This window comes from Dryobates pubescens, chromosome 33 (assembly GCF_014839835.1).
Source record: "Dryobates pubescens isolate bDryPub1 chromosome 33, bDryPub1.pri, whole genome shotgun sequence".
NCBI classification, from domain to species: domain Eukaryota; kingdom Metazoa; phylum Chordata; class Aves; order Piciformes; family Picidae; genus Dryobates; species Dryobates pubescens.
In genome coordinates this window covers 1,056,673-1,331,851 of record NC_071644.1, presented here as the reverse complement: position 1 = coordinate 1,331,851, position 275,179 = coordinate 1,056,673, and the positions used below count along the sequence as shown (strand labels likewise).

Here is a 275,179-nt window from a genome sequence, read left to right as displayed (position 1 = left end):
CACAGCTGGAGCTCTGGGGCCAGCTCTGAAGCCTCTGTGCCAGGAAGGCTCTGGAGGTGCTGGAAGGTGTCCAGAGAAGGGCCATGAGGAGGAGCAGAGGGCTGGAGCTGCTCTGCTGTGAGCACAGCCTGAGAGAGTTGGGGTTGTGCAGGCTGGAGAGGAGAAGGCTCCCAGGAGACCTCATTGTGGCCTTCCAGGATCTGCAGGGGGCTGCAGGAAAGCTGGGGAGGGACTTCTGAGGGTGTCAGGGAGGGATAGGACTGGGGGGGATGGAAAACAAACTAGAAATGGGGAGATTGAGATTGGCTGTGAGGAAGAAGTTGATCCTGTGTGGCCAGCATGGAGCTTCCTGTCCCAAGGAACAGAAATGCTCTGCTGTGAACACCAAGAGAGGCAACTGCTACATCCAGGCTCTTTGGGCATGCTGGAGCCTGCAGGCAAGGGGCCAGGATGGAACTCTCATGACCCTGCTATGCAAGAGGGACTTCTGTGCTTCACAGACCTGCTCAGTGGAAACCTGAGAGCCCAGGCTTCATCTTCCTACAGCAGCCTCACTTCACATAGAATGGCTTGGGTTGAAAGGGACCTCCAAAGGTCATCTTGTCCAACCCCCTGCAGGCAGCAGGGACATCCTCCACTGGAGCAGGTTGCTCAGAGCCCTGTCAAATCTGACCATGAATAGCTCCAGGGATGGAGCCTCAAGCACCTCCCTGGGCAGCCTGTGCCAGTGTCTCACCACCCTCCCTGTGCAGAACTCCCTCCTGGTGTCCAACCTAACTCTGCCCTGCCTCAGTTTCAAACCACTGCTCCTCAGCCTATCCTCACAGCCCCTCTGAGCAGTCCCTCCCCAGCCTGCCTGCAGCTCCCCCTCAGGTACTGGAAGGCTGCTGTTAGGTCTCCCTGGAGCCTTCCCTTCTCCAGGCTGAACAGCCCCAGCTCCCTCAGCCTGTCCCCAGAGCAGAGCTCTACCCCTTGATCATTTTCATGGCCTCCTCTGGACCCTCTCCAGCAGCTTCAGGTCCTTCCTGTGCTGAGGGCTCCAGAGCTGGCCCCAGCCCTGCAGAGCAGAGGGGCAGCATCCCCTCCCTCCATCTCTGCCTCTGCTGCAGCTCAGGATGCAATAACCACCAGGAAGGCACAGTTGGTAATAGTTTAAGTTGTGGAAAACTTCAAGGTCTTTCCCAAGCCAAACCATTCCTGTGATTCCATAGCCCCCTGGGGTTCTGCACCAGAGCTGCCTCGGAGCCCTTCACTCTGGGGCACCCTGCAGCTGTTTGGGTGTTAGCCAAGGGCCAAGAACTTTCCTCCTGAAAAGCAGCGAACTGATTTCTTAGCCTTAAAGCCAAGGGCTTCGTAATTGCAATCCCAGCGACAACTGCTGCAAGAGCAGCTTGGAAAGATACAAACTCTTTCTTCCCACCTCGTGTGCAGCTGAGCTAGGAGGGAGTCAAAGCCTGCCCTAACCACAGCTTTAATGAAGCTCGATTGCTGGCCCATTAGCGAAGCATGCACAAAGCCACAGCTCGCCCAGGATGCTCTCTCCTCGCAGGTTTAGCACTCCAGAAAGGCCTCCTGCTCCTCACCCTTCAGCTGGAGATCTCTTGAGAAGTGCTGATCTGCTGCTTCCCTGGGGGATGGAGCAAGGCCTCGTTAACAAGAGCCAGCCCTGCAACAAGCTGCTGCTCTGCGGGCACCCCGAGGAAGGATGCAGGGGAAGGGCCCAAGCCTGCTGCCCCCAGAGCTGTGCCGGCAGCACACAGGGCAGGCTCCTGCCCCCTGCCCTCCTCGACTGCGGGAGGAATTTCTGCCTCCTTTGCTCCTCCACAGGTGGGAAGCAGCAGCGTGGAGCAGGCTGCGGGGCAAAGGGCAGGGGAAGAGGAGCTTGAAACACAACCACCCTGGAGCTGCAGTCAGCAGTGTCCCTGCCCCGGCAGCAGTGCCCCTGCAGCAGTGCCCCGGCAGCAGTGCCCCGGCAGCAGTGCCCCTGCAGCAGTGCCCCGGCAGCAGTGCCCCGGCAGCAGTGCCCCTGCAGCAGTGCCCCGGCAGCAGTGCCCCGGCAGCAGTGCCCGTGCAGCAGTGCCCCAGCCGCAGTGCCCGTGCCCCGGCAGCAGTGCCCCAGCCGCAGTGCCCCAGCAGCAGTGCCCGTGCAGCAGTGCCCGTGCAGCAGTGCCCGTGCAGCAGTGCCCGTGCCCGTGCAGCAGTGCCCCAGCCGCAGTGCCCCAGCCGCAGTGCCCGTGCAGCAGTGCCCGTGCCCGTGCAGCAGTGCCCCTGCCGCAGTGCCCGTGCCCGTGCAGCAGTGCCCCAGCCGCAGTGCCCCAGCAGCAGTGCCCGTGCAGCAGTGCCCGTGCAGCAGTGCCCCAGCCGCAGTGCCCCAGCCGCAGTGCCCGTGCAGCAGTGCCCGTGCAGCAGTGCCCGTGCAGCAGTGCCCGTGCAGCAGTGCCCGTGCCCCGGCAGCAGTGCCCGTGCCCCGGCAGCAGTGCCCCGGCAGCAGTGCCCGTGCCCCGGCAGCAGTGCCCGTGCAGCAGTGCCCCGGCAGCAGTGCCCCTGCAGCAGTGCCCGTGCCCCGGCAGCAGTGCCCGTGCCCCGGCAGCAGTGCCCGTGCAGCAGTGCCCCGGCAGCAGTGCCCCGGCAGCAGTGCCCGTGCCCCGGCAGCAGTGCCCCGGCAGCAGTGCCCGTGCCCCGGCCGCAGTGCCCCGGCCGCAGTGCCCCGGCCGCAGTGCCCGTGCCCCAGCAGCAGTGCCCCTGCAGCAGTGCCCGTGCCCCGGCAGCAGTGCCCCGGCAGCAGTGCCTGTGCCCCGGCAGCAGTGCCCGTGCCCCGGCAGCAGTGCCCCGGCAGCAGTGCCTGTGCCCCGGCAGCAGTGCCCATGCCCCGGCCGCAGTGCCCCGGCCGCAGTGCCCCTGCCCGTGCAGCAGTGCCCCTGCAGCCGTGCAGCTCACAGCATGCTCACGGATCACACCTGGGCTCTTCCCCTTGCCTGAGGCTCCTGCCCGGCCCAGCTGCCCACTCCCTGAACACCCTCCAGAAGGAGAAAGGGAAAGCAAAAGAGCAGGAAGAGCAACAACAGCAACGTCCCCAGAGACAAAGCCAGGGGACTCTCGGTGCACTTGGAACTCCCAGCAGCTGCTGCCACACACCAGCCTCAAACCAAAGCCTGCAGAGACAGACAGCAAAGGAAGCAGTCAAGCAACAACCAGCTGCTGACTCAGGCTTCAATGGGCAGCTCTGGCACTAGAACCAGAGATGGTGTGGTGAGGAAATTCTCCTTCACCTTCCTGAGCCAGAGGCTGCTGCAGAGAAGATGAGGAAGGGATCACAGAATCACTAAGGTTGGAAGAGACCTCAAAGATCATCAAGTGCAACCTGGCACTCAGCACCCCCTGACAACCAAGCCATGGCTCCAAGTCCCCTCTTGAACACCTCCAGGGATGGGGACTCCACCACCTCCCTGGGCAGCACATCCCAATGGCCAAGTCCTCTCTCTGGGAAGAACTTTCTCCTCACCTCCAGCCTAAACCTCCCCTGGCACAGCTTGAGACTGTGTCCTCTTGTTCTGGGGCTGGGTGTCTGCCTGGGAGAAGAGACCAACCCCCACCTGGCTCCAACCTCCCTTCAGGGAGTTGGAGAGAGCAAGAAGGTCTCCCCTGAGCCTCCTCTTCTGCAGGCTAAGCAACCCCAGCTCCCTCAGCCTCTCCTCCCAGGGCTGTGCTCCAGACCCCTCCCCAGCTCTGTTGCCCTTCTCTGGACACCTTCCAGCAGCTCAACCTCTTTCCTAACCTGAGGGGCCCAGAGCTGGCCACAGGACTCCAGGTGTGGCCTAAGCAGAATGACAGCAGGGTAAGGTCTGTTTCTGTTCCCCAACACAGCAGCCCCAAGCAGGAACTTCAATCACAGAAACCTTCAGGTTGGAAAAGGCCCTCAGGATCCCTAGGTCCAACCCAGAACCCCTAAACCATAGCCCCAAGCACCACATCCAAACCACCCTGAAACACATCCAGGCTTGGGGTCTCCACCACCTCCCTGGGCAGCACATCCCAATGGCTGGATAAAAAATGCCAATAAAAACTCTTCACTCCAAAGTTTCAACACTGCCACCACAGACAGGAGAAGCTCAGGAGGCACATTCAGTGTTCATGCAATCACAGAGCTGTTTGGGTTGGAAAAGGCCTTTAGGATCACTGAGGCCAACCAGCAGCCCAACCCCACCATGGCCACTGAACCCTGGCCCCAAGTGCCATGGCCACAGGGTTCTGGAACACCTCCAGGCATGGGGACTCCACCACCTCCCTGGGCAGCCTCTGCCAATCCCTGACCACTCCTGCAGCAAAGAAATTGTTCCTCAAGGCCAACCTAAATCTCCCCTGGTGCAATTTCAGGCTGTTTCCTCTCATTCTATCACCTGAGACTAGGGAGAAGAGACCAATCCCTAACTGGCCCAAACCTCCTTCTCTTCTCCAGACTAACCACCCCCAGCTCCCTCAGCTGCTGCTCCCCAGCCCTGCTCTCCAGACCCTTCACCACATCTGTTGCCCTTCTCTGGACCTGCTCCAGCCCTCAATATCCTTCTTGGAGTGAGGGGCTCAAAACTGAGTCCAGGATTCAAGGTGTGGCCTCACCAGTACCCAGCACCACCACTTGCCTACTCCTGCTGGCCACACTGTTGCTGACCCAAGCCAGGATGCTGGTGGCCTCCTTGGCTACCAGAGCAGGTATCACAGTATCACAGTATAACCAAGGCTGGAAGAGACCCCAAGGATCATCAAGTCCAACCTGTTCCAACAGACCTCACAACTAGACCATGGCACCAAGTGCCACGTCCAATCTCCCCTTGAACACCTCCAGGGACGGCGACTCCACCACCTCCCTGGGCAGCACATCCCAATGACAAATGACTTGCTCAGTGAAGAACTTCCTCCTCACCTCGAGTCTAAACCTCCCCTGGCACAGCTTGAGACTGTGTCCCCTTGTTCTGGTGCTGGTTGCCTGGGAGAAGAGACCAACCCCTTCCTGTCTACAACCACCTTTCAGGTAGTTGTAGAGGGCAATGAGGTCACCTCTGATCCTTCTCTTCTCCAGGCTAAACAATCCCAGCTCCCTCAGCCTCTCCTCATAGGGCTTGTGCTCAAGGCCTCTCACCAGCCTTGTTGCCCTTCTCTGGACACGTTCAAATCAAGATGTAAATACCTGTGATCAAAGGTAATGCACATTTGGAGGTGCAGTTATGAAATGCACTCAGAAACCAAACCACCTGTAGGAAAAGTCACTCAGTGGAAGAAGCAGGAGGGAAATCCCACAGAGGCTCTCCCACAGGCTGCAGCAGGGCCTGGGGGAGCTGCACGCTGCTGCTTGTGCCTGAGAGCTCAGGTGGGAAACACTGAGAGCCAAGAGAGAGGGCAGCAGGGCTGCTCTGGAGAACAGGTCTGGTGAGGAGCAGCTCAGGGAACTGAGATTGTTCAGCCTGGAGAAAAGGAGGCTGAGTGGTGACCTCATTGCTCTCCACAGCTCCCTGAGAGGAGGTTGGAGCCAGGTGGGGGTTGGGCTCTTCTCCCAAGGAACAAACAATAGGACAAGAGGAAATGGCATCAAGTTACCCCAGGGGAGGTTTAGGTTGGACATGAGGAACAACTTCTTCCCCTTGAGGGTTGCCAAGCTCTGACCCAGGCTGCCCAGGGCAGTGGTGCAGTCCCCAGCCCTGGGGGGGTTTCAAAGCCCTGGAGAGGTGGTGCTGGGGGCCATGGTTTGGGGGTAACTTGGCAGTGCTGCCTTAAGGGCTGGACTCAATGATCTTGGAGGCCTTTCCCAAGCTTCACGATTTTGTCATTCCATGAAAAGCCAGACAAAGATCCTCATTAAGTTTATCAAGGCCAGCAGAGGAGCTCCAAGTGCAGCTGCCACAGCCCAGGCAGATTTAAGCTACAGCTGCTGGGCTCTTTGCTGCTTTCGGTAGGAACGCAGCAGCCTCATCAGCACCAGCACTGCAACAAGGGACCAAGACCACGTGTCAACCCAAGGAACCTCTACAGAGTGCTGTCATTCCCTGGGTTTATGTCCCCTGCTCTCTGAGCTGTAAACAGCCCCAGGGCTGAGGCAGGTTTAGGGCAGAGAGCCCTCAGCAGCTCCCTGATTTCCCCTCCACCGCCCCACAGCCGCCTGCAGCGGCTCTCAGACACTCTCCTGTGCCCTGGCACCAGGCAAAGTGACCACAGCAACCTCTCCTTTCCCAAGGCCAGGGGCAAGAGAGCCTGCCCTCTGGGCCCACCTGCTTCTAAAGCTTCACACACAGCATCTGAGGCCTCCACCTGGGTTGTGTCTCCCAGGTGGCTTCACATCAGCGCTGTGCCCAGGCTGCCGGCGCGGCCCAGAGCGCAGCTGCTCCAAATGCTCCTCCAGGGCACAGCAGAGCGAAGCCCTGCCTGGGCAGGAAGCACCAAAGAGGATCACACTTCCAGCTTCTGGCTTGAAGGCACAAGATGAGCTTGATGCCAGCCTTGGCCTTTTCCTGCCCATGCTGACACTGAAGGTTTCCAAGGAGAAGCTGATCCTATTACAAGACCCAACCAAGCTGGCAGCACCTGCCAGGCACGCCGGGCTGGCTCCTGCTCCGGAGCAATCACTGCAGCCTCTCTCAGACTCTTTGGTTGCTATTTCCCTGCTCTTAAGGGGAATTTAGGCAATCAGGAGCTCCAGCTCTCTCTGCAGCCAAGGTCTAGCAACAGACTAAGGGAGCTCCTTTAAACAATCCACTCATTCACCTCCCCACTCTCCTTCACTTAATCCCTTTCTAGTCAGGCTTCTCCTGGGCCTGCTGGAGCATGTCCAGAGCAGGGCCATGAGGAGGAGCAGAGGGCTGGAGCTGCTCTGCTCTGAGCACAGCCTGAGAGAGTTGGGGTTGTGCAGGCTGGAGAGGAGAAGGCTCCCAGAAGACCTCATTGTGGCCTTCCAGTGTCTGCAAGGGGCTACAAGAAAGCTGGGGAGGGACTTTTGAGGGTGTCAGGGAGGGATAGGACTGAGGGGGATGGAGCAAAACTAGAAGTGGGGAGATTGAGATTGGCTGTGAGGAAGAAGTTGTTCCCCAGGAGGGTGGTGAGAGCCTGGCACAGGCTGCCCAGGCAGGTGGTGGAAGCCTCCTGCCTGGAGGTGTTTGCAGCCAGGCTGGAGGTGGCTGTGAGCAACCTGCTGTGGTGTGAGGTGTCCCTGCCCATGGCAGGGGGTTGGAGCTGGCTGAGCCTTGAGCTCCCTTCCAACCCTGACAATTCCATGATTCTATGATCCAATGAACAGCAGTGATAAGCAAACAGCCTCAGCTGCTTCCACACACCCCTCCTGCTCCAGTTCTCTCTTCAGAGCAGTGCCTGCTTAAAACCAGACAAGACTCACTGCTCACACCAGGGGACACTCACTGCTTCCCCAGCTGAAGACAGAAAGCTACAGCAAAGAAAGTTTTGCTCTTGCCTTTAGGCACCAAACACCAGGGACACCCTGTGCTGAGCAGCAGGAACTCTGTCCCCATCCTCACCAACACTGCTGCCCTGGGGGCACTTGGCAAGGACACCTCCCCCCAGCCCAGGCTGCTCAGGGCCTCATCCAGCCTGGCCTTCAACACCTCCAGGGAGGAGGCAGCCACAGCCTCCCTGGGCAGCCTGTGCCAGAGTCTCCTCAGCCTCTCTCAAGAATTGTTTCCCCATCTCCAGTCTCAGTCTCCTCTCTCCCAGCTCAAAGCCATTGTCCTCATCCTGGCACTCCCAGCCCCTGTCTGAAGTCCCTCCCCAGCTCTCCTGGAGCCCTGCAGGTCCTGGAATGCAGCTCTAAGGTCGCCCTGCAGCCTTCTCTTCTCCAGGCTCAACAGCCCCAACTCTCCCAGCCTGTCCGCACAGGGGAGGGTCTCAGCCCTCTGATCATCCCCATGGCCTCCTCTGGAGCCTCTCCAGCAGCTCCAGGTCCTTCTTGTGCTGGGGGCCCCAGAGCTGGAGGCAGTGCTGCAGGTGGGGGCAGATCAGAGCGGAGCAGAGGGGCAGAATCCCCTCCCCGTGCTGCTGCTCTCCCTGCTCTGGCTGCAGCTCAGCACTCAGCTGCCTGCTGGGCTGCCAGTGACCACTGCTGGCTCCTGGGGAGTTTATCACCAGCTGACACCCCCAAACCCTTCTCCTCCAGACTACTCTGGAGCCACTCCTCAACCAGATGGGCTGAAGGAGCAAGTACCAAGCTAGAAGAGATCCATTTAGATCAGAGCAACAGCACAGACAACCTGGGGAGTGGCACAAACTGATCCTGGTCTAAAAATACCTGTTTGCAGGAGTGCCAGGCAATTGGAGCTCCATGATCCAAGCCTTGATTAAATCTAACATGGAGAAGATTTCTTCATCCATCTGCCTCAAGTGACTGCTCAAAGGCTAACCTCTCACAGCCTTTTTCTTTTCCAGGGTAGAGGAGATCCTTCTGCAGCCTTAACAGCCCAAGGAGCAGGTACAATGTGCAAATGATTATCCACAAAGCCTGCTCTTTCCAAAGCTGTTTGGCCCAGCTCTGGATTCTTCCCTTTGTCTGTTTCATATAAACATGATGGAAAACACAGTTAAAACAAAGGCTCCACATGCCCTCCAGCATCTAAACACCAACCAGGCTCACAGGGAAGCAAGCATCTTGCACATGGCACTTCCCAGCGTGGTGGAGCAAGAAAGAAGGCCTTGGGATCCTGTTAACCACATTTGGGTTTGCAGTTAGAGCAAGAGAAGGAGGGAAAGTGATGGAGCAGATTATCCTGGGGGCAATAACTGCACCTGCAGGATGGCCAAGGGCTCAGGTCCAGCCAGCAGGGATGCAGGCAGGGCAGGTCCTGCCTCTCCAACCTGACCTCCTTCCATGCCCAGGGGACTGCCTGGTGGCTGTGGGGCAGGCTGTGGATGTGGTCTACCTGGACCTCAGCAAGGCCTTTGCCACCATCCCCCACAGCAAACTGCTGGCCAAGCTGTCAGCCCCTGGCTGGGACAGCAGCTCTCTGAGCTGGGTGAGGAACTGGCTGGAGGCTGAGCCCAGAGAGTGGTGGTGAATGGTGCCACAGCCAGCTGGCAGCCAGGCACCAGTGGTGTGCCCCAGGGATCAGTGCTGGGCCCTGTCCTCTTTAACATCTTCATTGATGATCTGGATGAGGGCATTGAGTCAGTCATCAGCAAGTTTGCAGATGACACCAAGCTGGGAGCAGATGTTGGTCAGTTAGAGGCCAGAAGGGCTCTGCAGAGGGATCTTGCCAGGCTGGACAGATGGGCAGAGGCCAACAGGATGGCATTCAACAAGTCCAAGTGCCAGGGGCTGCACTTTGGCCACAGCAACCCCAGGCAGAGCTACAGGCTGGGGGCAGAGTGGCTGAGAGCTCCCAAATAGAGCGGGACCTGGGGGTGCTGATTGACAGCTGTCTGAACATGAGCCAGCAGTGTGCCCAGGGGGCCAAGAAGGCCAAGGGCATCCTGGCCTGCAATAGGAACAGTGTGGCCAGCAGGAGCAGGGAGCTCATCCTGCCCTGTGCTCAGCATTGGTTAGGCCACACCTTGAGTCCTGTGTCCAGTTCTGGGCCCCTCAGTTTAAGAAGGACATTGAGAGACTTGCAGGTGTCCAGAGAAGGGCAACAAAGCTGGGGAGGGGTCTGGAGCACAGCCCTGGGAGGAGAGGCTGAGGGAGCTGGGGTTGCTTAGCCTGCAGAAGAGGAGGCTCAGGGGAGACCTTCTTGCTTTCTCCAACTCCCTGAAGGGAGGTTGGAGCCAGGTGGGGGTTGGTCTCTTCTCCCAGGCACCCAGCCCCAGAACAAGAGGACACAGTCTCAAGCTGTGCCAGGGGAGGTTTAGGCTGGAGGTGAGGAGAAAGTTCTTCACCGAGCGAGTCGTTCGTCATTGGGATGTGCTGCCCAGGGAGGTGGTGGAGTCCCCATCCCTGGAGGTGTTCAAGAGGGGATTGGATGTGGCCCTTGGTGCCATGGTCTGGTCATGAGGTCTGTGGTGCCAGGTTGGACTCGATGATCCTCGAGGTCTCTTCCAACCCTAGTGACACTGTGAGACTGTAATCTCCATCAGCTGAAAGCAAAGTCCCCCAGCAGGTGGGCAAGGCCCTCTGGGCCATGGGTCAGTGCCCATGGTGGTGCTGGGCTGATGGCTGGACTCTCAGAGGGCTTTTCCAACCAAAACTGTTCTAGGATGCTGTATCTCAGCACTGCTTTCCCCTCTGAAGCTCCTCCCAGCCAGCCTCTGGTTACCAAGCATTTGGGAAGCGTTAAAAGCATCTTTAGGTAAGGAACCAACCTGCAGGGACACAGCCAGGAGCTCCCAAGCCCCCCAGGCACACACACAGCTGACCCTCAAAGGTCATCTCCTCCAACCCCCTGCAGGCAGCAGGGACACCTCCAACCACAGCAGGCTGCTCAGGGCTCCATCCAGCCTAACCTTGAATGTCTCCAGGGACAGGGCCTCCACCACCTCCCTGGGCAACCTGTGCCAGTGTCTCCCCACCCTCACTGTGCAGAACTTGCTCCTGATGTCCAACCTAACTCTGCCCTGCTCCAGTTTCAAACCATTGTCCCTCATCCTGTCCCCACAGGCCCTTCTGAAGAGCCCCTCCCCAGCCTGCCTGCAGGTTCAGTATCTCCAGGTACTGAAATGGTGCTCTAAGCCTTCTCTCCTCCAGGCTGAACAGCCCCAATTCCCTCAGCCAGTCCCCACAGCAGAGCTTCTCCAGCCCTCAGATCACCTTAGTGGCCTCCTCTGGACCTGCTCTGGCAGCTCCATGTCTCTTGTGCTGTGCAGTGGCTCTGCACACTGCAAACCTCCCCCTAGGGAGGATGGCTGCAGAGACTCTGCCCAAAGGCTGCTCCAGCTGCTCCCACTGAGCACACTTCTGCCCTAGCTGATAACCACCACCATGCTCTGAGCTGATGCACCCCACCCTGCTTCTGTCAGCTCAAAGCCATCCCATTCCTCCTCCCCCTGCCTCAGGCAAGGGAGCATTGTTTAAAACACTTAAAGATGGAAGGGTGAGGAGAAAAGGAAGTGGGCTGCACAACATTCCTGCTCATTTTATCAAGCAAAGCCACCAAGGCAACTCACTGCCAGGGAAGATGGGAGATGTTCATGCCAGACAGGCAGCAGGTCAGAGGTGGTCAGATCACTCCCAGGGAATGTGGAGCAGTGAAGAACTACAGCATCCAAGCAAGATGGAAGGGGGGAAAAGCAGGACTCTTGTACAGGAGTTAAGTATTCAATGAAGAACATCACAGCCACAGTGGCCAAGGCAGAGCTGAGGTGACAAAGGCAAACTTGACACAACACCAGAGCCAGAACTTGTGCCAGCTGCTGGACTTTCCTTTGTCACATCATGAAGGGGCAACAAAAGCAGCAGTAGCTTGCCCCTGAACAGCAGCTGGGTAAGGCTGAGGCTGAGCACACCCTGGGGAAGGCTGTAAGGGCACCCAGCTGACCGAGACCACAAGGAGCAATCAGCAGACAACAGCCAGGGCAGAAGGCTTCCATCTCCTCTCTGGCCACAGCCACACACCAGCCCACCCCTTCCAGGGCTTCCTGAGCCTTTTGGTCTGTCCCAGCACTAACAGGGGCAGGCCTTCAGCTGCAGTGCTCCCTGCACATCTAGCTTGGCAGAAGAAACTGTGTTTCTCCTAAATGCCACCAAGAAGGCAGCAGAGCTAAAGGCACTGGCATCCAGAACCCTTCATGTGCTGAGTGAGCTTGAGAGCCCTGGGGCTGTTTAGTCTGGAGAAGAGAAGGCTGAGAGAGGACCTGATCAATGCCTGCAAAGATCTGAGGGGTGGGTGTCAAGAACAGGCCAAGCTACTTCCAGTGATGCCCAGTAACAGGACAAGGAGCAACAGGCACAAGCTGGAACCCAGGAGGTTCCACCTGAACAGGAGGAGAAACTTCTCTGGTGCGAGGGTGCTGAGCCCTGGAGCAGGCTGCCCAGAGAGGTGGTGGAGTCTCCCTCTCCAGAGAGCTTCCAGCCCCACCTGGATGTGCTCCTGGGTGACCCTGCTGTGGCAGGGGGGTTGGACTGGCTGATCTCCAGAGGTCCCTTCCAAGCCCTACCACTCCATGCTCTGCAGTGCAGCTGCTGATGGAACATTTCTCACCAAACACTGCTGCATTTCAAACCACTGAGCTTGAAGCAATTCAGCCCCAACACCCAAACCCTGCAGGATCTTACCCAAACCCAATCCCACTTCCAAGCAAACTAACAGCCCCAACTTTAGGACACTTCTGACCCTGATTAGCAGCTGGAGCAGCAGCTCCTGGCCCCATACCAGCCACACACATGCTCACAGAGGGGCTCTGACCTGCCTGGCCACTGCTTGTGTGCTGCTTTGAGGTAACTGATAAACACTCTGAAGAGTCTGGATGTGAGGTCTGGAGGGGCTGGTAGGGTGCTGGGGAAGGATGGGTTACACCAGGCAACACAGGGAGTCAGAGGAGCAACTCCTCCATCCCCAACAGCAAGGCAGGAGCAAGATTGTTTGCCCTGGGGGTTTGGTTTTCTGCCTTCAGAACAATCACCCAACACACACAGAGCTTTACTACACTGAGTTTATCCTGCAAACACAGTACCAGCTAAGAACACTGAAGTCCAAACAGACACAGTGATGACAGAGCCAGAGAGACACTTGGAGGAAGGCAGAGCAGGAGGAAACCTGTCTCACTGCAGAGGAAGGTTACTCAGGGTCTGCTCAGCCTTTATTCAGCTTACAGCCTGGCCCAGACTGCTGTGGGGACTGCACTCTGCCTTCCTTCATAAAACCTCCCATGTCCAGCTTCCCTCCAGCACCAACAGCCACCTCAGGGCATGTTGCAATAGGACAGGAAAATAAACTTTGGAAAATGAAGTTGACCCAAGAAGGCCAAGGACATCCTGCAGGGCATCAAGAGGAGGGAGGCCAGCAGGCCAAGGGAGGGTCTCCTCCCCTTCTACTCTGCCCTGGTGATGCTACAGCTGGAGTACTGCCTCCAGTTCTGGGCTCTCCAGTTCAAGGAGAGGAATTTGCTGGAGAGGGCACAGAAAAGGGCCACAAAGATGCTGAGGGGCATGGAACAGCTCTGTGGTGAGGAAAGGCTGCTTAGTCTGGAAAAGAGCAGCCTGAGGGGGGAATCTCCTCAGTGCTGACCAATACTGCAAGAAGACTTGGGGCCAGGCTTTTGGCAGTGGTGCCCAGGGACAGGCCAAGAGCTAATGGGCACAAACTTCAACAGGAGAAGTTCCAGCTAAACATGAGGATTTAAGGATGAAATAGAATAGAATAAACCAGGTTGGAAGAGACCTTCAAGATCATTGCATCCAACCTATCACCCAACACCACCTAATCAACTAAACCATGCAGCCAAGCAGCCTATTAAGTCTCCTCCTGAACACCTCCAGGGATGGGGACTCCACCACCTCCCCAGGCAGCACATCCCAATGGCCAATCACTCTCTCTGTGTAAAACTTCCTCCTAACCTCCAGCCTAAACCTCCCCTGGCACAGCTTGAGACTGTGTCCTCTTGTTCTGGGGCTGGGTGCCTGGGAGAAGAGCCCAACCCCCACCTGGCTCCAACCTCCCTTCAGGGAGTTGCAGAGAGCAAGAAGGTCTCCCCTGACCCTCCTCTTCTCCAGGCTAAGCAACCCCAGCTCCCTCAGCCTCTCCTCCCAGGGCTGTGCTCCAGACCCCTCCCCAGCTCTGTTGCCCTTCTCTGGACACCTTCCAGCAGCTCAACCTCTTTCCTAACCTGAGGAGCCCAGAACTGGACACAGGACTCCAGGTGCAGCCTAACCAGTACAGTGTACAGGGGCAGGATGAGCTCCCTGCTCCTGCTGGCCACACTGTTCCTGATGCAGGCCAGGACGCCCTTGGCCCTCTTGGGCACACTGCTGGCTCATGTTCAGCCTACCATTGACCAGCTCCCCCAGGTCCCTCTCTGCCTGGCTGCTCTCAGCCATTCTGCCCCCAGCCTGTAGCACTGCCTGGGGTTGCTGTGGCCAATGTGCAGCCCCTGGCACTTGGATGTGTTCAATCTCCTGCCCTTGGACTCTGCCCTTCTGCCCAGCCTGGCCAGGTCCCTCTGCAAAGCCTCTCTAGCCTCCAGCAGATCAACTCCTGCCCCCAGCTTGGTGTCATCTGCACATTTACTGATGATGGACTCAATGCCCTCCTCCAGAGCATGGGGCCCAGCACTGATCCCTGGGGCACACCACTGGTGCCTGGCTGCCAGCTGGCTGTGGCACCATTCACCACCACTCTCTGGGCTCAGCCTCCAGCCAGTTCCTAACCCAGGGCTGCTGGAGCCCTGGAGCAGGCTGCCTAGAGAGGTGGGAGTCTCCACCTCTGGACACATTTCAGACCCACCTGGATGTGTTCCTGTGTGACCTTCTCTAGGTGAACCTGCCTTGGTGGTGGGACTGGACTGGATGTTATCCAGAGGCCCCCTCCAATCCTACCCTTCTGTGATTCTTGAAGGTTCCCCACACAGACACAAGAAGCACTGAGCTCATGTGTGGCAATTCCCACCCAAGAGCCTGCATTTCAGTGCTGCCCTACAGCACAGCTTTGCTGCCTTTCCCTTCCTCAGCACATTCTTAGCACAGCACTCCCCCAGCCCACTCACCTCGAGCTTTGCACCCACAAATAACCTAAAGCAGCTCACAAGGCTACAAGCCACCTTCTCCTCTCTCCAGGGTTGGCCACCGCTCACACCCCTGAGGGTCTGGGACCCTCCAGCACCAGCACCTAATCCCAAGGCAGGCTTTCAGCTGGAGAGAAGCAGGAGCATCAAGCAGCCTCCTCGGTGCCCGTCTCATCTGCCTGCCGACGCTCCCTGCCGTGCCTCTAACGCCTCACGCTGTGACTTCAGGAGCAAATGCAATGCTCTGCTAGTCAACCTGTCAGGAAGTGTGATGGTGACAGCAGCCTCATCACCCAGACTGATGGTCCTTCCACCAGCTCAGCAGTGAGCTCCAGCAGCAGGCTTCTGGAGAGCACGGATGCTCTCCAGCCCCCGCGCCGCAGCACCTCGCGGCTCCTCTCCCCGCCGTGGGCTTTATTGCAGCCATCAGTCAAGAGGAACTGAAACCCTCAGCACCCTCTGGCCACACACAGCTGCTGGTTCTCCCCACTTGCAGTCCCATGGCACACAAATGCAGGTGGCTGGGGAAGGCAGCCCAGGGCATCCCACGCTGCCACACAGAGATGTGCTTCACCGAGGAGCTCAGAGCCTCCCTGCTCCAGCCCTCCACAGGCTCAGCTTTCCCTCACAAGGCCTCTCAGTCACACACCTGACAGTCACCTCTGCAGGGGGCTTCACCGAACAGAGTGCCAGCAACAACCTCTGAATGCCAGCTGGGCCTGAAGATGAGCAGTGAAGCAGTCTGGGAGCATCTCCCATGCCCAGGAGTGCTGCTTTGGCTTCCATCAGCTCTGCCTGGGGAGCTCGGGACACAAGCAGGGAGGCCAAGCACACAGGGAAGGCTGCAGAGGGCATGAAGGAGATTTCCAAGCACCCATCCCTCCTGTTGCACAAAGTGAGGCTCTGAGGCTACCACAGGAATCCCAGACTGGTTTTACTGGGACTTAAAGATCATCCAGTTCCAGGCCCCTGCCATGGGCAGGGACACACTAGCCCAGGTTGCTCCAGGCCTCCTCCAGCCTGGCTTTCAGTGCACCCTGGCTTGGAGTCTCCACAACTTCCATGGACAACCTGTTCCAGTGCCTCACCACAGCACCACAGCAGGTCAGAGGCTGGAAGGGACCTCAAGAGATCATCCAGCCCAACCCCCCTGCCAAAGCAGGATCACTTAGTCTGCACAGGAATGCATCCAGCTAGGTTTTGAAAGTCTTCAGAGGAGGAGACTCCACAGCCCCCTGGGCAGCCTGCTCCAGGGCTCTGGGACCCTCACTGGAAAGAAGTTCCTCCTTATGGTGAGCTGCAATCTTCTATGCTCAAGTCTGACCCTGGTGTTCCTTGGCTTACTGCTGTGCACCACCCAAAAGAGCTTGGCCCCCTCCACCTGACACCCACCCTTCAGCTATTGATAGCCACTGATCAGATCCCCTCTCAGCCTTCTCCTCTCCACACAGCCCCAGGGCTCTCAGTCTCTCTTCACAGGGCAGATGCTCAAGTCCCCAAATCATCCTCATGGACTCTCCCCAGCAGGTCTCTGTCTCTCTTGACCTGGGGAGCCCAGAGCTGGACACAGGATTGCAGCTGTGGTCTCAAGCAGGGCAGAGTGGATGAGGGGCAGAAGAACCTCCCCAGCCCTGCTGGCCACACTCCTCTTGCTGCACCCCAGGACCCCATTGGCTCTCTTGGCCCCCAGGGCACATTGCTGTCCCAGGCAGAACTTGCTGCCCACCAGCACTCCAAGGTCTTTCTCCATGGAGCTGCTCTGCAGCAGGGCAGCCTCTAACCTGCCCTGGTGCCTGCTGTTGTCCCTCCCCAGCTGCAGGACCCTGCACTGGTCCTTACTGAACTCCATGAGGTTTGCCTGCAGGCAGCTCTCAGCCTGTCCAGGCCATGTTGGATGGCAGCACAGCCTGAGGGGTGTCAGCCACCCCCCAGTTTGGTATCATCAATGAACCTACTGAGGGTGCTCTCAATCCCCTCAGCCAGATCATTGATAAAGATAATGAACAAAACTGGCCCCAGTGCTGATCCCTGGGGAACACCACTGGCCACAGGCCTCCAAGTTGACTCTGTGCCACTGCTGACCACCCTCTGAACTCTGCTGTCTGTGTTCCCCCACCCTCAGGGGGAACAATTTCTTCCTCATGTCTCATCTAAAGCCAGCTTCTTCCAGTCTGAAGCCATCACCCTGTCACTCCACACCTCTGTCACAAGCTCTCCTGTAGAATCCTTCAAATCCTGGAAGGCAGCTCTAAGGTCTCCCTGGAGCCTTCTTTCCTCCAGGCAGAGCAACCCCAACTCTCTCAGCCTGCCTTCTTAGCAGAGGTTCCAGCCCTCAAAGCATCCTCATGGCCTCCTCTGGCCCTGCTCAACCAAGTCCATGTCTGCTGTGCTGATGACTGCACAGCTGGACCCAGCACTGCAGATGGGGTCACCAGGACAGAGCAGAGGGGCAGAATAGAATAGAATAGACCAGGTTGGAAGAGACCCTCAAGATCCTCGTGTCCAACCTATCACCCAACACCACCTAATCAACTAAGCCATGGCACCAAGCACCCTATCAAGTCTCCTGAACACCTCCAGTGATGGTGACTCCACCACCCCCTCAGGCAGCCCATCCCAATGGGCAATCACTCTCTGTGTAAAACTTCCTCCTCACCTCCAGCCTAAACCTCCCCTGGCGCAGCCTGAGACTGTGTCCTCTTGTTCTGGTGCTGGGTGCCTGGGAGAAGAGACCAACCTCAGCCTGTCTACAACCTCCCTTGACCTTCTGGCCAGCAGAACCAACACCCTCCACAGCTACAGCAAGGCTCCCCAGCTGCAGCAGCACACAGGTGAGGATGTCTCTGATGTGCTGTCCCACACAGGACAGAAGTGAGACTTTCAGGACCCATCCCTGCCTCCTGCTTGCTCAGGACCATTTGAGTCAGTGGGACACAACTGAGCTAAAGGTCAAGGGTGATTGACCTAAAGGTCTTAAGTGATCTTAAGTGCAATGTAAGACAAGCCAGGATGGAGTTAGACCCAAGAAAGCAATCCAGGCCTGATGAGCACAGTGCCCTGCTGGCAGGAAGCATTCCCAACCTCCTCCTCCCAGAGACATGAGTTCAGCAGACTTCTTCAAGATCTTCCAGACTCTGAGAGGCTTTTTAGCATTCCAGCTCAAGCAGCAAGGCCTCAGACTCCCTGATGGAGACCAAGGGTTCTGTCTCCTTTCAGCACCACTCAGCTTGGCTGCACTTTTCCCCCAGCAAACTCCTTCCAAACAGCCAAGACACACCAGCAGTGCTGATGGAGAAGCAGCTCTCCAGCCCCCTCTGGTTCTCTCCTGCCATGCTCCAGTACACAGATTCAAAGAAGGGTCTGGGTTAAAAGGGTCATTAAAGCTCATCCAGTTCCAGTCCCCTGCCATGGGCAGGGACACCTCCCACCAGCCCAGCTTGCTCAAGGCCTCATCCAGCCTGGCTTTCAACACCTCCCAGGCACAGCCTCCCTGGGCAGCCTGTGCCAGAGTCTCCCCAGCCTCACTCTCAACAATTTCTTCCTCATCTCCAGTCTCAGTCTCCCCTCTCCCAGCTCAAAGCCATTGCCCTCATCCTGGCACTCCCAGCCCTTGTCCAAAGTCCCTCCCCAGCTCTCCTGGAGCCCCCTTCAGGTACTGCAAGACTGCTCTGAGGTCTCTCTGGAGCTTTCTCTTCTCCAAGCTGAACAGCCCCAGCTCTCTCAGCCTGTCCCCACAGAGGAGGTTCTCCAGCCCTCTGCTCATATTCAGGGCCTCCTCTCAACCCTCTCCAGCAGTTCCAGGTACTTCTTGTGCTGGAGGCAGTGCTGCAGGTGGGCTCTGAGCAGAGCAGAGCAGAGGGGCAGAATTCCTTCCCTGTGCTGCTGCTCTCCCTGCTCTGGCTGCAGCTCAGCACACAGCTGCCTGCTGGGCTATCAGCAACCAGTGCTGGCTCCTGAGGACTTCGTCACCCCCAAATCCTTCTCCTCCAGGCTGCTCTGGAGCCACTGCTCAGCCAGGTTGGATTTGTGCTTGGGATTGCCCCAACCCAAGCCCTTCACAGTTAATACCCATCCTGGATGATCAGCAGCCTCAGGGCTCAGGCCCTTCCAGCACTCCACACCATCACTCTTATTAAAGCACACATTTTGCTAGAAAGCTTTTTGCTGACTGCTCCCACTGCTGCCATCCAGGCCATTCAAGAAGGCATTCTGGACAGAGGTCCTGGCTATAAAACTCCCATGCTCTTCAGCTGCCAGAATGGCAGGTTGGTGACAGTGCAATCCATTCATTTCTTTAATGATCCTAACTTCAGCCTGAGCAGATACAGTCTGCTTTGGCTTCAGCCAGCAGCGGTGGGGACCGTGCCAAGGGCCAGCAACCATTGCTTGGGTGACTGCTGCAGCACCAGGCACCACTGCCACAGGCACCACTGCCACAGGCACCACTGCCACAGGCACCACTGCCACAGGCACCACTGCCACAGGCACTGCAGCTGAACCCTACCATGCCAAGGGCCAGCAACCATTGCCTGGGCGACTGATGCAGCACCAGGTGCCCCTGCACCATGCACCACTGCCACAGGCACTGCAGCTGAACCCTACCATGCCAAGGGCCAGCAGCAATTGCTTGGGTGACTGCTGCAGCACCAGGAGCCCCTGCCACAGACAGCACCAGGCACCACTGCCACAGGCACTGCACCAGGCACCACTGCCATGCCAAGGGCCAGCAACAATTGTTTGGGTGACTGCTGCAGCACCAGGTGTCCCTGCACCAGGCACCACTGCCACAGGCACCACTGCCACAGGCACCACTGCCACAGGCACTGCAGCTGGACCCTACCATGCCAAGGGCCAGCAACCATTGCTTGGGTGACTGCTGCAGCACCAGGCACCACTGCCACAGGCACCACTGCCACAGGCACCACTGCCACAGGCACCACTGCCACAGGCACTGCAGCTGAACCCTACCTCCTGGGGGGCAATGGCAATGACTGCAGGTCAACCTTGGTGCACAACCTCAGAACCAATCACAGAATGGTAGGGGTTGGAAGGGACCTCTGGAGATCTTTGAGTCCAACTCCCTTGCTGGTCACACAGAACACATCCAGATGGGTCTTGAAAGTCTCCAGAGGAGACTCCACAACCTCTGTGGGTAGCCTGCTCCAGGCCCCCAGCACCCTCACAGTAATGAAGTTTTTCCTCAAGTTGAGGTGGAGCTTCCTGGGTTCCAGGTTTGCATCCACTGCCCCTCACATCCTACCACAGGGTACCACTGAAACGAGCCTGGTTCCTTCTTCTTGAGACTCACCCTTCAGGTATTTGTAAGCATTCATAAGATCTCCTCTCAGGCTGCTCTTCTCCAGTCTAACCACCCCCAGGGCTCTCAGCCTTTCCTCATCACACAGGTCCCAGTCCCTTCAGCATCCTCATAGCCTCTGCTGGACTCTCTCCAGTAGTTAGTTCCCTTTCCCTCTTGAACTGGGGAGCCCAGAACTGGATCCAGGACTCCAGATGTGGTCTCACTTGAACAGAGTAGAGGGGAAGGAAAACCTCCCTCTGTGACCTGTTGGCCACACTCCTCTCCATGAGCCCAAGGACACCATTGGCCCTCTTGGCCACAGGGGCACATTGCTGTCCCATGGATATCTTCCTGTCCACAAGGACTCCAAGGCCCTTCTCCAGTGAGCTTCTTTGGGAATTAACTCCTGTTGTTGTTGTTAGAAAAGGTGGTTTGGAGGTGTAATGAATACTACTAACAAACAGAATTAATGAACACAATTAAGCTGAACAGCTTCAGCTCTCTGAAAATGACACTTGCTGTCCTCTTTAAGTGACACCTGGAAAGTGCCAGCTGGGCACCTGAAAGCACACCCCTGGAAAACAGAAAATCCAAGTTGCAGAGGAAGGTTGAGAGCTGAATCCATTTGCACCTCACAGATCTGGAACTGCCCCAAATAAGTGAAGTATTTCATAGAATCCCTGAATGGCTCAAGTTGGAAGGGACATCAGAGCACATCCACTGCAACCTTCCTGCCACAGGCAAGGACACCTCTCAACTAGCCCAGGTTGATCAAGGCCTCACCCAACCTGGCTTTGAACACCCCCAGGCAGGAAGCATCCACAGCCTCCCTGGGCAGCCTGTGCCAGAGTCTCACCACCCTCAGACTGAAGAACTTCTTCCTCAGCTCCACTCTAACCCTGCTCTCCCTCCCTCAGCTTCAAACCATTCCCCCTTGGCCTGTTTCTAGACCCTCTGCAGCCTTCCTGGAGGATCCCTCCAGCTACTGGAAGGCAGCTCTAAGGTCCCCACAGGATCTTCCCCAGCTGAACACCCCCAGCTCCCTCAGCCTGTCCTCACAGCAGAGGTGCTCCAGCCCTTGGATCATCCTTGTGGCCTCCAACAGCTCATCTGAAGAGAGCCCATCCTGTAACTGGTGTTTGTATCTGTGAGCACTGGTGAGGAAGGAAGGATGACACAAACTGAAGCCAGTGTTGCCATCCACAGCAAGCTGAACTCAGATGTCTCACCAGCTCAAGACACCCAGAAGAACCTTCAAGACACTTCACCCAAAGGGGGCTGCTCAAATCCCCTTTTCCCAGCCTGCTGCAGCTTGATATGCATCCAGAATTTCCCACTAGAAGTTACAACCAAGATGCCTTAAGTGCTTCTTGATTTCAGTTCTTGCCCTCCCCCCTCAAAACAAACAGTAGAGGTTCTCTCCCCCCAGCTGGAGCACCCTGCTGAGCTCCCTTCCAAAGATAACACAGACCTCGAAGCTGTCAATTCATCAGCTGCAGAACAAAGTGCCTGCTGTGCACATCACCCCAGACAAGAATCCAAGGCTCCCACGAAGTTTGCAGAGCAGATTTTGCTCTGGCTGGGTAGAAGCTGGTGAGGCAGCCAAGGGACAGCAGGCCCAGACCTTGCTGCTCAGTGGAAACACTTTAGGCTTCTTCCAGCCCTGTCCTTTCTCCAGGACGTTCAGAGCCCTTCCAAGCCAGTGGCTGATGAAAAAACCAAAGCTGTTGGGAGTAGCACTAATGAAAAACCCTTTCCCTTGGATGCCTAGAGGAAAAGTCTCCTGCTCAGTCTGACAAGAGTGGAGACTTCTGTCACTTCTACTGTTTGGTGAAAGAACAAACTCAGCCCAGAAAGAGAGCAGCTTTAAGGCAGGGTGACTTCCCCAGCTCCTCAGGAGCTCCTTTTCCAGCCCACCAGCAGCACAGCCACAGCATTAGCTCAAGTGGACCTGCAACTGCCACCAGCAAGGCAGAGGTTTAAGCTGGAGCACTCTCAGTAACTCAGCCCCACACTCTCACACATCCATCAAACCCAAACACACACTCAGCAGCTGACAACCCCAAAAAGCACCCTGCTCTGGTTGTTAGCTTCCACCTCCCCAAAGCTTTCCAAACTCAGGCAAATCTGTGCTATTTAAGAGCTTTAACTGCATTCACTCTTCCCTGCTCAGCATCTTCACAGCACCAAGAGCAAATTCAATGATTGGCACCAGGATTCCTTCTCTTTCCACCCTGAGGATGCCCCAGTGAAGCCCACTCCCTGGGGGTGAGCAGGGATGATCACAGAATGGCTTAGATTGGAAGGGATCTGAGAGATCATCTACTCCAACCTCCCTGCCATGGGAGGGACACCTCTCAACTAGGCTTGGTAGCTCAAGGCCTCATCCAGCCTGGCCTTCAACACCCCCAGGGAGGAGGCAGCCACAGCCTCCCTGGGCAGCCTGGGGCAGAGTCTCAGCAGCCTCACACTGAAGAACTTCTTCCTCAGCTCCACTCTAACCCTGCTCTGCCTCAGCTTCAAACCATTCCCCCTCGGCCTGGCTCAGACACCCTCAGGGAAAGTCTCTCTGCAGCCTTCCTGCAGGATCCCTTCAGGTCCTGGCTGGCAGCTCTGAGGTCCCCCCAGAGTCTTCTCCAGACTGACCAACCACAGCTCCCTCAGCCTACCTTCCTGCCTGGGCGTTTCAGAGTTACTCCTGTGCAGAACCTCTAACTCCAGAGCCCCAGAGCCTCATTCCTGCTGAGCTCAACTGCTTGGAAAGGAGCAGCTGCTCCATGCACCTCAGCAAGTCCCAACCCATTTCAACACTTCACCAAGAGTCTGGAGAACATTACTAATACCCTGCCCTCAACCACTATGTTTTCCTCTTAAGATGCACATTTTAGAAGCCACTTTGCTCTTTTTTTTCCCAGGCATATTTAAAGCTCTAGACATATTTCAACACCCATCCAGATAAAGGACACACAAAGGTGTGAAAACTGCCAGCAGAAACCTTTTTTGTGGGTTTTTTTTTCCCCCCCTTTGGTGGCAGAAGTTATTTAATCACAGAACAGTAGGGGTTGGAAGGGACCTCTGGAGATCTTTGAGTCCAACCCCCCTGGCAAAGCAGGGTCAGCCAGGGCAGGTCACACAGGGACACATCCAGGTGGGGCTTGAAAGTCTCCAGGGGTTGGAAGGGACCTCTGGGGATCTTTGAGCCCAACCCCACTGCCAAAGCAGGGTCACCCAGGGCAGGTCACACAGGGACACATCCAGGTGGGGCTTGAAAGTCTCCAGAGCAGGAGACTCCACAACCTCTCTGGGCAGCCTGCTCCAGGCCTCCAGCACCTTCACAGTAAAGAAGTTTCTCCTCCTGTTCAGGTGGAACCTCCTGGGTTCCAGCCTGTGCCCACTGCCCCTTGTCCTACCACAGGGCGCCACTGAGCAGAGCCTGGCCCCTTCTTCTTGCCCCCCACCCTTCAGATACCTGTAAACATTCACCAGATTCCTTCTCAACCTTCTCCAGCCTGATACAACCTGGGTGCAGGGAAATTGTTCTTTTTGGCTCCCCCTCAGGTGAGCACACAACAAGCAAAGGTAAAAGCAACTCCTAAGGCCCAGTGGCAGCTGGGAGGGTGTTGTTTTCCTTCCAGGAAAGACACAAGAAACCCTACAAGCTGTCCCATTAACCCAGATACCTGCCCAGCAGCAATTTGACTCAAGTCCCACCAGCAACAGCATGCCATCATCTACCAGGAGAAGGCAGAGCTAGCACTGGGACACCTTCCAAACATTTGTAACACAGCAGCACAAGAATAACAGGTGAGAGAAAATTTCCCCAGCCTAAAAGCTCCTTTCCTGCTCCTCCCTTTGATCCTTTCCTTTTTTAAGAGCCCATTCTATTTTCTTCACCCAGCTGCTCCACATTTGCTAGTTGGGAGGCAGAACAAAAACTCTGGAAAAGGAAACTGCACCCAGGAGAATCTCCTGGGATTACCACCAAGCATGAAACACAGCCTGGAAAAGTCACACTGATGTCACCAAGCCTTCCTCACTTGACCAAGAAGGCAAATGGTCTCCTGGGGTGCATGAAAAAGAGTGTGGCCAGAAGGCCAAGGGAGGTTCTGCTTCCCCTTAGTGAGGCCACTAAGTGCTGGGTCCAGTTCCAGGCCCCCCAGTTCAAGAGAGACAGGGAACCACTGGAGAGTGTCCAGCAGAGGCCACAAGGATGATCAATCATAGAATCAATAAGGTTGGAAAAGACCTCAGAGGTCATCAAGTCCAAGCTGTCACCCAGCACCTCCTGACAACCAAACCATGGCTCCAAGGGCCACATCCAATCCCCTCTTGAACCCCCCCAGGGATGGGGACTCCACCACCTCCCTGGGCAGCACATCCCAATGGCCAATCTCTCTTGCTGGGAAGAACTTTCTCCTCACCTCCAGCCTAAACCTCCCCTGGCACAGCTTGAGACTCTTGTTCTGGTTCTGATTGCCTGATGAAGGGACTGGAACAGCTGTCTGAGGAGGAAAGCTGAGAGCCCTGGGGCTGTTTAGCTTGGAGAAGAGCAGGGACCTGATCAATGTTTATAAACACCTGCAGTGGGGTGTCAAGAAGAAGGGCCAGGCTCTTTTCAGTGGTGCCTTGTGATAGGAGAAAGGGCAATGGATGCACATCTAGAACCCAGGAAGTTCCATTCAACAGGAGGAGAAACTTCTTTGTTGTGAGGGTGCAGGAGCCCTGGAGCAGGCTGCCCAGAGAGGTTGTGGAGTCTCTTTCTCCAGAGAGATTTAAAACCCACCTGGACATGTTCCTGTGTGACCCTGCTTTGGCAGGGGGGCTGAACACGCTCTCCAGAGGTCCCTTCCAACCCCTGCCACTCTGTGATTCTCTAACTACACTCCCTTAAAGAAAGCAAAGTTAGCTCTCCTGGCTCCTGCAGCACACCAGGCACGTCGGCTCCTCCACTCACACCCCAGTAACAAACACCAGGTTCCCCTTCACCATTCACTGCAGGAGAGCCTCTGCCCCTGCCAGCAGAGGTATTCAAAGCCCAGCTGAAGTTCCTCACTCCAGCCATGCCTGCACCCCAGCAATGCTGCCCTTCTCTAATTCCCCAGAGTAGAAATTCCAGCAACTCTAAGCACATTAGAGGATTTACACACAACTGAACTTGACAGTTGACCAGCCCTGAAATTGCTGGATTAGGGAGAAAAAGAAAATACAGGTTACCCATGGCTTCCACAGAGACATCTTTCCTGCTAACTCTTCCTACCAAACAAAAAACGGAGCCAATGCTCCAGCCTGACACTCCCCAACATTCACTGCCACCATGAAAGAGCCTCTCAGCCCCTAGGGGAAGGGCAAAACCATTATGCACAGATGAAAATCACAGACTGGGGGGTTGGAAGGGAGAGCATCCAGTCCAACCCCCCTGCCAAAGCAGGATCACCCAGGGCAGGTCATACAGAAACACATCCAGGTGGGGTTGGAAGCTCTCCAGAGATGGAGACTCCACAACCTCTCTGGGCAGCCTGCTCCAGGCCTCCAGCACCCTCACACCAACAAAGTTTCTCTTCATATTGAGGTGAAGCTTCCTGTGCTTCAGTTTGTGTCTTCAGGGGACACAGTCTCAAGCTGTGCCAGGGGAAGTTTAGGCCAGAGGTGAGGAGAAAGTTCTTCACCGAGCGAGTCGTTCGTCATTGGGATGTGCTGCCCAGGGAGGTGGTGGAGTCCCCATCCCTGGAGGGGTTCAAGAGGGGATTGGATGTGGCACTTGGTGCCATGGTCTGGTCATGAGGTCTGTGGTGACAGGTTGGACTTGGTGAGCTTTGAGGTCTCTTCCAACCTTAGTGATACTGTGAGACTGTGCTGCCCTTTGTCCTATCACAGGACACCACCAGAAGGAGTCTGGGCTGACATCCACCCTTCAGATACAAACATCAGTGAGATCCCCTCTCAGGCTGCTCTTTTGCAGGTCAAACAGTCCCAGGTCTCTCACTCTTTCCTCCTCAGACAGAAGCTCCTCAGCCCCTTCATCACCCTTGTAGCCTGCACTGGACTCTCTCCAGTAGTTCCCTATCCCTCTTGAACTGGGGAGCCCAGAACTGGACACAATGCTCCAGATGTGGTCTCACCAGGGCAGAGTAGAAGGGGAGAAGAATCTCTCTCAACCTGTTAGCCACACTCTCCTTCATGCACCCAGGATACCAAATCCTTCAGTGTCCAAACATCTCACTGGGAAGTTATTTGTTCTCCTACTACTCTCTCACCAGCTTCTCACCACAGATAAAAACCCAGCCTGTGGCCCAACATCAGTGCTGTACCTTACACACACACAGACTGAGCTGGCTGAAGGAAGCTGCTCCTGCAGACTTCTGCCAGGGAGCTTCCACAGTCACATCCTCAGAAATGAGGGGAAAATAGGCCATGTGAAATCCCATTTTTGGAAGCAGGGCTTTCTCCAAGACACTTCCCCAGGAAAGCCTTCCGCAGCCGGCGAAGGGCCGCGGCCACGCTCTGACGCCACGGGCTTCTGTCCTTAAAGAAATTAAAGCCACTTCTGCTTGCAAGGATGCTCAGCGCTGCCAAGGCTGGGGAGCACCAACAGGGCAGATGGCACAGAGGTCTAAAAGCACTTCAGCCTTTGGCAGAGGGCTCACAGAGCCCTGCCTGCTCCCCCCCCTGTGGAGCGGCCGCAGCCCCGGAGCAGCAGGGAAAGCCTCTGCACCTCGGGAAGCTTCTCTGCTGCCACAGACCCTCCCAAGGGGCTTCATCTCCTCAGCTTCAGACCCTCCCAAGGGGTTTCATCTCCTCAGCTTCAGACCCTCCCAAGGGGCTTCATCTCCTCAGCTTCAGACCCTCCCAAGGGGCTTCATCTCCACAGCTTCAGACCCTCCCAACACAGAAACACTCCCTGGGCAGCACTGCTGTCCCTTCTTTGCCTGCATCCAGTTGGCAGCTCAGAAAGCTCAGCCCTGAGCTCAAGAAGACAGAGAGCAAGGAACACCTCAGATCTCAGCCCAGCTCCTCCCCTCCGTCCCACCTCTCACCACTCCTTCCCTTTCATGACTGCAAGGCTCTGAACATCCTCACTCCCAAGCGGCTGCCACCAGCGTGTTGAAGAGGGCTTCCATCAGTGCTCCCTTTTTAGCTCCAGATCAAGGTCAAAGCAGCCCAGAAGCCAGAGCTGACCCACCTGAGCTGCCCTGCACAGCAGCTACCACCACACTCTCCAAGCTGACTTTCATGCCCAAGCAGCTTCCTAATCCCTGGGTCCTCCTCTTCGAAGCCATCCACAGGGCAGCCACAGAGAGCACCGAGAGGCTGCAGCGTGGCAAATGTCCCTTGAAACGGAAGGGAGCAGCAAGGGGACGTGGTGTGGGCTCCTAACTCCCAGAGGGAGCAACCCAGAGACCCTGATCCTGCAGCACACACTGAAGCTGCTCTCATCAAAGACATTCCTGGGCACTTTCCCCTCCAGCTCAACATTTTGCTCACCTACCCAAATCCTCCTGAGCAGTCTTAACCGAACCAGAAGACTCCTCACACAGGCCCCCTCCACTGGCACAACCTGGCCTGCATCTGAACACCAGGGAAGTGCTGCCAGAAACTCACCTCAGCTTCACCCCCAGTCTCTTACATCCTGCACTTCTGTACCTCAGAAGCTTCTCTGCTGTCACACAGCTTCCCAAGATGCACAAGACCAAGATACACAAACCTCCATCAAACTGCTGGAGTGGATCCAGAAGAGGCCACACAGATGATCAGAGGGCTGGAGCAGGTGCTCCAGCTATAAGACTGGCTAGAAGAGTTGGGGCTGTTCAGCCTGGAGAAGAGGAGGCTCCAGGGAGACCTTAGAGCAGCCTTCCAGCACCTGAAGGGGCTACAGGAGTGCTGGGAAGGGACTTTGGACAAGGGCTGGGAGGGTCAGGACAAGGGACAATGTGGTGGCTTTGAGCTGGGAGAGGGGAGATTGAGACTGGAGATGAGGAAGAAATTCTTGAGAGTGAGGGTGGGGAGGCACTGGCATAGGTTGCCCAGGGGGGCTGTGGATGTCCCCTCCCTTGGAAGGGTTCAAGGCCAGGCTGGATGAGGCCTTGAGCAGCCTGGGCTGGTGGGAGGTGTCCCTGCCCATGGCAGGGGCTTGGAACTGGCTGAGCTTTCAGGTCACTAAAAACCCAAACCATTCTGTGAATTTCTTGCCATGCTCCTGGGCTTTTGGGAAGCTGCTCACCTCCAGAAGATGCCACCCAACAGGGCAGGAACCAGCACAATGCAGTCTGAAAGGGACTCCAGGTAAAGAAACCCAGACAGACTTGCAGTGCCGTGGCAGCACCAACAAAACACAAGGTTCTGTGCACAGCAATGACCTGCTCCCCACAGAAACCCCCCCAGAACACTGAGCTTCCTGGAAAGGGAATCCAAAGCGGGGCAGAAAGGGCAGGTTTGAAATGCCCATCTGTTAAAACCCATCCTGAACCTGCCACCATTGCCCTGCTGCTACAAGCTGAGAGCCAGGCGAGCCCAGGGACACCCAATCTCAGGCTCAAACAGCTCCAGGGATATATTAAGGTCAAGTTTACTGGTGCCTGCACAGAGCCCATCAACAACCAGGAAGCTGAACTCCCTCCAAGGAAGTTTGGAAAAGAAAACAAAACCCTCCTGACACCAGCCCAGAGCTCTGACTTGGCTGCAAGGTACAGACTGACATTAACCCTGAGGAGCCAGCAACCCAGCCTCCAGAGCAAGCAACCTGTGCGTCCTTCACACCACTGTCTGCCCACCTCTGGGCTGGGAAGGAACTGGTGACCTACTTCTATTGATCCACAACATTTGGTCACAGTGTGGGGACTTTGTTAAAGAGCACAAAACCAATAGCTGACTCTTAGGGTGGGAGCAAGAGGGAGGGCAAAGAAACAAGGTGAGGTTTAACTGGTGTCACAAGTGCCACCACATTCCAGCGTGGGCCTGCAGGGAGCTGGCAGCATGGAGCCCACCCTCCTTATCCCACAGCTCTGTGGAAGAAGTTCTGCTGCAGAACAATCCACTGCATTTGGGCTTGCTCCTCAGAGACAGCCCAAAAGGTGGCAGAGCAGGTGGACTCTTGATGCCATCCCTCTGGGTGTCATTGCAGTGTGACACAGTTATACCCTCCCTTGTCCCACACCACCCAACACAGGTCATTACCAACAACTTCTGGGCACAGCTGCAGCCTGAGATGAGGTTTGATCAAACACTCAGCATGACCAGAGCCACAAAACCATCCCAGCTTGCTCTGACAGAGAATTTCACTTCTTGAAGCCAGTGTTGGGGAGGTGATGAAGAACCTCAAAGTTCTGTCTGGCTTTACTGCAGTCTCCTATTCAGCAGGTAACAGAACAAAACTCACAGATTGATAGAAGGGTTCAAGTTAGAAGGGATCTCAAAGATCATTCAGTTCCAGCCCCCTGCCATGGGCAGGGACACCTCCCAGCTTGCTCAAGGCCTCAACACCACCTCCAGGCAGGGGACAGCCACTGCCTCCCTGGGCAACCTGTGCCAGTGCCTCCCCACCCTCACTCTCAAGAATTTCTTCCTTATCTCCAGTCTCAATCTCCCCTCTTCCAGCTCAAAGCCATCACATTGTCCCTTGTCCTATCCCTCCCAACCCTTGTCCTATCCCTCCCAACCCTTGTCCAAAGTCCCTCCCCAGCACTCCTGGAGCCCCTTCAGGTACTAGAAGGCTGCTCTAAGGTCTCCCTGGAGCCTTCTCTTCTCCTGGCTAACAGCCCCAACTCTTGTAGCCTGTCCCCACAGGAGAGGTTCTCCAGCCCTCTGATATCTCCATGGCCTGCTCTGGACACACACTAACAGCTCCAGGTCCTTCTTGTGCTGGGGACCCCCGAACTGGATGTGGTGCTGCAGGTAGGGTCTCAGCAGATCAGAGGGGCAGAATCACCTCCATCCCATCACAACATTTCTCTTTGCTGCCTCCATCACTCCTCAGCTTCACTTCCCTTTCAGAAATGATTTTTAAATCCCTTCCTCCCTCTGAATTTTTATCTTCCCCCTTGAAGGCCTTCTTCCCAATGCAGGTGTCCTTTGTCCTGCACAGCTCTCTCTCACCCAATTCCTTTTCCCCCCATTACAGGTAACTCTTGCATTCCACGATGCATGAAGCACTAAACCCACAGGTTTCCAGAGACACAAAGTTCACCATGCAGAAGCTGGTTTGGCTTAAAAAACCCCAGTCAGGGCCTTGGCCTCCCTGTTGCCATACAATAGCCCACCCCATCACCAACTAAACCCTCCTGCTGCCATAGGACCTCACAGTGCTCTGCCAGAAGAAACCTGCAGCTAACCTTTATCAGCTGGAGGATGCTGCTGCCTCAACAGTGGTATCAAAACAGAGAAGAAAAAAAAACAAACAAAAAAGGAAAAGGAAAAAAAAAAAAAAAGAAAAGGGAAACTAAACAGAGCTAAAAATAAAGCTGAACTCGGGTGACCTCCTGCCCTGCAGTAAATCACAGCTGAACTCTGCTCCCCACGCCCGGCTGCCGCAGCAGCGCTCACAGAAGGTAACAGCTCCGGGGTCCTGCTGCTGTTTACTACCTGGAGTGCACACAGGAGTTGTGGTGGAGGGAAATAAACAGCCAGGAGACCTCAACACAGCTCACCCAAGAGGTCTGCAGACACAGACAGTTTGGGTAGGTCACAGGACAGCCAGGAGACCTGACCACAGCTCACCCAACAGGTCTGGAGACACAGACAGTTTGGGCAGGTCACAGGACAGGCAGGACACCTCAACACAGCTCCCCACCAGGTCTGCAGACACACACAGAGTTAGGGTAGGTCACAGGACAGGCAGGACACCTCAACACAGCTCACCCAACAGGTCTGCAGACACAGACAGTTTGGGTAGGTCACAGGACAGAGGAGCAGTCTGGAAGCCCATGCTGGCCAAGCACAACCTGCTTTCAGCACAGGCACAGCTGGAAATAAAGCCCAGACTCCGTCACTAGCTTGTCATCTCCACCTGATGCTTCCCCACTCCTCTCTACAAGGCATCCAGTTGGGTCCCACTGATGGGACATGCTCCATCCAGCTCCTCCAGAGTCCTGCCTGTTCCTTCCAAGGCTTTCCATTTGGAGGCTGAGCTCAGAGCTTCATCACCTCAGGCATTTTGTGACAGCACTCACCAAAAGCAACAGTGTCCTCCTGCCTGAACACAGCCACTCTCACAAGCCACCACCAAGCTCACCCTCAACAAGAAGTGCCTGGAGATGTCCTCCTGTCTGAGCCAGGACAGGACAGCTGCTCTTGCCAGCCACCATCAAGCTCACCCTCAACAAGAAGCATTCAGAGATGTCCTCCTGTCGGAGCAAGGACAGGACAGTCCCTCTCATAAGCCACCACAAAGCTCACCCTCAACATGAAGACGTGTTTGAGACATTCTCCTGCCTGAGATAGGACAGGACAGTGGCTCTCACAAGGCACTACCAAACTCACCCTCAACAAGCAGCATCCAGAGACATCCCCCTGTCTGAGCTGGGATGGCACAGCCACTCTCACAAGGCACTACCAAGCTCACCCTCAACAAGCAGCATCCAGAGACATCCTCCTGTCTGAGCTGGGATGGCACAGCCACTCTCACAAGGCACTACCAAGCTCACCCTCAACAAGCAGCATCCAGAGACATCCCCCTGTCTGAGCTGGGATGGCACAGCCACTCTCACAAGGCACTACCAAGCTCACCCTCAACAAGCAGCATCCAGAGACATCCCCCTGTCTGAGCTGGGATGGCACAGCCACTCTCACAAGGCACTACCAAGCTCACCCTCAACAAGCAGCATCCAGAGACATCCCCCTGTCTGAGCTGGGATGGCACAGCCACTCTCACAAGCCACTTCCAAGCTAACCCTCAACAAGAAGTACTCCAAGAAGCAGCTGGAGTAGTCAAGTCCCTCCACGAATAACTTGCAAACAAAGTGCTTTTGAAAGCCCAACACACTCCCGGATCCCACAGCCAGGCCAACTCCAACCCTTCCAAGGCACCCAAGCATCACGTTCCCCGTGACAGAAAGACCTCTTCCAGGCAGACCAGCACCCGGCTGGGAAGAAGAGCCCAGCGGGGCTCCGGCGGTGCGTGCCGGCCGGCGTTCCCACTCCAACACTTGGCACATCACTCAAAACCCGGCAAAATTTCCTCTGAGCAACAGTTTCCTGCCCACCAACCGCTGGACTCTGTGATGACAGCACCTTGAGCACTTTTTTCCACCCCCCTCAACAAAGCACACGCCGCAATGACAAGAACAGCGGAGAGAGAAGGGTCCCTCCCCGGCCCCCTCCGGAATCCTCAAGAGGTTTTTCACTTGACCCAAACAAATCCCCAACCCTCTCAGGGTTTCAGCAACGCGTTTGTTGTCATGGCAAGAGCGATTCTTGCCGGAAGCTCAGGAAAACAATGGGCTTGGGCTTAAAAGTGATTAGAAAAAGGCTGCCTTTTCCCACCTCGAAAATGAAAGTGAGAGCAGCGGCAGCAGCAGCAGCAACAACATCAACAAGCAGCAGCACATCCAAGCGAGCACGTTTCTCGAAGAGCAGGGCCAGCAAACACCACTGGAAGAACACCCCCGAGCCACCCCAGCACAAAAACAAACCCCACCCGGTGCTTCCACAGCACAACCCGAGCCGCCGCTAGCCACCGAGCACGCTGCCGCCGGCCGGCCCCTGCGCACCGCCGCCGGGGCGCTCGGCACGCCGAGAATCCACCAGCCACGGGGGAGGCTGCTTCGGCTTGGTTTGGGGTTTGGCTTGGTTTGGGGTTTCGGGGTGGTTGGTGTCTTTTTTTCCCCCTCTCCCCTCCACTTCACGCTCCCCCAAACTTCGCTGGGGGGGTGCGGAGAGCACAGGCAGCCTGCCGGGGGCTGTCAGAGGCAGGGTGCACAGCCCGGGCCAGGCAGGCGGCTCGGCCACCAGACTTTCCTGCTGATCCCTGCAGTATTTCCCCTCCTGACTCGGGGCCTAGCCGCAGCGGAGAAGGGAAGACCTTTAAAACCCATCGGCGGCCTCTTTTTGTGGCCGAGGCTGCCGCGGCGGAGCGGGGGGGTGGATGTGTAGAGAAGTGGGACCCCCACCCCTATTCTCCTTCCCCCCCCTTCCTCCTTCCCCCACCCCTTCCATCGCCCAGGGCCCAAGACACTGCCCCCGAGATCGATGTCCAGCGGCCAAGTGACAAAAAAGATAAATAAATAATAAATTGAAAGAAATACATCAATCACACAGACACCCCCCACCCCCCAAAAAAAAAACCCACCCAAAATTACTCTTAATTAAAAAAAATAATAATAAAAATCAGCCCCCAGCTGGCGAAAACCTCAGGGTTAAACCGCTCTGGGTCCGGGAATAAAAGCATAACAAACCCCCAGCACTTACCTGGGCAGCGCCGGAGCACAACCGAAGAGCGATTGGCAATTAAAAGTTTACCCTTGGGGGTCACCGCCGCTCTTGGGGGGAGGGCGAGGGTACAAACAGGGGCTGGGGACCCCCTGCCCGCCCCAGGGGAAGAGGGTGAACCCCCAAAGCATCCCTAAGTGCAGCCCCTTCTCCCCACCCCGGCAGGTGCAGCCCCCTCTTTGCATAAGGGGGAACCCCCCGCCCCCCCCCTCCACACACACATACACAGAGAGAAAGGAGCGGGGAGCCCCCAGTCGCACCCCGCGCCCCGACACACACAACCCCCCCGGGGCTGAGGGGACCCCTCGGCCCCTCCCCGCCCCCTCCCCGGGCCCCGCTCGCTGTGGGGAAGGGGTTGTCGCCCCCCCTCAAGCCCACACCCCCGGGGCAAAGGATACTGCTGGGGTGGTTGGGGCGGCAAGGCCCTGATGTTGGGGTGAGGCGCCGGCGCCGGGTGAGGGGGTGCCGAGGGGGGAGGCGGCCCCGCCGCCGCTGCCGCCGCCGCCCCGCTCCCGGGGCCGGTCCCCGCCGCTGCCGCCGCCGCCGCGCCGGGTTTCAAAGCCGCCTTCTGCGGTAAACTCATCGCCAAGCGCAGCCACCACCCCCCGGCGGGGAGCAGGGCCGGGGCCGGGGGGGAGCCGGGGAGCGGGCCGGGGGCCGGTGCGGCGGCCGGGGCAGCGCGGCGGGCCGGCACCGGCGCCGGTCTCCGTGACAACGCGCCTCCCGGAGGGGCTCGGCGCGGGGAGGGGACGGGAGAGGGGCCGGCGGGGAGGGGAGGGAGGGGGGGAGGCGGCTCAGGCCGCGCTGCTCATGAGCCGCCGGCGGCGGGGGGTCTCGGTCCCCCTCCCCGGGGGCAGCGGAGCCCTTCGCGGTGGCGGCTCTCGGGCGATGCCGGCGGATTTTCCTCACTGAAGTAGCGGAGCATCAAACATGGCGCTGCGGCCGCCTCCAGCAGTCCGGCAGGACGGACGCTCGGGCGCCTTCGGGCCGCTCCGGAGCCGCTCGGCCCACTGGCGTTCGGCAACCTTCGGCTCTTTCCGGACCTGCTCGCTAGCGAGCACCATTCGGAACACCTCGGCTCCTTCCGGAAACCTTCGCGGGCGCACGCGTCCTTCTACCCCTGCTCCCCGCCTCCCTCCCCGCTCAGCGCGACACCTCCCGTGACCCCCGCGCTCGGCAAACTTCGGCTCTTTCCGGAAACCGAGGCCGTGAGGGAGCTCGGGAAGCTTCGCACAGGCTCGAAGGAGAGATTCCCGCCCAGGCGAGAGGCTCTGGGGGGAACCTTCGGAGCCTCTCGGGAGCCGCGAGGCTGCAGCTTCGGGCGCCTTCGGCTTGGCCCGGAGAGGCTTCGGCAGCGCTCGGCTGTGAGGGAGTGGGGTTGCGAGGGGGGGCCTGGCCCCGGGAGCATCCCCCCCCCCCACCGCCGGCCCTGCGGCAGGGGGGCTTCCCCTCAGCCACAAAGCTTACCCCCAGCCCCTTCTCCAGCCCCACGGCCCGCAGCCACTTCCCAGGCTCCTGGGGCAGCCCCTCAGACCCAAGGGTGACATGGCAGTGGGTGAGGCCCCGTAGCCCCCAAGGGTGACAGGGTGGCTGAGGGAGGCCTAGCAGCCTCTGAGGGTGACATGATGGCTGGGGGAGGGCCCGCAGCCCTTGGGTGTGATGCAGCATCTGAGCAAGGGCAGCATGGTGCATGGGGGAGGCCAGCAGCCCCCTGAGGGAGCCCACCTCTAGCAGTGGGGGCAGGTGTGAAGAGGGCCCTGAGTGCAATAGACATCTACCTCCCACCCCCATGCCCCTGCCTTCACCACCCACTGCCACCTCCAGCATCTCACAGGCTGCAGCACCCTCCTTGGGACCACCGCTGGGCTGAGCTTGGCAGGGCCAACAGCAGTTTGTGCCATCTTGGGTAGATAAAAGGAACCTCAGGGCAGATTGAAGCAGCCCACAGATTGTCCTGACTTGTCCTGCCTGGCTGCTGGCTCCCCAGGGCTCATTCCAGCCCGCTGGCTCCTGCCGAGGTTCCTGCCGCGCCGCACGTCCCCGGGAAGCGCTCCCAGGTATTGCCACCCTGTCACCCAGCCCAGGCTCCACCATCTGCTCTGGGACAGCTTTCCAGAGTTCACTTGCATCTCAGCTGCTGCATCCCCTGGGCAGCTGCAAGTTTAGGAGGAAGATACTGCTTTAAAGCAATCCCAAACAAAACTCCTAACAGTGCAAAGCTGCCTTTGTTAAATGGCTCTCCCGGTGGTGGTTCCAGGCACTGAGCAAGGAACTAGAGCTGCAACTGCAAGCTGACAGAGGAGAGAGGCAGAGCCTTGCACACCAGAGAAACCCAGCCACATCTGTCCCCCTCTTCACAGCAGCCCCAGCTGTAAGCAGAAAAGTAGTCTGGGGGCTTCAAATGCAGCTCTGAAGGGGGAGAATCTGGCCTCGAGCAAAGGTCAGCACAGCACCCAGCAGTCAAAAGATAATCTCAGGGTCTTGAGCCCATTGTCCCTGCTGGGTCAGACTGAATTATTCATAGAATGGTTTGGGTTGGAAGGGACCTTAAAGATCATCCAGTTCCAACCCCCTTGCCATGGGCACGGACACCTCCCACTAGACCAGGCCCACATCCAACCTGGCCTTGGACAGCTCTAGGCAGGGGGCATCCACAGCCTCCCTGGGCAACCTGCTCAGTGTCTCCCCACTCCCACTAAAGAATTCCTTTCTAACAGCTATCCCTTATTAACCAACTGGTCTGTGCAGGTCAGGGTCAGAACACGCTGCCCACCCGTGCCAGCACATGACTGCAGTGCGCCCTGAGGCTCACCCTTCTGAGCTGTCCTCTCCAAAGAAGTGCTCCTGCAAGCTGCCCCACTGGTAAGAGTAGCTGTGTGGCTGGGGATAGTTTCTTACTTACTCAGGTGCTATCTACAGGCTACAGCCACACCAAAAAGCTCCCTGCACGGTGCCAGGAGTTATTAGTGGAGATGAGCAGTGTGATATTTCATTTCCCTTCCTGTGCTTTCTGCTCTGCACTGGGGTCAGGGAAACACTTGGGCTGAGGTGAGCTCACATGTCCCTCAAACTGCCCATGGGAAATGGGGTGAAATGGAACACAATGAGATTGTTCAGAGGAGAAAAAAGCCCAACCAAGCCTTGCCAGCCTGTCGAGAAGCCCTGAATGGAGACTACTTCCATCAGCAGCCAGGTGCAAACATTTAGAGCGGGGCTCTGGGTATTTTTTTTTCCCTCAGACAGTTTTTCTCTGCAGCCTCCAAGCTGCCAGATTGTAGATTCCCCACCAGGAAAACTAAGTGCAGGGAGAAACGAGAATGACCTCAAATCAAGGCCAAGTACTCCCTCACTCCCCAAAAATGGGAGAACAAAGGTAAAACTTTGATCCTTCCAGGGGGTTGGCCCAAGGACTGATAGATCTCCAGGCACCCTGCAGAGCTGCTGCTGCTCACAGCTCATCTCTCCTGTCTGCAGCCCACAGGGAAGATGAATCCCCCACCCCCGGCTCAGAAAAGGCTCTGCAGTGCTCACTCGGAGGGGGCAGGTGAAGCTGGGGGGCCTGGGCGGGGTGAGAGGCCAGCACTGCTCTACTGGCCACCTCCCAGGCACAGCATTTGTCCTGTGGCATCTCTGCTGGTCCCCTCCCTTCACACGGAAGGAAATTCATACCAAAAGCAAATTGACATCCAGGGCTCCCTCTGTTCTGCAGAAAGAGCTGCCTGTAAACACAGCTGTGAACAGCCTCCCAGCTCTGGTGTCTTTAGATCTCTCCCTTCATTGTGCCTGTTTAGGAAAGGAAAAAAACAGCATTCCCCCCCACACCATTTGCTGCTCAGGCTCCCAGAGCGTGCTGGCCAGGCCAAGAGTCCAGGCTCTGCCTGAAAGCTCCTCCAGACTCCTTATCTGCCCACAGCCATTTTTTTCCTGGTTTATTTTTTCCTAAGAGGGAAAAGCAGGCAAGCCTCTTCTCTACTACCCCACAGAGGATGATTTGGCCAACAAAACCTGCAGATTTGGCGAGCCTGAGCAGGCACCAGCTGGATTCACACCCTTCCTACTGCCTCTGGTTCCTCTCCTTTTCATTTTAACTCCCTTTTTTTCCCTGCCAGCTCTATCAGCAATTTGAGTTCACAATGCTGAGCTCTTGTTTCAGAGCATCACCAACCCTTTCTCCAGTCCCACCAGTCTCTCAACTCTGGCAAAGCAGAGATGCTTGCAAGCATGTGGCAAAGAGTAGGAGCTGTTGGTCAGCCTCAGAACTGTCAGGCACTGGCAGAGGCTGCCCAGGGAGGTGGTGGAGTCCCCATGCCTGGAGGTGTTCAGGAAATGTGTGGCCATGGCACTCTGGGGCATGGTTTAATGGCCATGGTGGTGTTAGGCTGACAGCTGGACTCAAGGATCTCAGAGGGCTTTCCTGACTGAAATGCTTCTGGAAGAATAAAGAATTGGAGTATCACTGGAAATGGATTGGGGCTGTCTTCCTGCAGCAATTGCTGGAGGAAGCTCTTGGCCCATGCTCTGCCCCTGCTGATGGTCCCCAGTAGGTGACCCCAGCACTGCTGTGATGTGTTGGAGAGGGCACACTGGGCAGAAGAGCAGCTAAGGCAGCTGGGTTCAGCCTGTGGCACCTGGACTTCTGCCTAGGCCCCACCAAACCTGTCAACAACCTTCACTTCCAGCTCACTGGGGAGGCTCCAGGGCCCTGCTTTCACAGAATCACCTGGTTGGGAGGCACCTGAAGATCATTAAGTCCAACCATAACTTAACATCTCCCTCTATACAACTCTTAGACCATGTCCCTAACTCCTCATCCAAGTGTTTTTTAAACCCCTCCAGGGATGGTGACTCCACCTCCTCCCTGGGCAGCCTGTTCCAGTGCCCCTTTTGGTGAAGAAATTGTTCCTCATGTTCCACCTCCCCTTGTGCAGCTTGAGGCCATTTCCTTTTGCCCTGTCCCTTGTTTCCCTCGGAGAAGAGCCCAACCCCACCTCACCCCAACCTTCTTTCAGGGAGTTCTGGAGAGCAATGAGGTCTGCCCTCACTCTCCTCTTCTCTAGGCTGAACAACCCTGAAGAAGAGGAGGCTGAGGCAGGCAAGAGGAGGCTGCCACCCTGCACAGCTCAGCAGTGCCTCTCCTCTTGGGCTTCTGCTGCTTTTCCACCACTGATCCCCTTCCAACACCCTCCGGGCCAAAAAACAATATCCCCACCCCAGCCCTGCTTGGAGCCTTCCCTGTTCCTCCTCCTGCCCAGGCTCAGCCCTGGGCAAACGTCTCTGTGCTGCAGGACACAGCTGGCTGCAAAATAAACCGAATGCCACCCAGGGTTGGGCAGGCCCATGCCAGGCACTGACACGCGAGGGGATGATTCACCCCCTGCCTGCTCCCGGCGGCTCCCTGCCAGCCAGGCAGCCCCCCCGGCTCCAAAGGGATGCAGTGTGTGTGTCCCCCCCCGGCCCCGGGGCAAAGCAGCCCCCCCGGCTCCAAAGGGATGCAGTGTGTCTGCCCCCCACCCCGGGCAAAGCAGCGCCCCCCCCGGCTCCAAAGGGATGCAGTGTGTCTGCCCCCCCCCCGGGCAAAGCAGCCTCCCCCCCCGGCTCCAAAGGGATGCAGTGTGTCTGCCCCCCCCCCCCGGGCAAAGCAGCCCCCCCCCGGCTCCAAAGGGATGCAGCCCCCCCGGGCTCCAGGGGCAAAGCAGCCCCCCCGGCTCCAAAGGGATGCAGCCCCCCCGGGCTCCAGGGGTAAAGCAGCCCCCCCGGCTCCAAAGGGATGCAGCCCCCCCGGGCTCCAGGGGCAAAGCAGCCCCCCCCGGCTCCAAAGGGATGCAGCCCCCCTGGGCTCCAGGGGCAAAGCAGCCCCCCCGGCTCCAAAGGGATGCAGCCCCCCCGGGCTCCAGGGGCACAGCAGCCCCCCCGGCTCCAAAGGGATGCAGCCCCCCCGGGCTCCAGGGGCAAAGCAGCCCCCCCGGCTCCAAAGGGATGCAGCCCCCCCGGGCTCCAGGGGCAAAGCAGCCCCCCCGGCTCCAAAGGGATGCAGCCCCCCCAGATCCAAAGGGATGCAGCCCCCCCGGGCTCCAGGGGCAAAGCAGCACCACCCCCCCCGGGCTCCAGGGGATTGCAGCCACCCCGGCTCCAAGAGGAGCCTTGACCGTGACATCCCCCTGGCACCACACAAGCTGGAGCTCGCCCTCTAAATCCTTCCTGCACCGGGGCTGTCCCCTCTGCTGCGGTCACGTCAGCTCCTGCCAAGTTCCTCACTGTGAGTAAGCCTCAGAAAGCCAAAATATTTCCATTTTGGAAGGTTCAGCCACCTCTAACCCTGTCCTGTGATGGGCTGTGCTCCCCTCCCTGCTTCTTGCAGCTGGGAAAACACCCTTTCAGCCCAGCCCTGCTCTCCCCACTCAGCTTCTCTTTCCCTTCTGCTCCATGCTGCTCCTCTCTCTTCCCAGGAATGCAGGAATTTCACCGTGTTTTAAACACAGGAGGCCACAACCAGCCCAAAACAGCACCCCAAGAGCGTTGCTAACTCCTGCCAGCCTGGGACCGGAGAGCACAGGCAGCGATTTTCTCGGCTCCACCGCCCTCTGCGGGTCTGCTCCATCATCTCCAGCCAGACCCTGGAGCAAACAACAGCTGCAGCAGCTCTGCCAGCGCTGCAGGAGAGCCAGGGCCTCATGCTGAGGCACACAAGCAGAAGGTGAACGATCTATTAGTAGGTTTTGATTCAGTCTTGGAGAGAAAACAGAGGAAAAGCAGCAAGAGGGAAGTTTTCCCTCTTACTTATGCAGCACTCACACCCCCAGCATGCTGCTGGCTCAGTGCTGCTCATCCCAGCAGCAAACCCACTCTGTGTTGCATAGGATCAGGGAATTGTTTCAGTTGGAAAGGTCCTCTAAGGTCATCCAGTCCAACCAGCAACCCAACCCCACCCTGGCCCCAAGTGCTATGGGCACAGGTTTCTCGAACCCCTCCAGGGATGGGAACTCCACCACCTCCCTGGGCAGCCTCTGCCAAGCCCTGACTACTCTTGCAGCGAAGAAATTGTTCCTCATGTCCAACCTAAACCTCCTCTGGCACAATTTCAGGCCACTTCCTCTTGTTCCCAGGGAGAAGAGACCCCCACCCTCTCCACTCTCCTTTCAGGGAGCTGTAAAGAGCAATGAGGTCTCCCCTCAGCCTCCTCTTCTCCAGAGTAAACAACCCCAGGTCCCTCAGCTGCTCCTCATAAGCCCTGCTGTAGATTTGTTCCACTAGAGGTGGAAAGCAACCAACCACCCGCAGTGAATGAGAGTTTTGGGCACAAAACCCTGGCTTTAGGCTCCAAGAGAGGTGACAGATGCCAAGCACAGGCTGGGAAAAGCCTCCTCAGCTCAGCTGTGTCAGGAAGGGATGGGCTCAGCAGCAGATGAAGGGATCCAACCCTCTCTTGCCATCAGAAACAACAACAACAACTCTTGGGCAGCTCCAGCCCCAGTACAAAGTTATTTATTCTTTCAGTTAAGACAAGCCCCATGTGTAGCATGAAAAAATAAGTTTAAAAAAGCTTCCCCTCCCCCCCCCCCATCCCTCCTTTTCCATATAAATATTAAAAACCCCTCCAGGCCTTTGCTTTCCCTCCAGAGCAGGCAGGTGCCCCAAGAGCCAACACACTGAAACCTGAGCTGCTCTCAGTGGTTTCCCCTCAAGACCTCAAGAAAGGTCATGCAAAACCGAAACAACACAACAAAACCTCAAGAAAGCTCCTTGAGCCCCATCCCAGGCAGATCTCACACCAGTGCCAGACTGGCCAGGGAGGCAGGGGGGGTCTGGGGCCTTGATTTCAGGGCTTGCAGTTTCCTGGGTGCAGAGAGCAGGCACAGGGTGAGCGAAGCGGCGGCAGGAGCAGCCTGCGCTTGTCCGGGGCAGCTGCTGGGCCAGGAAATCCTCCCTGAGCCCACTCCAGGGGGGACAGGAGGGAGAAGCAGCTGCATCACCCACGTTGTCACCACCTCAGTCACATCTTTGGCACATCTGTTCCCTTTGCAGTCCGAAGCGAAAGCCGGGCCCAGGAGCTGCAGCGTCCCTGCGGCGCTTCCCCGGCTCGCTATCCCGAATGCCCCCAGCAGCAGCCTCCCTCAGGGGAAAAAACCACCCTGGGCTCTGGGGCTGGCTGTTTGCACCCCCAGCCTCACCCAGCTTCCCTGGCCAAGGGACTGTCACCAGAGGGGTGCTGCACCTACAGCTGCACTGAGTAAAAACAACAACAACAAAAAACAACACCCCCCCCCCCCCCAAGATTAATAAATATCCTGATCTCCTCCTAATAAAACAAAGGCTTAGAAATGCCTTTTCCCTGACATTTTCCAGTGTATTCCACAATGCATGAAAAAAAACCACAAAAAATAGAGACATTTCCCCTCCCTCCCTACCAAAAAAAACCCAACCAAACCCCCAAACTGAAAAATAGATCTTCAGAAACATTTTCCCATCCTCATGTGCTCATCTTTGGAGAGAGGAAAGGTCGTCGGTGTGCTGCGGCTCGCAGCCGGCCCGGCCCGGGGCGCAGCCTTCCCTTTGGCACCTCCAAACAAGAGGTCTTCAGCCCGGGGCGGTGGCGCGAGCTGGAGCGTCCTGTGTGTCAGCAGGGGGCTGTGGCGCCTCCACAGGCGGGGGGCAGAGCCCCCAAACCGAAGTCATTTCACAAAGGAGCTGGGGGGGGTGGGGGAGGGGAGGGGCGAGGAGGTTTCACAGTGGATCGAACCTCGGCCGCCGCCGAGCAGCGCGGTGCACGGAGAAGTGGTTTGAGCCTCTCGGGAGGAGGCCTGCAGGACATCCAGCGGGCGGCAGAGGACGAAGAGACCGCGGCTGGGACCCCTCGAGCCCGTCACCAGACCTCACACTTCTTGGGGGGGTTCATGGGGGAGCCGAGGGGGCAGGCGAAGTGCTCGGCGAACTCGCGGGAGTTGGAGACGGTGCCGATGACGCGGAAGCGCGAGGGGCTGTGGGGGTCGGTGATCAGCCCCTCGTGAGAGCTCTCCGGCGTGCGGACCGAGCACCACACCTGCAGCGGAGGACAGCAGGGGTGGGCACCACGGCTGCCACCCCTGGAGCCCACGGGCCCTAGGGAAGGGACTTCTGCCAAGGGCTGGGAGTGCCAGGACGAGGACAATGGCACTGAGCTGGGAGAGGGGAGACTGAGACTGGAGAGGAGGAAGAAATTGTTGAGAGTGAGGCTGGGGAGACTCTGGCACAGGCTGCCCAGGGAGGCTGTGGCTGTCCCCTGCCTGGAGGTGCTGAAGGCCAGGCTGGATGAGGCCTTGAGCAAGCTGGGCTGGTGGGAGGTGTCCCTGCCCATGGCAGGGGGCTGGAACTGGATGAGCTTTGAGGTCCCTTCCAACCCATTCCATGAATCTCTGAACCTTGTGTGATGAGCACCAACAGCTCGAGTTCACTTTATAGCAGCATAACCCTGATCAAGCTCTCCACTCACCACACAGCTTCTCTGGAGACAACCACAGGACCCCACTTGGTGCCAACCTGGCCCTCCCTGCTCGCATGATGGGCACAACGCAGCTCAGGCTCCAGCTTTGTCTCACTTTTTAGCCAGCACCACCCCAATGCGGCTCTCTGCCCACCAGGCAGCTTCTCTGGAGCCCTCAGTTCTGCTGCCACACCCTCCCCACCACCATCTGGGTATGCCTCCACCCCTCAACACCTGAGCATCCACCCCTGCTGCCCACCACCGAGCCACCTACCTGGGCAAAGCCCACAAAGAAGAGCTGGTGGTTGGTGAGGCCGAGGGTCGGGAGGGTTTCCTCATCGCCGTTCTTTTTCAGCCAGTTTTGATACGCCTGGAGACCAGGGAGCACGGCAGGCGTGAGGGACGGCACCGAGGCCACCACGCTGTGCCACCCACCCCATCCACCTCCCCAGCCCCCCGCTCCTACCCTGTAGGCAGCCTTGAGGCCCCCGTTGTCGGCGATGTTCTCCCCCAGGGTGTGTTTGCCGTTGACGGCCTCGCCGTTGACGCTGTAGTTGCCGTACTGCTCCACCATGCACTCTGTCTGCCTCTTGAAGGCCTCCACGGAGGAGTTCTTCCACCAGGGCCGCAGGTTGCCGTCCTTGTCGTACTCCCGACCTGCCAAAAGGTCCTTCAGCGCCTGCCAGCCGCCCCTCCAGCAGCCCAGCCCCGGGCCCCGGCCGTACCTTGGTCATCGAAGGCGTGCGTCAGCTCGTGGCCCACCACCACGCCGATCCCCCCGAAGTTCAGGGACCTGCAGGAGGCAGATGGTGCCATCAGGAGAGCCATGGACGCTCAGCCTCGGCTTGGGGGATGGGAGGCAACCTGGGAGTCTTGCCCTCCACCCTGTCCCTGGGCTCTTACTTGGGAGAGGCCCGGGTGTAAAAAGGGGCCTGGAGGATGCCAGCAGGGAAGACGATCTCGTTCTTGGTGGGCGAGTAGTAGGCATTGACCGTCGGAGGGGTCATGCTCCACCTGCAGGCACAGGGACACAGCCAGCATGGCAGCACCAACCCAGCACCAAGGTCTGCCGATGGTGCAAAGCCCCTGGCCCACACTGAACTCCCCAGAGGCAGCACGGTCTGCTGAGCACCAAGCCCAAGTGCTGCAGGTACTGTGGAGCTGAGCAGAGGACTGCTTGGGAACTGCTTGAGAGCCCAGCCACAAAAATGCTGAAGGCAGTGGAACATCTTCCTCATGAGCAGAGCCTGAGGGAGCTGAGGGCTCTGGAGCTTGGAGAGGAGGAGCCTGAGGGTGACCTCATTCATGCTGATAAAGATGTGCAGGGTGAGTGCCCAGAGGCTGGAGCCAGGCTTTGGTGAGTGGTGCCCAATGCCAGCACCAGGGGCAGTGGTGGAAGTTGGGGCAGAGGAAGTGCCATGGAAACAGGAGGGAAAGTTACTCCCTGTGAGGGTGACAGAGCCCTGGAGCAGGCTGCCCAGGGGGGTGTGGAGTCTCCTTCTCTGGAGATATTCAGGATCTGCCTGGATGAGTTCCTGTGTGACCTGCCCTGGGTGACCCTGCTCTGGCAGGGGCTTGGACTGGACAATCTCTGGAGGTCCCTTCCAACACTCTGTGACTTACTGGTCGCGGTTCGGGGGCTTGCGGAGCTGGTCGGCGGTGACCCTGGCTGAGAAGTTGTAGAACTGCATGACGTTCTCAAAGTAGAGGTCAGACACAGCCTCATACTGCAAAGAACAAGGTGTGGTGATCCCCCAGCTCTGCTCCTCCCTCCACAGCCACGGAGGAGCCTCCAGAGCCAGCTGAGTTACAGCCACTCTTTGTTTCTCCTCCTCTCCAACATCTGTGCAGTCTCGGGAGGGCAATGAATCATCGTTACAAAACGGCTCCTCCTCTTCCCAGGCAGAGAACCCAACAGCCACAGCCACCCCAGGACTGACCTCCAGCTCTCTGGGAAGCCCCCAGAGAAAGCTCAGTGAGATCCCTCTGGAGGAAGGCAGGGCTGCCCCCAGCCCGTGGCGATGGGCACGTCCTGCACGTGCTAATGCAACAGGCGACCGCAGGGTCCTGTCTAACCAACTCACATCATTGAAGACTTTATCCAGCTCCTTGGGGTCCATGATGAACTTGGGGTAGCCAATCATGTTGTAGATGGCATCTGCCTGGCGGGTGACAAGGACCAAAGTGGGTGTGGTGATGGCAGGATGACCTCCCCCAGCCTCCAACCACCACCCCCTCCTCCCCAGCACTGCTGCCAGCGCCTCACCTTCTCCTTGGCCGATCTCCTCGTGTCCTCATCCATCCACTGCAGGGTCTCCAGGCTCTCCTCAAAGGCTGTTTTAATCTCTGCAATCATTTCCTCTGCCTGGACAAAACAAGGTGGGCCAACATCAGGCTTCCCAGCCCAGAGAGCTCAAGGATCCTCACACTGCTGGAGAGGAAGAGGCCAGGCTGCTGAGGTGCTGCTGCTGCTGGATGGCCCAGTGAATGGAGACAGGGTGGGCAAAAGATGGGTGGGGAAATATTGGTTGTCCCAACCATCCCCAGTGCTCACTCAGGGACCTACCACCTGCTTGCTGTCTTCTGCAAAGGTGGCCTTGACAAACATGGCCCCCAGGGCAAAGCCCAGGTTGTTGTCCGTGTCGCTGATGCAGAACTTCCAGCGTGGGAGGCAGGTCTGCACGGGACAAGAGGTGGCTGTCATGGCATGGCCAAACCCCCCTGACCTTCCCAGTTCCCACCAGATAAGGTCCACATCCATCCCTCTGTGCCAGAGCTGCCAGCCCAAAATCTGTCCCATATCATAGAACCACAGAACTGTCAGGGTTGGAAGGGACCTCAAGGCTCAGCCACCTCCAACCCCCCTGCCTTGGGACACCTCACACTACAGCAGGCTGCTCACAGCCACCTCCAGCCTGGCTGCAAACACCTCCAGGCAGGAGGCTTCCACCACCTCCCTGGGCAGCCTGTGCCAGGCTCTCACCACCCTCCTGGGGAACAACTTCTTCCTCACATCCAATATGAATCCACTCACTTCTAGTTTTGCTCCATCCCTCCCCAGTCCTATCCCTCCCTGACACCCTCAGAAGTCCCTCCCCAACTTTCTTGGAGCCTCCTTCAGATCCTGGAAGGCCACAATGAGGTCTCCTGGGAGCCTTCTCTTCTCCAGACTGCACAACCCCAACTCTCAGGCTGTGCTCACAGCAGAGCAGCTCCAGCCCTCTGCTCCTCCTCGTGGCCCTTCTCTGGACACCTTCCAGCACCTCCAGATCCTTCCTGGCACAGAGGCTCCAGAACTGGACACAGAGCTCTAGGTGTGGTCTCAGCAGAGCAGAGTAGAGGGGGAGAATCATCTGCCTTGACCTGCAGGCTATGCTTCTCTTGCTGCAGCCCAGGCTCTGCTTGGCTCTCTGGGCTGCAAGTGCTCACTGCTGGCTCCTGTTGAGCTTCTCCTCCCCCAGGCACTCCCAAGTCCTTTTCTCCAGGGCAGCTCTCCAGCCAGTCCCTGCCCAGCACATATATATATTTACATCTCCCTATTCTTCTGCTGCAACCTGCTGGGGACTTCACTTAAAAACCTGCTGCTGGTTTAATGGTGGTCTGGGGGGGGCCCTGCCCTCACCTTCTTCGTGCCATACATCACTTCCATGAACTTCTCCTCGGCGTCCTGGAAGCGCTGGTCCAGGAAGGGGCTGGTTTTCCGCACCAGGTTCCAGATCATGTAGTTGTTGAGAAGGCTGCGGCGAGAGGCGGTGAGCAGGCAGCAGAGCCACCCCTGCCCGCCCTGGGCACCCCTCCGTGCGGGCTGGGGGCTCTCACCATTTATCAGTGGCCAGGATGAGGTCAGAGACCTGCTCCAGGTACTCCTTGGCATAGACCACGACAGGCTCTGACTCGTTGAGCTCCACAGGGTAGAAGACCGTGGAGAGGAAGGGCATCCAGTCCACGGCCGGGGCCAGCTCCTGCAAAAGGCAGGCTGCTGCTGTGGCCTCGAACACCAGCAGAGGGAGGCGGCAGCCACTGCCGAGCGGGAAGCTGCAGCCTCAGCCGGATCCCTCCGGCAGGGGCTGATGCTGCAGAGAGCGGTTCCCACAACAGCAGCATCCTCCAAAGGTCAGAGGGGAGTAAACAATCTCCTCCCACAGAGGAAAAGAAAGTGGGGCGGGTGTCGGAGATGTTGACACAACCCTCCAGGGCCCCCCCGGGGACGCCGGGAGGTGACCAGGCTGACGTCCATCGCTGGGCCGCGGGCGGCAGCGCCGCAACGGTGTCAGTGCCGCAGCGGGGCAGCTACTGGCCTCGGGGGTGGTCCAGAGGCTGGGAGGAATGAGTCAGGGTGGGATTTCCCCAAGGAGGACAGGAGCCAAGCTGTTGCACAAGAGCTTCCCCGGAGGTGTTGGCCAGCATCAGGCTTCCTTGGAGGGAGCTGCGTCACCCCCATGCCTCTGCCTGCCCCTCCTTCCCCAGGCACTGCGGAGCCGAGAAGCTCAGCACCTCCAGCCCTACCTTTAGCTCCCCAGCTGTCATTTTATGGTAGATGACCTCCTCGTCCCGGTGCTTCTCCTGGGGGATGGTGATGTTGGCCAACGCCGTCTCGAAGTCCAGGATCTGCTGCATCTGCTGCCGCGTCGCCTCCTCGTCGGTGCCCCCCAGGAACATCCCCAGCTGCACCATGTAGTTCAGGTACCCAGCCAGCACCTGGCGGGTGGAACAGAGTGAGGATATGCAGGGTGGGCACCCAGAGGCACCTGGACAAGCTGCAGAGGTGAGCCCAGGTGAACCTCATGAGGTTCAGTAAAAGCAAGCGCAGGGTTCTGCACCTGGGCTGGAACAATCCTCACTGTCAGCACAGACTGGGGGAGGAGAAGATAGAAAGCAGCCTTGAGGAACAGGACTTGGGGGTGCTGGTAGGGGAGAAGCTGGACGGGAGCAGGCAGGGTGAGCTTGCAGCACAGAAGGCCAAGGGCAGCCTGAGCTGCATCCAAAGCAGCATTGCCAGAGATCCAGAGAGAAGATTCTGCCACTTTGCCCTGCTCTGGTGAGTTCTCACCTGCAGGGCTGTGTGCAGGGCTGCAGCCCTGCAGGAAGGACCTGGAGCTGATGGAGAGGGTCCAGAGGAGGCCAGGAAAATGCTCAGGGGGTTGGAGCAGCTCTGTTATGAGGACAGGCTGAGGGAGCTGGGGCTGTGCAGCCTGGGGAAGAAAATGCTCCAGGGAGACCTAATAGCAGCCTGCCAGTGCCTGAGGGGGCTACAGGAATGATGGAGAGAGACTGCTTGCAAAGGCCTGCAGGGACAGGACCAGGGCCAGTGGCTTTAAGCTGGAGAAGAGCAGATTTAGTCTGGATGTTAGGAACAAGTTCTTTACTATGAGGGTAGTGGAACACTGGAACAGGTTGCCCAGGGAGGTGGTTGAGGCTGCATCCCTGGAGATCACAGTATCACCAAGGTTGGAAGAGACCTCAAAGATCATCAAGTCCAAGCTGTCACCACAGACCTCATGACTAAACCATGGCTCCAAGGGCCACATCCAATCCCCTCCTGAACACCTCCAGGGATGGGGACTCCACCACCTCCCTGGGCAGCACATCCCAATGGCTAACAACTCTCTCAGTGAAGAACTTTCTCCTCACCTCCAGCCTAAACCTCCCCTGGCACAGCTTCAGACTGTGTCCTCCTGTTCTGGTGCTGGGTGCCTGGGAGAAGAGACCAACTCCCTCCTGGCTACAACCTCCCTTCAGGTAGTTGTAGAGAGCAAGGAGGACTCCCTTGAGCCTCCTCTTCTGCAGGCTAAACAACCCCAGCTCCCTCAGCCTCTCCTCCCAGGGCTGTGCTCAAGGCCTCTCCCCAGCCTCATTGCCCTTCTCTGGACACCTTCAAGTGTCTCGATGTCCTTCTGAAACTGAGGGGCCCAGAACTATTACAGGTATATTCAAGGTGAGGCAGGATGAGGCCCTGGGCAACCTGCTCTAGTTGGGGATGCAGGGGGGGGTCAGAGTGGATGAGCTTTGGAGGTCCCTTCCAGCCCAGCCTGTGAGTCTCTGCCGGGTGCCACCCAGCCCCAGCCCCTCACCTTCTCGTTCTCAGTCTTGTTGAGGTAGTAGTCCCTCGAGGGCAGGCCCAGCCCCGACTGGTCCACCTGGATCACGTTGCTGTTGGAGTTCTTGGAGTCGGCGCTGACGTAGACGGAGAAGAAGGGAGAGGTGCGGTAGTGCGCCGTCACCTCCCGCAGCGTGGCGTTGAAGTTGTCACCGGCCCAGGGCCCTGTGATGTTCCAGCCACCCAGCTGGGCACAGGCAGCAGCCAGGGACAGAAGCACAGAATCGTTAGGGTTGGAGGGGACCTCTGAGACCACAGAATGGTGCAGGACAGAAGGGACCTCCAAAGGTGTGAGCTGCCCGCAGCCAGCAGGGACATCCCCAGCTAGAGCAGGCTGCCCAGGGCCCTGCCAGCCTCACCTTGAGCATTATCAGGGATGAGGCCTCAACCACTGCCCTGAGCAGCCTGTTCCAGCGTTCCACCACTCTCACTGTGCAGAACTTCCTCCTGATGTCCAACCTAACTCTACCCTGCTTCAGTTTCAAACCACTGCCCCTACCCTATCCCCACAGGTCCTTCTGAGCAGTCCCTCCCCAGCCTGCCTGTAGGTCCCCTGCAGATACTGAAATGCAGCTTAGCCAAGGAGCTCTCTCTTAAACATGTCCAGGAATGGAGCCTCAACCACCTCCCTGGGCAACCTCATAGTAAAGAGCTTGCTCCTACTATCCAAACACCATCAAGTCCAACCTTCTACCCAACACCTCCATGACCACCAGGCCATGTTCTGACGTGGCAGATCTATAGCTCCAAGGATGGTGACTCCACCACTTCCCTGGGCAGCCCTGTTCCATACATTCAGAGATTGGTTTGGGTTGGAAGGGACCTTAAAGATCATCCAGTTCCACCCCCCTGCCATGGGAACAGACACCTCCCACCAGCCCAGCTTGCTCAAGGCCTCATCCAACCTGGCCTTGAACACCTCCAGGGAGGAGGCAGCCACAGCCTCCCTGGGCAACCTGTGCCAGAGTCTCACCACCCTCACACTGAAGAGCTTCTCCCTCAGCTCCAGGCTAACCCTGCTCTCCCTCAGCTCCAGTCTAACCCTGCTCTCCCTTAGCTTCAAACCATTCCCCCTTGTCCCTCTGCAGCCTTCCTGCAGGATCCCTTCAGGTACTCTCTCTACCCACAGTGTAAAGCATCTCCAGTGCCTGCCCAGATGGAGCTTCAATCATCCTGACATGCTTAAACATCCCCCCAGTCCCACCCTGAGGGAAACCCCACCTTGCAATGGTGCTAGACAGCCCAGGAGAGGCAAGACCTGCCTCTCAAATCCCAGCATCTCCCTGGGAGGATGCTCTCCCCCAGAGCAAAGGGTCTGGAGGGGGCTGGGGTGGCCACGAATGAACTTTCCCCCCCACTCTGCAGGGGTAATGGGGGCCTTCCCTGCAGGCAAGGGACAGGACACACCTTCTGGATGAGCTCCACGAGGGGGGCAGCACGCAGCTCCTCGATCTTGCTCTCGTTCATGCAGGCCTGGTAGTAGCGCTGGGCCTTGCGCTCCGCCTCGCTCGACACGTTGGCCGTGGTGTTCTCTGCACCAGGCACCCAGGGGGAAAGGGGATCTGCTCACATGGGGTCCCCAGGACACCAGCAACATCACCCCCCCTCACCTTCCACCAGAGCAATGTTCAGCCCCATGCTTGACCTCACTGCTGTTGGTAAAGCTGTGCAGGATGAGTGCCCAGAGGCTGGAGCCAGGCTCTGCTGGGGGATGCCCAATGCCAGCACCAGGGGCAGTGGTGGAAGCTGAGGCAGAGGAAGTGCCATGGAAACAGGAGGGAAGATTTATTCACTGTGAGGGTGGCAGAGCCCTGGAGCAGGCTGCCCAGGGGGGTTGTGGAGTCTCCCTCTCTGGAGATAACCAAGACCAGCCTGGATGTGTTCCTGTGTGAGCTGCCCTGGGTTCCCTCTGGCAGGGGGCTTGGACTGGACAATCTCTGGAGGTCCCTCCCAGCCCCTGTGATTTTCATAGAATCCTAGAATGGCTCAGGGTGGAAGGGACCTCAGAGATCACACGTTATTTGGGCTGGAACAGACTGAGATCAACTCCAGGCTACGACCTAACACCACAGCACTGATCAGACCATCCAGATCACCTCCTCCAGCCCCCTGCCATGGAGGGACACCTCTCAGTTAGACTCCACTGCTCAAGGCCTCATCCAGCCTGGCCTTCAACACCTCCAGGGAGGAGGCAGCCACAGCCTCCCTGGGCAGCCTGGGCCAGAGTCTCAGAAGCCTCACACTGAAGAACTTCTTCCTCAGCTCCACTCTAACCCTGCTCTGCCTCAGCTCCAAACACTTCCCCCTTGGCCTGGCTCAGACTCCCTCAGCAAAAGTCTCTCTGCAGCCTTCCTGCAGGATCCCTTCAGGTCCTGGCAGGCAGCTCTGAGGTCCCCCTGGAGCCTTCTCCTCTGCAGGCTGCACAGCCCCAGCTCCCTCAGCCTGTGCTCCCAGCAGAGCTGCTCCAGCCCTGGGATCATCTCTGTGGCCTCCTCTGGGCTCCTTCCAGCAGCTCTGAGTCCTTCTTGTGCTGGGGACAACAGAGCTGGAGGCAGGGCTGGAGGTGAGGTCTGAGCAGAGCAGAGCCCAGGGGCAGAATCCCCTCTGCTGCCCTCTGCCCACCCTGCTCTGGCTGCAGCCAGCACACAGCTGCCTGAGGGCTGCAGGAGGCACTGCTGGCTCCTGGGGAGCTGCTCAGCACCCAGCACCCTCAAGGCTCTTCCTTCAGGGCTGCTCTCAACCCACTCAGCACCCAGCCTGGATTTGTGCCTGGGGTTGGCCTGACCCTGCTGCAGGATGCTGCCCTTTGACTTACTGAATCTCACACCGTTGGCACTGTCAAACCCAGGCTCCAAGGCGCTGAAGCTCACCCCACCAGTGCCCTCCACCATCCCAGGAGCATCCCACAGCCTCTAACCCTTCCTGGCCTCCTTCCCCCATCTCCTCTCCCACCCGCAGCGACTGCTCCTGCTCTTTGGAGCAGAAAGATAAAGGAAGGGACAAAACACAAAGGATTTTTTCCAGCGGCTCTGATGTTCCCAGCCCCCCACGCTGCCCTTGCCCCCATCCTGCTGCTCCCCCAGCCCTGTTATTTCTTCCTGCCAGCAGGAACAACAAACTCACTTTTCTCCTGCAAACCCAAGCCATCAGCATTTTTTTTCCACCCTCCCCTCTGAAGTTCTCTTTCCCCAGAGGCTTTGGGGTGGGTTTTTCCCCCCCCCCCCCCATTATTATTATTATTATTATTATTACTATTTTCCTCATGACACAGCTTGCACCTTTGGCTTCCCAGCTGTGTGGGTTTATTAACTGAAGGTCCCTCAGCTCCAAGGAATTCAAGGAAATGCCAAGCACAACCACTTTGGCTGGGGGCCTGCTCCCTTCTCCCGGTGAAAAAAGCAGCGCCAGATTGCTGCGGGAAGAACCCAGGGATGAAGCCATTCCCACCCCCCACCCCCACCCCTCCATCCTCCCTGCTCTTCCCAAACCTTCTCTCTGCAGAGCAATCAGCCCCAGCTCAGTGGGAAGCGCTGATAAGGAGCCAGCTGTTTGCTCAGAGCTTGAACAAACCGTCCCTGCCAGTGCCGCGGATAAGCTGCCCGGCTGCGGCGTTCGCACGCAGAGCCCCGGCCTGGGATCCTCCCTCTGCCAGGGCAGTCCTGGCCGCCCCAAAACGGCCACATTGGCAGCCAGCTCCCCCATCACACACACAAAAGGCTGCAGGAGGAAAGCTCCAGAGCCTTGGGGTGATCCTGGGCTGCTGCAGCCTCTGGATGCAGCGTGGGGTGCAAAGCAGGAGCTGCTGGGAATGCTGCCACGGGGCTGGCGGAGCCAAGGCCAGGACCTTTCCCTTACTCGGCTCAACACCACAGTCAGAAGTCCCAGAGGTACCCAGGAGAGCAGCCACAGCCAGGCTCTGCCTCCCATCCTCCTCGCAGCACGTGCCTCGTGGGCTGGTTTGTCACTGGGCTTCCAGGCCAGCCTCACATCCCCACGGGCACGTTTTCGGCACCCCCCAGGCCTCGACGGGGCTCCTCGGCACCGTGGGGGTCCCACATCACCCCAGGACTCACCCAGCAGATGCTTCATGATGGCCTGGTTGTGCTCCCAGAGGTTGTTGAAGGTGCCCCAGCGTGAGTGGCCGTCAGGGAGAGGGTTGGCCTTGATCCAGCCCCCACAGGCGTAGCTGAAGAAGTCCTCGCAGGGATTCACCGCCCGGTCCAGCGAGCTGAGGATGGAGCTGGTGACGGAGATGCAGGCTTCTGACAGGCACACAGCAGGTGGCCCTGTGTGGGGGAGGGATGAGCTCAGCTCCTCCAACAACAAGACACAGGGGCACATCCTGCCCCACCACAAAGGGTGTGGGCAAACATCCCACCCGGGGCCCAAGCAGCTCGTTCTGTGCCTCAACATCCCACTCCAGGGCCAGTGATGGAGACCAGTGCCCTGCCCCTGAGATCCCATCCCTGGGCAAGGGATGCAGGCAAGCATCAGATCCCACACCCAAGGATCCCACTCTGGGGTGAAGGAAGCAGGTGAGCATCCCATCCTGGGCTCAAGCATCAAGCTCCAGGAACCACAGAATCATTTTGGTTGGAAGAGACCTTAAAGATTGACTCCAACCCTTGCCCCAGCACTGCCAGGCCACCACTGAACCATGGCCCTCAGCACCACATCCCAAGGGCTCTGAAACACCTCCAGGGATGGCGACTCCACCACTGCCCTGGGCAGCCTGGGCCAGGCCTTGACAACCCTCAAAGGTTAGAAATTGTTCCTCATGTCCAACCTAAACCTCCCCTGGGGCAACTTGAGGCCATTTCCTCTTGTCCTGTCTCTTCTTCCCTGGGAGAAGAGCCCAACCCCCACCTCATTCCAGCCTTCTTCCAGAGAGTGCAGAGAGCCAAAAGGTCTCCCCTCAGCCTCCTTTTCTCCAGACTAAACAAGCCCAGCTCCCTCAGCTGCTCCTCCCCAGCCTTGTTCTCCAGACCCTTCCCCAGCTTCCTTGTCCCTCTCTGGACCTGCTCCAGCCCTCAATATCCTTCTTGGGGTGAGGGCCCAAAACCAAACCCAGGATTAGAGCTGTGGCCTCACCAGTGCCTCTGTCCTAGCTGATACAGGGGTACAGTCCCTGCCCTGCTCCTGCTGGCCACACTGCTGCTAGCAGATGCCAACGAGCACCTCACCCTGGCACAAGGGATGCAGGGGACCACCTGTCATGTCCCCAAGCATCCCACCCCACCCCTCAACACCCTGCCTGAAGAGTTCCCCCGCGGGGTGAGGGATGCAGCTGAGCATCCATCCTGAACCCACCCGCCCCATAGCAAGGAACCCCTCAGCAACCCACCCTGGTGCAGGGGGCAGGATCCCCACATCCTGTAAGGACTTACTGGCTCTGTACTGGAAGATGAGACCCAGCAGACAGGCGGCCAGCACCGCCACCAGCACCCCCACCAGCACCACCAGCTGCTTCTCGGTGCGCGTCCGCTCAGCCCAGCACCCGGAGCTGCTCCTGGAGCCGAAGTTCACCTGGGGGAAAAGCAAAGTGGTTTCCCCACTGCCAGAGAACCCCACGGCCACGGCCCCCATGCTGCTTCCCACGGCCCCCGGCACGAGTCCGGCCCCCGGCGAGGGATCCGGCGCTGGGAAAGGCGGCAGCTGCCTTCCAGAAAGCGGCCAGGAAGGGCGGCACAATGGCAGGAAAGGGACGGGGCGAGCGCCTGGGCCAGCTCACCTGCTGCCCCACGGCACTCCTCCAGCACGCCCGGGATCCCCCCGGTGCGCCCAGCCCCGCGGCCGACGCCCCCAGCCCCACCGCCGGCACCGGGGCAGGGTGGGGGCCGCGGGGCTGGGGGGAAGGGCCGGAACAGGATACTCCCACTCGGCCGAAAAACATCCCCAGGAAGCATCCCGAGCGGAGACAGCCCCGCCGGGGAAAGTGAGAGCCCAGCAGAGCTGCGATTTGGGGGCAGAAAACACCCCCCCAGGAGTGAGAGATGGGACTGGGAGCAGGGCCACCGCCGGCACCATCACCGCAGCCCCAACCCTGCCCGCCGAGGCCGGAGGCTGCCGGCCGTGGGGGAGTTTTCTCGCCCTTTTAAGCTGCTTTCCTGCTGCTCAGGGAGGAATTAACCAAATCCCTTTTGTGTGGGGACAAAGCTGCCACCGCGGTGATAATTGCTCACCCTGGCCACGCCGGGAAGGGGTTGGGAGGGTGGGAAAAGTGGGTTCGGAGGTGCCGCAAACAGCCAAGCCCCACAGACTCTGCTGTCACTGGCTCCAAGCGCTGGGAGCGGAGCAAAGGGCAGCGGAGCCAACTCGGCTCTGCCCACGCTGGACTTTGCCCCACAGAAAACTGCTCCGAGGCAAAAAAAAAACGTTCTGCAACCCCCTTGCCAACTTGCCAGGACCTAAAATCCTCTTTCCCCCTCCCCAGAAGGAAGAGCAGATGAAGCCCTACCTGGAAACCGTTGGGGTAGCCATCGCCTTCGCTGATGGAGTCCAGGGGCTCCTCGTCGTCCAGCGTCGCTCGTTTGTAGGTCGACATCTGCAGGGGAAGGTGGGCAAAGTGGGGGGGGACTCAGCGGCTCGGGGCCGAGGAAGAGGAGGAGGAAGGAATATGCACCCTCTGAAGACACCTCCTCCAGCAAGCAGCTAAATCCCGAATGGCTGCGGGGTAGTAAAAGCGCTAAACAAACGCCGGGGGAAGGTTATGGAAAGCAGCAAGGGCTGGAGCCAAAAGCTGAGTGAAGCCCGAACCCGCCTCGCTTTCCCCCGGGGCCGGGTTGTGCAACCTCCCCTTCTCTTCAGCCTGGAAGAAAGCCGGGTCCTCCTCCACCAGCTCCCAGCCCCAAATCAGAGCGAGAGGGACCCCCCTGGTTCCAGGGATCCCTAGCCTGCCGGCGACCTGAGACAGGCTGGCAGCAAAGGGAATGGCTTTTCACCCCGAAACCAGCGCCTCCACGCCCGCCTGCCAACCCCGCGCACCCCAAAACCGCCCTCGGAGCACCCAAAGGGCACCTCGAGCTGGGGCTGCCGACGGGCTCCCTCCTGGCTCCTCGTCCCACGGCTGTTATCTCTTGCCGGTGCCCGGCTCTTATCTCATCCCGCAGTAGAAAAACAAGGGAAAACCTCACGGGTTGGCAGCCAGCCCTTATCGTGCCGCCGCCGTTTCCTTCCCCCCTGGCACAGCCCTGCCAGGCGGCCGGATTGTCTCCCCCGGGGAAAACAACCCTCTGCCAGCTGCTGAGGGGGGAGCCCCCCAACACCCACCCTGCCCCCGGCCACCGCTCGCATCCCTTCGCCCCCGATACGGCACAGAGTGGGGGTCTACACCCATTAGGGTGTCCCCATCCTGCTGCCCAAAGGGATGGAGGTGATCGGAACCCAGCACAGCCGTGCCTCAGTTTCCCCTGGCAGGAAGGTGCACGCAAGGGAACTGCCGGTGCTCAGCCCTGACTCCACAACAACCCCCAATCACCCCCTGGCACAATTAGCAACAAATCCCATGCTCTTCCCAGGTCCCATCCTCCTCCCGAACCCCAAATCACACCCCGGGTTTAACTAACCAGAAAGCCTACACAAGGAGGAAAAAGCATTGAGGAAGAAAAAGCAGTTTCCCTCCTCGGTTATGCCAACAAAAAAAACCTATTTCCAGCCCCCAAAATCTCCCCCAGGTGCCCACCTCAAGCCTCCAAACCTCGAGGTGAAAAAGCTTTAACGGCAAGATGTTATCACTGCTGAAATCTGCCTTCAGAGGACTTATTTTTTCCCATCCCCTTTCACTTTTTCCCCTTGTTTCTGCACTTTGCACAGGGCTGAAGTTCCCAGCTCCGGGCACCAATCCCTGCTCACACCACAGGGGGGGTCCCAGGAAGCCCCCAGGGCTCCGAAGCACCAAATTCCTGAGTCCCAGCTTCCAGCCAAGGCTTGCACTCAGTTTCCTGAGGAAATGAGGGGCTCTGGGGTGATGCTCCCCTATGCCTGCCTGCCCCGACTGAAAACGGGGCGGGGAAAGGAAAAGGCATCGGAGGGGGGCAGGGGGGGGAAAGAAAGAAAAAGGCAGGGGGAAAAAAATGGCAAGAAAAAAAAGGCAAAAATAAAAAAGGGGAAAAGGCCAAAAATAACAAAGGAAAAAGAAAAATAATTTTTAAAAAAGGAAAAAGGAAAAAAAAAATTAAAAGGCCAAACAAAAGAAAACAATTTAAAAGGAAAAAAAAAAGGGGAAAAGGACAAAAAAAAAGGGGGAAAGGGCAAAAAAAAAAGGGGAAAAGGGAAAAAGAAAGGGGAAAAGGGAAAAAGAAAGGGGAAAAGGGCAAAAAAAAAGGGAAAAAAGGCAAAAAAAGGGGGGGAAAGGCAAAAAAAGGGGGGGAAAGGCAAAAAAAGGGGGGGAAAGGCAAAAAAAGGGGGGGAAAGGCAAAAAAAGGGGGGGAAAGGCAAAAATAGGGGGGGAAAGGCAAAAAAAGGGGGGGAAAGGCAAAAAAAGGGGGGGAAAGGCAAAAAAAGGGGGGGAAAGGCAAAAAAAGGGGGGGAAAGGCAAAAAAAGGGGGGGAAAGGCAAAAAAGGGGGGGAAGGCAAGAAAAAGGGGGGGAAGGCAAGAAAAAGGGGGGAAGGCAAGAAAAAGGGGGGAAGGCAAGAAAAAGGGGGGAAGGCAAGAAAAAGGGGGGAAGGCAAGAAAAAGGGGGGGAAAGGCAAGAAAAAGGGGGGGAAAGGCAAGAAAAAGGGGGGGAAAGGCAAAAAAAAGGGGGGAAAGGCAAAAAAGGGGGGAAAGGCAAAAAAGGGGGGAAAGGCAAAAAAGGGGGGGGAAAGGCAAAAAAAAGGGAAGGAAAAGGAGAAAAGAGGGGGGAAAAGGGAAAAAAGGGGAAAGGCAAAAAAAAGGGGGGAAGGCAAAAAAAAGGGGGGAAAGGCAAAAAAGGGAAAAAGACAAAAAAAAAGGGAAAAGGCAAAAAAAAGGGAAGGAAAAGGAGAAAAGAGGGGGAAAAAGGGAAAAAAGGGGAAAGGCAAAAAAAGGGGGGAAAGGCAAAAAAGGGAAAAAGGCAAAAAAAAGGGAAAAGGCAAAAAAAAGGAAAAGGCAAAAAAAAAGGGAAAAAGAAAAAAAAGGGGGAAAAGGGGAAAAGAAAGGAAAAACAAATTGAAAAAGGCAAAAAGGAAAAGAAAAAAAAGGCCAAAAAAAGGAAAAAGGAAAAAAAAAATTTAAAAGGCAAAAAAAAAAAAAAAAGTTTAAAAATAGCCCCCAAAAAGTAAAAAGGAAAAAAATAAAAAGAAAACAATAAAAAGGGAAAAAGAAAAAGGAAAAAATGGGAAAAGAGAAAAAGGAAAAAATGGGAAAAGAGAAAAAGGAAAAAATAAAATAAGGGAAAAAAGAGTAATTTTTTTTTAAAAGGAAAAGGCAGGGAGGAAAAAAGGAGCAAGCCAGGGAAGAATAAAAGGTGAGGGGTGGGGAAAAGGGGGAAAGAAGGGAAAAGAGCAGGAAGGAAAAGGAGGAAAAAAGCAGGGAAAAGTCCACACTTTCCCTACAGGATGCTCTGGCTGAGCTCCACCTCAGACACCACAGGACCCAACCCGAGCTCGGAGCCTCCCAAAGACCCCCCCCGGAATCCCCGGGCTCAACCCGCAGCATCCTTAACTTGGGGGCAATGTGGTCCGGGAGGGACTTTCAGCGCCCGCGTTCCCTCCCCGGAGCCGGGAGCAGCAGGGCCGAGCTGCACCTCCGGGCGCTCCCCCCGGCGAGGCAGGAACAGCTCTTTTTGGGTCAAAACGAGGAGGTTTTTGTTTCTCTTCCCCCCCCCTCCCCCGCCCCAATCTCTCGCGTTTGCTTAAACCACAACAAAAACGCATTTCCCCTCTTCCCACAGGGTGGGGGAGCACCCAAGGGTGCAGGATGGGGGGCACCTACACTTTGACACCCACCCCCCACCCACCCCCGTCCCTTGCACTCTCCGTACAAAACTCCCAGCCGGGCCTGAAATCGCCTGGTTTTGCCCCAAATCAGCCTTTCGCATCATAAACAATAAACATCACCCCCCCGGATTTCGAGGCCGCAGCTGCCCAGCGGGGTGCGGGAGGGATGGGGACGGGGGGTACCCACCGCCCCGCTGCCCCCCCAGCCTCTCCTTCGGGGCTGCTCACCCCGGTCCCGGGGCTCCCCGAGCCGCCGCCGGCCGCGCTCAGCTCCCGCCCCGGCGCCATTTCGGAGCCACCATCGCGGCTGGGCTGCGCCGTGACGCTTCCCTCGCCTCCTCCGACCCCCTCCCCCCAATTTCACCCTCAACCTTATCCCTCCCTCCCCCCCAAAGCCCCCCTATACCCCCCCTAAACTTCCCCCAGCACCCACCTCCAGCCCCCCAACACCCATAGGTGCCACCTCCCCGGCCTGCAGTCAGCACCCACTGGGGCTCAACCTTGCCATAGGGATGCCCAGGGAGGCTAATTAGGGGCCCTGGTGTTAATTAGGGGGTACCGGGAACGGGGGGTCGGGGGCGGCACTCTAGTTTGGGGAGGAAGAGGGTTTTGGGGGGGGGGCACCCAGGCTGGTTGGGATTTTTGGGGGGGGAGAGCCCCGGTTGCAGATATATAAAAACTATTAAAAAGGAGACCAGTGTTAAGGGGAGGTAGGAACAGCCCAGTTTGGGGGTGTTCGCGAAGAGCCCCCCAAAAATAGTAGGTGCTGCCGGGGGTGGGGGCACCCCTGCACCCTCTTTCTTGCAGGGGGAAATCTGGGGCAAATCCCTGCGGGTTTGGGTTGGGGGCTGGGGAATGCCCCCGAGGGACCATATTTGAGGGGGGGGCACCCACTCTGGGGGTCCCTACCTTGGGAAGGTCACAAAGCAAAGTTGGCTTGGGGGGTGGGAGGGGCACCCAGGGATGCTAAGGGGTGCAAGAGGGATGCTTTAGGGGTGCAGGGGCAGTCCAATAGGAGCGCACTGGGGTACAATGGGGGTCCCAAGGGGGGTGTGGAGGGCTCTTGGGGTGCATGGGGGTCCGGGGGGGGGTGGTGCATGTGAGTTTTGGGGGGGGCTTACAGAGGTGCAAAGAGGGATCCCATGGGCATATACAGAGGACCCTTTGGGGGTGCTGTGAGGTGTCTGGAGGGCGCAGTGGGGGTCCCTTGGGGGTGTATGGGGGTCCCCTTGGGATTCAATGGAGGATCCCTGGGCAGCGCAACAGAGTCCTGCGAAGGGGAGCCGCCGTCCCTTGGGGTCCAACGAAGTTTTATAGGGGTACAGTGGGGTTCCCACGGGGTGCACGGGGGTCCCTTGGGGTGCAAAAGGAGTTTTGTACCCGTGCGTGGTGTTCCCTGGGGGGTGAAGGGAGGTCCCCGGGGGGGCAGTGGGGGTCTCATGGGGTGCAGTGGGGGAACCCGCAGGGTCACGCCAGGCATCTCACGAGAGAAGCATCGCCGCACGCCCGCTTCGCCCATGCGCCCCAGTCCCGACCCCCTCCGGGTTTGGGGTGCGGGCTGGCCCCCTCCTCCCCACGGCTGCCTCCCACTCCTCTTGCTGCCCCCCACCCCCCATGCTGACCCCGCTACTCCCCACGGCTTCCCCCCACTCCCCACGCTGACACCCCCCCCCCCTCCACTGCACATGGCCGTTCCCCAGTCACCATGTTGCCCCCCCCCCCACTGCCATGCTGCCCCCCCCAACTCACCATGGTGCCCCCCGCTGCCGCCGGCCCCGGCCCCCCGCGGGGCGAACCCCCTCCCGAGCCCGGGCGCTGCCGCTCCGGCCACGGCCTGCGGAGGGGCGGCGGGCGCAGGCTGTACCTGGGATGGGAAACCAATGGGGCCGGGGGGGGCCGGGCTTCCGCGCTCGCCTCGTTAACTCTTTCGGGGGGGCCAAACCCCGGGTTGGGGTCCCCATGGTCCCCCCTAAGCTGCGGAAAGCCTTCCCCTCCCCACCCCGCCCCCCGATAAATCGCCGCAGCTCGCTGGCCGGCGGCGGAGGAAACGTGGTGGTGCTCCTGCAAGCGCGCAGTCCCGCGAGCTGCGGTTCCCCGGGCGTGCAACCCCCGCGAGTGTGAGCCCCCGCAAGCACACGACCCCACGAGTGTGCAAGCCTGCAAGCGTGCAAATCCAGGAGCGTGCAAACTTGCGGGTGTGCAAACCCACGAGTCTGCAGTCCTGCAAGCCTGCAGCCCCACAAGAGTTCAAACTTAACAAGCCTGCAGCCCCACAAGCCTGCAGCCCCACGAGTGTGCAAGTCCCACAGGCATACTGTTCCACAAGCATGTCATCTCATGAGTGTACAAACCCACGAGTGTGCTCTCCTGCAAGTGTGCAGTCCCATAAGTGTGCAACCCCACATGTGTGCAACCCCATAAGTGTGCAACCCCACATGTGTGCAACCCCCTAAGTGTGCAGTGCCACAAGTGTGCAATCTCAGAAGCATGCAACCCCACAAATGCAGTCCCTCTAGCATGCAGCCCCATGTGTGCAATCCCATGGGCATGCAACCCCGTGAGTGTGCAAGCATGCCCTTGGTGAGCATGTGAGCAGACAGTGCTGCAAGCAGTCACATCCTCAAGCATGCAGTTGTGCATACACAAGGGTCAGCATGCAGCTGTGCAGGCATGCAGCCATACAGAGGTGCACGCATGCAGCAATGCAAGCATGCAGCCATACAAAAGTGCAAGCATGCAGCAGTGCAAGCATGCAGCCACACAAAAGTGCAAGCATGCAGCTGTGCAAGCCTGGTGCTTCCCAAACAGCCGAGCATGCAGCTGCACAAGCGTGCACAAGCATGCAAGCACAGTCAGCTGCGAGCTTGCAGGCCCTGTGGCTGTGCAGCCATGCAAACACACGCCTGTGCATGCAGCCAGCTGTGCCACCCTGCTGCTTTGCACACATGCATCCAGCAGCTGTGCACACTCGGAAGCGTGCAAGCAAGCTCCTCAGCCACAAGCTTGTGGGGGGAGGGGGTCTCACAGCCCCATGCAGGGGCTTGGGGTCTCAGCCTTGCAGCTAGGGGTCCCCCGGATCCCTGTGCCAGTCCTAACGAGCTTCCTAATTATCTCCTCATCAGCGAGATGCTCCTCATCAGCGCAGCCTTGTCCCACGTGGAGCGGCAGGGGCTGGGGGGGTGCCCCCCTCCCTCCCCCGGCTCCCCTGTGAGCTGAGCGCTGCCACACTCATTGCATGCATGGGGCTGCAAACCGCCGGGCTCGAAAGGGCTTGGGGGGGTACAGAGGCAGGAGGGATTCTGGGGGTTTATGGGAGCCGTGCCCATCCCGAGTGCTCGGAGGGGGGGAGCGTTTGGGACACCCCCAGAGCTTTGGGGCTGCAGGTTTCTTGGGCTGCGATGGTCACCAAGCCACCCCCAAGCTCCACACGGGACCACGCAGCCCTGCTGTGTCCCCTGCAGCTATGGAGAGACTGAGGCAGGGGAAACACCTCCCCCCGCCCCGGCTCCCATCACCCTCCCTCCCGGCCCCCAACCCCCTTTGGGGTGAAAATCAGGCAACATCCTGCAGCACACCTGCCCCCCCCCGCTGGCGGTACATCGCTCTGCCCTGCTCCCGATGCTCGGCACCCAGGACCAAGCTGCATGCACCCCAGTGCTCCCAGCTCTGCCCCCCAGTGCTCCCAGCTCTGCCCCCCAGTGCTCCCAGCTCTGCTCCCCAGTTCTTCCAGCTCTGCTCCCCAGTGCTCCCAGCTCTGCCCCCCAGTGCTCCCAGCTCTGCCCCCCAGTGCTCCCAGCTCTGCACCCCAGTGCTCCCAGCTCTGCTCCCCAGTGCTCCCAGCTCTCCATTCCAGTGCTCCCAGCTCTGCCCCCCAGTGCTCCCAGCTCTGCCCCCCCAGTGCTCCCAGCTCTGCTCCCCAGTGCTCCCAGCTCTCCATTCCAGTGCTCCCAGTTCTGCCCCCCAGTGCTCCCAGCTCTGCCCCCCAGTGCTCCCAGCTCTGCTCCCCAGTTCTCCCAGTTCTCCATCCCAGTGCTCCCAGCTCTCCATTCCAGTGCTCCCAGCTCTGCACCCCAGTGCTCCCAGTTCTCCATCCCAGTGCTCCCAGCTCTGCACCCCAGTGCTCCCAGCTCTCCATTCCAGTGCTCCCAGCTCTGCAGCCCAGTGCTCCCAGTTCTCCCAGTACGACCCGGCAGAGGGCACCAGTACGCCCAGTTTGTGGCCTTTTCTCCCCCCACACCCCCCTAGTGCTGGCAGCGAGGGGAGGGTGGAGGAAGGGGAGGAGGAGGAGGAGGCGAAGGCCGGTGCGGGGGGGATTTAAGGGCTCGCGGTGCCCCCGCCCGCCCCTCGCCGCCCAGCAGGGACGTGGGTGTCGGCACCCAACTTTGTGCGGGTACGTGGGGGTGTGGGTATCCCCCCCACCGGCTGCGGGGGACCCCCGGGGCCATCGCTGGCGCCCCCGGGGGAGCTGTGGGGGGAGGTCCCTGGGGAGGATGGGGGGGCGGTGGGAATGGGCGGGGGTGTGATGGGGACGCGGACGTGTGGTGGGGACACGGGAGTGGGATGGGGACGAAATGTGCGACAGGGACACGGGGGTGGGATGGGGATGAGGCGGACAAGAGAGACGTGGGAGTGTGATGGGGGTGGGACAGGGACAGGGGTGTGCAGTGGGGTCACAGGGGGACGGGCGTGGGGACACAGGCGTGCAATAGGGACACAGACGCCACGGGGACACGGGGGGGTGATGGGAACAGAGGGGTGATGGGGGCACGAGCGTGCAAGAGGGACATCGGGGTGCAATGGGGACAGAGACATGGGATGGGGACATGAGTGTGCAACAGGCATGGAGATGTGAGAGGGACATGGGCGGGGGAGGGGGGGACGCAGACACGGGGCAGAGACACAGATATCCAGCGAGGATGTGGACTTGTGAGGGGAACACAGGCAGGGGGGGGCACGGGTGTGCAAGAGGGACATGGGTGTGCAGCGGGGATGGGGACACAGGCTGGGGATGGGGACAAGGGCATGCAACAGGGACATGGCCGTGGGATAGGGACACAGTTGTGATGAGAGGGGTGTGGGATGGGGACACCCGTGTGATGGGGCATGGGTGTGTGATGGGGCTTGGGTGTGCAACGGGGACAGGGACGTGCAGTGGGCACAAGGATGTGCTACAGGGACAGGGAGGTGTGAGAGGGACAGCAACATGCCACAGGGATGCAGACGTGCGGCAGGGGCTCTGATGGGTGGTGGGGACGTGGCCGTGCGCTGGGGACAGGGGCACTCAGTGGGCACCCAGCCACACAACGGGAACCCTGCTGTGCCACACACACGTGGGAGCCCTGCCGCTGTCTCCCAGCCCCGGGCTGGTGCCAGCGAGGTGATGGCACATGGGACACTGAAGGGGAGAGCTGGCACATCCCCAGGGAGGCACGGTGGTGACCCTGCCGTGAGGGGACGTCCCTGTCCCGTCCTCGCTTGGCTGGGTGTGGGGACAAAGGTCTCGGTGGGGAAACTGAGGGACAGGGGTGTGCCACCCCCCGCAGCTCTCTCCTCTCCAGCACCAGGATGAAGGTTCTTCTCTTCCTCCTCCTCCTCGCCCAGCTCTGCTTGTCATCGCTGGTCCCTGGTAGGTGAGGTTTGGGGTGGGGGGGAGCAGCACCCCAAAAGCGGGTGCAGCTGGGTGCCTTCGGGTGCCGTTGGGTGCTATGGAGCCCGGCCCCCCCTGCAGAGAGGGAGAAGGACCCTGAGTACTGGCGGCGACAGGCGCAGGAGACCCTGCGGGCAGCGCTGCGGCTCCAGCGCCTCAACCAGAACGTGGCCAAGAACCTCATCCTCTTCCTCGGCGACGGTGAGACAGGGACAGCCCCCGGGCAGGGGCAGGGGCTGCGGGATAACCCCCGGGTGGGGGGCAGGGGCTGCAAGACACCCCCCGGGCAGGGGGCAGGGGCTGCAGGACACCCCCCGGTCAGGGGGCAGGGGCTGCAGGACACCCCCCGGGCAGGGGCAGGGGCTGCAGGACACCCCCCGGGTGGGGGCCAGGGCACAGGGGCTGTGGGGATACGGGAAACTGGGGGGGTGCTAAAGTGGCTTTGCACTAATCAGGGGGCTGTGGCAGTGCTGGAGTAAACTGGATTGGCAGAAAATTGGGTGCTGCAGTGGGTGCTGGGCTACACTGGGTGCTGCAGTGAACTGGGTTGGCATTCAGCTGGTGCAGGGATAAGTTGGGTGCTGGGCTAGACTGGGTTGGCATCAGACTGGGCGCTGGCATAAACTGGATTGGCAAGAAGTTAGGTGCTGGGTGAGCTGGGAGTGCAATAAATTAGGTGTGCAAGAAACTGGGTGCTGGGGCAAACTGGGTTTGCAGTGAGCTGGGTACTGGGATAAACTGGTTTTGCCACGAATCAGGTGCTGGGATAAACTGGATTTGCCATAAATGGAGTGCTGGGATAAACTCTGTTTGGCATACACTGGGTGCTGGTTAAACTGGGTTTGCCCTAAGTCCAGTGCTGGTTAAACTGTGCTTGGCACACATTGGGTACTAGTTAAACTGGGTTTGGCATACAGTAAGTACTGGCTAAACTGGGTTTGCCCTAAACCAAGGACTGAGTTAAACTGGGCTTGGCTGTTCTTTGGGTGCTGGTTAAACTGGGTTTGGCATACAGCAGGTACTGGCTAAACTGGGTTTGCCCTAAACCAAGGGCTGAGTTAAACTGGGTTTGGCATACAGCAGGTACTGGCTGAACTGGGTTTGCCCTAAACCAAAGGCTGAGTTAAACTGGGTTTGGCTGGTTTTTTGGGTGCTGGTTAAACTGGGTTTGGCATACACTAGGTACTGGCTAAACTGGGTTTGCCCTAAACCAAGGGCTGAGTTAAACTGGGTTTGGCTGTTTCTTTGGGTGCTGGTTAAACTGGGTTTGGCATACAGCAGGTACTGGCTGAACTGGGTTTGCCCTAAACCAAGGGCTGAGTTAAACTGGGTTTGGCTGTTTTTTTGGGTTTGGCATAAATCCAGTGCTGGTTAAACTGTGCTTGGCACACATTGGGTGCCAGTGACACTGGGTTTGCCATAAACCAAGTGCTGAGTTAAGCTGGGTTTGGCCGTTCCTTGGGTGCTGGTTAAACAAGCTGGGTTTGCCATAAACGGGGTGCTGGTTAAACGGGGTTTGCCACCGCTCGAGTGCTGGGATAAACTGGGTGCCCGCTGGCGCTGCGCAGCGAGCCGCCCGTGCCCGGCGGGAGCTGACGGTGCCCTGGGCAGGCATGGGCGTCTCCACGGTCACGGCCGCCCGCATCCTCAAAGGGCAGCTGCAGAACCGCAAGGGTGAGGAGAGCCTGCTGGAGATGGACCAGTTCCCGTACGTGGCCTTGGCCAAGGTGAGGACCCCCCCCGGGCCGCGACGCCCACCCCAAGGTCACGGCCGGCACAGCCACCGGCGACCGAAACTAGGTCAGGGGCGGGCGAAGGGAGCGAGGCTGGCGCTGGGGCCCCGGGGCCGTGCCAGGGTCCGGCCGTGGGAACAGGGAGGGGGGGGATAAGGCAGCCCAACCGTGGGAAGTTGTGGGACCCCCCCACCCCCCTCCAACTTGTCCTGGGGGCTTTTTGCTGAACAAAAGGAGAGTTAATCATCAAGCTGGAAGTTCTGAGAGCTCACTGCTGGCTGCCTTCACCTCGCAGCAGCTCCATGCTCCCTCTCTCAAAACGGGCTGAGAAAAGGCTAAAATGGTCAAAATGCAGAGGGGGGGTGATGGGCAACCACACTGCTGGGGGGGGGAGGGGCAGAAGAGGGGCCATAGGAGGGTCTGGTGTGGTTAAACAGCGTGGAGAGGCAAGGTCCAGGGTGGGAAGGATGGTGGTGATGGTGGTGGTGGTGCTGCTGGTGAGGTGATGGAGGTGGTGGTGATGATGAGGTGCTGATGGTGCTGATGGTAGTGATGATAGTGTGGATGAGGTGGTGGTGTGGAGGTGATGATGATGATGATGATGATGATGGTGTTAGTGGTGATGATGGTGCTGGGGATGGTTTGTTTACCTCCTCGCCTCCCTCCCCCCGCCCCAGACCTACAACACCAACGCGCAGGTGCCCGACAGCGCGGGCACGGCCACCGCCTACCTCTGCGGGGTCAAAGCCAACGAGGGCACGGTGGGCGTCAGCGCCGGCGTCACCCGCGACCGCTGCAACACCACCAAGGGCCAGGAGGTGACCTCCATCCTGCGCTGGGCCAAGGACGCAGGTGAGGGGCCGGAGGGTGCTGGGGGGGGACGGGACGGAAGCGTCGGGGCTTGGGGGCGTTCCCGCCGTCACCCCCCGAATCCGTGGCGCAGGCAAGGCCGTGGGCATCGTCACCACCACGCGGGTGACCCACGCGACCCCCAGCGCCGCCTACGCCCACTCTGCCAACCGGGACTGGTACTCGGACGGAGAGATGCCCCCGGACGCGCTGGAGGGTGGCTGCAGGGACATCGCCCGGCAGCTGGTGGAGAACATCCCTGACATCGAGGTAAGGATGGGGACAGGGCCGCCGGGGCTGCAGCTGTCCAAGGGGGGCGGCACCAGGGGTGTGGGCTGGAGCCAACCAGGGATAAGGACAGGGGCGATGTGAGACCAGGACCACTGGTGGGTTCAGAGCCAGAACCTCCTGCAGGTGTAGGACCAGGACCACCCATGGGTGCAGAGCCAGAACCTCCAGCAGGTGTAGGACCAGGACCACCCATGGGTGCAGAGCCAGAACCTCCTGCAGGTGTAGGACCAGGACCACCCATGGGTGCAGAGCCAGAACCTCCTGCAGGTGTAGGACCAGGACCACCCATGGGTGCAGAGCCAGAACCTCCTGCAAGTGTAGAACCAGGACCACCCATGGGTGCAGAGCCAGAACCTCCTGCAGGTGTAGGACCAGGACCACCCATGGGTGCAGAGCCAGAACCTCCTGCAGGTGTAGGACCAGGACCACCCATGGGTGCAGAGCCAGAACCTCCAGTAGATGTAGGACCAGGACCACCCAAGGGTGCAGAGCCAGAACCTCCAGCAGATGTAGGACCAGGACCACCCATGGGTGCAGAGCCAGAACCTCCAGCAGATGTAGGACCAGGACCACCCATGGGTGCAGGGCCAGAACCTCCAGCAGATGTAGGACCAGGACCACCCATGGGTGCAGAGCCAGAACCTCCAGCAGATGTAGAACCAGGACCACCCATGGGTGCAGGGCCAGAACCTCCAGTAGATGTAGGACCAGGACCACCCATGGGTGCAGAGCCAGAACCTCCAACAGATGTAGGACCAGGACCACTCAAGGGTGCAGAGCCAGAACCTCCAGCAGATGTAGGACCAGGACCACCCATGGGTGCAGAGCCAGAACCTCCTGCAGGTGTAGGACCAGGACCACCCATGGGTGCAGAGCCAGAACCTCCTGCAGATGTAGGACCAGGACCACCCATGGGTGCAGAGCCAGAACAGCTGGGTGGACATCACCATGACCTCCACCAAACACAGAGCTGGGAGCACAACGTGCTCATCTAGCAGCAACCCCCCAGACCCCCGAGCCCCATTTCCCCCTCCCATGTCCCGAGCAGCCTTCTCCTTTCCCACACTTCCCACACCCAAACCCTTCCATTCCCCTCCCCCGACGGCCGCCCCTCGGCTGCGGCTTTCGGCCGCGATTCAGCCCTGGAAAGAAGCCCTCCTGTGTCCTTCAAACCAGCCCCAAAGCAAAACATCCCAGCCTGTCATTTGCTCTTTAATAGCCTCTCATTCTGTTTTGGGGTTTGGGGTTTTTTTTTCCCTCTTTATTTTTTTTTTTTCCCCCTTCCTTTAATATAATTTGAAGCTCTGTCCCAGGCTGGCAATAATTACAGAGTGGGGAGAAGAACATTTTTGTTACCCTTTTATTTTGCCCTGGGTTTGTTCTCTTTTTTGGGGGGTCGTTTTTTGGGTGCTGAATAACTTCGCAGCCTTCTCGTTCGCCCTTCTGCTGGAAGAGAAGGGAGAAAGAAAGGAAAGGAAGAAAGGAAAAGGTGGGGTGGAGGGGGGGGGGGGGGAAGGGTGGTGGTGGTGTGGGGAGGGGGGAAGGGAGGAATTAAAAATTAAATCTCAGCTGGGTTATAAATAACAGAGGGCAAATAAAGCCAAGCTCCAAAGCAAACACGGGAGCGCTGCGGGATGGGGCTCCGGCCCGGCGGGGTCAGGCGGGGACCCCGATGTGGAGCATCCTTCCCACAGATGGGAGAGAGGGGGGAAAAAATAAAATCCCAACCCAGCATTAAAAGGGAAAAAAGAAAAAAAAAGGGAAAAAAAAAAAAAGGCAATTTGCTGCTGGAAATTGGTTTATTTTTGACTGGAGTCGGAGTGGCTGAGGAGACAGTCCGAGAGTCAGGGTTATTTTGGAGCGAGGTGAAGCTCCTCCGGGTTGGGGTGGCCGAAGGGGTGTTCCCTCTGGCCTTGGGGTGTTCCCCTTGAACCAATGGAATGGAATAGAATAAGGAGAGGGAGAGGAGAGGAGAGGGGAGGGGAGGGGAGGGGAGGGGAGGAGAGGAGAGGAGAGGCGAGGCGAGGCGAGGAGAGGAGAGGAGAGGAGAGGGGAGGGGAGAGGAGAGGAGAGGAGAGGAGAGGAGAGGAGAGGAGAGGAGAGGAGAGGAGAGGGGAGGGGCGGGGAGAGGAGAGGAGAGGAGAGAGGAGAGGAGAGGGGAGGAGAGGAGAGGAGAGGGGAGGGGAGGGGAGAGGAGAGGAGAGGGGAGGGGAGGGGAGGGGAGGGGAGGGGAGGGGAGGAGGGGAGGGGGGAGAGAAAGGAGAGGAGAGGAGAGGAGAAGAGAAGAGAAGAGAAGAGAAGAGAAGAGAAGAGAAGAGAAGAGAAGAGAAGAGAAGAGAAGAGAAGAGAAGAGAAGAGAAGAGAAGAGAAGAGAAGAGAAGAGTCAAGTAGAATAGAACAGAATAGAAAAGAAAATAATAGAGTAGGATGGGATGGAATGGGATGGAATAGAATAGAGTAGAGTAGAGTAGAATAGAATAGAATAGAATAGAATAGAATAGAATAGAATAGAATAGAATAGAATAGAATAGAATAGAATAGAATAGAATAGAATAGAATAGAATAGAATAGAATAGAATAGAACTAAACCAGGTTGGGGGCAAGAGGAAAGGACCAGGCTCTTTTTGGTGGTGCCCAGCAAGAGGATAAGGAGCAGAAGACACAAACTGGAACCCAGGAGGTTCCATCACAACAGGAGGAGAAAGCTGTTTGGTGTGAGGGGGCTGAGCCCTGGAGCAGGCTGCCCAGAGAGGTTGTGGAGTCTCCTGCTCTGGAGACTTTCAAAAGCTGCCTGGGCACATTCCTCTGTGACCTGGCCTGGGTGACCCTGCTCTGGCAGGGGAGTTGGACTTGATCTGCAGAGCTCCCTTCCAACCCCCCTAGCATTCTTTGATTCTGTGATTCTGATTCTGTTTGGGTTGGAAAAAGCCTTTCAGCTCATCCAGTCCAACCAGCAACCCAACCCCACCATGGGCACCAAACCATGGCCCCAGGTGCCATGGCTACACATTTCTTGAACACCCCAGGGCTGGGGACTCCACCACCTCCCTGGGCAGCCTGTGCCAGTGCCTGACCACTCCTGCAGCAAAGAAATTGTTCCTCATTTCCAACTTAAACCTCCCCTGGGCCAACTTCAAGCCATTTCCTCTCATCCTATCTCTTCTTCCTTGAGAGAAGAGCCCAACCCCCACCTGGCTCCAACCTCCTCTCAGGGAGCTGCAGAGAGCAATGAGGTCTCCTCTGAGCCTTCCTTTCCCCAGGCTGAACACCCCCAGCTCCCTCAGCTGCTCCTCCCCAGCCCTGTTCTCCAAACCCTTCCCCAGCTTCTTTGCCCTTCCCTGGACCTGCTCCCAGCCCTTCAATGTCTTAGTGAGGGGAGGGGGAGTCAAAGATTATTGCAAATCATCACAAAATGCCTTTTCCCCCCCATTCCTCAGGTGATCCTGGGCGGGGGGAGGAAGTACATGTTCCCCAAGAACGCCAGTGACGTGGAGTACCCCCAGGAGGACAAGCACCGGGGGACGCGCCTGGACCGCAGGGACCTCGTCCGCGCCTGGCACGATGCTAAGCCCCCTGGCAAGGTGATGGGCACCTCCCTGGGGGGCACACACACAGCACCCTGCTGGAGCCTTATCATAGAATCAGTAAGGTTGGAAAAGACCTCAGAGCTCACCAAGTCCAAGCTGTCACCCAACACCTCCTGACAGCTAACCCTTGGCTCCAAGGGCCACATCCAATCCCCTCCTGAACACCTCCAGGGATGGGGACTCCACCACCTCCCTGGGCAGCACATTCCTATGGCCAATCTCTCTGTCTGGGAACAACTTTCTCCTCACCTCCAGCCTAAACTTCCCCTGGCACAGCTTGAGACTGTGTCCTCTTGTTCTGGTGCTGGGTGCCTGGGAGAAGAGCCCAACCCCCACCTGGCTCCAACCTCCCTGCAGGGAGTTGCAGAGAGCAAGAAGGTCTCCCCTGAGCCTCCTCTTCTGCAGGCTAAGCAACCCCAGCTCCCTCAGCCTCTCCTCCCAGGGCTGTGCTCCAGACCCCTCCCCAGCTCTGTTGCCCTTCTCTGGACACCTTCAAGTCTCTCAATATCCTTCTTGAGCTGAGGAGCTCAGAACTGGACACAGGACTCCAGGTGTGGCCTAACCAGTGCTGAGTGCAGGGGGAGAATGACCTCCCTGCTCCTGCTGGCCACACTGCTCCTGATGCAGGCTTGCCAAGCCCTTCCTGGGGTGGGGGATGTTTTGGGGAGGGGGTGTACAATGCAGCCCTGGGGTTAGCAGAGGGGCTGGGGAGGTGACAAGCTGCCTGTCCCCAGGTGGCCAAGTACGTGTGGCACCGGCGGGAGCTGCTGGCACTCAACCTCAGCCGCATCGACTTCCTCCTGGGTGAGTCCTGGCACCCCAGGGTGCCCCAGCCTCAGCTGGCTGCTTTGGTGGGGACACCCCTGTCCCTGGCTCATGGTGCTGGGGCAGCTGGAGTGGCCAGTTACCACCCCTCAGAGGGTACTGGCACCCTGCCCTGGGGTTGCAGGAACCCCCCAGAAAGATGCTGGTACCCCCCAGAAAGATGCTGGTATCCCCCACAAAGATATTGGTACCTCCAAGGGATGCTGGTACTCCCCTAAAGATGCTGCTCCCACTCTGGGAAGCTGGCACAACCCACCCCTCCCTCCACCCCCCCACCCAAGCTGCTGGTATTCTTCCCTGGGGACACTGGTACACCCCAAAGGTCCTGCTACCCTGCCCCCCAAATCCTGCTAGTCCTCCTCACCCCAAGGGATGCTGGTACCACCCCCAAGGGATGCTGGTACCACCCCCAAGGGATGCTGGTATGGCCCCAAAGCTGCTGCTGTTCCCAAAGATGCTCCTAATCCCTCCCCTCTCCCAAGGATGCTGTTGCCTCCAAGGGATGCTGTTACTCCCCTGGGGACACTGGTACCCCCCCAAAATTGCTGGTACCCCACCCCATGGGATGCTGCTGTCTGCCCAAGGGATGCTGGTACCCCCTTGGGAGATGCTGATACCCTGCCAAAGATGCTGCTACTCCCCTGTGGGGATGCTGGCACCTTGCCAGGGGATGCTGGTACCCCAAAGGGATGCTAGTGCCCCAGGGAGCTGCTGGTACCCCAAACTGATGCTGGTACCCCAGAGGGATGCTGGTAATCCAGACTGGTGCTGATGCTCCAAACTGATGCTGATACCCTAAACTGATGATGCTGGTGCCTCAAATTGCAGCTGGTGCCCCTGAGGGAAGCTGGCACTCCAGTGTGGGGCTGGCACTCCAAAGTGAGGCTGGCACTCCAGTGTGGGGCTGGCACTCCTGCTCTGGGCATGGGACTCCTTGGCTGTCCTTTGGTTCCCCTTCCTATCCGAGCTGCAGGATTTGCCGGGCTGGAGGGAGGAAGGAAGGGCTGGGAGCATCCCCTGGGCCCTATCTAATCGCTTGGGATCCGGGGCCGGGACGCTGGGGCGAGCGCAGGGAGCTGCCGTCCCCAGCGGGGTCGCTGTCCTCAGGCCTCTTCGAGCCGGGGGATATGATGTACGAGCTGGACAGGGACAACGAGACAGACCCCTCCCTCTCCGAGATGGTGGCTGTGGCCATCAAGATGCTCCAGAAAAACCCCCGGGGGTTTTTCCTCCTGGTTGAAGGTTGGGGGGCAAAGGGGAGCAGAAGGGGTGATGAGGGGTGGGGGGGGAAAAGAGGGGGTGGGGGTGCAGAAGGAGGGTGATGGGAAAATGGAGGGGATAAAGGAGGGGACACAGAAAGGGAGGGTGAAGAGGGGGGTGCAAAGCAGGGGGGTAAAGGGGTGATGAGGTAAAATAGTGAGTAAAGGGGGGGACATGGTGGGGAGGAGGGAGATGGGGGTGAATAAAGGGGGGGAATAGAAGGGCTGATGCAAAAAGGGAGGGTAAAGGAGGGATGGGGGTGCAAAGCAGGGAGATGAAGAGAGTGATTTGGAATACATGGGGGAAAGGAGGGTGATGGGGGTGCAAAAGGGGGTGCAGAGGGGGGATAAATGAGGCTGGGGGGTAAGGAGGAAAGGAGGGTGATGGGGGTGCAAAAGGGGGTGCAGAGGGGGGATAAATGAGGCTGGGAGGGGTAAGGGGGAAAGGAGGGTGATGGGGATGCAAAAGGGGGTGTACAGGGAGGATAAATGAGGACGTGGGGTGCAAAGGAGGGAAGAAGGGTGATGTGGGATACAAAAGGGGGTGCACAGGGGGGATAAATGAGGCTGGGGGGTACAATGGGGGGAAGGAAGGTGATGGGGGTGCAAAGGGGGGGATAAATGAGGCTATGGGGGTGTAAGGGGGGGAAGGAAGGTGATGGGGATACAAAAGGGGGTGCAGAGGGGGGATAAATGAGGCTATAGGGGTGTAAGGGGGGGAAGGAAGGTGATGGGGATACAAAAGGGGGTGCAGAAGGGGGATAAATGAGGCTATGGGGGTGTAAGGGGGGGAAGGAAGGTGATGGGGATACAAAAGGGGGTGCAGAAGGGGGATAAATGAGGCTATAGGGGTGTAAGGGGGGGAAGGAAGGTGATGGGGATACAAAACAGGGTGCAGAGGTGGGTGTAAGGGGGGAAGGAGGGTGATGGGGGTGCAAATGGGGTGATGATAAAAGGGGTGATGGGGGGATAGAGGGAGGATGAACAGGGCTGTGGGGGCAGATGGGAAGGGGAGGAAGGTGCCAGGGGGAGATAAAAGGTGGGGGGAAGGTGAGAAGCCAAGTGGGGGGAGGCCGTGGAGGACGATGTGGTGCAGCAGTCAGTGCTAAGCAGCGCTGGGGGGGGGGGCGTGGGGGGTCCCAGGGGGCCGCATCGACCACGGGCACCACGAGGGGAAGGCGAAGCAGGCGCTGCACGAGGCGGTGGAGCTGGACAGGGCCATAGGGCTGGCCAGCAACATGACCTCGGCGCAGGACACCCTCAGCGTGGTCACCGCCGACCACTCGCACGTCTTCACCTTCGGCGGCTACACCCCCCGCGGAAACCCCATCTTCGGTGCGTCCCTGCCGCGGGGAGGGGATAAACACAGCCGGGGGGGCCCTGGCTGGGCGCCTCGGGGTTGTCTTCCTGCTGCTGATGGTGCTGCCACCCCCAGGTCTGGCCCCGATGCAGAGCGACGTTGACCGCAAGCCCTTCACCTCCATCCTCTACGGCAACGGCCCCGGCTACAAGATCGTGGCAGGGGAGAGGGAGAACGTCTCTGCTGTGGATTTTGGTGAGTGGGTTCTGGGCCAAGACCCCCTGAAACTGGTGAGCCTGGTTTGATGGAGTGGGGCCAGGGAAGGGCAACGAAGCTGGGGAGGGGTCTGGAGAACAGAGCTGGAAAGGAGCAGCTGAGGTTGAGCTGAGGGTGTCGAGCCTGGAGGAGAGGAGGCTGAGGGAGACCTCCTTGCTCTCTGCAGCTCCCTGAGAGGAGGCTGGAGCCAGGCAGGGGTTGGGCTCTTCTCCCAAGGAACAAGTGACAGGATAAGAAGAAGTGGCCTCAAGTTGCCCCAGGGGAGGTTCAGGTTGGACATGAGCTAAATTTCTGCCCCTTGAGGGTTGTCAAGGCCTGGCCCAGGCTGCCCAGGGCAGCGGCACAGTCTCCATCCCTGGAGGTACCCAAAACCCCTGTGGCCATCGTGGTACTCTGGGCCACGGTGGTGCTGGATGGGTGCTGGGTGCCCTCAAGGGGCTGTTCCAAGCTGAATGATCCTCAGCCACTGAGGCAACTCCAGCCCCAGCCTGGCTCCTGCCAGTTCTGGGCCCCTCAGTTCAAGAGGGGCTTGAAAGAGTCCAGCAGAGCCATGAGGATGATGAAGGGAGTGGAACATCTTCCATATGAGGACAGCCTGAAGGAGCTGAGGGCTCTTTAGCTTGGGGAAGTGGAGACTGAGAGGTGACCTCATTGCTGTTGGTAAAGCTGTGCAGGGTGAGTGCTGGAGCCAGGCTCTGCTGGGGGATGCCCAATGCCAGCACCAGGGGCAGTGGTGGAAGCTGAGGCAGAGGAAGTGCCATGGAAACAGGAGGGAAAGTTACTCCCTGTGAGGGTGACAGAGCCTGGACCAGGCTGCCCAGGGGGGTTGTGGAGTCTCCCTCTCTGGAGACATTCAAGGATGTGCTCCTGTGTGACCTGCCCTGGGTGACCCTGCTCTGGCAGGGGTTGGGCTGGGTCAGCTTTTGAGGTCCCTTCCAGCCCCTGAAATTCTGTGACGCTGTGATACCTGAGGGCTGGGGGTCGAGAGGGAGGGGACAGGGACAGGCTCTGCTCAGTTGCACCCTGGGATAGGACAAGGGGCGATGGAGGGAAACTCCAGCGCAGGAGGTTTCCACTTCTACATGAGGACGATCTTCCTCACTGTGGGGGTGATGGAGCCCTGGAGCAGGCTGCCCAGGGGGGTGGTGGAGATGTTCAAGACCTCCCTGGCTGTGTTGCTGTGTGAGCTGGTGGAGGTGATCTGCTCTGGCAGGAGGGGGGTTGGACTGGATGATCTCTGGAGGTCCCTTCCAGCCCCTGGCACTCTGTGACTCTCAGACTGGATGTGAGGAGGAAGTTCTTCCCCATGAGAGTGGTGAAGCCCTGGGATGGGTTGTCCAGGGAGGTGGTTGGGCCTCCAGCCCTGGAGGTGGATGAGGCTCTGGCCAGGCTGCTCTAGTGTGGGGTGTCCCTGCCCATGGCAGGGGGCTTGGAGCTGGCTGATCCTTGTGGTCCCTTCCAACCCTGACTGATTCGATGGTTCCATGACTGGTTCGGTGCCGCTGCCTTCCCCAGCCCACGCCAACTACCAGGCCCAGTCGGCGGTGCCGCTGCGCCAGGAGACGCACGGCGGGGAGGACGTGGCCATCTTCGCCCGGGGCCCCATGGCTCACCTGCTGCACGGCGTCCACGAGCAGAACTACATCCCCCACGCCATGGCCTACGCCGCCTGCATCGGCTCCAACCGCGGCCACTGCAGCGCCGCCGCCCGCGCCGCCGCCGGCCTCTCGCCCTTCCTCCTCGCCGCCCTCCTCCTCCTCCTCCTCTGCTGAAGTGCCTCTTGGCCAGCCGCGCTGGGGGGGGGGGGCATTTTTAATGCCTCCTTTGTTTTTCCTGCCCTTCTTTTTTTTTTGGGGGGGGTGTGGGGTGGGGAGGGGGGAGGGGTGGGGGGTTTCACCCTTGGTTTGAGGGGCAAGGGGTGTGGGCTTTCACCCTTGGTTTGGGGGGGTAGGGGGTGTGGGCTTTCACCCTTGTTTTGGGGGGTAGGGGTGTGGGTTTTCACCCTTGGTTTTGGGGGGTAGGGAGTGTGCTTTTTCACCCTTGGTTTGGGGGGGTAGGGGTGTGGGGTTTCACCCTTGTTTTGGGGGGCAGGGGGTGTGGATTTTCACCCTTGGTTTTGGGGGGGCGGGTTTCACCCTTGGTTTGGGGGGGCAGGGGGTGTGCTTTTTCACCCTTGTTTTTGGGGGGTAGGGGTGTGGGCTTTCACCCTTGTTTTGAGGGGCAAGGGGTGTGGGGTTTCACCCTTGGTTTGGGGGGGTAGGGGTGTGGGGTTTCACCCTTGTTTTGGGGGGCAGGGGGTGTGGATTTTCACCCTTGGTTTTGGGGGGGCGGGTTTCACCCTTGGTTTGGGGGGGCAGGGGGTGTGCTTTTTCACCCTTGATTTTGGGGGGTAGGGGTGTGGGCTTTCACCCTTGTTTTTTGGGGGTAGGGGTATGGGGTTTCACCCTTGTTTTGGGGGGGTAGGGAGTGTGCTTTTTCACTCTTGGTTTTGGGGGTGTGCTTTTTCACCCTTGTTTTAGGGGGGCAGGGGATGTGCTTTTTCACCCTTGTTTTAGGGGGTAGGGGTGTGGGCTTTCACCCTTGTTTTTCGGGGGTAGGGGTATGGGGTTTCACCCTTGTTTTTGGAGGGGGAGGGGTGTGCTTTCAGGCCTTTTTTTTTGTGGGGGGGGGGGGAGGGGGGCGTTTGAGGTTTTTTTCTGGTGGGGTATTTTTGGTGTGGGTTTTTTTTCCTTTGGCTGGATGGCAGCGCCCAGAAAAGAGGAGAAGAGAACAGAAGAGACTCAGCGGAGCGCAGGCAGCCGCCGGCGGTTTGGTGCCGGGAGCTGCCCTCCTGTAAATACCCAAACCCTTCCCCTGTAATTAAACCTCTCCTTCCCTGCCCTATCCCCGGCCCGCCGCTGGGTTTGGGATGGGAGGCGGAGCCCCCTCGGTGGATCCAACCTCTTCATTTCGGAGGGGCAAGCCATGGGGGCTGGCTCCCGGGCGCCCGAAATCCGCCTCCTGCTCTCCTAAGCTGAGGACTGACCCCGGCGCCAAGCTCGGCGCACCTGTGGGGGCACCCAGAGGGCTTCGGAACGGAACCGCGAAGCGAACTCAACCCTGTGGGGTTAAAGAGAAAAAAGAACCAAAAAGGAAGACAAACTCCCTGGGTGGATTCGATCCCCAGCGCTCGGTGCTCTGCTGCCTTTCGGGGGGGAGTTGATTTTGCTTCGCTTGGAGGCAGTTGCGGTTTTGCCGCCCCCACCCCCCCCCGGGGCTGGGGGTTTGAGGGGAGGTTTGGGGCTGAGAGCTTGGGGCACAAAGGGGATGGAAGGGAGGGGAACTGCTGGGGTGGGGTCCTTTAGTTAGGGTCGGTAATTAGGGATGGTAATTAAGGGCGGGATAATTAGGGGCGGAGTAATTAGGGGCGGGGTAGTAGAGGGTTGAATTAAGACGGGGAGGAGGGGAGGTGCAGCTTTCAAGGTGCTGGAGCAGGGGGACTGAGACCGCTGGTAGCAGCCAGGAAGGGCTCCCAGCATGCAGATAGTGCCCTGAGCCTGGCAGATGTCACCTTGCTCATGCAAATGCCACCCTGTGGGGTCAGATGGTGCCCTGGCACAGCAAATGCCACCCGTGCACGTGTGAGTGCCACCACCCATGTGCACACCGTGCCTGACCCGGGCAAAAGTCACTGCGGAGGTGCAGAAGTCACCCTGGTGGTGCAGATGTCCCCTGGATGTGCAGATGCCACCCTGGTGGTGCAGATGCCAGCCTGCCTCTGCAGATGCCACCCTGGTGGTGCAGATGTCCCCTGGATGTGCAGAAGTCACCCTGGTGCTGCAGAAGTCCCCTGGATGTGCAGATGCCAGCCTGGTGGTGCAGATGTCCCCTGGATGTGCAGATGCCACCCTGGTGGTGCAGATGCCAGCCTGCCTCTGCAGATGCCACCCTGGTGGTGCAGATGCCAGCCTGCCTCTGCAGATGCCACCCTGGTGGTGCAGATGTCCCCTGCATGTGCAGATGTCACCCTGGTGCTGCAGAAGTCCCCTGCATGTGCAGATGCCAGCCTGCATGTGAAGATGCCACCTTGCCTATGCAGATGCCACCCTGGATGTGCAGATGCCACCCTGCCTGTGCAGAAGTCACGCTGGACGTGCACACTGTGCCTTGCATGCTCGAAATGCCCCCCATGCCCGTGCTGATGCCCCCAGGCCTGTGCACACTCTCCCCTGCACGTGCAAAGCCCCGACAGGCGCCGTGCAAAAATCACTGTGGATGTGCAAAAGTCACACTGCATGTGCCTTGCACGTGTGACATGCTACCAGGGTGAAATCTGGAGAGGCAGGGTGGCATCTGCACATCCAGGCTGGCATCTGCACAGGCAGGGTGACATCTGCATAGGCAGGGTGGCATCTGCACATCCAGGGTGGCATCTGCACCACCAGGGTGACATCTGCACATCCAGGCTGGCATCTGCACAGGCAGGGTGACATCTGCATAGGCAGGGTGGCATCTGCACATCCAGGGTGGCATCTGCACCACCAGGGTGACATCTGCACATCCAAGCTGGCATCTGCACCACCAGGGTGGCATCTGCACCACCAGGGTGACATCTGCACATCCAAGCTGGCATCTGCACCACCAGGGTGGCATCTGCACCACCAGGGTGACATCTGCACATGCAGGCTGGCATCTGCACCACCAGGCTGGCATCTGCCCATCCAGGGGCCATCTGCTCAGGGCATCTTGCAGGTGTGAGATGCCACCTGGCACGTGCAGAAAGTGCCTGTGGGTGTGCACACCGCCACTGTGCGCCAGGGGAAAGTCACCAGGGGCGTGCAAAAGTCACAGTGTGTGTGCCCCCCCCATGTGCAAAGTGTCACAGTGTCAGCAAGGTTGGAAGAGACCTCAGAGGTCATCAATTCCAAGCTGTCACCACAGACCTCATGACTAAACCATGGCTCCAAGGGCCACATCCAATCCCCTCTGGAACACCTCCAGGGATGGGGACTCCACCACCTCCCTGGGCAGCACATCCCAATGGCGAATGACTCTCCATGAAGAACTTTCTCCTCACCTCCAGCCTAAACCTCCCCTGGCACAGCTTGAGACTGTGTCCTCTTGTTCTGGGGCTGGGTGCCTGGGAGAAGAGCCCAACCCCCACCTGGCTCCAAGCTCCCTTCAGGGAGTTGCAGAGAGCAAGAAGGTCTCCCCTGAGCCTCCTCTTCTGCAGGCTAAGCAACCCCAGCTCCCTCAGCCTCTCCTCCCAGGGCTGTGCTCCAGACCCCTCCCCAGCTCTGTTGCCCTTCTCTGGCCAGGTTCAAGCCTCTCAATGTCCTTCTTAAACTGAGGAGCCCAGAACTGGACACAGGACTCCAGGTGTGGCCTAAGCAGTGCTGAGCACAGGGCACAAGGACTTCCCTGCTCCTGCTGGCCATGCTCTTCCTGCTGCAGGCCAGGATGCCCTTGGCCTTCTTGGCCCCCTGGGCACACTGCTGGCTCCTGTTCAGGCAGCTGTCAGTCAGCACCCCCAGGTCCCTCTCTGCCTGGCTGCTCTCAGCCACTCTGCCCCCAGCCTGTAGCTCTGCCTGGGGTTGCCGTGGCCAAAGTGCCACGGTGCACGTGCCCAGGGTGCCCTGCACGCGCAGAAACTGCTTGTGGGTGTGCAAAGCTCACCTGCTGTGCACACCCCCACTGTGCGCCGGGGTAGAGTCACCAGGGGCGTGCAAAAGTCACAGTGTGTGTGCCCCCCACGTGCAAAGTGCCGTGGTGCAATGCCCAGCGTGCCTTGCACGTGAGACAGGCCACAGTGCACGTGCAAACAGTGCTCCTGGGTGTGCAAAACTCCCCTGGGGTGTGTGCAACCCCCCCCCCCGTGGGTGTGCACAAGTCCCCTCGTGTGGAACGCCTGCAAAAGGCTTCGTGGGTGTGCCCTGACCTGCCTTGGGCGTGCAAATGCCAGCCTGGGCGTGCAAATGCCACCCTGGGAGTGCAAATGCCAGCCTGGGCGTGCAAATGCCACCCTGGGCGTGCAAATGCCAGCCTGGGCGTGCAAATGCCACCCTGGGAGTGCAAATGCCAGCCTGGGCGTGCAAATGCCACCCTGGGTGTGCAAATGCCAGCCTGGGAGTGCAAATGCCAGCCTGGGCGTGCAAATGCCACCCTGGGCGTGCAAATGCCAGCCTGGGAGTGCAAATGCCACCCTGGGCGTGCAAATGCCAGCCTGGGCGTGCAAATGCCAGCCTGGGAGTGCAAATGCCACCCTGGGAGTGCAAATGCCAGCCTGGGCGTGCAAATGCCAGCCTGGGAGTGCAAATGCCACCCTGGGAGTGCAAATGCCAGCCTGGGCGTGCAAATGCCACCCTGGGCGTGCAAATGCCACCCTGGGAGTGCAAATGCCACCCTGGGTGTGCAAATGCCAGCCTGGGCGTGCAAATGCCAGCCTGGGAGTGCAAATGCCAGCCTGGGCGTGCAAATGCCACCCTGGGAGTGCAAATGCCAGCATGGGAGTGCAAAACATGTCACCATGCCCGTGCACACACCTCCATGGGCGTGTAAATGCCACTCTGGGTATGCAAAAGCTGCCACTCTGCGAGTGGAAATGCCACCACAGGAGTGCAAATGCCACCCTGCCCGTGTGAATGCCGCCTTGGACATCCAAATGCCACCCTGCCCGTGTGAATGCCACCATGGACATCCAAATGCCACCCTGCCCGTGTGAATGCCACCTTGGACATCCAAATGCCACCCTGCCCGTGTGAATGCCACCATGGACATCCAAATGCCACCCTGCCCGTGTGAATGCCACCTCGGACATCCAAATGCCACCCTGCCCGTGTGAATGCCAATATGGCTGTGCAAAACATGTCACCATGCCCGTGCACACACCTCCATGGGTGTGTAAATGCCACTCTGGGTATGCAAAAGCTGCCACCCTGCCCGTGTGAATGCCACCTTGGACATCCAAATGCCACCCTGCCTGTGGCAAATGCCACCATGGCCGTGCCGACGCCACCCCGGAGGTGCCAGTGCCACCCCGGGCACGCCAAAGCCACCGCGGAGATGCAGAAGCCTCGGCGCAGGCCGGCAGTGCCTGGCACGTGCCAAACGCCAGCCTGCCGCCGGGCACCTGGCTGTGCTGCCCTGACTCTGCCAACATCCCTGTGCCCGTGCCAGTGCCCTCCCCGAGCAGCCCACAGCACAGCCGGCTGCAGCCTGAGCACCCCAAACCCCTCCCTGAGCACCCCCAAACCACCTGAGCACCCCAAAACTCCCTGAGCACCCCAAACCCCTCCCTGAGCACCCCCAAACCACCTGAGCACCCCAAAACTCCCTGAGCACCCCAAACCCCTCCCTGAGCACCCCCAAACCACCTGAGCACCCCAAACCCCTCCCTGAGCAGCCCCAAACCACCTGAGCACCCCAAACTCCCTGAGCACCCCAAACCCCTCCCTGAGCACCCCCAAACCCCCTGAGCACCCCAAACCCCTCCCTGAGCACCCCCAAACCACCTGAGCACCCCAAACTCCCTGAGCACCCCAAACCCCTCCCTGAGCACCCCCAAATCACCTGAGCACCCCAAACTCCCTGAGCACCCCAAACCCCTCCCTGAGCACCCCCAAACCACCTGAGCACCCCAAACTCCCTGAGCACCCCAAACCCTTCCCTGAGCACCCCCAAACCACCTGAGCACCCCAAAACTCCCTGAGCACCCCAAACCCTTCCCTGAGCACCCCCAAACCACCTGAGCACCCCAAAACTCCCTAAGCTCCCCAAACCCTTCCCTGAGCACCCCCAAACCACCTGAGCACCCCAAAACTCCCTGAGCACCCCAAACCCTTCCCTGAGCACCCCCAAACCACCTGAGCACCCCAAAACTCCCTGAGCACCCCAAACCCTTCCCTGAGCACCCCCAAACCACCTGAGCACCCCAAAACTCCCTGAGCACCCCAAACCCTTCCCTGAGCACCCCCAAACCACCTGAGCACCCCAAAACTCCCTGAGCACCCCAAACCCCTCCCTGAGCACCCCCAAACCACCTGAGCACCCCAAACTCCCTGAGCACCCCAAACTCCCTGAGCACCCCCAAACCACCTGAGCACCCCAAAACTCCCTGAGCACCCCAAACCCCTCCCTGAGCACCCCCAAACCACCTGAGCACCCCAAAACTCCCTAAGCACCCCAAACCCCTCCCTGAGCACCCCCAAACCAACTGAGCACCCCAAACTCCCTGAGCACCCCAAACCCCTCCCTGAGCACCCCCAAACCACCTGAGCACCCCAAACTCCCTGAGCACCCCAAACCCTTCCCTGAGCACTCTCAACCCCTCCCCCAGCCCCCTCCCTGAGCACTCCAAGCCCCTTCAGTCACCCCAAAACCCCTAAGGAACCCCAAACCTCTTCAAGCACCCCAAAATCCCCTGCCCTGCGCACCCCAAATCCCCTTCCTGAGCACCCTCAAACCTTCCAAAACTCCCTTGTTGAGCACCCTGAACATCTTCAAGCCACTCCTGAGCACCCCCAAACCACTTGAGCACCCCAAAACCACCTGAGCACCCCCAACCCCATCCCTGAGCACCCTCAAGCCCCCCCAAATCCCCTCCCTGTGTACTTCCCCCAAACCCCCTCAAGCACCCCCAAACACCCTCCCTCAACCCCCCCAAATGCCCTTGAGGACCCCAGACCACCTTCCTGAGCACCCCCAAACCCTCTTCCTGAACAACCCAAACCCTCTGGGCACCCCCAAACTTCCTCCCTGAACACCCCAAGTACCCCTGAGCTTCCTCCCCACCTTTTGACCACCTGGTCACCCCCAAACCCCTCTCCCTGAACACCCCCAAACCCCCTCAACACCCCAACCCCTCTGGGCAGCCCCAAACTTCCTGAGCACCCCCAACCTCCTTGACCACCCCAATCACCCCCAACCCTCCTCCCTCAACACCCCAACCCCTCTGGACACCCCCAAACCCCCTCCCTGAACACCCCCAACCCGCTCAAAACCCTTCCCTCAACACCCCAACCCCTCTGGACCCCCCCCCAGACTTCCTTTCTGAGCACCCCCAACCCCTCTGGGCTCCCCCAAACCCCCTCCCTGAGCACCCCCAACCCCTTCAAACCCCCTCCCTCAACATCCCAACCCCTCTGGACCCCCCCAGACTTCCTTTCTGAGCACCCCCAACCCCTCTGGGCTCCCCCAAACCCCCTCCCTGAACACCCCCAACCCCTTCAAACCCCCTCCCTCAACACCCCAACCCCTCTGGGCTCCCCCAAACCCTCTCCCTGAGCACCCCCAGCCCGTTCAAACCCCCCTCCCTCAACACCCCAACCCCTCTGGGCTCCCCCAAACTCCCTCCCTGAGCCCCCCCCAACCCTCCCCCCTTCCCCTCTCCCCTTTCCTTCACCCCCCCCCCCCCCCAGTGACCCCCCCCCCAGCTCCGCTGGGCCAGCCCCGGCCGGGCTGCAGGCGGTGTCCAGAGCGGCGCCGGATCCGGGGGGGGGGTGGTGCTGCGGCGGGGGGGGGGCTCCGTGGCACCCCCACTTCGCTGGGTGCCCTTTGGCACAGCCTCCGCGGCCGCCACCCAACCGCCGGCGCTGGGCAGTGCCAGCGGCCGGGCGGCACCGAGCTATGTTTAACCGGTCCCGGGGTGCGCGGCGGTTTTGGGGGGTTCGGGGAGGGGAGGGGGAGCGGGAGCGGGGGGGGGGCCGCGGGGGACACACACAGAGCCCAGTTTGTCTTGGCTGGGGAGCTGGCACCGAGCCGGTGCCCACCGGGGCTGCCAGCCAAGGGCCGCTCCCCGCGGGCGGGTTGGCCACCGGGGTTGAAAAGGGGAGGGGGGGGGGCAGGCTTGGAGGGGGGGGGAGGGGCATTGCCCGGTGGATTTTGGGGTTCCCGCAGCACCCCAAAAATGGGGGGGGGGGAGGAAAGAATAAATCAAAGGCAGGCTGCAAAAAAAATGTCCCAAAACTGGGAAAATTGGCCCCAAAATGGACTGGGGGGGGGGAGGGGGGGGGAAGGAGGGGGAAGGGCTACGTGAGGAATCAGGTTGGGGTTTGGGGGGCAGCCCCCCCACAAGGTATCAGAGGTCCCCAACCTCGAGATACCAGGGACCACCCCCCCCCCCGATGTCAAAGAAGTCCTCAGATATCAGGGACCCCCCCCAGATATTAGGGAACCCCTCAAATATCAGACCCCCCCCCCCCCCCCCCCCGATATTAAAGACCCCCTCAGATATCAGGGACCCCCCCCCTAGATATCAAGAATCCCCCCCCAGATATTCAGGGACCCCCCCCAGATATTAGAGAACCCCTCAAATATCAGACCCCTCCCCCACATAGATCAGGGACACCCCCCCCCGATATTAAAGACCCCCTCAAATATCAGGGACCCCCCCCAGATATCAGATCCCCACCCCTAAATATTAGAGAACCCCTCAAATATCAGACCCCCCCCCATAGATCAGACCCCCCCCCCATAGATCAGGACCCCCCTCAGATAATCACGCCCCCTCCCCCCCCCCCCCAGATATTAAAGGCCCCCTCAAATATCAGGGCCCCCCCCAGATATCAGACCCCCACCCCCAGATTTTCAAGACCCCCCCCCCCCAGATATTCAGAACCTGTCCCAGTTATTCAGGACCCCCCCCCCCGATATTAGAGACCCCCTCAAATATCAGACCCCCCCCCCAATAGATCAGGGACCACCCCAGATATTCAGGGACCGGCCCCCCCCCCAAATATCAGTGAACCCCTCAAATATCAGACCCCTCCCCCATTCATCAGGATGCCCCCCCCCAGATATTCAGGGACACCCCCCTAGATATTAGAGAGCCCCCCAAATATCACCCCCCCCTCATTTATCAGGATGCCCCCCCCCGATATTAGCGAACCCCTCAAATATCAGGGACCCCCCCCAGATATTAAATACCCCCTCAAATATCAGCCCCCCCCATATGTCAGGCCCCCCCCCCAAATATTAGTGAACCCCTCAAATATCAGACCCCCCCAATTTATCAGGATGCCCCCCAGATAGTCAGGGGAACCCCCCCCCGATATTAGTGAGCCCCTCAAATATCAGACCCCCCCTTACACAAGGGACCCCCCTCCAGATATTCAGGGACCCTCTAGATATTAGTGAGCCCCTCAACTATCAGACCCCCCCTCAAATATCAGAACACCCCCCCCAGATACTCAGGGACCCCCTAAATATTAGTGAGCCCCTCAAACATCAGACCCCCCCTCAAATATCAGAACACCCCCCCCAGATACTCAGGGACCCCCTAAATATTAGTGAGCCCCTCAAACATCAGACCCCCCCCCCCTAAATATCAGCCCCCCCCCCCCCCCCCCCCCCCCCCCGGATATCAAGAACCCCTTCCCAGGTATCAAGACCCCCCCCCAACATATCCACCCCCTGCCTCCAGCTCGAGGGCTCCCCCCCCCCCCTCCTCCAGATACCATCGGACCCCCCCCCCCCCTCCCCCAATTATTGATGACCCTCCTCAGACAGCAGAGCCCCCTCCCCCTCCCCCCCCCCCAACAGACACGGAGGGACCCCCCCGGGCCCCCCGGTAGCGATAAATAAACCTTTATTTTATACAGGGCCCAGGGGAACACAAACAGCGCGGGGGGGGGGCTTGAAAAAATAATGCTCCCGCTCCCCCCCCCCCAGCCCCAGCGCCTGAGCCAGCCCGGAGCGTTTTACCCTTAAAACGAGGGGGGGGGGAGGGGGGTGGGGGGCAGGGGGAGCCCCACCTTGGGTTTGTCCTGGATTTGAGACACCCCCCCCCCCTTTTATTCTGGGGGGGCTATGCTGGGGTGGGCGCTGCTCGTCCTTTTGGGGGGGGTGTCCCCTCCCCCCCCCCCCCCCCCATGCGGCATTGGGGTCACGGGGTGGGGGGAGGGGTGTATGTCCTTCATGCACCATCCTACCCCCCCCCCCCCCCCCCCCGCCCCCCCCCCCCCAGCCCAGGAGGGTCTTTGGGGTGATGGAGATTGTCTGGAGGGGAGGGGGGAGGGGGGAGGAACACCTCCGTTCCCGGGGGGGTTCTTCTCTTCCCCCCCCCCCCCAAGATCTTGCACCGGGGACGATGGCTTCGGCTCCTGGCACGGGGGCGGCACACGGGGCGGGGGGCAAGCGGTGACCCCCCCCCAGCTGCCCGGGGCAGGGGGTGACTATGAGCCCTGCAGGGAGGGACATCAGTGGGGGGCAGCCCAGGAGGGGTCTCCCCTTTTGGGGTGCACCGGGGGGGGGGCTCAGCCTCACCGGGTTTGGGGGGGGCTGCTCCAGCTGGATCTTGATCTCGGGGCAGGAGGGGTCGGGGGGGCGGCGGCCTGGGGGGGAAGGGGGGGGGGGGACACCGTGAGCACCCTTGGGGGGTCCCCACCTCCCCTGCAGGGGGGTCCCCAAGCCCCGTGGTGCTCCGGGGAGGAGGCTACCTGGGGGGGTCCCGGGGGGGTCGTCCGGCCAGGGGGCGTCAGTGAAGGCGTCGCGGTGGCTGCCCGGCGGCGAGCGGCAGTCCTGGGGGGCACGGGGGGGTCACAGGGGGGCACGGGGAGGGCACAGGACAGGATGGCACGGGGGGGGTGGCATGGGGAGGGCACAGGACAGGATGGCACAGGGATGGGTGGCATGGGAGGCACAGGACAGGATGGCACAGGGATGGGTGGCATAGGGAGGGCACAGGATAGGATGGCACAGGGATGGGTGGCGGGGGGGGCACAGAACAGGATGGCACAGGGGTGGGTGGCATAGGGAGGGCACAGGATAGGATGGCACAGGGATGGGTGGCATGGGAGGCACAGGACAGGATGGCACAGGGATGGGAGGCAGGAGGGGCACAGGACAGGATGGCACAGGGATGGGTGGCGGGGGGGGCACAGGACAGGATGGCACAGGGATGGGTGGCATAGGGAGGGCACAGGATAGGATGGCACAGGGATGGGTGGCGGGGGGGGCACAGGACAGGATGGCACAGGGATGGGAGGCAGGAGGGGCACAGGACAGGATGGCACAGGGATGGGTGGTGGGGGGGACACAGGACAGGATGGCACAGGGATGGAAGGCATGGGGAGGCACAGGACAGGATGGCACAGGGATGGGTGGCAGGGGACAGGGATGGGACACCACGGGATGGTACAGGGATGGCATGGATGTGACAGGTTGGCACAAGGATGGGACATTAAAGGGTGGGATAGCATTGGCATGGCATGGGGATGGCATGGCCACGGCACAGGGCAGGATGGCACAGGCATGGAACATCACAGGATGGGATGGCATGGGGGACAGGGTAGTGTGGGGAAGGGATGGCATCAGGGTTGGATGGCACAGGGACAGGATGGCATGGGGACAGTTTGGAACATCAGAGGACGGGATGGCACAGGGACGAGGTGGCACAGGGACAGGACACCTCCGGGATGGGATGGCATGGGGACAGGGTGGCACAGGAGTGGGGTGAGAATGGGACGGGGTGAGGTGGCAGGGGAGGAGGCTGGCAGAAGGACATCCTGTCCTGTCCTGTCCCCTCCCGCTGCGTGCCCTACCCTGCCTGGCTCGCTGGGCTCCTCGGTGGCACTGCCAAAGCTGCTGGCACTGGAGGACGAGCGGGAGAACGCCACCGGCTCTGGCTTCTCGGCCCTGCTGGGGGCAGTCACCAACAGCGGGCACAGGCTGGCACCACGCAGTGTGGGCACCGCCACAGCCCCACCACGATAGCGCCCCACGTCGTCCCGCCCCCATCTCATCCCTGTGCCACCCTATCCCCATGCCAGCCTGTCCCCATACCATCCCAACCCTGGGATGTCCCAGCCCCATGCCATCCCAGTGCCACACTGTCCCTGTGCCACCCCCCACGACTGCATCTCCCTTGGACTGTGTCCCTGTGCCACACAGGCCCTGTGCCAGCAGCTCCCTGGGTGACCCTGTGCCTGTGCCACCCCATCCCTGTCCTGTTTCCACACTGCCCTGTGCCAATCACCCCAGTGCCACCTTGTCCTGGTGCCATCCTCTCCCAGTGCCACCCTGTCCCCTTGCATCTCTGTACTGCTCTGTCCATGTGCCCTCTGGTCCCCTATGCCACCCTGTTTCCTTGCCACCCCACCCCAGTGCCAGCTCATCCTGTGCCACTCTACCTTTATGCTGCCCCATCCCAGTGCCCCCCAGCCCCTGTGCCATCCTGATGCCACCCTGCCCCTGTGCCACCCCATGCTGGTGCTACCCCATCCCATTGCCACCCTGCCCTCCCAGTGCTCCATGCCAGTGCCCTATAGCGCCCTACAGTGCCCCTCATGCCACCCCATTTCAGTGCCACAATGTCTCAGTGCCACCCTGTCCTTGTGCTGCCTCACCCCAGTGCCCTCCAGTCCTTGTGCCACCCTAGCCCTGTGCCACCTTACACTGGTGTCTTGTCTTTGTGCCACCACACTCCAGTGCCCTCCAGTTGCTGTGCCACCACAGCACCACTCCCATCTGCCCCACCCCGTGTCCTGCTGTCACCTTGTCCCCGGTGCCATCCCATCCTCGTGCCACGCCATCCCAGTGTCACCCCAGCACACTGGCACCCTGTCCCTGTGCCACCTCAGTCCAGTGCCACCATGTGCCCGTGGTGCCACCTTGTACTTGCGCTGCCTCACCCCAGACCATGTCACACTGTTGCCAACCATCCCAGCGCCCTCCAGTCCCTGCGCCACCCCGATGCCACCCCCACGTCACCCACTCTGGCAGCACCGTGTCCCGTTCTCACTCAGTGCCCAGTGCCACCTGATCCTCGTGCTACCCCATCCCGGTGCCCCCCGCCCCGCTGCCCCCCGCCCGCTGCGGACCTGTCGGCGTGCCGGCGGCTCTCCGGGGAGCTGTGTGCGGAGCTGCTGCCTTCGGGGGTGGCGGCGGGGCCGTCCCTGCGGGGGGAGGTGCCGCCGGGAGGTGACGCCGGGAGGTGGATCCCGGGCACCCCCCGCGCCCGCTCCCGGCGCTCACCTGCCGGCCGGTGCCTCCTGGATGCTCTCGATGCCGATGGCGCTGGAGCGGCGGGAGCCGAGCGGGCCGGGCCGCCGCCGCGAAGGGCTCTTGCCGGGCACCAGCAGCGCCTGCGGGGCACCGTTAAGCGGGGCTGCGAGGGGCGCGGGCCCCGGGGCGGGGGTCCCCCGGGAGGGAGGCGCTGGGCCCCGCGGCGCTCACCTCTTCCACCGAGCCCAGCCCGATGGCGCTGCCGCGGCGTCCGCGCCGGCTCCCGGGCACCAGCAGCGACTGCGGGCGGCACCGCGTCACGCGCCCCGGGGGGCACGGGGGGCACCGGCGGGGGCGGGGCCTCGGCAGGAGGGCGCGCGGGGACGGGAGGGGCGTGCCCGGGGGCGGGGCTTGAAAACGGGCGGGGCTTACGCGAGCCGCCCGTGTCGCCGTGGGGGGCGGGGCTTAGGGAAAGGGGGCGGGGTCATGGGCGGAGCGGGTCTTAAGATCGGGAATAGTGCGCGCGGGCGTGGCTTGAGAATGAGGCGGGGCTTAAGCAAGGGGCGGGGCTTAAGCGAGCACCAGCCTCGCTGGGGGCGGGGCTTGTGGCAGGGGGCGGTACCGGAGAGCTTTGTGGGCGGGGCTTTGCGGCACTGCGGGGGTGAGCCGCGCAATGGGTGTGGCTGTGGGCGTGACCAGAGCACTGGGGGCGGGGCACGCCCGGGGGCACCGGCAGTGGGCGTTCCGGGGCCGGGGCCCACGGGGTTCTGGCAGCGGTGCCCGGTGCCGCCGAGCCCCCCCCGCCCGCGGCCCGGTTGGACTCCCGCGGCGCTCCCACCTTAAAGGACTCGAAGAAGCCCGGGGCGGCGGAGCCGTTGTCGGGGCGGTCGTCGTCGGGGCCCAGCCCCAGCATGGCCTGGCTGCGGGCCTGCAGCTCCTCGTGCAGCGTCTCCAGCAGCGCCGCTCGGGTCCGCTCCTGCCCCGCCCGCGTCACACACCGGACCCACCGGACCCATGGCACCCACCGACACCCACCACACCCACCACACCCACCGGCACCCACCGGACCCACGGCGCCCACCGGACCCACGGCACCCACCGACACCCACCATACCCACCGGCACCCACCGGACCCACCGGCACCACCAGACCCACCGGCACCACCAGACCCACCGGCACCCACCGGCACCCACTGGCACCCACCGGCACCACCAGACCCACCGGCACCACCAGACCCACCGGCACCCACCGGACCCACCGGCACCACCAGACCCACCGGCACCACCAGACCCACCGGCACCCACCGGACCCACCGGCACCCACCGGCACCACCAGACCCACCGGCACCACCAGACCCACCGGCACCCACCGCACCCACTGGCACCCACCGGCACCACCAGACCCACCGGCACCCACCGCACCCACTGGCACCCACCGGACCCACCGGCACCCACCGGCACCACCAGACCCACCGGCACCCACCGGCACCCACCGGCACCCACCGGCACCCACCAGCACCCACCACACCCACCGGACCCACTGGCACCCACCACACCCACCGGCACCCACTGGCACCCACCACACCCACTGGCACCCACCAGCACCCACCGGCACCCACCGGCACCCACCGCACCCACTGGCACCCACCGGACCCACCGACACCCACTGTACCCACCAGACCCACCGGCACCCACCGCACCCACTGGCACCCACCGGACCCACCGGCACCCACCAGCACCCACCGGCACCCACCGGCACCACCAGACCCACCGGCACCCACCGCACCCACTGGCACCCACCGGACCCACCGACACCCACCGGCACCCACCGGCACCCACCGCACCCACTGGCACCCACCGGCACCCACCATACCCACCGGCACCCACCGGCACCCACCACACCCACTGGCACCCACCGGCACCCACCGGCACCCACCGGACCCACCGACACCGACTGTACCCACCATACCCACCGGCACCCACCAGACCCACCGGCACCCACCATACCCACAGCACCCACTGGCACCACCAGACCCACCGGCACCCACTGCACCCACTGGCACCCACCAACACCCACTGGTACCCACTATACCCACTGGCACCCACCAGACCCAATGGCACCCACCAGCACCCACCGGCCCCCACTGTACCCACTGGCACCATACCCACTGCCATGGCATTCACCAGTGCAACTTGACCCCACCAGCAGCCACTGGCACCCCTGGTACCCACTGGCATGGCATCCCCTCCCCCAGCACTCAGCACCCAGAGCACATGGCACTTGCTCACCCTACCTCCACAGCACCTGTGGGCATGGCACCCCCACACCCAGCACCCACAGCAGGCCCAGGGAATGTGACACCCACCCACTGGCATGGCACCCCCACAGCCAGCACCCACAGCAGGCATTGCACCCAGGTGCATGGCACCCACAGCAGGTACAGCACCCCTGGCATGAACAGCACCCATCCACAAGGCACTCCTGCAGGCATGGCACCCACGTGCTCAGCAGCTACCACACACAGTACCCACATTGGGCACAGCACCCACTGCACCTGGCACCCACCCACACAGCACCCACTGCACCTGACACCCACAGCACCCACAGCAGCTATTCCCCTGCCACACACAGCACCCACATCGGGCACAGCACCCACAGCACACAGTGTACCTGGCACCCCCCCAGCACTCCTGCAGGCACAGCACCCACATGCATAGCACCCAGCTGGCATGCAGCACCCACACACAGGCCGCTGCTGCAGGCATGTCTGTCCTGCCCCCATGCACAGCACCCACATCCTGCCCAGCTGGAGTGTGCACAGCACCCACACACAGCACCCACAGCAGACATGGCACCGACACCCACGTGCCTCTGCTGCAGGCACCCCCCCCTCTGCCATGCACAGCAGCACCCAGAGCACACAGCAGCACCCACACACCGCAGCACCCACACACAGCAGCACCCACACACCCCAACACCCACACACCCCAACACCCACAGCAGGCACAGCATCCACTGCAGGCACAGCATCCACTGCAGGCACAGCAACCACTGCAGGCACAGCATCCACTGCAGGCACAGCACCCATTGCAATCACAGCATTGCTGCAGGCACAGCACCCACAGCACCCATTGCAGGCACAGCACCCACAGCAGGCACAGCACCCATTGCAATCACAGCACTGCTGCAGGCACAGCACCCACAGCATCCACAGCAGGCACAGCATCCTGCAGGCACAGCATCCTGCATGCACGCATCCTGCACCCACAGCATCCACTGCAGGCACAGCACTGCTACAGGCACAGCATCCTGCAGGCACAGCACCCACTGCAGGCACAGCACCCACTGCAGGCACAGCACCCACAGCATCCACTGCAGGCACAGCATCCTGCACCCACAGCACCCACTGCAATCACAGCACCTGCTGCAGGCACAGCACCCACAGCATCCACTGCAGGCACAGCACCCACAGCATCCTGCAGGCACAGCACCCTGCAGGCACAGCATCCGCTGCAGGCACAGCAGGCACAGCATCCTGCATGCACGCATCCTGCACCCACAGCATCCACTGCAGGCACAGCACCGCTACAGGCACAGCATCCTGCAGGCACAGCACCCACTGCAGGCACAGCACCCACTGCAATCACAGCACCGCTGCAGGCACAGCACCCACAGCATCCACTGCAGGCACAGCATCCTGCACCCACAGCACCCACTGCAATCACAGCACCTGCTGCAGGCACAGCACCCACAGCATCCTGCAGGCACAGCACCCTGCAGGCACAGCATCCTGCAGGCACAGCACCCACTGCAGGCACAGCACCCACTGCAACCACAGCACCGCTGCAGGCACAGCACCCACAGCATCCACTGCAGGCACAGCATCCTGCACCCACAGCATTCACTGCAGGCACAGCATCCTGCACCCACAGCACCCACTGCAATCACAGCACCGCTGCAGGCACAGCACCCACAGCATCCTGCAGGCACAGCACCCTGCAGGCACAGCACTCACATCTCCAGCACCCACAGCACCTATGTTGTGCCCAGCACCCACACGCCCTACAGCATGTGCAACCTCACTGCAGGTACAGCACCCACATTGCCCACAGCACCCATATTGCACCCAAGCTCCCCAGCAGCCCCGGACCCAGCACCCAGCAGCCCCGGACCCCAGTACCCAGCAGCCCCGGACCCCTGCACCCAGCCCCCACCTCCAGCTTGGCGAACTTCTCCGCCTTGTAGCAGGCGTACTCGGCGTTGATCAGCTTGGTCAGGAGGAACTCCTGGAACTCGGGGCCCTGCGGGGGGCGAGGAGCACCCTTGGGTGGGTGCCACTCGGGGGGAGCCCCCGGCAGCACCCATGGGCGCTCACCTTCCTGAAGACGGCGGGGTCGGGCAGCGGCGGGCCGAAGAAGGGCACATCGTCACGGGCGGTGACGGAGACCTGCGGGCAGGGGGGACGAGGGGAGGGGTGAGGGCTCCGGGGCGCCCTGCGGCCCTCCGGCGCCCAGCGGGCAGAGGGTGGCACCTTGTAGAGGGTGCCCTGGGTGCTGCCCTGCTCCAGCTGCACCACCACGAAGGCGTGGAGGAAGTTGGAGGCGATCATGTCGGGGACGAAGGGAGTGTTCTCGTCCTGGAAGACGACGGCCACGATGTCGTTGCCGATGTGACGCTTCCGCTGCAGCTGCGGGGGGCGCGGGGGACAGAGGGGACGCAGGGGAGGTCACACCGCGGGGGTGAAGGCAAGGGCAGACCCTGCACCTCGTTAGGGGACCCCAGCGCCCATGGGTGCCCCTGGAGCTTTCGCATCCCAGAGACACCTCCCCAGCGCTCGTGGCTGTCCCAGGAACCCCTGCACCCCACAGCGAACCCACGGCTGCCCTGCCAGCCCCCTGCACCCCCTAAACCACCCCCAGAGCACCCATCTGAGCTCCAGGAGCCCCTGCAGCACCCCATGGACAACCCTGAAGCACCCATGGGTACCCTGCCAGCCCCCTGCACCCCCTAAACCACCCCCAGAGCACCCATCTGAGCTCCAGGAGCCCCTGCGGCACCCCATGGACAACCCTGAAGCACCCATGGGTGCCCTGCCAGCTCCCTGCATCCCATAAACCACCCCCAGAACCCATCTGAGCTCCAGGAGCCCCTGCAGCACCCCATGGACAACCCTGAAGCACCCATGGGTGCCCTGCCAGCTCCCTGCATCCCATAAACCACCCCCAGAACCCATCTGAGCTCCAGGAGCCCCTGCAGCACCCCATGGACAACCCTGAAGCACCCATGGGTGCCCTGCCAGCTCCCTGCATCCCATAAACCACCCCCAGAACCCATCTGAGCTCCAGGAGCCCCTGCAGCACCCCATGGACAACCCTGAAGCACCCATGGGTGCCCTACCAGCCCCCTGCATCCTATCAATGACCCTGAGAACATACATTGGAGCTGCAGGAGCTCCTGCACCCCATGGACAACCCTGAAGCACCCATGGGTGCCCTGTCAGGTCCCTGCATCCTGCTTAACACCCATGGGTGCCCCCGGAGCTTTTGCATTCCCAAGACAACCCCAGCCCCACCACCCATGGGTGCTCTCCCAGCCCTCTGCATCCCAGACACCCACTAGCACCCATGGGTTTCCCTGGAGCTTTTGCAACCTCTAAACACCCCCCCAGCACCCATGGGGTGTGCTGCCAGCCCTTTTGCCCCATAGATGCCCCTCCCAGCACCCATGGGTGCTCTGCCAGCTGCCAGCATCCCGTCTGCCCCCCAGCACCCATGGATGGCTCTTGTAGATGACCCTCAATACTCAATGGGTGCCCCTGGAGTTTTCACATCCCATAGACAAACACACACACCCCAACAGCACCCATGGGTGCTCTGTCAGCCCCTGTGCCCTATAGATCCCCTCCCCTGCCCCCAGCACCTTGGAGATACCTCTGGAGCCCCTTCCCCCCACCCATAGGTGCCCCACCAACCATTCCAGCTCACGGGGGTGACCCAGGAGCCCACCCCAGCACCCACGGGAGCCCCTCAAACCCTTGTCCCCCCACCTTCCTCCACCCCTGCCCAGCACCCATAGGTGCCCCACCTGCTGGGCATCGCCCTCGGTGTAGGGCAGCTTGGTGGAGACGTGGAACATGATCTCCTTGTCGCGGAAGTGGCAGTACACCGACTCGCTGCCCGTCTGCCCGTGGGTCACGTCCAGCCCCCCCCGGAACCTGGGAGGGGGAGGGAGGGAAGGGGACACCCTCAGCCTGGGTGCCCCATGGGTGCTCCCACCCCTCCCCAAGGCCCGGCCCCCCCCGCCCGTCACGCACCCTTTGAAGTCCCTCAGCTGCACCCTCTGCCCCAGCACGTCCAGGAACTCGGCGAACGCAGGGCTCTCCTCCGTGGTGCCGAACAGCTCCTCCTCCGAGGTCTGCCGTGGGGGTGGGCATGGGTGCCGGCACCCAGCCGGCACACCCCCGGCCCCCCTGCACACCCTCCCTGCCCCCCAGCGCCGCACCTGCCCCCCTGCACACCCTCCCTGCCCCCCAGCGCCGCACCTGCCCCCCTGCACACCCTCCCTGCCCCCCAGCGCCGTACCTGCCCCCCTGCACACCCTCCCTGCCCCCCAGCGCCGCACCTGCCCCCCAGTGCCGTACCTGCCCCCCAGCCCCTCACCTGCCCCCCAGCGCCGCACCTGCCCCCCTGCACACCCTCCCTGCCCCCCAGCCCCGGACCTGTCCCCCTGCACACCCTCCCTGCCCCCCAGCGCCGTACCTGCCCCCCTGCACACCCTCCCTGCCCCCCAGCGCCGTACCTGCCCCCCAGCGCTGTACCTGCCCCCCTGCACACCCTCCCTGCCCCCCAGCCCCGTACCTGTCCCCCTGCACACCCTCCCTGCCCCCCAGCCCCGTACCTGCCCCCCAGCGCCGTACCTGCCCCCCAGCACACCCTCCCTGCTCCCATGCCCCGCACCTGCCCCCCAGCCCCTCACCTGCCCCCCAGCCCCGCACCTGCCCCCCTGCACACCCTCCCTGCCCCCCAGCGCCGTACCTGCCCCCCAGCCCCGTACCTGCCCCCCAGCGCCGTACCTGCCCCCCAGCACACACTCCCTGCTCCCCTGCCCCGCACCTGCCCCCCAGCCCCTCACCTGCCCCCCAGCACACCCTCCCTGCCCCCCAGCCCCGTACCTGCCCCCCAGCACACCCTCCCTGCTCCCCTGCCCCGCACCTGCCCCCCAGCCCCTCACCTGCCCCCCAGCACACCCTCCCTGCCCCCCAGCCCCGTACCTGCCCCCCAGCACACACTCCCTGCTCCCCTGCCCCGCACCTGCCCCCCAGCCCCTCACCTGCCCCCCAGCACACCCTCCCTGCCCCCCAGCCCCGTACCTGCCCCCCAGCGCCGTACCTGCCCCCCTGCACACCCTCCCTGCCCCCCAGCCCCTCACCTGCCCCCCAGCCCCGTACCTGCCCCCCAGCCCCTCACCTGCCCCCCAGCCCCGTACCTGCCCCCCAGCCCCTCACCTGCCCCCCAGCACACCCTCCCTGCCCCCCAGCCCCTCACCTGCCCCCCAGCCCCTCACCTGCCCCAGTTTCTGGTAGATGACTCCGAACTTGAAGTGGTTGCTGAGCACGTGCTCGTCGAAGGCGAGGATGAGGCGGGAGGCCTGGGGGGGGGGGGGGGGGGGGCGGGCAGAGGTTGGGTGGGGGGCACCCCGGGGTGCCCACACTCATGGGGGGTGGGGGTGTCCCCCCCAGCCCTGCACCCCATTCACCTTGGGGTAGAGCACGGGGTAGAAGCGATCCACGTTGACGTCCTCGCACACCAGCTGCGGGAGGGATCGGTGATGCCACGGGGGGCGCAGGGGGGCACCCGTGGGTGCCAGCGGAGGTGTGCCAGTGTCAGGGGGTGCTCCAACCCCCCCGCCCCCCTTCCCCCACCTCCGCCGGCAGAGGTCTGAAGCCCAAGCAAATCAGGCACACACCTTGGCCATCTGCACCACGTTGGGGAACTCAGCCAGGCAGGAGATGGGCACCACGTCGTGCAGGGTGCGGGTGCGGGTGCTGCGGGGCGAGGCGGGGGTCAGGGCTGGCATTCAAGAACCCCAGCCGCACCCACGGGTGCCCCCTGGCACCCTGCTCACCGCAGCAGCAGGTGGAGGTGCTCCTGCTCGTCGTACTTGAGGGAGAAGACCAAGTGGCCGAGCACGGGGTCCAGGGAGTAGTAGTTGAAGTGCTCCTGAGGGGAGGGGGCCAAGCACCCACGACCGTGCCCATGGGCGCTCAGGCTGGCAGGGCCCCATGCCATGGGCCACCCGTGCCCACGGGCACCGACATCCATGAGCACCCACACCGTGTGTCACCCATGGGTCCATGCACACCCATGCCCTGGGGCATGCTGGTCCCCAGGTGCCCATAACCCTGAGCACCCGTGCCATGGGACAGCTGTGGCCCTGGGCACCCATAGGCACAGATGGCACCACCTATGGGGCACCTACGCTCGTGGGCTCACATGCAACAAGCCACCCACACCCATGAGCACCCATGCCATGGGGCACCCATGTTCCTGGGCACCCATACCCACAAGTGCTCATGGATCACCCATACCCATGGGGCACCCATGTGGCACTCATGTGCATGAGCACCCATAGGACTCTCATGCCCACCCATACCCACACCCCCCTCCATGAGCACCCATAGGTTCAAGGATCCATGCCACGGGGCACCCATGCCCATGCCCACTTATATCCTTAGGGCTCCGATGCCCACACTCCATGAGCACCCATACCCATGGGGATCCCATGCCCACACCCACCTCCATGGGCCCCCTTGGGTACAAGCACACATGCCATAGGGCACCCATGCCACAGGGCACCCATAGGCACGAGCACCCATGCCACGGGATGCACAGGTCCCTGAGCACCCATACAGCCCACACCCATGTGGCTCTCATGCCCACAGATACCCATGCCCACTTCCATGGGTACCTATACATACAAGCACCCATGCCATAGGGCACCCACATCCATGAGCACCCATGGCATAGGGCAACCATGACCATGAGTCCCCATGTGATAGGGCACTGAAATCCATGAGTACCCATGCCATAGGGCACCCATGCCATAGGGCACCCAGGTCCATGAGTAAGCATGCCATAGGGTACCAACACCATGGGGTACCTATGCCATAGGGCATGCCAGGTCCATGAGCACCCATGCCATAGGGCACCCATGCCATAGGGCACCCAGGTCCATGAGCACCCATGCCATAGGGTACCAACACCATGGGGTACCTATGCCATAGGGCATGCCAGGTCCATGAGCACCCATGCCATAGGGCACCCATGCCATAGGGTAACCAGGTCCATGAGCACCCATGCCATAGGGCACCCATGCCATAGGGTAACCAGGTCCATGAGCACCCATGCCATAGGGCACCAATGCCATGGGGTACCTATGCCATAGGGCACCCATGCCCACGAGCACCCATACCATGAGTTACACATCTGTGGACACCCATGCCATGAGGGTTCCATGCCCACAGGTACCCACGCCCACTTCCACACACAGGAGTGCCCATGCCCTGGGACAGCCATGCCCACGAGCACCCACACTCATGAGGTCTCACGGGGGGGCATCCCCCCACCCAGGCCCCCCCAGGCCCTCACCTTGCCCAGGAAGTGCTTGCGGTAGATCTTGGCTGTGTGGTTGCCCTCCAGCTTCGCCCGGGTGCCAGGGGCCGGGGGCGACTCGGGGGCACCGCTCAGCTGGTGGTTGGTGCCCTCGATCCAGTAACCCCCAAACTGCGGCAGCAGGATGAGGGGGAAGGGCCCCTCCCGGCCCAGCACCTGTGCCCACAGCTGAGGTGGGTGCTCTGGCCACCCCCCCATCAACCCCCCCCCAGCCGCTCGCCCGCCCTGGCGCCCGTGGCTGGCGGGCAGGGGGTGCCCTACCTCGTGCACGCTGGGGTAGGGGATGTAGTCCTCCTCCGTCTGCAAGGCAAGGGGGGGGTGAAGGCCACGCTGCCACCCAAGGGTGCCGGGGAGGCTGAAGGCAGCTCTGGCACCCGTGGGTGCCGGTGGGTGCCTACCTTGAGCGGTGGGGGCACGGCGTGGCGCTGCTGAGCCATCCTGCTGCCCTGGGGGGGGATGGGGGCTGGTGGGTGCCCAGCACCCCGGGGTGGAAAGGGCACCCTGGGGTGGGGCAATACCCGTGGGGGCTTACCTGGGGGTGGGATGGTGGTGCCAGCTAGAGATAGGTCTAGGTGGTGTGAGGGGGTCCGGGGGGGTCCATGGCGCTTCCTGGGGGAGAAGAGAACTCCCCCACGGCCCCCGGCTGGGTCGCTCGGCTGCCCGGGCAGCGGCGGTGCCCCTGCTGCCTGCTGATGGCACCGAGCCCAGTGCCACCCTGCCGGCGGCGGGGAGCCAGCGCACCGGGAGCGGTGGGGGCCGGGTCACTCTCAGGGTGGGGGGGGTCGGGCCTACCGAGACCCTCCCCCAAACTCATCGCACCCCCGAACCAGCCCCACCCACCCCCAAGGGCGCCCTCTGCCGGTGGGAGGTGACGCCACGTGGGGCAGCACCACGGACAGCGCCGAGCTCCGGTGTAGACCTAACCCTGGTGTAAACACAACCTGGTGTAAACCCAATCTGGTGTAAACCTGTCCTGTGTAAACACAACCTGGAGTAAACACAGCCTGCTGTAAACCCAGCTCTGGGGTAAACACAACCTGGAGTAAACACATCCTGGTGCAACCACAACCCTGGTGCAACCACAACCCTGGTGTAACCACAACCCTGGTGCAAGCCCACCCCGGTGCAAACAGCCCTGGTGTAAACACAACGCTGGTGTGAGTCCATCCTGGTGTAAACCCAACCCTGGCACAAACACAATCCTAATGCAACCCCACCCCTGGTGTAAATTGCCCTAGGGAGACCCCAGCCCCAGTGCAAACCCAACCCTGGTGCAAAGCCATCGTGGTGCAAACCAAACCCTGGTGCAAGCAAGCTTCACCCCCATGCAAGCCTGCCCTGGCCATGTGCAACCCTCGTGCAAGGCTGAACACAGCCCTGGTGCAAAAGGGAGCCTCGTGCAAACACCACCTGCCTTGGAGTAAACACAACCCTTGTGCAAAGAGAACACTGGGGTGAGCACCACCCTGGTGCAAAGACGGCCCAGCCCTGTGCAAAGGCAACGTTGGTGCAAGCATCACCCTGGTGCAAGCACCAGCCTGGTGCACAGGTGTCCTGTCCCCCTGCAGATGTGACCAAGTGCAGCCCTGCCCCAAACGTGACCCTCGTGGGGGTGCAGCGCTGGTGCAAACACCACCCTGGTGCAGCTGAGCCTCAGCTCTGTGCAAACACCACTGTGTGCAAATCCATCTCTAGTGCAAGTGTGACCCATCCTGGTGCAAACACCACCCTGGTGCAAAGGGAACCCTTGTGCAAACGCAGCCCATGCTGGTGCAAGCACAGCCCTGGTGCAAGCACCACCCTGGTGCAGCCACAGCTCTGGTGCAGCTGAGCCTCAGCTCTGTGCAACCACCACCCTGGTGCAAACACCGCTGTGTGCAAGTCCATCCCTAGTGCAAGTGTGGCCCAGCCTGGTGCAAGCACAACCCTGGTGCAAGCACAACCCTGGTGCAAGCAAGCGTGTCCCTGGTGCAAGCGGGACCCCATCCTGGCACAGACACGGCACTGATGCCAAACCCTCCCTGGTGCAAACACCACCCCTGGTGCAAGCCTCCCCCTGGTGCAAGCCCGGCCCACCCCCGTGCCACCCCCGCCCCGGTGCATGCGGGTCCCGGCCCCGTGCAAGCCCCCCGGCGCCCGAAGGCCGCCCCGCTGCAGCTGCACCGCCGTCACCTGGCCCCGTGCGAACGCCCCCCCGGTGCCAGCGTGCCCCGGCCCCGCGCACACACAGCCCTGCTGCAGCCACGGCCCGGCCCGGGGCCGCCGCGGGCCACGCTGTGCCCCCGCTGGGCACCGGCACTCTGCAGGGTCCCCGGGGGGCGCCCCCCAACGCCTCCCCCCCAAGCGCAGCACCCAAAGAGGGGTGGAGGCAGTGACCCAGATGTGGGGCCAGGCCTGGGGGGGGAGGGGGACACACAGTGGGGGTTGAGGGGGAGACTGCAGGGAGTGGGAATCGGGGGGGGGGGGAGGGAGGCAGAAAGGGGAGGGGACAGATTTTGGGGTAACCGGCGGGGGGGGGGGGGGCAGGTTAGGGGCAGATAATGGGGAAAGGCGGGGGGGGGGGGGGGCGGCAGAAGGGCCACACACAGAGAAAGATTTGGGGGTAACTGGGGCGGGGGGGGGCAGGCTTGGGGGGGTAATTAATGGGGCAGATATGGGGGGGGTATTTTGGGAGGGTGAGGTTTTAGGGTAGCGGGGAGGGGGCAGGCTGGGGTGGGTAATTAACGAGGGGGGTATCGGGGGGGGGGAGGGGCAATTAATGGGGAGATGCTGGGGAGGGGGTGAGGGGCAGTTAACGGAGAAGATCTTTTGGGGAGGGGCAGGTTGAGGGGGGGTCCATGGAGGGGGAGCCCCCAAGTGCTCCACCCTGCCCAGGCCCGGAGCATCCCCCACCCCCCCGGTACTGGTACCGGCTGAAGGTCACCGTGGACGGTGCTGCGCTGGGGAATGGGGGAGCAGCGGGATGCAGACTGCGGGGGGGACACACACGCGACGCGGACACGTCTCCGGGGAGCCCCCGGAGCGGCACTTACCGGAGGGGCGGCGGGGCCGGGGCCGGTACCGGAGCGGAGCCGGAGCCGGTACCGGGAGCGGAGCGGAGCCGGGGCCCCGCCGCTCGCTGCCACCGCGCCGCGTCACGTGCGGCGGGGCGGGGCAGCCCCTCCGGGGGGGCTGGAGGGGGGATGGCACCGGGCACCGGCACCGGGCATCGAGCACTTACCCTGGGCACAGCATCACCCCCAGGCCGGGAAGCGCCCCTCCATCCCTGCTCCCCCTCCTCTCCCTGTCCTCAGCACCCAGACGCCCCCCGCCAACCCCCCCCCCCCCCGGCAGAGGTGACCCCAAATCCCATCTCCACCCGCCCACCCTCACTGGTGCCCGGGTACCCTCCACCCACCCTCACTGGTGCCCGGGTACCCTCCTCTGGCCATGACCTGCATCCCTCCCTGCTCCCCAGGGTCTCCCCCTCCCCCCATCCCTGGTCCTGGTCCCTTCACCCATCACCTGCACTGCCCCCACCCGCCCCCTGCATCCCACCCGGGTCCCCCTACCCATCCTCTCCCCACATCCTTCCCCCCCCCCCCCCCCCAGCAGCCAGGCCCCAAGCACCCCATCCAGCACCCATCTCCCTCCCTCCAAGGACCACTCCGGGGCCAGGAGGGACACCCCCGCCAGGGGGAACGGCTGGCACTGGGTGCCAGGGCAAGGGCACAGCCGGGTGCCAGCCTGCATGCAGCCCTACAGGCACTGTGGATGGGCAACAGGGAGGAGGACACCAAGAGGAGCCTGCAGGGGTGGCCTGGCCCATGGGGGTGGCAGATCCAGCCCCGAGGTGCTGTGTCCAGGCTCCCACGGCTCCAGGCTCTGCTTTAAGCCCTGAGCATTAGCAAGGAAGGGGCAGAACTGGGCTCCGGGGGCAGCTCTGGGTGCCCCGGGGGCAGCAACTCCGCCCCCCCCCCCCCGTCCTGGCTCCTTCCTCCCCCAGCTCTGCCTTCCCCCCGTTGTAAGCTCAAGGAAAGGACTGTTTGTAACGTTGAACACCAGCACAGGGAGAAGAGCCCAGCAGGGAATCCCCTGGGACCGGGACATGGCCACGGACAGCTCCAGCCCCTGCCCCAGCTCCCTGCCTCCAGCTCCTTCACCTTGGGAAAGGCCACACAGGGCCAGGATGGCCTCCAAAACCACCTTCTCAGAGCTCCACAGGCCCCCAGTGCAGGCTGCTTCACCCCAAAACCCGAGGACAGGGGTGAAGAGGAGGAAGAGGCTGGGGGGAAGAGGGGGAGGATAGGGGCAAGAGGAGGGAGCAAGAAGAGGAGAAGGGGTCAAAGAGAAGAGGAGAAAGATGAGGTCAAGAAGAAGAGAAGGAGGAGGAGGAAAGGGTCAAGAAGAAGAGGAGGAGGGCAACAAGAAGGAGGAGGGTGAGGAAGGGGTCAAGAAGAGGAGGAAGAAGAGATTGAGGAGGAGGAGTAGGGGGTCAAGAAGAATACGAAGAAGAGGAGGAAAGGGTCAAGAAGAAGAAGAGGATGAAAGGGTCAAGAAGAAGAGGAGGAGGAAAGGGTTAAGAAGAAAAAGAAGAGGAGGAGGAGAAAAGGGTCAAGGAGAAGAGGAGGAGGAAGAGGAAAGGGTCAAGAAGAAGAGGAGGAGAGGGGCAAGAAGAGGCTGCAGAGCCCCAGCACAGCTCCTGGGGTAAAAGGCAACACTGAGCACAGCCTCTGGGCTGGGAGCTGTGTGCCACTCATCTTCTCACAGCCCCAACCTCCTGCCAGCCTCTGCCAGCTCCTGTGGCACCAACCTGCCCCTGGGCACCAGGCTGTGGTGTTAGGGAGGGACCTTCACAGGGCCCTCTTCTCCTGCAGCCTGGCAGCAGCTCACTTGCTCCTGCCACCAGCAGGGCACAGAGGCTGGCTGGGGGCTCCAGAAGGGAGCAGCAGCAAAACAATTCTTAGAGCATGCCTGGAAACAGGAGAACAGAGGGGGGAAAAACCACCCCCAAAAGCCTCCTCCCAGGGGAAGATGCCAACTCCCCAGGCTGTCAGCACTCCTGGCAGGCCCCAGCTGGGGGCAGAGATGGTGAAAGTGGCCAAAATGCCTCCAGGTTGCTAAAAACCACTTCAGAGAGAGCAGGAGCAGGGTCTGGGAAACTCCTCAAGGTTTGGAAGCAGAAGGAGGCTGAAGGGGCAGCAGCTGCCCAGCCCCTCCCCTGCTGCAGGGCAGCGTTTTGGGTTAGAGAGAGGAGGTTTGGGGGCTGGGGGGAGGGCTGGGGTGGGGGGGTGGCAGAACTTGGATGTTTCCTCCTGTGTCCCAGCTGCTTGACTTCCAGGCTGGGCCAGAGTGGATGGAAGCTGGGCTGAGCTGCTGGAGGTGACACTGAGGTGGGCTTGGGGGGGGGGGTCCCAGCCCCTCCTGGGCCGGTGGGGGGCTGCTGGCTGCACACAGGAGACGCTCTGGCTGCTGCCAAACCTCCTCCCAGCTTCCTCTTGCTTTATTAAATACAAGCCTGGGCAGGCTCTCTCCAAGGCAGGGTTGTCCTTCAGTGCAATCTGCTTTGACATAAGGCATGGGGTTTGTTTGTTTTTCTGGGGGGGGGGGGTGGGAGGGGGGGTGGGGGGGAAGGTTGGGGAGCAGTCATTTCAAAATGGGTTTCTGCCTTCTGGAAGAGTCAAAGAGTTTCAGTCCTGGATCCAGCTTGGTTGGTTTGGTTTTTGTTTGGTTGTTGGTTGGTTTTTTTTTTTGCTTTTAATGCCCTACCCACGTTAAAATCCTCTTCCCTTCTGCTTGCTCCTCATGGAAAACAAAGCATCAGTGTCCAAGCAAACCAGTCCCTGAGGAGAGAAGAACAGGCAGCAGGTGATGGAGACAAAAGTCAGCATGGGGGTAAATACAGAGGGCTCTGGGGGAAAAGCCTTGGGCTCACCTTTAAATCCTTCTTCAGGCATACAAACTGCAAGGGGGGAAGGAGAATTGTTGGGTTAGAAGCCTCCTGACAGCTGTTCCTCACGAGATCTTTGCCCTTCCAAGCCCCAAATCTCCCACTCAGTGACATCAAAGCATCACCATGGAACCACAGGACTCGGGGTTGGAGGAGACCTCCAAGATCATCCAAGTCCAACCTTCAACCCAGCACCACCGTGGGCAGCAAACCACATCCCCAGGCGCCATGGCCACAGGTTTCTTCAGCACCCCCAGGGATGGGGACTCCACCACCCCCCTGGGCAGCCTGTTCCTGTGCCTGCCATCTCCACATTCCACCATCACAACCCCAAACCCAACACAATGCTCAGCTGCCAGTGCACCTCCCAAACTCACAGCACCTCCCCTGCCCCCCCTGAAAGCCTCCTGGGTGTCCCAGCCCAGCCTGAGCCCAGCCCTCACCTTGCATCACATCGTCCATGGCTGCGTAGTCTGCGATGGGCTCATCAGCCTGGGGAGGGAAGGGGGGCAGGGGGTGAATGGCTGAGGGAGCTGCTTCAGGGGTTGGGGTGGCACAGCATCACACAATCCAAATGGGTTGGGTTGGAAGGGACCTCAAAGCTCATCCAGCTCCAACCCCCTGCCATGGGCAGGGACACCTCCCCCCAGCCCAGGCTGCTCAGGGCCTCATCCAGCCTGGCCTCCCCTCCAGGCAGGGGACAGCCACAGCCTCCCTGGGCAGCCTGTGCCAGAGTCTCCCCAGCCTCACTCTCAACAATTTCTTCCTCATCTCCAGTCTCAGTCTCCCCTCTCCCAGCTCAAAGCCATTGTCCTCATCCTGGCACTCCCAGCCCAAAGTCCCTCCCCAGCTCTCCTGGAGCCCTTCAGGGGCTGGAAGGCTGCTCTGAGGTCTCCCTGGAGCCTTCTCTTCTCCAGGCTGAACAGCCCCAGCTCTCCCAGCCTGTCCCCACAGGGGAGGATCTCCAGCCCTCTGCTCATCTTTGTGGCTTCCTCTGGCCCTGCTCCAACAGTTCAACACCCTGGTGCTGGGGTCCCCAGCACTGGAGGCAGTGCTGCAGGTGGGATCCCAGCAGAGCAGAGCCAACCCCAACACGCTGGGGTCATGGTGCTGCTTCTCAGGAGACATCTCCAGCCCAAACATCATCTGAGAACAAGAGTGTGTGTGTGTGTGTGGGGGGACTCCCTCCCTAATTCAGCCACATTTGGGGCTGAGCAGCAAAAAGCAGCTCACAAATGCTCCTCCCAATCCAGCCCAAGTGGATTTTCCTCCTCCAAGCAGGAGGTGCAGGAGGAATTGGTTAGCCGCAGCAGCGGCGACCGGTTGGGCCGGTCCGGCACAGGGGGGTGACTTCCACCTGCACCACTGAGGTGCTTCCTCTCTGGCTGAGCACAAAGCAGTGCCCATCCTCTGCTGGGTTCAGTGCCCAGCTTGCCCCCTGGTACCTTCAGCAGGATGACAGACTCGGGGATGACGCCCAGGCTGCCCAGCGTGGCGGTGTCGTCGCTCAGGATCTTGCCGTCGATGGAGAGGTTCTGGTCGAAGGGAGCAACTGAAAATGCATGCATGATCTGTGCCAACAGAGTGAGACAGGCTGACTGTGTGCCCAGGGAAGTGCTGTGCCCAGGGGCACAACCCCACCCACACAGCAGGCTGCAGCCCCTCTCCCTCCTGCCCCTCCCCACAGCGTGCTCCTAACCTGCTGGCTGCTCAGCCCAGAGCGCTGCACTGGCACCGGGGAACTGCTGGGGCTGGGAGAGCTCAGCCAGTCCCACCCTGAGCCCAGCACTGCCAGGGCTCCACTGAACCATGGCCCTCAGCACCACCTCTCCAGGGCTTTCTAACCCCTCCAGGGCTGGGGACTGCAGCACTGCCCTGGGCAGCCTGGGCCAGGCCTTGAGACCCTCAAAGGGAAGAAATTGTTCCTCATGGCCAACCTAAACCTCCCCTGAGCCAACTTGAGGCTGTTTCCTCTTGTCCTATGGCTTCTTCCTTGGGAGAAGAGACCAAGCCCCACCTCACTCCAGCCTCCTTCCAGGCAATTGCAGATAGCCAAATTTCCCCTCAGCCTCCTTTTCTCCAGACTAAACACCCCCAGCTGCTCCTCCCCAGCCCTCTTCTCCAGACCCTTCACCAATTTCATTGCCTTTTCCTGGACCTGCTCCAGCCCTCAATGTCCCTCTTGGAGTGAGGAGCCCTAAACTGAACCCAGGATTTGAGGTACAGCCTCAGCAGTGTCCAGTGCAGGGGGACAATCCCTGCCCTGCTCCTGCTGCTCACACCACTGTTGCTCCAGGCCAGGCTGCTGGTGGCCTCCTTGGCCACCTGGGCACCCCCTGGGCTCATCTTCAGCTGCTCTCAGTCAGCACCCCCAGGGTCCTTTTCCACCAGGCAGTTTCCAGGCACTCTGCCCCCACCCTGGAGCCTTCCTGGGGTCGCTGTGACCCAAGTGTAGGATCCAGCCCTTGGCCTTGTTGAACCTCAGCCCACTGGCCTCAGCCCATGGAGCCATCCAGCTTGGTCAGGTAGATCCTTCCACCCTCCAGCAGATCAGCATCCCACCCAACCTGGCAGGCAGCATCTGCAGGCTGACTGAGGCAGCCCTGCCCAGCTCCTCACCTGTATTTTCAGCTCCTTCAGGGTCTGGTTTGCAGACACCAGCAGAGCCTTCTCCCCTCGCACCTTCCTGTGCCGAGTGCTCCTCCTGATGCCCTGCTTCTGGTAGCTGGCATAGCTCTGGTGGGAGACCTTCTGGCGCTTGGCACTGCCATTGGCCTGCAAACAAGAGGCATAAGAAGATAAAAACCAATATTAAATCAACCAGGAGCTGCAGACTGGCTGGGCAATGGAAGCTGGTGGTGCCCCAGGGGGCGGTCAGGCACGCGAGGCAAAGCGCTGGAGCAGGCCCTTGGAAAGCCAATGGCTGAGGGCAGCCCAGGAGTGGCCTTGTGAAACCTCAGCTCCTGCTTCTGAAGCTAGCAGAGGGCAGGCTCCCACCAGCCAAGTGGACAAGAGACCATCAGCACTGGAGCTCTCCACACCCAAAGCCGTGGTGTGGTATGGCCACACAGCAGGACAGGGCACGCTGGTGTGGCTGAGGAGGAAGAGGAGGCGGAGGACGAGGAGGAGGAGGAGGAGGAGGGGGAGGAGGGAGAGGGGGAGGGGGTGGAGGGGGAGGCGGAGGAGGCGGCGGGGGAGGAGGAGGAGGAGGAGGAGGGGGAAGAGGAGGGCTGTGCCATCCTGCTGACTCCAGAGGACAGGACCACAGGATGTCAGAGGTTAGAAGGGACCCAAAGAGATCATCCAGTCCAACCCCCCTGCCAGAGCAGGAGCATACAGCCTAGCTCAGGTCACACAGGAACACATCCAGACAGGCTTTGAAAGGCTCCAGAGAAGGAAGCTCCACAGCCTCTCTGGGCAGCCTGCTCCAGGGCTCTGGGACCCTCACAGTGAAGAAGTTCCTCCTGGTGCTGAAGTGGAACCTCCTGTGCTGCAGCTTACATCCACTGCTCCTTGTCCTATCACAGGGAGCAAGTGAGCAGAGCCTGTCCCTGTCCCCTCCCCCTCCTGACCCCCAGCCCTCAGATATTTATATACATTTATTAAATCCTCTCTAAGTCTTCTGCTCTCCAGACTAATCAGCCCCAGGGCTCTCAGCCTCTCCTCACCAGGCAGTGCTCCAGGCCCCTAATCATCCTCACAGCCCTCTGCTGGACTCTCTCCAGCAGATCCCTGTCCCTCCTGAACAGGGGAGCCCAGAACTGAAGGCAGTACTCAAGGTGAGGTCTCAGCAGGGCAGAGTAGAAGGGGAGGGGAACCTCCCTGGCTCTGCTGGCCACACTCCTCTTGATGCACCCCAGGACCCCGTTGGCCTCCTTGGCCCCCAGGGCACATTGCTGTCCCACGCAGAACTCGTTGTCCACCAGCGCTCCCAGGTCCAGGGGGCTGCTCTCCAGCAGATCACCTCCCAGCCTGCACTGGTGCAGGATGACACAAACCCCACAGGACCTGAGGTTGCCCTGGGTCTCTACCTGGTTAAAATCTGGGTCCTGCTCCCCCTCTGGCTTGTTCTCCTCCCTTTCCTCTTCCGCTTCTGAGCTGCTCACGTTCAGCTCCGGAGCAGCGTCCTTCATCACCTGCAGTCACAAAAGTCATTCTCCGTAACTACCAGCCCAGCAGCTGCCCCAGCACCACACACAGCTCACAGGGCCCCCAGGACTCCACCTCCAGCTGACAAACCCCCAAGGCAAACCAGGAGCAAGCCCAGGGTCCCCTCCCCGTGCTCCACAAAGCCTCCTCCAGCCCTCCCCAGCTGCGCAGCACCGCAGGGGGATTGGGCTCGGGAGCAGCAGCCTCGGGGTTGCCTCACAGGTGCTTCCTGTGGCTCAGGACCTTCCCTCCCTTGCTAGGCAGAAGGGAAGGTCTCCAGGGGCCTGGGCTGATTTCTTCCCCCATTAGCTGGCTGCTTCTCTGGTTCATCTAAGTGTCTCATGAAAGCCCTGAGCCAGGGGGAAGGAATATTAGCTGTAAATTAAGACACTTCTGCAGGCCTCCAGCAGGCTGCCAGAGGCACTCAGCAGAGTTATTTATGGGGCTGCAGGTTGTAAGTAAATGAAATCTAAATAATTCACACAAATACAGAAGTCAAAAGGGATCTTCAGGGGTGGAGAAGCCACTCCAGGAGTCATGGACTTGCTGGCTGTGATTTGGCATCAGGAATTCACATTGGCTTTGGCAGGGGCTGGGGTTTGCAGGAGCCCAGGAGAGTGGAGCTCTCCAATGCTGGACACCCCCAGAGCTCTTCTCTTGTCACCATAACTGCAATTAAAAGGGTGCAAGCCCAGCTCCCAAACCTCCAGCACCAACCAGAGCCTCCCCAGAGCCCTCTGGATTCCATACAGCCCTGGCTTCCCTCTGGCAGTGGCAGAAGTTGGTGCTGGAGGCCTTGAAACCTCAGCTCCTGCTTCTAAAGCTAGCAGAGGGCAGGCTCCCCCCAGCCAAGTGGACAAGTGACCATCAGCACTGGATGTCTCCAAACCCAAAGCCATGGTGTGGTATGGCCACACAGCAGGTCAGGGCATGCTGGTGTGGCTGAGGAGGAGGAGGAGGAGGAGGGCTGTGCCATGCTGCTGGCTCCAGAGGATGACACAAACCCCACAGGACCTCAGGTTGCCCTGGGTCTCTTCCTGGTTAAAATCTGGGTCCTGCTCCCCCTCTGGCTTCTTTTCCTCCCTTTTTCTCCACTCCTCTGGCAGTGGCAGAAGGAGGTGCTTGGGGGTTGGAGGGAAGGGGGGGAAGAGCTGGGGTGAGGGGGTGGGAAATGCTCCCTGGGCCTTGCAAAGGCACAGCAGCAGGGAAGGAAGCAGCAGGTGCCAGGGGCATCACCCTGGCTGGCAGCGCTCCGCATCGTGCCAAGGCTGCCCTCCTAGCAGGGGGCCTGGCAGGCCAGCCCTGGCCCCCTCTCTGCAGCCCCAGCTCCAGCTGCTGGGTGAAGAATGGCTGCTTGTGTTCCTGCCAGCCCCACGTGTGAGCAGGGTCCTGCCCGGCGCCAGAGCACAGCAACCACCCCCCTGCTCCGGAGCCGGCAGCCAGCCTGGGCAGCCAAGCTCCAGGCAGAAAACCTGGGCCTGGGGGCTCTGGACTGTGCTGCAGGCTGGACATCTCCACAGCCAGGGCAGAAACCTGGCCAGCCCCCAGCAGCCTGCACTTCTCCAGGCTCCAGCTCCTCTCTTGGGCTGGCAGGGAGGTGAAAATCCACGAGGAAAACCAAACCAAGCCAACAACCAACCAAAACCCCCTGGGCAAAAAAGCCCAACCCCAGAGTGCAGAGGTGCAGGGAACACAGAAGCCTAAAATGGGTTGGGTTGGAAGGGACCTTCAAGATCATCCACTTCCAACCCCCCTGCCATGGGCAGGGACACCTCCCACCAGCACAGGTTGCTCAAGGCCTCATCCAGCCTGGCCCTGAACACCTCCAGGCAGGGCACAGCCACAGCCTCCCTGAGCCTGTGCCAGAGTCTCCCCAGCCTCACTGGCAAGAATTTCTTCCTCATCTTCAGTCTCAGTCTGTCCTCTCCCAGCTCAAAGCCATTGTGCCTCATCCTGGCATTCCCAGCCCTTGTCCAAAGTCCCTCCCCAGCTCTCTTGGAGCCCTTTCAGCTACTGAAAGCTCTTTATCTGAGCTTGCCATGAGCCTTAGGTGCTCCTTAAAGCATAAAAGAAGACCTAAGGAGGAAGATTCACTGTAACCATATGTTGGCTACCTGTGAAACCAGTTCTAGACCTGAGAGTGGTCCCTTAAGGCCCCAGTAAAGCAGAGAGGCTTCACAGCTTCCAAAGGGATCCTGAAAACCACCTCCAAGCTCACTGTGACCTCCCCAGCGTGGAGGTTAAGAGCCTGTTTCTCTCCAGGACTAAATGTCACTTGAGCAAGCAAGAAAGGAGATGACAAATCCTGGAGGGGGAGGGAGGAGAACAGGTAGAGCCTGGTAACACCCTGCTGAGGAGACAAAATGGTGACATTTGCCTACAACAACCAAAGCTGAGAGCAGCCACGAAGGCACCTGGGGGAGCAGAGATTCCCTTTGGCAAAAGGAAGCCTGGAGGAGAGCACATTTTCAGAGCAGCTGCAGCTTTTTGCTTGCAGAGAGGAGCAGCCCTGCCCACCACCAGCACCACCACCACCACCCCAGGCCACCCAGCACCCCCAGCAGCATGTCCCAGCCCCGTGGCAGGCTGCCACAGCTGTGTCACTGCTGTTGTCAGGGACGTGATTTGGGTGGCTGGTGTGGTTCCAGGAAATGGGAAGGGAGCTGGGCTGAGCCAGCAGGCAGGGAGGAAGCTGGTTGGTACCTTCTTGTTGTCCACCACTTTGTGGATGTAGATGGTGGCCTGGGTGTACTCACGCAGGTCTCGCTGCTGCTGGCACAGGAGTCCCTCTCTGCACTCTGGACAGAGCTCTGGGGAGGCACAAAGGAAAGGCAAATCAATTCCTTCCAGCTCCCTGGAGACACCTGCCCAAGGCCTCCAAGCTCTTGCCCTCACCCTGAGTGGATCTCACAGCCAGGGGCATCTGCCAAGCTCCCTCTTTATCTGCCCCCCACCAGATCATAGAATCCCAGACTGGTTTGGGTGGGAAAGGACCTCTAGAGCTCACCTAGCCCAACCTCCTGCAGTCAGCAGGGACATCTGCAACCAGGGCAGGCTGCTCAGAGCCCTGTCCAATCTCATTTGGAATGGTTCCAGGGATGGGGCATCTACCATCTCTGGGCAACCTGGGCCAGGGTCTTAGCACCCTCAAACAGGGATCATAAGAACCCCACGAGGGCCCCAGCACAAGGTCACCTCCAGCAAGAGGATGGTGCCTGTCTCTCACCAGCTTCCCTGCTGGGACTTTCTGCAGGGAGCCCAAACCCTTCCTTATGGGTGAAACCAAAGCCCCAGAACTCCAGCCCTGCTTCATTCTGGCTTGTGCCCACCTGTCCTATGGCCCCAGACATCCACCTCTCCCCCCAGCTGCTCCACAGTGGCATCAGCGGTGACTTCAAGTCATGACCAGCCCATCAGGTGCTCTGCCCTGGGAGACGTCTCTGGCTCCAAGCCCCTTGGAAATGGCAGCACAGTTTGCCAGGAGAGGTCTCCTTTAATGCCATCAGAAGGCTGAGGCTCTGAACAGCCTCCTCAGGAACTGCTAAGGCTTCAGGTGGCAGAGTGAGTAGGACCTGATGGTCTTAAAGGTCTCTTCCAGTCAAAACAACTCTATGACTCTATGATCCTCAGCTGGAGCAGGCTGCTCAGAGCCCTCACCTGGAATGTCCCCAGGGATGGGGCATCTCCCACTTCTCTGGAACACCCAGGCCAGGGTCTCACCACCCTCAGTCTAAAGAAACTCTTCCTCTATCTGGTCTGAACCTCCCTCTTTTGGCCTCAAGCCATCAGCCCTTGTCCTGCCACAACAGGTCCCGAGCTCTCCGATCGCCCTCTTTAAGTGCCAAAAGGCCACGCTAAAGTCTCCTCCTGCAGTAAGACCTGACCCTTTAGCCCCAAAAGAGCCATTTCCCAGGGAGCTGGCCCTGAGGAGCAGGAGGAGAGGGCAGGGAGGGCAGCAGGAGAGGCACTCACGGGGCTCAGAGGTGAACACCGCGCTGTCGGGCTCGGCCCCGGCCGCCGGCCTGCGGCTGATCTTGATGACGTGATCCACCACAAAGAGTTTCTGAATCCTCTCCCACTCACTGGGCCATATCAGAGCTATACTGTGCAAAGGAACAAGAAGGTGCTTTATGCCACGACAAAGCCGAGCCCCAGCTCCTCACCAGCCTCCCCTCTCATTTATTTTCCCCTCCTTCAGCCTGGAACCAAAAGAAAAGCTGTGAGTAAAAACCAGAGGAACAATCAACCCCCCCAGCCCCAGCGACACAGGAGGCCTGAACGCCCAAGATAACAGCAGCCTCTTATTAGTGATGCTGTGCTGCTCCAGTCATGCCTGAGGGTGGCTGGAGGAGGAGGAGGAGAAGAGGAGTGGAAGATCTGCTGCTTTTAGTTCTGCATCGCTGCAGAAGAAACGCTCCAGAGCATGAACTCCAGCCCAGCATCCAGCGCGCTGGGGGGCAAGGCTCGGGGACAGCTCGTGGCAAAGAAGCCGGATGCTTCTCCACCCCTGGTTGAGTTCAGGGTGGTTTATTGTTAGGAACCAGCCAAGCTGAAGTGAGCTCTTTTTTTGTTTCTCCCTGACCCAGCAGCCTTCAACAATCCAGGTCTGGTCTTGCATGAAAGGCTTTAGGTGGGCCCCGGAAAGCATCTGCGCTGGTTTGGTCGGCAGGGAAAGCCTTTGCTCCTCACGCTGGGGAGCCTCTGGGAGCCTTCCCCCGGGGCTCAGCGGGAGGTGAAGGCACCCACGTGAAGAGAAGGAACTCACAGTTTGGAGTCTTCTTTGGTCATGGAAGCGTAGGTGAACATCAGGCCCCCGTGGGGGCAGAGCAGGACGCTGTTCCCCACCGAGGACACAGGGCTGCAGCGCGTCGGCCTCCTGCGCGGGGAAAGGAGAGCGCTGCCAGAGCCTGCCCGAGGCTCTGGCAGCCAAAAACCACAGCTCTGCAGGCAGCCAAGGAGAGATGGCAGGTGGGTATTAACAGGAGGCATTCCAACAGGGAATGTTCAAGGAGGAGGAAATCAGCTCCGCGTTCCTGCACAGCCAACTCCTTTATCTGGCAGAGATTTCCAGCTCCTACCCGCAGCGGCCTGCGGAGCCAGGACTGAGAGCTGCCCTTGGCCTAGGATACAGCTCCAGACAGATGAAAAAACTAATCAGGTTAGGGATCTAATCCGACCATCTGGGCAAGAGACAGCAAACAAGGAAATATGGGCTCTTACAAGGGATTACAGCTGATAAAAGCCCTCAGGAATCAGCTTCCTGCTTGCCAGGAGGGCCAGGCGCAGGTAACCGCACAGCTGCAGACTGCGCAGGGCTGGAAGGGACTCCCAGAGGGCATCTTGGCCAACCCCCTGCACTCAGCTGGGACACCTCCAACCACAGCAGGCTGCCCAGGGACACATCAAGTCTGAGCTTGAATGCCTCCAGGGATGGGGCCTCAACCCACCTTCCTGGGCAGCCTGTGCCAGTGTCTCCCCAGCCTCACTGTGCAGAGCTTCCTCCTGGAGTCCAACCTAACTCTGCCCTGCTCCAATCTCAAACCACTGCCCCTCAGCCTATCCCCAGAACCCCTTCTGAACAGTCCCTCCCCAGCTTTTCTGTAGCCCCCTTCAGATATTGAAATGCAGCTCTAAGATCTCCCTGGAGCCTTCTCCAGGCTGAACAGCCCCAACTCTCCCAGCCTGGCCTCACTGCAGAGGTTCTGCAGCTCTCTGATCATCTTTGGGGCCTCCTCTGCACCCACTCCAGCAGGTCCACGTCCCCCTCCTGTTGGGGGCCCCAGAGCTGGACACAGCCCTGCAGGTGGAGCAAAATCCTTACCTCCAGCCTCCTCCTCCCCATCACAAGAGAGAGAAAAGGCAATGAACAAGCCCCCAGCCCCTCCAGCCAAGTTACCTGACGAATTTCCTCCACTCTTCCACGAAGAACTGTGAGACAATGTACAGCTCGTCTGTCTCCTGCAGGTGGAAGGGGGCAACAAAAACAGGCTCTTTTTTAATTAACCCAACAATAAGGAGGTGCTGCCTGCCCGAGGCTGCCTGCCTTGGCCCTGCCTGCTCAAGGCTGCCCACTCAGGGCTGCCTGCCTTGGCCCTGCCTGCTCGATGCTGCCTGCTCAGGCCTGCCTGCCTTGGCCCTGCCTGCTCAGGGCTGTCTGCTTGGTGCTGCCTGCCTTGGCCCTGCCTGCTTGGAGCTGCCTGCTCAGGGCTGCCTGCTTGGTGCTGCCTGCTCAGGGCTGCCCGCCCAGGGCTGCCTGCTTGGCACTGCCTGCTCAGGGCTGCCTGCTTGGTGCTGCCTGCTCAGCACTGCCTGCTCAGCACTGCCTGCTCAGGGCTGCCTGCCTTGGCCCTGCCTGCTAAGGGCTGCCTGCTCAGGGCTGCCTGCCTTGGCCCTGCCTGTTCAGGGCTGCCTGTCTTGGCCCTGCCTGCTTGGAGCTGCCTGCTCAGGGCTGCCTGCTTGGCACTGCCTACTTGGAGCTGTCCACTCGGGGCTGCCTGCCTTGGCCCTGCCTGCTTGCTGCCTGCTCAGCCCTGCCTGCTCGGCGCCGTGCTCCCCTCCAGCCCTCTCTACATTTGCCATGACAACCTCATCCCAGCACGCTGGGGAAGCCAAGGCCAAGTACTTTGGGCTCAAGCACCGAGCACTTGCATTACTAATCTCGTGTTGATTACAAAGCTAATTTGGCTTTAGATCCAATTACCTCCAATTCACAGCAGGAAATGGCCCTTGCCCAGCCCAGCCCCCAGCGGCCCAGGCTCCCCCACGCCGCAGGATCCAGAGCAGCTGAATCTCTGCACCCCCCCAGCGGTACTGGGGTGACCCCACCCCCACCTCCCTCGTTTCAGGGAATCATAGAATTGGTTTAGTTGGAAAAGGTCTCTAAGATCACCCAGTCCAACCATCAGCCCAACCCCACCATAGCCATTAAACCACATCCCCAAGTGCCATGGCCACAGGTTTCTTGAACACCTCCAGGGACAGGGACTCCACCACCTCCCTGGGCAGCCTGTGCCAGTCCCTAACCACTCCTGCAGAACAGAAATTGTTCAGAATAGAATAGACCAGGTTGGAAGAGACCTTCAAGATCATGGCGTTCAACCTATCATCCAACACCACCTAAACAACTAACCCCTGGCACCAAGCACCCCATCAAGTCTCCTCCTAAATACCTCCAGTGATGGGGACTCCACCACCTCCCTGGGCAGCACATTCCAATGGGCAATCTCTCTCTCTGTGTAGAACTTCCTAACCTTCAGCCTGAACCTCCCCTGGCACAGCTTGAGACTGTGTCCTCTTGTTCTGGTGCTGGGTGCCTGGGAGAAGAGACCAACCCCCAGCTGGCTCCAACCTCCCTTCAGGGAGTTGCAGAGAGCAAGAAGGTCTCCCCTGAGCCTCCTCTTCTGCAGGCTAAGCCACCCCAGCTCCCTCAGCCTCTCCTCACAGGGTTTGTGTTCCAAACCCCTCACCAACTTTGTTGCCCTTCTCTGGACACCTTCCAGCAAGTCAACCTCCTTCCTGAACTGAGCTATGCCCAATCCAAACCTCCCCTGGCACAATTTCAGGCCATTTCCTCTCCTATTACCTGAGGCTATGGAGAAAGACCAACTCCCACCTTAAACACCTCCAGGGATGGGGACTCCACCACCTCCCTGGGCAGCCTCTTCCGATCCCTGACCACCCTTGCAGGGAAGAAATTGTTCCCAATATCCACTGTGAGCTTTCCCTGGCACAATTTCAGGCCATTTCCCCTCCTTCTATCACCTGGTGCTCTACTAACAGATCCAACAGCTGGATTTGGGGATGGAATTTGCTCCCAGTATGATCAATCAATCAATTTCCTGTCAAGATGTGTTTATTACTCCAACAGAAATAACTCCCAGGAGCAAATGTTTCACTTCCAAGTTGGGATTGCTTCACTCATCACAATCCAGAAGCTTCTCTGTGGCAGCAGCATGGCCTCAAAGCCATGGCTCTGCACCCAGGTGGTTGAGGACAAACTGTTGCTGGCCTGCCCTAAATGATTTGCCATGAGGTAGAAACCACAAGTGACCACCAAGAGTGACAGAAGCCTGGAATGAGTCAGGTTGGAAGGAACCTCAAAGCTCATCCAGTTCCAACCCCCTGCCATGGGCAGGGACACCTCCCTCCAGCCCAGGTTGCTCAAGGCCTCATCCAGGCTGGCCTTGAACATCTCCAGGGAGGAGCATCCAGGGCCCCCCTGGGCAACCTGTTCCCCACCCTCACTGGGAAGATGCCAAGAGCTGGGTGATAAGATGCCTTCCATGCTCACCTACCCTCACCACAGATTTCCAGGCTCACTCCATCTTCCTGCAGGAGAATTCAGCACATCCAAGGAATGCAGGTGGGGTTTTTTCCTCTCCTCTACATTCAACCACTCTGCTTATTTTTCCTTCCCTGAACCTCAGCTGCTTTGGAGCAGGAAAACTCACAAAGCTCAAGGGAGAGATCCTCTGCTCCCTTGATTCTGAGCCATTTCAGAGAGTGGAGGACATAGCTGCAGTGCCTGGAGAGACCCTGACACCTGGAGCTGTGCCATGGTGGTGAGCTCCAGCTTTTCATCACCTATTTTCAGCTACCAAAGCAGCCCCAGCCAATACTGCCCTTAGAAACCACCAGTGAGATCTGGCAGCTGTCCAGCTCAGCAGATTTTGGAGCTCCTGGTTCTGAGCCATGGCTGTGTTAACCTCAGGATGTGCTCAGGCCTGGAGCAGGCACCCAGAGTGGCAAGCTGCCCTCCCACAGAGGAGCCACTGTGGCAGACACCTGCCAAAGCAGCTTGGCAGGACCAAAGAGTCAATCATTAATCAGTGCCTCGAGACATCCAGGAGCCAACAGCTTGGGCCCTGTCCTCTGAGAAGCCTCAAAGGCCTAGGACAGCCCTGGAGAGATGCATTGGTTGTACCAGGGAGAAAGCAGTAGGAGAGGTGTTGGGTGACTGTCTCTCCTGTTTGCAGGGCAGCAGAATTTAAGAGACCCCCCCCCCCCACCCCCCGAGCTCTCCAGATGTCAGGGCACACAGGAATTGTGTCTGAGCAGTGGCAAAAGCCTGGGCTGCATGGGAAGCAGGACTGCAGAAGGAGTTGTGTCCCCTGGACCCAGCACTGGTGAGGCCACACCTTCAATACTGGGCTCAGCCTCGGGCTCCTCACTCCAAGAGGGACACTGAAGGGATGGAGTGAGTCCAAGAAAAGGCAATAAAACTGGTGAAGGGTCTGGAGAACAGGGCTGGGGAGGAGCAGCTGAGGGACCTGGGGGTGTTGAGCCTGGAGAAAAGGAGGCTGAGGCTCATTGCTCTCTGCAGCTCCCCGAAAGGAGGTTGCAGCCAGGTGGGGCTTGGGCTCTTCTCCCAGGGAACAAGGGACAGGGCAAGAGGAAATGGCCTCAAGATGCCCCAGGGGAGGTTTAGGTTAGACATTAGAAGAAACTTCTTCACTGGAAGGGCTCTCAAGAGTGGCCCAGGCTGCCCAGGGAGGTGGTTGAATCCTCATCCCTGGAGGTGTTTCAAAGAGGCAGAGATGTGGTGCTGAAGGCCAGGGGTTAGCAGCAGACCTATCAGAGCTAGATACTGCTTGGACTCAGTGCTCTGAAAGGTATTTTTCAACCAAGGAAGAAGCCATAGGACAAAGGGAAACAGCCTGAAGTTGCCCCAGGGGAGGTTTAGGTTGGACATGAGGAACAATTTCTTCCCTTTGAGGGTTGTCAAGGCTTGGCCCAGGCTGCCCAGGGCAGTGGTGCAGTCCCCAGCCCTGGAGAGGTTTCAAAGCCCTGGTGAGGGCCATGGTTCAGTGGTGCCCTGGCAGTGCTGGGGCCAGGGTTGGACTGGCTGAGCTTAAAGGTCTCTTCCAAGCCAAACAAGTTTGTGATTCTCCCTTAGCAGTGCAGCAGCTGCAGTCAGCCTGAGTGCAGGGTGTGCTTCACAGCCAAGCTCTGCCCTGAGAGGAGCTCTGTGTGGAGGAATTCCTGAGAGACCCCTGCTGCTCCTAAAGGTCTCAGGTTGTGGAGTCTCCTCCTCTGGAGCCTTTCCAGCCCCATCTGGATGTGTTCCTGTGTGACCTGTGCTGGATTCTATGGCCCTGCTCTGGCAGGGGTTTGGACTTGATGATCTTTGCAGGTCCCTTCCAAGCCCTCACCTCTGATCTGTGATCAGAGCCAAACCATTCCCCAGCTCTGCTCTTGGAGCAGACAGAGGGTGGTGGGAAGCTGCCACCACCATCTTGGTCCTTCTAGGGCTGGCTGTGAGCACAGCAGCAGTGCTGTCACTGCCTGTGGAGCTGACTGCAGGCCAGCCACAGCTCTGCTGGCACAGGAGCCGCTCTGTGCCGGCGGCAGGCCCGGTGCCAGCGCGGTTACCGGGCAATCACACCTTGGCACCAGGCACATGGCGCTGGCACGGGCACAGAGAGCTATTATCAGAGGCACAGACTGGTTTGGGTGGGAAGGGACCTGTAAAGGTCATCTAGTTCAAGAACCTGCACTCAGCAGGGACAGCTGCAACCAGAGCAGGTTGCTCAGAGCAACAAACCACCTCACCTGGACTGGTGCCAGCCATGGGGCAGCTCCCACATCTCCGGGCAGTCTGGGCCAGGCTCTCACCACCCTCAGGGTCAAACATTTCTCCCTTCTCTCCACTCTGAGCCTCCCTCTTTTAGTTCAAATCACCACCCCTTCTCCTGTCACAAAAGGCCCTGCTCAAAACTCTGTCCCCAGCTCTTTGATGAGCCCCATAATTAGCAGGCAGATCCCACTGAGGTGGAAGAAAAGTTGATAGGGAGAGAGCTAAAAACTCATCAAAAGCAAAACTCATCAGGCTGAGCAGAGAATGGCTTGAGAGCAGCCTTGAGAAGCATCTGGGGGTGTGAGCTGATGACAAACTCCCCATGAGGCAGCAGTGGTCACTGGCAGCCTAGCAGGCAGCTGTGTGCCGAGCTGCAGCCAGAGCAGGGAGAGCAGCAGCACGGGGAGGGGATTCTGCCCCTCTGCTCTGCTCTGCTCAGCCCCCACCTGCAGCACTGCCTCCAGCTCTGGGGCCCCCAGCACAAGAAGGACCTGGAGCTGCTGGAGAGGCTCCAGAGGAGGCCACAAAGATAATCAGAGGGCTGAGACCCTCCCCTGTGGGGCCAGGCTGGGAGAGTTGGGGCTGTTGAGCATGGAGAAGAGAGGGCTCCAGGGAGACCTCAGAGCTGCATTTCAATATCCTACAGGAAGGCTGGGGAGGGGCTGACTGGAGGAGCCTGTGGGGACAGGATGAGGGCAATAGCTTCGAGCTGGGAGAGGGGAGATGGAGACTGGAGATGAGGAAGAAATTCTTGAGAGTGAGGCTGGGGAGACTCTGGCACAGGCTGCCCAGGGAGGCTGTGGCTGTCCCCTGCCTGGAGGTGTTCAAGGCCAGCCTGGATGAGGCCTTGAGCAACCTGTGCTGGAGGGATGTGTCCCTGCCCATGGCAGGGGGTTGGAACTGGATGAGCTTTGAGGTTCCTTCCAACCTGACTCATTCCAGGCTTCTGTCACTCTTGGTGGTCACTTGTGGCTCTACCTCAGAGCAAATCATTTGGGGCAGGACAGCAACAGTGCAACAGTTTGTCCTCAACCCCCTGGGTGCAGAGCCATGGCTTTGAGGCCATGCTGCTGCCACAGAGGAGAAGCTTCTGGATTGTGAAGAGTGAAGCAATCACAACCTGGGCTGGTGGGAGGTGTCCCTGCCCATAGCAGGGGGTTGGAGGTGGATGATCTTGAAGGTCCCTTCCAACCCAACCCATTCTAGACTTCTATGACCAGAACCTCCTCCAAGCTCTGCTACACTCCCCTGGTCTCCCTCCTCTGAACATGAGGCAGCAGTGTGCCCAGCAGGAGCAGAGAGCTCATCCTGCCCTGTGCTCAGCACTGCTCAGGCCACACCTGGAGTCCTGTGTCCAGTTCTGGGCTCCTCAGGTCAGGAAAGAGGTTGAGCTGCTGGAAGGTGTCCAGAGAAGGGCAACAGAGCTGGGGAGGGGTCTGGAGCACAGCCCTGGGAGGAGAGGCTGAGGGAGCTGGGGTTGCTTAGCCTGGAGAAGAGGAGGCTCAGGGGAGACCTTCTTGCTCTCTGCAACTCCCTGAAGGGAGGTTGGAGCCAGCTGGGGGTTGGTCTCTCCTCCCAGGCACCCAGCAGCAGAACAAGAGGACACAGTCTCAAGCTGTGCCAGGGGAAGTTTAGGCTGGAGGTGAGGAGAAAGTTCTTCCCAGAAAGAGGAATTTACCCTTGGGATGTGCTGCCCAGGGAGGTGGTGCAGTCCCCATCCCTGGAGGTGTTCAAGAGGGGATTGGATGTGGCCCTTGCAGCCATGGCTTAGTTGTCAGGAGGTGTTGGGTGACAGCTTGGACTTGGTGAGCTCTGAGGTCTTTTCCAACCTTAGTGACGCTACGATTCGATGATCCTTTCCCCTACCTGAGGCCAGCTGCCCAGACAAGGCCTGGATTTGTCGTGGAACAGGTTCTGGAGAGAGGTCTTTTGCTCACTGGCCATCATCTTGTGCAGAGCTTCATTCTCCTCCCCTTCACGCTCCAAAATCTGCACAGAACAGTGAAATTACCTCCACGGCCTCAGCTGCTGGCTGCTGCTGCAGGCCGCCAGGAGCCCCCGCCGCAGGCTGCTGAGAGCCCCTGCTTCTGGCTGCCGGGAGCCCCCGCCGCAGGCTGCTGAGAGCCCCTGCTGCCCGGCTGCAGGCTGCCGAGAGCCCCCGCTGCCCCACTGCAGGCCGCCGGGAGCCCCCGCCGCAGGCTGCCGAGAGCCCCTGCTGCCCGGCTGCAGGCTGCCGAGAGCCCCCGCTGCCCCACTGCAGGCCGCCGGGAGCCCCCGCTGCAGGCTGCCGAGAGCCCCCGCTGTCCAGCCGCAGGCCACCAGGAGCCCCCGCCGCAGGCTGCCAGGAGCCCCCCACCGCAGGCCGCCAGGAGCCCCCACTGCCCACCCACAGGCCGCCGGGAGCCCCCGCTGCAGGCTGCCGAGAGCCCCCGCTGCCCCGCTGCAGGCTGCCGAGAGCCCCCGCTGCCCCGCTGCAGGCTGCCGAGAGCCCCCGCTGCCCCGCTGCAGGCTGCCGAGAGCCCCCGCTGCCCCGCTGCAGGCTGCCGAGAGCCCCCGCTGCCCCGCTGCAGGCTGCCGAGAGCCCCCGCTGCCCCGCTGCAGGCTGCCGAGAGCCCCCGCTGCCCCGCCGCAGGCCGCCGAGAGCCCCCGCTGCCCCGCCGCAGGCCGCCGAGAGCCCCCGCTGCCCTGCCGCAGGCCACCGGGAGCCCCCGCCGCCCCACTGCAGGCCACCGGGAGCCCCCGCCACAGGCTGCCAGGAGCCCCCCACCGCAGGCCACCAGGAGCTCCCCACCACAGGCCACCAGGAGCCCCCACTGCCCACCCGCAGGCCGCCGGGAGCCCCCGCTGCAGGCCGCCGGGAGCCCCCGGGAGCCCCCGCTGCAGGCCGCCGGGAGCCCCCGGGAGCCCCCGCTGCAGGCCGCCGGGAGCCCCCGGGAGCCCCCCGCTGCAGGCCGCCGGGAGCCCCCGGGAGCCCCCCGCTGCAGGCCGCCGGGAGCCCCCGGGAGCCCCCGCTGCAGGCCACTGGGAGCCCCCGGGAGCCCCCGCTGCAGGCCACTGGGAGCCCCCGGGAGCCCCCCGCTGCAGGCCACTGGGAGCCCCCGCTGCAGGCCGCCGGGAGCCCCCGGGAGCCCCCCGCTGCAGGCCATTGGGAGCCCCCGGGAGCCCCCCGCTGCAGGCCATTGGGAGCCCCCGGGAGCCCCCGCTGCAGGCCACTGGGAGCCCCCGGGAGCCCCTGCTGCAGGCCACTGGGAGCCCCCAGGAGCCCCCGCTGCAGGCCACTGGGAGCCCCCGGGAGCCCCCCGCTGCAGGCCACTGGGAGCCCCCGCTGCAGGCCGCCGGGAGCCCCCGGGAGCCCCCGCTGCAGGCTGCCGAGAGCTGCTGGGAGCCCCCGCCACGGCGCGCAGTCACGCTCAGCCCCGGCGCACCACCACGCTACTGACAGCCAACAGACCCCCGCTGGCACTCCAGTACCTTGCACTGGGAGCAGCACTCTCTGCTGCTTGGGAATTCTGGGGCCTTGGGGAAATATTGCTTGAGCTTCTCCCAGGCTTCCTTGGAAACCACCCTGCGCTCGTTCTCGGAGATGCAGAGGTCACCTGCGGGGAGAGAGCCAAGGGCAGAGCTTCGCTCAGCGGCCCCCAGGAGATGGAAGAGATACCTCGGGGTGTAAAGGTGCTGGTGGTAGGGGGGGGGTAGATGTCTGTGTGTCAGCAACAAAAGAGCACAAAGTCACCTTCACCTTCTTTATCATTTCCTTGTTTAGACAGGACCAAAAAAAACCCCAATCAGGAGCTCAGTGCCCTTTGGATCTGCAACCCCCACGGCAGGGCAGACACAGAGGGGCAGAGAGGAAAGGCAGGAGGGCAGAGAGGGCACAGGGCTACCAGCTGCTGATCCTGGCTACCCACAGCTCCAGTTGGGTGGGGACTCCATCTACCAAGCTGCAGACTAACCCTGTGCCCTGGGGAACAGCAGCCAGCTGCTTTCCACAGCCCTGGCAGAGAGGGCAAAAGGAGCAAAGGAGGCTGAGGGGAGACCTGCTGACTGTGCAGCTCTCTGAAAGAAGGCTGGAGCCAGGTGGGGCTTGGGCTCTTCTCCCAAGGAAGAAGCCACAGGACAAGAGGAAATGGCCATAAGTTGCCCCAGGGGAGGTTTAGGTTTGACATGAGGAACAATTTCTTCCCCTTGAGGGAGGGTTGTCCAGGCCAGGCTCAGGCTGCCCAGGGCAGTGCTGCAGTCCCCAGCCCTGGAGGGGTTTCAGAGCCCTGGAGAGGTGGTGCTGAGGGCCATGGTTCGGTGATGTCCTGGCAGGGCTGGGCTAAGGGTTGGATTTGAGGACCTTGAAGGTCTCTTCCAACCCAAACAATTCTGGGATTCCATCTCAAAAGGTCTCTCCCAACCATTCTGTGACTCCATGGCAAACAAATTCACCACTGCATCATCTCAAGGCCCTGCTCTGAGCACCTCAAAATGTGGCCAGGGCAGGCTGTGTGCTCTGGGGAGCAATTGGGGTGTGAAGACCTGCAGCAACATCTCCCAGCTCTCCCCCAGCCAGCTGCTTTGCCCTCTCAGTTCCCCTGATGCTCAAGCAGCCCAACAGCCTCCCAAAGAAGGGCTCAGCACGACCCATTTGCCCCTGCAGCAACAGCCACAGCAAAGAGGTCCTGCTCCAGCTCGTGGTCACTCATGTCCACACCAGCACATGGGCTCCAGCAGACAAACAAGGCTTGGGAAAGAAGAAGCTGACAGGGCTTGACAGTCACCAAGGGGAACACAGCCACAGGTCCCTGTGGGACAGCAGCTGGGAAGTCAAGGCATGGCTGAGCAGTGTGGGGTCACAGGGCTGGGAACAGGCACTGCAGCAGGCTGGGGACAGACAACCATGGACTTGTCTGGGCTGGAGATGATCTTTGAGGTCAGAGTCTAACCACTCTCTAAATCTACCAAGGCTGGGGCTGAACCATGGCCCTCAGCACCACATTTCTGCCTCTTTCAAGCACCTCCAGGGATGGAGACTCAAGCCTGGGCCAGGCTTGAAGTGAAGAAGTTTCTTCTAATCTCCAACCTGAACCTCCCCTGGGGCAACCTGAGACCACTTCCTCTTGTCCTATCACTTGTTCCTTGGGAGATCAACCCCCACCTGGCTCCAGCCTCCTCTCAGGGAGCTGTAGAGAGCCATGAGGTCTCTCCTCAGCCTCCTCTTCTCCAGGCTGAACACCTCCAGCTCCCTCAGCCGCCTCTCCCCAGCCCTGCTCTCCAGCCCCTTCTCTGGACCTGCTCCAGCACCAAACCCACACTCAGTACTCAAGCTGTGACCTCAGCAGTGCTGAGTACAGGGGGACAATCACCTCCCTGGACCTGCTGGCCACACTCTTGCTGATCCAGCCCAGGATCACTGCTGGCCTTCACCATGGGTTCCACCAGCAAGAGGGAAGCAAACAGTGGCGGCGCCGAGGGCAGCCAGCCAGGGGCAGGATCCTTCCCTAGCTGCATTTCTACATCCTGAGGAGAAGATGAGGGGGAAAGGCTCCTTCCTCCCCACCCTCTGGCAGCTCTTTAACATGACAAGCAGCTCCTCAGCCCCCTGCAGCCAGGCCTGAACCTCTGCCAGCCCTGAGGAGGAAAAAATAGCAACGGCTCCCCTCTGCTCTTCCCTCCAGCAAACAAAGGTCGAGCGGAGCCGCTTCGGCAAGCACTTGGCCACTTGTGCCTCAGCCAACCCAGCCAAGTGGCCCAGCTTCACCATATGAGGAGGCAGGGCCAGGCTGCTTTCCAGAGCCAGCAAGGCTTGGGGAGGGAGGGGGGGAGCTTGTACAAGTAAGTGCCTTGACATCTTGTGATTAATGAAAACAGATTAATAGGCTGCGGAGCGAAGGAGCTGGGAGCTGGGTGCGCGGAGCAGGCGCTTGGCCATCTGGGAGGAGAGGATCTCAGCTGCTGCTGACCCTGCTCCCCCCTCCTGCTGGCCAGGGGACACCTTTTGGGCACTGACATCAAAGGGCTTTGAATTCCTGGCTGAGGTCAGGCAGCTCCTGAGCAGGGAGGGAGAAACTGCAGCAGAGAGGCCGAGGGACTCCTGCAGGGATGCCTGGCTGGCACTGCTGGAGGCCAGCCAGACCTCACAGGCACAGGGCTGGCTTTTCCACAGCCTTCCCATGGCAGCAGCCACTTCCTCCTCCACAGCAAAGCGAAGGCTGCAGTGGCCAGGCTCTGGCTTGGCTGACAGGCTCCAGAGGGGAATTTTCAAGGTGGGAAGGTTGCTTGCAGGCAGCAATGGGAGGCTGGCTCCAAGGGCTGCCATCTGCCCCCAGATTTAATCATTATTTATTGTGATGTGACCCAAAGGCAGAGATCAAGCAGTGATTCAGCAGCACAATATTTGCAGGGGCCTATTGCCCTCTTTTCACCATGTCTGGCCACAGAGAACGCCTCAGCACCACGCTGCCTGCTTTTGTTTCACAGCAGCAGCCTGAAAGGGCTGGGAAACACTGTGAGAGGCTCTGGAAAGCAGCTAAGTGCTCAAAGCAGCTGCTTTAAACCCAGGCTTTACCAAACCTCACAGCTTTGACTCCACATCCTGGACTAGCCCTGATGGCCAGGAGGTGTGCTGCTCATTTAGGGCACCTCTCTTGGAACAAGGTGGAGCATGCCTGGCAGGGAAGCTGGTGCCTGCAAAGGGGAGTTCAGTAGAACAGAGAGAACTGGGGGTGAGACAGAAAGTAAAGAAATAATAACAAAGGGAGAGAGAAGGGGGGGGGGGGAGAGAGAGAGAGAGAAGGTGGGGGGAGAGGGAGAGAGAAGGGGGGGGAGAGAGAGAGAGAGAGAAGGGGGGGGAGAGAGAGAGAGAGAGAAGGGGGGGGAGAGAGAGAGAGAGAGAAGGGGGGGGAGAGAGAGAGAGAGAGAAGGGGGGGAGAGAGAGAGAGAGAGAAGGGGGGGGAGAGAGAGAGAGAGAGAAGGGGGGGGAGAGAGAGAGAGAGAGAAGGGGGGGGAGAGAGAGAGAGAGAGAAGGGGGGGGAGAGAGAGAGAGAAGGGGGGGAGAGAGAGAGAGAAGGGGGGGGAGAGAGAGAGAGAAGGGGGGGAGAGAGAGAGAGAAGGGGGGGAGAGAGAGAGAGAAGGGGGGGAGAGAGAGAGAGAAGGGGGGGAGAGAGAGAGAGAAGGGGGGGAGAGAGAGAGAGAAGGGGGGGGAGAGAGAGAGAGAAGGGGGGGAGAGAGAGAGAGAGAAGGGGGGGAGAGAGAGAGAGAGAAGGGGGGGAGAGAGAGAGAGAAGGGGGGGAGAGAGAGAGAGAAGGGGGGGAGAGAGAGAAGGGGGGGGAGAGAGAGAAGGGGGGGAGAGAGAGAAGGGGGGGAGGGGAGATAGAGAGAAGGGGTGGGAGAGAGAGAGAAGGGGGGGAGAGAGAGAAGGGGGGAGAGAGAGAGAGAAGGGGGGAGAGAGAGAGAGAAGGGGGGAGAGAGAGAGAGAAGGGGGGAGAGAGAGAGAGAAGGGGGGAGAGAGAGAGAGAAGGGGGGAGAGAGAGAGAGAAGGGGGGAGAGAGAGAGAGAAGGGGGGAGAGAGAGAGAAGGGGGGGAGAGAGAGAGAAGGGGGGGAGAGAGAGAGAGAAGGGGGGGAGAGAGAGAGAGAAGGGGGGGAGAGAGAGAGAGAAGGGGGGGAGAGAGAGAGAGAAGGCGGGGAGAGAGAGAGAGAAGGGGGGGAGAGAGAGAGAGAAGGAGGGGAGAGAGAGAGAGAAGGGGGGGAGAGAGAGAGAGAAGGGGGGGAGAGAGAGAGAAGGGGGGGAGAGAGAGAGAGAGAAGGGGGGAGAGAGAGAGGAGAGAGAGGGGGAGAGAGAGAAGGGGGGGAGAGAGAGAAGGGGGGGAGAGAGAGAAGGGGGGGAGAGAGAGAAGGGGGGGCGAGAGAGAAGGGGGGGAGAGAGAGAAGGGGGGGAGAGAGAGAAGGGGGGGAGAGAGAGAAGGGGGGAGAGAGAGAGAGAAGGGGGGAGAGAGAGAGAGAAGGGGGAGAGAGAGAGAGAGGGGGGGAGAGAGAGAGAGAAGGGGGGAGAGAGAGAGAGAGGGGGGGAGAGAGAGAGAGAAGGGGGGAGAGAGAGAGAGAAGGGGGGAGAGAGAGAGAAGGGGGGGAGAGAGAGAGAGAAGGGGGGGAGAGAGAGAGAGAAGGAGGGGAGAGAGAGAGAGAAGGGGGGGAGAGAGAGAGAGAAGGGGGGGAGAGAGAGAGAGAAGGGGGGGAGAGAGAGAGAGAAGGGGGGGAGAGAGAGAGAGAAGGGGGGGAGAGAGAGAGAGAAGGGGGGGAGAGAGAGAGAGAAGGGGGGGAGAGAGAGAGAGAAGGGGGGGAGAGAGAGAGAGAAGGGGGGAGAGAGAGAGAGAAGGGGGGAGAGAGAGAGAGAAGGGGGGAGAGAGAGAGAGAAGGGGGGGAGAGAGAGAGAGAGAGAAGGGGGGGAGAGAGAGAGAGAAGGGGGGGAGAGAGAGAGAGAAGGGGGGGAGAGAGAGAGAGAAGGGGGGAGAGAGAGAGAGAAGGGGGGGAGAGAGAGAGAGAAGGGGGGGAGAGAGAGAGAGAAGGGGGGGGAGAGAGAGAGAGAAGGGGGGGAGAGAGAGAGAGAAGGGGGGGAGAGAGAGAGAGAAGGGGGGGAGAGAGAGAGAGAAGGGGGGGAGAGAGAGAGAGAAGGGGGGGAGAGAGAGAGAGAAGGGGGGGAGAGAGAGAGAGAAGGGGGGGGAGAGAGAGAGAGAAGGGGGGGAGAGAGAGAGAGAAGGGGGGGAGAGAGAGAGAAGGGGGGGAGAGAGAGAAGGGGGGGAGAGAGAGAGAGAGAAGGGGGGGAGAGAGAGAGAGAGAAGGGGGGGAGAGAGGAGAGAAGGGGGGGAGAGAGAGAGAGAAGGGGGGGAGAGAGAGAGAGAAGGGATTGAAGCAGCAGGGTAGGGAAGGCTGTGGCTAATGAAGCATCACTTAGCAAAACAATTAGCAGCAGGTCACCACCTGATGTAAAGGGACACCACAGCACAGCAGGTTGGGGAATCGATAGCCTGGGCCTGTTCCTCCCCTTGGCTGGAAGTGCTGCTGCTCTCCTGGCAACCACTGGATGCTCTCAGCGCCCACCTTGACTGATTTACACCACCAGCTCCCCTCCTCATGCTTTCACAGCTTCCAAGAGGCTGCAGACCCTTGGTGCAGCTGTTGCCTTAACCAGCATCCCGGCTCCCTCCTGCTCTGTCTGGGATTCTCTCTCAAAAGGTCTTTCCCAACCATTCTGTGACTCCATGGCAAACAAATTCACCACTGCATCATCTCAGACAGCTTCAAGAGCCCTGCTCTGAGCACCTCAAAATGTGGCCAGGGCAGGCTGTGTGCTCTGGGGAGCAATTGGGGTGTGAAGACCTGCAGCAACATCTCCCAGCTCTCCCCCAGGCAGCTGCTTTGCCCTCTCAGGTCCCCTGATGCTCAAGCAGCCCAACAGCCTCCCAAAGGGCAAACAGCCTCAAGTTGCCCCAGGGGAGATTTAGGTTGGATAGCAGAAGAAAATTCTTCACCAAAAGTGCTGTCAAGGCCTGGCCCAGGCTGCCCAGGGCAGTGGGGGAGTCCCCATCCCTGGAGGGGTCTCAAAGCTGTGGAGATGTGGTGCTGAGGGCCATGGCTGAGTGGTGCCCTGGCAGCGCTGAGGGTTGGAGTCGATGATCCTCAAGCTCTCTTCTAACCCAAACAATTCCCTGATTTGTTAGGGAGAGGAAGAGCTGCTCCCAATCCACAGCCCCAGCATCTCCCAGAGCCTTCCAGCCTTCAGGCCTGCTGAGGTAGTGCTTACAAACAAAAGCTCCAAGGCTGCTGAGGAGAAAGCCCAAGCCAAGGAGAACGGAGCCCATGTCCCTCAGTGGCTACTTGTGGCGGCCCTGAGATGGAGCAAAGGGCTCTGAGGTTAATGCCCAGAGCACAGTGGGCAACAACAGCCACATTCAGCTGCAGCCCCCAGAGGGACTCACCATGTGGGCACACGATGTCTTCATTAAAATTTAACTCCTCCTCCTCCTCTCTCTTCTCTTCATTGGATTCATCTAAGTAGACAAAGAAGAACACCGACAAAAACCCACACCAACAAACCCCCAGCAACAAACCCAAACCCAAGGAAGGAATCAAGAAGCTTGCAGAGAGCTAATCCCCTGCCAAGGGAAGGGGAAAGCTTTGGGGAGGAAAGGAGTGTGGCTGCCTTTCAAAGCTCAGCAAAACCCTGAGCCCCAGGGAGATGTTGGGAGGGAATTTGTTCTTCTCAAATGTCTCGGCCTCTGGGCGGGCAGGATTACAGCCCACAGGCCACTGTAGGAGTGCTTTGAAGTGCAGGCAGCACAAGCTGGGCCTTTGTGAGATTACAGAGGCCACATTTGTTACAGATAAACCACCACAGGGGTTCAGGGCTCCCAGAGATCTCCAGCTCGACCTAAACACAAAAGCTGAGGTAAGAGCGCGGGGAGCAGAAACCTCCCCGGCAAAATAGGAGTCCACTCTCCCCCTCGGGGATGCTGATCTAAACCAGATGCTGCCCCACAAAGGGAGGGGGAAGCCTGCCAGGGGCTTGGGAAGCCCTACAGTAACTATAAATTACAGTTCAGAAGCACAGACAGAAGCAGTGGCCACTGAGCTGGAGCACCGTGGGCACAGTAAGGTCTTAGTCAGAGTCTCCAGGGAGCAGCCTGGCTCCCGAGCCACTCACAGCGACCGCTGGGAGCTGGGACTCGCTGCAAGACCAAGCTCACCACCCAGGAATGTGGGGTGGCAACTCAGAGGAGAGGTCCACCAAGGAATGACAAGACCTTTCTCTCCATGGATGCTCCACCAATAGCTTACAGATAACATCAGGAGGGCTGTGGTGACCTCAGAGCCTTCCAGCCCAAGCCCAGTGCTGTCGGCTCAGCATCTCCACTGCCAGAGACTCATAGAAGCCTAAAATGGGTTGGGTTGGAAGGGATCTTAAATATCATCCAGTTCCAACCCCCTGCCATGGGCAGGGACACCTTCCACCAGCCCAGGTTGCTCAAGGCCTCATCCAACCTGGCCTTGAACACCTCCAAGGAGGAGGCAGCCACAGCCTCCCTGGGTGACCTGCTTCTTCCTCATCTCCAGTCTCAGCCTCCCCTCTTCCATCTTCAATCCATTCCCCCTCATCCAGGCACTCCCAGCCCTTGCCAAAGGTCCCTCCTCAGCTCCCCTGGAGGTACTGGAAGGCCACTAGAAGGTCTCCCCAGAGCTTTTGCTTCAGCCAGACACACTTCTTGCCCCCTGTTATGAAATGAAAAGCTCAACAAAAGATCGAATTTCCCAAGGTTTAAAGAGAGGAACTCCAATCAAACCCCCTCACAGATTCATTCTGTGGGCACAGAAGAGAGCTCAGCTCAGGACTTTTTTTCCCCCTAGGCTGTGTTTTTCCAGTGCTGCTCCACCAGCTGCCCTGCCTCATCCACAGAGCTTCCCAACAAACATCTTCATCCCTTCCCCAGGGGGCATTTTCCTGCTGCTTCCTCCCCTGTGGTGTCTCCTTCAGAGAGAAGCAGATGAGAAGATTGTGTCTTGTACAACTACTTACTGCCTCATCTGCTTGGGTAATGGAGATCCCCCAGCTCTGCTGGAGCTCAGCAAGGTAAGAAGCTCTGAGGGACCTGGAGAGGAGGGCTGAGCAGAACCTCATGAAGCTCAGGAAGTGCAAGGTCCTGCCCCTGGGTTGGGACAACCCTCAGTATCAATCCAGGCTGGGGGATGAGGAGGTTGAGAGCAGCCCTGCAGAGGACTTGGGGGTGCTGGGGGGTGAGAAGCTGGACAGGAGCCAGCAATGGGCACTGGCAGCACAGGAGGCCAAGGGCAGCCTGGGCTGCATCCAGAGCAGTGTGGCCAGAGCTGGAGAGAGAGGATCCTGCCCCTCTGCTCACCTGCAGGGCTGGGTCCAGCTCTGGGGACCACAACATAAGAGAGACCTGGAGCTGATGAAGAGGGTCCAGAGGAGGCCACAAAGATGCTCAGAGGGCTGGAGAACCTCCCCTATGGGGCAGGCTGGGAGAGCTGGGGCTGTGCAGCCTGGAGAAGAGAGGGCTCCAGGGAGACCTCAGAGCTGCATTTCAATATCTGCAGGGGAGCTGCAGGCAGGCTGGGGAGGGACTGCTCAGAAGGGGCTGAGGGGCAATGGTTTGAACCTGGAGCAGGGCAGAGTTAGGTTGGACATGAGGAGGGAGTTCTGTACAGGGAGGGTGGTGAGACACTGGAACAGGTTGCCCAGGGAGGTGGCTGAGGCCCCATCCCTGGAGGCATTAAAACTCAGACTTGCTGTGTCCCTGTGCAGCCTGCTCTAGCTGGAGGTGTCCCTGCTGCCTGCAGGGGGGTGGCCAGGATGCCCTTTGAGGCTCCCTTCCACCCCAATGCAATCTGTGAAACGAAGCTGCTTTCCATTTGCTCTATCACCCTTCCCTCCCTACCCACACAGTGGAAGCAAACCAACTACAGGAAGCCCTGAGGTGCCTTGCTGGGTGGCAGTCACAGCAGGAGGGTGTCCCCAGCAGCAGAGCTACCTTTGCTTGGGGTGTTGCCATTCACTTTGCCGTTGCTGTGCTCTGTGTCCTCGTCCTGCTCATTTAGCTGCTCCAGAGCCAGCTGGCGCCAGCTCCTCAGGGAGGCCTTCCCAACCCAGAAGCCATCACTCCTGCAGAGAGAGAGGAACAGCAGCAACATCAGTTTCAAACTCCAGCATCCTCCTCTGCAGCCCAAACAGCAGAATCTTGAGGAATCACAGAACTGATTTGGTTGGGAAAGGCCTCTAAGGTCACCCAGTCCAACCAGCAACCCAGCACCTCCATGGGCACCAAACCCTGGCCCCAGCTGCCACGGCCACAGGTTTCTTGAGCACCTCCAGGGATGGGGACTCCACCACCTCCCTGGGCAGCCTGTGCCAACCCCTGAGCACTCTTGCAGCAAAGAAATTGTTCCTCATGGCCAACCCTCCCCTGGCACCATTTCAGGCCACTTCCTTTCCTTCTATCACCTGAGACTAGGGAGAGAAGAGCCCAACCCTTACCTTACTCCAACCTCCTCTCAGGGAGCTGTAGAGAGCAATGAGGCCTGCCCTCAGCCCATTTAGAGGAAGGACCTCTAAACCCACCTGTGGCAAGGCTTGAAGGCCCCAGGGCTGCCTTACCCCTTGACTGTCACCTTCAGCAGGTTGGTGACAGCTTTGTAGTCCTCGTTCAGTTGGTTTTTCAGGCGCAGGATTCGACACCTCTCCACCACACACTCCTTGCAAAGTGCTTTGACTGAGGGGGAGGGAAAAGGGAACAGGGTTTAGTGCAGGGGCAGCTGAGAGGCACAGAACCACAGAATGGGCTGGGTTGAAAAAGATCTCAAAGCTCATCCAGTTCCATGGGCAGCCCCATGGGCAGGGACACCTCCCCCCAGCCCAGGCTGCTCAAGGCCTCATCCAGCCTGGCCCTGAACACCTCCAGGCAGAAGGCAGCCACAGCTTCCCTGGGCAGCCTGTGCCAGAGTCTCCCCAGCCTCACTCTCAACAATTTCTTCCTCATCTCCAGTCTCAGTCTCCCCTCTCCCAGCTCAAAGCCATTGTCCTCATCCTGGCACTCCCAGCCCTCGTCCAGAGTCCCTCCCCAGCTCTCCTGGAGTCCCTTCAGGTGCTGGAAGGTTGCTCTGAGGTCTCCCTGGAGCCTTCTCTTCTCCAGGCTGCACAGCCCCAGCTCTCCCAGCCTGTCCCCACAGGGGAGGTTCTCCAGCCTCTGATCATCTTTGTGACCTCCTCTGGACCTGCTCCAGCAGCTCCAGGTCCTTCTTGTGTTGAGGGCCCCAGAGCTGGAGGCAGTGCTGCAGGTGGGGTCTGAGCAGAGCAGAGGGGCAGAATCCCCTCCTCTCCTGGAGCCCCTTCAGGTACTCTAAGGTCTCCCTGGAGCCTTCTCTTGGCTCTTCTCCTGGAGGAGGCTCCAGGGAGACCTTAGAGCACCCTTCCAGTACCTGAAGGAGCTACAAGAAGGCTGCAGAGAGACTGTTCCCAAAGGCCTGCAGGGACAGGAGGAGGGCCAATGGCTTCAAAGCAGAGCAGAGCAGATTGAGATTGGCTGTGAGGAACAAGTTCTGCAGCAGGAGGCTGCTGGAACACTGCAGCAGGTGGCCCAGGGAGGGGGTTGGGGCCCATCCCAGGAGATACTCAAGGAGAGGCTGGGCAGGTGTGACAGCTTCAGGCTGTGCCTTTATGAAAAGGAAAACCAAAAGCTTGCTCTAAATGAACTTCTTTGCTCAGATGTGAGATGTCCCACAGCAACATCTTGCATTCTGCTCTCACTCTGCCTTTCTGCTGGCTTGCTGGCTGCTCCTGGACAGAGAGAGAGACCTCTTAGCAGCAACACTTGAGATAAGCACACTGCCTTCTGAGCAACACTCTGAGCTAACCAACAATCTCTCTAACATCTCTCCTGTTCTCTCTTCTTCTAGTTAACCAGAGGAGAAAGGGAAGGGAGAGGCTGGGGGGGAAGAGAGGCAGCATCCTCCTGGAGAAGGGGGACCAGAACAAGAGGACACAGTCTCAAGCTGTGCCAGGGGAGGTTCAGGCTGGATGCCAGGAAGAAGTTCTTCATAGAAAGAGAGATTGGCCATTGGGATGTGCTGCCCAGGGAGGTGGTGGAGTTCCCATCCCTGGAGGTGTTTAGGAAGAGCCTGGATGAGGCTCTTGGTGCCATGGTTTAGTTGATCAGATGGTGCTGGGTGACAGGTTGGACTGGATGATCTCAAAGGTCTCTTCCAACCTGGTTAATTCTACTCCTATTCTATTCTATTCTATTCTTTGTGCTGTCTCCCTCCTGATCTAGTGGAGGATGTCCCTGCACAGTCTCAAGCTGCCCCAGGGGGAAAGTTTAGGCTTGATGAGAGGAGAAAGTCCTTCCCAGAAAGAGTAATTAGCCATTGGGATGTGCTGCCCAGGGAGGTGGTGGAGTCCCCATCCCTGGAGGAGTCCAAAAAAGGCTTGGATGTGGCACTTGGAGCCATGGTTTAGTTGTCAGGAGGTGCTGGGTGACAGGTCCTAGGTTGGACTTGGTGATCCCTGAGGTCTTTTCCAGCCTGGTTGATTCTGTGACTCTGCTGACTGCTGGGGGTTGGACTGGATGAGCTTTGGAGGTCCCTTCCAACCCATTCTATGATCCTAGGTTAGGTCATGGCTGGACTCAATGATCCTAAGATTTCTTCCAGCCAGGTGGTTCTGTGCCTCTGTGACATGCAAGGAAAAAGAAAACCTCCCTGGGGGTGGCACTCTGCCAGTTCAACCCAGGGGAACCCCCAAACCTTCCACAGCTTCACTGGACCAAGAGGAGTGGGAGCCATGGATTTGCTTCTGGGGCTGCATCCAGGGAGAAGGCAGCACATCCAGGCAGCCAGCCCTCTCTCCCTGCCTCCATCCATCCCCCCAACAACAAACCCTGTGGGTGATCTTCCAGTTGACTAATAAAGGCTGCCCTGCTTTTCCCCACAAAGGCTGCCTGCGTCACAGCCAGCCCTGCTGCTGCTGCTGCTCCTTCCCTGGAAGCTCCTAGAAGGAGCTGAGCTAATTTGGGCTCAGTGGGAGTCATCAGGCTCCTTCAGAAGAGAAACTCAGCCTGGGGCTGGAGGAAGGGATGCCCAAAGACTGCAGGGGCTGGGCTGACCCCAAAAACCAGAGCGTGTGGCAAATGTGTGCAGCACAGGCTGAGAGCTGTGCTCCCCTGGGCTGAGGCAGCTCAGGACAGGCTGGAGGTGGAGGACACTCAAGGGCAGGTTGGACTTGATGATCTCTGAGGTCTTTCCCAACCTTGTTGATCCTGTGATTCTCTTGGCACAGGCAGGGATCCACATGCCCTCCCAAACCCTGCCCAGGGGAGGGCTGCAGGTGCTGCAGGGCAGCACAGAGCACTGTGAGGAGCCTGGGAGGCTCCAAGGGCAACTTTTGGTGTTTCCTGGACTTCAGTTCATAAAACCTCCCCAGCTTCATGGTTTCTAAGCCAGGTGCAGCAGGGATCTCTCAGGAATTCCTCCACACAGAGCTCCTCTCAGGGCAGAGCTTGGCTGTGAAGCACACCCTGCACTCAGGCTGACTGCAGCTGCTGCACTGCTAAGGGAGAATCACAAACTTGTTTGGCTTGGAAGAGACCTTTAAGCTCAGCCAGTCCAACCCTGGCCCCTGCCCTGCCAGGCCACCACTGAACCATGGCCCTCAGCATCATATCTTCAGGGCTTTGAAACCTCTCCAGGGCTGGGGACTGGACCACTGCCAGGCCTGGACAACCCTCAAAGGGAAGAAATTGTTCCTCATATCCAACCTAAACCTCCCCTGGGGCAACTTGAGGCTGTTTTGTCTTGTCCAATTGCTTCTTCCTTGGGAGAAGAGACCAACCTCCACCTGGCTCCAACCTCCTCTCAGGGAGCTGCAGAGAGCAATGAGGTCTCCTCTCAGCCTCCTCTTCTCCAGGCTCAACACCCACAGGTCCCTCAGCTGCTCCTCCCCAGCCCTCTTCTCCAGACCCTTCCCTGGACCTGCTCCATCCCCTCAATGTCCTTCTTGGAGTGAGTGGCCCAAAACTGAGTCCAGGATTCAAGGTGTGGCCTCACCAGGGGCCAACACAAGGGGGACAATCCCTGCCCTGCTGCTGCTGACCATACTGTTTCTGACACATTGCAGTGATAATATAACATAAATGACATCTGGAACAGAAAGAACAGAGCAGCACAACAGCTACAGGCAGAAACAAAGCTATGACCAGAGTCACTGAATCATTTTGGTTGGAGAAGACCTTTAAGATCATTGAGGCCAACCATTCCCCAGCTGGTGCTAAACCATGGCCCTCAGCACCACATCTCTGCCCCTTTCAGCCACCCCCAGAGATGGGGATTCAACCACCTCCCTGGGGAGGTGATGATGAAGGATGACTCAAAACAGGGCTGGGATCAGAACAAGGCTCTCAAGTATGTTCAGCACACGTGAAGGGGACTGAGAGAGCCTGGAGAGGAGAAGACTCCAGGGGGACCTCAATAGCTGAAGGGACCCTACAGGAGGGCTGCAGAGGGACTTCTCATGAGGGTGTCTAGAGACAGGCCAAGGGGGAATGGTTTGAAGCTGAGGGAGAGCAGGGGTAGAGTGGAGTGGAGGAAGAAGTTCTTCAGTCTGAGGGTGGTGAGACTCTGGCACAGAGCAGTTGTGGATGAGAGAGTTGGGGCTGTTCAGCCTGGAGAAGAGAAGGCTCCAAGGAGACCTTAGAGAAACCTTCCAGTACCTGAAGGGGCTCCAGCAAAGCTGGGGAGGACCTTTTGACAAGGGCTTGGAGTGCCAGGATGAGGACAATGGCTTTGAGCTGGAGGAGGGGAGACTGAGACTGGGGACGAGGAAGAAATTCTTGGGAGTGAGGGTGGGGAGACTCTGGCACAGGCTGCCCAGGGAGAGTGTGGCTGTTCAAGGCCAGGCTGGATGAGGCCTTGAGCAATCAGTTCCAGCTGAGAGGTGTCCCTGGCTGTGGCAGGGGGGTTGGAGCAGATGATCTCTGAGGTCCCTTCCCAGCTGAGCCCCCCCCAGGCCCCTCCGTACCGTTCAGCCGGGGCCCTCCTCCGTATCTGCGGTAGAAGAAGTCTGCCACGTACTCAGAGATCCTCTTCATGATGGAGATCTTGTCTGGGTGCAGCTTCCCGTGGGAGCACAGGCAGGCTGTGTTGTCGATGGGTTTGGGGGGAGTGGACTCATCCAGCCACTTCTGCAGCCACTCCAGGGAGATGAAGTCGTAGGGGGAGCCTGGCAGGGAGGAAAGCAGAGAGAGGAGCGAGGCCGCTGGCACCGGGCAGCAGAGGGCATCGAGCAGGCGCTTCTGCTACCAAAAGGGACACTGAAAGATGAACAAACTGCCACTGGTGATCAAACCTCTCTGGTACAAGCTTCCAGACAGCTGACAGAGCTTCCCAATTCCCCAGCTCTGTGTGGCAGTGAGAAGACAGAAGTTATGGCAAATTAACAAGAGGAGAGAGCCAGGAGGCAACCTGAGCTCAAGCCATGGAGCTGCGAGGAGGGAGAGCTCCAAGGAGGGCTTCCAGCATGCTAAAGCCTTCCTGGAGGAAAGGGGAAGGGTTCATACATTCATAGAATGGGCTGAGATGGAAGGGACCTTCATTAGGGTCCAGTTCCAGCCCCCAGCCCAGGCTGCTCAAGGCCTCATCCAGCCTGGCCTTGAACACCTCCAGGGAGGGGACAGCCACAGCCTCCCTGGGCAGCCTGTGCCAGAGTCTCCCCACCCAGATGGTGAAGAATTTCCTCCTCACATCCAATCTGAATCTCCTCATTTCTAGTTTTGCTCCATCCCCCCCAGTCCTATCACTCCCTGACACCCTAAAATGTCCCTCCCCAGCTTTCTTGGAGCCCCCTTCAGCCAGTCCCAACCCCCTGCTGTGGGCAGGGACACCTCCCACCAGCCCAGGCAGGTGGTGAAGTCCCCATCCCTGGAGGTGCTCAAGAAACCTGTGGCCTGGTGTTGGGTTGAAGGTTGGACTTGATGGTCTGAGAGGCCCTTTCCAACTCAAACAGCTCCATAACTCCATGGCCTTGGAGATCTTTTCCAACCTTAATGATTCTCTGCTTGGGAAACTGGGAGGAAATGAACCCCTCCTGCTGCTGTGAGGGTTTGCTGATCCTAGAGGTCTTTTCCAACCCAACCAGTTCTAGGATTCCATGACTCCATGACCTCAGATGGTTGGATTCCATGACCTAATATGGTTGGACTCCATGACCTTGGAGATCCTTCTCCAACCTTCATGATTCCCTGATTGGGAAATCAAGAGGAAGTTAACCCCTTCTGCTGACAAGAGGAAAGCAGCTCTGAAACAGAGGGGAAATGGAGGTGTTAGGCACAGTCATCAAACACAGATCCTTGGTGCTTTGTAGAAGGAGCAAGAGAGAAGCTGCAGGGCAAAGATTTTTGTCTTCTGTGCAAAGTGGGCCTCAGGGCAAAGATTTTTGGTCCTCAGGGCAAAGATTTTTGGTCCTCAGGGCAAAGATTTTTGGCCTTCTCTGCACAGTGGAGCTTCAGGGGAAAGATTTTTGTCTTCAATGCAAAGTGGGGCTGCAGGGAAGAGATTTTTGGTCTTCAGGGGGAAGATTTTTGGCCTTCTGTGCACAGTGGGGCTTCAGGGCAAAGATTTTTGTCCTCAGGGCAAAGATTTTTTGCCTTCTGTGCACAGTAGGGCTTCAGGGGAAAGAGTTCTGGTCTTCAGGGGAAAGATTTTGGGGCTTCAGGGGAAAGATTTTTGGCCTTCAGGGGAAAGATTTTGGGGCTTCAGGGGAGAGATTTTGGGGCTCCAGGAAAGAGATTTTTGGTCTTCAGGGGGAAGATTTTTGGCCTTCTGTGCACAGTGGGGCTTCAGGGCAAAGATTTTTGGCCTCAGGGCAAACTGGGGCTTCAGGGGAAAGATTTTTGGCCTTAAGGGGAAAGATTTTGGGGCTTCAGGGGAGAGATTTTGGGGCTCAGCAGAAAGTGGGGCTTCAGGAAAGAGATTTTTGGTCTTCAGGGGTAAGATTTTTGGCCTTCTGTGCACAGTGAGGCTTCAGGGCAAAGATTTTTGGCCTCAGGGCAAACTGGGGCTTCAGGGGAAAGATTTTTGGCCTCAGGGGAAAGATTTTTTTGTCCTCAGTGCAAAGTGGGGCTCAAAGCCCCCTGTGCTGTGCAGCAGCAAGCAGCAGGGTTTGCCTCTTACGCAAGGGCAGCGGAGGCGCAGGGCCCTGACCCCCCGAGCATTGCGACGCTGTCATGAAGGGTTTGCTGCTTTGGGATGAAAGCTGCCTCCCCTGGAAAGCTGCCTTGTTTTCTGGGGCAGGCTGCACAAAGCTGGCAGCAAAACGTGGCTGCACAGCTGCAGAGAGAGCCACCAGCTCCTCTGGGATGCCACCTGCAGCAGCGCTGCCTCCGGCCCTGCCAGCGAGCCGCAGCGGCCAGCGGGGGCCGCGGGGCAGCGCCTCGGCTCCTGCCAGCTTCAAACCGGCACAGAGGAGCTGCAGTCAGGTGCTGCAGAAGGTGCAAGGAAGCTGGTGAGGGGTCTGGAGAACAGGTCCTGTTCCCTCAGAAGGGGCTGAGGGACCTGGGCTTGTTCAGGAGGCTGAGGGGAGAGACCTCACTGCTCTCTCCAGCTCCCTGACGGAAGGCAGGAGGGGGCTGGGCTCTTCTTTCAAGGGATAGGGCAAGAGGAAATGGCCTCAAGTTGCCACAGGGGAGGTTTAGGTTAGATACTAGAAGAAACTTCTTCATTGAAAGGGCTCTCAAACCCTGGCCCAGGCTGCCCAGGGAGGTGGTTGAATCCTCATCCCTGGAGGTGTTTCAAAGAGGCAGAGATGTGGTGCTGAGGGCCAGGGGTTAGCAGCAGACCTATCAGAGCTAGATACTGCTTGGACTCAGTGCTCTTAAAGGCATTTTCCACCCGAGGAAGAAGCCATAGGACAAGAGGAAATGGCCTCAGGTTGCCCCAGGGGAGGTTTAGTTTGGACATAAAGAGCAATTTCTTCCCTTTAAAGGCTGTCAAGGCCTGGCCCAGGCTGCCCAGGGCAGTGGTGGAGTCCCCAGCCCTGGAGGGGGTTGTGGTACTGAGGGCCATGGTTTAGTGGTGCCCTGGCAGTGCTGGGTTAAGGGTTGGCCTGGTTGAGCTTAAAGGTCTCTTCCAACCACAATGATCCCATGACTCTGATGTTACTCACACCTGTGAGGTGCAGCTTCTGCTCTTCAGCCCTCTGTCATGTTTGAAACCCCAAGAGCACAAGGGGGAGAGCAAACCCAGCAGGGCTGTGCTGTGCTCCTTCTGAAGGGTGACTCATGGCACATTCACACCTCCCCCAGCACTCTGAGCTAAGGGTGGGTGACATTTGAACACCACTGTGACTTGCAGGACCTGGGCAGGATGAGCTGTGACAGCTCCCTGTGCGTCACTTGAGTGCCTGCTGCCTGCAAACCCAGGTCCACAAGCTGAGCAGACAAGACCTGGATGGAGCTGGGGTGTCCAGCTTGGCTACCTGAACATCACTGCTGGCTCTGAGCAACAGGCAAAGGCTAAACAGCAAAGTGTGCAACAGGCTGCAGAGTTCAGCACTTCAGTTACAAACTTCCTGAGGGTTTTAGGTGTGGATGGCACCAGTGTGGCCTGGTCACCACGATGGAGAGAAGGGATCCACCCAGAGGGGCTTGGACAGGCTGCAGAGGTGAGCTCAAGCCAGACTCTTGAAGTTCAGTGGGGCCAAGTGCAAGGTCCTGCAGCTGGGGCAGGGCAATCCCAAGCATAAATCCAGGCTGGGTGAAGAGTGGTTTGAGAGAAGGACTTGGGGGTGTCAGGTGGTGATAAACTCCCCAGGAGCCAGCAGTGGTCACTTGCAGAGGGCCAACCATGTCCTGGGCTACATCCAGAGCAGGGAGAGCAGCAGGACAAGGAGGGGATTCTGGCCTGTGCTCTGCTCAGACCCCACCTGCAGCACTGCCTCCAGCTCTGGGGCCCTCAACACAAGAAGGACCTGGAGCTGCTGGAGCAGGTCCAGAATAGATGATCAGAGGGCTGAGAACCTCCCCTGTGGGGCCAGGCTGGGAGAGTTGGGGCTGTGCAACCTGGAGAAGGCTGCAGGGAGACCTCAGAGCAGCTTCCAGTACCTGAAGAGGCTCCAGGAGAGCTGGGGAGGGACTTTGGACAAGGGCTGGGAGTGCCAGGATGAGGACAATGGCTTTGAGCTGGGAGAGAGGAGACTGAGACTGGAGATGAGGAAGAAATTCTTGGCAGTGAGGGTTGGGAGACTCTGGCACAGGCTGCCCAAGGAGGTTGTGGCTGTCCCCTGCCTGGAGGTGTTGAAGGCCAGGCTGGATGAGGCCTTGAGCAACCTGGGCTGGGGGGAGGTGTCCCTGCCCATGGCAGGGGGTTGGAACTGGATGATCTCAAGAGGAGATTGGATGTGGCACTTGGTGCCATGGTCTAGCCATGAGGTCTGTGGAGACAGGTTGGACTGTGTGATACTGTGATCTTTGAGGTCCTCTTCCAACCCAACCCATTCCAGGATTCTATGAATCCAAGCAGATAGAGCAGGGACATTCTCCATGCTGGATGGACAGAGCCAGTGTCCCCAGGCTTGTTTTAAGGGAGCTGTGAGAGACAAAACAAGGTGGGGAATAAAACTCCTGGTTCTCAGCCACGCCAAGGCAACAAAAGACAAGGAAAGGATTCCCCCCAAGCACTCCTCTGAGGGACTCTGAAGCTTCCAAGCACTGCTGGGATGAACTAAACCACTTTCTGCTGGAGGTCAGGCCTTCCCTGCCCTGCTACCTGCCCAGGCATTGGGATCACCAGCTGCCAAACTCGCCCTGAGCTGGCACTCCGAGAGCAGCCTCTGCTTCTGCCTCGCTGCTGACAGCTAACCAGGGGAGCTGCTCAGCAGGCAGAAGAAAAGAGTCACAATGCATGGAAGCACAGAGGAGCCTGACTGCTGGGGAAGGAACAGGAGGGAATTAGCAATGCCAGAGGCTATGAGAATGAGCAAGAAAAGGAGAAAAATAGGTTAAGGCAGGAAAGAAACCAACAACAAAGAGTGCACAGCACAGCCTGAGCATGCACGGAGCAGCGGCCGCAGCCAGCGCTCTCCCCTGCCTAGGGCAAAGAGTTCAGGCTTGGGTTAGTTACAACACAGGACTGATCTTAACAAGGTCTATGACAAAATACTACCACAATGGCTTACAGACCAGCTTCAGCAGGTAACCTTTTGTAGAGCTCCTTCACCTCCTCGTGCTTGATCTTGCCTCTGGCCACGCTCTGCTTGCGCATCTCGGCCATCTCGTTGCACCACTCCTCGAACTTGCAGTTGTCTCTCTCCACCAGCTCCTGCAGGAAAGCTGGGAAGGCAGAAGGGGAAAACCAGGCAATCATGGAGTTGTTTGGGTTGGGAAGGACCTTTCAGATCACAGAATCACGAGGGACCTCAAAAGCTCATCCAGTCCCAACCCGCGCTGCCAGAGCAGGGTCACCGGCAGCAGGTCACACAGGAACACATCCAGGTGAGCTCTGAGGATCTCCAGAGAGGAGACTCCACCACCCCCCTTGGGCAGCCTGCTCCAGGCTCTGTCACCCTCACAGGGAAAAACCTTTTCCTCATATTTATGTGAAGCTTCCTGTGCCTCAGCTTCCACCCTTGCCCCTTGTGCTGTCCCTGGGCACCACCCAGCAGAGCCTGGCTCCAGACTCTCGGGACTCGATCACCCAGCTCATGCAGGGCAGCTGCTCACAGAATCAGCCAGGCTGGAAAAGAGCTCAGAGCTCAGCAAGTCCAACCTAGGACCTAATCCCTGACACCTCCTGACAACTAAACCATGGCTCCAAGGGCCACATCCAATCCCCTCTTGAACACCTCCAGGGATGGGGACTCCACCACCTCCCTGGGCAGCACATCCCAGTGGCCAATCTGTCTTGCTGGGAAGAACTTTCTCCTCACCTCCAGCCTAAACCTCTCCTGGCACAGCTTGAGACTGTGTCCTCTAACTCTGCCAAGGCTGGGGCTAAAGCATGGCCCTCAGCACCACATCTCTGCCTCTTTTAAGCACTGCCAGGGGTGGGGATTCAACCACCTCCCTGGGCAGCCTGGGCCAGTCTCTGAGGACCCTTCCAGTGAAGAAGTTTCTTCTAATGCCCAACCTAAACCTGCTCTGGAGCAACTTGAGGTTACTTCCCCTTGTGCTATCACTTGTTCCCTGGAAGAAGAGACCAAGCCCCAGCTGCTCCAACCTCCTTTCAGGGAGCTGCAGAGAGCAATGAGGTCTCTCCTCAGCCTCCTTTTCTCCAGGCTCAACACCCCCAGCTCCCTCAGCTGCTCCTCCCCAGCCCTGTTCTCCAGACCCTTCCCCAGCTTTGTTGCCCTTCTCTGGACCTGCTCCAGCCCTCAATGTCCTTCTTGAGCCCAAAACCGAACCCAGGATTCTAGGTGTGGCCTCACCAATGCCCAGTACCAGCACACAATCCCTGCCCTGCTCCTGCTGCCCACACTACTGTTGATAAAGGCCAGGCTGCTGGTGGCCTTCTTGGCCACCTGGGTGCACTGCTGGCTCATCTTCAGACCAGCAGCCCCAGGTTCTTCTCTGCCAGGCACTTTGCAGCCACCCTGCCCTAAGCCTGTGGCATTGCTTGGGGCTGCTGTGACCCAGGTGCAGGACCCAGCCCTTGGCCTCCTTGAATCCCCTACAAATAACTTTGGCCCGTGGATCCAGCCTGGCCTGCTCCCTCTGCAGAGCCTCCAAGCCCCCAGCAGACCAACATCCCACCCAACTCAGTGTGCTCTGCTCAGGCTGGTTGTGACACCAGGAGGATCCTTTCCCTGCTGTCCAGCCCAGGCCGAGCTCCGGCAGGCGCAGGCCGAGCAGCAGGGTTCGGCGCCGGGCTGCCCGCTCCCAGCCCTCCCTCAGGCTCCTCCTGCTGCTGCCAGGGGCAGCTGCTCTGCAGTGCCAAGGAGCTGGCATTCCCAGGGAGAAGCAAGAGGATTCACCCCATGGGTACACCTGAAGCTTTCCCAACACCCAGCCCCAGGAGCTCTGGAGGAGGGCTCGAGCGGGTCCCAGAACGCCAGGCTGGAAGGGACCTCACGGATCAGCAGGTCACAAGAGCAAGGGCAAGAAACCCTCAGGAGATGGGAGATAAGTCAGGGAGAGCTCAGAAGGATGAGGGAAATGGGAATTTTTGCTGTCACTGGTGGAAAAAAAAAACCCAAACCAAATAAACCAAAGCTCAGCAGGGGAAAGGGAAAAAAAATAGAGGCAGATTAAACACTTCCCTCCCAGGGCCGGCAGGAGGGAGGGTGAAGGCCCTGCTGATATGGAGCCTCTTCCTATTCAGCAGCATTCTGAAGAGCTCCAGTAGCTCCAGAGAGGTTTCAATGCACCAAACCCACCTTGGGACAACGTCCTGCACTAAAACCCAATGCCCAAGCAGCCTGCCCCCCTCCTTTCTGAGGTCAGAAGCAAGTTAGGGCTCTCCAACGTCCTGGAAAAGCCTCTTTTGAACAGCATCAAAGCAAAATGCCTCAAATTTACAGCTGCATGAAACCAGCCCCAACCACAGGGCTCAACTGCTGCCCTTCGCTCCCCAGGCCCTGGCAGGCAGCCATGGGAAACAAAGGGAAGCACAGGAATCTGGAGCTGGGTGGAGAGGCTGCTGCAGGCTTATTGTTTGGGGCAGAAGAGGTAGGAAGGGAAGGGAGCTCAGGAGAGCTCAGGAAACAGCCTGGGAAGGAAGATTCCAGGCAGGAACCAGCAGTCAGTCCCAAAGGCTGGGTGGGGTTTGGTGCTGGGGGTGGGGTGGAAAAGGTTTAGTGCTGTTAGTAAGTGGGGGAGTGGGGGGGGAAGGTGAATGATTGACCCTCTCTGCAGCCAGATGACCTGAGCAGAGGCACAGAATTGTTTGGGTTGGGAAAGGCCTCTAAAATCACCCAGTGCAACCTTCACCCCACCCCCACCATGGCCACAGCTTTCCTGAACACCTCCAGGGCTCTCTGCCCCCTCCCTGGGCAGCCTGTGCCAACCCCTGACCACTCCTGCAGCAATGAAATTGTTCCTCATGGCCAACCTGAACCTCCCCTGGGGCAATCTCAGGACATTTCCTCTTGTCCTAGCATTTGTTCCCTGGGAGAAGAGACCAAGTCCCACATGCTCTAACTTCCTCTCAGGGAGCTGTAGAGAGCAATGAGGTCTCCTCTCAGCCTCCTCCTCTCCAGGCTGAACACCCCCAGCTCCCTCAGCTGCTCCTCCCCAGCCCTGTTGACCCTTCCTCAGCTTCCTTGCCCTTCCCTGGCCCTGCTCCAGCCCTTCTTGGAGACAGAGGCCCAAAACTGAAGCCAGTACCCAGAGGGGACATGCCACCTCTGCTGCCCCTGCTCTGCAGAAGGTCAGGACTCACCTCCATGCACATCAGCACCAGGGGTCTGATTGCTGCTGCTAATTGAGCAGCACACAAACCGGAGGCACCGCTAAACCCAGAGCCAAGCCCCCAGGCAGCTCTGCCACCCCCAGGCTCGCTACAGCAGGGTGAGAAGGTGCCCAGACAGAGCACAGCTCCCACCCTCTGCTTCCCATGCTGCTGCTTCTCCAGATGGCAGAGCTGGAGCCCTGGCAGCAGCAGCCTGGCAGCTGTCAAGGTTCCTCAGCTGCAGCCCGGGGCTGGCACCGCTGCCGACCCTGCGCCAGGCTGCAGCCTGTGCTGCACCCCGGCGCTGCCGGCGGGAGGGCTCCCTCCCAGCACCTGCCCACCCTGTCCTGCTGGCTGAGAGAACCAGGGAGCTGTTGGGGTTGGAAGAGACCTTTAAGGTCATCCAATCCAGCCCTTCACCCAGCACTGCCAGGCCACCACTGAACCATGGCCCTCAGCACCACATCTCCATAGCTCTGAAAGCCCTCCAGAGATGGGGACTCCACCTGGGCAGCCTGGGCCAGGCCTGGACAACCCTCAAGGGGAAGAAATTGTTCCTCATGTCCAACCTAAACCTCCCCTGGGGCAACTTGATGCCATTTCCTCTGGTCCTATTGCTTGTTTTGGTTAAAAAAGCCCTTTCAGACCATCCAGTCCAACCATTCTCTAGCTCTGCCAAGGCTGGGGCTAACCCCTGGCCCTCAGCACATCTCTGCAGCCTTGAAACACCTCCAGGGATGAGGATTCAGCCACCTCCCTGGGCAGCCTGGGCCAGGGTTTGAGAACCCTTTCAGTGAAGAAGTTTCTTCTGATGTCCAACCTAAACCTCCCCTGGGGCAGCTTGAGGCCATTTCCTCTTGTCCTTGGAACAGAGCCCAACCCCCACCAGGCTCCAGCCTTCTTCCAGGGAACAGTAGAGAGCAATGAGGTCTCCCTCAGCCCACTCTTCTCCAGACTAAACACCCTCAGCTCCCTCAGCTGCTCCTCCCCAGCCTTGTTCTCCAGACCCTTCACCATCTTCACTGCCCTCCTCTGGGCCCTGCTCCAGCCCCTCAATGCTCTTCTTGGGAGTGGGGAGGCCAAAATGAAGCCAGGGTTTGTGGTGTGGCCTCACCAGTGCCCAGCTCAGGGGGGTGACTTCTACCCTGCCCCTGCTGGCCACACCACTTCTATCTCTCCCTAGGGACAGTGAGGTGTGAGTGGGCACAAGAGTGGCATCATCAGGACAATGTTAGTTAAGGGCTCATGGGCAGTGGTCACAAAAGGGGCTTTGAGCAAAACCCCAACAGAGTCACACAATGTCAGGGGGTGGAAGGGACCTCCAGAGACCACTGGGTTCGATCCCCCTGCCAGAGCAGGGTCACCCAGGGCAGGCCACGCAGGAGCACATCCAGGCTGGCTTTGAGAGCCTACAAAGGAGACTCCACCACCTCTCTGGGCAGCCTGTTTCAGTGCTCCAACACCCTCACAGTAAAGGATCACAGAATGTGAAGGGCTGGAAGGGGCCTGGAAAGCTCATCCAGCCCAACCCCCCTGCCAGAGCAGATCACACAGGAACACATCCAGCTGCGTCTTGCATAGCTCCGGAGAGGGAGACTCCACAACCCCCCCCGGCAGCCAGTTTCTCCTGGGCTGCCTGGAGCATCCCAGGACAAGATGGAGAGGCCAAGAGAGCTGCAGGGCCCAAGCTGGCTTACCTGGGACCTCGACTGTGAGGGACTTCTCCCTGGTCTGCAGCCTGTACACCAGCATGTAGGCGTTGCGGGAGCAGTGGCTGCCCTTCCCGCACTTGGGCTTCCGAGCCTGGGACTTGGAAGGTTCTGCTGTGGTACAGAAGGGAAAGCATCATCAGTGACAGCACTGCACAGAGATGGCTGGAAGAGACATCCAGGCTCATCCCCTCCAACCCTGCACCCAGCACTGCAGGCTCAGCACCAAGCCATGGCCCTAAGCACCAGGCCCACAGCTGCTGGAACCCCCCCAGGGCTGGGCACTGCAGCACTGCCCTGGGCAGACCATTCCAGGGCTGAGATCCCTGCCAGGGCAGAAACCTTTCCTGATGCCAGCCTGAGCCTCCCCTGGGGCAGCTTGGAACCATTGCCTCTGCTCCTGGCCCTTGGCTGCCCCCTCCTTGCTCCAGCCTCCCTTCAGGGAGCTGCAGAGAGCAAGGAGGTCTCCCTCAGCCTCCTCTTCCCCAGCCTCAACCCCCCCAGCTCCCTCAGCCCTCCTCTAGCCCAGGGGCTCCAGGCCCTTCTCCAGCCTTCTTGCCCTTCTCTGGACACCTTCAGCCCCTCAATGTCCTTCCTGGAGTGAGGAGCCTAGAACTGAACACAACTCTCCAGGGGAAATAAACCACCCTTAATAAGCCACCCTTACCAGCCCAGCTCCTTCAGTGCCCTTCTGTTAACAGGACAAGTTTGCCACCTAGCCAGCTTCCCTCTCCCTGCTGCGCCCTGCCAGGCCCCTTTCTGCCAAGCACTGGGCTTGGCCTCAGGCAAAATTGCATCCCAAAGCAAGATCCAAATCCCTGCAGCATTTCTTGAGGCAGAGAAAGTCAAAGGCACTAAAATTAGGAGGCTGTTCTGAACCACCCTTCCACAGGAGCCCAGCACAACCTCCCCGAGCCAAAACCAGCCCTTGGGCACAAATCCTCTCTCCACACTGCCTCCTCTTCTGCTGTCCTGACACAGAAGGGCAGAGGAAGATCCTCAGGGGAGAAAGCCTGATTGATTCTCACTCCAAGAAGGACACTGAAAGGCCAGAGAAGGGCAACCAAGCTGGGGAAGGGTCTGGAGAGGAGCAGCTGAGGGAGCTGGGGGTGTTCAGCCTGGAGAAAAGGAGGCTGAGAGGAGACCTCACTGCTCTCTACAGCTCCCTGAGAGGCTGGAGTGAGGTGGGGGTTGGTCCCTTCTCCCAAGGACAAGAGGAAATGGGCTCAGGTGGCACCAGGGGAGGTTTAAGTTGCACATTGGAAGAAAATTGTCCACTTGAAAGGGTTCCCAAAGCCTGGCCCAGGCTGCCCAGGGAGGTGGTTGAATCCCCATCCCTGGAGCTGGGATGTGGTGCTGAGGGGTAGTGGTTTAGCCCCAGCATTTGGCAGAGTGAGAGAATGGTTGGACTGGCTGAGCTTCAAGGCCTTGTCCACCCAAGACAATTCCATGCTTCTCAGTTTCCCCTCTGCTGACTGTGTGTGGGTAAACCCCAGGCCCAGCAAAGCTCCCAGGGAGCTGACAGCCCCAGCAGTGGGGAGTGCAGAGCAGCTGCTGGGGTGATGTGAACTCAGTGTTGCAAGAGTGGCTGTTCCCAGACAGGCTGCCAGGCAGGACACAAACAGCATCTCCAGCTGCAGCCTCAGAACTCCACAGCAAAACAACAACCCTCCAGAGCTCACACTCCACACAGGCCACTGCAATCAGAACACAAGGGTCTTGTTTACCTCCATCCTGGGACAATTCCTCTGCCTCTCCCACTGCACCATGCAGGGGACTTCCAGCACCCCTCTTGACTTGATTTACTGCAAGCATTTCCTGAATTGCTCCCATCTGCTTGCCCAGGGCCCCAGCACTCCCTGCCCCCACACTGCAGATCTCTGCTTTCTGTTACCTTCAGGCTGCAGGGCTGGGCCCAAGCCAACCTCAGGAGGTTCAACAAGGCCAAGGGCAAGGTCCTGCAGCTGGCCTGGGGCAATCCCAAACACCAATACAGGCTGGGCAGGGGCTGGCTGGAGAGCAGCCCTGAAGGAAAGGACCTGGGGGTGCTGGTGGAGGAGAAGCTCAGCAGGAGCCAGCAGGGAGCACTTGCAGCCCAGAGAGCCAAGCAGAGCCTGGGCTGCAGCAAGAGAAGTGTGGCCAGCAGGGCCAGGGAGGGGATTCTGCCCCTCTGCTCCACTCTGCTGAGACCTCCCCTGCAGCTCCCCTGGAGCCTCTGTTCCAGGAAGGATCTGGAGGTGCTGGAAGGTGTCCAGAGAAGGGCCACGAGGAGGAGCAGAGGGCTGGAGCTGCTCTGCTGTGAGCACAGCCTGAGAGAGTTGGGGTTGTGCAGGCTGGAGAGGAGAAGGCTCCCAGGAGACCTCATTGTGGCCTTCCAGGATCTGAAGGGGGATCCAAGAAAGCTGGGGAGGGACTTTTGAGGGTGTCAGGGAGGGATAGGACTGGGGGGGATGGAGCAAAACTAGAAGTGGGGAGATGGAGATTGGATGTTGGGAAGAAGTTGTTCCCCAGGAGGGTGGTGAGAGCCTGGCACAGGCTGCCCAGGGAGGTGGTGGAAGCCTCCTGCCTGGAGGTGTTTGCAGCCAGGCTGGAGGTGACTGTGAACAACCTGCTGTGGTGTGAGGTGTCCCTGCCCATGGCAGGGGGTTGGAGCTGGCTGAGCCTTGAGCTCCCTTCCAACCCTGACAGTTCTATGATTCTCTGTGTCTGTAACCAGGAAGGGTCTCAGCTTTGCATGGAGCAGGCAAAAAAAGGCCAGCACTGGAGAAAAAGATCAAGTTGTGCATCCTCCAGAGCCTTCTAAACACATTTTGCTTCCACTCTTCAAGCAGCCTTGGAGCTCAGCAAGAATCTCTCCGTGTGGTTAAGCACAAAGCTTTAGAGGGAGGCAACAGCCAGGTTGGATTTGCTCCACTGAGCAAAACTCAGGAGCTTAAAACCAAAGGCTGAGGAGCTCTTCTTTCCTGCCAGGGTTACTTTTCTCCCTCACACCACTAGATGTCTGCCCAGCTTCACTGCTGGGCTGGAAGCACTCTGGAGGCAAAACATGAACAGGATGAGGAAGCTGCTCTGCTGGCAGCCTCCACCGGGGAGGGAAACCAAGAAGGTGTTTACTGGCAAGAGAGCTGAAAATAAAGCTGCATCAGGCAGAGGCAAGGAAGGAAATGGGAGAGGGAGGTGAATGCCCTGAGCCTGCTCAGGCTGAGGTGGTTTTACAGCAAACCAAAAGGAGCAAACCCATCTGAGGGTGACTTGGAGGCAAGCTGTTATTTGAGGACACTTGAAAGCAAGGAGCTGTTCCATCGAGTCCAACCACAGCCAAGCCCAAGTGTCCTGCTGGGGCAGTGCTTTCTGGGAACAGGCTGCTTGCATTAGCCATGCACAAAGGCAAAGACATTTCATTTATGAAGTGAAAATTTCACTGACAAAGGCACATTGCTGGCTTCAATTTCCCTTTTTCCCTGCTACTGCAGAGCACCCTGGCACTAGGGAATGCTGAGCAGCTGCAAATCCAAGCACTTCAAACCATGGCTGAAGCTGGAAGGGGGGAGATTGAGACTGGAGATGAGGAAGGAATTCTTTCCAGTGAGGGTGGGCAGACACTGGCACAGGCAGCCCAGGGAAGCTGTGGCTGTCCCCTGCCTGGAGGTGCTCAAGGCCAGGCTGGATGAGGCCTTGAGCTGGTGGGAGGTGTCCCTGCCCACGGCAGGGGGTTGGATCTGGATGAGCTTTAAGGTTCCTTCCAAGCCAACCCATTTGAGGCTTGTATGAGTCTATGGCCAGTGGAGATGCTGAGTTAACAGCATTGGGCTGGAAGGCTCTGAGCCCTCCTGATGGTACCTGTAAGCTGCTGCTGGATGATCCTTAAGGCCCTTTCCAACCCAACCCATTTTATCAATCTGTGATTTAATGCTGAGTTGCTCCTATCTGGCCCAAGAAATCCACAAGTCTGGCCTCAGGTTGAGCTCTCCAAGATCCCAAGACCTTGTCCTGGCCAGGGCACGTGGCAGTGTGGGAGCAGTGGCACAAGGTGAGCCAAGCAAGGGTAGGACAGAAGAGCACAAAGGCTAAGCACAACAAACTCCAAAGGCAGTTTGGGCTTTCCAAGCTGTTCTCTGGGTGAGGATATTTTTGCTGCAGGCTCTTTCCTGCCTCCAAGTAAAACACCTCGGTGGAAATCAAAACCTCCATGCGCTCAGGAAACTGAAAGTCACCTCCTTATCTGCTCCTCGAGCCTCCCCGGGCCCCGGGGGCCAGCTCGCCTGTGTCACCCCGATAGGCCCCGGCTGCCCCACTTATCAGCCTCTTATCTGCCACGTGGGGGCGAGAGGAATTCCAGAGGAAGCGACCGGCAGCGTGTGTAAACACTCCGCAGGGGGCTGAGCAGGCGGAAACGTGGCTGCAATCGGCAGAGCTGCCGCCGCCTTGCGAGGCAGGCCCGGGAGCACAGCGGGCCGGGAGCGCCGCGGGCAAGAGAGGGATGCGAGAAGGGCAACTCACAACGGAGAGCTTTTACCTAGATCCTCCTCAATCCCCAGCTGCAGCTTCTTGCCCTCCATCTTCTCTATGTCCTCGTCGTTGAACTTGTACCACTCGCCCGTCTGGGGGTCCTTGACGTGGGCGATGTAGTGGCCGGAGTAGGCGCTGACGCCGCGGTGGATGAGGACAGCGCTCAGCTCGTAGACGTAGAGCCCGTCTGCAGCACAGAGCACACATCAGCCAGGCTGCCAGAGACCTCCACCACCCCCACCACGGCCACCCAGCCCTAACTCATCAACCACACCATGGCACCAAGTGCCTCATCCAGGCTCTGCTGAAACACCTCCAGGCACCCCAACCCCTTCCTGGGCAGCACATCCCGAAGGGAATCTCTGTCTGGGAAGAACTTCTTGCTAAGCTCCAGCCTGAACCTCCCCTGGCACAGCTTGAGACTGTGTCCTCTTGTTCTGCTGCTGGGTGTCTGGGAGAAGAGACCAACCCCCACCTGGCTACAACCTCCCTGCAGGCAGTTGCAGAGAGCAATGAGGTCTCCCCTGAGCCTCCTCTTCTCCAGGCTAAGCAACCCCAGCTCCCTCAGCCTCTCCTCCCAGGGCTGTGCTCCAGACCCCTCCCCAGCTTTGTTGCCCTTCTCTGGACACCTTCCAGCAGCTCAACCTCTTTCCTAACCTGAGGAGCCCAGAACTGGCCACAGGACTCCAGGTGTGGCCTAAGCAGTGCTGAGCACAGGGCACAAGGACTTCCCTGCTCCTGCTGGCCACACTGCTCCTTATGCAGCCCAGGATGCCCTTGGCCTTCTTGGCCTCCTGGGCACACTGCTGGCTCATGTTCAGCTGCTCTACACCAGTACCCCCCACAGGTCCCTCTCTGCCTGGCTGCTCTCAACCACTCTGCCCCCAGCCTGTAGCTGCCTGGGGTTGTTGTGGCCAAAGTGCAGCCCCTGGCACTTGGACTTGTTACACCTCCTGCCCTTGGCCTCTGCCCCTCTCTCCAGCCTGGCCAGGGCCCTCTGCAGAGCCTCTCTACCCTTTAACAGCTCCACTCCTGCTCCCAGCTTGGAGTCATCTGGAAGGGAAGAAGCAGCAGCCACACAGCTCAGGGCTTTTCATGGATTCACGGAATGGAGGTTTGGGTTGGAAGCCAACCTGAACCTAAATGGCTTTGGATGTTACCCTGTGCTGTGGTTTTGCTGCCATCACTGCCATGCTATTCTCCCAATGATTTCAAGCAGCTTTAAACCCCCAGCACTACATTTACCTATACACAGGAGAACAAGGCAATGCCCTGCAGCAATCATCTCTTGCTCTGAACCCTTTGCCTCTTGCCCTCAGTTACCTGCTGGAATTTTATAGAATCCTAGAATGGGTTGGGTTGGAAGAGACCTCCAAGATCAGAAGATCAGCCAGCTCCAGCCCCCTGCCATGGTCAGGGACACCTCCCACCAGCTCAGGGCCTCATCCAGCCTGGCCTTGAACACCTCCAGGGAGGGGACATCCACAACCTCCCTGGGCAACCTGTGCCAGTGTCTCCCCAGCCTCCCTGGAAAGAATTCCTTCCTCATCTCCAGCATCAATGTCCCCTCCCCAAGCTTTCCTTCAGTGAGCTTCATGTTCTCACAAGGCAGCAGAGAGAGACTTGGAACAGGTGAGACTCTGGCACAGGTTGCCCAGGGGGGGCTGTGGATGTCCCCTGCCTGGAGCTGTTCAAGGCCAGCTTGGATGAGGCCTTGAGCAACCTGATCTAGTGGGAGGTGTCCCTGTCTGTGGCAAGGAGGTTGGAACTAGATGATGTTTAAGATCCCTTCCACCCCAACCCATTACCAGGATTCTGGGACTTGAACTTGCTTCCCTCCAAGACCTCCCCAGGCAGCTTCTGGCTTCCACCATCCACTTCCCGAGGCAGCGACTTGAAACCCGGGGCTCAGGCAACCATTGTCCACCAACAAAGAAGAGCTTTGGAGGAGACCTCCTTTCACCTGCCAGGTAAAGCTCAGACCAGAGGGCACACAGCACTCACTCTTCTGTTCCATGAAAGGCTCCATGTCCAGCAGCTCAGAGAAGCCAATGTAGGTGTTCAGCTTCTTCTTGTGGCCCGTTTGCCTGCGCGGGGGCAAAGCCTCAGCTCAGAGCACGGCGCCGCCAGCTCCCGCCTCAGCCCCCAGCCCTGAACACCCTCCCAGGCATCCCCAGAGGAGCCCAGGGAGGGTGCTCCACGTGCCACCAGGAGGCAGGAGCGGCAGCAGGCCACGGGGTGAGGCTCACCTGTCAAAGACGAAGCGCATGAGCTGCAGGTTGAGGGTGCAGGGCAGGCTGAGCAGCCGGATCTTCCTGGTGGCGTTCTGCTTGCTCTGGCAGCTCTCACAGAAGTAACGGTTGTCCCCTTCCAGCTTTTCTTCCTGAGCAGGGAGGGGAGGCACACAGAAAGGCCCTGAGAACAGGTTACCACTGGAGCACAGTCTGAGCTGCTCAGCAGCTGGAGGGCTGCAGAGCACCGAAGTGCTTTTAACCATCTCGGGCCCTTCCCGGCCGCTTTCCAACTCCAGCTCCAGGCTCAAGTCCAGAGGCAGCCTGGGCTGCAGCAAAAGCAGCCTGGCCAGCAGGTTAAGAGAGGGGATTCTGCTCCCCTGCTCTGCTCTGGCCTCACCTGCAGGGCTGTGTCCAGCTACAGGACCCCCAACACAAGAGAGACCTGCACCTGATGGAGAGAGTCCAGAGGAAGCCACCAAATTGCTTGGAGGGCTGGAGAACCTCCCCCATGGAGGCAGGCTGAGAGCTGGGGCTGCTCAGCATGGAGCAGAGAAGGCTCCAGGGAGAGCTCAGAGCTCCATTTCAGTATCTGCAGGGGACCTACTGGCAGGCTGGGGAGGGACTGTTCAGAAGGACCTGTGGGGATAGGCTGAGGAGCAAGGGTTTGGAACTGGAGCAGGGCAGAGTTAGGTTGGACACCAGGAGGAAGTTCTGCACAGGGAGGGTGGTGAGACACTGGCACAGGCTGCCCAGGGAGGTGGTTGAGGCTCCATCCCTGGAGGTACTCAAGCTCAGACTGGCTGTGTCCCTGGGCAGCCTGCTGTGGTTGGAGGTGTCCCTGCTGACTGCAGGGAGTTGGCCAAGATGACCTTTGAGGCTCCCTTCCAACCAAAGGGCTTTCCAAGCAGGGCAGCTCCTGCTTTCAGGAGAACTTGAGATTACATCAAGCTCCATTCCTCCTGCTCAGGCTGCTCACAAGACTGCCAGGTTTGCTCCCTGCTTGACTGAGTTGGTTTATACCAATGAGCTCTAGATAAGAAAATAATTAAATCATCCTTTAGGAGGTCACAGAGACCAAGTTAATGTAAAGCCACCTTGCAGCCTGGAGATGACAATCTCCCTGTGCTCAGCCACACCAGCATAACAGCCTGGTTGGGTAGGAAGAGACCTGTAAAGCTCATCCAGCCCAACCCCCCCACACTCAGCAGGGACCTCTGCAACCAGAGCAGGTTGCTCAGAGCTCCAAACAACCTCACCTGGAATGGTTCCAGTTGGGACACCTCTCACCTCTCTGGACAACCTGGGCCAGGCTCTCACCACCCTCAGGGGCAAACATTTCTCCCTTCTCTCCACTCTCAATCTCCCTCTTTCAGTTTCAAACCATCCCCCCTTGTCCTGGCACAAGAGACCCTGCCCAAAAGCCTGTCCCCAGCTTTCTGTCCCCTTCAAACACTGAAAGGCCACCAGAAGGTCTCCCTGGAGCCTTTTCCAGGCTGAACAAATGCAACTCTCTCAGCCTGGCCTCGCAGCAGAGGGCTTCCAGCCCTAGGGTCACTGCTGTGCTCTCCCCTGGACCCATCCCCCTGCAAGAGTCGCTGCCTGTGCCCAAGTAGGTCTGAGGGCAGGGTTAGGTGGGAGGAGACCTCCAAGCGCCCCAGGCAGGTCACAAGGTTGTTCTGCTGGAAGGAGGAGCAGGCAGACTCCCAGCTCACCCTCGCAGGATCGGCAGGCACGCACACAAACCTCTCTGCTTCCACAAGCAGAACAACCGGTTGGAGGAGAGCAGCAGCGAGGCCAAACAGCTCAGGGGCAGCCGCCCCGGGGTCAGCTCTGGCCTAAATATTTCCAGTTGAATCCACACCTCAAACCTTCAGCCTGCTGGACCTCAACTTAAGAGCCAGGCAGATTTTCAAGTGGACTTAAGAGCCCTCGCAGCTGTTCCCCCGCTGCTATTCCAGGCCCTCCCCAGTACTCGGAGAGGCATTTGGGAGGGGGAAAGATCTCCTGTTGCTATGCAGATGAGCACCCACAGAGCAGGCACAAAAAGCACCAATTCTCAGGTGCTACCCATGACAAAGCAGGCAGGGCCTTTTGGCAGGGCTTTGGGGGCTCCTCTGCCCGACTCTGTTTGCATGAAGCCTCCAAGTGCTCTTCAAAGCCCAAGCACCTGCAAGCGCTCCACAGCCACTCTCCCACTCGGCCCTCCCCGGGGCCGGCTCCAGGGACACAAACATTTCCTCCCGGCCGCCTCTCCCCGAGGCAGGCTCAGTCACTCCACTCCCAAGCCGACCTCCCAAGGCTTCCACAGGAGGAAGGAAGGAATTAAAACACCTTGCTAAGAATAGCAGGGCCCAGGCCCCAGCGAGCTCCTCATACCTTCAGGAATTCCGTGATGCAGTCTGTCAGCTGCTTGTGCCCTTGGATGTTTAACTCCAGCTCGTAGAACTTAGATAAGAGCTTGGACTCCCTGCCACACTGGTTGCAACTAGGAGGAGGAGGAGGAGGGGAAAAAAAAAAGAGAAGAAGATAAAACCAGCTGAGGAACAGTTCAGTGAACTGCCCAGGAAAACACTCCCTCAGCTCAGCTTGAAAAGCAGGAGGAAAAAGCTGAGCCAGGGTTGAGGAGGGTCAGAGCTCTGCAGCACAGAAAGTCTCCAAGGTGGAAACAGGACAGCACCTACTGGGACAAGCTGGGGCTTACAACCCGTGCTCAACACCACTGCAGCCAGGGCTCTTCCCCTTCCCAGCTCCAAGCCATTGCCCCTCACCCTGGCACTCCCAGCCCCTCTCAAAAGCTTTGGTGTCAAGCACTGAACCTGCAGAGAGCAGAGGCTGCCTGGGGCTGTGCTGGCAGAGTTTTGGCCTCTCTTTGAGTCAGTTAAAAAAGCAATCCAGAAACAACCCAAATCTCCATGGATGCTCCACCAGCAGCTCACAGACACCACCAGGAGGGCTGTGGGCTTCTCAGAGCCTTCCAACCCACTGCTGGCAGCTCAGCATCTCCACTGCCAGAGACTCACAGAAGCCTAAAATGGGCTGGGCTGGAAGGGACCTCAAAGCTCAGCCAGTTCCAACCCCCTGCCATGGGCAGGGACACTTCCCACCAGCACAGGCTGCTCAAGGCCTCATCCAGCCTGGCCTTCAACACCTCCAGGGAAGGGTAAACCCCAGCCTCCCTGAGCAGCCTGTGCCAGAGTCTCCCCAGCCTCACTCTCAAGAATTCCTTCCTCATCTCCAGTCTCAGTCTCCTCCCTCCCAGCTCAAAGCCATTGTCCTCATCCTGGCACTCCCAGCCCTTGTCCAAAGTCCCTCCCCAGCTCTCCTGGAGCCCTTCAGGAGCCCTCACTCTAAAGAATCTGTCAGTATTGAGGTGAAATCCAGAGCTCTGAGAACACAGGGATGCAAATGCACCCCCCAGAGATCCTGCTCTCTGGGGCTGCAGGACTTCAGATTCTGTTGCTTTCAATCCTGGGTTCAGTTTTGGCCTCCTCACTCCAAGGACATTGAGGGCTGGAGCAGGTCCAGAGAAAGGCAATCAAGCTGGGGAAGGGTCTGGAGAGCAGGGATGGGGAGGAGCAGCTGAGGGAGCTGGGGGTCTTGAGCCTGGAGAAAAGGAGGCTGAGGAGAGACCTCCTTGCTCTCTGCAGCTCCCTGGAAGGAGGCTGGAGCCAGGTGGGGGTTGGGCTCTTCCCTCAAGCAACAAGTGACAGGATGAGAGGAAATGGCCTCAGGTTGCCTCAGGGAAGGTTTAAGGTCAGACAGGAGGAACAATTTCTTCCTCTTGAGGGGTCCAGGAGGGGTTTGAAAGCCCTGGAGAGGTGGTGCTGAGAGCCATGGTTTTGGGGTGCCCTGGCAGGGCTGGGGCCAGGGTTGGATTTGATGATTTTTCAAGGTCTGTTCCAACCCAAATCATTTTGTGACCCTAACTCACAGTTTTCATTGGGAAATTTGCATGAAGGGGTTAAAAGCAGCTGGGGAACTCCACCAGCACCAGAGTCAGGAAACCTGAAAGCCAGAAACCTCTTATAACACACTCAGAGCTTCAGGGAATGGCTTGGGCTGGAAGGGACCTTGAGGATTATCTAGTTCCAAGCTCCCTGCCATAGGCAGGGACATATTCTGGCAGCTTATCTGCCACAGGGGTTGTGAGGAGAGGTCACTTCATCCCCCTCAAACTCCTGGACCTGATGGAGCAGGTTTGGAGGAGGGCCACAAAAACAATCAAGGGGTTGGAGCAGCTCTGCTATGAGGACAGGCTGAGGGAGCTGGAGGAGTTCAGCATGGAGAAGAGAAGGGGAGGTGTTGAAGGCCAGGCTGGATGAGGCCTTGAGCAGCCTGGGCTGGGGGGAGGTGTCCCTGCCCCATGGCAGGGGGTTGGAACTGGATGAGCTTTAAGATCACTTCCAACCCAACCCATTTTAAGCTTCTATGAGTCTCTGGCAGTGGAGATGCTGAGCTGACAGCATTGAGCTGGGGAGTCCCCATCCCTGGAGGTGTTTAGGAAGAGCCTGGATGAGGCCCTTGGTGCCATGGTTTGGTTGCTCAGATGGTGCTGGGGGAGAGGTTGGACTTGAGGACCTTTTCCAATCTGCTTAATTCTATTCCATCTTTAAGGTCCCTTCCAGCCCAACCCATTCTAGGAGTCTGTGAGTCTCTGGCAGTGGAGATGCTGAGCTGACAGCACTGAGCTTGGGCTGGAAGGCTCTGAGAACCCCACAGCCCTCCTGGTGGTGTCTGTGAGCTGCTGGTGGAGCATCCATGGAGATTTGGGTTGTTTCTGCATTGCTTTTTTAACTGACTCAAAGGGAGGCCAAAACTCTGCCAGCACAGCCCCAGGCAGCCTCTGCTCTCTGCAGGTTCAGTGCTTGACACCAAAGCTTTTGAGAAGGGCTGGGAGTGCCAGGGTGAGGGGCAATGGCTGGGAAAGGAGAGACTGAGACTGGAGAGGAGGAATTGTTGAGTGAGGCTGGGGAGACCTAATAGCAAACCTCCAGTATCCAAAGGGGGCTACAAAAGAAGGCTGCAGAGGAACTGTTTGCAAAGGCCTGCAGGGACAGGCCCAGGGCCAATGGCTTCAAAGCAGAGCAGAGCAGATTGAGATTGGCTGTGAGGAACAAGTTCTGCAGCAGGAGGCTGCTGGAACCCTGCAGCAGGTGGCCCAGGGAGGTGGTTGGGCTCCATCCCTGGAGATGCTCAAAGCAAAGCTCCACAGGGCTCTGGGCAACCTGCTCTGGTGGAGGATGTCCCTGCTGAGTGCAGAGGGGGTTGGACTGGGTGAGCTTTGGAGCTCCCTCCTGCGAGTCTCTGATTCTTCCAAACTGTTTGCACCTCGGGGAGAGAGCTGCCTGGCCACGGCCCAGCACTTACACGGTGACATAGGCATACTCCCCGCAGAACTGCTTCTGCACGATGTTCCGAACGTCAGGGTTCTTCTGTTTGGACAAAGTATCCTCCAGCAAGGACATGAAGAGCTTGGAGAACTCCTGGGCATCCTACAAGAGAAAAACAAGGCCATTAAACGAGCCCCAGCAGCACAAAGCCCCAGCACAACACCGCGGCTAATTTACTGCTAATTACCCTCAGCGCTGCCGCAGCCTGTGCCCTGAATAGGAATAAAAGAGCAGGCAGCAGAAGCAAAGGATCGGCCTGAAAGGGGCTGAGCCCTCCCCAGCATGAGACCATCTGGCTCCTGGCCAGGCACCCCGCGGGGTTTGACTTCTACTCTGCTCCTTGCAGGGCTCTGGTAGGGGGGATAAAAGCCCCAGAAGCCCAACTCCTGCAGAGCTTCTGTCCTCTTCCTGCTGCTCCCTCGAAGCTCAGCACCCGCCGGGAGCTGCCCCAGCTTGTGGCAGAGGTGAGGAGAATAAACACCCCCCCAAAACCTGAGAGGCTGCTGCCTGGATTTGTCTCCTCCTGCAAGGCTCAGAGCTTCCCACACCCACCTCAGGCCCTTCCTCTCCCACCCTTACTCTCCTTTGCTCACAAGGACAAAGGAGCTTTGGCCCTGGCAGCGTCTCTGGGCAGTAGCCACTCTTTCTTTTCCCCCCTGAGAAGCCCTCAGGTTCTTCCTCCAGCAGTTCCTCCTCACTTCCCAACCTGTGCCCCACTCCTGAGCCATCTGGCTCCAGTCACAGCCCCACAGGACCTGCCTGAGGCACTCACCCCTCTCTAACTGCAGCTTCTCTGCCCCACATGCTCATGCTGGACCTTAGCTGGCTCCTGGTGACCTGACCAAACATCTTCTCGCCCTGACAGTGCTCTTCAGCCCCCCCTGACCTACCCAGCTGGGACCAGCAGCCCATAAAGCACCTGCTGAAGGACCCTCCTGGCACTCCCTGGGCTCTTCCTCACTTCCCTGTCCCCATCCCATCACTCCCTGGGCTCCTCCTCACTTCCCTGTCCCCATCCCATCACTCCCTGGGCTCCTCCTCACTTCCCTGTCCCCATCCCATCACTCCCTGGGCTCCTCCTCACTTCCCTGTCCCCATCCCATCACTCCCTGGGCTCTTCCTCACTTCCCTGTCCCCATCCCATCACTCCCTGTGTTCCTCCTCACTTCCCTGTCCCCATCCCATCGCTCCCTGGGCTCCTTTTGACCTTCCCCATCCACCTCCCTAGATAACCTGGGCTGCTCTTGAGCTTTCCTGTGCAACTCCTGCCCAAGGCTCCTCCTGGCCTTCCCTGGCCTCCTCCTGCCCTTCCTGTCCCCATCCCATGTCACACCCTGGGTTCCTCCTGCCCTTCCTTGCCCTCCTCCTAACCAACCTTATCAGTAGCTATTTCCTGAGAGATTTGTGACTCTTACAGACTCAGAAAACACCTCAAATATCCCCCAGTCCAACCTGGCTTCCTACTGCCCAACCTACTCCTATCCCCCCGGCTGCTGCCCTTCCCCAGGCTCCTCCTGGCCTGCCACACTAAGGGGAAGGACCTGGGAGCACCACTTCTCCCTCTGCCTTTGTCCCAAGCAGCACAACCCACCTCAGAGACAGCAGGCTACCCAGAAATGGTGGCTGCAGCCTGCTCTCAAGAAGGGCAGAAGTGGAGGCAGCCATCTGCAACCTACCTGCTGCTGCCCTGTGTCCAGGCCCAGAGCTTTGACGAAGCCTGAGGGGTCGATGTACCTCCTCTTGCTGTTCTGCAGCAGGGCAAACAGGTACTGCAGGTGCTCACAGATTGTCTGGGGCTCATAGTCTGGGGAGGAAACAGCAAGTTCCACATCTGAAGGTGCTCAGACAACAGGTCACCCAGGGAGGCTGTGGCTGTCCCCTGCCTGGAGGTGGTCAGGGCCAGGCTGGATGAGGCCCTGAGCAGCCTGGGCTGGGGGGAGGTGTCCCTGCCCATGGCAGGGGGCTGGAGCTGGCTGAGCTTTGAGCTCCCTTCCAACCCAGCCCATTTTAGGCTTCTGTGAGCCTCTGGCAGTGGAGATGCTGAGCTGACAGCATTGAGCTTGGGCTGGAAGCTGTGGGTTTCACCTCAATACTGACAGAGATTCTTTAGAGTGAGGCCTCCTGAAGAGGCTCCAGGAGAGCTGGGGAAGGACTCTGGACAAGGGCTGGGAGTGCCAGGATGAGGACAATGGCTTTGAGCTGGGAGAGAGGAGACTGAGACTGGAGATGAGGAAGAAATTCTTTCCAGGGAGGGTGGGGAGACTCTGGCACAGGCTGCCCAGGGAGGCTGTGGCTGCCTCCTGCCTGGAGGTGTTGAAGACCAGGCTGGATGAGGCCTTGAGCAGCCTGGGCTGGGGGAGGTGTCCCTGCCCATGGCAGGGGGCTGGAGCTGGCTGAGCTTTAAGGTCCCTTCCAGCCCAACCCATTCTAGGATTCTATAAAACTCCAGCAGGTAACTGAGGACAAGAGGCAGGGGGCTGAGGGCAGGAGGCTGAGGGCAGGGGGCTCAGGGCATTCCCTTGCTCTCCTTTTGCAGAGGTAAAGGTACTGAGCAGTGATGCTGGGGGTTTAAAGCTGCTTGAAATCATCAGGAGAGTAACCTGGCAGTGGTGGCAGCAAAACCACAGCAGAGGGTAACATCCAAAGCCATTTGGGTTGGAGACCCTCAAGATGATCAAGTCCAGCCATCACTACCCTGCAGTGCCCCACAGGAGCTGGGAGAGAAGCAGCTGAAGCTGCTTGTTCCACAGCTTCTTTTTTACCCTAAATGGTGAAGCATAGAATCAATAAGGTTGGAAAAGACCTCAGAGCTCACCAAGTCCAAGCTGTCACCCAGCACCTCCTGACAGCCAAACCATGGCTCCAAGGGCCACATCCAGTCCCCTCCTGAACACCTCCAGGGATGGGGACTCCACCACCTCCCTGGGCAGCACATTCCCATGGCCAATCTCTCTTTCTATAAAGAATTTCTTCCTCACCTCCAGCCTAAACCTCCCCTGGCACAGCTTGAGACTGTGTCCTCTTGTTCTGGTGCTGGGTGCCTGGCAGAAGAGCCCAACCCCCAGCTGGCTACAACCTCCCTGCAGGGATTTGCAGAGAGCAAGAAGGTCTCCCCTGAGCCTCCTCTTCTGCAGGCTAAGCAACCCCAGCTCCCTCAGCCTCTCCTCCCAGGGCTGTGCTCCAGACCCCTCCCCAGCTCTGTTGCCCTTCTCTGGACACCTTCCAGCAGCTAAACCTCTTTCCTGACCTGAGGAGCCCAGAGCTGGCCACAGGACTCCAGGTGTGGCCTGAGCAGTGCATCACTGAAAACAGGATGCAAACAGGAAGAATCAGGCAGCTGGCCTGACCCAGAGCACACCTCCAGCCCCACACCATGCACAAAGGGCCAAGGCTTGAGGCCATCAGGTCTGGGAGGGCACTGGGAGCCTCTCCCACACCACAGACCTACACTGTCCCCTGCCCAAACCCCTGTGCTGCCACTCCCAGCACCATCAATAAGCTGAGCAGCAGTTTGGGAAGCAGCTCAGCAAGAAGCAAACCCCAGTTCCTGTTTCCACCCAGCCAGCTCAGCTGGACTGAAGGAATCAGTTGGATAAAGGTTGGTTTGTCTCCAAAAGCTGGGGGATGGACTCAGGAACAACCACATGGGGGTGGCACAAGTGGCTCCAGCTTCTCCTCTTGACTCTCTCACAGCATCACAGCATGGGAGGGGTTGGAAGGGAGCTCTGGAAATCACCAAGTCCAACCCCCCCTGCCAAGGAAGGGGCACCCAGAATCACAGAGTCTAAGGTCATAGAATCATGGAATAGTTTGGGCTGGAAAAGAGCTCTATAGGATCAAGTCCAACCAGTGACCCAACACCACCATGGCCCCAAGTGCCATGGCCACACCTTTCCTGAACACCTCCATGGAGGGTGACTGCACCTCCCTGGGCAGCCTGCTCCAATGCCTGACCACTCTTGCAATTGCTCCTAGTCTCCATCCTCAGCCTCCCCTGGCACAATTTCAGGTCACAGAATCACAGAGCTGTCAGGGCTGGAAGGGAGCTCCAGGCTCAGCCAGCTCCAACCCCCTGCCATGGGCAGGGACACCTCACACCACAGCAGGTTGCTCACAGCCACCTCCAGCCTGGCTGCAAACACCTCCAGGCAGGAGGCTTCCACCACCTCCCTGGGCAGCCTGTGCCAGGCTCTCACCACCCTCATGGGCAACAACTTCTTCCTCACAGCCAATCTCAATCTCCCCACTTCTAGTTCTGCTCCATCCCCCCCCAGTCCTATCCCTCCCTGACACCCTCAGAAGTCCCTCCCCAGCTTTCTTGCAGCCCCCTGCAGATCCTGGAAGGCCACAATGAGGTCTCCTGGGAGCCTTCTCCTCTCCAGCCTGCACAACCCCAACTCTCTCAGGCTGTCTCCAGAGCAGAGCAGCTCCAGCCCTCTGCTCCTCCTCATGGCCCTGCTCTGGACACCTTCCAGCACCTCCAGATCCTTCCTGGCACAGAGGCTCCAGACCTGGACCCAGAGCTCCAGCTGTGGGCTCAGCAGAGTGGAGCAGAGGGGCAGAATCCCCTCCCTGGCCCTGCTGGCCACACTTCTCTTGCTGCAGCCCAGGCTCTGCTTGGCTCTCTGGGCTGCAAGTGCTCCCTGCTGGCATCCTAAAAAGTCCCTCCCCAGCTTTCTTCTAAGTCCCCTTCAGCCACTGGGAGGCCACAACATAGTCTCCTTGGAGACTTTACTGTCACACAGGAACACCTTCAGGTGGGTTTGGAATGTCTCCAGAGATGGAGACTCCACCACCTCTCTGGGCAGCCTGCTCCAGGGCTCTGCCACCCTCAGATTCAGAGAGTTCCTCCTCATGTGTGGTGGGTTGAAATTTGCCACCCCCCCCAACATGAACCTTCTCAGACCAGCTCAGCTGGAAGCAAATGAAATCTACCACATCATGTTGAGATGAAACTTCTTATGGCCAGGCCTGTGCCCCTTAGCCCTTGCCTTGTCCCTGGGCACCACTGACCAGAGCCTGGCCCCATCCTCCTGCCCCCCACCCCTGAAGCATTGCTCAGCACTGCTCAGCTCCCCCCTCAACCTTTCTTCACGAGGGGGATGTCCCAGAGCCCCTCAGCATCTTTCCTGAGGGGGACTGGATGCCCAAAGCTGATACCAGTGTGTGAAACTTAAAGGAGGGAGTGAGCAGCCCACCCCTGCTGGCAGCTTCCACCCACCTTTGTCTTTGGGGATGCCCTCCCCAGCTGCACACTCGCTGGGGCACAAGTAGAGAGCTTGTCGCAGCTCCAGGTTCAGAAACCACATCTGCAAGAAGGTGTTGACGTAGCAGGTGGCTCCCAGGTTGGTTAAGCCCACAAAGGCATTCTGCAGAGAGAGAGAAGAGCAACACCCCTCACTGGGGAGCAGCAGGGACCACCCCAGCAGCTGGGAATGGAGTCCCAAGCGGTGTTCCCCAGGGCTCAGAACCGGGGCAGGAGTTCCAGGCACCCCCAGGCAGTTTGCAGGTGGCACCCAAGCATGGGTGGGAAGTTGACCTGGTGGAGGGTCAGAAGCTCTACAGAAGGACCTGGGCAGGCTGGATCCATGGGCTGAGGTCAGTGGGATGAGGTTCAACAAAGCCAAGGGCTGGGTCCTGCACTTGGGTCACAGCAACCCCAGGAAGGCTCCAGGCTGGGGGCAGGGTGCCTGGGACAAAGCCCTGGGGGTGCTGGGTGACAGCAGCTGAAGAGGAGCCCAGGCTGGGCCCAGGTGGCTAAGAAGGCCACCAGCAGCCTGGTCTGGATCAGCAAGAGCCTGGCCAGCAGCAGCAGGGCAGGGATTGTCCCCCTGGACTGGGCACTGGTGAGGCCACACCTTAAGAGTTCAGTTTTGGGCCACTCACTCTATGGATACTGAGGAGCTGGAGCAGGTCCAGAGAAGGACAATAAAGCTGGGGAAGGGTCTGGAGTACATGTGAGGAGTGGCTGAGGCACCTGGAGTTGTTCAGCCTGGGGGAAAGGAGGCTGAGGAGAGACCTCACTGCTTTCTCCAACTCCCTGAAAGGAGGCTGGAGCCCAGTGGGGCTTGGTCTCTTCTCCCTAGTAACAAGTGGTGGGACAAGAGGAATGGCTTCAAGCTGCCCCAGGGGAGGTTTAGGTTGGGTATCAGAAGAGACTTCTTCACTGAAAGGGTTCTCAAAGACTGGCCCAGGCTGCCCAGGGAGGTGGCTGAATCCCCATCCCTGGAGGTGTTTCACAGAGGCAGAGATGTGCTGAGGGCCATGATGTGAGGATGAGAGGCAGATGTGATGCTGCTTGTCCCCAGCCTTGGCAGAGTGAGAGAATGAATCAGATGACTTTAAAGATCACTCCCAACCATATCAACTCCATGACCCTCTAACTCTCCACCACAGAAGGGGTCAGCTTCCCTCAGAATCATAGAATCAAAAGGGAGGAAGAGAACTCAGAGATCATCCAGTCCAACCTAGCACCCAACACCTCCTGAGTAACTAAACCATGGCTCCAAGTGCCACATCCAATCCCCTCTTGAACACCTCCAGGGATGGGAACTCCACCACCTCCCTGGGCAGCACATTCCCATGGCCAATCTCTCTTGCTGGGAAGAACTTTCTCCTCACCTCCAGCCTAAACCTCCCCTGGGGCAGCTCTTGTTCTGGTGCTGGGTGCCTGCCTGGGAGAAGAGACCAACCCCTACCTGGCTCCAACCTCCCTGCAGGGAGTTGCAGAGAGCAAGAAGGTCTCCCCTGAGCCTCCTCTTCTGCAGGCTAAGCAACCCCAGCTCCCTCAGCCTCTCCTCACAGGGCTTGTGGTCGAGACCTCTCAGCAGCACTCTGGGGAGATGGGCTGGGAAGGGGTGGGGCTTGTGGGACACACACACACACAGACACACAGAGACAGATACACACACACAGAGACAGACAGATACACACACAGACACACAGAGACACACACAGACAGACAGACAGATACACACACACAGACAGACAGATACACAGACAGGCAGACACAGAGAGCCGCTGCGGCTACCTTCTTCCTGCGCTCGCAGTTGGGGTCGTCGATGTTGTGGAAGCTGTTCTCGTCGATCTCGCCCAGCCAGACGTGCTCCCCGATGCCCACCAGGCAGTTGGGGTTCCCCCGGCAGTTCCTCCTGCAGAACCAGCAGCCAAGCTCACCTCCCAGCCCCGCAGAAGCGACCCTGCTGGCCCCTTAAAGGGGGAGGGGTCACGACTGTGGGAGGGATGAGGGAAACAGGGAGGACTCCCTCGTGCACAGGGAGTGGGAAAAGCGTCCTCTCTACACCCTCCCGAATGTGGTTATGGACAAAGGAGATGGAGAACTAGAGGAGGGGAAAGGGGGGAGCCCAGGGAAGAGTGCAGGACCCTAAGGGGGTTCCCTGTATCTCGGAAGCCAGGCAGGAGGAGGTGTTCCTCACAAGCCCAGAAGGAGTCCTCTGAGAAGCCAGGTAAGGGGAGAGGCCCCCAATAAAACTGGGCTGGGGGAGGTCCTGTCCATCTGGAAATCTCAGCAAGGAGAGGAGTCCCCTTCAACTGAGGGGCCAGGCAGAGACAGGAGTTCCCCACAACTCTCAGAGGGTCCCCTGTAGTTGAGAAGCCAGGCAAGAAGAGAGGTCCCCTGTAACTCCGTGAGGGAACCCTAAAGTCTGAGGATCCAGGTGAGGACAGAAGTCACCCCAGCCGCGGAGGCGTCCCTGCACCTGAGGAGCAAGGAGAGCTGTTCCCTCAATGTGGGAATCCCGTACTGGGGAATGGGGGTCTCAAGGCAGGGAGTATGGGAGGCCCGCACCGCTCCCGAGGGACCCAGGGTGTGCAGGTTGCTTCCCCAGCCTGCCGGCGGGGGAAGGAACATGGAGGCCCCCAGAGCCCTGGGCTGTGGAACCGAGCGAGAGGAACGTGTGAGCCCCCAGACCCCACATCCGGGGATGCCTGGGATGCCCTGAGGGCTCAGGTACGGGTCGTGGGGGGAGGCGGAGGTGAGCCCCGGAAGGAGAGCGAGCCCGGGGCGGGGGTCTCGGCGGTACCGGCAGGCTCCGCGCTGGCAAGGCTCCAGCCCGACGCGATAGGCCGCTTCGATGTGCTCCTGCGCCACGGCCTCGGGTGGCACAGTCTCGGTCCAGCGCCACGCCGCCTTCTCCAGCTGCAGCCGCGGGGCCATGGCCGCCACTGCCGCTCTCCCCCGGCCGCCTTCCTCGGGCTCGGGTCTGTCCCGGCCCCGGCCCCGGCCCGGTCCCAACCGGCCCCTCCCGCTGCCGCCGCCGTCAGGCTCCGTGGCGTCACCAACGCGACGCGTTGCCAGGCGCGATGTGATGACGTCACGAGCAGCGACGTGCGACTACCCGGGGGCGGAGCCTGCCCCGCGGGGGGGCGGAGTCTGTGCGTGCCCCGCCCGAGCGTGGCGCGGGTCGGGTCCGTGCGAGCCTGGCGGTGAGCCCGGGGTGCGCTGTGCGCCTTGATACCCCCAATGCTCACACCGCAGCGCCCCTGTGCCCCCACAGCCCCCGTGCTGCACCCCCATACCTCCCTAATCTTCAATCTCCACCTGCACCCCCATGTCCCCCAATCCTTGCACCATACCCCCATGTACCCCCACACCCCTCGTGCTGCACCCCCATACCTTCCTAACCTTCAGATTAATTCCACCCCTGCACCCCCACACCCCCTGTGCATCCCATCTATCAAACCCCCTATACCATAGTCCCCACCCTTCCCATCCATACCATACCCTCTATACACCCATCCACACTACACCCCCTACCCCCCATCTATACCATACCCTCATAGCCCCCATCCATACCATACCACCCCATACCTCCCCATCCATACCACAGTCCTCAGCCCCCCATCCATACCCTCCATCCCCCCATCCCCCCCATCCATCCATACCCCCATCCCCCTCCATCCATACCCTGCCATCTATACCGTAGCCCCCACACCCCCCATCCATACCATCCCCCCTTATACTCCCCCCATCCCATCTCCCCACCCCCACAGCACAGCCAGGCCATTCACTCTCTCTCTCTCTCTCTTTATTAACTGTCCCCACGGAGGGGTCCCCCCAGCCCCCCCGATTGTCCCTCGCAGCCCCACCCTGCGGCCACCACCCTGGGGGGCACCCAGGCGGCCGGGCCGCCCCGGCACAGTCTCTGTGTGTGCGTGTAGGGGGGTGGGGGGGGTGTCCGGGGTGGGGTGGGGTGGGGGGGTGTAAACAGATGTGGGGGTCCCGGCCCCCCCCCCGGCGTCACCCCGGGGCAGCAAGCACCGTGTCCTCCTGGCTTGGGGTTTGGGCTGTGGTTTGGTTTTGGAAATGAATAAAATTGGCCAAACTCCCCCCAGAATGGATTTGGGGAGGGGGGAGGGGGGTTAGGAAGGGCAGGGGGGCACGGGGGACCCCCCCACCGCGCCGTGCCGCAGGTCAATGGGGTGCCTGGGGGTCCCGGCGGGGGCCAGCACCAGCCCCCGCAGGCAGCCGCTGATGCCAGAGCTGAACTTGCCCCACGTCAGGCCGCGGGGGTCCGGGGCGCCGCCTGCGGGGGACACGGGGGGACACGAGGGGGACATGGGGGAACCCATGGAGCTCACCCAGTGCCCTGTCCTGTGTCCCCTGCCCCTGGCCATCCCATGGCCCATCCCATGGCCCATCGGCTGACCCCAGCTCAATGCCCATTTCATGGACAACCCAAGGCCCATCCCATGCCCCCAACCCTGTGTCCCACCCCACATCCCACCCAGCTCCCACCCCAATTTCCAGCCCATACGCTGTCAGGCAGTCCCCACCCTCTGTCCACCCTGTGTCCCAGCCCCTGTCCACCCTGTGTCCCAGCCCAAGACCCATCCAGTTTTCATCCCCTGTCCCATCCCATGTCCCATCCCATGTTCATCCCACATCCCACCCCATGCCCCAGTGGATGTCCCCTCCCGTGTCCCCTCCCATGTCCTGACCTGGGCTCCATCCCAGCTCTCACCATGTGACCCTTCCATGTCCTGTGTCCCACCCCCTGGCCCAGCTTGTGTCCCCTCTGTCCACCCCATGTCCATCCACTGTCCCACCCTGTGTCCCACCCCCTGGCCCAGCTTGTGTCCCCTCTGTCCACCCCATGTCCATCCACTGTCCCACCCTGTGTCCCACCCCCTGACCCAGCTTGTGTCCCCTCTGTCCACCCCATGTCCATCCACTGTCCCACCGTGTCCCACCCCCTGACCCAGCTTGTGTCCCCCTCTGTCCACCCCATGTCCATCCCGTGTCCCACCCTGTGTCCATCCCCTCTCCATCCCCAGCCCCCTCAGTGCCCCACTCCATGGCCCACCCCACGCCCCCCCTTGCCCCCCAGGTGCCACCGTACCCAGGTAGATGCTGCCCTGGGTGTTGGCCATGATGTTGCTTCCTGGTGACTCTCCGCTCACCGGCTCCTCACCGTCCACCTGCAGCAGCCCACGCCGGCCCTCCCTGCACAGCACCCATCAGCACCTGCACCCTGACCCCCACCCAGCACCCTGACCCCCACCCTGCCCCCTGCCCACCTGGTCACCGTCACCCGGTGCCACTCGCCATCGTTGATGGGGTCTTCAGACACAAGGGTGGCCTCGCCGCTGCCCAGCTGGTAGCTGCAAGGGTGGCACAGGCTCAGCACAGGGGACACCCTCGGGTGGCATGGAGCATCCCTGGGTGACCCAGGGCACCCCTGGGTGACACTGGGCACCCCCTCTCACCTGAACACCAGGTGCCCATCCTTCAAGCCGAGGCCAAGGAAGTCTTTGGCTTTGCCACCCTCACTGGGCTCCTGCAGGTGCAGTGGGGTGGTGAGCAGGGTGGGGGGCACCCTGACCCCCACCCTAAGGGTGTTCAGCACCCCGGTGCCCTCCCTGGTGGTGCCCACTCCTCCCTGCTCACCGCCCCGTGCCACAGCAGCAGTCCGTTGGCACTGTCCGTCCGCAGCTCCAGCTCCATGGTCTCAGCTGCCTCGGGTGGGCTGCAAGGAGAGAGGGGGAGGGCTTGGTGGGGGCAGCACCCTGGGGTGGGGGCAGCACCCTGGGAACAGGGGCAACAGTTCAGGGTGGGTGAAGCACCCTGGGAAGGTTGCAGCACCCAAGAGGGTGCAAAAATGGGAGGGGTGCAGCACCTGGGAAGGGTGCAGTGGGTGCCATGGGGCAGCACCTGGGAAGGGTGCCAGCACCCCAAGAAGGATGCAGTGGTGCCATGGGTGCAGCAACCCCGAGGGTGCAATGCCATGATGGGTGCAGCCCCCTGGGGAGGTGCAATGGGTGCAGCACCTCGAGAAGGTTGCAGCACCCTGAGAGGGGTGCAGCAGTGCAATGGGTGCAGCACCTGGGAAGGGTGCAGCGGTGCAATGGGTGCAGCACCCCAGGAAGACTACAGCACCCTGGGAGGCAGCAATGCCATGATGGGTGCAGCACCCCAGTAAGGGTGCCAAGCAGCAAAGGGTGCAGTGCTGCAGGAAGGGTGCAGCACCCTGGGAGGGTGCAATGCTGTCAGCAGGAAGGGTGCCATGCAGCAGGAAGGGTGCAGCACCCACAAAGGCTGCAAAGCTGTGATGGATGCAGCACCACGGCAAGGCTGCAGCGCTGGGATGGGTGCACCCCCCGGGCAGGGTGCAGCGCCACGATGCAGGATGGGTGCAGTGCTGGGATGGGTGCAGTGCTGGGATGGGTGCCACACTGCCATGGGCAAGGCTGCAGCACCCCGGGCAGGGTGCCAGGCTGCAGGCATGGGTGCAGCACCCGGCTGAGGGTGCCCTGTCCCTGCTGTCACTCACCCGCGGGGGAAGAGGTACCCAGGCAGGGCCAGGTAGGAGCCGTCCTGGAAGGTGGCACTGAACTGTCCAGGGGCATCTGCAGGGAGAAGGGGGGTGAGAGGGGGGTGAGGGGGGTCCCACCCTGCTGCCAGGCCCAGGGCATCGCTTCTGGGTGCCAACAAGGGAGGGGGGAAATGCATGGGCAAGGACTTACCGCTGCCTCCGCTGCCTTCCTGCCACTCCTGCTCCAGCTCCGCCAGCGCCAAGCCTGTGGGTGAAGAGAGGTTGGGGATGGGTACCAGGGGTGCCCTCCACCTCCCCAGGGGTGCCCAGATGTGCCCTGACTCACTGTGCTGGCAGTAGGCACCGGTGTACTCAGGGGGGCAGAGGCAGCGGCTGTCCTTGCAGGTGCCGCCGTGCAGGCAGGGGTTGCGCTGCAGGCAGGCATCCTCCTCCCGCTCGCAGCGAGGCCCTGGGGGCACCGAGGGGCAGCAGGGGGCATGAGCAGGGCAGGCAGCCTGGGCACAGGCTGGCACAGGGCACGGTGCGCACACCTGCACAGCACACACACATGGCACAGACAGGGCACAGACAGGGCACACACACAGGGCACACACAGGGCACAGACAGGGCACACACACAGGGCACACACACACCCCTGCACTGCTCATGCATGCACCACAGGTGTGCAGAGCAACCACATCCAAGCTGCACACACAGCTGCAGGCTGCACACAAATACAAGCTGCACACAAACAAAAGCTGCACACACCTGCAGGCTGCACACACAGCTGCAAGTTGCACACACAGCTGCAAGCTGCACACAGCTACAGGCTGCATACACACCTGCAAGCTGTACACACTCCTGCAGGCTGCACACACACCTGCAAGCTGCACACACACCTGCAGGCTGCACACACACCTGCAAGCTGTACACACTCCTGCAGGCTGCACACACACCTGCAAGCTGCACACACACCTGCAAGCTGCACACACACCTGCAGGCTGCACAGACAGCTGCAAGATGCACACACATGCAAGCTGTACACACTCCTGCAGGCTGCACACACACCTGCAGGCTGCACACAGAGCTGCAAGCTGCACACACACCTGCAAGCTGCACACACTCCTGCCGGCTGCACACACATGCAAGCTGCACACACACCTGCAGGCTGCACAGACAGCTGCAAGATGCACACACACCTGCAAGCTGCACACACTCCTGCAGGCTGCACACACACCTGCAGGCTGCACAGACAGCTGCAGGCTGCACACACACCTGCAAGCTGCACACACTCCTGCAGGCTGCACACACACCTGCAGGCTGCACAGACAGCTGCAAGATGCACACACACCTGCAGGCTGCACAGACAGCTGCAGGCTGCACACACACCTGCAAGCTGCACACACACCTGCAGGCTGCACACACTCCTGCAGGCTGCACACACACCTGCAGGCTGCACACACTCCTGCAGGCTGCACACACACCTGCAGGCTGCACACACTCCTGCAGGCTGCACACACATGCAAGCTGCACACACCTGCAAGCTGCACACACTCCTGCAGGCTGCACACACACCTGCAGGCTGCACAGACAGCTGCAAGATGCACACACACCTGCAAGCTGCACACACTCCTGCAGGCTGCACACACTCCTGCAGGCTGCACACACACCTGCAGGCTGCACAGACAGCTGCAAGATGCATACACATGTGCCAGCTGCATACACATGCAGGCTGGACACACCTGCAGGCTGCACACAGTTTCAGGCTGCACACACAGAGGCACAGGCATGCACACGTGGCACACACATGTATGGTGCACACACACACACGGTGCCACCTGTGCCCATGCATGCATAGTGCAGAGCCCATGCAAATGGCCTGCATGTGCCCACTCCATGCCCACATTCCTGCCCCAAGACCATGTGCCAATCCCATGCCCACATGACCTCACTCCATGCCCACGTGTGCCTACACATGCTTTCCCCATGCCCACGTGCCCATCCATGCCTGTGTGTGCTTGTCCCACACCCACATGTGCCCACTCCATGCCCACACATTCCCACACATCAGCCTCCCCACACCCACTCCAGGACCACGTGTGCCCGTGAATGCCTGCCCCATGCCCACCCCATGCCCTCACATGCTTATCCCATGCCCACACATGCCCAACTCATGCCCACACATACACACCCCATGCTCATCTCATGCCCACACGTGCCCACACATGCCTGCCCCATGCCCACATGTGCCCATTCCATGTCCATGTTCACCCACACATGCCTGTCCATGCCCAAATATGTGCCCATTCCATGCCCACATGCCCACTCCATGTCCATGTGCACCCACACATGCCTGTCCATGCCCAAATATGTGCCCATTCCATGCCCACATGCCCACTCCATGTCCATGTGCACCCACACATGCCTGTATGCACCCATGTCTCTATGCCCATCCCATGCCCAACTGTGTGCCCATTCCATGCCCACATGCCCACTCCACGTCCCTGTGTGCCCATACATGCCTGCCCCGTGCCTATATGTGCCCATGTCTCTATGCCCATCCCATGCCCACATGCCCACTGCCCGCCCGTGTGCGCCCACTCACGCCTCTCCCATGCCCACAGACGCCCACCCCGTGCCCGCCCCGTGCTCACCGCCGTAGCCGGGCGGGCAGAGGCAGCGGTAGGCAGCGGTGCCCGCGGGCAGGGGCAGGGGCAGGCAGCGGCCGCCGTGCAGGCAGGCAGCGCGCAGGCAGGGGGAGCTCTGCCCGCACTGCCGCACGCCGCGGCTGCGCAGGAAGCTGTAGGACAGATCCAGCTTCTTCCCGTTGACGGACACCTGCCACGGGGACACCGCTGTCACCCCCCTGTCCCCAGCCCCCCGAGGGCACCCAGCACAGGTGGGGTTGGGAGGGGTCTCAGCTCTCCCATGCAGCCCCAGAAGGGACAGGGACACCACTGCCACCCCCATGTCCCCAGCCCCCCGAGGGCACCCAGCACAGGTGGGGTTGGGGGGGGTTCCACCTCTCCAATGCAGCCCCAGAAGGGACAGGGACACCACTGCCACCCCCATGTCCCCAACCCACTGTGGGGACCTGAAATGAGAGCTTTTGAAGGCTCTCAGCTCTCCAATGCAGCCCCAGAAGGGACAGGAACACCACTGCCACCCCCCTGTCCCCAACCCCCCGAGGGCACCCAGCACAGGTGGGGTTGGGGGGGGTCTCAGCTCTCCCATGCAGCCCCAGAAGGGACAGGGACACCACTGCCACCCCCATGTCCCCAACCCACTGTGGGGACCTGAAATGAGAGCTTTTGAAGGCTCTCAGCTCTCCAATGCAGCCCCAGAAGGGACAGGAACACCACTGTCACCCCCCTGTCCCCAACCCCCCGAGGGCACCCAGCACAGGTGGGGTTGGGGGGCGTCTCAGCTCTCCCATGCAGCCCCAGGAGGCACAGAGACACCACTGCCACCCTCATGTCCCCAGGCAGAGGGGACTCAGCACAGGGGAGTTTGGGAGGGGGAGTTCACCTCTCCAATGCAGCCCCCAAAGGGGTGGGGACACCCTGGTCACCCTCATGTCCCCAACCCACCAAAGGGGACCCAGCACAGAGGGGGTTGGAGGAGGTTTGGGGTCTCACTGATGTAGCCCCTGAAGGGATGGGGACACCACTGCCACCCCCCCGTGACCCCAACCCACTGAGGGGCCCTGAGATGAGGGCTTTCGAGGGGCTCTCACTCCTGGGTCCCCAACCCACTAAGGGGACCCAGCACAGGGAGTGGTCTTGGGGGGGGTCTCACTGATGCAGCTCCACAAGAGATGGGGACACCACTGCCACCCCCTGCCCCCGACCCACCGAGGTGCCCCAGGACAGGAGGCTCTGGGGGGGGTGTCTCACCTCCCCAGTGCACTCCCCAAGGGATGGGGACACCACTGCCACCCCCTGCCCCCGACCCACTGAGGTGCCCCAGGACAGGAGGGTCTGGGGGGGGTGTCTCACCTCCCCAGTGCACTCCCCAAGGGATGGGGACACCACTGCCACCCCCTGCCCCCGACCCACCGAGGTGCCCCAGGACAGGAGGCTCTGGGGGGGGTGTCTCACCTCCCCAGTGCACTCCCCAAGGGTTGGGGACACCACTGCCACCCCCTGCCCCTGACCCACCGAGGTGCCCCAGGACAGGAGGCTCTGGGGGGGGTGTCTCACCTCCCCAGTGCACTCCCCAAGGGTTGGGGACACCACTGCCACCCCCTGCCCCCGACCCACCGAGGTGCCCCAGGACAGGAGGCTCTGGGGGGGGGTGTCTCACCTCCCCAGTGCACTCCCCAAGGGTTGGGGACACCACTGCCACCCCCTGCCCCCGACCCACCGAGGTGCCCCAGGACAGGAGGCTCTGGGGGGCTCTCACCTCTCCGATGCAGCCCTGGAAGGTGGCGTTGGTGGGGGGGCGCAGGGGGGGCTCGGTGCCCCCCAGGTAGAGGGGGGAGCGGAGGTTGAGGCCCTGGCTCTTGCCGGGGGACGAGCGCTTCACCGGCGCCGCCTCGTCCAGCGCCAGGCTGCCGTCCTTGTGCACCCTCTCGGCTGTCACCCGGTGCCAGCGGCCCAGCGCCACCGGCTCGGTGCTCCGCAGGACTGCAGTGCCTGTGGGGACAGGAGGGTGGCAGCCAGGGGACACCGAGGGTGGTTGGGGGCCTGGGAGATGCCCCCCGGTGGTCCTGCAGGGCTCCAGCGGTGGCAGAGGACCCCAGCGATGCCTGGGGACGCTGGCAGAGCCCGAGGATGCCAGGTGACAACAGAGAGCCCAGGGGTGTGATGCCCGCGGACCCAAGTGGCACCAAGGGACCCCAGTGATGCCCAGAGACTCTGGCAACGCCTGGAGACCAAAGTGATGCCAGGGGACCAAAGGGTGGTCTGACAGCGATGCCTGGGGACGTTGGCAGTGCCCGGGGACCACAACCATGCCAAGGGATCCCGGTGACACCTGGGGACCTCAGTGGTGACAGAGGACCCAGCGACACCGAGGGACACCAGGGATGTTTAGGGACCTGGGAAGTGCCCCCAGTGATCCTGGGGGATGGCAGAGGTGCCAGGGAACCCAAGTGGCACCGGTGGGGCTCTCAGGGATGCCCAGGAACCTTGGCAGCTCCTGGGGACCCCAATGAGGCCAGGGGACACTGGTGACACCTGGGGACCCTCATGGTGCCAGGAGATCCTGGTGCTGCTGTGGGACCCCAATGACACCAAGAGGCCCTCATGATGTCAGGGCACCAATGGACCCTGCTGCAGCCTGGGGACCCCAGTGACACCTAATGCCAGGTCAGCCCACCCGTACCCATGGACCCTCGTGCCACTAAACCCCCACGGTGCCACCTCGGTGCCAGCAGGAGCCCTGCCCCCGTGCCAGCAGGACCCCTGCCCCCGTGCCAGCAGGACCCCTGCCCCTATGCCAGCAGGAGCCCCGCCCCTGTGCCAGCAGGACCCCTACCCCCATGCCAGCAGGACCCCTGCCCCTGTGCCAGCAGCATCCCTGCCCCTATGCCAGCAGGACCCCTACCCCCATGCCAGCAGGAGCCCCGCCCCTGTGCCAGCAGGACCCCTACCCCCATGCCAGCAGGACCCCTACCCCCATGCCAGCAGCATCCCTGCCCCTATGCCAGCAACACCCCTGGCCCCATGCCAGCAGGACCCTGCCCCCGTGCCAGCAGCACCCCTGTGCCAGCAGCACCCCTGCCCCGTGCCTGCCCACCTGAGCCCAGCTCGTAGCGGAACTCCAGGTGGCCTCCGACCATGGCCAAGGCCACGAAGTCCTCCACGGGGGCAGCTTTGCCAGCGCTGAAGAGCAGGAGGCCATCAGGTGCCAGGGGCAGGAACTCGGCCTCCAGGCGCAGCTCGTGGTGCACGTTGGTGAGGGGAGGGTAGGACACGAAGGCTCCGTCCTCGGTGAAGGATGGCACAGACACCACCTCGCCTGCCACGGCCCAGCATCAGTGCCAGCCTGCTGGCACCCATCCTCCACCCCGTGGTGCCCACCTCCCCCAGCTGGGACCCCATCCTCCACCCCGTGGTGCCCACCTGCCCCAGGTGGCACCTGATCCTGAATTCCCGTCACCCCCACCATGCCCCAGGGTACTCTCAGTCCCTGCCCATCTCCCCAGGATGGTCCCAGCCCTGTGCCCACGTCCCCAGGCTGCTACCTAGACCCATGCCCACCCAGGGTGGTCCTCAGCCTGGCTCCCCAAAGTGGTGCCCAGCTCCCCATCCCCACTGTGCCCAGATCCCTGAGGTGGCACATCCATGATGCCCATCTCCCCTAAACCCATGTCCACATTATGTTTATCCCCCCAGGGTGATGCCAGCCCTGTGCCCATGTCTTGAGGGTGGTGCCAGCCCTGTGCCCCTGTTCCCAGAGTGGTCTCCAGCCATGTCCCCATCTCCCTGGGGTGGTTCCCAACCCATGACCAGGTCCCTTGAGTGGTGCCAACTCCATGCCCCTGCCCCCAGGGTGATCCCAGCCCCAGTGCTGTATCCTGAGGGTGGTGCCCACCCTGTGCCCATCTCCCCAGTGAGGTCCCAGCCCCACGCCCACCTCCCTGGGGCCATCCCCACCCCAGGGCCATGTCCCCAGGGTGATGCCAGCCCTGTGCCCACATCCTGGTGACGCTCACCCTCGGTGCACCTCTGGCCAGCCTTGCCCAGGTGGCAGCGGCAGGTGTAGCCCTGCCCGTCCGGCCGGTTGACGCAGGTGGCATCAGGCCCGCACGCCTCTGGGGGGTGACAAGCCGTGAGGAGCCCTGCAGGGAGGGGCACCCTGGGGGGTGGCATGCCCAGGGGACGGGCACCTACCTGGGTGGCAGTGCAGAGCCTGTGAGTACTCGCAGTTGCTGCCGGTGAAGCCGGGGGGACAGCGGCAGATGTAGGAGTCGCTGTCGGCGTCCTGGCACACGCCACCGTTCTGGGGGCAAGGGTGACGTGGAAGGGGGGTGGTCAGCCGTGGCTGGGGTTGGGTGGCAGTGGGTGGGCATCACCCCCTCCCCAAGCCTCACCTGGCACGGGTGGTCCTGGCAGGTGGGGCAGCTGCTGATGCCGTGTGCCTGCAGGTCCATGTCCCCAAAGGCCACCTCCTCCCCTTGGATGCGGAGCTGGCGCACGCAGCCTGGAGGGACGGAGATGGTGGCAGGGGAGGGTGGCACAGCGCTCAGCCACCCCCACCCCAGTGACGCCCCCCCTGGCACTCCCTCACTCACCCATAAAGCCCTGGCTCAGCCCTGTCTTGGCCACGGCGCCGAAATCAGGGTAACCGCCCAGGTACAGCTCCTCGTTCAGATCCAGCCCCTGAAACTTGCCCTGAAGGGCACAGGCAGGTGGGCACCGACCTCCAGCACCCCGACCCCCGTACCCCCAACACACAGCAACCTCCCCACCACCACCCTGCAAATACCTGGGAGGTGCCATTCACCGGGGGGTGCCCCTCCAGTGCCAGGGAGCCGCGGGTGAGGTTGCGCAGCAGCCGCACCGTGTGGTACTCGCCCAGGCGCAGCGGCGTCGGGTGCCGGATGGTGGCCATGCCCGACCCGGCGTCAAACCTTGGGGGTTTTTGGGGGACACAAGGGGTGTGGGTGGGAGGGCATGGGTGCTGGCACCCCTGTGTGCCCCCTCCTGCTGCACCCACTCCTGGCTCTCACCTGAACTCGGGGCGCCCGCCCACCAAACCGAAGGAGATGAAGTCGGCGCCGCTGGTTTTCCGCTGCCCGTTGTAGAGGAGGAGACCTGGGGGGGGGGTGGGGGGGTGGCAGCAGGTGAGGCAGGATGGTGCCCACCCCAGGGCAGGGTCATGTCCCAGGGGGACTCCAAAGTACCTCTGAGCAGGAGGAGAAACCTCCCAGAGGGTGGGGAGTTGAACAGAGAATGGGAGAGAGGGAGACTTGGATGGATGGATGGATGGATGGATGGGAAATGGAAAGATGGAGTGAGACAGGGATGGAGGGAGGGAGGGATGGATGGATGGATGGGAAATGGAAGGATGGATGAAGGGAGACAAGGATAGATGGATGGATGGATGGATGCATGCATGCATGGATGGGAAATGGATGGATGGGAAATGGATGGATGGAGTGAGACAAGGATGGAGGGAGGGAGGGATGGATGAATGGATGGATGGGAAATGGAAGGATGGATGGAGTGAGACAGGGGTGGAGGGAGGGATGGATGGATGGGAAATGGATAGATGGAGTGAGACACGGATGGAGGGAAACAGAGATGGAGGGAGGGAGGGAAGGAGGGGGGGATGGATGGGAAATGGAAGAATGGATGGAAGGATGGATGGAGTGATGGGAAATGGATGGATGGATGGAGGAATGGAGAGATGGATGGATGGATGGATGATGGATGGATGTGGGATGGATGCACGAGTGGAAAGCTGGAGGGATGGATGGAGGGAGAGGGGAGGGAGGAGGAGAGGCCGTGGAGGGCAGATGCTGGGGGCACTGGGGTCTGGCCGCTCACCGTCGGCAGCGTCGGGCCGGAAGGTGATGAGGATCTCGAACCTCTTGTAGGCGTCCTTGATGGTGGGCAGCGGCAGGAAGGAGCGCGGAGTCTGCCCGAAGTAGGGCACCAGGCGCTCTGCGGGCACAGGCCGTCAGGAGGGGTGGGGGCACCTCCCTCCCCGCCCCCGCCCCGGCCCCGGCTGTCCGTCCGTCCGTCCTCACCTCGGACCTTCAGCACGTAGTAAGCTGTCTGCTGGCCGCGGCGGTTGGCGGCGGCGCAGGCGTAGACTCCGGCGTCCTCGTGGCGCACGGCCGGCAGGGTCAGGACGTTGCCCTCCACCCGGGCACCCGCTGGCAGCTCCCCCTCCAGCTGCAGCAGAGCCAGGGAGGGGTCAGCACCCATAACGTGCCCCTCCCCCCCCATCCCCACCCCCATCCCCGCAGGGAATTGTTTGGCTTGGGAAAGTTCTTTCCGAGCATCCAGACCAACCCTTCCCTGACTCTGCCAAGGCTGAGCCATGGCCCTCAGCACCACAGCTCTGAAACCCCTCCAGGGATGGGCATTCAGCCACCTCCCCGGGCAGCCTGGGCCAGTGTCTCAGAACCCTTTCAGTGAAGAAGTTTCTTCTCATGTCCAACCTAAACCTCCCCTGGGGCAGCTTGAGGCCATTTCCTCTCATCCTGTCCCTTGTCACCAGGGAGCAGAGCCCAACCCCACCTGGCTCCAGCCTCCTTGCAGGGAGCTGTAGAGAGCAGTGAGGTCTCTCCTTAGCCTCTTCTCCACACTAAACACCCCCAGCTCCCTCAGCTGCTCCTCCCCAGCCCTCTTCTCCAGACCCTTCTCCAGTTTCTTTGCCCTTCTCTGGACCTGCTCCAGCCCTCAATGTCCTTCTGGGAGTGAGGAGCCCAAAACTGAACCCAGGACTCAAGGTGAGGCCTCAGCAATGCCCAGTCCAGGGGGACAATCCCTGCCCTGCTCTTGCTGGCCACACCATTGCTGCTCCAGGCCAGGCTCCTCTTCAGCTGCTGTCACCCAGCACCCCCAGGGCTTTCTCTGCTGGGCAGTTTCCAGGCACTCTGCCCCCAGCCTGGAGCCTTCCAGGACCCAGCCCTTGGCCTTGTTGAACCTCAGCCCACTGACCTCCAGCCAGCCTGGCCAGGTCCCTCTGCAGAGCTTCCTGCCCTCCAGCAGATCAGCTTCCCACCCACACTGCCCAGGGCCACCTCCCTTCAGCTCACCTTGCTCCAGCTGATCTCTGGCACCGGGAAGCCGGATGCCAAGCAGGGCAAAACAGCCGCGGAACCCAGCGAGACCTCCTTCACCTCGGGCTGCCCGGCGATCTGGGGGGTGGCTGGGGACACACCCAGGTGTCATCACCCCCAGGGTGTCCCCTGTGTGCCCTGCCCCCCGGCCCCAGGGCCCCAGCCTCACCTTGCACGTGCAGGATGACGTGGGACTGGACGGTGCCCAGGGAGTTGGTGGCGGTGCAGCGATACTGCCCAGCGTCCGCCCGCTCCACCTGCTCCATGGTGAGGGTGCCCTCGTGGACCAGCACCCCGGGACGGATCTGGCCCCCCACTTTGCTCCAGGTGACATGGGGACGGGGATCACCCAGGCCCAGGCACTCCAGCTCCACCGTTGTGCCCGCCAGCACCGTCTGCACCGCTGTCCGGATGTTGATCAAGGCCCTGGGGAGAGCTGGGAGGGAGGACAGCAGGGTTTTGGGGTGCCCCCCTGGCATGGAGGAGGCATCATGGGCTGGGGTGCCAGAGGGATGAGGAGAAACAGGGTGCTTGAGGGCACTGGGGGATGGGGGGGGGACTGTGGGAGGCAGGGAGAGATTGGGGATGTTGGGATGCTCATGGGCATGGGGAGAGATCAGAGGTGTCGGGGTGCCCATGGGCATGGGGAGATGGGGGGGGGGTACCAGAGTGCCCAGGGGTTTGGGGAGAGATGGAGGGTACTGGGGTGCCCACAGTCATGGGAAGACATTTGGGGTATTGGGGTGCCCATGGGTGTTAAGAGATAGGGGGTACCAGGGTGCTGATGGGTGCGAGGAGTAACAGGGTGGCAATGGGTGCAGGGAGATTTGTGGGTGCCCATGGCTCTGGGGAGAGATTGAGGGTATTAGGGTGCTCCTGGGTATGGGGAGATGTTGGGGGTATGGAGATGCTGATGGGCATCTGACAGGGAGATGTGGGGCACCTGGGTGCCCTTGGGGTGTGGGGAGATAGGGCAAGCAGTTGCCCATGAGCATGGGGAGGCACTGGGGGTATTGGGATGCCTGTGGGCATGAGGAGAGATTTGGGGTATCGAGGTGCTCATGGGCATTGAGAGATGGGGGCACTGGGGTGCCCATGGGCACGGGGAGACGTGGCAGGGTGCCAGGGTGCCCAAGGATGCTGGGACAGATGGGGGGACCAGGGTGCCCATGGGTGTGGGAAGAAATAGGAGTATTGGGGTGTGGGGGGGTCTGGGAAGAGATGGGAGGTACCGGGGTGCCCATGGGCATGGGGGACCGGGCCAGGGGGTGCCCCTGGTTTTGGGGAGATGGAGGACCCAAGGGTGCAGTGTTCATGGGGGACAGGCTGAGGGGTGCCCACACCCCTGGCACACGGGTGCCATTCCTACCCTGGATGGTGAGGGTGGCCCTGTCCTCCGCCTGCCCGCCGGGCGCGCTGGCACGGCACACGTACACCCCCTGCGCCCCCCACGCCAGCTCCGGCAGCCTGCAGCACACAGCCCAGGGCTAGGACCCCGCGGGGGGCACAGGCAGGGCAGCCCCGCCCCCCGGGCCCCCTCCTTACCGCAGCACCCCGTCCCGCACGCTGTGGGTGGGGGGCAGCTCCCCGCCCAGCTTCAGCCACTCCAGCCGTGCCCGGGGGTCCCCCGAGACGCCGCAGGAGAACTCGGCAGTGCCACCGACCCCCCGGACCAGGCTGCCCGGCGTCACCCGCACCGTCAGGGCCCCACCGAGGGCATCCTCGCCATAACCGGCGCCACCTGGGTGGGATGAAGAGCCAGGATGGTACCCAGCAGGTCACAGAATCAGCCAGGCTGGAAGAGACCTCCAATGTTACCAAGCCCAACCAATCACCCAACCCTAACTGATCAACCAGACCCTGGCACCAAGAGCCTCATCCAGGCTCTGCTGAAACACCTCCAAGGGACCCCAACCCCACCCCCTCCCTGGGCAGCACAACCCAAAGGGAATCTCTCTGTCTGGGAAGAACTTCTTGCTAAGCTCAAGCCTAAACCTCCCCTGGCACAGCTTGAGACTGTGGCCTCTTGCTCTGGTGCTGGGTGCCTGGGAAAAGAGCCCAACCCCCAGCTGGCTCCAACCTCCCTTCAGGGAGTTGGAAAGAGCAATGAGGTCTCCCCTGAGCCTCCTCTTCTGCAGGCTAAGCAACCCCAGCTCCCTCAGTGCCTGTGGTGGGGAGGGGATCTGCCCCAACCCATTACACTCAGCCTCTCCTCCCAGGGCTGTGCTCCAGACCCCTCCCCAGCTCTGTTGCCCTTCTCTGGACACCTTCCAGCAGCTCAACCTCTTTCCTGACCTGAGGAGCCCAGAACTGGACACAGGACTCCAGGTGTGGCCTCAGCAGTGCTGAGCACAGGGCACAAGGACTTCCTTGCTGCTGCTGGCCACAATATTGCTGACCCAGCCTAGGATGCCCTTGGCCTTCTTGGCCTCCTGGGCACACTGCTGGCTCATGTTCAGCTGCTGCCAGTCAGTACCCCCAGGTCCCTCTCTGCCTGGCTGCTCTCAGCCACTCTGCCCCCAGCCTGTAGCTGCCTGGGGTTGCTGTGGCCAAAGTGTAGGACCTGGCACTTGGACTTGTTACACCTCCTGCCCTTGGCCTCTGCCCATCTCACCAGCCTGTCCAGGGCCCTCTGCAGAGCCTCCTAGCCTCTAGCAGCTCCACTCCTGCTCCCAGCTGGGTGTGGGGGCTCACCGTGGACGAGCACGCGGGCAAAGGTCTCGGCGGCGCCCACGCGGTTGGCGACTCGGCAGCGGTAGGTGCCGGCGTCGGCCGGCAGCGCAGGGCTGATGCGCAGGAGGCCGCCGCGGTGCACGGCTCGTGCCGACAGGCTGCCGTTGACCTTCTCCCAGGCATAGTCCAGGGGTGGGGTGCCATGGGCCACGCACTGCACCTGCAGCCCCTCGCCGGCATGCACCGTGGCCTCCTCCGGCAGGGTGGTGGCGTAGGGCGGAGCTGGGGGGAGGGTTGGCACCGTCAGCACCAGGACAGGCAACGAATAGGGCAGTGAATGGGGCAATGAGGCAATAAATGGTGGAGTGGGGCAGTGAATGGATTAATGGGGCAGTCAATGGGACAATGAATGGGTTCATGGGACAATGAATGGGGCAGTGAGGTAATGAATGGGGCAATGGGGCAGTGAAAGGGTTCATGGGGTAATGAATGGGGCAATGGGGCAGTGAAAGGGTTCATGGGGTAATGAATGGGGCAGTGAGGTAATGAATGGGGCAATGGGGCAGTGAAAGGGTTCATGGGGCAATGAATGGGGCAGTGAGGTAATGAATGGGGCAATGGGGCAGTGAAAGGGTTCATGGGGTAATGAATGGGGCAATGGGGCAGTGAAAGGGTTCATGGGGCAATGAATGGGGCAATGGGGCAGTGAAAGGGTTCATGGGGTAATGAATGGGGCAATGGGGCAGTGAAAGGGTTCATGGGGTAATGAATGGGGCAATGGGGCAGTGAAAGGGTTCATGGGGCAATGAATGGGGCAGTGAGGTAATGAATGGGGCAATGGGTCAGTGAAAGGGTTCATGGGGCAATGAATGGGGCAGTGAGGTAATGAATGGGGCAATGGGGCAGTGAAAGGGTTCATGGGGCAATGAATGGGGCAGTGAGGTAATGAATGGGGCAATGGGGCAGTGAATGGGTTCAGGGGGCAATGAATGGGACAGTGAATGGGGCAATGGGGCAATGAAAAGGGCAGTGGGGCAATAAATGGGGCAGTGGGACAGTGAGTGGGTTAATGGGGCAGAGAATGGGGCAATGAATGGGTTAATGGGGCAGTGAATGGGGCAGTGAGGCAGGGAATGGGTTAATGGGGCAGAGAATGGGGCAGTAAGTGGGGCAATGGGCAATGCCTGGGGTAATGCCTGGGACAGCAGAGCAATGAATGGGGCAACAAGGCAAGGAGAGCATTGGTAGGAGAGCGTGGGGGAGATTGGGTTGGGCTTGTGTTGGGATGGCCCCGAGATGGACGGATCCATGAGGAAGGGTGGATGGAGGAGAGTGAGCAGAGATGGAGAGATGAATGTGAGGTGAGATGGACAAATGGCAGCTGGACAGAGAGGAAGGGATGGGTGGAGAAGTTCAAGAGAAGATGGAGGGATGAGCATGTGCTGGGATGGACCAGAGATGGATGGATCCAGCAGGCAGGAATGACTGGAGTTAGGAAAAGAAGGGATGGACATGTGCTGGGAGAGCTGAGTAACAGATGAATCCTCCAGGAAGGGATAGAGGGAGGGGTGTGAGAGGAGATGAAGAGGGGGATGTGAGCTGGGATGGATGAGTGATGAATGAATCCACAAGGAAGGAGTGGATGGGGAAGTTTCAGGGAAGATGGAGAGATGGAGGTGTGATGAGATGAAACTGAGGGGCGAGATGAAACTGAGAGATGAGATGAGGTGAGGTGAGGTGAGGTGAGGTGAGGTGAGGTGAGGTGAGGTGAGGTGAGGTGAGGTGAGGTGAGGTGAGGTGGATGAATCCAGGAAGGGGTGGATGGGAGGATGTGGGCAGAGATGGAGAGGTTGGGTATGGGTTGGGATGGGTGAGCGGTGGATGAACAGGGGAAGGAAGGAGGACAGAGCAGAAGCAGAGGTGAATGTGCACAGGGATGGGACACATCCATGGCAAGGGCTGGACGATGGAGCCAGGGAGGAGGATGAGTGTAGGACAGAGTAAGGTGGATCCATGAGGAAGGGCTTGATGGCAGGGTGGGAGCAGCACCGGAGATGGCCACACGCAGGGTAAGGATGGAGAGGAGCCCAAGACAGGGGATGGCAACAGCAGGGACAAGAGAGTTGGTGGAGACGGCAGGAGGGAGCCAGGGCCACCCTGTCCCCCCCTTACTCTCCACGTCGAGGGTGATGAAGACCTCGGTGTGGCCGGCGGCGCTGCTGGCGTTGCAGATGTACTGCCCTGAGTCCTGCGGCGCCGCGCGGGGGATCACCAGGCTGCCGTTGACCACACGGTGCTGCCAGGGCAGCGGTGCCCGCAGCTTCGACCACTCCACCCGCGGCGCCGGGTCCCCTGGGGGCGACAGCACCGTGAGGGCAGGGCAGGTGTGGTGAATGGGGGGGGGTGAAAATTGCACCTCCCCCCTCCCCCCACAACATGACATCGGCCAGACCAGCTCAGCTGGCAGCAAATGAATCTGCCAGGGGAATGTGCTGCCCAGGGAGGGGTGGAGTCCCCGTCCCTGGAGGTGTTCAAGAAAGGCTTGGATGTGGCACTTGGAGCCACGGTTTGGTTGTCAGGAGGTGTTAGGGATTAGGTCCTAGGTTGGACTTGATGATCTCTGAGCTCTTTTCCAACCTGGCTGATTCCATTCCATTCCATTCCATTCCATTCTACTCTATTCTTTCTATTCTACTCTGTCCTATCCTATCCTATCCTATCCTATCCTATCCTATCCTATCCTATCCTATCCTATCCTATCCTATCCTATCCTATCCCATTCTATTTTATTTGATTCTATTCTTTCTTTCCTTTTCTATTCTATTCTGTTCTATTCTACTCAACTCTATTTCTATTCTATTCTATTCTATTCTATTCTATTCTATTCTATTCTATTCTACTCTGCTCTACTCTGCTCTACTCTACTCTACTCCATCCCATTCCATTCCATCCCACTCCATCCCATTCCATTCCATCCCATTCCATTCCATCCCATTCCATCCCATTCCATTCCATCCCATTCCATCCCATTCCATTCCATCCCACTCCATCCCATTCCATTCCATCCCATTCCATGCCATCCCACTCCATCCCATTCCATTCCATCCCATTCCATCCCATTCCATTCCATCCCACTCCATCCCATTCCATTCCAACCTGTGCTAAAATCTTTCAAGGCACAGCCTACAGCTACCAGAGGTGAAGGACGTCCACCCCCCCCCACCACTCCCCTTCTCCCCCCCTCCCCGGTACCTGTGGCCGTGCAGTGCAGTGTGGCGGTGTCCCCAGCCACCACGGTGACGGTGGAGGGCGCGGTGACCTCGGGGGCCCCTGGGTGCCGCTGCGCCGGCTCCACGGTGACCTCCAGCCGCGCCTGCGCCGAGCCCAGGGCGCTGTGTGCCGTGCAGACGTAGCTCCCGGTGTGCTCCAGCTTGGCTGGGGAGAACTGGTGGAGGTGGGACAGGTTGGGTGGTGAGCGCCCAGTGGCACCCAATGGCATCCAGGGGTGCCAACAGCACCCAGCGGCATCCAGCAGCACTCAGCAGCACCCAGCATCACCCAGGGGCACCCAGCGGCACTTAGCAGCACCCAGTGGCCCCTAGCAGCACCCAGGGGCACCCAGTGGCACCCAGTAACACCCAGTGGCACCCAGCGGCACCCCACAGCATCCAGGGGCACCCAGGGGCACCCCAGGGGCACCCCAGGGTGCCCTGCTGACCTGCAGCACTGCCTGGCTGTCCATGTGCAGCAGCGTTTGGTGCTCCACCTTGTGCCGGGAGCCGGGCCGGCTCCAGCGCACCAGCGGCCGCGGCTCACCCCGGCCCAGGCACTCCACACTCAGGGACTTGCCCTCCTTCACCGTCACTGGGCCTGGAGGCATCACCGACACCGTGGGGGCACCTGCAGAAGGAGGGGGACACAGGTGTGGGGATGGGGACACCACCACTAAGGACGTTGACATGGCCACGGGGACACTACCGCAGCCTCTGGAGCGCATGGGGGACATCAGCACCGGGCTGTGGATAGGGGCAGGGACACCACCACCCTAGGAGCATCTGGAGTCCATGGAAGATATCAGCATGGGGACAGAGATATCACAAAGCCTTGGGCATGGGGACATGGGCACCATCACTCCATCAACACCTGAAGTATGGAGAGGACATGGAAATGGGGATCCCACCAGCCTGGGGGCATCTGGAGCATGGGGAAGACATCAGCACAGGGATGGGGACACGATCAACCTCAGGAGCACCTGGAGGGCATCAGTAAGGCCACACGGGCACCACCACTCCAGGAGCACCTGAAGCATGGAGAGGACGTGGGGACGAGGACACTGCCAGCCTGGGGACATCTGAAGCACAGGAGAACAGGGCCAGGACCACCTCAGCCACCTCGTACCTTGCACCAGGAGGTTGACGACGCTGCTGGCGACGCCGAAGCGGTTGGAGGCCACGCAGTGGTAGGCGCCCTGGTTGCCCACGTGGGCACGGGTGATGGAGATGACGGAGCCATTGCTGCTGACCTTCACGTTGTCTGGGCAAGGAGGAGCCATCAGCATCAGGGTCACCCTGGGGACCGTGCCGGGGTCACCCCGGGGGCCACCATACCTTGGAGGTGTTGGCCAGGTCCCATCCGCCAGGTGATGTTGATGGGCTGGGCGCCGTCGTGGACGCGGCACTTGAAGGTGGCATCCTCGCCCGGCGCCACCGCCATGCTGTGGGGGTCGATGGAGATGATAGGGCTCTGCAGACCTGCGGGGACAAGGAAGCCACTGAGGTCACCCACGCCCCCCACGTCCCCCCACGGTGACCCTGCGGCCGCACTCACGGTAGCTGGAGCTGTCCCGGGAGGTGACGGTGACGGCGACGGAGGCCTCGCGGGAGGTGCTGCCCACGTCCGCCCGGCACACGTACTCCCCGGAGTCGGCCACCGAGAGCTGCGACAGCCGCAGGCGGGACCCCGACACCTGGGGACACGACGGCGGCCAGGTGGTGACACCAACACCCCCCCCCCCGCCCAGCCGCTGCTCCCCGCCCCAGCGGCGTCCCCACCCTACCTGGTGCTTGGCTGGCAGGGCCCCGCCACGCTTGTACCAGGTGATGGTGGCCTGGCCCTGGCCGGCCACCAGGCAGTCCAGGTCCAGGGTCTGCCCCTCGGTGACGGAGGATGCCGAGGACTCGATGCGGATGGGGGGAGTGATGCCAGAGGCTGTGGGGGCAGAGTTAGAGGTGAATGTCCCCACGGGCACCGCTGGGGACCTGTCGGCCCAAGGGTGGCACTCACGGTGGGCTGGGCTGTCCCCGTCATCGATGGTGACAATGAGGGACGTCTCCTGCGTGACACCTCCCGACGTCACCCGGCACACGTACTCCCCGGAGTCGGCAGCTGTCACCTGGGGGATGCGCAGCCGGGTGCCGGACACCTTGGAGGGGACAAATTGGGGACAAGTCAGCACCAGAGGGCAGGGGACAGGACAAGTGCAGTGTGACTCCTCTGCGTGCCCTACCTGGTGGCCAGCGGGCAAGGAGCCACCGCGCTTGTACCAGGTGACAGTGACAGGACCAGACCCTGCCACCACGCAGTTGAGGTCCAGGGTCTGTCCCTCAGCGATGGCCGAGGACGAGGACTCGATGCGGAGGGGCTGGGACACACCGGAGGCTGGAGGCGACAGGGAAAGGGGACGTTGGTCACTGAGGTGGCACTGACCCGTCCCCGAGCGCTGCCCCCTTGCTCACACTCACTGTAATAGGTGCCAGCGCTGCTGGGCACGGTGACAATGACAGAGGCCTCCTGCGTGACGGTGCCCAGGGTCACCCTGCACACGTACTCCCCCGAATCCGCCACCGCCACCTGCGAGAGCCGCAGGCGGGTCCCCGACACCTGCGGAGGGGACAAGTTGGGGACACGTCAGCTGCCTGAGCTGGGGCCGTGCCCTGCGGGGCGATGCCACCTCCCCCGTGTCCCACCTGGCTGTTGGGAGGCAGAGCCCCGCCGCGCCGGTACCAGGTGACGTGGGGGTGACCCTGTCCTGCCACCATGCAGTTGAGGTCCAGGGTCTGTCCCTCGGTGACGGCGGCGGAGGAGGTCTCGATCCTCACGGGCGGTGTGACACCGACAGCTGGGGGCGGCGATGGGGGTCAGCAGGGGCAGCCACCAAACGTCCCCAACGTATCCCCATGGCACCTCCCCCCCAGCCCCGGTACCGTAGGAGGAGCCAGCGCCGGTCTGGATGGTGACGATGAGGGAGGTCTCGTGGGTGACGCCGCCCGACGCCACCCTGCACACGTACTCCCCAGAGTCCCCTGCTGCCACCTGCGGGATGCGCAGCCGGGTGCCCGACACCTGAGGGGGCGACACGCGTCAGGAGGGGGACACGAAGCCTTCAGAACACCCCAAAACTCCTTTTTTCACCCCAAAACGCTCCCCCGGCATCCCCTACCTGGTGCTTGGCCGGGAGGGACCCCCCACGCTTGTACCAGGTGACGGTGGCCTGACCCTGTCCTGCCACGATGCAGTTGAGGTCCAGGGTCTGTCCCTCAGCCACGGAGGAGGATGAGGACTCGATGCGCAGTGGGGGGGTGACGCCAATGGCTGGGGACACAGATGAGAAGGTCACCCCAAGGGCTGTGGCATGATCCCCCGGCCCCCTGGCCCCTCCTGGCCCCCACTCACGGTAGGTGCTGGCAGAGCTGGGCTGGATTGTGACCATGATGGAGACTTCCTTGGTGGTGGCCCCGCTGGTCACCCTGCACACGTACTCGCCCGAGTCGGCCGCCGTCACCTGCAGCAGCCGCAGCCGGGAGCCAGACATCTGCAGGGAGGGCACACAGGGCTCAGCAGGGACCCCTCAGCCTGCTCAGGGACAGCAGCACTTGCACAGAGCCACCCAGGCTGCCACAAGGCCACCTGAGCTTCCATGGTGTCACTTGGGCTTGCATGGGGCCACCTGGGTCACACAGAGCCACCCAGGCAGGCATAGAGCCACCTGGGACTTCCATGGGGCCACCTGGGCGTGTATGAGGTCACTTGGGCTTCCACAACGTCACTTGGGCTTGCAAGGGCCACTTGGCCTCCTATGAGGTCACTTGGGCTTGCATTGGGTCACTTGGGCTTTCATGGGACCACCTGGCCTTGCATGGGGCCACCTGGGCGTGTATGAGGTCACTTGGGCTTGTATGGGGCCACTGGGGCTCCCATGAGGTCACTTGGGCTTGCGTGGGGTCCCTTGGACTCCCACAAAGTCTCTTGGGCTTGCATTGTCTCCCTTGGGCTTCCATGAGGTCACTTGGGCTTGCCTGGGGCCACCTTGGGCTAGCTGGGCTCGCACAGAGCCATGGGTCAAGCCCCAGCTGCCCCCTCAGGGACATCCCCATCCATATCCCTACCTGGTGCCTGGCGGGCAGGGACCCCCCGCGCTTGTACCAGGTGACAGTGGCCTGTGCGGGGCTGGCGATGACGCAGTTGAGGTCCAGGGTCTGTCCCTCGGCCACAGGAGAGGACAGGGACGAGGACTCGATGCGCAGCGGGGTGGTGCTGGCCGGTGCTGGGGACCAGAACGCATTGCAGACTGCACCAACCTGCGGCCCTCCAAGGGGCACCAGGAGCCCAGGGAGGCCTCCCCAGACAGTGATTCACTTCACAGCCAGGGATGCCACAGGGCAGAGCCACCCACCCATGGCTAATGTCCCCTGGCCCTCCCTGGCCCCCACTCACGGTAGGTGCTGGCAGAGCTGGGCTGGATTGTGACCATGATGGAGGTTTCCTTGGTGGTGGCCCCGCTGGTCACCCTGCACACGTACTCGCCCGAGTCGGCCGCCGTCACCTGCAGCAGCCGCAGCCGGGAGCCAGACACCTGCAGGGAGGGCACACAGGGCTCAGCAGGGACCCCTCAGCCTGCTCAGGGACAGCAGCACTTGCACAGAGCCAGCCGGGCTGCCACAAGGCCACCTGAGCTTCCATGGTGCCACTTGGGCTTGCACAAGCTACTGGGCCCCCAGGCAGTCACTTCAGCTTGCATGGGCCACCTGCCCCTGCATGGCCTCCTTGGGCTTGCATGGACCACCTGGGCTTGCATGGGCTAGGTGGACTTCTGTGGGGCCACCTGGGCTTGCAAGGGCTACTTGGCCTTCCATGGGGCCACCAGAGCTTGCACTGGGCCACCAAGGCTTGCATGGGACTACTTGGGCATGCATGGGACCACCAGAGCTTGCAAGGGGCCACTTGGCCTTGCATAAAGTCATAGACTCAGAGAGTTGTTTTGGTTGGAAAAGCCTTCCAGGATCATCAAGTGCAACCACCAACCTAAGCATTAGACCATGTCCCCAGGTGCCATGGCCACACAACACAGGTGGCCCAATGCAGGGTGCCACAATGGCGACTTGGCATGGGCTGCATGAGCTTGAATGGAGACACCAGGGCTGGCATAGGGTCTAGGTTTACATAAGGCCACCTAACCTTCCATGGGGCCACCAGAGCTTGCATGGGACCACTTGGGCTTGCATGGGGCCACCTGGTCTTGGCTGAGCTACTGGGGTTGGCATGGGGTCTTCCTGGACTTGCATAAGGCCACCAGAGCTTGCATGGGACCACTTGGGCTTGCATGGGACCACTTGGGCTTACATGGCATCACTTGGGCTTGCATGGACCACCAGAGCTTGCATGGGACCACTTGGGCTTGCATGGGACCACTTGGGCTTGCATGGACCACCAGAGCTTGCATGGGACCACTTGGGCTTACATGGCATCACTTGGGCTTGCATGGACCACCAGAGCTTGCATGGGACCACCTGGGCTAGCATGGGATCACTTGGGCTTGCATGGACCACCAGAGCTTGCATGGGACTACTTGGGCTTGCATGGGACCACCTGGGCTTGCATGGACCACCAGGGCTTGAATGGGGCCACCTGGGCTTGCATGGACCACCAGGGCTTGAATGGGGCCACCTGGGCTTGACCAAGCTAGCAGGGCTGGCGTGGGGTCTCCCTGCACTTGCACTGGGACACCTGACCTTGCGTGGGGCCACTGAAGCTTACACAGGACCCCAGGACAAGCCCTCCCCTCCCCTCCCCATCCCCATCCGTGTCCCTACCTGGTGCCTGGCGGGCAGGGACCCCCCGCGCTTGTACCAGGTGACGGTGGCCTGCGCGGGGCTGGCGATGACGCAGTTGAGGTCCAGGGTCTGTCCCTCGGCCAGGGTGGAGGATGGGGACTCGATGCGCAGCGGGGTGCTGCCGCCTGGCACTGGGGACCGAGACCAGAGGCTGACACCGGTGACCGCGGCACAGCCTTGCTGGCACCGGCGCAGGGCCGGGCTCGGTGCTGTGGCACACGGGGACCCCCCCACCGGAACTGACCCCCCCTGGCCCCCACTCACGGTAGGCGCTGGCAGAGCTGGGCTGGATTGTGACCATCACAGCAGACTCCTTGGTGGTGGCCCCGCTGGTCACCCTGCACACGTACTCGCCCGAGTCGGCCGCCGTCACCTGCAGCAGCCGCAGCCGGGAGCCAGACATCTGCAGGGAGGGCACACAGGGCTCAGCAGGGACCCCTCAGCCTGCTCAGGGACAGCAGCACTTGCACAGAGCCACCCGGGCTGCCACAAGGCCACCTGAGCTTCCATGGTGTCACTTGGGCTTGCATGGGGCCACCATACAGAGCACTTCCATGGGGCCACACGGGTGGGTATGGGGCCACTGGGGCTTCCATGAGGTCACTTGGGCTTGTATGGAGCCACCAGAGATTGCAAGGGGCCAGGGATCAACCCAAACCCCCTCCCCTGGGTGACATCCCTCTGGTGTCCCCTACCTGATGCTTGGCCGGCAGGGACCCTCCACGCTTGTACCAGGTGACAGTGGCCTGGCCCTGCCCTGCCACCACACAGTTGAGGTCCAGGCTCTGTCCCTCGGCCACGGTGGACGAGGAAGCCTCGATCCGGACAGGGACACCCGAAGCTGATGGCCCTGGAGGGAGGGGGGATGGAGCTGTGGTCACCTATTTGGGCCCAGCACGTCCCCAGCAGTGCCACCGAGCCTGCTCTCACCATAGGACGAGCTGGAGCCGGGCACCACGGTGACAACGACGGAGGCCTCGCGGGCACCGGTGCCCAGGCTGGCCCTGCACACGTACTCGCCGGAGTCGGCTGCCGTGACGTGGGGCACACGCAGCCGGGAGCCTGAGACCTGGGGTTGGGGACAGCCATCAGTGTCACAGGGTGAGGGCAGGGCGGGGTTTGGGGTGCTGCTTGTGCTGCCTGGGCCCTACCTGGTGCCCGGCGGGCAAGGAGCCGCCGCGCCTGTACCAGGTGACGGTGCTGGAGCCAGGTCCTGCCACCACACAGTCAAGGTCCAGGGTCTGGCCCTCGGTGACGGATGGGGACGAGGACTCTATGCGGACTGGCGCTGCCATCCCTGCCAGGGGGCACATGGGTGGGTTGTGGTCCCACCAAAAGCATCCCTGTACCATGACAGCGCCCCCCACCCGCCTCACCTGGCACCACGGCCACCTCGATGGCTGCCCGGGCCGTGCCAGCGGCGCTGGTGCCCACGCAGAGGTAGATGCCACCATCGGGCGGTGCCACGGAGGGGATGACCAGCGTGGCGATGTCACCCTGCTCGGCACGGGACTGCGGCACCAGGGTGGGTGTGAGTGGCACTGCTGTGCACCCACACCCCCCCAGAGCACCCAGGGGTGCTGATGCCAGCTCACCTGCGGGGGCAGAGTGCCACCCTGCTTCTCCCAGGTGATGGTGGCAGTAGGTGACCCTGAGACGCGGCAGTAGAGCCGCACCGTGGAGCCCTCCTGCACCTCCGTCCGCTCCGGGCTCACCTGCACCTGGGGGCTGCCAGGCCCTGCAGGCACAGGGGTCAGGGTGGCACCAGGGAATGTGGGGGCAAAGGAGGTGACAGCAGTGATGCAGAGCATGGGCAGGATGGGGACAACAGGGGCGATGGGGACAGTGGAGATGATGGCACAATGGGGATGGTGGCACAATGGAGAGGGTGGCATAGTGGAGGTGGTGGCACAATGGAGATAGTGGCACAAGGGGGATGATGGCTTAATGGGGATAGTGGCACAATGGAGAGGGTGGCACAATGGGCATGATGGCACAATGGAGGTGGTGGCACAATGGGGATGGTAGCACAATGGAGGTGGTGGCATAATGGAGAAGGTGGCACAATGCGAATGGTGGCACAATGGGGATGGTGGCACAAGGGGAATGGTGGCACAATGGGGATGGTGGCACAAGGGGAATGGTGGCACAATGGGGATGGTGGCACAACGGGGATGGTGGCGCAAGGGGAATGGTGGCACAAGAGGAATGGTGGCACAATGGAGATGGTGGCACAATGGGGATGGTGGCACAAGGGGAATGGTGGCACAAGGTGGACAATGGGGACAAGAGTGCAGTGGGGACAATGGAGCCCATGGGGATGGCAGTGATGCTGCTGGGGCTCACCTTGCACGTGGAGGAAGGCCCTGGCCGTGTGGTGCCCGGCGCTGCTGCGTGCCCGGCAGGCGTAGTGCCCCTCGTCGGCAGGCTCCACGGCGCCGATCCGCAGCGTCCCGCCCTGCACCACCGCCCGCGGCGACAGCGAGCCTGCGGGCACGCCACCCCCGGTCACCCCTGCTCACCCTCTGCCCAACCCCGGTGCCAACGCACCCCCCTCCCCCTCCCAACCCCGGCGGGCACCTACCGAGCCACTCGAGGGTGGGCGGGGGGTTGCCGGTGCCCAGGCAGCGGAACTCTGCCGGCTGCCCTGGTGCCACGCTCAGCTGCGCCGGCTCCACGCTGGCGGTGGGGGCGGTGGTGGTGCCAGCTGCGGTGAGAGGCGGGGGTGGGGAGCTCAGGGTGTGCTGGGCACCCCCCACCACGGTGCTGGCCCCGGGTGGTGGGGGTGGTGGGAAGCGGGGGGGGCAGCGTGGCACGGCTGGCACGAGCGGGTGCGTGGTGGTGCCAGGCATGCAGCGGGTGGGGGGCAGCGCGTGGACCCCCGTGCCCCGCGGCGGTGACTCACCAGGTCTGTGCCCCTCCATGAACTCCACAGGGCCGTAGAACATTTGGGTCTTCGAGGGGGCTGCAAGAGGGCACAGGGCTCAGGGGAGGGTGCCCATTGCTCCCGCCTCTGGGCATCCAGCGTGCCCATCACCCTGCTCATCACCCACTGCCACAGAGCCTGGGCACCAGGCAAGCACCCACAGCACCTGGTAGCGAGGCTGCCCATGGCCAGGGCATCTGTGCCCATCGCCGGTGTCTGGGCAGCCAGACTGCCCACTGCCCTGCCAGCTGGGCACTGATGGAGCCCATCACCCTGACACCTGGGCACCAAGGGTGTTCATCACCTCAGCATCCGGGCACTAAGCGTGCCCATCACCCTGGCACAGCCACTGCTCCCAGGCTAGGAGAGGTGAGCATCCTCACCAACCCCAGTATGGTGCCCATCACCCTGGCATCTGGCTGTTGAGCCTTCCCATCACCCCCAGTATCTGGACAGTGACCCTGTCCATTGCCAGGGCTTCTGGGCACCATGCCCAGCATTTGGGCACCAAGTGGGCCAATCATCCCACTGTCTGGGCAGCAAGTGTGCCCATTACCCTGGCATTTGGGAGTGGAGGATGCCCAACAGATTGGCATCTAAGGACCAAGTGAATGCATCGCTTCAGTGTCTGGGCACCAAGCATGCCCATTACCCCAGTGTCTGGGCACCAAGTATGCCCACTGACTTGGCATTGGCACCAAGTGTGCTCATCAGCCTGGTATCTGGGCAGTGAGCGTGCCCATCACCCTTGGTCTATGACTGGCAAGCATTCACCCAGTGTCTAGGCACTGAGCATGCCCTTCACCCTGGCATCTGGGCATGGAGAGAGCCCATCACTGCAGGACCTGGGCACTGAGCACGCTGTCACCCTGGCATCTGGGCATGGAGAGTGCCCATCACTGCAGGACCTGGGCACCGAGCACGGCTGTCACCCTGGCATCTGGGCATGGAGAGTGCCCATCACTGCAGGACCTGGGCACCGAGCACGGCTGTCACCCTGGCAGCTGGGCATGGAGAGTGCCCATCACTGCAGGACCCGGGCACCGAGCACGGCTGTCACCCTGGCATCTGGGCATGGAGAGTGCCCATCACTGCAGGACCCGGGCACCGAGCACGGCTGTCACCCTGGCATCTGGGCATGGAGAGTGCCCATCACTGCAGGACCTGGGCACCGAGCACGGCTGTCACCCTGGCATCTGGGCATGGAGAGTGCCCATCACTGCAGGACCTGGGCACCGAGCACGGCTGTCACCCTGGCATCTGGGCATGGAGAGTGCCCATCACTGCAGGACCTGGGCACCGAGCACGGCTGTCACCCTGGCAGCTGGGCATGGAGAGTGCCCATCACTGCAGGACCCGGGCACCGAGCACGGCTGTCACCCTGGCATCTGGGCATGGAGAGTGCCCATCACTGCAGGACCTGGGCACCGAGCACGGCTGTCACCCTGGCAGCTGGGCATGGAGAGTGCCCATCACTGCAGGACCCGGGCACCGAGCACGGCTGTCACCCTGGCATCTGGGCATGGAGAGTGCCCATCACTGCAGGACCTGGGCACCGAGCACGGCTGTCACCCTGGCATCTGGGCATGGAGAGTGCCCATCACTGCAGGACCCGGGCACCGAGCACGGCTGTCACCCTGGCATCTGGGCATGGAGAGTGCCCATCACTGCAGGACCTGGGCACCGAGCACGGCTGTCACCCTGGCATCTGGGCATGGAGAGTGCCCATCACTGCAGGACCTGGGCACCGAGCACGGCTGTCACCCTGGCATCTGGGCATGGAGAGTGCCCATCACTGCAGGACCTGGGCACCGAGCACGGCTGTCACCCTGGCATCTGGGCATGGAGTGTGCCCATCACTGCAGGACCCGGGCACCGAGCACATCCGTCCCGCTGGCAGCCGCGGGCACGTGTGCCCGGCGTGCCCGCGCGGCAGGGCTCACCCTGCACGTAGAGCGTGGCGGTGCCCTCGTCCATGGCCAGCATGTTGGAGCCGGTGCAGACGTAGACGCCGGCGTCCTCGGGCCGCACGCGCCGCAGCGTCAGGATGCCGTTGAAGTCCACGGCGCCGGGCGGCAGCGTCCCGTGGCTCTGCCGCGTCCACACCAGCGTGTAGGCGGGAGACTGGCAGAGAGAGAGGGGGGCACGGCGTGGGCACGTGGAGAGGGCTCTGCTGGGTGTGCTGGGCACCCGCAGGGTGGGCACCCGGGGGGGTGGTGTGTCCCCAGAAAGCCTGGAGGTGCCCCGGGGTGCTTGGGCGATTCCTATGATCACACTGGCACCCAAGGGCTCCCCTGTGCCCTGCGTGGCCCCAAGGGCACACGTTGCCCTGCATGTCCTCGTGGGCACCTAGGGGTGTCCCTGTGCCCTGCATGACCCCAAGGGTACCCATGTGCCCTTCCTATCCTTAAGGGCACCTAAGGGTGTCCCTGTGCCCTGCATGACCCCAAGGGTACCCATGTGCCCTTCCTATCCTTAAGGGCACCTAGGGGTGTCCCTGTGCCCTGCATGCCCTCGGGGGCGCTTGGGGATGTTCCTGTGCCCTGCATGGCCCCAAGGGTACCCATGTGCCCTTCCTATCCTTAAGGGCACCTAGGGATGTCCCTGTGCCCTGCATGGTCCCAAGGGTACCCATGTGCCCTGCATGTCCTCACAAGTACCTAGGGGTGTCCTTGTGCCCTGCCTAGCCCCATGGGGACCTAGGGGTGTTCCCATACCCCTTCATATCCTCATGGGCACTTAGCATCCCTGTGCCCTGCATGGCCCCAAGGGCACCCATGTGCCCTGCATGTCCTCATGGGCACCTAGGGGTGTCCCTGTGCCCTGCACGTCCCCATTAGCACTGCCCAGTGATGTCCCTCTCCTCTGTGTGCCCAGGCAGGTACCCAAAGGTGCCCACACATGCCCCACCACACCACAGCACCGCTCAGCTCACCTTGCTCTTGGCAGTGCAGACGAAGGTGACGTCGGTGCCAGGCTGTACCCGCTGTACCCGCTTCTCCTCCACGGTCACCGTGATGGCTTTGTCAGGGCTCTCTGCAGTGAGGCAGGAGAGCTGAGTTCAGCTGCTGCCAGCAGCAGGGTGCCCCCAGCCAGGTGTCAGGGAGCCCCTGGTGCCAGCCACCCCAATAGTGACCTACCAGTGCCAGCCACCCACCCTGACAGTGACCTCCTGGTACCAGTCACCCATCCTAATGTTCACCTCCCAATGCCCGTCATCCACCCTGACAGCAACCTCCCAGTGCCAGCCACCCACTCCAACGGTGACCTCCTGGTGCCAGCCACCCACCCTAATGTTGACCTCCCGGTGCCAGCCACCCACCCCGCCGGTGACCTACCGGTGACGATGACCTCGGCGCGGCTGGCATTGCTGTGCCGCAGGTTGCGGCAGGAGCAGACGTAGACCCCGGCGGCGGAGGGCTGGATGCTGGCGAAGTGCAGCTCCTCACCTGGGGGTGGCACACAGCGGGTGGGTATAGTGGGCACATGGATGGGGGTGAGCCCACTGGAGTGGGTATAGTGGGGTGAGTATTGTGGGCACACAGCTCCTCGCCTGGGGCTGGCACACAGCTGACACCCACGTCCCCCCCTCCAGCCTTGAGGACACCCCCAGTGTCCCCCTCCCAGAGCCACCCAATACCTTGTCTCCGGCTCTGGGCACCCTCAGGGAGGGGTTTGCCATCCTCTCGTGCCCAGTGGTAGTAGAAGGGGGGCTGGCCGGTGGCCTGGCACCGCAGGGTGACGTCGCTGCCCTGTGCCACCGCGGTGCGCGGGGGGTGGATGTGGACAGCCAGGGGCACCGCGGAGCCCACCGGGACACAGCCCTGCCCGAGGGCCGTGGGGTCACCGGTGTAGCCAGGGGCACAGCTGTGGGGGGACAGAGGGGGGAGTGAGGGGGTGCAGAGATTGAGGGGGGAGCCCCCTGGGGTGGGTAGAGCAGGGTGGGCATTGTGGGTACATATATGGGGTGAGCACATTGGGATGGGTACAGTAGGGTGGGCATAGTGGGCACACGTATGGAGGTGAGCCCACTGATATGGGTACAGTGGGGTGGGTATCATGGGTACCTGTTTGGGGGTGAGCATATTGGGGTGGGTATAGTGGGGTGCATATATTGGAGTGAGCCCAGTGGGATGGCTACAGTGGGGTCTATATAGCAGGGTGAGCATCTTGGGGTGGGCACAGTGGGGTGGGTACAGGGGGGGGGTGAGCATTTTGAGGTGGGGGTGAGCACATCAAGGTGAGCCCATGGGGATGGATATTTGGGGGTGAGCCCCTGGGGGTGAGAGCCTGGGGTGAAGGTGTCAGGGTGGGTACAGCAGGGTGAGCTTACTGGGTTGGGTATCTGGGGGGGGAGCCCATGGGAGTGGGTGTATTGGGGGGCACACATTGGGGTGGGTCTAGTGAGGTGAGCATCTTGGGGTGCATATATCAGGGTGGGTATGATGGGGTGGGTACAGCAGAGGACACGGGGTGGGTACCTTGGGGTGAGCCCACAGGGGTGCATACATTGGGGTCAGCTCACAGAGGTCAGTAGATTGGGGTGGGTATAGCAGGGGGAGCACTTTGGGGTGAGCCCAGCAGGGTGGGAATGTTGGGGTGAGCGTGTCAGGGTGGCTATAGCAGGAGGATGAGGATATTGGGGTGAGCACTTCGGGATGCATCTACCAGGGTGAGCTCATAGGGGTGAGCACACTGGGGTGGATGTATCAAGGTGAAGAATTTGGGGTGAGCCCCTCAGGGTGGGTATAGAGGTGACCTATTGGGGTGCATGTATTGGGGTGAGCTCATAGGGGTGAGCACACTGGGGTGGATCTATCAAGGTGAAGAATTTGGGGTGAGCTCCTCAGGGTGGGTATAGAGGTGACCTATTGGGGTGCATGTATTGGGGTGAGCTCATAGGGGTGAGTACACTGGGGTGGATCTATCAAGGTGAGCACTTTGGGGTGAGCCCCTCAGGGTGAGTACACCAGGGTGGGTATAGAAGTGACCCTTTGGGGGTGCATAGGGTGAGTACATCAGGGTGGGTATAGAGGTGACCCTTGGGGGTGCATAGGGTGAGTACATCAGGGTGGCTGTACCAGGGTGGGTACAGCAGGAGACTGTTGGGGTGGGGGTACCAGGGTGAGCAGTTTGGGGTGAACCCCATCAGGATGGGGATGTTGGGGTGAGCTCATCAGGGTGGGTATAAAGGTGAGCCCACTGCAGGGCAGATATTGGGGTGAGCTCATAGGGGTGAGCACACTGGGGTGAACACACTGGGGTGGATCTGTCAAGGTGAGCACTTTGGGGTGAGCCCCTCAGGGTGAGTACATTGGGGTGAGCCTATCAGGGTGGGTATAGAGGTGACCCATTGAGGTGAGCTCATAGGGTGAGTGTATCAGGGGGGGTGTGCCAAGGTGGGTGTACTGGGGTGGGTACAGCAGGAGAACACTGGGGTGAGTATATTGGGGTGAGAATTTGGGGGTGGGTATGTCAGGGTGGGTATAAGGGTGAGTGTTTGGGGGTGAGCACTTTGAGGTGGGTATGTCGGGGTGAGACCATTGGGGTGAGGCCATCAGCAGGGGTATACCAGGGTGGGCATGGCAGAGGGCATTGGGGTGGGTGTGCTGGGGTGAGCCCACAGGGGTGCATGTATTGGGGTGAGCTCAGAGGGGTGAGCACACTGGGGTGGATCTATCAAGGTGAGCACTTTAGGGTGAGCCACTCAGGGTGGGTACATTGGGGTGAGCACATCAGGGTGGGTATAGAGGTGACCCTTTGGGGTGCATAGGGTGAGTGTATCAGGGTGGGTGTACCAGGGCGAGCAGTTTGGGGTGAACCCCATCAGGATGGGGATGTTGGGGTGAGCCCATCAGGGTGGGTATAAAGGTGAGCCCACTGCAGGGCAGATACTGGGGTGAGATCACTGGGCTGAGCACACTGGGGTGAGCAGATGTGAGCTGAGGGGAGCATTATGGGCTGGGTATGGCAGGGTAGGGAGAAGGGTGAGGATTGTGGGGTGACTACAGGGGGGTGAGCCTGTTGGATTGAATATTGGGGTGAGCAGGTCGGGGTGGGGATATGGGGCTGTGCACTTTGGGCTGGGTATAGTGGGGTGAGTCCATCAGGATGGTTGTATTGGGGTGAGCATCTCAGAGTGGGTATAGTGGGAGGGGGATATTGGGGTGAGCCCACCAGGGTAGGTATATTGGGGTGAGGCCATCGAGGTGAGCAGTTTGGGGTGGGTATATTGGGGTGAGCAAGTCAGGGTGGGTACATTGGGGTGAGCATTTTGGGGTGAGCCCATGGGGTGGGGTTTTGAGGGTGGGCATATTGGGGTGACCCCATCAAGGTGAGTTTATCAGGGTAAGCATTTTGGGGGGAGCCCATGGGGTGGGTTTTGGGGGTGGGTATCTGAGGTGAGGATGTCAGGGTAGGATCATCAGGGTGAGCATTTTGGGGTGAGCACAAGGGGTGGGGGTTTTGAGGGTGGGCATATTGGGGTGACCCCATCAAGGTGAGTTTATCAGGATGAGTGTTTTAGGGTGAGCACCTGGGGTGGGGTTTTGGGGGTGGGTACCTGGGGGTGGATATCTGGGGTGAGCTTGTCAGGGTGGGTTTATCAGGGTGAGTGTTTAGGGGTGAGCTCATGGGGTGGTTTTTGGGGGTGGGTATCTGAGGTGAGCCTGTCAGGGTGGGTATATTGGGGTGAGCATTTTGGGGTGAGCCCAGGGGGTAGGTTTTGGGGGTGGGTATATTGGGGTGGGCATTTTGGAGTGAGCCTATCAGGGTGGGGTTTAGGAGGTGGGCACTCACCCATCAAGGTGAGTTTATCAGGGTGAGCATTTTGGGGTGAGCTCAGGGGGTGGGTTTTGGGGGTGAGTATAGTGGGGTGAGCCTGTCAGGGTGGGTTTCTCAGGGTGAGCATTTTGGGGTGAGCCCAGGGGGTGGGTTTTGGTGGGGGGTATATTGGGGTGAGCCTGTCAGGGTGGGTTCTCAGGGTGAGCATTTTGGGGTGAGCCCAGGGGGTGGGTTTTGGGGGTGGGTATAGTGGGGTGAGCCTGTCAGGGTGGGTTTCTCAGGGTGAGCATTTTGGGGTGAGCCCAGGGGGTGGGTATATTGGGGTGAGCCTGTCAGGGTGGGTTTCTCATGGGGAGCATTTTGGGGTGAGCCCAGGGGGGTGTGTCTGTGGGGTGCTGCCCCTCACCGCTCGCAGTACTGCCCGGTGTAGCCTGGCTCGCAGGCGGTGCAGCGGTACCCGCTGCCTCCCAGACTCTCACAGGTCCTGGAAAACCTGTGGGGAGGGCCAGGGTGAGGTGGGGGCACAGCCCCTCCCCAGCACCCCCCCACCCCCTAGCACTGGCACTCACTGGTTTTCGGGGTAGGGGAGGGGACAGGCACAGGGCTGGCAGTCCTCGGGGGTACCGGCGGTGGCATCGCCGTAGAACCCAGGGGCACACTGGTCACAGAAATCCCCTGCAGTGTTGTGCAAGCATCCCTGGGGGGGAAGGATGATACAAATTGGGGGGGTTATGGCTGGCACGAGCCCCCAGCCCCCCCCGAAACCCCTGATGATGTGAAGGCTTACGGAGCAGGCGCCGCTCTCGGGGTGGCAGCTCTCCGAGTGCCCATTGCACTCACACAGCTCACAGTGCCCCAGGTACAGCCCCCCCCCGGAGCGGGTGTAACCAGGGGCACAGTCCTGCCAAGGCAGAAAAGGGGGGGGTCAGCATTGGGTGGAGTCCAACAGGATGGCATTTAACAAGTCCAAGTGCCAGGCTCTGCACTTAGAAGCACAGAACCACAGAACTGCCAGGGCTGGAAGGGAGCTCAAGGCTCAGCCAGTTCCAACCCCCTGCCATGGGCAGGGACACCTCACACCACAGCAGGTTGCTCACAGCCACCTCCAGCCTGGCTGCAAACACCTCCAGGCAGGAGGCTTCCACCACCTCCCTGGGCAGCCTGTGCCAGGCTCTCACCACCCTCCTGGGGAACAATTTCTTCCTCACAGCCAATCTCAATCTCCCCACTTCTACTTCTGCTCCATCCCCCCCAATCCTGTCCCTCCCTGACACCCTCAGAAGTCCCTCCCCAGCTTTCCTGCAGCCCCCTGCAGATCCTGGAAGGCCACAATGAGGTCTCCTGGGAGCCTTCTCCTCTCCAGACTGAACAACCCCAACTCTCTCAGGCTGCCCACTTTGGCCACAACAACTCCAGGCAGCTACAGGCTGGGGGCAGAGTGGCTGAGAGCAGCCAGGCAGAGAGGGACCTGGGGATACTGGTGGAGAGCACCTGAACATGAGCCAGCAGTGTGCCCAGGAGGCCAAGAAGGCCAAGGGCATCCTGGCCTGCATCAGGAACAGTGTGGCCAGCAGGAGCAGGGAAGTCCTTGTGCCCTGTGCTCAGCACTGCTCAGGCCACACCTGGAGTCCTGTGTCCAGTTCTGGGCTCCTCAGGTTAGGAAAGAGGTTGAGCTGCTGGAAGGTGTCCAGAGAAGGGCAACAAAGCTGAGGAGGGGTCTGGAGCACAGCCCTGGGAGGAGAGGCTGAGGGAGCTGGGGTTGCTTAGCCTGGAGAAGAGGAGGCTCAGGGGAGACCTCATTGCTCTCTGCAACTCCCTGAAGGGAGGTTGGAGCCAGGTGGGGGTTGGGTTCTTCTCCCAGGCACCCAACACCAGAACAAGAGGACACAGTCTCAAGCTGTGCCAGGGGAGGTTTAGGCTGGAGGTGAGGAGAAAGTTCTTCCCAGTAAGAGAGATTGGCCCTTGGGATGTGCTGCCCAGGGAGGTGGTGGAGTCCCCATCCCTGGATGTGGCCCTTGGAGCCATGGTTTAGCTGTCAGGAGGCGTTGGGGATTAGGTCCTAGGTTGGGCTTGCTGAGCTCTGAGCTCTTTTCCATCCTGGCTGATTCTGTGATTCTGTGACCCCACCCCCCACACCCCTGGGGCGGGGGTTGGGTGGTGCTGGATGGCTGTGCCAGCCTCACCTGGCAGGACAGGCCGTGGTAGCCGGGGGGGCAGCGGCACTCCTCCACCTCCAGGGCCGGGGGGAGGCCGGGCTGGGGGGGCACAGCGGTGTCCATGCTGACGTCGGCGATGCTGGAGGCAGAGGTGCTGCTGGAGTAGGTGGCTCGGATCAGGACCTCCTCCAGGTCGGCCAAAGCCATCAGCAGGTGCTCCCTGGTCGCCGGCTGCCCGTCGGGCCGCTGCCAGTATTGCTGCGGGCACAGGGGAGGCGTGGGGCAGGGCACACACGCAGGGCCCGGGGGGCACGCAGGGACAAAAGCCCCCCCGGGCTCCTACCTCCCGGAAGATGATCTCCATGGCCTGGGGGCTGTGCGGGGGCAGGGCGGGCTGGTAGGCCACCAGCGTGATGTCGTTGCCCTGTGGACAGAGAGGTGTCGTGGGGGGGCCCTGGTGCCGCCCTCTGCCGGTCCCACCCAGCCCTGGCACCCCCTGGCACCCCCTTACCGTGATCTGGACGTCGGCGTCGGGCAGGGCAGCCCCCTGCCCCCCCGGGCTGTGCGTCAGGGTGTAGCGGAGACGACCCCCGTAGGAGCCCACCTAGGGCAGAGGGAGTGGCAGTGGGGTGGGGATGGGGTGGGGATGGGAGAGGGGTTGAGGTGGGGATGGGAGTGGGGTTGGGATTGGGGTGGGGATGGGGTGGGGATGGGAGTGGGGTTGGGATTGGGGTGGGGTTGGGAGAGGGGTTGAGGTGGGGATGGGAGTGGGGTTGGAAATGGAGTGGGGATGGGAGTGGGGTTGGGAGCAGGGTTGGGGGGGGATGGGAGTGGGGTGAGGGTGGGATTGGGTTGGTGTGGGTATTGGGGTGGGGTTGGGGTGGGGTTGGGGTGGGGTTGGGGATGGGAATGGGGTTGGGAATGGGGTTGGGGTCAGATTGGGGATGGGATTGGGATTGAGGTGGGGATGGAAGTGGGGTGGGATGGGCGAGGGAGAGGGAGAGGGAGAGGGAGAGGGAGAGGGAGAGGGAGAGGGAGAGGGAGAGGGAGAGGGAGAGGGAGAGGGATGAGATAGGGATGAGGAAGGGGAAAGGGGAAAGGGGAAGGAGAAGGAGAAGGGGGAAGTGGGAAGGGGAAAGGAAGAGAGGAGAACAGAAAAGGAGAGGGCAGCAGACAGGGCAGGCTGCAGCCTCCTGCCCCAGGGGCAGGGCACCCAGGGGTGCCCACGGGGAGCAGGGGCAGGCTGGGTGCTCCCACAGGCACCCCTGCCCCTGGGGGGCTGTGGGGACAGCCCCCCCCTACCTTGTCCCCCTGGTAGGGGGGTGGCAGCTGCCAGTAGTAGGAGTCAGGGGGCAGCTCCCCGAAGCGGTGGTAGCTGAGGCGGGGCTGGGCCGTGCCAGGCTCCACCACCAGGCCGGTGCCCACCCGGGTGCTGCGCTGCCGGTTCACCAAGGCGAAGCCCTGGGCATTGCCAGGGGCGAAGGGCGTCCGGACCTGGCGGTGGGACAGGGGTGGTGAGCGGGGGGGGGGGGGCAGGCTGGGCACGCCTGGGGCCGTCAGGGGGCACACTCACGGCGCTGCGGGCATAGGAGGTGCTGGCACAGTGCTGGACGATGCCCATGCAGAAGCAGGGCAGGCACCCGGCCGGCTCGCTGGCACTCAGGTGGAAATGGTGGGCACGGCAGGTGGCACAGTGGGGACCTTCCACGTTGGCCTGGGAGGGGGACACGGGGTGGGTGCCAAGGCCCTGTCACCCCCTCCCGGGGCTCCGGGGCAGGCCCGAGGCTCACCTTGCACTGGCACTGCCCGCTGGCATCGCAGCCCTCACCGATACTGCCACGGGGGTCACACTGGCACTGCCCGCTGGGGGCACCTGGCTCTGGGGGGTGGTGACAACAGCGATTACACACAGCCCCCCCCCGGTGCCAGCGCAGGGCACCTCCCCTTGCCCCCTCCCTGTGGCACCTACCTCGGCAGGGCTCTCCCCGCAGCGGGTCCCCCACGTACCCGGGCGAGCACCTGCGGGGGCACAGCAAAAGATGCCAGTGAGGGGAGGGCTCTGCACTCCGAAGCCACCCCCGTGCCCAGCCCGGTGTCCCCTCTCACCTCTGGCAGAGGCGCCCGCTGTGCCCGGGGGCACAGGCGCTGCAGGTGGGCTGCCCGTCCGTGTCCGCGAAGCAGATCTTGGTCTCCCTGCAGAGGGCACAAGGGGATGGGTGAGGCCCTGCCAGCGGCCCCGGGCACGGAGGGCACCGGGAGGCGGCACCTACTGGCTGGCACCCTGTGGTCCGTGGCAGGGACAGGGCTGGCAGTCTCCTGGGGTGCCCTGGGTGGCATCACCGTAGTAGCCAGATTGGCACTTGTCGCATTGGGGACCCTCTGTGTGGTCTTGGCAGCCCTGTAACGGGGGAAGGTGATGGCACGGGTGGCACCACCAGGGGGGTGCCAAGGGTGTCTCCTGGCTGTGCTCAGCTCACCTGGCAGACACCAGTCTCGGGGTGGCACTCGCTGGCGTGGCCATGGCACTGGCATGGCTCACACGTGCCCAGGTAGAGCCCAGAGGTGCTGCGAGTGTAGCCGGTGGCACAGTCCTGCAGCGGGCACACAGGGTCAAGCAGGGTGGGCATCACTCACTGCCCCCAGGGGCACACAGGGTCAGGCAGGGTGGGCATCACTCACTGCCCCCAGGGGCACACAGGGTCAGGCAGGGTGGGCATCACTCACTGCCCCCAGGGGCACACAGACACAAGCAGGGTGGGCATCACTCACTGCCCCCAGGGGCACACAGACACAAGCAGGGTGGGCATCACTCACTGCCCCCAGGGGCACACAGACACAAGCAGGGTGGGCATCACTCACTGCCCCCAGGGGCACACAGACACAAGCAGGGTGGGCATCACTCACTGCCCCCAAGGGCACACAGAGACAAGCAGGGTGGGCATCACTCACTGCCCCCAAGGGCACACAGGGTCAAGCAGGGTGGGCATCACTCACTGCCCCCAGGGGCACACAGACACAAGCAGGGTGGGCATCACTCACTGCCCCCAAGGGCACACAGGGTCAAGCAGGGTGGGCATCACTCACTGCCCCCAGGGGCACACAGACACAAGCAGGGTGGGCATCACTCACTGCCCCCAGGGGCACACAGACACAAGCAGGGTGGGCATCACTCACTGCCCCCAAGGGCACACAGAGACAAGCAGGGTGGGCATCACTCACTGCCCCCAAGGGCACACAGGGTCAAGCAGGGTGGGCATCACTCACTGCCCCCAGGGGCACACAGACACAAGCAGGGTGGGCATCACTCACTGCCCCCAGGGGCACACAGACACAAGCAGGGTGGGCATCACTCACTGCCCCCAGGGGCACACAGACACAAGCAGGGTGGGCATCACTCACTGCCCCCAGGGGCACACAGACACAAGCAGGGTGGGCATCACTCACTGCCCCCAAGGGCACACAGAGACAAGCAGGGTGGGCATCACTCACTGCCCCCAAGGGCACACAGACACAAGCAGGGTGGGCATCACTCACTGCCCCCAGGGGCACACAGAGACAAGCAGGGTGGGCATCACTCACTGCCCCCAGGGGCACACAGACACAAGCAGGGTGGGCATCACTCACTGCCCCCAGGGGCACAGAGTCACGCAGGGTGGGCATCACTCATTGCCCCCAGGGGCACACAGACACAAGCAGGGTGGGCACCACTCACTGCCCCCAGGGGCACACAGACACAAGCAGGGTGGGCATCACTCACTGCCCCCAGGGGCACACAGAGACAAGCAGGGTGGGCATCACTCACTGCCCCCAGGGGCACACAGACACAAGCAGGGTGGGCACCAGCCCAAGGGTGTGGGCAGGGCTCAGTGGGCACCGGGGGGCACACCTGGCAGGAGGCTCCGCGGTACCCATCCGGGCAGCTGCAGTCCTCCACCTCCAGCGCGGGCGGGCGGCCGGTGGCGTCTGGCACTGCCACGTCCAGGCTGACGTCTGCCAGTCTGTGGGGCGAGACAGGTCGTGCCCAGCGCCCGGTGCCCTGCCCGCCCGCGGCCCCTGCCGCCCGCGTGCCCGCCCGGTGCCCGGTACCTGCTCTCCTCTGGCCGCTCCGAGTAGGTGGCTCGGATCAGCAGGAGGTCGACGTCTGCCAGCGCCATCAGGAGGTGCTCGCGGGTGGCACTGTGCCCGTCCGCCCGGCGCCAGGCGTGCTGCGGGCACAACCCCCGCCTCAGTGCCCCGCCCCGGCCCCGGGGCCGAGGGGGGGCGCGGGGCGGCGCTCACCTCCCGGAAGGGCACGGTGACGGCGGTGGGCACCCCGGGGGGGAAGCTGGCACCGGAGAAGTGCTCCAGGAGGATGCCGTTGCCCTGCAGCACCACGTCCGGCTGGCGCGGCAGCGGCTGGGCGCCCGGCGGTGCCCGGTGTGCCACCCTGTAGCGCAGCTCCCCGCCGTACGACGTCACCTGCGGCGGGGGGCACGGTGAGGACGGGCACGGCACGGGCACAGCCCCCTTGCCCCCCTTGCCACCCTTGTTCCTCTGCCCACCCTTGTCCCCTTCGACAGCCTTGTCCCTCTTTCCCCCTTGTCACACCTGGCACCCTTGCCCCCTTTGCCCCTCTTGCCCCCCTTGCCACCCTTGTTCCTCTGCCCACCCTTGTTCCCCTGGCCACTCTTGTCCCCTTCGACAGCCTTGTCCCCCCTGCCACCCTTATCCCCTTTGCCAGCCTTGCCACCCTCATCCCCCTTGCCCCCCCTTGCCCCGTGCCCGGGCACCTTGTCCCCGGTGAAGGCCTCGGGCAGCACCCAGTAGTAGACCTCCTGGGGCAGGGTCTGGAAGGCATCGAAGAGCAGCTCCTGCGGCGCGGTGAAGCTGGCACCGGTGCCCGTCTGGGTGCCAGCCAGGTTGGCCAGGGGCAGCGGCGCAGTGCCCTCGGCTGTCAGCAGCACCTGGAAGGGAAGGCCTGGTGGTGGGCATGGCTGGCATGGCACAGCACAAAATGACATGGCACAGCAGGGCACAGAGTGGCACTACCTGGCACAGCACAACATGACGTGGCACAGCACTGCATGGCACAGCATGGCATGGCACAACGTGGCGTGGCATGGTGCTACCCAGCACAGACCAATTATGACATGGCACAAGCTGGCACAGCATGGCATGGCAAGTTGCAACATGGCACTACTTGGCACAGCACAGCATGGCACAGCATGGTACAACATGGCACAGCATGGTACAACATGGCACAGTGTGGTACAACATGGCACAGCACAGCATGGTGTGGCACAACATTGTATAGCCTGGCATGGCACAGTGTGGCATGGCACAGCATGGCAACCCCATGGCACAGCATGATACAGCATGGCACAGCACAGCATAGCATGGAACAACATTGCATAGCCTGGTATGGCACAGTGTGGCATGGCACAGCATGGCATGGCATGGCACTACCCAACACAGACCAATATGACATGGCACAAGCTGGCACAGCGTGGCATGGCATGATACAACATGGCACAGCGTGATACAGCATGGCACAGCACAGCATGGCACAGCACAGCATTGCACAGCCTGGCATGGCACAGTGTGGCATGGCACAGCATGGCACCCCATGGCACATCATGATACAGCATGGCACAGCACAACATTGCACAGCCTGGCATGGCACAGTGTGGCATGGCACTCCATGGCACCTCATGGCACAGCATGATACAGCATGGCACAGCACAGCATGGCATGGAACAACATTGTATAGCCTGGCATGGCACAATGTGGCATGGCACGGCATGGCATGGCATGGCACTACCCAACACAGACCAATATGACATGGCACAAGCTGGCACAGCGTGGCATGGCAAGTTGCAACATGGCACTGCCTGGTACTGCCTGGCACAGCACAACATGACATGGCACAGCATGGCATGGCAAGTAGCAAGATGGCACAACCTGGCACAACATGGCATGGCATACCATAATACAATGTGGCACAGCATGGCATGGCACAAGATGGCACAGCCTGGCATGGCACTATGTGGCACGGCACAGCATGGCACCACACCACACCACACCACACGGCACATCCCAGCTCAACACGACCGCAGTGAGGCCTGGCAGGGCCTGGCAGGGCCTGGCAGGGCCTGGCAGGGCTGTGGGTACCTGGTGGCGGCTCCAGGCGGAGCTGTGGCAGTGCCTGGTGATGCCCATGCAGAAGCAGGGCAGGCAGCCCTCGGGGTTGGCAGCGCTCAGGTGGAAGGTGCCAGCGGCGCAGGCGTCGCACAGCCGGCCCTCGACGTTGGGCTGCGGGCACAGCGGGCACGGGCTGGGGCCAGCTGGGCACGGGGGCAGCGGGGGGGGGGCTGGGCAGCTGGACTGGGTGCCAATGGAGGAGGAATGGGTGGCAAGGGGGTTGGAGATGGGTGCCAAGGGGGTTGGGAATGGGTGCCAAGGGGGTTGGAGATGGGTGCCAAGGGGGTTGGGAATGGGTGCCAAGGGGTCTGGAATGGGTGCCAAGGGGGTTGGAGATGGGTGCCAAGGGGGTTGGAGATGGGTGCCAAGGGGGTAGGAAATGGGTGCCAAGGGGGTTGGAATGGGTGCCAAGGGGGTAGGGAATGGGTGCAAAAGGGGTTGGAGATGGGTGCAAAAGGGGTCTGGAATGGGTGCCAAGGGGTATAGAAATGGGTGCCAAGGGGTATAGAAATGGATGCCAAGGGGGTAGGGAATGGGTGCCAAGGGGTCTGGAATGGGTGCCAAGGGGTATAGAAATGGGTGCCAAGGAGATTGGGAATGGGTGCCAAGGGGTCTGGAATGGGTGCCAAGGGAGTAGGAATGGGTGCCAAGGGGGTTGGAGATGGGTGCCAAGGGGGTAGGAAATGGGTGCCAAGAGGGTAGGAAATGGGTGCCAAGGTGGTTGGGAATGGGTGCCAAGGGGGTTGGAGATGGGTGCCAAGGGGGTTGGGAATGGGTGCCAAGGGGGCTGGAGATGGGTGCCAAGGGGGTTGGGAATGGGTTCCAAGGGGGTAGGAAATGGGTGCCAAGGGGGTTGGGAATGGGTGCCAAGAGGGTTGGGGATGGGTGCCAAGGGGGTTGGGAATGGGTGCCAAGGGGGTTGGAGATGGGTGCCAAGGGGGTAGGAAGTGGGTGCCAAGGGGGTTGGAATGGGTGCCAAGGAGGGAGGAATGGGTGACAAAGGGTAGGGAATGGGTGCCAAGGGGGTTGGAATGGGTGCCAAGGGGGTAGGGAATGGGTGCAAAAGGGGTCTGGAATGGGTGCCAAGGGGTATAGAAATGGGTGCCAAGGAGATTGGGAATGGGTGCAAAAGGGGTTGGAGATGGGTGCCAAGGGGGTAGGGAAAGGGTGCCAAGGGGGTTGGAATGGGTGCCAAAGGGGCTGGAGATGGGTGCCAAGGGGTCTGGAATGGGTACCAATGGGGTTGGGAATGGGTGCCAAGGGTGTAGGAATGGGTGCCAAGGGGGTTGGAGATGGGTGCCAAAGGGGTTGGAGATGGGTGCCAAGGGGTTTGGAGAGGGTGCCAAGAGGTTTGGAGATGTGTGCCAATGGGGTTGGAATGGGTGTCAAGGGGTCTGGAATGGGTGCCAAGGGGGTTGGAGATGGGTGCCAAGGGGTCTGGAATGGGTGCCAAGGGAGTAGGAATGGGTGCCAAGGGGGTTAGAGATGGGTGCCAAGGGGGTAGGAAATGGGTGCCAAGAGGGTAGGAAATGGGTGCCAAGGGGGCTGGAGATGGGTGCCAAGGGGGTTGGGAATGGGTGCCAAGGGGATTGGAGATGGGTGCCAAGGGGGTTGGGAATGGGTGCCTAGGGGGTTGGAGATGGGTGCCAAGGGGGTTGGGAATGGGTGCCAAGGGGTCTGGAAGGGGTACCAAGGAGGTTGGGAATGGGTGCCAAGGGGTCTGGAATGAGTGCCAAGGGGGTTGGAATGGGTGCCAAGGGGGTTGGAATGAGTGCCAAGGGGGTTGGAATGGGTGCCAAGGGGGTTGGAATGGGTGCCAATGGGGTTGGAATGGGTGCCAAGGGCTTTAGAAATGGGTGCCAAGGGGGTCTGGAGTGGGTGCCAAGGGGGTAGGAAATGGGTGCCAAGGGGGTTGGAGATGGATGCCAAGGGGGTTGGGAATGGGTGCCAAGGGGTCTGGAAGGGGTACCAAGGAGGTTGGGAATGGGTGCCAAGGGGTCTGGAATGAGTGCCAAGGGGGTTGGAATGGGTGCCAAGGGGGTAGGGAATGGGTGCCAATGGGGTTGGAGATGGGTGCCAATGGGGTTGGAATGGGTGCCAAGGGCATTAGAAATGGGTGCCAAGGGGGTCTGGAGTGGGTGCCAAGGGGGTAGGGAATGGGTGCAAAAGGGGTTGGAGATGGGTGCAAAAGGGGTCTGGAATGGGTGCCAAGGGGTATAGAAATGGGTGCCAAGGAGATTGGGAATGGGTGCCAAGGGGTCTGGAATGGGTGCCAAGGGAGTAGGAATGGGTGCCAAGGGGGTTGGAGATGGGTGCCAAGGGGGTTGGGAATGGGTGCCAAGGGGATTGGAGATGGGTGCCAAGGGGGTTGGGAATGGGTGCCAAGGGGGTTGGGGATGGGTGCCAAGGGGGTTGGGAATGGGTGCCAAGGGGGTTGGAGATGGGTGCCAAGGGGGTTGGGAATGGGTGCCAAGGGGTCTGGAATGAGTGCTAAGGGGGTTGGAATGGGTGCCAAGGGGGTTGGGAATGGGTGCCAAAGGGGTTGGAGATGGGTGCCAAGGGGTCTGGAAGGGGTACCAAGGAGGTTGGGAATGGGTGCCAAGGGGTCTGGAATGAGTGCTAAGGGGGTTGGAATGGGTGCCAAGGGGGTAGGGAATGGGTGCCAAAGGGGTTGGAGATGGGTGCCAAGGGGGTTGGGAATGGGTGCCAAGGGGATTGGAGATGGGTGCTAAGGGGGTTGGGGATGGGTGCCAATGGGGTTGGAATGGGTGCCAAGGGCTTTAGAAATGGGTGCCAAGGGGGTCTGGAGTGGGTGCCAAGGGGGTAGGAAATGGGTGCCAAGGGGGTTGGAGATGGATGCCAAGGGGGTAGGAAATGGGTGCCAAGAGGGTTGGAATGGGTGCCAAGGGGGTTCGAGATGGGTGCCAAGGAGGTGGGGAATGGGTGCCAATGGGGTTGGAATGAGGGCCATGAGGGTAGGAAGGGGTGCCAAGGGGACTGGAGATGGGTGCCAAGTGGGGTTGGAGTGGGTGTCAAGGGGTTTGGAGATGGGTGCCAAGGGGGTTGGAATAGGTGCCAAGGAGGGGTTGGACGTGGTGGCACAGGCAGGTTGCTCTGGGTGCCATGGCCTGGTCTGGGTGCCATGGCCTGGTCTGGGTGCTGTGGAAGGCCCAGGGGACTGAGTGCCCCAGGGATTGGACTGGGTGCCATGGAGTCATCAGAGTGGGTGCCACAGGAGGTGGGAAGCGGTGCCAAGGAGGATGGAACTGGGTGCCCCAAGGGCTCAGGCTGGGTGCCATGGGGGTCAGGCTGGGTGCTGGGGCAGATCTCAGACTGGGTGCCACGGGGGCCTTGGAATGGGTGCCAGTGGGGGGGGCAGGTTGCACTGGGTACCATGGGGGTCAGACTGGGCTCTGGGGCAGGGGGTTGGACTGGGTGCCATGGGGGCATTGGTATGGGTGCCATGGGGCAGGGTGAGACTGGGTGCTGTGGAGGATAGCACTGGGTACCCAGGGATGGCCCTGGGTGCCATGGAGGGTGGCAGCACCCAGCCCCCCCTCACCCCTGGCACCCTGCCCTCACCTTGCAGCGGCAGGTGCCACTGGCATCGTCCTTGCCCCCGCGGGCATCACACTTGGCGAGCTCCTGACCTGCAGGCAGCGAGGGTGAGGGTGGGGAGGGGGCACCCAGAGGTGGGGAGGAGGCACCCCTGGGTGAGGGGTCGGGGGGGAGCACCCACAGCCAGACTCACCAATGGGGCTGCATTTGCCTCCGGGCTGGATGGGATCCCCCTCATAGCCTGGAGCACACCTGCGGGGGGAGGAGGGGTGAGGGCGGGGCAGGGCGGGGCAGGGCGGGGGAGAAGGGGTGAGGAGGAGGAGAAGGGAGCGGAGGGGGGAGGGTGGGTGGGGGAGGATGGGGGAGGGGTGAGTGAGGGGGGGTGGGGGTGGGTGGTGAGGGTGGATGGGGGTGGGTGGGGGTGGGTGATGGCTGGGGGGTTCAGATGGGCGCGGTGGTCTCAGGGGGGTGCCAGGGTGCCCGCCGTGCCCACCTCTCGCAGCGGCGCCCGGCGTATCCGGGGGCACAGGCGTCGCAGGTGGCCTGGCCGTCGGTGTCCAGGAAGCAGGACTCAGAGAACCTGTGGGCACAGCCAGGCTGGCACCACCGCAGGCTGGCACAGCCGGGCTGGCACTGCTGCACGCTGGCACAGCCGGGCTGGCACAGCTGGGCCGGCACTGCTGTATGCTGGCACTGCCGCACAGTGGCACAGCTGGGCCAGCACGGCTGCACGCTGGCACAGCCACACGCTGGCACATCCAGGCTGGCACTGCCACACGCTGGCATCGCCACATGCTGGCACAGCCAGGCTGGCACAGCTGCACGCTGGCACAGCTGCACGCTGGCACAGCCAGGCTGGCACCGCCACATGCTGGCACCGCCACATGCTGGCACATCCAGGCTGGCACTGCCACACGCTGGCATCGCCACATGCTGGCACAGCCAGGCTGGCACCGCCACACGCTGGCACCGCCACATGCTGGCACTGCCACACACTGGCACTGCCACATGCTGGCACCGCCACATACTGGCACAGCCAGGCTGGCACCGCCACATGCTGGCACCGCCAGGCTGGCACCGCCACATGCTGGCACCGCCACACACTGGCACGCAGGGGCGGGGGGAGGGGCGCCCCGGGGGGTGGGCTGGCACTCACCTGCGCGAGGGCTCGGTGTAGGGGCAGGGGCAGGGGTGGCAGGCGGTGGCGGTGCCCTTGGTGGCGTCGCCGAAGAAGCCAGGCCTGCACTTCTCGCACTGCGGCCCCTCCGTGTTGTGCTGGCAGTTCTGGGGGGGCACGCCGGGCATCAGCGGCCGCCGGGTCCCCCGGGCCCCCCGCCCTGGCCCCGGGCCGGGGCCCCCGCCCCCTCCTCACCAGGCAGTGCCCGAAGACAGGGTCGCAGGTGCCGGAGTGGCCGTGGCAGCCGCAGCCGGAGCAGCTGCCCAGGTAGGGTCCCTTCCGCACCCGCTCGAAGCGGCTGGCGCAGCGCTGGCACGACAGCCCCGCGTAGCCCACCGGGCACCTGCGGAGGGGGCGCCGTCAGGGCGGCATCCCGGCAGGGCTGGCCCCGAGCCTGCCCCCCCCCGGCGCCAGCGGCGGTCACCTGCACTCCTCCACCTCCCCGGCGGGGCCCAGGCCGCCGTCCCCGGGGCCGGTGACGTCCATGGCCACGGCGCCGAGCCCCACGCTGGCCATGTGCCCGTCGTACACCGCCCGCAGGAAGATGCCCTCCAGGTCCTGCAGCACCAGCAGCAGCAGCTCCCGGCTCACGGGGGCGCCCTCCTCGTCCTCCCAGTGCTCCTGCCAGGGCGGGGGGCGCAGCGGAGTCACCCCCAGGGGGTGGTGCCACCGCTGGCATCGTCCGCCCCAGCACCACCGGCGCTCGCTTGGCAGCACTGGCAGCGCTGGCTTGGCACCAGCACCACCAGCACCCACTAGCACCATCCCCCACCCACCCATCACCCACCCACTAGCACCATCCCCCACCCACCCATCACCCACCCACTAGCACCATCACCCACCCATCCATTACCCACCCATTACCCACCCATCCCTATCCCCCACCCACCCATCACCCACCACCATTACCCACCCACCACCACCACCCACCCACCCATCCATTACCTACCCACCACCATCACCCACCCACCCATCCATTACCCACCCATCCCCCACCCATCCCCATCCCCCACCCACCCATCACCCACCCACCCACTAGCACCATCACCCACCCATCCATTACCCACCCATCACCCACCCATTCCCATCCCCCACCTACCCACCACCCACCCACAACCATCACCCACTCATCACCCACCCACCACCATCACCCACCCATCACCCACCCATCACCCACCCATCACCACCACCCACCCACCACCATCACCCACCCATCACCCACCCATCACCCACCCATCACCACCACCCACCCACCACCATCACCCACCCATCACCACCTATCACCCACCCACCCCCCACCCATCGCCCACCCCCATTCCCCCCATGCCCTCCCCCGGCCCCTGGCACCCCACCCGCACCTCGGTGAAGGGCACGCGCCTCTGGTTGGTGACGTCGGGGCGGGTGGCACCGGCTCGTGCCCGCAGCTGGCGCCCGTGCCCGCGCAGCACCACGTCAGGGTGGGCGGTCGGCTCGGGGGGACCCCGGCCCAGGCGGTACCGCACCCCATAGCTCAGTGCCCCCCCGTAGGCATCCACCTGGCACCGTGGGGGGCAGTCAGCAGCTGGCACCCTGGCCCCAGCCCCACCCCCCAAGCTACACCCCCAGCCCACCCCCAGCCCCGCCCCCAGCCACACCCCCAGCGCCACCCCCCCTACCCTCAGCTCCATGCCCAGCCCCGCCCCCAGCTACACCCCCAGCGCCACCCCCCCACCCTCAGCTCCATGCCCAGCCCCGCCCCCAGCCACACCCCCAGCGCCACACCCCCCCCCCCCAGCTCCATGCCCAGCCCATCCCCATCCCCAGCCCCACCCCCAGCCCAGCCCCAGGCCCAGCTACACCCCCAGCCCCACCCCACCCCCGGGCCCAGCCCAGACCCAGCCCCGCCCCCAGTCCCAACCCAGCCCCACCCCAAGCCCCGCCCCCCACCCATAGTCCCACCCCCAGCCCCGCCTCAGCCCCCCCCAGCTGCTGTCACCTTGTCGCCAAGGAAGGTGCTTGGCAGTGCCCAGAAGGCATCGAGGGCCAGGAAGCGTCGGGAGAGGTCCAGCAGCTGGAACTCCTCTGTGCCCACATCCACGTGGAGCTGGGTGGCAGAGAGCACCGGCGAGGAGGGCGAGGCTGGCACCGTCACGTTGACTCCTGCCGGGAGAGGGCTCAGCCCCTGGGGTCCCTGTGCCCTGCTGCCCCCCGTGCCCTGCTGCCCCCTGTGCCCTGCTGCCCCCCTGTGCCCTGCTGCTCCTGTGCCCTGCTGCTCCCTGTGCCCTGCTGCCCCCCATGCCCTGCTGCTCCCTGTGCCCTGCTGCCCCCTGTGCCCTGCTGCCCCCCGTGCCCTGCTGCCCCCTGTGCCCTGCTGCCCCCCTGTGCCCTGCTGCCCCCTGTGCCCTGCTGCCCCCCTGTGCCCTGCTGCTCCCTGTGCCCTGCTGCCCCCCGTGCCCTGCTGCCCCCTGTGCCCTGCTGCCCCCCTGTGCCCTGCTGCTCCCTGTGCCCTGCTGCCCCCCGTGCCCTGCAGCCCCCTGTGCCCTGCTGCTCCTGTGCCCTGCTGCCCCCCGTGCCCTGCTGCCCCCTGTGCCCTGCTGCCCCCCTGTGCCCTGCTGCCCCCTGTGCCCTGCTGCTCCCCGTGCCCTGCTCCTCCCCCTGGTGCCCTGCTGCCCCCCTGGTGCCCTGCTGCCCCCCTGTGCCCTGCTGCCCCCTGTGCCCTGCTGCCCCCCCATGCCCTGCTGCCCCCTGTGCCCTGCTGCTCCCTGTGCCCTGCTCCTCCCCCTGTGCCCTGCTGCCCCCCTGTGCCCTGCTGCTCCTGTGCCCTGCTGCTCCCCGTGCCCTGCTCCTCCCCCTGTGCCCTGCTGCCCCCCTGTGCCCTGCTGCTCCTGTGCCCTGCTGCTCCCTGTGCCCTGCTGCCCCCCATGCCCTGCTGCTCCCTGTGCCCTGCTGCCCCCTGTGCCCTGCTGCCCCCCGTGCCCTGCTGCTCCCTGTGCCCTGCTGCCCCCCTGTGCCCTGCTGCCCCCTGTGCCCTGCTGCCCCCCTGTGCCCTGCTGCTCCCTGTGCCCTGCTGCCCCCCGTGCCCTGCTGCCCCCTGTGCCCTGCTGCCCCCCTGTGCCCTGCTGCTCCCTGTGCCCTGCTGCCCCCCGTGCCCTGCAGCCCCCTGTGCCCTGCTGCTCCTGTGCCCTGCTGCCCCCCGTGCCCTGCTGCCCCCTGTGCCCTGCTGCCCCCCTGTGCCCTGCTGCCCCCTGTGCCCTGCTGCTCCCCGTGCCCTGCTCCTCCCCCTGGTGCCCTGCTGCCCCCCTGGTGCCCTGCTGCCCCCTGTACCCTGCTGCTCCCCGTGCCCTGCTCCTCCCCCTGTGCCCTGCTGCCCCCCTGGTGCCCTGCTGCCCCCCTCTGCCCTGCTGCCCCCCATGCCCTGCTCCTCCCCCTGGTGCCCTGCTGCCCCCCTGGTGCCCTGCTGCCCCCCTGTGCCCTGCTGCTCCCCTGGTGCCCTGCTCCTCCCCCTGTGCCCTGCTGCTCCTGTGCCCTGCTGCCCCCTGGTGCCCTGGTGCCCCCTCATGCCCCTCACTCACCCTTGAAGTCCCCGGGGCGGTCGAAGCGGAGCTGCAGGCGCTGGCGCTGCCGGGAGGTGGCACGGCAGGAGGTGGTGGCACCGAAGCAGAAGCAGGGCAGGCAGCGAGAGCTCCCTGGCACCTGGAAGTGGCCCTCGGGGCACGGCCCTGCGCCAGGGGAGGGGTGAGTGCCAGTGCCAGTGCCATAGTGGGGACAGGGCAGGGGGCAGGGGAATGGAAATGGACAGGGGGCAGGGGACAGGGGGCTGGGCAGAGAACAGGGGCAGGGGGCAGGGCAGGGCAGGGGCAGGGGGCTGGGCAGGGCAGGGGGCACTCACCGGGGCGGGTGACGGTGAGGATGCTGTCGGGGATGCCAAACACCATGCCCAGGCTGTTGATGGCCTCGCAGGTGTAGGCTCCCTGGTCGGCCTCCTTCACGTCCCGGATGGTCAGGGTGCCCTGCCCGGCCTCGCTGACGATCGACACCCTGCGGGCACGCCTGGCACCTGGCACCCGGCGCCCACCACGCCGGCCACCCAGCGTGCCTGCCACCCAGCACCCACTGCCTGGCAACCAGTGCCCAGCACCCCCGGCACCCAGCATGCCCAGTGCCCAGTACCCAGCACCCCCAGCACCCGGCACCCCCAGCACCCCCAGCACCCAGCACCCCCAGCACCCAGCATGCCCAGTGCCCAGTACCCAGCACCCCCAGCACCCAGCACCCCCAGCACCCCCAGCACCCAGCAACCCCAGCACCCAGCACCCCCAGCACCCAGCATGCCCAGTGCCCAGTACCCAGCACCCCCAGCACCCAGCACACCCAGCACCCAGCATGCCCAGTGCCCAGTACCCAGCACCCCCAGCACCCAGCACCCCCAGCACCCAGCACCCCCAGCACCCAGCACACCCAGCACCCAGCATGCCCAGTGCCCAGTACCCAGCACCCCCAGCACCCAGCACCCCCAGCACCCAGCACCCACTGTGCCCAGCACCCATAGTACCCAGCACCCCCAGTGCCCAGCACCCAGCACCCCCAGCGCCCAGCACCCCCAGTGCCCAGCACCCCCAGCACCCAGCACCCCCAGCGCCCAGCACCCCCAGTGCCCAGCACCCCCAGCACCCAGCACCCCCAGCGCCCAGCACCCCCAGTGCTCAGCACCCCCAGCGCCCAGCACCCCCAGCACCCAGCACCCCCAGCGCCCAGCACCCCCAGTGCCCAGCACCCCCAGCACCCAGCACCCCCAGCGCCCAGCACCCCCAGTGCTCAGCACCCCCAGCGCCCAGCACCCCCAGCACCCAGCACCCCCAGCACCCAGCACCCCCAGCGCCCAGCACCCCCAGTGCTCAGCACCCCCAGCGCCCAGCACCCCCAGCACCCAGCACCCCCAGCACCCAGCACCCCCAGCGCCCAGCACCCCCAGTGCCCAGCACCCCCAGCGCCCAGCACCCCCAGCACCCAGCACCCCCAGCGCCCAGCACCCCCAGTGCTCAGCACCCCCAGCACCCAGCACCCCCAGCACCCAGCACCCCCAGCGCCCAGCACCCCCAGTGCTCAGCACCCCCAGCGCCCAGCACCCCCAGCGCCCAGCACCCCCAGCACCCAGCACCCCCAGCGCCCAGCACCCCCAGTGCTCAGCACCCCCAGCACCCAGCACCCCCAGCGCCCAGCACCCCCAGCACCCAGCACCCCCAGCACCCAGCACCCCCAGCACAAGCCCCACCCAATCAGGAGCTCCACCCCAGTGCCCCCAAGCCCCGCCCGCGCCCCGCCCGCACCTGTGGCTGCTGGGGGTGTGCCCCCAGTTGAGGCGCCAGGTGATGATGGGGGTGGGCACCCCGGTGGCCACGCAGGTGAAGGTCACTGTCTGGCCGGGCACTGCCCGCACCGACTCCTGGGGCAGCGTCACCACCTGCGGGGGCACTGCCCGCCCCACCCCGTCACCACCCTGGCACCACCTGGCACCACCCAGCACCACCCAGCATCACTCTGACACCACCCTGGCACCACCTGGCACCACCCAATACCACCCAGCATCACTCTGGCACCATCCAACACCTCCCTGGCACCACCTGGCACCACCCTGGCACCACCCAGTACCACCCAGCACCACTCTGGCACCACCAAGCACCACCCTGGAGCCACTCTGGCACCACCCTGGCACCACCAAGCACTACCCTGGAGCCACTCTGGCACCACCCTAGCACCACCCAGTACCACCCAGCACTACTCTGGCACCACCAAGCACCACCCTGGAGCCACTCTGGCACCACCCTGACACCACCCAGTACCACTCTGGCACCACCAAGCACCACCCTGGAACCACCCTGGCACCACCCCAACACCACCTGGCACCACCCAGTACCACCCAGGGCACACTGTTGCCAGCCTGGTTCTATGCCACAGTGTCTGCAGGCACAGCATCCCAGTCCAGTGCCATGGCCCTGGGCACCATGTGCCCAGCCTGGTGCCATCCCACATTGTCCCCAGCCTGGCACCACAGCCCTGGGCACCATATGCCCACCCTGGTGCCCACCACACGGCCCCCAGCCCGGTGCCAGGGCACAGGTGCCATCCCCCCGGGCACGCAGCCCGCCAGGGCGCCGCGCAGGCAGCGGCAGGGCCGGGGCAGCGCGAGGCTGGCAGCGGCGCCCGCGTGGTGCCCGCCGGTGCCCGCCGGTGCCACTCACCGCAGCCAACCTCGTCGGAGCGGTCGGGGCAGTCGGGCTCGCGGTCGCACTGGTAGCTGGCACGGATGCAGGTGCCAGAGGCCTGGCAGCGGAACTCCGCCGGCCCACAGGCGGCGTCCGGAGCCTTGGTGGCTGCAGGGGGTGCCAGCGCCTCAGCAGGGGGCCGTGGGCACCGCCTGGCACCCCCTGAGCCCCATCTGGCGCCCCCGTGCCCAGCCTGGCACCCCCCTAGCCGCACCTGGCACTCCACAAGCCTGGCCTGGCACCCACTGAGCCTCACCAGGCGCCCCTCCAAGCCCCACCTGGTACCCCCTGAGCCCTGCCTGGCACCCCCTAAGCCCCACCTGGCTCCCCCAAGCCATGCCTGGCACCCCTGAGCCCCATCTAGCACCCATGTGCCCATCCTGGCACCCCCCAAGCCTCGCCTGGCTCCCCCAAGCCATGCCTGGCACCCCTGTGCCCAGCCTGGCACCCCCTGAACCTTACCTGGCACCATCCAAGCCCTGCCTGGCATCCCCCAAGCCCCGCCTGGCACCCCCAAGCCATGCATGGCACCCCTGTGTCCAGCCTGGCACCCCCTGAGCCCCACCTGACTCCTCCCAAGCCCAGCCTGGCATTCCCTGAGCCTTGCCTGGCACTCTGCAAGCCCCACCTGGCAGCCCCAAGCCACACCTGGCACCCCCTGAGCCCCACCAGGCACCCCCCAGGCCCCGCCTGGCAGCCCCATGCCCAGCCTGGCACCCCGGGCACCACTCACGGCAGTGGGTCTCGTCGGAGCCGTCGCCGCAGTCGTTCTCCCCATCGCAGCGCCACAGCTTGAGGGCACAGTGCCCATTGGCACACTGGAACTCGTTGGGCTCGCAGGGAGACGGAGTGCCTGGGCACCCAGATGGGCACGGAGCAAAGGGGAGGGTGAGCAGCGGGCAGTGGGGAGTGGGGGAGCGGTGGGCAAGGGGTGATGGGTGGTGGGTACTGGGTTAGGAGTGGTGGGCAGGGGGTGGAGGAGTGGTGGGCAAGGGGTAGGGAGCAGTGGGCAAGGGGTGGTGGGCATGGGGTGGAGGAGTGGTGGGTACTGGGTGAGGGTGGGGGGCAAGGGGTGGTGGGTGGGGGAGTGACAGGCAGTGGGCGGCGAGTGGTGGGCATGGGGTGGGCAGTGGGCAGTGGGGGGTGGGCAAGGGGTGGTGCTGATGGGTGATGAGCAGTGGTCAGTGGGTGGGTGATGGGCACCGGGGGGTGGGCACCAGGGGGCGAGTGCTGTGCTGTGGGGGATGGGTGAGGGCTGGTGGGTGAGGGCTGGGCAGTGGGCAGCGGGTGGTGTGTGGTGGGCAAGGGGTGGTACTGATGGGTGATGGGTGGTGGGCAGTGGGGGGTGGGTGGGTGATGGGTGGTGGGCACCAGGGGGCAGGCACCAGGGGGTGGGCACCAGGGGGCGAGTGCTGTGCTGTGGGGGATGGGTGAGGGCTGGTGGGTGAGGGCTGGGCAGTGGGCAGTGGGCGGTGTGTGGTGGGCAAGGGGTGGTACTGCTGGGTGATGGGTGGTGGGCAGTGGGAGGTGGGTGGGTGATGGGTGGTGGGCACCAGGGGGCAGGCACCAGGGGACAGGCACCAGGGGGCGAGTGCTGTGCTGTGGGGGATGGGTGAGGGCTGGTGGGTGCCAGCCAGGTGGTGGGCACTGGGTGGTGTGTGGTGGGCAAGGGGTGGTGCTGCTGGGTGATGGGTGGTGGGCAGTGGGGGGTGGGTGGGTGATGGATGGTGGGCACCAGGGGGCAGGCACCAGGGGACAGGCACCAGGGGGCGAGTGCTGTGCTGTGGGGGATGGGTGAGGGCTGGTGGGTGCCAGCCAGGTGGTGGGCACTGGGTGGTGTGTGGTGGGCAAGGGGTGGTGCTGCTGGGTGACGGGTGGTGGGCAGTGGGAGGTGGGTGGGTGATGGGCACCGGGGGCCACGGGTGAAGGCCGGTGGGTGCCGGCCGGGCGGTGGGCGCTGGGTGCCGGCCGGGCAGCGGGCGCCAGGCCGTGGGTGCCGCGCAGGGGTAGCGCCAGCGGCGGGGTGCCCGCCGTGCCCGCCGTGCCCCGCTCACCGCAGGCCTGCTCGTCGCTGCCGTCGGCGCAGTCGGGCTCCCCGTCGCAGACGTAGTCCCTGGGCACGCAGTGCCCGTCCCCGCAGGCAGCCTCCCCCGCCGGGCACCCGCTGCCCGCCGCCGGCCGCGGGGGGCGCGGGGTCGGGGGGGCGCCGCCCTGCCGCCCAGGGGGTGGTGGCAGCGGCGCTGGGGGTGCTCAGGGGGCGGCTGGTGCCCGGCCGGGAGGTGGTGCTGGGGGGAGGCTGAGTGGCGGCGTCTGGGGGGGGGCAAAGGAGAGGGGGTGAGGGGGGGAGAAATGGGGGTGCAGGGGGGGACATGGGAGTGCCAGGGGGACATGGGGGTGTAGGGTGGGGAAATGGGGGTGCTGGGGGGTGGAAATGGGGGTGCCGGGGGGGAGATAGGGGGGGGTGGAGAGAGGGTTTGGGGGGCTGGGGGGAGGAACTTGGGGTGCAGGGGGGAATGGGGGTGCAGGGGGGAAACTGGGGGGTTAGAGGGTCTGGGGGGATTAGGTGGGGGGGAAATGGGGGTGCAGGGAGAGGTGATGCAGGGATTTGGGGGTGCAGGTGGCTCACGGTGGGTGATGCAGTGAATTGGGGGTGCAGGGGGCTTGACACGGGGATTTGGGGGTGCACGGGGCTCGGGAGGAGTGATGCAGGGATTTGAGGGTGCAGGGGAGGTGATGCAGGGAGTTGGGGGGCTGGGGGCTGGGGGGGAGGTGATGCAGTGAATTGGGGTGCAGGGGTGTTGGGGGGGCTGATGCAGGCATTTGGGGGTGCAGGGGGGGTTGACACAGGGATCTGGGGTGCAGGGGGCTCGGGGGGGTGATGCAGGCATTTGGGGGTGCAGGGGGGGTTGACACAGGGATCTGGGGTGCAGGGGGCTCGGGGGGGTGATGCAGGCATTTGGGGGTGCAGGGGGCTCAGGGGGGGTGATGCAGGCATTTGGGGGTGCAGGGGGGGTTGACACAGGGATCTGGGGTGCAGGGGGCTCGGGGGGGTGATGCAGGCATTTGGGGGCGCAGGGGGCTCAGGGGGGGTGATGCAGGGATCTGGGGGTGCAGGGGAGGTGATGCAGGGATCTGGGGGTGTGGGGCGCTCGGGGGGGTGATGCAGGCATTTGGGGGTGCAGGGGGGGTTGACACAGGAATCTGGGGTGCAGGGGGCTCGGGGGGGTGATGCAGGGATTTGAGGTGCAGGGGGGGTTGACACAGGGATCTGGGGTGCAGGGGGCTCACAGGGCTGATGCAGGCATTTGGGGGTGCAGGGGGGGTTGACACAGGGATCTGGGGTGCAGGGGGCTCGGGGGGGTGATGCAGGGATTTGAGGTGCAGGGGGCTCAGGGGGGGTGATGCAGGGATCTGGGGGTGCAGGGGAGGTGATGCAGGGATCTGGGGGTGTGGGGCGCTCGGGGGGGTGACACAGGGCTTTGGGGGCTCCGGGAGGGTGTGATGGAGGGGATTTGGGGGTGCAGGGGGATGGCAGAGGGCTTTGGGGGTGCAAGGGGGGGCTCGGGGGGGGCTCACCGCAGCCCTGCTCGTCGGAGCCGTCGCGGCAGTCCGGGCGGCGGTCGCAGAGGTACTCGGCCGCCACACACTCACCGCTGCCGCAGCTGAACTCCAGCGCCGTGCAGGCCCGCGGCTGGGGGGTCACTGGGGCGGGGGGGGGGCAGCACAATGAATGTGGAACCCCCCCCCCAAAATATCCCCTGAGGAGGGGGCTGAGCCCTGCCAGCACCGGGCATCGTGGGACAGGACAGCTGGGGGGCACTCAGAGTCCCCCCAAACCCCTCCCGCGGACTTCCCCCCCTTAGTGTGGTCACCAGCCCCTGCCCCCCACCTCTGCACCGAGTCTGGGGGTGCTCAGCCCCTGCCCCCCACCTCTGCACCGAGTCTGGGGGTGCTCAGCCCCTGCCCCCCACCTGTGCACCGAGTCTGGGGGTGCTCAGCCCCTGCCCCTCACCTCTGCACCGAGTCTGGGGGTGCTCAGCCCCTGCCCCCCACCTCTGCACCGAGTCTGGGAGTGCTCAGCCCCTGCCCCCCACCTCTGCACCGAGTCTAGGGGTGCTCAGCCCTAATCCTGCCCCCCACCTGTGCACCGAGTCTGGGGGTGCTCAGCCCTAATCCTGCCCCCCACCTCTGCACCAAGTCTGGGGGTGCTCAGCCCCTGCCCCCCACCTCTGCACCGAGTCTGGGGGTGCTCAGCCCCTGCCCCCCACCTCTGCACCGAGTCTGGGGGTGCTCAGCCCCTGCCCCCCACCTGTGCACCAAGTCTGGGGGGGGCTCAGCCCCTGCCCCCCACCTCTGCACCGAGTCTGGGGGTGCTCAGCCCTAATCCTGCCCCCCACCTGTGCACCGAGTCTGGGGGTGCTCAGCCCCTGCCCCCCACCTCTGCACCGAATCTGGAGTTGCTCAGCCCCTGCCCCCCACCTGTGCACCGAGTCTGGGGGTGCTCAGCCCCTGCCCCCCACCTGTGCACCGAGTCTGGGGATGCTCAGCCCCTGCCCCCCACCTGTGCACCAAGTCTGGGGGTGCTCAGCCCCTGCCCCCCACCTCTGCACCGAGTCTGGGGGTGCTCAGCCCCTGCCCCCCACCTGTGCACCAAGTCTGGGGGGGGCTCAGCCCCTGCCCCCCACCTCTGCACCGAGTCTGGGGGTGCTCAGCCCCTGCCCCCCACCTGTGCACCAAGTCTGGGGGTGCTCAGCCCCTGCCCCCCACCTCTGCACCGAGTCTGGGGGTGCTCAGCCCCTGCCCCCCACCTGTGCACCAAGTCTGGGGGGGGCTCAGCCCCTGCCCCCCACCTCTGCACCGAGTCTGGGGGTGCTCAGCCCCTGCCCCCCACCTGTGCACCGAGTCTGGGGATGCTCAGCCCCTGCCCCCCACCTGTGCACCAAGTCTGGGGGTGCTCAGCCCCTGCCCCCCACCTCTGCACCGAGTCTGGGGGTGCTCAGCCCCTGCCCCCCACCTGTGCACCAAGTCTGGGGGGGGCTCAGCCCCTGCCCCCCACCTCTGCACCGAGTCTGGGGGTGCTCAGCCCCTGCCCCCCACCTGTGCACCGAGTCTGGGGGTGCTCAGCCCCTGCCCCCCACCTGTGCACCGAGTCTGGGGATGCTCAGCCCCTGCCCCCCACCTGTGCACCAAGTCTGGGGGTGCTCAGCCCCTGCCCCCCACCTCTGCACCGAGTCTGGGGGTGCTCAGCCCCTGCCCCCCACCTCTGCACCGAGTATAGGGGTGCTCAGCCCTAATCCTGCTCCCCACGTGTGCACTGAATCTGGGGATGCTCAGCCCCTGCCCCCCACCTGTGCACCGAGTCTGGGGGTGCTCAGCCCCTGCCCCCCACCTGTGCACCAAGTCCGGGGGTGCTCAGCCCCTGCCCCCCACCTCTGCACCGAGTCTGGGGGTGCTCAGCCCCTGCCCCCCACCTCTGCACCGAGTCTGGAGGTGCTCAGCCCCTGCCCCCCACCTCTGCACCGAGTCTGGGGGTGCTCAGCCCCTGCCCCCCACCTCTGCACCGAGTCTGGGGGTGCTCAGCCCCTGCCCCCACCTCTGCACCGAGTCTGGGGGTGCTCAGCCCCTGCCCCCCACCTCTGCACCGAGTCTGGAGGTGCTCAGCCCCTGCCCCCCACCTCTGCACCGAGTCTGGGGGTGCTCAGGCCCCTGCCCCCCACCTCTGCACCGAGTCTGGGGGTGCTCAGCCCCTGCCCCCACCTCTGCACCGAGTCTGGAGGTGCTCAGCCCCTGCCCCCCACCTCTGCACCGAGTCTGGGGGTGCTCAGCCCTAATCCTGCCCCCCACCTCTGCACCGAGTCTGGGGGTGCTCAGCCCCTGCCCCCCACCTCTGCACCGAGTCTGGGGGTGCTCAGCCCTAATCCTGCCCCCCACCTCTGCACCGAGTCTGGGGGGGGCTCAGCCCCTGCCCCCCACCTCTGCACCGAGTCTGGGGGTGCTCAGCCCCTGCCCCCCACCTCTGCACCGAGTCTGGAGGTGCTCAGCCCTAATCCTGCCCCCCACCTCTGCACCGAGTCGGGGGGGGCTCAGCCCCTGCCCCCCACCTCTGCACCGAGTCTGGGGGTGCTCAGCCCCTGCCCCCAACCTGTGCACCAAGTCTGGGGGGGCTCAGCCCCTGCCCCCCACCTCTGCACCGAGTCTGGGGGTGCTCAGCCCCTGCCCCCCCACCTCTGCACCGAGTCCGGAGGTGCTCAGCCCCTGCCCCCCACCTCTGCACCGAGTCTAGGGGTGCTCAGCCCTAATCCTGCTCCCCACGTGTGCACTGAATCTGGGGATGCTCAGCCCCTGCCCCCCATCTCTGCACTGAGTCTGGGGGTGCTCAGCCCCTGCCCCCCACCTCTGCACCGAGTCTGGGGGTGCTCAGCCCCTGCCCCCCACCTGTGCACCAAGTCTGGGGGTGCTCAGCCCCTGCCCCCCACCTCTGCACCGAGTCTGGGGGTGCTCAGCCCCTGCCCCCCACCTGTGCACCAAGTCTGGGGGTGCTCAGCCCCTGCCCCCATCTCTGCACCGAGTCTGGGGGTGCTCAGCCCCTGCCCCCAACCTGTGCACCGAGTCTGGGGGTGCTCAGCCCCTGCCCCCAACCTGTGCACCGAGTCTGGGGGTGCTCAGCCCCTGCCCCCAACCTGTGCACCGAGTCTGGGGGTGCTCAGCCCTAACCCCGCCCCTCTCGGGGGTCCCCCCGGGGTCTCACCGGCCCCCAGGCGGCGGAACTGGAAGCCGAGGGGGGAGGTGTGGTAGGAGGCGATGGAGCCCGCGGCCAGCAGGTCCTGCAGCACCGCCTGCAGCTGAGCCTCCTCCGCGTTGCCCTCCGAGCCCACGTCCAGCTCCACGAACACGTCGCCCCCCAGCTCCCTGCGGGCAGGCCCGCGGCTCAGCACCCCGAAACCCTCCCTCCCGCACCCCCCCCAGCTCCACACGGCCTCCCCCAACCCGCTCAGCAGCCCCCCGCCCCCCCCCGCCCCCCCAAAGCCTTCCCTACTCTCCCCCCACAAATTTCCCCTACCCCCCGAAACTTCGCCGTCACCCCCAAACTTCCCATCCCCCTCCAAAGCTCCCCAAGCCTCCACAGCCCCCCAGCCCCCTCCACAGCCCCCCCAAACCTCCCCACTCCTCACTTTGACCCCCAAAACCCCTCTAAACCTCCTCCTATCCTCACTCCCCCACCCCCTCCAAGCCCCCTCTGCCCCCCAAACCTCCTCACATCCCCCCGCCCCCCAACCCCCTCCAGCCTCCCCAGCCCCCTCTGCCCCCCAAACCTCCTCACATCCCCCCGCCCCCCAACCCCCTCCAGCCTCCCCAGCCCCCTCTGCCCCCCAAACCTCCTCACATCCCCTCTCCATCAGCCCTCCCAACCCCCTGCAGCCTCCCCAGTCCTCTCTGCCCCCCAACCCCCCCAAACCTCACACTGCCCCCACACCCCTCCCAACCACCCCCAGCAATCTCTGCCCCCCAAACCCCTTCATGTCCCCCATCAGCCCTAACCCCCTCCTCCACAGCCCTCCTCCCCCCCACGACTCCCCTGCACCCCAAATCTTCCTCCCCACCCTCCCAAATCTCCTGCACCCCTAACCCTCCCTGCACCCCCAAACCTCCCCACTCCTCGCTCTGCCCCCAAAGCCCCTCTAAACCTCCTCCTATCCCCACACCCCCCCAACCCCCTCCAGCCTCCCCAGCCCCCTCTGACCCCCCCAAGCCCCCAACCCCCCTCACATTCCCCACACCCCCAGCCCCCTCCAACCTCCTCAGCCCCCCAAAACCTCCTCATATCCCCCTCCCCACCCCTCCCAACCCCCCCCGGCCCTCTTTGCCCCCCAGTACCTCCTCATATCCCCACACCCCCAGCCCCCTGCAGACTCCCCAGTGCTTTGTCCCCCAAGCCCCCCCAAAACCTCCTCATGTCCCCCCCACACCACTCCCAACCACCCCCAGCCCTCTTTGCCCCTCAATACCTCATGTCACGCCCACTCCCCTCCCAAGCCAAGCCCCCCAGCCCTCTCTGCCCCCCCAAAACATCCTCCTATCCTCCCCAGCCCTTTTTGCCCCCCAAAACCTCCTTATGTCCCTCCCACATCCCTCCCAACCCCCCCGGCCCTCTTTGCCCCCCAAAACCTCCTCATACCCCCCCCAACCCTCCCAACCACCCCATCTCCTCTTTGCCCCCCCAATACCTCATGTCCCCCCCACCCCCCTCCCAAGCCCCTCAGCCCTCTCTGCCCCCCCAAAACATCCTCCTATCCCTCCCAGCTCTCTTTGCCCCCCAAAACCTCCTCATACCCCCCCCCTCCATCCCTCTCGGGACCCCCAAATCCCCCCCCCCCAGCTCACTTGATGAAGACGACGCTGACCACTTGCTCCCCAGGCACTTTGTAGTACTCTGACTCCAGCTGAGGAAAGGAAGGGCAGGGGGCAGGGGGTCAGAGCGCCCCCGCGGGTGCCCCCCCGCGCCGCCCCCGCTCCGCAGCGCCCCCTGCCCGCACCGTGTCCACCAGGGCCTCGGCGATCTCGCGGAACTCGGGGCCGTCCGGGTCCTGCAGCCGCGGGCTGTACTCGATGCTGCGGGAGAAGTTCACCAGCGCCCGGAAATAGACTGCGGGGAGAGGCACCGGGGGTCGGGGGGCGGGCGGGGGGGGAGGCAGCTGCGCTCCCGAGAGCACCCAGCCGTGCCCCATCCAGCCGTGCCCCATCCAGCTGTGCCCCCATCCAGCCGTGCCCCATCCAGCTGTGCCCCATCCAGCTGCGCCCCATCCAGCTGTGCCCCCCTCGCCCAGCCGTGCCCCATCCAGCTGTGCCCCATCCAGCTGTGCCCCATCCAGCTGTGCCCCCCTCGCCCAGCTGTGCCCCCATCCAGCTGTGCCCCCCTCGCCCAGCTGTGCCCCCATCCAGCCGTGCCCCATCCAGCCGTGCCCCCCTCCAGCTGTGCCCCCATCCAGCTGTGCCCCATCCAGCTGTGCCTCCCTCGCCCAGCTGTGCCCCCCTCACCCAGCTGTGCCCCCCTCCAGCTGTGCCCCATCCAGCTGTGCCCCCCTCACCCAGCTGTGCCCCCCTCCAGCTGCGCCCCATCCAGCTGTGCCCCCCTCACCCAGCTGTGCCCCCCTCCAGCTGTGCCCCATCCATCTGTGCCCCCCTCGCCCAGCTGTGCCCCCATCCAGCTGTGCCCCATCCAGCTGTGCCCCCCTCATCCCCCTGTGCCACCCCATACAGCTGACTCCCATCCAGCTGTGCCCCCAGCTGTGCCCCATCCAGCCTTGCCCCATCCAGCTGCGCCCTCCCTCCAGCTGTGCCCCCAGCTGTGCCCGATCCAGCCTTGTCCCATCCAGCTGTGCCCTCATCGAGCTGTGCCCTCCCTCCAGCTGTGCCCCCAGTTGTGCCCCCATGCAGCTGTGCTCCATCCAGCCTTGCCCCCCTGCAGCTGTGCCCCCACCCAGCTGCGCCCTCCCCAGCTGTGCCACAGCCAGCTGTGCCCCCTCATCCCCCTGTGCCCCCATCCAGCTGTGCCCCCTCATCCCCCTGTGCCCCCATCCAGCTGTGCCCCCCCAAGCTGTGCCCCCCCTCCCCCCAGACCCCTCTCACTCGGGGGGCAGCGCTGGGGGGGGTGGTGCCCCCGGCGGGTGCCCGCAGCTGGCACTTACTCAGGGGGAGGTCGTCCTCGGCCACCACCATGCCCGCGGGCGCGGGGGGGGGGCCGGGCACTGCCCACCGAGGAAGAGGAGGAAGAAGAGGAAGAAGAGGAGGAGGAGGATGGAGACAGAGCTTGAGAGCGGTGCCAGGCAGGCGACAGCCGGGGCACAGAGGCCACCCCGGGGCACCCCCTTACCAGTGGGTGCCAGCCCGATGGGAGGTGCCAGGGTGGTGCCAGCCAGGGGCCAGGGCACTCCGCTGCCCTCCTCGCCGCTGCCATCTGCAAGAGGACAGCACAGGTGGCACCCAGGCTGGCAGCCACACGCGGTGCCAGCCGACCACGGTGATGCCCATCCCTGGTGCCACCCAGCCACGGTGGCACCCACCTGGAGCCACCTTGCTGCCAGATGCCACCAGACCCCAGTGCCATCTGCAGTGCAGGCAGCGTGGGTGGCACCCAGGGTGGCACCCACCCACTCCTAGTGCCACTCACCCACGGTGACCACCAGGTGCCACCAGGGCTCAATGCCATCTGCAATGGGGACACTGGAAGTGGAAGCCAGGGTGGCACTCACCCAGGGTGGCACCCACTCACAGTGCCACCCACCCGTGGCAGCTGCCATCCATGGTGGCACACACCTACTGCCACCTGACTGCCAGGTGCCACCAGGCCCTGGTGCCATCTGTGACAGGGACAGTGTGAGTGGTGCCCACGGTGACAGCCAACCCTGCTGGCACTCAGAGTGGCACCCATCCATGGTGCCCTCCCACGGTGCCACTCATCCATGGCACCTGGTGCCACCTTACTGCTGAATGCCAGTAGGTGCTGGTGCCACTGCCACCTGTATTGGGGACAGTGCAGGTGGCACCTGTGGTGGCACCCACCCATGCCTGGCACCAGAAGCCACCAGAGGGGGTGCCAGGTGCTGCTGCCATCTGGAATGGGGACAGTCTGGGTGGCACTCAGGATGGCACCCAGCTAAGGTGACACCCAGGGTGATGCCCACCCATGGCACCCAGTGCCAGCTCATGAATGGATGCCACCAGGTCCTGCTGCCATTTACAGTGGGGAGAGCGTGAGTGGCACCCAGGGTGGCACCACCCACAGTGATGCCCACTCATGGTGACAGCCCAGAGGCTCTAATGTGCCACCCCTGCTGGCACCCATTCACCCTTGGCACCAGCTGCCACCACATCCTGGTGCCATCTGCAACCCAGACAGGATGAGTGGCACCCACTTAAGGTGGCACCAACTCACGCTGCCCTCTTGCCCCTGAGTGCCAACAGGTCCTGGTGCCAGCTCCACTGGGCACAGCACAACTGGAACTCAGGATGCCACCTCACCTCTGGAGGCCACCAGGCCCTGCTGCCATCTCCACTGGGCACAGCACAACTGGCACTGCACCCACCAGAGGTGACACCCAGCGATGGTGCCCCCCAGCCCCAGTGCCCCCCAGCCCTGCAGGGTGCCCCCAGTGCCAGCTCACCTCCAGATGCCACCGGGACCTGGCGCCATCTCCAGTGGGCACAGCACAGCTGGCACCCAGGATGACACCAACCAGAGCTGGCATCCAGCCTCGGTGCCCCTCAGCCCCGGTGCCCCTGGTGCTCCCAGTGCCACCTCACCTCTGGGTGCCACCAGGTCCTGGTGCCATCTCCAGTGGGCACAGCACAGCTGGCACCCAGGATGACACCAACCAGAGCTGACATCCAGCCTCGGTGCCCCTCAGTCCCGGTGCCCCTGGTGCTCCCGGCGCCACCTCACCTCCAGATGCCACCGGGACCTGGTGCCACCTCCAGTGGGCACAGCACAGCTGGCACCCAGGATGCCCCTTTGCCTCTGGGTGCCACCAGGTCCTGGTGCCACTTCCAGTGGGCACAGCACAGCTGGCACCCAGGATGACCCCCCCAGAGGTGACATCCAGCCCTGGCGCCCCCTGCCCCGCGGGGTGCCCCCGGTGCCAGCTCACCTGCGGACGCCACCAGGTCCTCGTCGTCGGAGAGCTGCCGGTAGTAGCGGTGCCCGCGGGTGCCCACCAGGCTGTCTGCCACCGTGTCCTCGGGGAAGGAGCTCTCTGCCAGGCCCCTGCTGCCACGGCTGACCTGGGGGACGCTGCCGTCAGGCCCTGCCGGGTGCCAGGCGGCAGGGCCGGGGGGGGCTGTGGGCAGCTGGGCACCGGCAGGGCCGGAGCGGCAGAGCTGTGCCGTGGAGCCAGTGCCTGGGCACCGGCTCGGTGCCACCCGCTGCCAGCCTGCGCTGCCAGCGCCTCACTGCTGCAGGAGACCAGCATGGCATCCCTGTGCCACCCCCACTGTACCAGCATGGCACCCCTGTGCCACCCACACAGCACTGCAGGAGACCAGCATGGCACCACTGTGCCACCATTACTGTACCAGCACGGCACCTCTGTGCCACACACACAGCACTGCCAGGATATCAGCATGGCACCCCTATGCCACCCCCACTGTACCAGCATGGCACCCCTGTGCCACACACACAGCACTGCCAGGCTCCCAGCATGGCACCCCTATGCCACCCCCACTGTACCAGCATGGCACCCCTGTGCCACACACAGCACTGCCAGGATATCAGCATGGCACCCCTATGCCACCCCCACTGTACCAGCATGGCACCCCTGTGCCACCCACACAGCACTGCAGGAGACCAGCATGGCATCCCTGTGCCACCATTACTGTACCAGCATGGCATCCCTGTGCCACCCCCACTGTACCAGCATGGCACCCCTGTGCCACACACACAGCACTGCCAGGATATCAGCATGGCACCCCTGTGCCACCATCACTGTACCAGCACAGCACCGCCATGGCACTGCCACTCACAATCACAGCACCAGCACAGCACCACCACACTACCACCGTGGCACTGCCATGCCCTGGCATGGTACCACTGTCACAAACCACAGGGGTACTGCCAAGGTGCCCCCAGGGCACCCAGCTGTGCCCAGTCCCTGCTGCTGCTGCATGCAGGGGCACAGAGCTGTGGGTGCCCCCTGGCACCGCCCCATGGGTGCCCACCCGGGGCCACAGCTGGGCACCCTGGCACCGGGCTGCAGGCTTGCACTGGCACCTCCCTGCCTGTGGGCACCCACCCCCTGCACACACGGGTGCCCCCTCTGCCCCCTCACCCCCTGCACACGCCTGTGCCCCCCCCGTGCCCCCACCCCCTGCACACGCCTGTGCCCCCCCCGTGCCCCCACCCCCTGCACACGCCTGTGCCCCCCCCGTGCCCCGGGGCAGGCCCCGCTGGGTGCCCCCCGTGCCCGCCAGGAATCCGTCAGGGCAGCACTTTGCTGAGCAAACAACGGCAGAGGATTAGGCAGGGCCGGGGGGGGCAGGGGACGAAGGGGGAGGCACAGGGACAGGGCACGGGGAGAGGGCACAGGGAGAGGGCACGGGGAGAGGGCACGGGGAGAGGGCACAGGGACAGGGCACGGGGAGAGGGCACGGGGGCAGGGCACAGGGGCAACTGAGGCACGGAGGAGCCCAGCTGGGTGCTGAGCCCGGGGAGGATCAGTGCCAGACTCCCCAAATGTGTGCTGAGTGCAGGGTGCTCAGCCCCTGACCCCCCCAGCCATGCACTGAGCCTGGGGGTGCTCAGCCCCTGACCCCCCCCCAGCCATGCACTGAGCCTGGGGGTGCTCAGCCCCTGACCCCCCCCCCAGCCATGCACTGAGCCTGGGGGTGCTCAGCACCACAGCACAGGGGCAAGTGGGTGCTCAGCACCACTCCCCACATATGCACTGACTCAGTGGGTGCTCAGCATCACTCCTCACCAGTGCACTGACTCCGTGGGTGCTCAGCTCCACTGCAGAGGGACAAGTGGTGCTCAGGACCACTCCCCACCAGTGCACTGAGTCTGTGGGTGCTCAGCACCACTGCACTGGGGCACAGGGGTGCTCAGCCCCACTCCCCACACACGCATTGAGCCCGTGGGTGCTCAGCCTTGCCCCCACAGGTGCAGTCCGTGGGTGCTCAGCACCATCGCACTGGGGCACATGGGTGCTCAGCCCCACTCCCCACACACGCACTGAGTCCGTGGGTGCTCAGCACCATCGCACTGGGGCACATGGGTGCTCAGCCCCACTCCCCACACACGCACTGAGCCCGTGGGTGCTCAGCCTTGCCCCCACAAGTGCAGTCCGTGGGTGCTCAGCACCACTCCCTACCCGTGCCCCGCGTCCGCGGGAGCTGCGCAGGGCCGGCAGAAGGTTCTCCGCCGGTGCCGGTGCCGGTGCCGGTGCCCGGTGACCAGTGCCGGTGCCGGTGCCCGGTGCCCGGTGCAGGTGCCCAGTGCCGGTGCCAGTGCCCGGTGCCCGGTGCCGGTGCCCGGTGCCAGTGCCCGGTGCCCGGTGCCGGCCGGTGCCCGGTGCCGGTGCCAGTGCCCGGCGCCGGTGCCGGTGCCGGTGCCCGGTGCCCGGTGCCGGTGCCGGTGCCGGTGCCAGTGCCCGGTGCCGGTGCCCGGTGCCGGTGCCGGTGCCCGGTGCCCGGTGCCGGTGCCAGTGCCCGGTGCCGGTGCCGGTGCCAGTGCCCGGTGCCCGGTGCCGGTGCCCGGTGCCCGGTGCCCGGTGCCGGTGCCGGTGCCGGTGCCGGTGCCGGTGCCAGTGCCCGGTGCCGGTGCCCGGTGCCGGTGCCGGTGCCCGGTGCCCGGTGCCGGTGCCAGTGCCCGGTGCCGGTGCCGGTGCCAGTGCCCGGTGCCCGGTGCCAGTGCCCGGTGCCCGGTGCCGCCGCTCTCCCCTCCGCGGTCACCGGAAGGTTCCCCCCCCCGGGCCGCGGCCCCGCGCCCGGCTCGCCGCCGCCGCCAGGGCCGGGGCACAGCGCCCGGCCGGACACCGCCGCCGCCGCCGCTCACATTTTCCACTGCCCGGCCCAGATCCTGCCCCGAGCCTGGGGAACGTGCGGGGAGCCGGGGGGGGGCGGGGGGGGGCGGTGAGGAAGAGGAGGGCGAGGAAGAACCACCCTGGAGGAAGGACCACGCCGGGACCTCGGCTGCAGGAACCATCGGAGGGCAGCGGTTTGGATGCACACAAATCCCCCCCCCAGGAAAAAAATCCGGGTGGACCTCCCCCCCCCCCCGGCTGAATCTGCATTGGGACCCCCCCCAAATATGGATCCCCCCCCCCGGCCCGAGCCTGGATATGCAACCCCCAACCCCCCCCCGAACCTGGAGGTACCTTCCCAGACCTGCATCCATCACCCCAAAGATGGAGGTAACCCCCCCCGAGGCTGGAAGGACCCCCCCCAGGCTGGAAGTGTGTCCCCCCAGGCTGAAAGGGCTGCCCCCAGGCTGGAAGAGTCCCCCCCAGGCTGGAAAGACCCCCCCCTCAGCCTGGAAGTGTCCCCCCCAGGCTGGACAGACCCCCCCCTCAGGATGGAAGTGTCCCCCCCAGGCTGGACAGACCCCCCCCCCAGGCTGGAAGAGTCCCCCCCCAGTCTGGACAGACCCCCCCCCAGGCTGGAAGTGTGTCCCCCCAGTCTGAAAGGGCTGCCCCCAGGCTGGAAGAGTCCCCCCCAGGCTGGACAGACCCCCCCCTCAGGCTGGAAGTGTCCCCCCCAGGCTGGAAAGACCCCCCCCCAGGATGGAAGTGTCCCCCCCCAGGCTGGAAAGACCCCCCCCTCAGGATGGAAGTGTCCCCCCCCGGCTGGAAGTGTCCCCCCCAGGCTGGAAGGACACCCCCCCAGGCTGGAATTGTCCCCCCCCAGGCTGAAAGGACCACTCCCCCCCCCAGGCTGGAAGAGTCCCCCCCCGGCTGGAAATCCCACACCTAGGCTGGAATTGTCCCCCCCCCAGGCTGAAAGGACCACCCCCCCCGGGCTGGAAGTGTCCCCCCCAGGCTGGAAAGACCCCCCCCCCTCAGCCTGGAAGTGTCCCCCCCAGGCTGGACAGACCCCCCCTCAGGCTGGAAGTGTCCCCCCCAGGCTGGAATTGTCCCCCCCCAGGCTGAAAGGACCACCCCCCCAGGCTGGAAATCCTCCCCCCCCCCAGGCTGGAAGTCATGCTGGAAGGACCCCCCCCCAAGCTGGTTGCAACCTCCCTAAATCTGGGGGGGGGACCACGCCCCCCCCCCCCAATCCAGATAGGACTCCTCTAAATCTGAGCCCTCAATCTGGAGGTGCCCCCCCCCCACATCTGCCTGTGTGCCCCCCCCCCATCTGGATATAAGCCCCCCCCCCAGTTTGGATGTAGCTCCTGAAAGCTAGATGTGCCCCCCCCCCAAATCTGTTTACCCCCCACCCCAAAATCTGAGCATATCCTTCCACATCTGGATGCGACCCCCCCCCCAGTTTGGTTGTGCCCCCCCCCAAAATCTGGACCTATCCCCCTAAACCTCTCTGGGATCTCCCCCCCCCCAATTTGGAAGCAGCCTCCCCAGATCTGAACATGCACAGCCCCCCCTCCAGCTATGCCCCCCCAAAATCTGGATTCCCCCCCCCACCTAAATCTGGATGTGACCCCCCCCCAATTTATTTGTGCCCCCCCCCCCCCCAATCTGGCCCTATCCTCCTAAACCCCTATGGGATCTCCCCCCCCCCCCCCCCAATTTGGAAGCAGCCTCCCCCCCCCGGGGTATGCCACCCCTAAATCTGGTTCCCCCCCACCTAAATCTGGATGTGACCCCCCCCCCCAATTTGTTTGTGCCCCCCCCCCCAAATCTGGCCCCTAAACCCCTATGGGATCTCCCCCCCCCAATTTGGAAGCAGCCTCCCCAGACCCAAACATTCACTTCCCCCCTCCCCAGGTATCTCCCCCCCCCCCCAAACCCCAGATAGCCCCCATCTGGATGTGCCCCCCCCCCAAATCTGGATGTTTCCCCCCCCCCAATTTATTTGTGCCCCCCCCGAGTCTGCCCCTATCCCCCTAAGCCTCTCTGGGATCTCCCCCCCCCAGTTTGGAAGCAGCCCCCCCGGATCAGAACAGGCACCTCCCCCCCCCCGCCCCGGGGTATGCCCCCCCCCCCCAAAGCTGGATGTGGCCCCCCCCCGCTTTACTTCATCCGGGCGAGGAAGAGGAGGTGACGCACACCGGGAGAATACCCGGGGGGGGTTATTAATAGCAGCCCCCCCCCAGCCTCATTGTTCCCCCAAGGTCGCTGCTAAAAGATGTTTCCCCCCCCCCGCCTCTTCCCACCCTGCCCCCCCCCTTCCCACCCTCCCCCCCCGAGTCTGAGGGGGTCCCTGCTGCGCCCTGAGCCCCCCCCCCGGGTTTATTGAGGGGGGGTGGGAGCAAACCCACCAGTTTTGGGGGGGGGGCTGCCAGAACAGCTGGCGAGATGCTGGTCCCTGGGGGGGGGGGGAGCTGAGAAGCAGCTGTTTAACCCCCCCCCAGCTCCCCCCCCCCGCTCCTGCCCGCCCCCGGGGATTTGGGGGCGCAAACAGCTGCGGGGTCAGAGCCACTGTGCCCCCCCCCCGCCCCCCCCCCCCGCTGCCGCATTCCGGATTTATCCCAAAAGAGCCAAGTTGGGGGGGGGGGGGGGCGGGGGGGGGGCAGGGGAGCCAGGAGGGAGCAGGAGTCGGGGGGGGGGGGGAGAGCTTTTGGGGAGCACCCAAAGCTTTGGGGGCACCCAGATGTGTCCGGGGGGGGGGGCTCAGACTGTCTCGTGGCCGGGGGGGGCACCCAGCAGTCCGGGGGGGGGGGGGGGGAGGGGACACAAACTTTTCGGGGGGGAACCACGGTTTAGGGGGGAACCAGATGTCCAGGGGGGGTGTCCAGATGTTCGGGGGGGGGGGGAGAGAATCAAGCCTTTGGGGGGCACCCAAGGTTTTGGGGGGATCCAGATGTGTCCGGGGGGGGGCCCAGACGGTCTAGTGGCCGGGGGGGGGCACCCAGGAATCAGCGGGGTGGGGGGACAAACTTTTTTTGGGGGGGGAACCACGGTTTAGGGGGGAAACAGATGTCCGGGGGGGGTCCAGATGTTGAGGGGGGGGGGAGAATCAAGCCTTTGGGGGGCACCCAAGGTTTTGGGGGACCCAGATGTGTCGGGGGGGACACAAACTTTTGGGGGGGGGGATCACGGTTTAGGAGGGAACCAGATGTCGGGGGGGGGGGGCAGATGTTCGGGGGGGGGGGGGGGGAGAATCAAACTTTTGGGGGGAGCCAGATGTGTCCGGGGGGGGCACAGCCAGGAGTCCGGGGGGGGACACCCAAACTTTTTTGGGGGGGTAACCAGATGTCCGGGGGGAGGCCCAGATGTTCGGGGGGGGGTGGTGAGGTCACAGGCCCAGGAGCCGCGGGGGGGTACCCAAGATTTGGGGGGGGGGGGGGGCGAAGCAGGGCTTTGGGAGGAGAAGGAGGGGGTTGGGGGGCGCTCAGATATTCGGGGGGGGGCACGACACCCCCAAGCTTTTGGGGAGGAGCCAGGATCTGGGGGGGGGGGGGGGAGCAGGGTTTTGGGGGGGGGTCCCAGATGTTCCGGGGGGGGGAAGCAAGCCGGAGCCCGCGGGGGGAAGGATCTGAGGTTGCGGGAGGGAAAGCAGGGGGTGGGGAGGGGGCGGTGAGGGGGGGTCGCAGGCCCTGGGGGGGGGCAGCGAGACGTTCCCGGGGGGGTGAGCCGGGAGGTCGGGCAGGGTGGGGGAGGGTGGACACCCGGGCGCCCGAGCTGGCCCCCGCTCTTCCTCCTCCTCCTCATCCTCATGGCCATCTTTGGCGATGGGCTCAGAGATGGAGCTCGCCGGGAGCGCGCGGGGCCACGTGCGCCGGGGGGTGCCGGGGGGGGGTCCCCAAATATTCCCCTGCGGAATACGGACACACACCCCCCCCCCCCCCCCCAGGGTGGGTGCAGGGGGAGCCGGGGGGGGGCGGGCTGCGTGTGCGCGCACACGAGCGTGCAAGAGCGAGCCCGAGCGAGCCCAAACGTGCAAGCTAGGGGGGGGGGGCCGGGGAGGGGGGGGGGTGCGTGTGCGCGCACACGAGTGTGCGTGGCCCCCCCCACACCCCTGCTCCTTGCCCCCCCCCCCCGGGGCCTGCCGATCTTATCGCACATTCCTGCTGCGCCCTCCCCCCCCCATTAACCCCTCGCAGCCCAAGGGGACGGAGAGGACGGGGGGGGGGAGGGAGGGGAATTCCCAACCCCCTCCTGCTCCCCCCCCGTGGGAGTGGGTGGATCCCCACTGCATTTTTGAACGGGGGGAGGCACATTCCTCAGCACCCCGGGGGGGGACACCCCATGGAAGTGTCCCCAAGTGCCCCCTGTCCCGTAGCGGAATGGGGCTGGGGGAGCCGCCGAGGGGGGGGCTCCCCCTTCTTTGTCCCCAGCAGCCCCCCCGGGACGTGGGTGTGACCCCACGGGGGATGGGGGGGGCAGCCCTGCCAGCATGGCCCCCGAGCAACAAGGTCCCCTCTGTTCTCCACGCCCCGGGCACCGTCCCAGCCCCAAACCACCCCCCTGCCCCCTGCCCCCCTGCGCCCCTGCCCCCGGCACGGGGGTGCCCCCCCCCTCCCCGCCATCGCCGGCAGCCCCCCCCCGCCCTGCCTGGGGACACCCCCCCCCAATCTAATAGGGGGTGCCCTGCCCCACCCTGCACCTCTCGGGGGGCACCCAGAGGTGTCACCCCTCCGCCCCTTCCACTGCTCCCCAGCTGGGTGTGACCCCCCCCCCCCAGGGTGTGACGACCCCTCCCAGGGTGTAACCCCCCCCGGGGCACCCCCAGACGCAGCCCCCCCCGGGGGGGGTATTTTGGGACAGTTATTTTTAGGGTGGCCGGCGCCACTCGTCACCCTTTAAATTTAGCCAGGGAGGGGGAAGGGGGTTGAGGGGTGCAGGGTGGGCAGGCAGCACCCCAAAAACAGGAGGCGCCCCTACACGTGGCCCCTGCCCGGGGCGGGGGGGGCAGGGGGGTGCTGGGGGGGTGCAGAGCTCGATCCCCAGCAGGGACCCCTGGATGACTTCGGGGAGTGATGGAGAACCTCTCCCCTGGCACAGCCTGGGGCACCCCAGTTCCCCGAGGGGACAGCACAGGGGATTGGGGACCCCCTCGGCCCCGGGCCTTAGGGGAACCCCAATTACGTGAGGGGACAGAACGGGGGACCCCCCCCGCGCCCCCGGTCACCCCAAGCGCCTGGGGAGCAGACGTGGGGCTGGGGACACCCCGGTCCCCCCCTGCGTTCATGGGGGGACCCCAATGCCAATTCCCAGCCGGGACAGGGCTGGAGTCCCCCCCGCTAGTGCCCGAGGGGGACCCCAGTTGTCTTAGCGGGCAGGGTGCTGGGGATGGGCTACCGGGGGCAGACACCCCAAAAATCCCCCAGGCACCGGGAACCCTCCTGCCCTTGGTGCCCAGGGAGGCTCCGATGCCCTGATGGGGCAGGGCGGGGTGCAGGGATCTGTACCCGCAGGGGGCACCCCAATTCCCGCAGCCTGCTCCGCCTCGGGGTGCGGCACCCGAAACCCTTCGAACCCCAACTCCGGAAGGGGGACCCCAACTCCTTCAGGGGGTTCCCACTCCGGGGGTGGGGACGGGACCCTAAGTCTTTCAAAGGACTCCAAATCCAACCCCTTTAGGGGGACACCAGCTCGGAGGGGGATTGGGGAGGGGGACCCCCAGCCGTGGGGGGGGGGACCCCAAATCGATTCTTCAAAGGATCTCAGCGCCAGGGGGGGAGGGGGACACGACACGGACGCCGTAACGGGGGGGGGACCCCAACTCCGCGAGTGGACCCCAAATCATCTAAGGGACCCCAACTCCTCCGAGGGACCCCAATGCCCGGGAGGGAGGGAGGGGGGAACACGCACCCCAAGTCCGCGGCGGGGGGGGGAACTCCAACTCCTTCCAGTGACCCCAGCTCCAGGGGGGAATCCCGACCCCTGCAGCCTCCCGCCTCAGCCCCTCCCTCCCGGCCCCGCCGCCCCCGGCCGCCCCTCACTCACTCCGAGCGCTGCTCCCAGCAGCAGAAGGGCTCCGAGCGCCGCCGGCCGCCCCGGCCCCATCGCCCCGCTCCGGCCCAGCCGCTCCCGCTCCGTGCCCCGCTCCGTGCCCCGCTCCGCTGCGGGACCCGCCCCGCACCCGGGCACGCCCCGGGCACGCCCCGGGCCACGCCCAGTCCCGGGACAGGGGGCGGGGCCGGCCCACGGCGGGTGGGGGGAGGAACTTTTACGGGACACTGGGGGACGTGGGGACACCTGTGGGAACTTTTGCGAGGGGCACAGGGGGACACCGTGGGGACGCCTCTGAGAGCTTCCCGGGGCACACGGGGTGCGTGGGGACGTGGCAGGAACACCTCTGAGGACCTTCACAGGGACACGGGGTGCACAGGAACGCCGTGGGGACACCTCTAAGAACTTTAAAGGGCCACGGAGGAGCGTGGGGACACCTCTGAGGATGTCCACAGGGACATGAGGTGCATGAGGGCACCGTAGGGACGCCTCTAGGAACCCCCACAGGGACACGGGGGTGCGTGGGGACACTGTGGGAACACCTCTGGGAACTTCTATGGGGACACAGGGGTGCGTGGGGACACCTCTGAGGATGTCCACAGGGACATGAGGTGCATGAGGGCACCGTAGGGACGCCTCTAGGAACCCCCACAGGGGACACGGGGGTGCGTGGGGACACTGTGGGAACACCTCTGGGAACTTCTATGGGGACACAGGGGTGCGTGGGGACACGGGGGGTGCGTGGGGACATTGTGGAATACCTCTCTGCATGGCCATGGAGGGTCGAGTGTGCGTGGGGACAGTGTAGGGGACACAAGGGGCAACCTTTAGGAGCTTGCAAGGGGACACAGGGGTGCGTGGGAACACCACGAGGCAGCTCTGCTAGCTCCCGCGGGGGCACAGGCTGCGTGGGAACACCTCTGAGATGTTACATGGGGTCATGGGGGTGCATGGGGACAACGTGGGGACACCTCTGTGAACTCCCACGGGGACGTGGGGTGCGTGGAGACACAGGGCGACACCTTTAGGAACTCCCACGGGGGCACGGGAGTGTGTGGGGACACGAGTGGGAACCTCTGTGAGCTTCCTCGGGGAGACAGGGGTGAGCGGGGACACCAAGGACACCTCTGGGAGCTTCCATGGGGGACACGGGAGGTGCCTGAGGACACCGTGTGGACACCTCTGGGAACTCCCACAGGGACGTGGGATGTGTGGAGACACGAGTGGGAACCTCTGGGAGCTTCCTCGGGGACACGGGTGAGCGGGGAAGCCAAGGACACCTCCGGGAGCGTGCAGAGGGACGCGGGGGGGGCTGTGGGGACACCGTGTGGACACCTCCGGGAACTCCCATGGGGACACCGGGGACTGGCAGCTCCCCCGGGGACACGGGGTGCGTGGGGACACCTCCGTGCATGCCCACGGGGCTACAGCGGTGCGTGGGGACCCCGGGGCCACCTCTGAGCACGCCCATGGCAACACAGAGGGGGGGACACGAGTTCCCCTGCAGGATACACGGTCCCCTGTGGGACCTGCAGTGCCTGGGCACGTGGGGCAGCATGGGGGGCACCAGGGGCATGGGATGGGATGGGGGCTACAGGGGACACAGGAGGCTACAGGGGTGCCGTGGACATGAGGCTCTGTGGAGACTTTAGGGGACAGAGGTGGCTACAGAAGCTGTGAGGGCATCAGGGCCAAGGGGGGATGGGAGGGCTATAGGGGACACAGGAGGCTGTAGGGGTGCCAGGGGTGTGGGGCACCATGGGGGCTGTAGGGGACACAGGAGGCTGTAGGGGTGCCAGGGGTGTGGGGCACCATGGGGGCTGTAGGGGACACAGGAGGCTGTAGGGGTGCCAGGGGTGTGGGGCACCATGGGGGCTATAGGGGACACAGGAGGCTGTAGGGGTGCCAGGGGTGTGGGGCACCATGGGGGCTGTAGGGGACACAGGAGGCTGTAGGGGTGCCAGGGGTGTGGGGCACCATGAGGCCAAGGGCTCAGGCCCAGCCAGCAGGGATGCAGGCAGGGCAGGTCCTGCCTGACCAACCTGAGCTCCTTCCATGCCCAGGGGACTGCCTGGTGGCTGTGGGGCAGGCTGGGGATGGAGTCTGCCTGGGCTGCAGCAAGGCCTTTGCCACCATCCCCCACAGCAAGCTCCTGGCCAAGCTGTCAGCCCCTGGCTGGGACAGCAGCTCTCTGAGCTGGGTTAGGAACTGGCTGGAGGCTGAGCCCAGAGAGTGGTGGTGAATGGTGCCACAGCCAGCTGGCAGCCAGGCACCAGTGGTGTGCCCCAGGGATCAGTGCTGGGCACCAGCCTGATCAATATCTTTATTGATGATCTGGAGGAGGGCATTGAGTCCATCAGCAGGAAATTTGCAGCTGACACCAAGCTGGGGGCAGGAGGTGATCTGCTGGAGGGTAGAGAGGCTCTGCAGAGGGACCTGGCCAGGCTGGGCAGATGGGCAGAGGCCAAGGGCAGGAGATTGAACACATCCAAGTGCCAGGGGCTGCACATTGGCCACAGCAACCCCAGGCAGTGCTACAGGCTGGGGGCAGAGTGGCTGAGAGCAGCCAGGCAGAGAGGGACCTGGGGGTGCTGGTTGATGGTAGGCTGAACATGAGCCAGCAGTGTGCCCAGGGGGCCAAGAAGGCCAAGGGCATCCTGGGCTGCAGCAGGAACAGTGTGGCCAGCAGGAGCAGGGAGCTCATCCTGCCCTGTGCTCAGCACTGCTCAGGCCACACCTGGAGTCCTGTGTCCAGTTCTGGGCTCCTCAGGTCAGGAAAGAGGTTGAGCTGCTGGAAGGTGTCCAGAGAAGGGCAACAAAGCTGGGGAGGGGTCTGGAGCACAGCCCTGGGAGGAGAGGCTGAGGGAGCTGGGGTTGCTTAGCCTGCAGAAGAGGAGGCTCAGGGGAGACCTTCTTGCTCTCTGCAACTCCCTGAAGGGAGGCTGTAGCTAGCTGGGGGTTGGTCTCTTGTCCCAGGCACCCAGCACCAGAACAAGAGGCCACAGTCTCAAGCTGTGCCAGGGGATGTTCAGGCTGGAGGTGAGGAAGAAATTCTTCCCAGACAGAGAGATTGGCCATGGGAATGTGCTGCCCAGGGAGGTGGTGGAGTCCCCATCCCTGGAGGTGTTCAGGAAGAGCCTGGATGAGGCCCTTGGTGCCATGGTTGAGTTGCTCAGATGGTGCTGGGGGAGAGGTTGGACTGGATGACCTCTGAGGTCTTTTCCAACCTGGTGAATTCTACCCTACCCTACCCTACCCTATCCTACCCTATCCTACCCTATCCTATCCTATCCTATCCTATCCTATCCTATCCTATCCTATCCTATCCTATCCTATCCTATCCTACCCTATCCTATCCTATTCCATTCCATTCCATTCCATTCCATTCCATTCCATTCCATTCCATTCTATTCTATTCCATTCTATTCTATTCTATTCTATTCTATTCTATTCTATTCTATTCTATTCTATTCAGCACACAGGAGCACAGCAGCTATGGGGCTATAGGGCACAGGGGCTATAGGGCACAGGGTCTATGGGGCTATAGGGCACAGGGTCTATGGGGCTATAGGGCACACAGGAGCACAGCAGCTATGGGGCTATAGGGCACAGGGGCTATAGGGCACAGGGTCTATGGGGCTATAGGGCACACAGGAGAACAGCAGCTATGGGGCTATAGGGCACAGGGACTATGGGGCTGTAGGGCACAGGGGCTATGGGGCTATAGGGCACAGGGACTATGGGGCTATAGGGCACAGGGGCTATGGGGCTATAGGGCACACAGGAGAACAGCAGCTATGGGGCTATAGGGCACAGGGACTATGGGGCTATAGGGCACAGGGGCTATGGGGCTATAGGGCACACAGGAGAACAGCAGCTATGGGGCTATAGGGCACAGGGACTATGGGGCTATAGGGCACACAGGAGCACAGCAGCTGTGGGGCTATAGGGCACACAGGCTATAGGACACAGGGTGTATGGGGCTATAGGGCACAGGGGCTATGGGGCTATAGGGCACACAGGAGCACAGCAGCTAAGGGGCTATAGGGCACACAGGCTATAGGACACAGGGTGTATGGGGCTATAGGGCACAGGGGCTATGGGGCTATAGGGCACACAGGAGCACAGCAGCTAAGGGGCTATAGGGTACAGGGTCTGTGGGGCTATAGGGCACACAGGAGCACAGCACCTATGGGGCTATAGGGCACAGGGACTATGGGGCTCTGGGGTGCAAAGCAGCTCTAGGGGGCACAGGGGTTTACAGAGGGGCTGTCAGGCCCCAGGGCTGTGGGGGCTGTGGGGGCTCTAGGGGGCACAGGGGGCTGTGAGGGGAGCCAGGTGCACTGGGGAGCAGGGGGGCACAGGGGGCAGAGGGGCTGTGGGATGCACAGGGGCTGTAGGGGCTATAGGGGTACCAGGACATGAAGGCATGGGGGCTGGAGGGGGGTCATAGGGCTATGGGGGCACAGGGGGTCTGGGGTGCAGGAGGGCAGGATGTATGGGACCCTGAGTCCATGGGGGCTACAGAGGCCATATGGGAACACCAGGAGCAGGGGGGCAGTGTGGGGGATAGAGGGGGCTATGGGGCCTGTGGGCACTATGGGGCCCATAGAGGACATGAGGTTGTAAGGGTCATAGGGCTATGGGGGGCTGGGCTACAGGGGCACAGGGGGCCGTAGGGGTCCACAGGGCATAGGGGGGCACCAGGCACAGGGAGGGATCTGTGAGGGACACAGCAGGGGTTACAGTGAGGGCAGGGGGCACCTGGGGTGGTATGGGGTCTCTAGGGGCACAGGTGCTACAGGGGCTGCGAGGGCACAAGGAGCAGGAGGGTCATGGGGTCTATAGGGCCAGAGGGGCTGGGGGGGCACAAGGGACAGGGGAGTATGGGGCCTGTAGGGGCACAGGGGCTATGGGGGGCATCAGATGCAGGGGAGTCTGGGGTCTGTAGGGTCATGGGAGGGTTATAGGAGCTATAGGGGGCACAGGGACAGGGGGGTCTGGGGTCTGTAGGGGCATGGGAGGGTTATAGGAGCTATAGGGGGCACAGGGACAGGGGGGTCTGGGGTCTGTAGGGGCATGGGAGGGTTATAGGAGCTATAGGGGGCACAGGGACAGGGGGGTCTGGGGTCTGCAGGGGCATGGGAGGGTTATAGGAGCTATATGGGGCACAGGGACAGGGGGGTCTGGGGTCTGCAGGGGCATGGGAGGGTTATAGGAGCTATAGGGGGCACAGGGACAGGGGGGTCTGGGGTCTATAGGAGCACAGGGGTCCATAGGGTCTCGTCTGGGAGCGCTGGCAAGGGTGCCAGGTGCCACGTCCCCCCTAGGCCGAGGTTAATGGTTAACCCCCCCACAGGTGAGCGCTGGGTGCCCGTTCCCAGGGGTGCCCTTGGGTGCCCCTATTTAAGGCCAGCAGCTGCCCTGGGCCTCCCAACTGCTCCCAGCCAAGATGCTGAGCTTCCTCCTGCTGCTGGTGGCCGGCGGTAAGATGTCCCCAAGCCCACCGGGTGGGCCCTCCCCCCCCTCCCCCACCTCCCCCACCTCCCCCACCTCCCGTCCCCAGTCCGGGGCAGGGTGCTGGGTGCCCACCGGGTGACGATGCCCATCCCACAGCCCAGGCTGCCGTGCTGCCCAACTCCCGGGTGGTCAATGGGGAGGACGCTGTGCCCTACAGCTGGCCCTGGCAGGTGAGCGAGCAGGGAGGGGACAGGCTGGGGGGCGGGGTTGGCACCGGTGGGTACTGCGTGGCACCCACCGGTGTCCCCGCAGATCTCTCTGCAGTACGAGCGCGATGGCAGCTACCGGCACACCTGCGGGGGCACCCTGATCGCCCCCAACTGGGTGATGACCGCCGCACACTGCATCTCGTGAGCCACCACCGGGGGGCGCTGGCGGGGCGGAGGGCACGGGCGGGGGGCAGGAGGGGACGGGGAGGGGGCAGAGATGGGTGCACAGAAGGGGTGCAGGGCGTTGGAGTGAAGGGATGGGTGCCAAAGGGCACATGAAGGGCAGAGGTGGGTGCTGGGGGGCAGGAATGGGTGCAGGAGGGGACATGGGGTGCGGGAGGGGTGCAGGAAGGGTGCAGGGATGGGTGCAGGAGGGGAAGCAGGGTGCTGGGGTACAGAGATGGGTGCTGGGGTGCAGGAGGAGTTCCAGAGGGGACATTCGGTGTAGAGATGGGTGCTGGGGTTTAGGAATGGGTGCAGGAGGGGTGCAGGAGGAGATGCAGGCTGCTGGGGTGCAGGGATGGGTGAAGAAGGGGTGCAGGAAGGGTGGGGATGAGTGGATGGAGGAGATGCAGGGTGCTGGGGTGCAGGGATGGGTGCAGAAAGGGTGCAGGAAGGGTGGGGATGAGTGGATGGAGGAGATGCAGGGTGCTGGGGTGCAGGGATGGGTGCAGAAAGGGTGCAGGAAGCGTGGGGATGAGTGGATGGAGGAGATGCAGGGTGCTGGGGTGCAGGGCAGTGCAGGAGCATGGAGGGGGTGCAGGGATGGGTGCAGGGGTGATGTACTGGGCAGGATGGGTGCAGGGAGGGATTGTTGGGTGTGAGGTGGATTCATGAAGGGGATGCTGAGGGCAGGGATGGATCCTGGGTGCATAGAAGGGGTGCTGGGTGCAGGGATGGGGTGCTGGGTGCATGGAGGAGCTGCTGGGTGCAGGCAAGGCTGCAGGAGGGCTGCAGCACCCCGAGGTGCCGCCAGACACGTTGTGTCCCCTCCTGTCCCCGGGCAGCTCCACGCTCACCTACCAGGTGGTGCTGGGCGAGTACGACATGGGCACTGCAGAGGGTCCTGAGCAGGCCATCCCCGTGGCCTCTGACGACATCTTCGTTCACCCCCAATGGCGAAGCTACTGCGTGGCCTGCGGGTGAGTCCCTGGGGGGCGCTGGGCGGGGGAGGTCGCGGGGAGCCACTGTCCCCAGCGGTCCCTCCTGTAACTTGTGTCCCTGCGCAGCAATGACATCGCCCTGCTGAAGCTGCAGCGCCCGGCCGTGCTCAGCACCCAGGTGCAGGTGGGGCACCTGCCCCCGCCGGGCACCGTGCTGCCCGACGGCTACCCCTGCTACCTGAGCGGCTGGGGGCGGCTCTCCAGTGAGTGCGGGCACACGGGGCGGGGAGAGGGACGGGGAGAGGGCTGGGGAGACGGAGGACTGGAGGGCCCCAGGGATTTGGGGATGGGTGGAGGGATGAAAGGAGGGAGGGAGGGAGGGAGGGAGGGAAGGAGGGAGGGAAGGATGAAGGGAAGGAGGGAGAGAGGGAAGGAGGGAGGGAAGGATGAAGGGAAGGAGGGAGAGAGGGAAAGAGGGAGGGAAGGATGAAGGGAAGGAGGGAAAGAGGGAAGGAGGGAGGGAAGGATGAAGGGAAGGAGGGAGAGAGGGAAGGAGGGAGGGAAGGATGAAGGGAAGGAGGGAGAGAGGGAAGGAGGGAGGGAAGGATGAAGGGAAGGAGGGAGAGAGGGAAGGAGGGAGGGAAGGATGAAGGGAAGGAGGGAGAGAGGGAAGGAGGGAGGGAAGGATGAAGGGAGGGAGGGAGGGACGAAGGGAGGGAGGGAGGGATGGAGGGAAGGAGGGAGAGAAGGATGGAGGGAGGGAAGGAGAAATAGAGGGATGGAAGGATGGAGGGATGGATGGCAGGGGAGGAAGGAAGGAATGGAGGGAGGGAGGAAGGAATGCAGGGATGGAAGGAGAGACGGGCGGATGTGTGGATGAGTGTTGGGTTGGATGGAGGAACGGGTGGGGAGATAGAGAGAGGGATGGAAGGAGGGGTGAGAAGCTGGCCGGGCAGCTGGAGGAAGGCTGGGCGAGGCCGCGGGCGGTGAGGGCCGGCGGGCAGGACAGGAGGTGCCCAGCCCCGGCCGCACTGACGCCCGGCTGGCAGCGGGGGGCCCTCTGCCCGACCGGCTGCAGCAGGCCCTGCTGCCCGTGGTGAGCTTCGAGCGCTGCACGCAGCCGGACTGGTGGGGAGCGCTCTCCATCCGCCGCACCATGATCTGCGCCGGCGGCGCCGAGCGGGCAGGCTGCAACGTGAGTGCCAGCCTGCGGCGGGGGGCGCGCTGGGGACGCCCCCACCCCCGCCTGGCATTCACACACACACCCTCCCCGCTCATCCCGCACCCCAGGGCGACTCCGGAGGGCCCCTGAACTGCCAGGCTGAGGATGGCACCTGGGAGGTGCATGGCATCGCCAGCTTCGTCTCCGGGCTGGGCTGCAACGCCGAGAAGAAGCCAACAGTCTTCACCCGGGTGTCTGCCTTCGAGGACTGGATCCACGAGGTGGGCATGGGTGCCAGGGTGCCAGGGTGCTGGAGTGCCAGGGTGCTGGGGCAATAGGATGCCACGGTGCCACGGGTGTCAGGGGGCCATGGTGCCAGGGTGTCAAGGTGTCAGGGTGCCAAGGCACCAGGGTGCTGGGCTGGCATAATATTGGGGTACTGGGGTGCCAGGGTGCTGAGGTGCCAGAGGAACTTGGTGCTGGGGTGCCAGGGTGCCAGGTGCCAGAGGTGCCCAGAGTGTTGGAGTGCTGGGGTGTCAGGATGCTGGAGCCCTAAGGTGTCAGGGCACCAGGGTTGCAGTGTCTCTGGGTGCCAGGGTGCTGAGTGTGCCAAGGTGCTGTCACACATGGGATGCCATAGTGTCAGGGTGCCAGTGTGCCCAAGCACCAGGGTGTTGGGGCACTGGGGAGCTGGGGTGCTGAGGTGCCATGGTAACTTGGTGATGGCGTGCAGGTATGCCAGGGCACCAGGGTGCCAAGGCCCTGGGCAATGGGATGCCACGGTGTCAGGGCACCCAGGCACCAGGGAACCAGAGTATCAGTGTGTGGGGGGTGCCAGGGCACAAGGCTGTAGGGGTACTGGGGTGCCAAGGTGTGAGAATGCTGGGATTCTAGGGTGCTGAGGCACCAAGGCACTGGGGTGCTTGGGTGCCATCATGTTGTGCTATGAGGGTGCCAGGATGCCAGGGTGTCAGGGCATGCTGAGGTACCAGGGCTTTGGGGTACCATGGTGCCAAGGTATAATGGTGCTGTGGTACCAGGGTGCTAGGATGTTGGATGCTAAGGTGCTGAGGCACCAGGGTGCCAGGGCACAGGAGTGCCAGGGTAACGGAGCTGGAGAGCTGAGTGATGGGATGCCAGGGTCCCAGGGTGCTGCAGTGTCAGAATGCCAAGGTGCCATGGTGTTAAGGCTGGTAGAGTACCAGGGTGCTGGGTGCCAGGGTGCTGCACCCCCCTGAGGAGCTTCTCCTTTGCAGGTCATGAGCCAGCACTGAGCGTGGCAGCGGCAACGGTGAGCTCCCAGCGTGGCATCAGGCAAATAAACCACAGCTGTGGCACCATCTGGCTTTCTGTGCTGGGGTGTGGGCACACATGGGGTGGTGGCATGGGGGTGGTGGGTGGCACTGGCGGAGCAGACATGGGAAGCACCCAGAGGTGCCCAGATACCATGGGGATGGGCATCTGAAGACAGCCAGGTGCCATGGGGACAAGCACCCCAAGGTGCCCTGGAAGCCATGGGGGTGGGCACTGTGAGGCACGGTGATGCCACAAGGATGGGCACCTCGAGCTGGCTCAATGCCACAGGGATGGCACCCTGAGGCCGCAGGGATGGCATCAGCCACGTGCCCTGTTGCCACTGTGACAAGCACCCTGTGACACTGGCATGCAGGAACACCCCCATATCGTGGGCACTGGCACCCAGAGACACCCCAGTGGCACAGGGATGGGCACCCAGATGCCACAGGGATGATTTGCTCTTAGGAGCCACGATGCCAGAGGGATGGGCACCCACAGGTGCCAAGATATCATGGGAATGGCTGCTGCAAGGACACAGGGATGGCCTCAGCCACATGCCCTGCTGTCACAGGGATGGGCACCCAGTGCCACCCCCGTGCCATAGGGATGGTTGACCCTAAGGAGTGAAGATACCATGGGGGTAGGCACTCAGAGGCATCCTAGTGCCACAGGGATGGGCACCCAGATACCCTGGGGACTAATTGCCCTGAGAAGCCCATGGTGCCACAGGGATGGGCACCCAGAGATGCCCTGAAGCCATGGGCCTGGGCAACAGCAGGCACACAGATACCATGGGGATGGGCACATAGAGATGCCCCATTGCCATGGGGACAGGCACCCAGATGCCACAGGGACTGTTCACCCTGAGGAGCTGTGATACCACCAGGGTGGGCACCCAGAGACACCTATGTGCCAAGGGGACAAGCACCCCGAGGTGCCCTGAAGCCATGGGCATGGGGACCATGAGGACTCAGGGCTGGCCTCAGCCATGTGCCCTGCTGCCCACTCACAGTGCTGGGCACCTAGTGACACCCATGTGTCAAAGGGAAAAGCACCCCAAGATGCCCTGAAGCCATGGGGATGGGTGCCCAATGACACCCATGTGCCAAGGGGACAAGCTGTGGGGATGGGCACCCAATGACACCCATGTGCCAAGGGGACAAGCACCTGAAGCTGTGGGGATGGGCACCCAGTGACACCCATGTGCCAAGGGGACAAGCTGTGGGGATGGGCACCCAATGACACCCATGTGCCAAGGGGACAAGCTGTGGGGATGGGCACCCAATGACACCCGTGTGCCAAGGGGACAAGCACCCCAAGATACCCTGAAATCATGGAGATGGGCACGCAGTGACACCCATGTGCCAAGGAGACAAGCACCTGAAGCTGTGGGGATGGGCACCCAGTGACACCCATGTGCCAAGGGGACAAGCACCTGAAGCTGTGTGAGGATGGGCACCCAGTGACACCCGTGTGCCAAGGGGACAAACACCTGAAGCCGTGAGGATGGGCACCCAGTGACACCCATGTGCCAAGGGGACAAGCACCTGAAGCTGTGTGAGGATGGGCACCCAGTGACACCCATGTGCCAAGGAGACAAGCACCTGAAGCCGTGGGGATGGGCACCCAGTGACACCCGTGTGCCAAGGGGACAAGCACCTGAAGCTGTGTGAGGATGGGCACCCAGTGACACCTGTGTGCCAAGGGGACAAGCACCTGAAGCCGTGGGGATGGGCACCCAGTGACACCCGTGTGCCAAGGGGACAAGCACCTGAAGCTGTGGGGATGGGCACCCAGTGACACCCGTGTGCCAAGGGGACAAGCACCTGAAGCCGTGGGGATGGGCACCCAGTGACACCCGTGTGCCAAGGGGACAAGCACCTGAAGCCGTGGGGATGGGCACCCAGTGACACCCGTGTGCCAAGGGGACAAGCACCTGAAGCCATGGCAATGGGCACCCAGTGACACCCATGTGCCAAGGGGACAAGCACCTGAAGCTGTGTGAGGATGGGCACCCAGTGACACCCGTGTGCCAAGGGGACAAGCACCTGAAGCCGTGGGGATGGGCACCCAGTGACACCCATGTGCCAAGGGGACAAGCACCTGAAGCTGTGTGAGGATGGGCACCCAGTGACACCCATGTGCCAAGGGGACAAGCACCTGAAGCTGTGGGGATGGGCACCCAGTGACACCAATGTGCCAAGGGGACAAGCACCTGAAGCTGTGGGGATGGGCACCCAGTGACACCCATGTGCCAAGGGGACAAGCACCTGAAGCCATGGCGATGGGCACCCAGTGACACCCATGTGCCAAGGGGACAAGCACCTGAAGCTGTGTGAGGATGGGCACCCAGTGACACCCGTGTGCCAAGGGGACAAGCACCTGAAGCCGTGGGGATGGGCACCCAGTGACACCCGTGCCAAGGGGACAAGCACCTGAAGCTGTGTGAGGATGGGCACCCAGTGACACCAATGTGCCAAGGGGACAAGCACCTGAAGCTGTGGGGATGGGCACCCAGTGACACCCATGTGCCAAGGGGACAAGCACCTGAAGCCATGGCGATGGGCACCCAGTGACACCCGTGTGCCAAGGGGACAAGCACCTGAAGCTGTGTGAGGATGGGCACCCAGTGACACCCATGTGCCAAGGGGACAAGCACCTGAAGCCGTGGGGATGGGCACCCAGTGACACCCGTGTGCCAAGGGGACAAGCACCTGAAGCTGTGGGGATGGGCACCCAGTGACACCCATGTGCCAAGGGGACAAGCACCTGAAGCCGTGGGGATCGGCACCCAGTGACACCCGTGTGCCAAGGGGACAAGCACCTGAAGCTGTGGGGATGGGCACCCAGTGACACCCGTGTGCCAAGGGGACAAGCACCTGAAGCCGTGGGGATCGGCACCCAGTGACACCCATGTGCCAAGGGGACAAGCACCTGAAGCCGTGGGGATGGGCACCCAGTGACACCCGTGTGCCAAGGGGACAAGCACCTGAAGCCGTGGGGATCGGCACCCAGTGACACCCGTGTGCCAAGGGGACAAGCACCTGAAGCTGTGGGGATCGGCACCCAGTGACACCCATGTGCCAAGGGAACAAGCATCCCGAGGTGCCCTGAAGCCATGGGCGTGGGGACCATGAGGACTCGGGGCTGGCCTCAGCCTCACGCTCTGCTGCCCACCCGCAGCGCTGGGCACCCGAGGGACACCCCGTGCGGGTCCCTTCAAGGCGCCCCGAGGCCAGGGGGATGCCCCCTGAGGTGCCCCAGGCCGCCCGCGGCTGCGGCTCCTTCTCGACCCTGCGGTCGCTTCGCAACGGCTGGCACCGGCGCGTGACCGCCAACAAAGAGCCCTTTCAGCGGCCACCCTGCCGTGCCAGCACCCCCGGGACCCCCGGCCGGGGCACCCAGCAGGCGCCGGGCACGGGCACGGCCGGCAGCCACCCCACCCCCCCTCCGCCACCCCCCTGGCGGCCGCGGGGCCGGGGTGGAAAATCCCCAGGGCGGGCGCGGGGGCTGTATAAGTTTTATTGTCCCCTTGTCGCCGCGGGACCTTTGCCCTCCCCGCCGCGGCCCTGCCGCTCCGGCCCTTTGCCCCTGCTGGGGGGGCTGAGGCCGCCCCGACTCGTGACACCCTTGCACAGGTTGGGTGCTGCCCCGGGCACCCTACCCCCAGCCCTGAGGGAGGCTCCGGGATGGGGGCACACGTGCAGGGGGCACCTCAGCCGGGGGCACCTCAGCCGGTGGCACCGGAGGGCTCTTATCGGCACCGGCTGTGACCCCCCCACGGTGCTGGGGGTGTGAATTGCTGTGAAAGGGCACAGGGTGGTGCTGCCCGCCGCCGGCAGCAGGTGCCAGGGGCTGGTGTGGGTGCTGTGAGCATCATGTGGGAGCTGGGACACCGGGGTGGGTGCTAGGAGCCTGGCATGGGTGCTACGAGCATGGTGTGGGTGCTGTGAAACCAGCATGGGTGCTACGAGCCTGGCATGGGTGCTGTGAAACCAGCATGGGTGCTACGAGCCTGGCACGGGTGCTACGAGCATGGTGTGGGTGCTGTGAGACTGGCACGGGTGCTACGAGCATGGTGTGGGTGCTGTGAGACTGGCACGGGTGCTACGAGCATGGTGTGGGTGCTGTGAAACCAGCATGGGTGCTACGAGCCTGGCATGGGTGCTACGAGCATGGTGTGGGTGCTGTGAGCCTGGCATGGGTGCTACGAGCATGGTGTGGGTGCTGTGAGCCTGGCACGGGTGCTACGAGCATGGTGTGGGTGCTGTGAAAGCAGCATGGGTGCTACGAGCCTGGCATGGGTGCTACGAGCATGGTGTGGGTGCTGTGAGCCTGGCATGGGTGCTACGAGCATGGTGTGGGTGCTGTGAGCCTGGCACGGGTGCTACGAGCATGGTGTGGGTGCTGTGAAACCAGCATGGGTGCTACGAGCCTGGCATGGGTGCTACGAGCATGGTGTGGGTGCTGTGAGCCTGGCACGGGTGCTATGAGCATGGTGTGGGTGCTGTGAAACCAGCATGGGTGCTACGAGCCTGGCATGGATGCTGAGAGCATGGTGTGGGTGCTGTGAGCCTGGCATGGGTGCTACGAGCTTGGCATGGGTGCTATGAGCATAGTATGGGTACGGTAGGACTGGTATGGGTGCCAGGATGCTAGTATGGGTACCGAGAGGCTGGCAGAGGTGCTGTGAGTCTGTTACGGGCGCTGCAAGCCTGGCATGGGTGCTACAAAAGTGGAATGGGTGCTGCGAGCCTGGCACAGGTGGGACAAGACTTCCATGGGTGCTGTGAGCCTGACACGGGTGGGACAAGCTTGCCATGGGTGCTGTGAGCCTGGCATGGCTGGTGTGAGATTGCCATGGGTGCTACGAAGCAGGGCAGGAATGTTGCAAAGCCTGGCATGGGTGCTGCGAGCCTGGTTTAGGTGGCACAAGCCTGGTATGGGTGCTATGAGCGTGGTGTGGGTGCTGTGAGGATGGCATGGGTGCTATGAACATGGCATGGGTGCTCCAAGCCTGACGTGGGCGGTGCAAGCCTGGCATGGGTGTGTGAGCACGGCACAGGCAGTGCGAGCTTGGCATGGGCGGCACAAACCTGCTGAGGGTGCTACAAGGCTGGCAAAGGTGCCGTGAGCGCAACACGAGTGGTCCACACCTGGCACGGGTACCACCAGCCTGGCACGGGTGGTGCAAGCCCGGGATGGGTGCTTGCGAGCCTGGCATCAGCGCTGCGAGCCTGGCACCGGTCCTGTGAGCCTGGCATGAGGCCTTGGAGCCTGGCACGAGTGCTGCGGGGCTGGCATGGGTGCTGCGGGGCTGGCATAGCCCCCCCCCTCCCCATCCCTGCCCGGGCAGCTCCTCCCTCGCCGGTGGTGCCAACCGCCTCCGAAAAGCCTGGTGGCCTCTGGCCGGACCCACCCCCGTGGGGGTGACTCAGCCGCCGAGGCCCTTCCTTATATAACGCAGCGGTGGCCCCGCGCTCCCGGCCAGCGCCTGCCGCCCGCCCCCTGCCTCAGTTTCCCCTGCCCGCGGCGCCCCCCAGCGCCGCCCCCCGCAGCCATGTGGATGGTGTCACCGCCCGTGGGTAAGTGCCAGCGCGACGCCCCCATGCCACTCGCCCCCTGAGCAAGGTGCTTCCTCCCCCCCACCCCCTGCTGCCCTCACACCCAAAAAATGCCCTTCTGGGGGGGGGGTTAGCTTGAACCGATCCGGGTGCTGGGGGCTGAGTGCTGCCTGCTGGGCCCTGAGAGCTGGGGCAGGAAAGGCTGGAAATAATAAGAGCCCCCCCAAAATAGGTGAAATCTGCATCTCTTCTGGCTGGGGAGCACTGGGGGGGGTTGAGACCCTCTTCTGGGGAATGAGATTCCCTCTTGGGGGAGTGAGACCCCCTCCTGCAGGGTACAGGTGCCCTGTAAAGCAGTGAGGCTCCCTCCTGGGGGGGGTGAGATCCCCTCTTGGGGGATGAGATCCCCTCCTGTGGGGCACAGGTGTCCCATAAACCAGTGAGGCCCCCTCCTGGGGGGGTGAGATCCCCTCCTGGGGCGTGAGACCCCCCTCTCCTGTGGGGCACAGGTGCCCCGTAAAGCAAAGAAGAACCCAAACTGCTTTCCCCCCCTCTTTTCATGCCTGTCTCTGGGGTACAGAAGGTCCTTCCTGCCCCAGCTCCTGGCTCTTGGGGCCAGGAACGCCAGGCAGGGGCGAGCCCGGGCGCCGTGGCGATGCCAAGGGACTGTGATGCGTGCCGGTGCCCGGAGCCGCTGCAGTGGCAGCCTTGGTAATGGAAGCTTGCCCCTGCCTGGCACAGGGGAGGGTGGGGATGGTGCCAGCGTGCCCCTAGAGTCACCCTTTGTGGTCCCTTCATCACCTTTGCAGACTCCAAACCCCAACTGAGGAGAAGCAGCCGGGGCAGGGGGGGACCAGCACCAGGGTTGTGCTGAGCACCCCCCCACCCCACCCCCCAAACCCCTCTGGAGCGGCAGGCTGGGGCTGGGGGCTGCTGCTGCTGGTGGTGATGGTCAGGGGGGGGATTTTCCATCCCCATCCACCCAGCTCAGCCCCACACCGGCGGCTTGGGGCGCGGTGTCCAAAGGTCACCCAACCCCAGCCCTGGCCGCAGCCCTCCTGCCCGACCTGGAGGCCGAGGGAGGCTGGGGGGGGGGGGGGGGGGGGGGGGAGATTCCCAAACTCAGGAATTCTTTGAATCCTCTGCAACCTGAGGTGGTTCTTGGGGTTTGGTTTTGGTTTGGTTTTTGGTTATTTTTCTTTGCTACAACCCCCCCACCCCCCACCCCGGGGAGGGGCTTTTGGCAGCGTCCCGGCGGCAGGCCGGTGATGAGTTTTGGCCTGGGCTCAGCAGGGAGAGGGTCAAAGGGGGGAGGTTGGAGGGGGAGGGGGTGGTTTTTGTCTTGCTCTGACCTGCTGTTTTCTTTCAGATGAAGGATCTCCCCAGCTTGCCTGGCTTTGGGACCACGGCAAAGGCAGGGTGCAAAGCCCACTAGTAGGACATGACCCTTAAACTCTCTCTCTAAAGCTTAGCCCTATAGGTATATAAGATCCATCGAGCTTACAAAGTGGGGTTGGTTTTTAGTCTAAGCTTGGGGTTTGGCTTTATTTTGTCCTTCTTTTTTTGTTTGTTTGGGTTTGGTTTTTGTTGGTTGCTTTTGGTTGTTTGGGATTGGTTTTGTGGCTTTTTTCATACCCATTTTTCCTGGTTTGATTGGTGTCTCTGGTTTGATTTTTGTTCTCTTCCCCCCCACACGCCTCAAGAGGGTTTGGGCAAGCGAGCAAACCGTCCCTGCTGCTTGCTAAAAGGTTTTTGAGGGGCTTTGGTTTGAGGAGGGGGACAGCCAGCAAGGCAGAACCCCTCCAAATCTCCTCCAGAAGCTTCAAAATCTTCTCCAGTACTCCCAAAACTTCCCTCAGCAGCTCCAAAATCTCCTTCAGCAGCCCTAAAGTCTCATTCAGCAGCCCCAAAACTTCCTCCAGCAGCTTCAAAACCTCCTCTAGCAGCTCCAAAATCTCCTTCAGCAGCCCTAAAGTCTCATTCAGCAGCCCCAAAACTTCCTCCAGCAGCCTCAAAACCTCCTCTTGCAGCTCCAAAATCTCCTTCAGCAGCCCTAAAGTCTCATTCAGCAGCCTCAAAACCTCCTCTAGCAGCTCCAAAATCTCCTTCAGAAGCCCTAAAATCTCCTTCAGCAGCCTCAACACTTCCTCTAGCAGCTCCAAAATCTCCTCCAGCATCCCCAAAACCTTTTCTATTTTAGCAGCCAAATCTTTCAGCAGCCTTAAAATCTCCTTCAGCAGCCCCAAAACTTCCTCCAGCAGCCTCAAAACCTCCTCTAGCAGCTCCAAAATCTCCTCCAGCAGCTTCAAAACCTCCTCTAGCAGCTCCAAAATGTCCCTCAGCAACCCCAAAATCTCCTTCAGCAGCCCCAAAACTTCCTCCAGCATCCCCAATACCTTCTCTATTTTAGCAGCCAAATCTTTCAGCAGCCTCAAAACTTCCTCCAGCAGCCTCAAAACCTCCTCTAGCAGCTCCAAAATCTCCCTCAGCAGCCCTAAAATCTCCTTCAGCAGCCCCAAAACTTCCTCCAGCAGACCCCAAATCTCCTTCAGTAGTCCCCAAATCCATTTCAGCAGCCCTAAAAATCTCCTTCAACAGCCTCAAAACCTCCTCTAGCAGCTCCAAAGTCTCTTTCAGCAGTCCCCAAATCTATTTTAGCAGCCTTAAAATCTCCTTCAGCAGCCCCAGAACTTTCTCCAGCTGACACAAAATCTCCTTCAGCAATCCCAAGATCTGTTTTCTCAGCCCCAAAATCTCCCTCAGTAGCTGCAAAAGCTCTTTCATTGGCCCCCAAGTTCCTCCAGCAACCCCAAAACCTCCTTCAGCAGTCCCCAAGTTTACTTTAGCAGCCCTGGAATCCTCTTCAGCAGCCCCAGAACTTCTTCCAACAGCCCCAAAAACCTCCTCTAGCAGCTCCAAAATCTCTTTCATCAGTCCCAAAACTACTTCAGCAGCCCCAAAACCTATTTCAGCAGCCTTAAAATCTCCCCCAGCAGCCCCCCCAAAATCATCCAGCAGCCCTAAAATCCCTTTCAGCAGCCTCAAAACCTCTTCCAGCAGCCCCAAAACCTTTCAGCAGCCTTAAAATCCCCTCCAGCAGCGTCAAAACCTCCTCTAGCAGCTCCAGAACCTCCTCTAGCAGCTCCAGAACCTCCTCCAACAGCCCCAAAACTTCTAGTAGCTCCAAAATCTCTTTCAGTAGCTCCAAAACCTCTTTCAGCAGCCTCAAAACCTCCTCCAGCAGCCCCCAAACCTCCTAGGAGCTCCAAAATCTCTTTCAGCAGCCTTAAAATCCCCTCCAGCAGTGTCAGAACCTCCTCTAGCAGCTCCAGAACCTCCTCTAGCAGCTCCAGAACCTCCTCCAGCAGCCCCAAAACGTCTAGTAGCTCCAAAATCTCTTTCAGTAGCTCCTAAAATCCCTTCCAACAGTCCCAAAACCTCCTCTAGCAGCTCCAAAATCTCTTTCTTCAGCCCTAAATTCCCTTTCAGCAGTCCCAAAACCTCCTCCAGCAGCCTCAAAACCACCTAGGAGCTCCAAAATCTCTTCCAGTAGCCCTAAAATCCCCTCCAACAGTCCCAAAACCTCCTCTAGCAGCTCCAGAATCTCTTTCTTCAGCCCTAAAGTCCCTTTCAGCAGCCTCAAAACCTCCTCCAGCAGCCCCAAAACCTCTTTCAGCAGCCTCAAAACCTCCTCCAGCAGCCCCCAAACCTCCTAGGAGCTCCAAAATCTCTTTCAGTAGCCCTAAAATCCCCTCCAACAGTCCCAAAACCTCCTCTAGCAGCTCCAGAATCTCTTTCCTCAGCCCTAAAGTCCCTTTCAGCAGCCTCAAAACCTCCTCCAGCAGCCTCAAAACCTCCTAGGAGCTCCAAAGTCTCTTTCAGTAGCCCTAAAATCCCCTCCAACAGTCCCAAAACCTCCTCTAGCAGCTCCAGAATCTCTTTCCTCAGCCCTAAAGTCCCTTTCAGCAGCCTCAAAACCTCCTCCAGCAGTCCCAAAACCTCTTTCAGCAGCCTCAAAACCTCCTCCAGCAGCCCCAAAACCTCCTAGGAGCTCCAAAGTCTCTTTCAGTAGCCCTAAAATCCCCTCCAACAGTCCCAAAACCTCCTCTAGCAGCTCCAGAATCTCTTTCCTCAGCCCTAAAATCCCCTTCAGCAGCCCCAAAACCTCTTTCAGCAGCCTCAAAACCTCCTCCAGCAGCCCCAAAACCTCCTAGGAGCTCCAAAATCTCTTTCAGTAGCCCTAAAATCCCCTCCAACAGTCCCAAAACCTCCTCTAGCAGCTCCAGAATCTCTTTCCTCAGCCCTAAAGTCCCTTTCAGCAGCCTCAAAACCTCCTCCAGCAGCCCCAAAACCTCCTCGGAGCTCCAAAATCTCCAGCCCCTCTCAAAAAATCTCCTTCAGCCTCCCCCCGGAATCTCCCCTCCAGCTCCTTTCCAGCGCTGGAGAGGGGGCGGGGGAGGAGCGGCGAGGTTGGAAGCTTCATCCCCCTGCCCCCAGCATGGAGCTGCTCCCTGCGGGGGGGGTGTGAGCACCTCCCCGGCCGCGGCGCGGCGGGGGGCTGGGCGGCTCAGCGCCCCGCACGGCGCTTTGCAGGTATTTTGCAGTCCACCAAGAAGCTGGTGCTGAGCGAGCGGGCGGCAGCCGGCCGGGGCCGGACGCTGGAGTTCCTGCGGAAGAATGCGGCCAATGGGCTCTCCATGGCCAACCTGGTGGCCGGGCTCGCCTCCATCCTCTGCAGCCTCAACAGGTTTGGGGGAGGGGGGAGATGGAGGGAGCGCGGTTGGCAAAAACAAGGGTTGGCAGAAACAGGGTGAGATGGAAAGGTTGTCCTGGGCTGCAGCAAGAGAAGGGTGGCCAGCAGGGCCAGGGAGGGGATTCTGCCTCTCTGCTCCACTCTGCTGAGACCTCCCCTGGAGCTCTGGGTCCAGGTCTGGAGCTTCTGTGCCAGGAAAGGTCTGAAGGTGTTGGAAGGTGTCCAGAGAAGGGCCAGGAGGAGGAGCAGAGGGCTGGAGCTGCTCTGCTGTGAGCACAGCCTGAGAGAGTTGGGGTTGTGCAGGCTGGAGAGGAGAAGGCTCCCAGGAGACCTCATTGTGGCCTTGCAGGATCTGCAGGGGGCTGCAAGAAAGCTGGGGAAGGACTTTTGAAGGTGTCAGGGAGTGATAGGACTGGGGGGGATGGAGCAGAACTAGAAGTGGGGAGATTGAGATTGGATGTTAGGAAGAAGCTGTTGCCCATGAGGGTGGTGAGAGCCTGGCACAGGTTGCCCAGGGAGGTGGTGGAAGCCTCCTGCCTGGAGGTGTTTGCAGCCAGGCTGGAGGTGGCTGTGAGCAACCTGCTGTGGTGTGAGGTTGGAACTGGATGGTCCTTGATGTCCCTTCCAAGCCTGACAGTTCTGTGGCTCTGAAGTGGGGGCCACACAGGTTCACAGGGTGTTAGGGGTTGGAAGGGACCTCCAAAGATCCTTGGGTCCAACCCAACTGCCAGAACCATAGAGTCCAGCACAGGCCACACAGAACACATCCAGACAGGGCTGCAAAGTCTCCACAGCAGAGGCTCCACAACCTCTCTGGGCAGCCTGCTCCGGTGCTCTGTGACCCTCAGCGTCAAGAAGTTCCTCCTCACGCTGAGGTGGAGCCTCCTGTGCTGGAGTTCAGCCTGGGTTTGCCCTCTCTCTGCCCTCCCCAGGCAGTACTCCTACTCCTGCTGGCTGCTGCTGGTGGGCTTCCTGCTCGACCTGGCCGACGGAGCCGTCGCTCGCCGGCTCGACGCCTGCTCGGCGCTGGGTGAGCCTCTCCCACCCGCCCCTTCCCGCCCCCAACCCCCACCCCGAGCGCCCAGCTGGCAGCTGCCCCCTCGCTCGCCCACAGGTGCCAAGCTGGATGACTTTGCCGACTTCACCACCTTCGGGCTGGGCACGGCGCTGCTGCTGCAGCCGCAGGGCGTCCTGGCCGGGCTGCTGGTCATGGCCTACGTCATGGCCGTGTTCGCGCGGCTCTGCTTCTTCTCCAGTGGTAACTCCGGCGCCGCACGGAGGAGCCGGGGGGGGTTGGGGTGATGGGGGGGATGGGGCTGATCTGAGTGGTCTGGGGGCGATTTGAGAGGGGTTTGGGGGTGATTTGAGGGGTTTGAGGGTGATTTGGGGATTTTGGGGGTGATTTGAGTTGTTTGAGGGTGATTTGGGGCTTTTTTGCCTTGATTTGAGGGGGGTTTACGGGGTGATTTGGGTTATTTTGCAGTGATTTGAGGGTGGGGGGGGTGATTTGGGGTTTTTTTTGGGGTGATTTGAGGGGTTTTGGGGTGATTTGGGGTTTATGGAGTAGTTTGGGGGTGATTTGAGTATTTTGGGGATGACTTGAGGGGTTTTGGGGGGGTGATTTGGGTTTTTAGGGGTGATTTGAGGGGGTTTGGGGTGATTTGGGGTTTATGGAGTAGTTTGGGGGTGATTTGAGTATTTTGGGGATGACTTGAGGGGTTTGGGGGGGTGATTTGGGTTTTTAGGGGTGATTTGAGGGGTTTTGGGGTGATTTGGGGTTTATGGAGTGATTTGTGGTTTGGGGGTGATTTGACTATTTTGAGGGTGATTTGAGGGGGGTTTGGGGGTGATTTGGGTTATTTTGCAGTGATTTGAGGGTTTGGGGGGGTGATTTGGGGTTTTATTGGGGTGATTTGAGGGGTTTTGGGGTGATTTGGGGTTTATGGAGTAGTTTGGGGGTGATCTGAGTATTTTGGGGATGACTTGAGGGGTTTTGGGGGGGTGATTTGGGTTTTTAGGGGTGATTTGAGGGGGTTTGGGGTGATTTGGGGTTTATGGAGTGATTTGGAGTGGGTTTGGGGGTGATTTGACTATTTTGAGGGTGATTTGAGGGGGGGTTAGGGGGTGATTTGGGGGTTTATGGAGTGATTTGAGGGTTTTGGGGGTGATTTGAGGGGGGTTGGAGGGTGATTTGGGGTTTTATGGAGTGATTTGAGGGGTTTGGGGGGGATGATTTGTTTTTTGGGGGTGATTTGAGGAGTTTTGGGGTGATTTGGGGTCTAAGGAGTGATTTGGGATTTGTGATTTGGGGGTGATTGGAGTATTTTGGGGGTGATTTGAGGGGGGTTTGGGGGTGATTTGGGGTTTTTTGCACTGATTTGAGGGGTTTGGGGGGGAAGATTTGGGGTTTTTGGGGTGATTTGAGGGGGTTTGGGGTGATCTGGGGGTTATGATTTGAGGGTTTGGGGGGATGATTTGTGGTTTGGGGGTGATTTGACTATTTTGGGGGTGATTTGAGGGGGGTTTAGGGGGTGATTTGGGGTTTTTTGCACTGATTTGAGGGGTTTGGGGGGGAAGATTTGGGGTTTTTGGGGTGATTTGAGGGGTTTTGGGGTGATTTGGGGGTTATTTGACTATTTTGGGGGTGATTTGAGGGGGGTTTAGGGGGTGGTTTGGGGGTTTATGGAGTGATTTGAGGGTTTTGGGGGTGATTTGAGGGGTCTTTGGGGGTGATTTGGGTTATTTTGCAGTGATTTGAGGGGTTTGGGGGGTGATTTGTGGGGGTTTGGGGGGTGATTTGGGTTTTTTTGCACTGATTTGAGGGGTTTTAGGGGGGTGATTTGGGTTTTGGGGTGATTTGGGGTTTATGGAGTCATTTGTGGTTTGGGGGTGATTGGAGTATTTTGGGGGTGATTTGAGGGGGAGTTTAGGGGGTGATTTGGGGTTTTTTGCAGTGATTTAGGGGGTTTTGTGGAGTGATTTTGAGATTTTGGGGGTGATTTGGGGGTTTTAGGGGTGACTTGAGGGGTTTTGGGGAGTGATTTGGGGGTTTATGGAGTGATTTGGGGATTTTTGGGGTGATTTGATTTTTTGGGGGGTGACTTGGGGGAGGTTGGGTGATTTGAGGGGGGCTTGGGGGTGATTTGGGGTTTTTTGAGTGATTTGCAGGGGGGGTTGGGTGATTTGATGTTTTGGGGGTGATTTGGGGGGTTTTGGGGGTGATTTGGGTTATTTTGCAGTGATTTGAGGTTTTGGGGGGGTGATTTGGGTTTTTTGGGGTGATTTGAGGAGTCCTGGGGGGCGATTTGAGGGGGATGAGTGATTTGAGTTTTTGGGGGGCTTGATTTGGGTTTTTTTTTAGTGATTTGGGGTTTTTTGCAGTGATTTGAGTTTTAGGGGGGTGATTTGGGGTTTTTTTGGGGTCATTTGAGGAGTCTTGGGGGATGATTTGGGGGGGGTTGAGTGATTTGGGGTTTTTTGGGGGTGATTTGAGGGTTTTGGGGTGATTTGGGTTTTTTTGGGGGGGTGGCTTGGGGATTTTGGGGTGATTTGAGGGGATCTGGTGGGTGATTTGGGGCTTTATGGAGTGATTTGTGTGGGTTTTTTGGGGGTGGTTTGGGGTTTTATGGAGTGATTTGTGGGGGGGTTGGGGGTGATTTGGGGTTTTATGGGGTGATTGGGGTTTTGGGGGGCAATTTGGGCCTTTTTTGGGGTGACTTGGGGTTTGGGGAGTAATTTGAGGGTTTTGGGGGGTGATTTGGGGTCTCATGAAGTGATTTGGGGATTTTTTTTGTGATTTGGGGGGTGATTTGTGGGGTTTTTTGGAGTGATTTGGGGGGTTGGGGGGTGATTTGAGGTTTTTTTTTAGTGATTTGGGGTTTTTTTGCAGTGAGTTTATTTTTTGGGGGGGGTGATTTGGGGTTTTTTTGGGAGTGATTTGGGGGGAGGTATGGAGTGATTTAGGGTTATTTGGGGATTTTGGGGGGTGGTTTCCAGCTGGTTTTCCCCAAGGCTGACCTCTTGGCACCCAGCAGGGATCCCTTTCACCTACCGGGGGCTGCCCTGTCCCTACGCCTCCTCGCTGCTGGTGGGGACCTTCCTGCTGCTGGGGGGGGACATCACCCTGCTGCGTGTCACTGCTGCCATCATGATCCTCTTCATGGTGGACCAGGGGCTCTACCCTCACGACAAGGTGCTGGAGTCCCAGCTCTGGAAGAAAGCAGTTTATGCTGGAGGTAAGGCTGAAGCTGAAGGCAGAGGTGACCCAACCCTCCCAGGCAGGGGAGGAGAAGCAAGGGGCAGGTCCCAAAGGCTCTTCCCAATCCCACAGGGGTGGTTGCTGTCCTCTTCTCGCCGGCAGCAGTGGCCTCGGTCTATTTCCTGGCCTGGTCGATATCCTACATTGTCTTCCCCTTTGCCATCTGGAGCTGTGAAACCTAACCTGTGCCTTCACCTAATGCCCAGTAAAGCCTTCCTCTTCCTCTTCCTCCTCGCTCTCGGGTGCTGCTGCCTCCTTCACCAAGCATCTCCCCTTCAACCTTTAGACCAAATCCCAGCCTCGGAGGGAGCCTGCTTAGAAAAGGGGAAAAAATGAGTGCAGGGAAAGGTTCTGCCCTGGGGGAGCCCCAAAACACCCTCCCCACGCCCTGTCCCTCATGGGGGTGTCAGCAAACCTGTGCTGTAAGAACTACCCCGCTCCAGGAACCCCCAAACCCTTTCCTGTGCAGGGGCCACATGGAACTGAGGAACCATTCCCACCACACACACCATTTATTACAAGGGGGAGGTTTAAAACCCCCCCAAAAAACCAAGGACAACTCTTCCTCTAGGCAAGGAAACCCCCAACCAACTCTCCAGAGGGCTCTGGAGACTTGATTCACCAAGCAGCACTTTGCTGTTTATTATCTCACCCTTCACTGGAGGGGAATAACCTCTCCAATGTGTTTGGTTTTCCAACGTCCCCCTTGGTGTCTGCTCACTGGGGTGGAGGGGGGAGGAGGGGGGGGGAGGGGGGAGAAGGGTTTGAAGGCATGGATCCAGACCTTCTGGAAAACCAGAGGCTGCTGGACAAAGCAGAGGGCGTGTGGGTGGAGGAAGGAAGCGAAGGTCAAACCTTGAGCCGAGTGAAACACTCAGGGGGTCCCCGGGGAGGCTCCTGCGGTGTGAGCAGCTGCAAGGGCTGGACGCAGCCCCACGGAGCAGCCACCTCCAGGCGCCAGCAGGGCAGGATCCTTCCCCCTGGCAGGATCCTTCCCCCTTGGCAGGGCAGGATCCTTCCCCCTTGGCAGGGCAGGATCCTTTCCCCCCCGGCAGGGCAGGATCCTTCCCCCCCCGGCAGGGCAGGATCCTTCCCCCTGGCAGGATCCTTCCCCCTTGGCAGGGCAGGATCCTTCCCCCTTGGCAGGGCAGGATCCTTCCCCCCCCGGCAGGGCAGGATCCTTCCCCCCCCGGCAGGGCAGGATCCTTCCCCCTGGCAGGATCCTTTGCCTCAGCAGGGCAGGATCCTTCCCCCCCCGGCAGGGCAGGATCCTTCCCCCTGGCAGGATCCTTTGCCTCAGCAGGGCAGGATCCTTCCCCCTCGGCAGGGCAGGATCCTTCCCCCTCGGCAGGGCAGGATCCTTCCCCCCTGGCAGGGCAGGATCCTTCCCCCCTGGCAGGGCAGGATCCTTCCCCCCTGGCAGGGCAGGATCCTTCCCACCTGGCAGGGCAGGATCCTTCCCCCTCGGCAGGGCAGGATCCTTCCCCCTGGCAGGGCAGGATCCTTCCCCCTTGGCAGGGCAGGATCCTTCCCCCTGGCAGGGCAGGATCCTTCCCCCCTCGGCAGGGCAGGATCCTTCCCCCCTCGGCAGGGCAGGATCCTTCCCCCCCTGGCAGGGCAGGATCCTTCCCCCCCTGGCAGGGCAGGATCCTTCCCCCCCCGGCAGGGCAGGATCCTTCCCCCCCCGGCAGGGCAGGATCCTTCCCCCCCCCGGCAGGGCAGGATCCTTCCCCCCTCGGCAGGGCAGGATCCTTCCCCCCTCGGCAGGGCAGGATCCTTCCCCCCCCGGCAGGGCAGGATCCTTCCCCCCTCGGCAGGGCAGGATCCTTCCCCCTGGCAGGGCAGGATCGCTCCCCCCTCTCAGGGCAGTGGTGGTGCAGGTCCAGCTTGGTGTGAGTTGGGACAGAGCTGGCAGCTGGTGGCTGCAGCTGCTCTGGCACCCAGCCCCAATCTGGCCTCCCCCCACGCTATTCCCAGCCGGCAGCGAGCTGGGGCCGGAGCCACCGAGGAAGCAGGAGCCAGGAGGAAAGAGCAACCACCAGATTTTATTTGTGTATATATATAAAAAAAAGGGTCAGTTATTAGATAATAAATAACAAAGGGATTAAAAAAGAAGGGGGGGGCGGGGGGGGGGGGCGGCAGATGTGTGTGTGGGGGTCGAGGGTCAGTTGGGGGGGGGGGTTGGCTGTGTGTGCCCCCTCACTCTCCAGAGCCCTGCATCTGTTTGCAGAAGGAGTCGAACTGCTGCTGCTCCAGCTCGGTCATCACTCGGTTGAGGGCATAGATCTGCGGGAGGGGGGCAGAAAGAGGTGATGGGGGGAGGGTGAAGGGTTCAGCCCCCAGCGCTGCCAGCTCGCCCTGTGCCCCCGAGCCCGGCTCGCTCACCTCCGCCCTCTGCCTCTGCTTCAGCTCCGTCTGCGCCGACTTCTGCTTGGCCTTCTCCAGGCGAGCCGCCGGCTCCCGCGGCTTCGGCCGCTCCTTCCGCCCCGCCCCGCTCGGCTCCATGGCTGCAGCGGTCCCGGGGCAGTCACCCTAGAGACCCCCACCCCCCGTTCCGCCCCTGCCCCACTGCCCTCAGCCCCACGGGCAGCCCCTCCGCGGCCACCCCTGGCTCCACAGCCCCTTCAGGCCTGCAGCTCTGCCCCTGCCCCGCAGTGCCCTCAGCCAAACTAGGGTCTCATAGGGCCCCCCCGACAGCCTGAGCTCCACAGGTGCCCCCCACGAGAATCCTAAGCCCCCCCAGCCTCTCCCCATAACACCCCCAGCTGTGCCCCACAGCCCCCCGCAACGATCGAGTCCCACAAGCTCCTCTCCAGCCCCACAGGGAGCGGCGCACCTCCGGTCCCCCACCCCCTCACAGAGCCCCCGGACCACAACCTCCCCAGCACCCCCACAGCCCCCTCGCAGAGCCCCCGTACCCCACAACCTCCCCAGCCCCCCCCACCCCCTCACAGAGCCCCCGTACCCCACAGCCTCCCCAGTCCCCCCCTAGTCCCCTCACAGAGCCCCCGTACCCCACAGCCTCCCCAGCCCCCCCCTAGTCCCCTCACCGAGCCCCCGGACCCCACAGCCTCCCCAGCACCCCCTCACAGAGCCCCCGTACCCCACAACCTCCCCAGCACCCCCTCACCGAGCCCCCGTACCCCACAACCTCCCCAGCACCCCCTCACCGAACCCCCGTACCCCACAACCTCCCCAGCCCCCCCCAGTCCCCTCACAGAGCCCCCGTACCCCACAGCCTCCCCAGCACCCCCACAGCCCCCATAGGCCCCACAACCCCCCTCTCCACTCCCACAGCCCCCTGTGCCCCACGGCTTCCAGTCAGCAAGAACCCGCAGGTCCCCTCCCCGCCCGGGAGCCCCTCACTGCCCCCCGTTGCCCCCCTTTCCGCCCCCCCGCCCTGCAGTACCGGCGGGGCCTTGCCCGGGGCAAGATGGCGGCGAGGCGCACCCCGCTCCGTCACGCTGCGCATGCGCCGCGCGGCCGCTGAGGGTGCGGCAGCGCCACCTGGTGTGCGGGCGGAGCGCTGCAGAGGGTGACGCCCCCGCGCCCCTACACACCGCACCCCGCACAGCTCACCCCCCAGAGAGCCTTACCCCGGGTAGGGCACCCCTCAAACACTCCCTCCCTGTACATATCCCCTGCACAGCCCACCCCTACGGACATCACCCCCTAAACAACACACTCCTATATAGCACATCCCCTGTAGAGCCCACACCTGTATCTCACACCCCTATACATCACCCCCCCCCTACAGCTCACTCCTTACACAGCCCCCCACTATGGCGCCTCCTGTATAGCCCCCTGCATACATCACACTCCTATGCATCATCCCCCGTACAGCCCACTCCCTATAGAGCCTTACCCCATACATGACATCCCTTACAGAGCCCTCTCCTCTATAGGTCTCTCACCTCTATACATGACACCCTTGTACAGTTCACCCCCTACCCCCATATAGCCCTCCCCTAAACAGCCCACCCCTATATATTACACCCCCTACAGAGCCCACCCCTATATACATGGCCCTATACCTCACACCCCCTGTATAGCCCACCCACTATCCCCATACAGCCCATCCCCTACAGAGCCCACACCCTTTATATCCCATCCCTGTACATCACAACCTCTCTAGAGCCCACACCCTATAGCTCCCAGCCCCATATAGCTCACCCTCTGTAGAGCCCACCCCTGTTTATATCCCAGCCCTATACATCACACCTCCAATATAGTCCACTCCCTAGGGAGCCCTACCCCTACACATTACATCCCCTGTAGAGCCCACCCCCTACAGTCCTTAATCCCCATACAGCCCATCCCCCATGGAGCCCACCCCATCTATATCCCATCCCTACACATCACTCCCCCATACATTCCACCCCCACATATATTACACTCTCTTTATGGCCCTACACATCACAGCCTGTACACATCACCCCCCACACAGCCACACAGGGCCCTGTGTCACAGCCCCCCCTATATACACACAGCCCCCCTCCCCAGCCCAGCCCTTCCCCATGGCACTGCCCCACAGGCACCATCCCCTCTATGGGAACTGCTCCCACACATAGGCACCACCCCCGATGGAGACTCCTCCCTGGTATCCCCGGGGCTGTGACAGTGTGGCACATGGCACACCATGGCACGAGGCAGCACCTCTGTGCACCAAGGTACAGCACAGCACAGGATGTACAGGGCAGGGTGCATAGTGTGGCACACCATGGCACTGTGCACCAAGGTACAGCACAGCACAGGATGTACAGGGCAGGGTGCATTGTGTGGCACACCATGGCACTGTGCACCAAGGTACAGCACAGCACAGGATGTACAGGGGCAGGGTGCATTGTGTGGCACACCATGGCACTGTGCACCAAGGTACAGCACAGGATGTACAGGGCAGGGTGCATAGTGTGGCACACCATGGCACTGTGCACCAAGGTACAGCACAGGATGTACAGGGGCAGGGTGCATTGTGTGGCACACCATGGCACTGTGCACCTAGGTACAGCACAGGATGTACAGGGTGCATAGTGTGGCACACCATGGCACTGTGCACCTAGGTACAGCACAGGATGTACAGGGGCAGGGTGCATAGTGTGGCACACCATGGCACTGTGCACCAAGGTACAGCACAGGATGTACAGGGGCAGGGTGCATTGTGTGGCACAACATGGCACTGTGCACCTAGGTACAGCACAGGATGTACAGGGTGCATAGTGTGGCACACCATGGCACTGTGCACCTAGGTACAGCACAGGATGTACAGGGCAGGGTGCATAGTGTGGCACACCATGGCACTGTGCACCTAGGTACAGCACAGGATGTACAGGGGCAGGGTGCATAGTGTGGCACACCATGGCACTGTGCACCTAGGTACAGCACAGGATGTACAGGGCAGGGTGCATTGTGTGGCACACCATGGCACTGTGCACCAAGGTACAGCACAGGATGTACAGGGGCAGGGTGCATAGTGTGGCACACCATGGCACTGTGCACCAAGGTACAGCACAGGATGTACAGGGGCAGGGTGCATTGTGTGGCACACCATGGCACTGTGCACCTAGGTACAGCACAGGATGTACAGGGGCAGGGTGCATAGTGTGGCACACCATGGCACTGTGCACCAAGGTACAGCACAGGATGTACAGGGCAGGGTGCATTGTGTGGCACACCATGGCACTGTGCACCTAGGTACAGCACAGGATGTACAGGGGCAGGGTGCATTGTGTGGCACACCATGGCACTGTGCACCTAGGTACAGCACAGGATGTACAGGGTGCATAGTGTGGCACACCATGGCACTGTGCACCTAGGTACAGCACAGGATGTACAGGGTGCATAGTGTGGCACACCATGGCACTGTGCACCTAGGTACAGCTCAGGATGTACAGGGGCAGGGTGCATTGTGTGGCACACCATGGCACTGTGCACCTAGGTACAGCACAGGATGTACAGGGGCAGGGTACATTGTGTGGCACACCATGGCACTGTGCACCAAGGTACAGCACAGGATGTACAGGGTGCATAGTGTGGCACACCATGGCACTGTGCACCTAGGTACAGCACAGGATGTACAGGGTGCATAGTGTGGCACACCATGGCACTGTGCACCTAGGTACAGCACAGGATGTACAGGGGCAGGGTGCATTGTGTGGCACACCATGGCACTGTGCACCTAGGTACAACACAGGATGTACAGGGGCAGGGTGCATAGTGTGGCACACCATGGCACTGTGCACCAAGGTACAGCACAGGATGTACAGGGTGCATAGTGTGGCACACCATGGCACTGTGCACCAAGGTACAGCACAGGATGTACAGGGTGCATAGTGTGGCACACCATGGCACTGTGCACCTAGGTACAGCACAGGATGTACAGGGTGCATTGTGTGGCACACCATGGCACTGTGCACCTAGGTACAGCACAGGATGTACAGGGCAGGGTGCATAGTGTGGCACACCATGGCACTGTGCACCTAGGTACAGCACAGGATGTACAGGGGCAGGGTGCATAGTGTGGCACACCATGGCACTGTGCACCTAGGTACAGCACAGGATGTACAGGGGCAGGGTGCATAGTGTGGCACACCATGGCACTGTGCACCTAGGTACAGCACAGGATGTACAGGGCAGGTTGCATTGTGTGGCACACCATGGCACTGTGCACCAAGGTACAGCACAGCACAGGATGTACAGGGCAGGGTGCATAGTGTGGCACACCATGGCACTGTGCACCAAGGTACAGCACAGCACAGGATGTACAGGGCAGGTTGCATTGTGTGGCACACCATGGCACTGTGCACCAAGGTACAGCACAGGATGTACAGGGTGCATAGTGTGGCACACCATGGCACTGTGCACCAAGGTACAGCACAGGATGTACAGGGTGCATTGTGTGGCACACCATGGCACTGTGCACCAAGGTACAGCACAGGATGTACAGGGTGCATAGTGTGGCACACCATGGCACTGTGCACCAAGGTACAGCACAGGATGTACAGGGCAGGGTGCATTGTGTGGCACACCATGGCACTGTGCACCTAGGTACAGCACAGGATGTACAGGGCAGGGTGCATTGTGTGGCACACCATGGCACTGTGCACCTAGGTACAGCACAGGATGTACAGGGTGCATAGTGTGGCACACCATGGCACTGTGCACCTAGGTACAGCACAGGATGTACAGGGGCAGGGTGCATAGTGTGGCACACCATGGCACTGTGCACCTAGGTACAGCACAGGATGTACAGGGTGCATTGTGTGGCACACCATGGCACTGTGCACCAAGGTACAGCACAGGATGTACAGGGTGCATAGTGTGGCACACCATGGCACTGTGCACCAAGGTACAGCACAGGATGTACAGGGTGCATAGTGTGGCACACCATGGCACTGTGCACCAAGGTACAGCACAGGATGTACAGGGTGCATAGTGTGGCACACCATGGCACTGTGCACCAAGGTACAGCACAGGATGTACAGGGTGCATAGTGTGGCACACCATGGCACTGTGCACCAAGGTACAGCACAGGATGTACAGGGCAGGGTGCATTGTGTGGCACACCATGGCACTGTGCACCTAGGTACAGCACAGGATGTACAGGGTGCATAGTGTGGCACACCATGGCACTGTGCACCTAGGTACAGCACAGGATGTACAGGGGCAGGGTGCATAGTGTGGCACACCATGGCACTGTGCACCTAGGTACAGCACAGGATGTACAGGGTGCATTGTGTGGCACACCATGGCACTGTGCACCTAGGTACAGCACAGGATGTACAGGGTGCATAGTGTGGCACACCATGGCACTGTGCACCTAGGTACAGCACAGGAGGTACAGGGGCAGGGTGCATAGTGTGGCACACCATGGCACAGTGTGATGCACTATGAAACCATGCCATGTGTATGGGCATGGCACAGTACAGTGCCTGATAGCACAATGCTGCATGGATGGCACAACACAGTGTGCCACAGCGGTGCCATAGTTACAGCATGGCACAGTATATATGGTATGCATGGCACAGTGCCGTGCCAGATGCCACAGTGAGGTACATATGTCATGGCAAGGCACACCATGGCATGGTGCCATAGGTATGGTATGGCACTGTATGCATGGCACAGGGTCATATGTACAGCATGGCACACTGTGGCATGGCACTGTATGCATGGCATGGCACACTATGGCATATGGCACCATAGCATGGCACTGCACACATGGCATAACTCAGTCCCTCCAGCATGACCCAGCACCCATGGCACCATGGTGCAGCCCAACCCAGTGCCACCCTCTGGGCTCCTCCACCACCCAGCCCCATCTCTCTGAATCCTTTTATTGCAGCAGCCCGGCCCCCACCCTGCCCCATGCATCCCTGGCACCCATGCCCCCCTGCAACCACCAGCCTGAGGTTGGGGTGGAGGGGGCACCGGGGCCAGCGCCAGCAGCCAGAGCAGCCCCTCACAGCGGGGGAGGGGTCTGTCAGTGCCCCCTCAGATGCAGACGGTGCTGATGCCAGGGGGAAGCCCAGCGGTGCCCCCTCAGATGCGGACGGTGCTGATGCCAGGGGGAAGCCCAGCGGTGCCCCCTCAGATGTGGATGATGCTGATGCCAGGGAGGAGGGGTCCGGCAGTGCCCCCTCAGATGCGGACGGTGCTGATGCCGGGGGGAGGGGTCCCGCAGTGCCCCCTCAGATGCGGATGATGCTGATGCTGGGGGGGAGGGGTCCGGCAGTGCCCCCTCAGATGCGGACGGTGCTGATGCTGGGGGGGAGGGGTCCGGCAGTGCCCCCTCAGATGCGGACGGTGCTGATGCCAGGGAGGAGGGGTCCAGCAGTGCCCCCTCAGATGAGGACGGT

At 61.6% G+C, this 275,179-nt stretch overlaps 8 protein-coding genes across 15 annotated transcripts; 3 read left to right on the top strand and 5 right to left on the bottom strand.

Annotated features, from left to right (window-relative positions):
* Positions 1–42,067: 42,067 nt before the first annotated feature.
* Positions 42,068–60,687, bottom strand: ECE1 (endothelin converting enzyme 1). 4 transcript variants are annotated; one of them, XM_054175933.1, is made up of 18 exons: positions 60,556–60,687; positions 55,367–55,453; positions 54,297–54,435; positions 52,983–53,195; positions 50,317–50,441; positions 48,884–49,096; positions 47,319–47,510; positions 46,632–46,774; positions 46,435–46,549; positions 45,379–45,489; positions 45,079–45,177; positions 44,897–44,974; positions 44,436–44,539; positions 43,716–43,826; positions 43,538–43,605; positions 43,279–43,469; positions 43,087–43,182; positions 42,068–42,392 (listed from the first exon to the last, which is right to left on the bottom strand). In XM_054175933.1, the coding sequence occupies exons 1-18, from the start codon at positions 60,556–60,558 to the stop codon at positions 42,216–42,218; spliced, it is 2,265 nt and encodes a 754-aa protein (XP_054031908.1). In that variant the 5' UTR covers positions 60,559–60,687; the 3' UTR covers positions 42,068–42,215. The 4 variants fall into 4 exon arrangements, with proteins under 4 accessions (XP_054031908.1, XP_054031907.1, XP_054031910.1 ...); XM_054175932.1 differs by lacking the exon at positions 60,556–60,687 and adding an exon at positions 59,035–59,099; XM_054175935.1 differs by lacking the exon at positions 60,556–60,687 and adding an exon at positions 56,591–56,694.
* A 2,396-nt stretch (positions 60,688–63,083) lies between these two features.
* Positions 63,084–76,367, top strand: ALPL (alkaline phosphatase, biomineralization associated). The gene is made up of 12 exons (XM_054175942.1): positions 63,084–63,196; positions 64,350–64,432; positions 64,535–64,654; positions 66,065–66,180; positions 66,864–67,038; positions 67,130–67,305; positions 70,764–70,907; positions 71,648–71,717; positions 72,846–72,980; positions 74,141–74,332; positions 74,433–74,552; positions 76,089–76,367. The coding sequence occupies exons 2-12, from the start codon at positions 64,372–64,374 to the stop codon at positions 76,343–76,345; spliced, it is 1,566 nt and encodes a 521-aa protein (XP_054031917.1). The 5' UTR covers positions 63,084–63,196; positions 64,350–64,371; the 3' UTR covers positions 76,346–76,367.
* A 10,611-nt stretch (positions 76,368–86,978) lies between these two features.
* Positions 86,979–99,889, bottom strand: RAP1GAP (RAP1 GTPase activating protein; the record flags this gene model as incomplete). The annotated part of the gene is made up of 19 exons (XM_054175936.1): positions 99,696–99,889; positions 99,562–99,609; positions 99,425–99,463; positions 99,140–99,319; positions 97,617–97,711; positions 97,458–97,536; positions 97,248–97,301; positions 97,056–97,139; positions 95,806–95,906; positions 95,577–95,706; positions 94,024–94,179; positions 93,868–93,939; positions 93,707–93,793; positions 90,331–90,468; positions 89,724–89,792; positions 89,523–89,632; positions 89,369–89,443; positions 88,091–88,187; positions 86,979–87,068 (listed from the first exon to the last, which is right to left on the bottom strand). Coding segments are annotated over exons 2-19 (1,695 nt in total), but the record flags the coding sequence as incomplete, so codon positions are not given.
* A 4,725-nt stretch (positions 99,890–104,614) lies between these two features.
* On the bottom strand, positions 104,615–167,817 carry USP48 (ubiquitin specific peptidase 48). Of its 2 annotated transcripts, none has more exons than XM_054175941.1 (27): positions 167,620–167,817; positions 166,608–166,728; positions 164,799–164,946; positions 161,254–161,381; positions 159,555–159,679; positions 156,564–156,672; positions 154,203–154,336; positions 153,958–154,040; positions 151,961–152,140; positions 147,433–147,555; positions 142,531–142,680; positions 137,376–137,576; positions 132,963–133,077; positions 132,340–132,470; positions 129,772–129,843; positions 123,289–123,413; positions 121,684–121,806; positions 115,138–115,199; positions 114,007–114,117; positions 113,214–113,344; positions 111,945–112,051; positions 109,124–109,228; positions 107,712–107,867; positions 106,538–106,663; positions 105,536–105,584; positions 105,078–105,104; positions 104,615–104,985 (listed from the first exon to the last, which is right to left on the bottom strand). In XM_054175941.1, the coding sequence occupies exons 1-27, from the start codon at positions 167,751–167,753 to the stop codon at positions 104,963–104,965; spliced, it is 3,099 nt and encodes a 1,032-aa protein (XP_054031916.1). In that variant the 5' UTR covers positions 167,754–167,817; the 3' UTR covers positions 104,615–104,962. The 2 variants fall into 2 exon arrangements, with proteins under 2 accessions (XP_054031916.1, XP_054031915.1); XM_054175940.1 differs by having other exon boundaries at positions 104,616–104,985; positions 147,433–147,558.
* An 800-nt stretch (positions 167,818–168,617) lies between these two features.
* HSPG2 (heparan sulfate proteoglycan 2) lies at positions 168,618–242,559 on the bottom strand. The gene is given in 94 exon segments (XM_054175938.1): positions 168,618–169,122; positions 169,939–170,042; positions 170,117–170,200; positions 170,306–170,376; positions 170,487–170,565; positions 171,370–171,445; positions 171,563–171,616; positions 171,698–171,820; positions 174,006–174,189; positions 175,756–175,988; positions 177,094–177,315; positions 178,013–178,111; positions 178,191–178,299; positions 178,391–178,500; positions 178,592–178,691; positions 178,786–178,930; positions 179,030–179,114; positions 179,850–179,966; positions 180,053–180,200; positions 181,070–181,182; positions 181,263–181,529; positions 182,463–182,560; positions 182,639–182,834; positions 183,788–184,048; positions 185,939–186,118; positions 187,019–187,211; positions 187,485–187,666; positions 188,165–188,299; positions 188,374–188,517; positions 188,594–188,732; positions 188,823–188,974; positions 189,050–189,188; positions 189,273–189,424; positions 189,508–189,646; positions 189,733–189,884; positions 189,970–190,108; positions 190,206–190,357; positions 190,439–190,577; positions 191,152–191,309; positions 191,480–191,618; positions 192,856–193,007; positions 193,141–193,279; positions 193,572–193,726; positions 193,807–193,945; positions 194,028–194,173; positions 194,253–194,388; positions 194,472–194,614; positions 195,223–195,363; positions 195,461–195,583; positions 195,782–195,841; positions 197,746–197,926; positions 198,738–198,838; positions 199,141–199,251; positions 199,443–199,669; positions 202,992–203,078; positions 203,155–203,282; positions 203,373–203,486; positions 204,769–204,999; positions 205,085–205,165; positions 205,253–205,345; positions 206,044–206,235; positions 206,315–206,455; positions 206,532–206,620; positions 206,711–206,760; positions 206,848–206,934; positions 207,012–207,139; positions 207,219–207,332; positions 208,628–208,739; positions 208,828–208,946; positions 209,020–209,199; positions 209,511–209,684; positions 210,892–211,032; positions 214,504–214,571; positions 214,673–214,731; positions 214,973–215,059; positions 215,636–215,763; positions 215,852–215,999; positions 216,081–216,277; positions 217,015–217,191; positions 217,632–217,795; positions 219,208–219,354; positions 219,525–219,673; positions 220,963–221,107; positions 221,875–222,006; positions 222,632–222,751; positions 223,953–224,109; positions 224,111–224,183; positions 225,450–225,600; positions 228,647–228,807; positions 230,281–230,339; positions 230,433–230,542; positions 231,770–231,853; positions 233,544–233,676; positions 242,457–242,559. Coding segments are annotated over 94 exon segments (12,600 nt in total). The 5' UTR covers positions 242,517–242,559; the 3' UTR covers positions 168,618–168,958.
* Positions 242,560–247,914: 5,355 nt separating this feature from the next.
* On the top strand, positions 247,915–251,790 carry CELA3B (chymotrypsin like elastase 3B). The gene is made up of 9 exons (XM_054175829.1): positions 247,915–247,948; positions 248,039–248,046; positions 248,084–248,152; positions 248,235–248,332; positions 249,199–249,333; positions 249,421–249,557; positions 250,344–250,489; positions 250,585–250,737; positions 251,713–251,790. Exons 1-9 carry the CDS (start codon positions 247,915–247,917, stop codon positions 251,728–251,730), a joined length of 798 nt encoding a protein of 265 aa, XP_054031804.1. The 3' UTR covers positions 251,731–251,790.
* A 5,383-nt stretch (positions 251,791–257,173) lies between these two features.
* On the top strand, positions 257,174–266,546 carry TMEM269 (transmembrane protein 269). 4 transcript variants are annotated; one of them, XM_054175789.1, is made up of 7 exons: positions 257,183–257,337; positions 258,686–258,750; positions 261,910–262,063; positions 263,002–263,099; positions 263,184–263,327; positions 266,101–266,304; positions 266,400–266,546. In XM_054175789.1, exons 3-7 carry the CDS (start codon positions 262,014–262,016, stop codon positions 266,507–266,509), a joined length of 606 nt encoding a protein of 201 aa, XP_054031764.1. In that variant the 5' UTR covers positions 257,183–257,337; positions 258,686–258,750; positions 261,910–262,013; the 3' UTR covers positions 266,510–266,546. The 4 variants fall into 4 exon arrangements, with proteins under 4 accessions (XP_054031762.1, XP_054031761.1, XP_054031764.1 ...); XM_054175788.1 differs by having other exon boundaries at positions 258,686–258,796; XM_054175787.1 differs by lacking the exon at positions 258,686–258,750 and having other exon boundaries at positions 257,174–257,337; positions 266,104–266,304.
* Positions 266,547–268,451: 1,905 nt separating this feature from the next.
* On the bottom strand, positions 268,452–269,867 carry SVBP (small vasohibin binding protein). The gene is made up of 3 exons (XM_054175866.1): positions 269,737–269,867; positions 268,713–268,834; positions 268,452–268,613 (listed from the first exon to the last, which is right to left on the bottom strand). Exons 2-3 carry the CDS (start codon positions 268,830–268,832, stop codon positions 268,527–268,529), a joined length of 207 nt encoding a protein of 68 aa, XP_054031841.1. The 5' UTR covers positions 268,833–268,834; positions 269,737–269,867; the 3' UTR covers positions 268,452–268,526.
* Between the last annotated feature and the right edge of the window lie 5,312 nt (positions 269,868–275,179).

Bases quoted from the DNA above. Each gene is read 5' to 3' on its own strand.
- ECE1 (XM_054175932.1), bottom strand. From the start codon at position 59,094: ATGGCGCCGGGGCGGGAGCTGAGCGCGGCCGGCGGCGGCTCGGGGAGC. The intron at 50,442-52,982 runs GTGAGTCCTGGG...TGCCTGGTGCAG, and splicing joins CATCATGAAGCATCTGCTGG to AGAACACCACGGCCAACGTG. The intron at 49,097-50,316 runs GTGTGTCCTGTC...GCCTGTGCCCAG, and splicing joins TCGTGGAGCTCATCCAGAAG to CTGGGTGGCTGGAACATCAC.
- ALPL (XM_054175942.1), top strand. From the start codon at position 64,372: ATGAAGGTTCTTCTCTTCCTCCTCCTCCTCGCCCAGCTCTGCTTGTCA. The intron at 64,655-66,064 runs GTGAGACAGGGA...TGCCCTGGGCAG, and splicing joins CATCCTCTTCCTCGGCGACG to GCATGGGCGTCTCCACGGTC. The intron at 72,981-74,140 runs GTTGGGGGGCAA...GGGGGGTCCCAG, and splicing joins GTTTTTCCTCCTGGTTGAAG to GGGGCCGCATCGACCACGGG.
- USP48 (XM_054175940.1), bottom strand. From the start codon at position 167,753: ATGGCCCCGCGGCTGCAGCTGGAGAAGGCGGCGTGGCGCTGGACCGAG. The intron at 147,559-151,960 runs GTAAAAGCTCTC...TCTGTACCACAG, and splicing joins GGGGATTGAGGAGGATCTAG to CAGAACCTTCCAAGTCCCAG. The intron at 113,345-114,006 runs GTGAGTTCCTTC...TCCTTTGCACAG, and splicing joins ACCAAAGAAGACTCCAAACT to TATAGCTCTGATATGGCCCA.
- CELA3B (XM_054175829.1), top strand. From the start codon at position 247,915: ATGCTGAGCTTCCTCCTGCTGCTGGTGGCCGGCG. The intron at 248,333-249,198 runs GTGAGCCACCAC...GTCCCCGGGCAG, and splicing joins ACCGCCGCACACTGCATCTC to CTCCACGCTCACCTACCAGG. The intron at 249,334-249,420 runs GTGAGTCCCTGG...GTCCCTGCGCAG, and splicing joins AGCTACTGCGTGGCCTGCGG to CAATGACATCGCCCTGCTGA.
- TMEM269 (XM_054175786.1), top strand. From the start codon at position 257,313: ATGTGGATGGTGTCACCGCCCGTGG. The intron at 262,064-263,001 runs GTTTGGGGGAGG...TGCCCTCCCCAG, and splicing joins ATCCTCTGCAGCCTCAACAG to GCAGTACTCCTACTCCTGCT. The intron at 266,305-266,399 runs GTAAGGCTGAAG...CCAATCCCACAG, and splicing joins GAAAGCAGTTTATGCTGGAG to GGGTGGTTGCTGTCCTCTTC.
- SVBP (XM_054175866.1), bottom strand. From the start codon at position 268,832: ATGGAGCCGAGCGGGGCGGGGCGGAAGGAGCGGCCGAAGCCGCGGGAG. The intron at 268,614-268,712 runs GTGAGCGAGCCG...CCCCTCCCGCAG, and splicing joins AGCAGAGGCAGAGGGCGGAG to ATCTATGCCCTCAACCGAGT.